The sequence below is a fragment of the Podarcis tiliguerta genome (genome assembly GCF_965153285.1).
Source record: "Podarcis tiliguerta genome assembly, chromosome: 7".
NCBI lineage: Eukaryota > Metazoa > Chordata > Lepidosauria > Squamata > Lacertidae > Podarcis > Podarcis tiliguerta.
Window position 1 is genome coordinate 42,456,091 of NC_139540.1, and position 288,358 is coordinate 42,744,448.

The following is a 288,358-nucleotide window of genomic DNA, read 5'->3' on the forward strand; positions in this document are numbered from 1 at the left end:
AATAAAATAATAATAATAATAATAATAATAATAATAATAATAATAATAATTATGCATAGGATTGAGCTGGAAGGTACTTTTTGCCCATTCTTCACCTCATCTGTCTGTCTCTCCAACACAAGCTTCCTCCACAGCTGAATGCACCTAATGAAATCAATCCAGCAGCTAGCTTGTGTACATATACGAATGTGAAACAACACAATCAATGACCTTTAATCTGTATGCTAGTACAGTATGTATTGTGCTTTGCTAACAAAAGGTAGGCATAGGCACACGGTAGAAGTGCCAGTAATCAGGAAGGAGAAAAAGATTGTAAGTAATCAAAGATGAAACGGCAAGGCCATGAACGGTGTAAACAGTACTTAGAGGGAATGAATGTTGCTGTCTTAAATTGGTATTTAAAATGTGTGCCTTGGAAGAAGATGAAACAACTTTTCTGTGGTTTTTCCTATATTAATATATGATAGAATTTTCTGTCAGCATTCTGCGGCAAAGAAGAAGCATCTGACACACAAAGTTGCCATTAAAATGGCATTAAGAATGCTTGCAGTGTGTGAGAGGGGAGGGGTGGATTTCAGGGAAACATCTGCAGTCATTAAATGGTGCATCATCCTTCACCCATATAAGACAATGAGCATTTAAAGTTCAGTATTTTAAAAAATTGTAATGCTGTCTTTACTTATTCAATAGACAACAAATGGAAAAGCCACTTTTTGGTCAAACTTTAAAAATCATCTGTGTGGCATGTCTTTTTTACGTATTATGTGAAGAGTCAGGGCTATGATATCTAATATACGAGTAGCAGTATTTCATGTGTGGCTTCTGGAACACATAGAGTTTGTTGCCATATGTTCCAGTTTTTAGAGCTGTTAACCATAGCATAATTCATAAGTTATCCTAATACTGTACAGCATAAGCAGTAAATTATTTGAATTAGTCACTGTACAATCCTACAGATGAATTCCAATGAGGACTTCACTGGAATGAATGTATGCTTCTAATATTGTGCTAAAGTTGCCACCTCTCAAATCATGCATTTTTTTAGGTCAACCCAGCTTATTATATTATTCCTAGACTATATTTCTAGGAAAGATCAACCCATCTCACTATAAAATAAAACTGCTGAAGTTTTCTGCCTTTTAAAACAATTTGAAGTTGATGTTTGTGGAAAACCCAGAAAATTCAGAAACAAAACAAAAAGTTGTTGGCATCTGTCGTTGTGGTTGCTCATTGCATGTGTTTGAAACAGTGTATGGTACTGCCAAGCTGTGTGCTCATGTGATGAAAATCCTGTTATAATGCATAAAAAGAAAAAGATTAAAAAGTGGGAATGCACTCTATTGCACAGGAAATTCTCAGCAGGCCTAATGCCTTAGCTTCATCCTAAATTTGAGGTAGAACATAAGATTAAAATAGTTTTAACTGCTCAGTGTCCTTCAGCTTGCTTGACAGGCAAAGTCAACTCAGATTCCCAAGCAGCCAAGCTCTGGGAAATTCTGGGCTCACTGTGCAATGTTTTAACAGCAGGAATCTCAATAAAATCAATATTAGCCATTTATCCGATCTCTAGAAAATCCTCTTAAAACATGCCCCATATTGTTTCACCCATCAGTTTTATACACAATTCTTCCATTTGCTTAATCGCCAAAGTCACTGGAGTGTCTCAAGCAGGTTTGTTTTCCATCAACCCAAACTTTTAATTTTCTTTCAAGACAATAACAATAATCATGTCATTGCCTTTGGACATGATGTCTAAAGCTGAGCCTGCTTTTAAAATTAATCTCATTATTCTATGTCAGAGCTCTACACTTTTTGTTATCAGTCACGGAAATAGCCTCCCATACAAAGCAAAATATTTTTATTTGTCGTTGGCTGTATTAGCTATAGTTAGCAATTGTGGTAATATATTAATGGTGATGCTTATGTTGTGCGAGATAAATAGTTGAGAGATTTGGATGATCTGAGCTTAAGCAAATGCTGTTTTGTACTCTCGCAAAGATCAAAAGTTACCTCATTGCTGTGGCCTGGGGGAAAAAAGAACCAGAGCCAGCAGTCAATGATGATACCTTGTGAAGTAAAATGAGGAGGCATAGCTCAGTGGCTATGCATGATATATTTAGTTGGTGGTAGCATCAGGGCAAGATGTTGGGGTAGAAATCCAGGGTGTCTCTCAGCAGAATGAGCACAAGGGCTCCTAAGCACATTAGGAACTGGATTATCCTATTCTGAAATAGATAAAGTAATGCAGATTACTTTCTAAAGAGTCCTCTCCCTGTAAGACCATCACTCACAGTTTAAAGCAGCGTCTCTCAACCTGGTGTCCATCAGAGGTTTTGGAATGCAACTCCTATTCACCATGCAAAATGCTTGAAGGACACCAAGCTGGGAAAGTCTGGTCTGAAATCACCTAATGGCATGACTTGGTTAATTTACCATGATATCAGCTACAAGACCTCAGGTGGCAGGGATGGAAAGGAGCTCCATCTTAGACCTTAGAGAGGCTTCCACGGCTAGACTAGATGGATCAAGGATCTGACTCCGTCTTCAACACCTTCATAGGTCTGAGAGGCTTCTGCTATGGCAAGCACAAGGGGCAGAAGGACTTGGTACCACAAGGAAGCAATGGATGCATGGGGACTGATACGTCCTCACTGTGCAAGTGCCTCTGATATCCATGGCCTGCAATGATAACAAGTTAGCCAGCAGGGGCAAACCTATACTATACCAACCTAGCAGGCCCCATCCCTCTGCTTCTGCCTTTGCAATGCCCACAAATAAGGTTCTGGGCCTGTCCACCATCCTAGCAGTGGCTGCCTCTTTCTTCCAAGGGCACCATCTCACTGACCCCACCACCGTGTGAAGCCAAAAATGGCCTCTTAGTTCAAATGGCTAGGCATGCTGCAACACACCCAATATAATGCCAAGAGTGGGTGAGGAGAGAATGGGATGCTATCAGCAGTTCCAGTTTATCTGAACTGCTGATAAGATGTCGTTTGAGTGATTTCTAGGCTACCCCAACTGAAAAGCCGCCCCATGAATGGGGCACAGGTGGACTCCTTTCTTTGCAATTTCACCACAATCATCCTGTTTCACACTACATTTGTTGTTGTTGTTGATTTGTCCCAGACCTCTAGTTTGGTAATCCAATGTCGAGTTAAAAGCAGAAGAATCGTGCGTATATACTTTTTTTGGAAAGTTTTATTTTCCTGTAAACTTTGCTATAAAGCGAGCATCTGTTACAATTACAAAATGAGGTTGTTCAAAGGAAGGAAGAAAAAACACACCATTGCTTTTAAATGCAAGCATTATGCCTTATATTTTCATTTATGAAACACATTGTCTCATAAAAATACTGTCAAAATGCAGGGACGGACAAGTCTAGCACTTGGGTTGCTTTCCCTAAAAAAAGCAAACAACAACAATCCTGGGCCTGGTAGGTTTAATATTTAGATGGAAGATGATTTCAGCGTTGTTGCGTGATTTCTTTGTGGTTCCAAACAAGCACATTTGAAACAAAAAACCCCTTCCTTTTACCTACAGCATGATGGATGTTTAGAGTTTTTATTACATGAGGCAGACTAATATTAGAATGGTTTGTTCTTAGTTTTTTATTGTTATCAGAACATTTTGTAGTAATATATTAATTATCTTGTACACTGCTCCAAACTCTTGTTTGGGAGGAAGGAAGGATAGTATAGAAACTGAAGGAATGAATGAATATTGGAGGTGAATTCTCATGGCCAGAATAACTTATTCTCTTGTAAACACTGGAACAATTCAAAAATGTCTGCAGTCAAGGATGACTGTTCGGTTCACTTCTCTACTGAGATTTTCACTGTCCTGAGGTCCATTATGGTAGAGAAATAGATGCATTATGGTTAGTATTGGCCTCAAAGCTGCCCAAAATAATACCTCTCTGGGGCTCTAATCCTAAATAAACAAAGTAGGAAATAAGTTCCATTGATCACAATGGGACCAATTTCCAAGTAAAACTGCATATTGGAAACAAACATTGCACAATCAGTAAACTTGATTTAAATTCCCAAAGAGCAAAAGCACCAGAATTTTAGCCATCTTCAGCTAAAAACTCACAACTAAAACTTCCTCTAGCTGTCTCCCGACCCTCTGGCAACCACAGAGCCGTTAGATCACATTCTTGTTCTTTAGCTGAGACCATGATCACCTGATAGCCATAGCAATAAGCCCTTTCATGCTCATAACCATACAATATGGACTGAGAAACTAAAGGCCTTTTAGGTCAAGATCAGCCCTTTGCCTGATCTGGAAAATAGGACAAAATCAGCACTATTTATTTTAAAAAATATACAGTGGTACTTCGGGTTACATACACTTCAGGTTATATACGCTTCAGGTTACAGACTCCGCTAACCCAGAAATAATACCTCAGGTTAAGAACTTTGCTTCAGGATGAGAACAGAAATCGTGCTCCGGCGGTGCGGCGGCAACAGGAAGCCCCATTAGCTAAAGTGGTGCTTCAGGTTAAGAAGTTTCAGGTTAAGAATGGACCTCCGGAACTAATTAAGTACTTAATCCGAGGTACCACTGTACAGCACTTGAATATATATATGGTTAACTTTTGTACATGGTTGTGGATTTTCTCATATATTCACAACCACGTACAAAAGTCAAAATACTAAAATAGATTAACACGAACTCAACTTCCTAAACATCTTGGGGGGCTTGTCTAAACAAGAATGTTTTAGTAGGCACCGAAAAGAACTCTGTGAAGGTGCTGCTTGAGCTCAATAGGCAGGGAGTTCCAAAGTGTGGGTGCTGCCACACAAAACACATATGGAATGGGTATTATGTGGCACCTATAGTAGCACCAAGGGTGACGCTGTGGGTAAAACCTCAGTGCCTAGGACGTGCCGATCGGAAGGTTGGCGGTTCGAATCCCCGCGGTGGGGTGAGCTCCCGTCTTTCAGTCCCAGCTCCTGCCCACCTAGCAGTTCGAAGGCACTCCTAAGTGCAAGTAGATAAATAGGTACCGCTTTATAGCGGGAAGGTAAACGGCGTTTCCGTGTGCTGTGATGATGCTGGCTCGCCAGAGCAGCTTCATCACGCTGGCCACGTGACCCGGAAGTGTCTTCGGACAGCGCTGCCCCCTGGCCTCTTAAGTGAGATGAGCGCACAACCCTAGAGTCGGACACAACTGGCCCGTACGGGCAGGGGTACCTTTACCTTTACCTTCTATAGTAGCACCAATTCTGCTGATAAAGGGAAGATTCTTCTTTTCGCTGACCAAAACAATGAAAGGTTCCAAGTCTCCAGAAATGAATTTCTTCACCTGAATTAAGCATGTGTATTATGCACCCCTTGCATTTTTATTTTTTGGGGGGGATGCATGCCATGTATTATAATCAGTGTTTGTGTGTTGTGCTTACAGAGTTCAAGACACCTCAAGTATTACGGCCATTGGTATATAAGGGATACCTATGGCCTTTTGGCAAAACATCAGCATCCTCAGTGGGGAGCAGTTATTAACTGCACTTTGCTTGGTTTTTTTAACCAAAATTTTGAGCATTGGTAGGTTGCTGTGGGTAGAGGCAATCTGTGGCAAATGCCACTGTCGTTCATCAGTCTAGTACCCTGTTCAATTATGTTGTTGTTGTTTTTAAAAACTCTTATACCAAACAAACTCTATAGTTCACATTCTCCTATCTAATGTATATAGGCACCAGAAAAGAAATTTTCAGTACCCCCTTCCAATTGTGAGTATCTCATAAATTGAAATAAAGGATGTCATAACACTATAGATAAGATTGCTTCCTGGAATCTGAACAAGATACATAGTCATTGTTTATCAAAGGCACTGGAATTCACAGACTTCTGTTTGTAGCTCTGGAGGATATGACTCCAAGCTTTTAAGCAAGTATGGCTTGTGGGCCTAAGGACAAGATTCTTGGATTCAAAGGTCAGGGTTCAGTTTTTAGAATTGCCCATATGAAGGCAGAATTGGTGACTAATTTTCCTACGCTACTAGGCAACTGTGGTTGGGTTTTTAAAAAAACTGCAGTAAAGTTCATTCTAGAAGTTCATCAAAAGTGGTATAGTGCATCTTGCCACAAAGCCAGCATTATTGGGTTATAGAGGAAAGCATAAAAGAATATTTTCAGGGCAAATCTTTATCAAAAACCATGCACATTACATTTGTCAAAATCATCACAGTGTGTGACCTTTTGGAACAGCTCATATTTTATTTTATTTTTTTATTTCTGCCAGATGTAGAGTCTTTTTAATGGAACACCAAGCAATGTTGAATATACTTTCGCATCTTAGAAAAAGACTATGTTCAAAGATAGCTAGACAATACACTTTCCAATACAAGATGAGAATTCCTCTCTGGATAGGTTGTCATTTTACTGGCTGAGTTGAATTTCACTATATGCTACCTTTACTTGTTTTTTCAATAAATAAAACCAAGGATTATGAGGAACGGTTAAAGGATCTGGGTATGTTTAGCCATCTATGATAGCCATCTTCAAATATCTCAAGGGCTGTCATATGGAAGATGGAGCAAGCTTGTTTTCTCCTGCTCCGGAGGGTAGGACTCGAACGAATGGATTCATGTTACAAGAAAGGAGATTCCAACTAAACACCGGGGGGGGGGGGGCTTTCTGAAAGTAAGAGCTGTTTGACAGTGGAATGGTCTCCCTCGGGAGGTTGTGGACTCTTCTTCCTTGGAGGTATTTAAGCAGAGGTTGGATGTCCATCTGTCATCGATGCTTTAGCTGAGATACCTGCATTGCAGGGAGTTGGAGTAGATGACTTTTGGGATCCCTTCCAACTCTGCAATTCTACACTATGGTTTAAGCCATCTGAGTGATTTGCTTATCCCCTTCTTGTTTTTGTGAGAACAATCCTATTCGTTTATTTCTGAATAATTCTACTCAAATCGTCAACTGAAGGCATTCAGAGCAGAGCGGGAGTGGGTCACTTAGTGAAGCACGTACTACAAGCATCATGGCAACAGGCTAATGCCACAAGCCAGATGCTTCTCTTAGTTACAAATGTATAGCTGAAAGCAGAATATGACCCTGCGTGTCAGCTGAAAGCTGCTGTGAAAGCATTTTTTTATTTCACACAGTTGCTATTCCTGTTAATAATTTGGTTACTCGTAGCAGTTGAAACTGCACCATGTAGACTGACAGCCAAAGCGAAGGTCTGGTCTTCTTCCAGGTATGCTATAAAGCCTATTTCATTTTCTGGCTTTTAATGATAGATTGGATCCAGGAATACGAGAGTCCAGGACTTGCTCTGTGAAAAATAACTGTGGTATAAATTATTTAATATCCAAATGGACTCCCTTATATTTTGTGCTTTACATTCTGAAAAATGCTTACAGATTTTAAAAATGAAGAACAGAACAGGCTTATTACAGAACTATTGACTGGTTTTCCTTGGAACGGGTAACAAACACTGTACCAGTTGTACAGCTTTCTATAATTGTTTTCAAATTATTGTTTCAAATTATTTAGAAACAATAAAAATATTGGTCAAAAAATATTCCTGATCCATATAAATATAATGCTTTTTTAAAACCACCACCCCCCCCGCAAAAATCCAAGTCAGAAGAGCATTGAAAATATTTTATTTTTTAACCACATTTCATGAAATTATTATGAAATGTGGAAAATTATTAACCACATTTCATAAAAACAGAAAATCTTAAAGCACTTTACCAAATATAAAAACATAAACATGTTGAAGCAGTTCAGGAGCCGAAAGTGTTTTTTTATTTGAAAATTGCTTTTTTTCAGTAGACTTCACCACATTTTGTTACAGGGAAAACACCAGAAAATATTTTGCTTTTGCAAATGTCAAGACCAAAAGAAATGTATCTGAAAATGTTAATTGTTTATCTTCGTGTCAGCAGTTTTTAATCATCTCATCTCGGCATCCAGAAAACAGTTTTCCTAGCTACCATTTCAAATGTCACTCTGCTATAACTGGTATGGGAGTATTTAGTGGTAAAGGGCACCACACAGGCCACTTTTCAAAGTGGAATGATCATTGCTCAACTGCATATGTTAATTCATGTAAATATATGCAAACATCAAATGTTTTCATTCTCTGCAGTTAAGGGTGTGGTAGGAATAAAATAATAAATATGGGCACTTGGCTGGAAACCCAGTCAGATCAATTTAAAACCAATGAGATGACATTCTGAATTTTACATAAATCACTACTAGTGCTGCCAGCGCATCTTAATTTTGGCCAACGCTTACCAGGGCTTTGTACTAAATCTTGCTTTTAGTGCCAGCAGGATGGGTAACCTTCCAGAAGGACTACATCTCCCGTTATCTCTGATCACGGGCCAAGCTAGCTGAAGCTGATGAGAGTTGGGAGTCCAACAACATCTGGAGAACCATGGGTAAGCCATCCTGCCATACAGAATGCTTTCCTCTAGACAACTTCTGAGTAAGCATGCATAGCCTTGTGCTGCATGCCTGTGACTCAAAACACCTATGAAGAAGTGTGGAATTTGATTTACAGAATGCAGTGGAGAATTGAGCTGTTGTGAAATAAGAGGCATCTGTTCTTTGGGACAGATAAACAGCTGTGTACATAAAGCATTAGCCAGTGTCATCTAACAGATAAACTGTTCGCCTTCAGCATTGGTCATATTCAAATCTAGCTCAGCCATAGGTTCTCCAGAATCTATGATATGTAAAGAAATTATGTTATTATCTCATTTAGTAGTCAGAACTGCTGAAAATCAGAACTTTGCTAGCCTCCCGCTATAACGCCACATCTAATTTCTGTTGATTATCATTACCCTTAGACCTTCCTATTTTATTAATGCCCCCTTATGATATTTAAGGGCCAGCTATAATCTGCTCACTTAAGCGTCAGATTTGGGGGCTAGCCAACTATCTAGCATGCAGTATTTGACTCAGGCTCCCCTAGGTGACCTTGGGCAAGATATTAGCTTTCAGATTTAGTTGTTTGCTGAATGGGACGTTGGCTTCCTGGACATATCAGGAGAGAGCTTCTGCTGTTGCATAGTTTGAGCTACTAAACGTATAGTAGCTTCAGGCTCCCTCGCTGACAGATGCTGGTGTTAGGAAGTTGGTGATCGGTATCTCTAAGTTAGTACCCCTATGGCTGTTTTTGGCTATTGGACCCTGGACGGTATGAATTTTTAGTGATCAGATTTATTAGCCTGCACTCTTCCTAGTTAAAATTAATGTACGGTGAAATTCACACCAGCACAAAAGGCAATTTCAGACACTTAATTAAGCCCTACTTAAGCCTTATTTAGATAACAGAGATGATGATACATTTCCTTTTGATCGACTCGCTTTTTCTAACATCTGAACTCAAGTGGTCTTCCTAAAAGGAAATGGTTACTCAAGGTGACTAAAGGCTTCACTAGCTGGGTCATGAGTCACACCCGGTCCAATCCATATCTAGAAGAAGAAGGCAATAAGGCTGTCCAAATCCCAGTCGATGATGATGCACGATCAAGGCATCAGCGAGTCTTTGAGATTTGGAGGGAATCCAAGGAGAGCTGCTTTCTGCAAGCAAAGAGGTTGGGTTTCCCCCCTCCCCCTTGCAGAAATGATTATTGACTTTACCTGTAGTGCTGAGCTTTTCTGGTCTCCCAAAACTAGCACTGCCAAGATACCCTTGGAACTTAAGTTTCATTAGAAAAAAAATTCCCTCAACCCATTTTTTTTCTCCCGACATCATTTCCATTTTCCTTTCTGAACTTTTGCACTAGCAAATTCTACAGTAAATATTATTAGTATTAACTTGGTGGTAGGGCACAAGCTTGCATGTAGAAACTCTCAGGTTCAAGATTACCTAAAAAAGGTTAACCTAACATCCACTTATTTGTTGGATGGTAGCAGGACAGTTTTTCCAACCCTTTCAGTCCAATTTTATTATATTTACTTTAATACATTACATTTATATATCACTTTTTCTTTCAGGGAGGTCAACGTGGTGTACATGGTTCTCCTCTCATTTTATCCTCACCCACAACCCTGTGAGATAGGCTAGGACGAGAGACATTGACTGGTTGAACGGAGATTCAAGCCCTGATCTCCCAGGTTCTAGATCAACAGTTAAGCCACACTAGTTTTCTTGTTTTAGGCATTGGCCATACAAATTATCAGAAAGTTCTCATAAATTTACATAACTGTGGGCTAATTAACCTGTGGTAGGTTTAATTAATTTTATACATAGCTTCCAATAAAAGAAAAGTATAAGCCATTTACAACCAAGGGGAAAAAGGCAATGATAAAATCACATAAAATGTATTTAAAATAGGTTTAACAGTACAGTATCACACCACTCGTGCAGCTCAAGTGCCTGTGAAAATATAAAAGCACTTTGGCCTGGCACCAAAAAGATGACAAAGTTGGCAGCAGGAGGGCCTTCCTGGGAGACTATTCCATAAATCTTACAATTACAGGGGGAATGCATCTTTTAAATACTTTAAACTATTTTTGAACTATTGAAACATGTTAACAATTTACAGCTCCATCCCATGTCATATAACCCATTGCGTTCAATGAGGCTTGTTGTTGTTTAGTCGTGTCCGACTCTTCGTGACCCCATGGACCAGAGCACGCCAGGCACTCCTGTCTTCCACTGCCTCCCGCAGTTTGGTCAAACTCATGCTGGTAGCTTTGAGAACACTGTCCAACCATCTCGTCCTCTGTCATCCCCTTATCCTAGTGCCCTCAATCTTTCCCAGCATCAGGGTCTTTTCCAGGGAGTCTTCTCTTCCCATGATGTGGCCAAAGTATTGAAGCCTCAGCTTCAGGATCTGTCCTTCCAGTGTGCACTCAGGACTGATTTCCTTAAGGTTTGATCTACTTGCAGTCCATGGAACTCTCAAGAGTCTCCCCCAGCACCATAATTCAAATGATAATTCAATGAGGCTTATTAGCAAGTAAATGAGAGTGTAGGATTGCAAGCTTAATGAACATTGCCCTGTGCAAGAAATTGGTTATATAGAAGCACCTTTCGGCAAATTAGGATGGTAAGTGGCCGTGATATCACAAAAGATCTGGGACAGTAACAACCCCTCATGGAGTGTAACTTCTTCAGCACTGAAGTCCACACGGGGATTTATTTATTCTTTAAAGTATTTATCACATTTGTATCCTGCCTTTCCTCCAAGGGGCTCAGGAAAGTGCATTTTGAGGTTGATTAGGTTGTGAGATAGCAAATTCATAGGGTTTTTGAGGCCCAGTTTAACATGTCTAACCATCTGTCCACTACTATACTACCTCAAGGGCCATAGATAAATGCCACATTTTAGTAAAAAACCCCAAAACTTTTATAGTTTTAATACAATACAATAAGTTAGCATTGTAGCCATCTACACAACTCATATTCAGAGTAAACTGTGGAGTGAATTATTATATTGATGCCTGGGTGTAGCAATATAATTTTTTAAATGTTGCAAAGTACCACCATGCTGGTTGTAGTTATATAATTTTAGACTCTGCTCTATCTTATACCACACTCTTGCTTCCCCACCTTTAGATGGTAATATCAGTCACTTCACTTTCTTCACAAGGTGGCAAGCGTTTTAGGGAGCCCCTGCTCATTCTGCAAACGAGGCTGGACACCTGCCCCCAAGTTCTGTCCTGCCATCACCAATGGCCATAGATTTGCTCTGGAGCAGTTCAGCTGCAAAGTAAATAAGATTGTGCAGCCAGCCCATTTCGGGTTTTTTCCCCCACAACCAAGAGGTAAGAGAGGCTTGCAATGTGTTCGATTATGAAGTCTTATATCTACATGATGGCGCTAATAATGGAGAAAAGGCTATCTGTTTTCCCTTATTACTTACTACAGTGTGTCATTGCAAAGCCAGCCCTGGCCTGAAAAGACCTGCACAGTCGTTTGCAGAGTTTCCAGATTCAATGTTTTTCAGCCCTCCGTGCAAGCACAATCCTAAGCAACCTGCTCGATTCTAAACAGCTATCCGGAGCCTAGTCGCTTCTAGGACACTGTCTGGGGGCCAGCGCTTGCAACCTCTCCTCTCCCCGCCCCGTTTCCCCCCCCCCTTTCTCTCCGGCAGGAGGCTTTGATGCATGGACACAAAGCAAGTTTGCTCAGTGACCTGTAGGGTGAGGGAAAAATCCTTGCCAGCTCTGCAAATGACCCAGCACTAATCCTCGAGGTTTCCTGTGCACTCAGCAACCTTCCTAATTTCCGTTATGCAGCCTGACATTTTTTGGGTACGCAGGCTGGAGCGCTAGCCAGCAGCAGCAGAAGCAGGCAAAGTTTTTATTTTAAAAAAGCAATTACATATACAGTATGTGCAATATTTAATTGCACATTTGGCGAGTAACGAAGCAGGTAGCAGAATCTCGAGGAGGGGCGCCCGCGGGTTGAAAAAAGGTCCGTCAACCCACGAAGCGCAGGGACCGAAAACTTCCTAATTGGCGCGCTGGTCCCATTCCAGGCTCCTGGGCGATGGCGGGAGAAGAGCAAAAACAAAAGGCGACACAGCCGCCTCCTCAGCTAAGCCGCTTTCCCCAGCAGGTGGCTTCGTCGCAAAACGCCTCCAGACAATGGGGGCAAGAGCAGCGTTCCCTGGCGTCGCCCGCCTTGGCTTGCCTCGGCTTTTTGTTTTGCACAGGCATTTCTCACGTTCGCCGGAGAGTCCTCTCACCCGGCTCATAATAAAAACGCGAGGCTTTCTCACGGTCGTGTCGGAACGTTACCTCGAGTCTCTCTCTCACTCTCGGTCTCCCTACCATCTCGCCTAAAATCCCCATTCTGTGTGTGTGCAGACCAGACACGCCCGGCCCGTGGTCCTGGCTGAGGGGTAAAGTGCCCACAACAAACCCTCGGCTTCCTCTGCGCACCTCTCTCTGGCTGAAGCAGCAGCAGCAGCTCAACCTTTCGCTCGGGGGTAGCTGTGGGCGGTTGCCTGGCCCGGGCAAAGGGCTGAGCTGAGCTGGAGCCGGTTGCTTCCCATTGGCCGTGCGGCCGGCAGGGAGAGCCGGGGAGGAGGGGGGAAGAAGAGGAGGAGGAGGAGGAGGAGGAGGTGAAGCTGCCAGCAGCAGCAGCAGCAGCAGCAGCAGCCAAGCGCAAGTGAAGGCATACACATACACACACACATACGCGAGCGCGCGCGCACACACACATACAGGCGCACACAGGAACGCCGCGCGAGCGAGGCAGAGGCTGCTGTGGTATTGTTATCCTCGTGTGTGCAAGCGGAGGGGGTTGTTGCTGCTGTTGCTGCTGCCGCCGCCGCCGCTACTGCCTGCTGGCCGGCGGGGAGACGAAGCGAGGCAAGAAAGTGAAGGAGGCGAAGGACTCGCGGCGAGCATGCAGCAGCGGCAGAGCCGGCGTCGGAGCGGCGCTGCCAGGGCGCACTTGGCGACGCGCTGAGGAGGAGGAGGGAGGGAGGCTGCCTCAAGCCGGCCGGCGAGAAGGACAAGCAGGCAGCCGCCGCCGCCGCAGGAGCGAAGAAGACGGGCTATGTGCCCGGGGAAAGCCCGCGGGAACCGCTAACACCGCCAGCCCCCCCCTCTCGGCAGCGCCCCTCACGAAGAGACTCCTTCGGCCGCTGCCTTTTGTGCGAGTCACCCATCGCCGACACCCCGGACGCGGCAGCCGGACCGGGAGCTCCGTCGCCCCATCCTCCCAGGCGAGCGCCGCGGATCCTCCGCCGCCCCCTGCCGCCCTTCCCGCCTTGGCCCGCGCCGCCGCCGGGCCCCCATCCGCGGACTTTTCGCCCCGCCGTGCACGCCTCCCCCCGCCACCGCTTCGCCTCCATGTGCCGGATAGCGGGAGCGCCGCCGCGGATCCTGCCGCCGCTGCTGTTGATGGTGCTGGCGGCCCTGCAGCAGGTAAAGAGCCGAGCGAGGGGAAGGAAGGAAGACAGACAGACAGAGGAGAGCCGCAGCAGCGGGGCTGGGGGCTCTTTGTTCCCGCCGAAGGGCGGTGGCGGGGCTGGCGAGAGGATGCCGCCGCCGGGGCCGCGGGCGAAGCAGCCCGGGCTCCCCGCGCTGCCCCGGAGGCTAAGCTGGGCCTGCTTGGAACAGGGTTGCGAAGCTGGGGCGGGGAGGGGGCTTGGGGGAAAGCGACCCCCTTGATCCCGGAAGGTGTTGGGGGACGAAGACGGGGTGTAGCGAAGGGGGACGGGAGAGGAGTTGCAGAGGGGAGGCTGGAGCTTCCTCGGGAACGCGAGTTAGGGACTCGTATTTCCCACGGCGGAAAGGAGCAGGTGCTCGCTTCGGCGTTAGTAAGAAGACTAATAGTGGAGAGATGCATCTGCCTGCGTAGGGAAGAAAGACCGGGGTGCAGAAGCGTTATGGCGGAAAGTTAGGACCCAGTGACCCCCCCCCCCAACCCCTTGATCTGATGGGTGGGGTCAAACAAAAGTCGGCCTGCGGGTCGAGAAGGATGAGACCGATGATTGTAAATAAAGGCACCGCGGGGCGTGCGGATGGGGAGTTGCAGTGGGGAGCGGGGATCCCTCCGACCTGGGGACGAGCAGAAGTGGGGCAGGGACTTGGCGCCATCTCTTCCTTGGGGAGGGAGCGTGGGAAAGGAGTGGATGCCACCCACCTCTTCCCTTGGGATGGGAGCAAGGGCTTCTTTGCTCCTTGCTGGCAAGGCGGAGATGCGCACGCTCCTTCTGGAAGAGCAGACTTCCCCGAGGATGGAAGTCACCCTGGATAAACAGAGTGGGGGCCGGTCTCTGTGTTGAGACACCTGCTTCGCAAATCGAAGGCTGGGGTGGGATTTATTTCCCATGGCAGGGGCCACCAGACCACCCTCTCTGCCTGTCGTCCTCTTCAACCCGCGCGCGCTCTTTCTACTTTGCCTTCCGGATGCCAGATTGCCAGCCCACTCGGGTCTCGCAGTTACACAACCACGAAGTGCAAACTCCATGGATCTCATTGAATTGATGAGTTACTTTTTTAAAAAAACCACGACACATCCCCTCTCCTTGTATGCAATCGGGAAGGTTAAAGGGAGCATATGTAACACAACACAGGGCCTGTTTGTGAATCGCGTGGGATTTTAATCTGTGTTTAGTAGTAATTGTGACCCCAGAATCAGGGCGCCGGTCGGCTATTTCGGATTAACCGGCACAGAGTCTTAAGGCAACGGTGTGCACTTCACTTTTGCCCCTGTTTAACGAATCCGGCGAGAGCTGCTACCTGAGCAGCCACCCTGGTCAGGGACCCCGGGGTTAGTGGAGCCAAGCGTGTCCGGAACACCGCCCTCCGTGGCCTCGGGTCCGGTACAGAGGAGCGTGCGGAGCCGCTGCCTCGCCCCTCTGCTCGGCTCCCTAATCCCTTCCCGGGAAGAATTTAATCAGCCTCCGCCTCCGCCCGGCAGCCTCGCTCGCCTCCTCCCCCGCTGGCGTCCTGCTGTGTTTTTTTTACCCCTGCTGCAACAGCTAACGGGAATTTCCATTGAGGCGAACTCTTTCTCCTTGCTTAATAAAGCTTTGCCACCTCCCTCGCCCAACAGGGGGCGCTGCGGGAAGGCCACGCGAAGGCAAGTGGGAGGCATGCCCATGCACCCCAATAGTTGAGACTGAGGTTCTGGCCAATACTTGTAGGGATTGAAAGAGCTGCCATCCTTGGAGATCTGTCCAAAGTTGACAGGGTCTGTGCCACTGTGATGCTTGCTGGCAAAGGGTGAGTCACCTTTCACCCAAGCCAGGAATTAATATTTCAGAGATCGGATTTGGTCCTTTGCTGAGTAAAGAGTGAGCTGACTTGGAAGGCTGTATGCTTTTATGAGGCGAGAGGTTTGCAAGCCTTGGCGAAGGCTTAAGACTGGTTTGTTTACACTTTTGCAAAGTAGGGATCTGCCTGCAGAGCATTGCTGGTGTTTCTGCATTTGGTGGACACTGGTCACCTGGAACGCATAGGATGGGTGTGGGGGTTAGGCTGTGTACCATTTTGTTGGGAGACAGATAGGAATCTGCCTTATAGTGTCCACACTGACTGGCAGCAGCTCTGCAGGGTTTCAGACAGGACCTTGCTAGCCCTACCTAAAGTTGCTGGGGATTGAACTTGAGAGTTTCTGCATGCAAATCAGATTCTCTACCAGCAAGCTGGATGTCTTGCCTGATAATTTGTGATTCTGCACCAGGAGTGGGCAGTAGTCCATTGATGCCGAAAGTGCTAAATTAGGGTGGGCCCAGGTCTCCAGAGTAAGGATTTGATTTGTCTGGGCAGGAATTGGTGGGTTAATTACTTGGATTTTCCTGGGGTGTTTTTGTGCATCTGAAGGTAGAAGAGCATTGCCATGGCTTGTTCAGTGAATATCGACTGTGTAAGGAATGTATCTGGGGTGTGGGACAGCTTGTATAGATAGATACCAGCATTAGGGCTGTCTCTCATGAAGCAGATACCACTTGACATATGCTGATGAAAATTCAATTAAGTGATTATCCTGCATTTTGGGGCTTATCCTGTTGGAATAGGGTGTGTGCTCTTTGCATGGCCACCGGACTCCCCTGGTTTTGCTGCAACAGACTAACATGGCTACGCCTCTGGAAATAGTTTGTGAAAGGTTCTCTGGAGTAATGGATGAACTGTATTTGATACTGTATTTGATGTGCATTTGAAATGGAACTGTGTAGGGTTGAGTGGGGTTTTTTTGGGGGGGGTGAGGGGTGTCCTGGGATTTTCCTAAAGTGAGTTCCAATAAGGCAGGGGACAGAGGATGGATGCTGGCACTTCGGTCAGCCAAACTCGTCTTCTTCCTAGTGCAAAGGGCAAGCAGGAGTAAATCTCCGGGACAGATGGTGCAGCTCATTGCCTCTTAATGGCATTTGTGGCTGGAGCATATCGTCGAGAACGGGCAAGGGACTCTGGGGAAAGGGGTATTTGTGTAGCGGGCTGTGTGAGTGGGCTGGCTTTCAGCAGTGGGTGATATCCGGTTTAAATCCTGCAGGGGTTGAGTGATCTGGGTACAGGGAGGCAGCTGCAGTAGCTGCAGCAGCAGTCACTGTCCATGGTGCAGAGCTCAGATTACTCTCTGGCTGTGAACTGAATCCCTGCTTCTGAAACGTAGTAAACACAGACTTGGCACATTGCAAAGCTCCTTTTCCTTGCCCTTTATTTCAAATTACTGCTCCCCCCCCCCCTTTCTTTCTCCTGTGCAGCCAATACTCTCTTTCTGTAGCTCTGATGGCTGCATCAGGCAGTTGAGGTGCTGAAACATTGATCCTAAACAGCTGGGGGGATTTTTCACTGGTTTAATAGGAGGTTAGTTTGCCCTGATGGGAAAGTGTCAATGTTGCACCTTCTGTGTCTTTCCTTCAAACTCTGCCTCCCTTTTGGGGAGGATTGTTTTAACTTTTTAGCTAGGTTTATTGTTTTCAAGGTCTGTTTATAGCCGGAGTCTGGGTTGCTTTTCTACAAATTTTTAAGTTGGAGTCCACTCCTTCTCCCCCCATGACACAATTTCTTTGTCAGGCTCATTCTCTCTTTTTAGGATGCCTCCAAATGTTTTTTTTATCTCCAGATGTTATTTGGTAAACTTTAAAACTTGAGTTCTCTGCTAAACTCTTATTTCACCGTGTAGTTTCCCCTCTATAAGTACTGTTTTTAAATTAAAGGGATCTATGAATTATGGACAGGAACTGTCTTTATTGCTTTTGTGTATCAGAGAGTTCCAGCGGCATGTCATGGTTGGAAAATCCAATTTCCTCCTTGTTTGGGTACACATTAAATCAGGTTAGGACTCTCTTTTTAACAGGGTGTAACAACACTGAAAGTTAGGTATGAAATCAGTTTTCTAAACCTGTGTCTGGAAAGTGGCCTTTGATTTTTAACTATTGCTTGGCTTTTTTTTTTGCTTTCTCTTGCAAGTCAGAAATTATTTAAAACTTTTACATTGCGTACATTGCCAGTGCAAGAGAATTTCAGTTATAAGAAATTAATGCTGCTTTAGGATCTATACCTTGGCTAGGTTTTATTTAAATTGTTTTACATTGCTTTCAGCCTTTGTCAGATATTTCCTTGAGGGTTTTTTTTATGAATTCATCACTCATCATTTGCACAGCAGAGCAAACAGCTTGTTCAGTATAGGCTCAGTCAATGTTTGGAATAATGCAGCATTTAGGAACATACTGGTAACTGATGATTAAACACTCACTTCATTGATGAGTTACTTTAGGTAAAATCTGTGGTTGTTACGAAAAGCTCGGCACTCTGAAGGAAAAGGGGAAAGTTTGAAAGGTGTGTGCGTGTGCGTGTGTGTGACACAAACGCATACTTTAACATCAGAAACCATAAGTGCTTCTGAATTGGGAAAAGAGGAAGTCTGTGTGGGAAAACTGGAGGCAAAACATCACAAAGGACTTCGAATGACCTCCAGAGGCAATAGTTCTTAGGAAAAGCTTCAGTTAAATTTTCAATCCTAATTATTAATTCTAGTTTCTTTCATTGTATGGTTTCTGAATATGGCTAAGATATCGGTCTGAATAGTTAATATGAGTATTGAAAATTGATTATGGGAAATGGATTTTAGTTGTGTTAAAACTGACTAGTAGCAAAGCAGATGCACATTCAGGTCCCAGTGATTGGCACCAAAACTTACGCGGTTCTCCTTTATTATTAATTAATTAATTAATTAATAATTATTATTAATTTATGAGTGCTACTACCATTTTTGTTGCCTTTACCCCAGTTTTTGAAGTTCTGTGCTGATTTGTTGTCTTTCCAGCTTCTTAAATAGGGCTATGGAGGTCTAGGGGCCAAACTGGACATTTATAAGAGACATGGAGAAGCACTCTGTAGCTGTTTCCTTTTAATGTAATATTAACATGGTGTGACATGGCATTATCATGTGGTGCATCTTCCTGTCTCTGCCAGCCAATGATGTGAAGCTAGGGTGGGCAGGTGCATGGTGCAATGGCATCCCATCCCATGTTTTTTGGGATACGGAACTACATAGGTAGGTTAGTCCTAATTAATAAGAATAAGTGGCAAAGCACTTCAGTAGGTTAATATAAAGAATCTTGAGTCTACTTATGATTCTTCTGCCTCTACAAATCATGTTTTCTCAGTGGAAACTGCTAGTCTATGAAGCTATATCCCAGATATCTGGAATTCCTTTTGAAATGTGGTTTTTTTATATTAAATTAGAATTTGTCAATATTTTAGCTTTCTTTCCCAGGGTTATGTTTCACATTTTTGCAAAACATTGCAGAAGTTTATTATGAGTAATTTTAATATCTGATTACTGGAAAATAATCAGTATTTTGAAATTCTAGTTTCTTTTGTATCAGTGACGTCATTCAAATCTGTGACAAACCCAAAAAGTACAATTTTTATTGATATTTCTTTTATTATTATAAATATTTCTAGACTGCTTAAACATTAAAAAAATCTCAAAGCGGTATACAAAATAATAAAAGGCATGCAATGCCACCAACCAGAATAAAACAGTATAAAATACAGTTCAAACTTCAAATAGCTTTTCTTCTATCGATGATCTCACCATCATTTTCTGGGGAAATACTGAACTGTTGTTTTGACAGATGGGTGGAAGAAGCCATTCTTTTTAAGGAAATGTTTTATATACATATTAACCTAGCAGATGCATTTCAAATATGTTTCTGAAACAAGACAGAAACTGACTTTGGGAGCAATACAATTATTTGACAAAATGCACATTGCATACCTGTTTTATCTGGTTTAAAGTCAAGATTATGTGCCTTTAAATGTTGAATACATTAACATTTTAGGAGACATTTTCATTATACTAAATATCAGCGTTTCAAATAAATCTTTAAGGCACATTTATAATAAGATATTTTCAATCTATTGACATTATTTGAAAAGTCTTCTCCCCATTCCATTTCACATTCTGATTCACTATCATGCAAGACTCAGTAATTCCTATTAAGTTTTAGGTGGCAGCAGAATGATAATTTGAACCACAGTGTTTGTTTTTCAGAATGTCTTGCTGAAGCATCAACTGGGAGGATTATTTATCTTGTTCTCCGATTTGTTTGGAAATATTTACCACACTTTTTAAAAAGAACTTCATCCTTGAAACAGTTTTTAGTTAAAACCAACCCTGGCTGAAAATAAAATAATAAAAAATAAAGTACAACTAAACAATAAAGCAGTATAAAAACTGTATAGAAGTAGAAGATAAAATATACAGATTTCCTTTTCTCTGCTAAGATGAACTTATTGCATCCTGTGAGCAAATACTTTTATCCAAGTTTGTATAAGCAGTTTTTCCCCTGTTGGTGCCTGCAGTTTTTATCTCCCTGTAGTGTACGAGTCAATATCTACTCAACTTTTTTCCCCAGCTGGTGAGTTGGAACCCATTATTGGGCATGTTCAGCTACCCTGTGAGTAGAATAGGAAACTCCCAGTAACGTCAGCAGAAGCCAAGTCTTGTGGAATAAGATGGCTAGAGAAAGAAGCTCAAACTCACCCAACAATCTAATAATAGAAAGGGTAAAAACATTCAGATTCTTTTTACTACAGACGCCAATTGTGTAGACTATAAAATTGAGAAAAGCTATTTTTATTAAGTGATGGTGACCACTCAGAGTGACTCACGCCTGGTTCTTTCCTTGACTTGTGCGTTCTCTCTCTCTCCAATTCCTTATTTAAGAAAGTGAATTGCTCATATCTATGCAGCATCTGCTTTTAAGTTCCTTAAAATTTAAAATAGATGAACATTTCTGAACTTCCCTTTTTTCCCTTTTTGATAATATAAAAGGGGTTATCTAAACAACCAGAAGTTTGGAGAAGGGTTGTAGCTCAGAGGTAGAACATCTTGAGTTTCATGCAGAAGATCCTTGGTTCAATCCCTAGTGTCTCTAGGTAGGGCTGTGAAAAACCCCTACCTCAAACCCTGGAGAGAGTCTCTCCACTGCCAGTCAATGTAACAGTACTGAGATAGGTAGACCAGTAGTCTGACTTGGTAAAAACCAGCTTCCTGTGTCTCCCAGAAGCCTTGTGACTCTTCAAAGACTTAACAACGCATTTCTAACCATGTATACTCAGAAGTAAATCCTATTAAAGTCAGCTGGGCTTAATCCCAGATACGTGGGGCTAGGATTGCAGACTAACGCTTATTTTTATTTTAAGATTTCAAGAACTAGTTCCCACTTTATCAGGTACACAGAACATTATCTCTTTGCCCGTATGGATATATCTATAATTTGGTCAGTAAATGCAAGAGGTACAGTATAACATTCCTATGCAAAGCTCAAATGGATGCAAGATCAGTACAATGGTTATGCTGCTTTAACAATGGTTGTGGGATAGAAATTCCTGGGGTTGTATTCAGCTAAGTTTTACTAAGAGCAGACCCACTGAAAATGTTGGACCTAAGTTAGTCATGTTCATTAATTTTAGTGGGCCTATGCTGACTAAAACTTAGAGAATAAATAAGAGAATCATAGAATTATAGAGTTGGAAGGGATCCCAAGGGCCATTATCCATAATTCTGTATACTTCTATCATATTTTACTCACCTTTTTTCATAAACTAAAAGTGCCCAAATGTTGTAACCCTTCCTTATAGGGGAGTTGCTACTGTCCCTTGATCATTTTGGCTGTGTTTTTCTACATCTTTTCTGCTCTACAATATTATTTTGAGGTGCGGTGAACAGAACTGTACACAATATTCCAAGTGTGGCTACACCACAGATTTGTATAATGGTGCTGTGATATCAGCAGTTTCCTAATGATCTATAACATGACTCCGCCTTTTTCACAACCTCTGCACAAAGAGTCATCATTTTCAGCAAGCTATCCACTATGGTCCCAAGCTCTCTTTCCTGGTCAGTTCATGCCCCATTAGTATATATTCAAAGTTATGATTTTTTTGGCTTTCACTTTACATGTACTTGCACTGAACAATTATTTGCCATTATAATGCCCATTCACTCAGTTTGGAGAGATTTGTCCTTTCTTCCTTTTTATTTGTAGTAACCATTCTCAGTGTTAGACAATGATTAATACAAATGGAAAGGAAGAAAGAATTTCCAGTGTGATATTTCATCACTGGCCAACAATGTCCTAACACACCTTGGAACCGTTTGGTTCCAAACTATTTATTTAGCACCTGCAGACATACTATCTGACCACACTTTAAGCTGTAGTAGGCAGTGTGGTGGAATGGCAGTGCTCACCTGACCTCTGGTTGGTCACATTACTACTGCTTACCAGGAGGTAGAGCGGGAGGGGCAGGGCATCAGTGAGGTCAGTGCTGTGCAAATGCACCAGTGGAGCCAGTCAGGTGCTCCTGTCAGTGCATTTGCACCTCGCAACTGCCTTGGGCCCTTTCCCTCTGTTTTCTGCAACAAGTAGCAGCACAACCAACCATGGACAGTTGAGTACCACCACCCCGTCATGCAATCTGCTACTGACTTTGATCTGCTTTGGAGACTCTTCTAATGTGTCTTCTCTCCCCACAGCTGGTATGGTGGGTGACCACAAGGAAACAAATCCTTCTCTGCGGTAGCCTGATGGCTATGGAATTCCCTTCCATTGGAACTGTATCAAATTTTTACATTGCAGAATTTTTGGAAGGCCCTGAAACTTGTCTTTTACATTTGGCCTTCTAGGCATGATGCTTATTAGCTGTGTGATGGTCTAGCGGAATTAGGGTTGGGTGTCATTTTGCTCTGTTGGGGGGGAAAAATGTGTAGTATTGAGTTGTGGTTCAAAATTTCAAAATTTTGTATTACTATTCTTTTCATAATTCCATTGCATTGAACTGAACTGAACTGGATTGTATTGTAAGCTACAGGGACATTTGCCCAGAAAAGCAGCCTAAAAATAATTTAGATTAATTAATTTAATTAAACAAGGGGCTAAACAATAAAGGTTTACTCCTGAGTCCTGTATTTGGCACATTGCCTATCCCCCCCCCCCCGCTTCAGTCATTCAGTGTTAATGATACCCTTACAAAATGTAATAGGAAACAAAAGGTTTTCTAGGCCTTTCAGGCTATAGTTAAAACAAAGAAAAGAAAAGAAAAGAAAAAAGTAGCTGAAAATGCTTTATGAAATTTTGGCCCATGTGAAATCTTGTTACTTTGCCTTAATGCATACCTAGAGATAAAGGGTTGTGGCTTAAGCTACAATACAACTTGCAATATCATTTATGTTTGAACCAAATTATTGCTGTACTGTCCCAGTGTGAAACACAGCTATATATCTTATGTTCTGCTAGGGAACAGAAACAGTAGTGAGTTAACTATGGTTTTTAAAATATCCTTTGGTTTTTTACTTTGTAAGTATTCTGTGAACTGAATTTTGTTTTTGTTTTTTAAATAGACTTGAAAAGTCTTCCCCATGAGGATACATTAACCTTTTCTGTGTAACCTTTCAGGAATATGTTTTGTCATTAGCATGTTTTTGTCCTTTCCCCCCTAAAACTTAAGATGAAGAAACTAGTTCTGTTTGGTAGCATACCAAGGTTTAAGCCTTGGAAATTACTACTTACGGATACAGTTAATTCCAGTGGGCTGTTATAACCATAACTCTTAAGCATGCACAACTGCCTTTGCAAACCTGGGCTCTGAAAGTGCTGTTGTCAAATGAAATAAACCAAAGAGTAGACATACCACTTCATCCTTGCAAAGCTGACCAATCAATTTAACTGTGTTTCTCTTCTGCCGTTGTAAAATCAGTTCATCTCTTTGTCTAAGGGATGTGTTTTGACAAACTTCACAGTTTAAAATTGGCTGCCCTACCCACAACACATTTGCGCTGATGGGCGCCTCCACTGACTTCCAAGAGCTTTGAAGCATTAAGGAACACAAGAGCTGCATTTAATTTAGTTAAGAGAACTCAATATTTAAAATTGCTGTAGTGTGCAAGGACTTCAAAACTGGGGTCAGAGTTTCAGTGCACACTAAGGAAATGCATCATACAGACCTGTGGCTCAACAGAGGTTAGTTTTCTTAATTTTAGGAGAGATGACAGTTCCCACACTTCCAATGGCATTTATTATTATAAAGGTTACTACTCGCAGTGTTGTTCAAGCTAGGCTATTTATATCACTAAAAAAACAACTTGAAGGGAAAATCACATAGGGAAATATGAGACAAGTAAAAGGTTTAATACAGAGAAAGGACCTCCCATCCTTTTATACAGTGTATGTAGGCAACCCAGAGGTGTGACAGTGGATGTGCTGGACCGTTACCTTCCTCAAGAATGGAGTAGATGAGAGCCAATGAACTGAAGCCCAATCGAGATAAGACTGAAGCACTGTTAGTGTGTGGTTCCTTAGACTGGATGGATGGGATACTGCCTGCTCTTGATGGGGTTACACTCCCTCTGAAGGAACGGATATGCAGCTTGGGGTTCCTCTGGGTCCATTCCTGTCACTTAAGCCTCGGGTGGCCTCAGTGGTGCCTTCTATCACCTTCAGCTGCTTGCCCAGCTGTCCCGCCTGCATGGACAGGGATAGCCTAACTTCAGCCATCTGTGCTCTGGTAACCTCTAGGTTAGATTACTGCAGCATGTTACATGTGGGTCTGCCTCTGAAGACGTTTCGGAAACTTCAGCTGGTGCAGAATTCATCAGCCAGGTCACTTGCCTGGGCAAGACTGTTTGAGCATATTGTGCCAATCCTGGGCCAACTCTAGATTCTGGGCCCAGTTCAGAGTACTGGTTTTGACCTAGAAAACCTGAAACAGCTCAGGACCGCAATACGTCAAGGACCGCCTTTCCCCAGATGAACTGACCCAAATCCTGCGATCATCACCTGAGGCCCATGCTTGTGTGTAGCTACATGAGAATGGGCCTTTTTTGTGATGGCTCCCAGTTTGTGAAATGCTCTCCCCAAGGAGGTTTGTCTGGCGTCTTCGTTATACATCTTTAGGTACCAGGCAATTAAACAAACTTCGGCTAATTAAACAAACTTACGGCCTTTTAAACTGGTGTGTGTGTTGTTTTTGTTTGTTGTTATGGTATGCATTTTCTCAAAATAAGTGAGGAGAAACACACATTTGCAGGTGGAAAGATAATCAGAAGGTCAACTAGAAACCTCCCCGACTTGTGAGTTTTCCATGTGTAGGATGATGTTGTGTTCTGTTCATAGCTGTCAATGTTTCCCTTATTCCGAATAGGATTCCTCGCAAGAAAAGGGAAAAGTTGACAGCTATGGTTCTATTCAATTTTGGTACTATTCAGAGTAAACCCATGTAAATTAATGGACATGGCTGATTTGGGTCCATTAACTTATTTGGGTCTACACTGTATAACTTTATTGGATACAACCCTTTGTGGCTCTAGGTCACATTTCCCTGTGCGCATTGTGAAATGTTACAGTCCTATTCACACTTTAAGGGTAGATGAGATATTTTCCCCCTCCTATCCCCATAGAGGTGTTCAGAAGAATGTGTGAGGCCTCAAAGATGGCAAGAGTTTGAGATGGAAAAATATCTGTTTCAGCTCACTTAAGTTTCTCCTTCCAATCCTACATTTTGTTTTCCACATTTATGCAGGCAGTAACTTGATTTAAAAAAAACACTTTAGCATAAATTTTTCTCCTAATAAAAACAATTTTGTATGCAGTTTTGATTAATACACACATTTTTGGAACACTGTTCCCTAATATTAGGCATTTTTGTATGTAATTTTCACTAACATATGTATGTCTTTTTAGGCACGTTTCCCCCGAAATATGCATTTTGGTACATGTTGTTTTGGGGAAAACTGCATCACAAAATCCAGACTACTGAATTTTGAAGGATAGCTGTGTTTTAATGCACATATTGGTGTGAGAAGTGTGAATTAAGTAGGGTTTGTTTTTTTGTTGAAATAAAAACAAAACCGAATTTCCATCCCTAGTAGGGTGTGAGCACATGCTGGCGCTGCCCCATTGATATAGGCCCTGCCTTTTCCTCTCCCAACCTTCGTACATTGAGCAGAAAGGACTGCAGAGAGATTTAAACTGTGATCAGTCAAATGTGGTTAGAATCCTCATTTCAGTCTTGAACACAATTCTGTGGAGAGGTTACAACCAAGTTCAGCAGATTGTGGTTAGAATCTCCCTTCAAACCTTCCTGCTCAAGGGTGTCCTGAGAAGTGGGGGCAGATCACCTTGCATGCACCTGTGCCTTAAGTTTAAGTTTCAATACTCCCTCTTTTTTCATCTCTGCTTAGTTGTTTGCTGATACATCATATAAAAACATGTGATTACAGATTGGCCAGTATGCTCTCCACATCAGGGCTGTTCAGTGAAAGCTAGTGAAACAGTGATTTAGGCTATTTAAGGTCTAGATCAGGGATTGTCAGCCTGGTCCCTACCGCCCACTAGTGGGTGTTTCAGGATTATGGGTGGGTGGTAGGGGGTTCTATGGCACAAGCTAAATCCTCCTTCCATCGAGCACTGGTGGGCGGTAAGGAAATTTTACCATCCAGAAAGATGCATTAGTGGGCGGTAGGTATAAAAAGGTTGACTACCTGTGGTCTGGATAGTATTTTTACACCAATATTACAAGTGATGGGGCATGGTAGTTGTAATGGGCTTTTAATGTAATACTGAGACTGTACAGTTCTGTTGAAAATTATACCTTCAAACATTTCCCCCTTATCTAGTTTTTTTGTTTTTGTTTTTTGCCGATGACCCTGAACATCCCTGGAAGATGTAATGATTTATGAGAAGAGATTAGCTGTACTTGCAGGAAAAAGACCTCCTGCTCATTTTATAGTCTCATACTCTGGAGAGACAAATGAAGCTTCTAATGTTGAACAGAAAGAGCAGAACTGGGAACAGTTTTGTTTATCTTCCAATCAGATTATGATCAGAAGGTTGAAGGTAGCAGTGTTGCAGATAATATATTGGGGAGAGGTACTATCTCCTTCCTCAATCCTGTTTTATGTTTTTCCCTCCTTCATTACCTTCTCCTGCAGTGTAGCTGTTACAGCTCTTCCACATCTTTTGTCCTAAATTGGGGTGGGGTGGATGCCACCTTGGTGTTATTACTTGTAAATACCTGATACCAAAGGAGTGAGTCTTTTTTTTGCATTTGGCCTTAAAGCTGGAAGGCTCATAGGGATCTAGTGATGTACTTGACTACCCCAGTCTATGTTCTCTGTTTCCCTTTGTCTCTTGCAGAAGACTACAAATGCAGCCACAAGACCTTTCTTTTCCCTATATGAATCTCTCTTTTAGACCAGAAGGTGAAGAGAATAATTAATGTTATTGTCTGCTTAATGATATTGTCTGTTTCACCTGTTCAGGAATGCTTGGACCTCTAAGGGTGCTGTTGCTTCGGCAATGAATCATTCCAGAATGAGAGCTTATATGGGAGTTGGAGGCTCCCTTTCCTGGTTCAACCAGGCCTTGATCTGGTTGGCTATACACATTCTTCTTTCCCTGAATAACCTCACATTAAGCTGGCTGGGTGCTTCACCCACAGCCCTGAAACTCCTACTGGGCTTGCCATTTGCTCTCCTAGGGAGATGACGGGGTCCAGGGCCACGAAGCTATGCAATTGGTGTATAGTTCTCTGATCTTGGAGTAGGGAAGATGGCTCATCAGGATTTCTGGTTGCTTGGAGATCTGCTAGGGGTGGGGTCCTTTTCCCCTTACTATTCTTCCTAGGAGACTGCAGATTTGAGGGCTGGGGAGGGCTAAGCCTTGCCATTTACCCAGTCAGGGAAATAATATAGCATTTAATTATTATTTTTCAGCATTTACATATTGCCCAATTAACCATGTTCTCTGAGTGGTCAACAAATTTAAAAGCTGTGAAATACAATTAGAAGCAAAATGAAAACCAATCTGTATCTATGCTCTCTGCCTTAGTGGTGTGGCTGCTTATGACTGTCACAATCAACCAGATGAGATACTAATTACAAGCGAACAATAATTATTTTTAAAAATTTAAAAATATTGTCACTTTAGATGCGATTATTTTCAGCCTAAGGAAGCTCGTCTATTGGGCCAAGCACTGACATATTTTGAAACAATCTGTTTTAGTGAGATAACACACTGTAATGTAGATAGAATAAGTATTTTAACTGAGGAATCAGTTATTTGCATCCAGCTGAGTGACCACTGAGATTTTTTCCTCATCTGGAATGTCGCTCTGCCCCCTGCCTAGTTGGATTGATCTACAGTGATGGGCTAGCAGTTTTCTAATATTTAAAAAGTAATTAGTAGACTGTTGGCACAAGGTTGATAAAAATGATGATTTAAAAAGTTCAGTTGTAAATCAATATTAAAGTTAGGTTTTCAACCTTGATACTAATCTAGCAGAGATTCAGAATACTGTATGTGTTTTGCTTTTCTCATTGTTTTGAGTGAAAGTTGAAATGTTTTTTAAGCCAAGCAAAATTGCATTTTAGTGACATGTGATATGTTTTGTCTAGCTGCAATTTAATTACCATCTACTTAAGAGTTTATTTCTGTTGATTTCAGTAAAAACCAATTGAGTGACATATTTCCTGCAGGTGGTTTGTAGGCCAGCTTGTTTCAGTTCTTTTCCCGTAATAGTATTTCACTGACTAAAAGACCTGCCTATCCTGTGCATTTGAGTAGTTACCTGCTTAAAGTTGCTTAAACTTTTCCAGAACTGATGCCTGCTTGAGCAATCCCAAATGTCCCAGGAACAGCAGATGATGGGCCGCTGCATCCAGCAGATCTCTCTCACCACAGTTCGAGAGGGAGGTCCACAGTGCAAGGTTTCCTAGTAAAACTATGGAAAGGTTAGCCATTGCGGGTTACTCTCCATATGTACTCAGAGCTCTGTGGAGGCATGGACATGGTGTGTCAAGACAGAGGGACCATGGATCTGCAGCAATCTAAGCCTACTCAATCCCTTGGCATACCTTCGGAGAGACCCCCGGATATATGCCGGTCATTAAGCTAGTATATTTAATTCTCTTACATTGCTGTCAATTTTTGATAGCAGTATTTTTGCTTCAATTACTTTTGTAAGAACAGAGACAATAGATATTAGCAGTATTTTCTGTGGCTCATAAAGGTGGCATTTAGGGTATTTTTCATGGTCTAGTACTTGTGCAGTAGCGCTGATGTTGCCCTTCCACTTTCAGCAGGGCTCTGTAGAGTGTATTCAGATCTGCATTTCAGAGGCTATTCACATCACATTTATGTGGGCCTCACTTTAAGCTATTTCATTAGTCCCGCCAATAGACAACAAAATGGGGTATTTTATTCTTTTCATGGACATTTCCATGACTATAGGAAATATAACATATGACCAACCAGGCCCGTTGAGCAGAATTATGATGGATTTTTGCCTAGGTCCTCATACCAGTGCTTCCCACTAGTGATATTAGAGAACTCTAGGCTCTGGTGAGGTGAGTTTTTGCTGCTTTTAAATCTCAGGCCCCTTTGCAAGTCACAGTTGCTGTGTACAGCCCATTTAAATTGCTTCACAGGGTTTATTACTGCTGAACTGTTGCTATGTCGTAGTTCATCACCCACATCCTGCAATTCATGCTTTTACAACTGTCCAAAAAGAATGATCCGCAAGCCTCTCTTTATAAACAAATGTTTCATCATAATATGACATCTGTTATGTGAGATGATTTAAAACAGCCTCTCTATAGCAAGTGTAAGGTGCGCAGTTGCCTTTATCTTCTTGCTGAGAGGAGGGCAAAGTTTGGTTTGATTTGCTTCTGCAGAAGGAAGAAAACAGAGATTTCACACCCAGCAGCAGCAGCTGAGCCAAATCTCTAGCAGAGGACTGGCGGGAAGAAGCACTCTTAGTTTGGCAATGGTCCATGGCTCAGTAATTGAAAAACAACACCTTACTCTTGTTTTTATAATTTTGCCAGGCATGTATAAACAGACTTTTTCAAAATGGTGGTCATATCTTAAAACTGCAGAATTCCCAAGAAAAGCTACTTTGATTCTTACAGATCTCTACAGACCTATCTTTACTACAAAGAACATTTTATGAATAGTTTTCCCAAGGGGGAAAGGGGAATTGTTTTTATGATTTCAACGTTCTTCATTCAGGGGAGAAGCCTGCACCCTAGACAGAAAGGAGTGGTGATCTTACACACTTCAGCTTCCTTTCTACAGTATTATGAAGATTACAATGTTTGGCTTTAAATAGTTTTGCTGTGTCATGAAATAAAAATGTAAAAGAGAAATGTATGGCTGTGATGCTTCATACACTTCAACTGAACTTGAAACGACCCAGATTGTGGTGTGATTTGAGATTCAGTTTTATTTAATTCCAAATGCAAAACACGAGAGGCTAAGGCATTGTCAAAGTTTGAATCTCTGATTCCTCTCATGTGTTTATGGCCACAAAATCTTTACAATAGACTTGCTTTTGGGAACAGAGTGCTGTCTTTTGTCTCTGGGAAAAATTGAGAGGTTGCAAATGAAAGCATAAAGAGGCCTCTTTATTCATGTCCCCAAGTCTTTGTTTCATTGGGCATTGTTTCAGTTTATAAGAGTTGTTTTAGCAGATATAGCGTGCTGGAAAGGCCGACTGATTCCCATGCACATCAGGCTTGTTAAAATCCTGTTATCTACTCAGCTGCCCACCCAGGATTTATTTGTTTCAAGGGTAGTTAGGATGTCTGTTTCCCCCCCTCTCCTTGTTAGTTACATTGAGTTTGCTTATTAAATTATGGAATCCGACAGCATCTTGGGCTAAAGAACCGCCTCCCGCTCTGATTTTCAGGGTTTATTACAGTTGTTGTTTAAAAGCAGTACTTAGCATTTTCCAGAATAATTCTCTTATAATTCAGAAATCATGTGCATTTTGTTTAGCACAGTCGTTTGTCTATAGGTGCCTAAGATAATTGCAGTCAAATTTTGTCTGCAGCTTAATGTTCACATGACACCAAAATACTTGGGAAGTGGAAGTCCTCTGGTTAAAAATGTTTATGGTAATGAAATGTACAATACCACCTAGTATAGTTTTTGACTCTGGTCACGTAGATCTTTTATTTGGCCTTCTTTCACTACAGAAGTGGGTTGTTAAATTGTACAGTGTTGTATGTTTTAATGAGGTAAGAGCAGGAGACAGCATGGTTATTAATGTCATACTTGGCATTTAGGTAGATCAGCTATATTAAAGAAAGCCTCCAATTGATGGTATTAGCTACAAACAGTGTAAATGGCTTACTAGTGATAGTTCAAAGGACTATTTAAATTTTAAATGTCTGTCTGTAGAAACCTGCTTAGATTGGAATTGTTTAAGTTGTGCTGTAAGATGACACAGGAGGTTTTTTTTTTAACTGTTTAACTTAGATTACTATTTACGCCCATTAATGAAAATGCTGCATGAAAACAATTTTTTAAATTAAGGGTTAACAGTTTCATAAAGACAACAAATCAGGCTTTCTTTGTGAACTGAGTAACTATTCTTCAGTAACTTTATAGCAAAGACGATTGTATTAAAAACATTTATTTGCAAATGTATATAGAGCTTTCATATGACTGCATTTATCCAATCAGACAAATTCAGAGTTGAGCAGAGCTTGAAATGTATTGACAGGTTTAGTGAACATGTTTTGAATTGGCCATTAAATCTCTTGAATGCCTCAGATTCATATCTGACAAACTTGATAATCAGTTTTCCATAACATTTATTTTTATTTGAAGAAATGAATTTGTTTTCCCTACAATTCTACTTCAGCCTGAATGGCTGTTTAAGCTGAAACATTCAGTTATATAAAGAATCAAGATTGTGTATTATTTAGATCTTACTAGACAAGTGGGATTTGTTCCTTGCATCCCAGTTATCAAAAAGATTAACCCTTTGCCCCCAGAATTCTAATTGCAGCCATTTAGAAACAAAGAGGTTGTTTGTACAAGATAGTAGCAAAATCGGGGTTTATGCCAAGTGCAATGCTTCTCAATTGAATGGGGTTGCGAGTATTACATAAATTTTGTCTTGCATTTCAGGCACCTATAAAGGCGACTTGTGAAGAAGGCACATTATGCAAGACTGGGTTTCCTGAAGACGTTTACAATGCAGTCATATCCAGGGGAGTTCATGAAGGACAGCCTCTTCTAAATGGTACGGTTGCATGTGACATTTAGCTTCTTATTTCTTGTGCATACATTAATTCTAAGGTATATTGTTTGGATTCCTTAAATAACACAAGAACCCTCTTTTACTTCAGTAATATAACAGATATATACTACCAGATGTAGTTTTGGGATTCAGTTGGATAGAAATGATTGACCAAAGGTTTGCCATTGAAATGCCTCTTCCAGAGTATTTTTCTACAGAACTCATTGTGAGATGGCTTCATTGTAATACTTTTCTGTTAGGCCTCTTGATAAGGTCATTCTCGATTTTGTAAATTATAACAAGGACCTTTCTTATCCTAAATAGGAACTGAAATTTTATTACAGAAAAAGATTGTCCCCAAACCAGTTCCCTCCCTGTACCAAAATTTGCTTGCTATGTGGCCGGGGTAGTGTTCATAGAAGGATAAAATAATATAATATCTAAGTTCTCATCTCCCCTCACCCACTTCTCTCATTCTGAGTGTTTTTTGTACATGTGAAAGCCTTTTACCAAGCTGTCATATGATTTGTGAAAGCAACCTACTTTTAAAAAAATCCCTCTATCCTTTCCCCCAAATGGCATAATAACCAGAATGAGAACAAAAAGATAGGCGGTTCCCATTTCTTCAGCCTTCAATGCCACAGAAGCTGGCAGAAATCTCAAGAAACACAAAAATATTAAAATTGTTTATTTCTGTTCTGTGTGAAACATATATTGTGTGAAATATATTGCTAATACTTTACAGCTAGACAGATTTTTCTATACAAAGAGAGAGGGAGAGAGAGAATTTTAATTGTCAGTAGAGGGCCTCAGAGTAAGAAAAATGTATTAATTTTGTTGTTTTATAAGCTGTGAATATCATAGAAATTACTTTGCAGCTAATTTAGAAATTATGGCGCTGATCAAGAGGATTAGTTTCAGTGAGTTTCAAATCTATCTTAAATAAAAACTAATTTGATTCTATCCATTGTTTCTTTCTTCTACAAATATTGCTGCATAGATCAAGCCATTAACATAAATGAAAAAGATTTTTTTAAAAAATGGAGCCACAAATCAAACTGATCCTTGAAACAAAAGCTTTCTTCTGTATTTAACGTATTCTATTCAACAGTGTCTGCTCATAATTATATTTTTACAGACCTTCCTAGTGCTTTCATAACAATAATTGAATCTCAAATGCAAAAGGAATTTATTGGTTTTAGATTATTAAATCCTGACTTTAATAAAGTACTTCCTTGATTCATTTAAAGCAAGGAAATAAATTCCATATATTTGGTTCACTAATTAGTAGGTTTCAAAAATGATAAGACAACTTGGAATATTCTTCAAAACTAGTTTCTTGATATTGGGAGTTGTGTTGAGGTTTCTATCTTTAACTATGAATTTCTAGAGTTCAATTTGGTAGTGCAATTAGCTGCAATTCACACCTATCATAATAGTCAAAACAGCCGTTTCTCCCCTGTTTTCATAAGAATGTTTCCTGATGATTTTGTTCACATTTATATATGAGTAAGTATAAAATAATCCTCCCTCTTAAGAAGACTTGCACATAATTTCCCCAGAAAAGTAATTAGTTCATAAAAAGTACCACACACTTCTGCTAGTAATTTGTTACCTAAAAGAAAAGAGCTGTCACTTTGGTAAAGTTTCTCTTTCAAGTCTTCTAGAGGTATTCCTACTTGCCCTGTGGAGAAAAATGTTTGTGAAGGATCTGAACAAAGGAACTGCAGATAAAGTGTGAAATCTTTGTTTCAAGAAGAACTTTGAGATTATTTACACTGATACCAAGGGAGTACAATCACAATATGTTTGTTAAATTCTTTCAATATATAACAACATTGTAAAGACAAATAATGAAATATCCCAATTTAAATAACAAAGAAGGGAGAACAATCACAATATGCTACTCATCTAATAGTTAATATTCTACTATTATACAGACATAAAGTTTAACATTAATCATTATATCTGCATACATAACCATGGTTGAGTAACTATTGGCCACAACCCAGAATATGAAGCCATAGTTTGAAGGGGCTGGCATACCATGATTTGTATAACCATGGCTAAGTGTACTGAGCAAACTTTGGTTAATTGAGATCCCTTGCCTCTCCGAAGTTCTCTGCAGGGTACTTTTCTACATCTTCTGCTGCAAGCTTCATTGGTGTCTTCTTATACACACCCATAGGGATAGTGTTTAGCTTAGCAACCAAAACCATGGTTTCACATAACACTAAACCATGATTTGCAAGATGAAGCCTCAGATTCACACCCTTCTCTCTTTCCTCCAGTGAAGCTATGAGGAGTTTGGAAGCTTTCATACCTGTTTTAGCATGTACAAATTGGATTAATCTTAACTATGATATGCAACAGCAGAAGTGACGGGGGGGGGTGTAAAAAAGCTATGAGGTAGAGAATGTTTTATATTTTTTCCTTCAGAGACAACACCTAACGCCCCTAACAAATCCAATGCCACAAGAGGCTGGTCTCTTCCAGAACTCTGATTGTGTGATGTCCATGTGACAAGCCCAGGTCATGAATTGTGTGGAATGCAGGGTGGTTGTTCTTGAGTTTTGTGGTACCAGCATCCAGAAAGAAGGCTGCTATAAATTTTTAGGTAGCAAGCAGTTAGCTATATGAGAATGTGGGGTATTGAAATTTAGCCATAAACCTCACCTTTCAACGAATCAAAGTTTGGCTCAGTCTCCTCCCGCCCCAAACACATAGACACCAAATACACATAACCTTCTGCATTATCAGATAACCCAACACAGGACTTTACAAACTAGTCACAATTTGCTATAAATCTGAAAAGTTTATTTTGCAGTGGAAACATTTGGCCTGAAAGTCAAGTGCCCTTTGAAATGGCCCTTGCTATGCTGCCCCCCCCCCCCCCCCCCGGTTAATGACCAGCAGTGGCAGCAACAAACTGTTGTGCTTTGGTGTTGTCAGAAATTCAAAGTATTCTTCTGACTCACTTGGTTTGAGAGATTAGACCACCCTGGGTTAGTGGATTACAGCGGTGCATCTTACTGTATTTTATCTAATTGGGTTATACTCAGAGTAGACACATTAAAGTCAGTTAAGTCTACCCTGAGTATATATCAACCACTAGACAACAGAATTCAGTTGCAATACACAGAAAGTGAATATTACAAGACAGTTTTTAATTTCTTTTTTATTTGAATCAGTGTGTATTAGTTTTAAAAAAACTTCCTGGGGCATCATGTTTGTTTGTTTTGTTCACTACAACTTCCTTAGTCAAATTATTTTAATGGTTAATTCTCTTGAAAGTACTGACATGCTTGAAAGCATATCATTTGCTGGTTTTACATAAATGTACAGGCCATCATTGGATGGCTTTGACTTAAAATTTAATTACGCTGTCATTTTGAAGTACTATTGTTGTCAAAAGCCCATTTTCTGGTTATTAAACTAGATGCATGTGACAATAGAAGTTAAGCATGCTTTGTGTTGTGCTCCCTTTTGAGGGTGAAAAGCTCTGTGGGCCAGATTCAGAACCCTGTATTTCCCTTGATATTGTTGGCGTATATCCAGATTTACACCAGCTCGAGATCTGAATTCTGCACTTTAATTGTTATGGATTTTCTGTGAGGGTTGAAGCTTTTTAAAGATTTTTTTTACTATACTGTCAGTTGCCTGAGGTATAGAGGTTTTATTATCCTCTTACCCAGCATTAAAATACAGCGACTGAGGCAAGAGACTCACAAAGTGACCAAACTTTTTTCATTTGTTTTCTGTTCTTTTTGTTGAATTTTAACACATTAGGGAAACACTAATTTGTTTCCCTTCAAAACAGAAAACTCTTAAGGTTATACTTGCACTGTGAAATGTTAGAGATCTGTGTCAGACACTGCTTTTGCATGTTTCCTCAATACGGCTGCAAACCTATAAGCACTTACCTGGTGGTAAGTCCCATAGAGCTCAGTGAGACTTCCTTTTGAGAAATTTATAGGGTTGCACGTTAATTCCGTTTACGGGTGCACAAATCCCAGTTCTCTGTTGCAGTGCAACCGTTACAGAAAATGCGCCCCAAAGAGATCTACCAGACAGCATCTCATGTAAGTGTTAGATAATTTGTTGAAAGAAAGCAGTTCTGTGGCAACTTTTACAGGAGGCCTAGATAGGCAGGGAGGAAAATAGACAGCAAGAATAGAATATAGGCAGACTCTTAGACAGAGCCAGAATACGGCTGTTGCTTTAGCAAAGATGTAGGCCAGACTGTTTTGCCAGGATGGGGGGAATCAATAGATTTCCTTGGTGGATGGGGTGTTGCTGGAAGATGAAACAATAATACAGCTGTTTCAAACATTACTGCAATTCTGAATGGCTTACGAGTAGGGGCAGAAAAACAGAAATCTGGTGACCTCTGTTTCCAACTCCCTTTCACCAAACACATAAGGATGACTATGCCTATTTCTCATATGTCAATCTTCCTGTTGTTGTTATTATTATTATTATTATTATTATTATTATTATTTGTATTGCCTATCAGGACATACTTTGCTTTACATAAAGCAAAAATAAGACAAGCCCCTCTCTCAGGCTTACAACTTCTTTTTCAACTTTGCTGCTAGTTAGAAAACACAAAATGGGCAATGGTTCTATAGTCGACTCACATCCTGATCCTAAAACATTTCTATAGAGTTGAAGTTGGGACTTACTTCTCAGTACACATACTTGGGCTTTCAGGCATTGTGCTTTTGACTTGGTAGCTTGTTCTCAGATATTTTACCTCAAAAAACAGCTTTTTTGTTGTTGTTTTTTGTTTAAAATGAATCTGTGAGTTTTAAGTCTGCATATCTATATTTGATTATATTTGATTACTGATAGTTTATGGTTTACATCTACTTACAATCTTCACATGACCTTCATAAGGTGCACTGGCTTATGTTTCATTTCTGGATTCATTTGCAAGGGCTGGTATAGCTATCCAAAATCCCTTACACTTTGGGACCAGTTCCTTGAAGGATTGCCTGTCTCCATGTGTGCCTGTCCTTACACTAAGATCCTCATTGAAGGCCTTTATCCACATTCCTTTCCCATCTGAGGTATGTACAGCAGGTGCCTGCCAGGGAAGCAGCCTTCTCGGTGGTGGTGCCCCAAAAGTAGGATGCTTTCTCTAGGGTGACTTGTTTGGTGCCTACTCCAGTGTCATTTTGGCGTCAGAAAAAGAACTTATTTTCTTAGAACCTTTAATTCAATTTATCTGTTTTGTCTACATGAGGTCTCTTGTTTTTATGCTGCTCCTTGTGATTTTATGGTTTCTAATAAATATTTCTATGTTTTTAATAGCATGTTTTAAATTAAAGATAATTTGTTTTCAGATTTTGTATGGGTATAAGTCCTTCAGAATTAAACAAAAAGTGTGTTGAATATAAGGTACATTGAAAATTACTACAGAAATATAGTGATCTTCCCTTTTGAGATAAAACTGAAATTTGCAAAGCAGTGAATAAAAGTTAAGGAGATGGATGTTAGAAAAACTCCTTTCTTGATAGTGAAGTGCTATCAAATGTTTTATCTTAGGTACTTCACTGGTGGGCTTTCTGGCATTCTAAGCATCTAACTGATCACTCTGTTTGGGAAAGGAATTTTACTCAACGTCCTATTGGTGGTCAGGAGTGGTTTTTTCCAGCTCTTATCACTTCCGCAGCATATGATCAGGCCTGGAAGTTTGTCTCATCAAAGTATAGCTTATGACAGCTTTCTTATTGCTGATAGCAAATGTGCTCAACAGGCACATATAACCTGTTGGATTCCCCCCCCCCCCCAACTCTTGTGGTATGCTAGGAATTAATGCAGTTTTATTGTTCTAAAAGTATCCCAAGATTGAATAAGTTTTCCATTTCAACACCACATTCTATACAGTTCAATGAAGAATTCCTGCGCAGAAATCTTGCATCAGTTCCAGTGGCTATATTGGGTAGTCTATATCGTAGATTCTGATATGCTTTTGTGCAGTCCTTTCGATTAATAAAATTATAACATCATGATACAACTGTGGCCCTGCAAATATTTGCCATGCATATTGCTTGGGTTACTGCAAATCGGTTATTGTAATGCTTTTTTAGCATACCAGAAAAGTTGCTATAGCATAAGATTCTACATAGTGTAAGTGGGTGTCCACTCAATTTAGCAGCACTTCACCTTTATCTCCACGCCTTTGGAGTCCTCTTCCCACCCCTAGATCTGTTCCAGAGGATTGAGGGACCTTCTAGAGCAGATTTTATGGGGACTGGAGAGGGAAGAAGAGAAAAATCCAGTTGTCCAAGTGAATTTGTGTTGCAAAAGCAGACAGACGTCATTGCTTTTTTGAGTTTCATTCAGATGAGTGAACAATGATTAATAATCACCTAACTGCTTTATATCAATATGAGTTGCTTACGAAGTTTTTAATTTAAAAACATTTCTAAAATGGAAAACAGTAGTGTTCTATGACATTCAGTATTAGAAACTCAGTTATATAAGGTAGGTGCCAAATGGCTCGTTAAACCATGTTATAGTTGCCAAAACGGGATGCCTAATTTCCATTTCGGGGCATAATCTCTTGTGAATAGTGGCTTTAAAAAATAAAATCTTTTATTTAAATATGCAGATTTTTCACGAATCACTGGCTTATTATAATCTTAGCAAAAATGTAGAAGAGCCAGAGTATGTGTTCACAAAATTTCTGTGTAAAACTGTTGGTTTTCACATTGTGTATATAATTATATGTTCAGTTCTATCATTTAGATTTACAATGGGATCTTTTGTTGACTTGTCATCCTTTAACATCAGAAGACAGAAATTATTAGAACTTCCTGTTGAATGGGTTGTTTTTTTTAAAAAAAGTGTCTTATAATACAGATTATAATACAAAAATAAAACCACATTCTAGCAGTAACTAAAAACATAACGAATCCATTAAATTAAATAATACTGTGTTAAAACATTGGATGTCATTCAGTTTGCGCTAATCGACTTGACTTCATTGTTCTGAACATAGCTCATCGTTGTGTATCACCAATATATGTGTTATTGTAAACCATCTTAATTCTTAAGCAAGGGTAGAATGCAACTAGGGATGATTAATGGATGGTTGGGTACAAATAAGGGGTATTCTCATGTTGATACAGACTGTAAGGAACCTTATCTTGCCCGGGAAGTTGTATTAAGATCTGTAGCAGCATGTAAGGGGATGGTGGAGGTTTGCCCATTTTTATGACTTTTTTTCGGCAGGATATATACATGGCTTTCCATATAAATCCATAATATCCTACCTAGGAGCTTCAGCTGAGCCAGCAGTTTGATAAAATAGAGCAGTCTTGGTAGAGTAGATGAGAAGCCTCTGTGGAGAGGAAAGCATGACTCCATGCAAGATGAGGGCCCTGCCAGATTAACAGCTACAGGGTGAAAGTGACCCGGGAGCTGAGCTTGTAAGACACTCATGTTGAGCGGGTGGCTGAAGAAATCCAGAGTGTGGATGGGCAGTGGAAGGGGCTGGGACTGTGAAGAGATGCAGTCAGTAGCTGAAGGCAAGGGGGAAGACAATGCCTTGGAGAAGGGTGAGCCGGCTGAAGCTGAGATGCTGCTTCTGATTGATTTCTTCAGTCACTGGGAGTCTGCTGTGGAAGAGGGGAGCGGTGCAGTAGGAAAGGCCTTGCGAAGGAGGTGGAAAGTGTGTTGGGAGAAGAGTGAGCAGGCTGAGGAGCTGCTTCTAATTTGTTTCTCTATCCCTTGGAAGAGTGCTGTGGAAGGAGGAGTGCAGGAGGAAAGAGCCTCAGAGGATGGAGATGAAGATCTGTTGTTTATAGAGCTCTTCACTCCGTGTGTGTGTGTGTGTGTGTGTGTGTGCATGAGCAAGAGGAATCAGTGCCTGTGGAGATGCCAGAAGAAGAGGAGCAGCAGAAGGAATTTGTGCACCTGAGTGTTCACCAGCGCCTGAGGAAATGGTGGCAGAGGAAAACCCAAAGGGAAAACTGAAGCTCTGTGTACATGCACCAGGAGGGCAGCCAGCATCTGCTGAGTTGAGTGAAATAAAACCCAGCAATGACCTTTCATGTCCCTATACTAGGTTTATCCCTTAAGCAGGCCCCAGCAGCCAGGGTCACTCAGAGTCCCATGAGTTTGGGGGGCAAGAGCACCTGGGAGGGTTACTTGTATTTGTTTGGGCCCATGAAATGTATTAGGAGTAAGCGTAGAGGGGGGAATCCTGGTCGTCTTTTTGGGTGAACTGGGCCAGCTGATTGTGGGAAAAGTGCTCCAATATAAAGACTTGTGGTCGGATTATGATCAGCATCTTGGGGCAGGAGATTAAGTGGACTGGCCCAAGGGTGGCAAGAGAAGGAAGGAAAGAGAGAGAGAGAGAGAAAGAAAGAAAGAAAGAAAGAAAGAAAGAGAGAAAGAAAGGTCTCCACTGTCCTTCACTCTGAGGAAACCGAACTCTTGAGTAAGCGCCTGGAACCCCTGAATTCTTGTACCACTCAGAGTTGGGTGGCATGCAACAATGCATTCCTTATCATGCTGCAAGTGAGAATTGACTTCTCTCCCATATGAAAAGCAATACCAGTTAATTTCTCTTTCGTTTTATGTTGTGTTGTGAACCACTACAGTATTCTGGTTTTCAGGTTCATTGTAGACCACCACATTTTCTTGATCTGTGTAATTCTCTTCTTGTAAGCCCCCACAATGGATACATAGACTGAAGAGAAAGGGGCAGGGGTCCACACATTATGGATACCCAGCAATTATTTTTAGGGACCTGTGAAGTATGGCATTTTTGCTCCCTGTTTCACATGCATTTTATATCTCCTGCCTCACATGATGGCTGTATAGAGGGGAAAGGATGGGCAAAGGTAGTACATTATTGGCAACTCTTCTCCTCCAGCTCCTGACATAGATTGGTCCCAATACAAGATAGAGCCTGGTACTATTTTGGAAGAGGCACTCTTCACAACTACATTGCTAGGAGCTTTTTTTTTTTTTTTTTTTTAAGGTTATTACACCTGTCATGAAATATAGAGGACACTTTCTCTGCTGTTGAGCAGAACTAAATGTATAATTGCCACTGGAATCTTGACCACAGTTGTAGAGTACTGGAAACAGACATTTTGTGAGGCAGAATGTAGGCATTTTATTAAATTAAAGCCTGAGCTTAGGCCAGCACGGTTTTTAATGATGCGCTCGATCTTTCACTGACTTTATATTAAAAAAACAACGCACTGGGGTTTGACTTAAGGGCAAAAGAAAGAAAAAAGTGTTGTGTTACTTTCTTGTTGAGTAAGCCAGAACTGCATATCATGCATGATCTGGCAAACAGTTCAGGGTTTAGTTGGACTAGATCAATAAATTCAGATCCCTTTGTTTAGTAAGATCGATGCGATGTAATGAAGTCTGTGCTCCAATTCCCTGCTAAGGATCACTGCAGGGGATAGGAAGGTGTCTGTTTCTGTGTTATAAAGTACAGCAAACATTATAGTGAATATTTTTTGTATTATATAAGGATTGGACTGCACTTTTATTTTTCTTCTCCAGTTTTAGAAATCCCCTTTAGAAATCCACTTGAAGTGCCCTAGGAAATGAACTTTCATTTTTATGACTTTTCTTTTGCAAGATACATACATGCCTTTCCATATAAGCCCATGAAATCCTACTTGCTTCAGACTTCTTGCCTTTGTTATGTTGACGGGGTATTATAAATCCTTTTTTGAAAAATCCATTTTGAAATTAAAATGCATACTTGAGGGAAGAACATTGACTTTTAATATAACCCCATATTCTAGGCATGTTTTTGATGTAAAGTTTGCAAGATGAGCTTCAGTAGCTGTTGCAATGCAATGGAGCCAATGCCTAATTTAAAAGTAAAGTATCATACTTTTCTGTGTATGAGCCTAGGGTTTTTTTACTTTAAAATACGGTTAAAAATCTGGGGGCGTCTTATACACGGATAGTGCATATGCCCATTTTCTAAATTTGGAGTCCCCAAAAGTAGGGGGCGTCTTATACATGGGGGCATCTTATACATGGAAAAATACAGTATTAATCTGGAGTTCAGCCCTAACTGTAGCATTGTTGAAACAAAATAAAAAAATTCCTTCCAGCAGCACCTTAGAGACCAACTAAGTTTGTTACTGGTGTGAGCTTTCGTGTGCATGCACACTTCTTCAGATAGCATTGTTAACGTTGTTTCTCCTATGACCTTATTTCAGGAACAGCAGTCATAATAAGCTGGTGGTTGTTACTTGAGGTGGCATGGTTAAGAGGCCTCCAGTGCAATGCCTAATTAACTTTTGGATCCATGTCTTGAGCAGATAGGTTAGGAGGCACTGGAGTCTCTCGCCCAGGGGAAGGTGACTGTGAGGGTCTCAACTCTGGCTATATGCACCTTGGTACCATGGCATCTGGCTCAGGGTGCTCCTGCCCTGGATTTAGGGGCACCTGGTTTTCAATCCCAGGCTCAGAATCAGTTACCCAGTTTGGCTCCTCAGCTGGTTATTCTACAGCCTCTGACTCCATGTCATGATTGCTGGTGGTTCTCAGGTCATGACAGGATCCTTCGTTCTTCTTTTTCAACTTGTTTTCTGACCTCTTTGTGTACTACATGTCCACCTGTTATCTGCGGGAGGGTTTTATGTCCCCATGGATATTTGGATCGAGAGAATCCAAGTGCATCACTTTCGTTTATTACAAAGGAAACTATGTTTTCCAAATCCCCTTAAAATGCAAAGAATGATTGTTCCTGGAGCTCAATGTCGGTGTAAAATTTATTATAGAAGACGCTGGAAGATACCTGAGAAGTATGTGGCAATAGGCTGGTTGGACTTAAAGAAAGGTTTTATGTGATAATTCAGTATGAAATTGCTTTGCTGCCTCTTAGTGAAAGGAGTGTTCATTTTATTGCCATATGAATATGCAACAGTGTTGAGATGGTCACCTAATATGCTAAGAAGATGTACTTCCCTCTGCTGTTACATTATAATAAATGCATATGTCACTGCTGTTTGACAGTTAATTAACACGTGGTATGAAATACAAGAAAGCCACATTTAATTTCAACTCTCCTTTTTTCTTACCTTGTGAATGTAATTGCAGTTATCGTCCAACACGCTGATATTCTGTAATCTATCCATACTAATTTGCATGACATAGAGGAAGAATAGTTCTGTTTGGCATAATGGTTTATGGTGTTTTAGGTCCACCTTGGGCTCTGTGTACCATACAGAGTGTGTCTTATCTCTCTGTGTTGTTATTGATAAGTCGAATCAAAAGCACCATCTAATTTCACATGCTTAACAAAAGTAATCAGGAAGGCTTTGTGAATAAGACATTTACTATTAAGGTTATATGTTTGTGTGATAGTGCAAGGAATATGAGAGTGATGACTGGAGTCACAATGCATTGAGGAAAATTAATTCATTTCTTTGCCTGTATGATCTAGAATCAGGAGTTTGGTTCTATTCAATATACAGGCTGACACCACACAGAATAGCACATGCTGGGTGGACATCATAAGAAACAGCACATGGAACCTTGTGATACTGTGCAAGGAAGCTGCTGTTGGGCAAAAGTGAGCAAAAATCCTGCTGAACTCATAAAATCCTTTTTGAGAAGTATCTCACTGGTTTGGGGAAAACCACTGCTAAATCAAAAACTGCACATTCTTCTGTGGGCCCTCTTACCACATGCAAGTTCCCTTTTTTAAAGTTTCTTCAGTAGCACATAATCATTTTCTGGCAATTTTCTGATGAGTCATTGCATTTCTGGCCTTTTAAACATAGAGTTGTTGTGACACTCTACAAATGCTTACCCAAAGTAAAAATAAATAAATAAATAAACAGTTTCATCCTAAAACATTTTCCCCATAAAATAAGTCATGTGTACTCTTTCTTGTTTTGATACGTGGCAATGTTTAACCTATGTTCACTTTCAGTTCCTCCCAAATTTTCAACTTAGTGAAATAATGTAATTTCCTGGGAATGGATGTGCAAAGGCACCATTCAAATGCTCGATAGAGGTGTTCCAATAGTTTCTTTCTACTGTTGGGTGAAGCATTTGGTTTGTTGTTATTTTAATTTGTCCTTGACTTGTAATAAACCTGTTGGCTATAAGCTTTCAGAGAGCCCATAGGCAGTTTCTGATCCCAAAGCCAAAGCTGACATCTGTGGCTAGAGGGGTCATCTCTCTGTACACTGTTGCTACTGCCAATAGTTTTAATTTCCTAAACTGGTTATTTAAATAATGTTTCGAGTGATGGAAACAAACATTAATTTAATGTGACATCTATTCATTTTCTCTCTCCTCTCTCCAACTTTTTTTTCTCATTGACAGTGTTCTGGCTTAAATATGCGACTTGAAAATTCAAAACTCTATACTTCTGGAATTAAAAAGGAGAAGAATAAACAGTTCCCTGACATTTATACTTAAAACTGTTTCTCATTTGAATTCAGTGCCTCTGTCTGCCTTTTGTCTTCGTGTTCTCATAAAATCAGCACAGCATTGTAAAGTTCTTGCAAACAACAAGGAAACAATTCTAAGTTCATGGTTTGGTGTTTCAAGTTTTAGTTTCTAACATTTATCATACTTTTTATTGATACCTCACTTTTCTATACAACTCAAGGCAGCTTACAATAAATCAAAGTCAGCACAGATAATGGTGATAAACTAGAAATGACAATGAAAGACATGGGCTATAAAAAAGACCAAGATTAGCCAAGAATTTCAAAGTATATCCAAAACATTTCAAAAGAAACCATAGTAAATGCCTGTGAAAACAGAATGTTTTACACCTGCCTCCTCAATGCTGTCATTCATCATTTCATGGCACTTCTGGGCAGCGGAGTTCCATAGTTGTGGGATCACAATGAAAAATATCCTGCACTGTGTCCTAGCAGATGTAATTAATAATTAAAAGTGGGGTGTTACCTGGAGCTGGAAAGGAAATGAGTTTTTTTCAGGTACATTGGACCAGACCATGTACAAAGTTCTAATGGTACTTGCTAGCATAGGTGATGATTTCCCTTTCAAGGCTGAATCCAAAGGTTTTCTTTTGCATAACGTCATTTATGCTCATTGAGAAAGCCAGTGAAAATAAGAATATTGGGCCAAAAGTCAGTTGAGTGCAAGATCCTGTTTTCGTAGCAACCAACCAGTTGCCTGTGGGAATCCTGAAAGCTGGACATGAGTGCAACAGCACTCTCCACTTTTCTGAGTCCTGGCAACTTGTACATATTTAGAGGCATGCTGCCTCCCTCACTGGAAGTAGAACATAGCTATTAGCCACTGGTGGCCTTAACTTCCATGATTTTATCTCATCTACATGAAGAGTGTCGTGAAATTCATTTGGTGGCCTTGGGGCAGTTGCTGTGTCTCTTCCTAATACACTTTACAGAAGGAATGCAAATGTGGCATATGCTGGGATTCCAGGGCAGGGATGTTATCCCTATCGCTGACTGTTCCATCAGAGGCTTGTTTATAGGTAAAGGTAAATAAGGTAAAGGACCTCTGGACGGTGAAGTCCAGTCAAAAGTGACTATGGGGTACAGTGCAGGCCAAGGGAGCCGGTGTTTATCCACAGACAGCTTTCTGGGTCATGTGGCCAACAGTGAATCTCCTCTCTGTGAATTCACTTAGATACAGGAAAACACTGTTACTTCTCTTTGCATTATTCAGAAAAGATCATTCATTTTTGTACAGGCAGCGATCATTTCACATGGGGGTTTCATTCCTGGCCATGCGTGTGTCGGCAGAACATGTATAAGTGCTCCCCGTTACACCCCCATTCTGCCTTCTTCTGGGTCCAAACGGACCCACGTGTTGGCCATTGCACATTAATTGGATGCACATAAAATGGTTGGCGCCTGTACTTCAGAAAATTTTTGTGTAAGCAGGTTATCTAGTTATGGGAAGGGATTTTCCAGAGGCTGCTTCTGATATGTTCTGCATAAATCCTTGAATTCCCTCTCTCACTGAACTGTATCCATACCATCTGAAAGAGGAATCCCACTGGCTTAGCCCTCACTGAGATGCATCTGTGTTGTACTACTTTAGACTCAGAGGCCAGAGGTCATAACTGGCAGCTGCTTAAGACCAAATTTGCTGAAGCTAAGAGAGGAGCAACGAGGGATGCTCTTCAGGTGTAATGTTCTGCATCTCCTCCATTAAAGGCTTTAGCTTTAAATATGTGTAAAATAAACCATATTTCTTAAAGACACTAGTCTCTGCTGTGCCTTGATTTTGGGTGAGCAGCTAAAACTCCCTGGAATTTTGCTACCGCTTGGCAGAGATTTGGGGTGGTGTAACACTATGTTGGTAAATTGCTATACAGTAAATTATTTTACTAAAGGTCCAAATAATTTGATGTTTCTTGCAAGTTGCAGCAAATGGTGGCGTGAATGAATAAGGTTGATCAGCTACATAATAATACAATCGATCAATATCCATTAGGTTATATTGCTTAGGTTTCATTAGGAGCACTATTTTGGTTTTAACTTCTTAGAATCCTAGACACTGCAGAAAATTGTAAGAGCTCATTACTGACTGGGCCCTGTAGTCTTTAGTCAGCACAAAAGTGAAAACTGAACTTGGAATTAATTCTACCATCCACACATCCATACTTAAAAATGCCTTGTATCACACACAAGACTGTATTCCTCTTTTGGAATTGGAATCAAAGTGCCATGTAAATACTTTTATATCATTTTCAAATAAGCCCATCTTTAAGGATATTTGCAAGAAGAACTGGAGCGCTGTTGACAGAGAGTTTTGTATCTTCTGGTTATCACTTCCAACCACTCTTACTTCCGTTTAGGCTGGAATGAGGCCCATTAAGTATGGAAATGTCAACTCATCTGCTAAAGCTGTCTAACTCCTTAGAACTCCTGAAAAAAAATACAGCATCACTAAAGCTGAGTTCACACATGCATGTTCGTCATTTGATCATTGTAATCTCTTGTTCTAGCGTGCCTGTGCAATGAAACATTTCAGGGAGAGATAATATAACTTAACATAGTTCACAGTGCTCTTCTCCGTTCTGGCAATTCATGTGATGAACTCCGAACCTTTCAATCAGTTTTTGAGTAATTGGATGATGAGACGTGATGTGCTGCAAATGCATCCTTAGGTTCATCTTTCTGCAATTCTCCCTCCCTCTAGCTTCATGTATAACGGATCATGTTTCTGGCCAGCTGCCAGCCCCAACCTCCCACTGAATTATGGTGGTGCCACTTACCCACCCCTGCTGATGTGTCATGGCCCACAAGTAGACACACAGTGGCCCACACAGCCAAGAGGGATTAGATTCTCTTGTGACAGCCATACTTCTAAGTAGTCAGAACAAAACAATGGAACAGGTAGGGGACCTCCAGAAGTAATTGGGTGGGCTGGGGAGGGAGGTAGAACGGCCTCACTTAATAGCACCTTAGGTTCGATGGGGAGGTCTCTAGAAGGTCTTAACAGGAAAAGAAGAACTTAGGATGAATAATTATTTGAATATTTATTTGAAGTTTTTCTAGTAAAGGTAAAGAACCCCTGGACGGTTAAGTCCAGTCAAAGGCGACTATGGGGTTGCGGCACTCATCTCGCTTTCAGGCGAGCCAGCGTTTGTCCACAGGCAGCTTTCAGGGTCATGTGGCCAGCTTGACTAAACCACTTCTGGCGCAACAGAAACGCCGGCTCCCTTTACCTTTACCTTTTCTAGTGATCATCCTGACAACTATCCTAGCTGACATATTAGTTATTCTTACTGATTAAAATTCGCCATGTGGTGTTCTTCAGACAAGTGGCAGTTTCTAATCAAGGTATAAAATGGTTCTGGTTTATTATGTTCCGAGGATGTGGTTGCAGAGTTGGGCAGAGAATAAGGAAAGCTGGAAAGTTACAGTGTCAGAATAGAGCAATTGCCTATGATAGACAGTGCAGGGATAAAATGCATATTGACCAAGCGTGTTTGCTAAATCTATTACTGAATGTCATACAAGATATCCCTGCAGCTGAAGTTACATAAGGGCACTGAACATTTACAGACTCATGTAGAACCTAAGATAAATGAACGTGAAAGAATAAATTATGATGAAATATTTTTAAAAAGGCATGCATTTTTAAACATCACAGCATAAGTAATAGTGAATGATTAACATACCCTTTGTCCCTTTCTCAGATTGAAACCTAGCTCCCTCCATCCTCAATGGTATTTATTTCAACATGTGAACTCAGCCCAGCATACTAACCATGATTTCTTTTCTGCCAACAAACCATAATGTGAAACTGGTTTGTTATTGGTTTGCAAAACATGGCATGTGTGGGTTTTTTGTTTTTACTATGATTTGCCATTGCATCCACACTCAACAGCTTTGCTTATCCATTGCTTGTTTGGCTGCCCCATCACAGATGCTCACCAAGCTATAAAGGCATGGGGCCTGAGATACTGAGAAACAAACCAAGCTTTGGAAAACAAACCATGGAGAAGTAACCCATAGTTTGTTAAACAAACCATAATTAAAACAAACCATAATGAAGCATTATGTGTTCACACAGCCATAGACTGGTTTAATAATAATCTGTGTGTGAAAAACTGGTTTTTGATCTCTTCTTTTTCCGTAGCAACTAATGATCTTTTATGGCTTCCATTGTGATGGGAAGGAAGGTTGGTTCTAACCTCTTCCTCAAATCCCAGAAAATAGTTTTATCCCCTTCCTCAGATGTCAGCATTGAACACAAATGTTGTCCTGGTTTTAGCAGACAGTTACTTAGTGTAACTACTGACAGCTGCACTCTGACAGTGGTATAGCTACTAACTGTTGATGTTCCTAGAACTATTAAATCCAACAGTGAGTAGAATATATTTTTCCAAATCTTTCAGCAGTTGAGAACACCATACGATTCAGCCATCTGTAACCATTTCCTACTCAATGAGCCTCATTACAAGAAACCAAAAGTTATAATTAAAAGCATAATATTCCCGTTTTGTATTCCATATGGCGAACTGCTGAGAAAAGGCTAGAAATAAAAGTTGAGTGATAGAGAACACTTCTAGTGCCATTAAATAATTCTCATTAGATATTAAGATGCACCAATTCGTTTAAAAACTAGAGGAGGGGGTGCTTTATTTATTTGTCATCTTTCCTCATCTGTTGCTGTTACCTGGATTTGATATTTGTTAAAAGACTAGAAAGTAAAATCTGACCTTAATTTAAATAATTCCCAGTTCTTGCCCATAAAAACTTGCTTATATATTTTGCTTCAGATTTGGTGTTGGAAAAGCCTATAAAAGTGAGAAACCAGGGCAGTTCCTGCAGCTCATAGACTTTCTGCTATACTAAATAAAAATATTGACAAAAGAATAAGATACTGCTGGCAATACGATGGTGGTGATAAAATGATAATTAAATATTTTAAGTTTTTAATTTTGTACTATTTCAGTTTTACTTTTATTTTGATGGTAAACCACTTTGGCAGGGCATTTTCACAGGAAGGCGACCCTAAATATTTTTAAATAAATTAGCTTGGCTGAAAATTAAAGAATCCATATAAGGCATTGTATAAAGCAGACATTGTTAGCAACTTTAATGTCTTACTGGATGAGGGTCAAGCAACTTTTCTGTAGCAAGGATGGATAATTGCTTAGAGTTTTTGATGAGTAAATTGTATATAAATTCTTCTAAATAAAAGCTACCTGTGGCCCTTCAGGTGTTCTTGTGAGTACAGCTCCCATTATAGTCAGAAGATACAAGTAGTTGTCCAGCAACATATGGCAAGCCAAGGGTTGGTCACTCCAGAGAGAGTGGTAGAGAGTTTTGCTATTGGATTCAGTAAAATGTGGAATGTAGTGTTAGGTGACTCTCCCCAGCCTAATTCACAATTGTGCAATTTCTGCAAATATCCAATGGTCATTTAAAAATCATCATTTTTAAGCGGAGCCTCATTCCCTTTCCAGTCTAAGATCCTATCATACTCCGGAGCACAAGAAAGCCTAGATGCCTCATACTCACAGCTCCCTCAGTGAGCCCCATCTGTGGGAACCACCATTACACTTTACTAAAAAAAAATTTTTGCCAGCAACTGTGGTACTGCAAATTCACGTTTTAAGATGCCAAAGCAACTGCAGTGCCATTGAGTGATGTTGTTGAAGTTTCTTTTCTGGGGTGAGGGGAGTTCTGTTTTCCTACACAAGTCTGTTCTAAGATTTCCCCCTAGATATCTGTTGAGTGTATTTGTGGATGTCTGTTTTTGTCATATCAACAGTAAGAACAACTGTGCCATGATTACAGATGGTGAAAAGGTTCAAATGGGATGCTATCTCCTTCATTTAACAATCAGAGTTCCTTTCAAGGTCCGTGGCTTAGGTTTTAGGTTTGCTTTTGTTGTCTCCTAAAGCTGTAATTGTCTAGTTGGTTAAATATTTGTGGGCATAACTTCAGAATATGCTTTCGGCATGTAACTCAAGGGGTTAGTCATTTTCTGAACAAGATTGCAGGGTTAACTAAGAAGTTGTATGTTGTTTATTCTCTTTCTCATTTTACTTTTTGGCATTTGTCGAGTCAGCCTTGTAGTTATCTTAGCCTGGAGTACACTGTTTTCTCATAATGTCAATAAAAGCCATACACCTAGATTTTTAAAAAAGCAGCTTTCAAGCAGATGGGTATTGCGATCAACCAGGATAGAGGAAGAGACACCTAGAAATATGTTTCAGGTCCTCAGTTTCATCTCCTCTAGCCTTGCTCAGAGGACAAGTAATTTTCTTGGGACTTCCCATGAGCTCTGTTGAAGCCTTATTTGATGACATTAGCTGATAATAGAACTGTCCTGTTTTGGGAGAGTAATGGTTTTTACTGAGGATGAGAAACACCTTTGTTTTTTGAACGGTGATAACTTGAATTTGTTCACTGCAACATGCTTCCCCTGTAGGAACTTAATTCTTTTATCCAAATCTGTTTAATATTTTTGTTTGATACACTTCCTTGTATACATTGCCTCCAACATCCATATCCAATATAGATACTGTTACCTTCTCACTTGCTACTTTCAGTTATGGCTAGGAATTCTGTATATAATAATACTGGATGATTATTATTATTTACCATAAATTATTATAGAACTTTTCCGTCATGCAATACAATAAAAAACTAAGTAATCTAAATAAAAAGAAAAAAGAAAAGAGTGAAGTAAATACAAAGCCGTCTCTCAAAGATAGATCTTAATCCTTGTTGCACGCAGGAGGGCATGTACCCTCCCAGCTCTCACCTGGGAGCTTCCCTTTCTTCTTCCAGCCTCCCACCCTAGCAGATGGGAGGACACCCAAAAAAGCAAGTCAAAAGAACAATAAAATGAAGCAGGAAAATAAAAGTAGTGGAAAAAAGAGGAAGAAATAAAAAGGGCTTCCGATTTTCCATCTCTCTCTCTCTCTCTCTCTCTCTGTGTGTGTGTGTGTGTGTGTATATATATATATATATATATATATATATAAACAAAACTGACAGATACATATATTATTCAAAGAATTCACTGCAGGATGATATCCAGGTGTTCCTCCTTATGTTAGGTGATATTTTCCCGGTCTTCAGACCCAGACATCTCAAATTCATTCATTTTCCCTCAGAACTATTATATGGTGTTTGGGCACGATTGAAGTTCCTCTGCTCTAGGTCACTTACCCAGCTCTGGGTCTCTCGAAATTTCTCAGTCTCCTGGCATGGAAAGCAGTTTTTTCAGAGCATCAGAGGTTAATCCTGGTTCTCTCTGTCTTCCAGGTAGAATGTGATAACCACGATTTATGGCTTGGCTATCATTAATCACCACATAATTATCTCTGTTGGTGGACTGTCAACAAAACACATCCAGTCTGCCATCTTCCTCTCCCAGAAACCCCCCTATTATTGTTTACAATGATAGAATCATTTTTACTACTACTACTACTACTACAACTACAACTACTAGTAATGTATACAAGTTTTCCTAAGTACTTGAAGTATTTATGTACAGTGCAGTACACTACAGTGTAAAACACTCCAGTTCAATATGCTTCCCTCATGCATAAAGGTGCCTTTTGTTAACAGCACCTCACTGGCCACAACATACCAGAAACTACTCTGACATAAAGAAGCCAGTTATGAAACATACTTGAAAATTTATGTAACACACTTGAACTTTCGTTCTGTTCTTCATTTATAAGACTGCTGGATAAATTTCCTCTATTTCCCTCACTTCCAGCCATTAGTAAGTAGGGATGGGTGAATATGTCAATTTTGGTTTCTCTCAGTTTTATCATTTCTCCAATCTCAACTTTGGTTCTCCACATTTCCACATCAGTTTGTGGTTTTTAGTGAAAGGCAGCTATTGAAATGAAGAATCTTGAACCAAGATGATGTTGTATCACATTTGTACTTACTTTTACAGTGGCAGCCTTGTTTCTGTTACAGCAAGCTCTGTCCTAAGGCTCAGTGGGGTCAGTGGAACTTTAAAGCACTTCACTTTACCTGATTTGTGCCCAAAATTACTGCATGAGCTTTCAGAGGAATATGTTATTTGGTTGCACTGACGCACAGCTTTTATTTTCGGTACTGTGTGTTTGGGGGAACAGGTCCAGTGTGGAGAGGGGTATTAATTTGTGAGACGTTACACTGAAATGATTACAAATAATATGTGTTTATTAAACCTGTTTGAGGAAGCATTAAGGCAAATCGGAGTCTTGCCAGTTTAGATTGCATTCATGAATGCACAAAATGTCAACCAGAAATCCTGGAGGGGAAACAGGGCAAGTGAATCTGCCTTATCCTAATGTATTGTCTGGCACAGATATGTCACTGAATTGTTGATAAAGAATGTTGCTGTGGATTGCCAGACCCAAGGCACGGTTGTGATTTGAGAACAGCAAGCAGCCCTTAGATGTAAAATGTTTAGAACAAACTTGATTTTGATAATCCCTTGTGTTTGGTGTGCTGTTGAGGTTGACTCTTATAATAGGCTCTGAATAGTCTGGCAGCAGCTGTTTGATTAAAAACTGAGTAGCAGCCTATCAAGATACCTTCGAACTGGCGCTGTCCCAAGTGTGCAGGATTGCATTTCATCTGTTTACTATCTTGACAGCTGGAGTTGTTTAGCTGGATACTCAATGGTTTGCCTTCCTCCCATGGCTAAAAATTCCACTCACTGATTACAATGAGAGGAAAAAGTTAATGAAGGCATATGCTAAAGAGATTTAAATTTACAGTGTGTTGGGCTGTTTCTTTGTTTGGAAGATATTTCATAATGCATTCTTCTGTTGTTGGGAAAGTGCCGCAAAGTTAGCCATATACTTTTATCATATACACCAGTTATTTTAGCCCCAACTGACTAGTTCTTATGTCTCCAGCTATAGCCTCTCATTGTCCTAAAAGGGAGGCATCACAGAGGGAGAATCACTGAGGTCAGCAAAGCAAGAATCCTGTCATTACTTTTTTTTTTGGAGGGGGGGGGAGAATTTTGGGGTTGATTGTGTGTGTGCTCTGGAGAAAATTATTCCTATTGTGAGCCAGCAGTCCCTTTAGGATAGAACTTTGGTCAATAGCTTTAGCAAAGATGCTTTGTTGGACAATTCATCTAATTGGTAGTCTTCACCTAATCCTACTCCTTGCTGCTCCAAAGCAGCTAATTATAATCCCATGAGATTGTTCTCACTTACTCTGTTTGAGGTGGGTGGGTGGGGTTTTCCCGTTATTTTCACTGTTTCTTAAAAAACTTTTCACCAGCTTACTTAGGTCTTACAGTTTTAGAAGAAATTTGCTTTCTGGTACACTGGAACCACTGCATTTACGAATCGCCGCTTACCTATAAGTCTTGGGGAGTGGCAGTTTGTAGGCAAGGCACGGCAGTAGTTTGCCCGTTGCCAGTTTACCCTACACAGCTGTTATGGGGATGCTCATGCTTCTACCCATGGCCATATGTTCAGCTGTGTGGTACCTGTTTCAAACAGGCCAATCTGCTTAGTACAGGGAGGTGTGGCTGTGATGGCAGACCTGGAGTCGGCAGTTCTCAACCAGGTCTGCCTAAAAGTTTTGAATCAAAGCCACACCTAGCCTCAACCTCTGATTGTCGCTGGATTCCATGCCTTCCTTTCCTGTTTCGGTTGGTCTGGCCTAAGGTGAGTGGGCCAGGGCCGGTTAGACCTTGCTATGGAATACTCTGCTGCCTTATTTGGGGCTAGAGAGGAATTTTTCGTACAGACAAATTGGCTGGTCTGTAGGTTTTCACCTAGGTTTTCATAGCAATTGCCACAACTTTGGGCAGATAAGTCATTGGGTTTGATCCTTAACTAACTAGGTACTTAAGTCAAATCAAAGCAATCTCATTAGTACTGCCATTTAGAAGAGTGCTATGCCCAATATCTAGTTTAATCCTATTGCAATCAATGGGCCAAATATAACAGAAATCCTAAAATGTGAGTTCAGATAGGTTGTGGGTTTTTGTGTTAGTTACAGGTATATGCAGGGAATAGTAATCTTCAGTCTCACCCACAGGTGCAGCCGTGGAAAGTTAAGCTTTCTTAGCCTTATCGCTCCCAGTGACTGCATGCATGCCTCCCATTCCCAGTCATCAGAAAATTTAGTGTGATAGTCTACACACTGCTGCTTGCACACTTCTTACAGGCATCTGATGTTCTTCTCGTAGATGCCCCCCATATGTTCCCTTACGCATGGTTCCATGGTTTCCAGAGATGGGCAGGATTATCCCAGGAACTCTGAGGATAAAAGGGCAGAGGTTTTGTTGCGCAGGTCACATGAAGCTTCTGCATTAGCCATTAGAATCTCAGCTGCAGCTTCTTACATAGTCAGGGCGGCCTACATCTGGGTGACTGAGGTTCCACCAGAGTTTGTCGATGTTAAGCAAGGAATAGCAAAGCTAGCCAAGGCCTCTGCCTATGTGTCTGATGCCTCATCAGATGCCTTGCAGTTTGCAGCAAGAGCCATAGCAGCAGACATGGCAGTGTGCAGGCAGCTCTGGCTTAAACAGTGGCAGGTGGGCACCAAAGCCAAGACCAGCCTGACCAGTGACCCCTTCAAGGGCCACATCTGAGTTGTACTGAAGAAAGGAAGGGTGTGTGTGTGTTTTACTAAGTTTCACCACAGCTGCATTGATTAACAGAGATATACTGCTTCCTCTTGTTTTAGGTCATACAAGTAAGTAAGAAGTCCTTCAAGTCTAGAGTTAAAAGAAAGATGCCTTGTCTTGAGAATGAGTCCCATTTGACAGATGTTTCCAAAATATTATTACAGGCAAGGAACACACTCTCAGGTTAACAAACCGTACAATTTTGTCCAAGTCCACTTGGAAATAAGCCCCATTAAAGCTGGTTGGGCCTACCTCCAGTTAGGAGTAGAATTGCTGTCTAGATAGATAAATAGATAATCAGATAACTGACAGAAGAAACTACTGCCAGACTTGTGCATGTATATGTGATATTTCACCTTTGTCCCCGTAGAACAGGGTAACTAATGTGTGGTCCATCAAACATTGTTGGACTTCAGTTCCCTTTATCCCTGACCATTGGCTATGCTGGTTGGGACTGATGGGATTTGAGAGTCCAGCAACATCCAGAAGGCCACAGGTCAGCCACCCTGTTGTAGAATGTAGACCTAGTCAGGATAATTTTTTACTTCAGTATTGCTGGTTAACGTACAACATTTTTGAACCAAAGATCATCAGTCAGCTGTTACTTGGCACAGTCATACGACCTACAAATCCCATGTTGCCCTTTCACTTCTGCTTCAGTTAGAGATGAAAAGCAAAACTCCACAAAGTAAAAATTGCATATTCCACCAAGTTCTGTAAGGAGGCTGATCAAGAGCACGTTTCTAGCCCGAAACTACTTGCTCTTTCTGCCCTGCATTTTGTTCTGAGAAGAAATCTGCTTAAATTCCTCCACTCTTTACCTCTTCTGAATAATTAGCATATCTTCTGTTCTAGAATGTGTTTTCTATAAATACCTGGCTCTTGCACCAAAATGCTAGCTTTAACTCCTGAAAATCAAGTTTAGCTGTCTCCTGAGACTGTTTGCAAACATGTGCACAAAGCATCTAAGAAATATGGCAGGAGTGTGAAACCTCAGATCTAGGGACAGGACATGGCCGTCCAGGTCATTCTGTCGAGCCTCTAGGCCAGGCTTCACCCCAGACCTACTTTCTGCCCTCGTTTGGTGGCTAAAATGTTTCCTTAAACTGCAGTACAGGGGTACCTCTAGTTGCGTTGCGCTCTTGTTACGGAGTTTCAGCTTACGAACACGGCAAACCCGGAAGTGTTTACTTCCAGGTTTGCCACACGCGCATGCACGGAAGTGATCTGTGCACTTCGTGCATGTGCCGAAGCGCTCGATCGCACCATGCACATGCGCGGAAGAGGCGCTCTAGCTGCTGGGTGCAAATGCCACCCCAAAACAGATTAAGTCTGCAACTAGAGGTACCACTGTAATGCTGTTTGCTTGGCTGGCTGGCTGGAGAGATGTATGTGTGTGGTTGGTGTAGAAACTTTGGATTTGCATGGCTGGACTGTAGTGTACTGTACAAAAGTAACAATCCCATCCACTGCTGTGTCCACTTTTCACCACTGGCACGCAGCCGCCAGATTGTTGTCCATGAGGGAATGTTACTACAATGTATTGTATATGGGACTGCCTTTGAAGATGGTTTGGAAACTTCAGCTGGTGCAGAATTCAGTGGTGCAGAATTCACTGCAGTAAGATAGTCTTGAGCACATAACATCAATCCTGGCCCGACTGACTCAGTTCAAAGTATGGTTTTGACCTATAAATCCTTATTTGGCTTAGGATCCCAATACCTCAAGGACCACTTCACCCCACAAGAACCATCCCAGACCCTGCAATTGTCGCTAGAGACCCTTCTCTGTGTGCCCCCTTCATGAGGGATAATGGAGGATTGCAACATGAGAATGGCCCTTTTCACAGTTCCTTCTCCAGGGAGGCTTGCCTGGCGCCAACTTTATCTAGTTTTAGGTGCCAGGCAAAAGCTTTTCCTTTTACCCGGGCTTTTAACCCTTAATTTGAAGAGTTTTGTGGCCTTTGTTGGTGGGACAGGATCTGCTAGATTTTTCTTTTCTTTTTATTGATTGTGTTTATTGTAATTGGTTTTTCTATTCTGTTTGTAAGTTACTTTGACTTACACTTTGAGTCATTTCTATGAGTAAAGCAGCTAATCAATCATAATCATAAAAATCTATAATCAAATTTATTACTGGTGGTTGTTTGTAATGACTAGTGGAAATTAATACTTCTGGATATACTCCCCAGTTCATTGCATTTCAGTATGTTCAGTTATTTAAAAGACTTCAGATTTTAAAAATCTGGGTCTAACACTGTGTAAACACTTTGAGGAAGAGAACTTATAAAAGGATCTTAAAGTCTTTTCTAGTTCAGCATGTTCAGTGGTTGGCAGTGAACAGCTTGTGTGCACATGACCACATTACTGTATTTTTAGAAGTGCTTGATAAATTAATACTATTCTATTTATATACATGATTTTATATTGCCTTCCCCAAAGCTGTGTTCAGATAAAACCACAAATAAACCAGCAATCCTGTGCACACTTGGGGAATCAGGGAACAGTATTAATGCACTCTGTGTCTACGTTGCATGTTCCTGACTGAAATTATGTTGGGTCCTATTTTCAGATCCACACAAAATGGTCTCTAGGGTGTGTTTTTTTAAAAAATTAATCTAGCAAGATGATCTGGGGATTGCTGTTTATTCCTCTTGCTTTCGTTAACCATTAGGACACTGTATGGAAAACAGGATGGCTGTGCTCCCCTGGTACATGTGGGAACCATTTTTTTTACTGGACCTGTCCCCTGGCAGGGACAGCACATTATGACATCCCAACCCTACCAGGAACATTTTCAGGCACGTACATTTTAAATGTGCACAACAGGCATCACACTTCATACCCACTCTGAAGAAACGGTAAAGGGGGCAGATTCTTTTTTTAAAAGTCAGACCACTTGTTCCTATTTGATGGGAGTATGGATTCTAGGGTTTACCATGTTCTGACCTGCTTGCTACTTTGGGAGCTGTGAATTGTGTGATTTTGCTTTGGAATGCAAGTCAGTATACAGTGAGGACATAAGATTATAAGAAAAGTCTGTTGGATCAGGCAGATCACCCATCTAGTTCAGCATCCTACCCTAACATTGGCCAACCAGCTGCCTGTGGGCAGCCCAGAAGTAAGACCTGAGCACAAGAGTATTCTCCCCTCCTTTGGTTTCCAGCAACTGGTGTTCAGAAGCATACTCCCTCCAAGCAAGCAAGCAAGCAAGCAAGCAAACAAACATAGAATTTCATTGAGACTCAAAACAAAAAAGCTCTGTTTAAACACACCCACCCATCAGTAATCCAGTATTATGATGATAAGTTGGAGTTCAGCCTACCATTTTGGCAAAAGTGTTTGTTATGTCAGTCGATATGAAGAGCCAATTGGGAAAATTCAAGTGATTGTTTTATGTTGCACTTTTGTTTTGCCCATGCCAAGTACTTCTGCAGTTGCAGAATAGATTTTTAAAATAAAAAACTGCTTACCCTCACACTCAAATTAGAAATATATTTTGAAAAAAAGTGTCAGAAAAACAAATACTGTATACCAAAATACTGAGTGGGTTTCATTTTATTATGGATTTATTTCAGCAAAAAATGTTTTTTTAAATAATAATAAAAAATAATCATTATAAGCTGTTTTAAATCTTCAGCCTGATACTGGTATTTAATACTGAACTTTTCATTTAAAGCATTGAACCAAGTTTTTACTAGGGTTGACATTTTTTCTTTTTCATATGGACGGTATCATTATATTAAATCCAAAAGCTCAGTAGTTAAAGCTTTTTCTAGGATGTGGATTGGAGAATTCTGCATCTGTTGGATTTCTGCATGCAATGCAGCTGTTGACACTTCCATTTAAAAAAATAATAGTGATCTTGTATTTACAGTCTAACATTACATGGACAGGTGATAGAACTGCATTATAATGCTTTTCGTTTCACAATTACATAGTCTCTGTGTGCTCTGCTTCTGAGTTGCCTTTCATCCTGCCCTTTGTCTCTTTTTGTATGGAAATGGATGCCTCATAAAGAATGCTATCAAATTCAGTAACTGGTAAAAGGATACCATTTCAAAGGTGGAGGGGGATTTGACACATTCCAAGGGACGAGTCACTGAGCCCTCCTGTTTCAACATGGCTGCTTTGCTGAAATATTAAAGCTGGTGGCATGCTGCTAAATCCCTTTGTACACTCCCTCTTAAGAATTCCACAATGTGGATAACCTCCAACCCTTTGACTATATGCAAAGTAGAAAGCTTGAATCAGAGCATTGTGCTGTAAAAAGTTAGGATGAAGAAGGACTAAAAGAACTCACCCTATTGGTTGTTTTAGACACTCAATATTCAAAGCATGTGGAAAAGAAAAGAACTCGTTATGACTCAGGTTCCATTAATTAGATGTAAATTAACATATTTAGTCTCTTAACACAAAAGAAGGTAACTGGAATTCGGCAAGCCCAGAGGACATGGAAATTCTAATTAGATGAGAACATAGCCAGGAACAGAACTGTAAGGCACTGGTGAACTTGAGCAATCATAAACAGTGTGTATTTGTTTGGAGTTTTAAGTATTGTACATAGCTTTTTTCTCTTGAGAAGGGGCAAGAGGGCAGGTCAGTATCCTCTGGGATAGCACCTCCCACCAGATTGGGAGGCACAACCATCTTGCTTCCTGGCTCCTCTGGGGAGGGGTCCAATTCTTTCCCAGACTTGTTCTGACAGCAGCCAAGTATCAGGAGTTTAGCAGTATTTTAAAATTAAGGAAGTTTTCTTCTGCCTTGTAACGTGAACGAAGAAAGACTTCTTTGACCTCCCTCCTCTCTCAAAATGCACATCCAAGCCAGATATGGGCCCCTCACAGCACTCTGGGGGGGGGGGGAATTATCAGGAGGGCCTGATTAATTTAATGGGTGTGAAGGAATGTCCTCTTCTGAGGAGCAGTGATGGCATTAGAGTCCCAGATGACCTCACAGTCCCAGGATGGCATTAGAGTTCACCCCACTTCCTCACTCTTCTCAAGAAAGGAAGGGGGAATTGAAGAGGGGAAGAGGAATTAGTTTAGCTCAAAACAGGGGACTTCCAGGCCAAAGTGGCTCCCCTAAGGAAACTTTCCTTCCTCCCCTATAAACGGGGATCAGGCAGAGCTTGTGTTGCTTGTTGGTTCTCCTTTGGGCAAATGTTTTCCTGAACTGTGGGTAATATCCGAGGTCAGTTTCAATTTTGTGGTTTTTAATAGCCTCTAAGAGTTCTGGAGAGAGTTGACCCTCTTGACTTTATCTTTCAGCTTCCTTTTTAACAGTTTCCTTATTTCTGAGAAGTTTCCTCTTTTGAAGTCAAATGTGACTCTGTTGGGCTTTCTTGGCAATTGTCTACTTACATGCGTGGTGTGTTGCCCTTTTCTTAGCTCAAATGAAAATTAGCCCATTGACAGGGAAGCTGCTGTTGTTGCTGCTGCTGCTGACATTTTATCTCCCTCTTCAGTCAGTAAAGGTCCCCAGAGCTCCTTACGGATCACTTCTTTAAACAGATGTTTCTTCCTTTTAGGCTTACAACGTAAAAAGACATGGCACAAAAGGAAAATGGAGTGGGGAGGAAGAAGAATTGAGCAAACTTAGGTGCAAGTTCATCATTTTAAATTAAGCTAATGGGTAGAAGAGCTGAAGGAGTGGAAACACCAAAATCATTTGGTCTGTCTGCCACACTGCTCAGCATGCCTTCTCTTCTTACTTCTTTCCTGCTTCTGAATGGGCATGCTTACAATTGAGGTGCTGGTTGCTAATTGTGACTGAATGACTGGTCAGATGGGGTAGACAGATTACATTAAAGCAGCTGCTGAGCATGATGTTTTATTGTACTTTAGTAGAAGCAGAGGCAGGGCTGCTTTAGACAAAAACATGCAGCATGCATGCAATAAATAGCCAACAGCTCCAAGCTCAGGCGTTGCTCACCACTTTGGCACCCTCTTGCCCTGAGTTCCTTCTTGAGGACAGTGGCTGCTTACTACTCTCTGCCCCAGCTCACTAGCCACCACTGAATCAGGGGCTGACTTTCCAGAAAGAGAAGAACATAATATTTAGAAAATGGGCCATTCATTTAATTCTGAACAACTTACCAGCCTTTATTCCAGTCAATGATCTGCTTAAGCAGATCTACTGCTGTAAAGCAGAAGAACCAGCAATCCTGCTGCTCAGGAAAGCCTGTTGATGCCAGAACAAGCAGTACTCAGGTCTTCAAGTGCCATACAGAAATATATATCTTGATTGCAATTCTTAATGAATAGTTTGAAAAACAAAGATTTACACAGATAGAGATGAGCTTTTCAGCTTGCTTGCACTTCACCTGGAGTCTTAATTTTGTTGTTGCTTTTACATGTTGATGCTATCAATTTTAAGTAGAGGCCAACACCATCGTTTAAATAATTGTTTAGCAACGCTGGGAAGCAGACGTCCGAAGAACAGCAAAAATGTATTTCAATATTATTTGATAATTTGGGTTTCTCAAATGACTGTGAAAGAAATGAGAAAATTTCTTTTCACATTCTTTCACATTTCCTCTGGCCCACCCACTCTGTTTTCCAATATTTTTCCAGACCGCTTTGTTGTTGTTACTAGCAACCTCAACTGCAGAGGAATAAGAGAGAGGGCATAGCTCATTGATAGAGCGGAAACTTTCCATGTGAAAGGGTCAAATTTCAGTCCATGGTGTCATCATTTAAAAGGATTGTGTAGCACAGGAATAGAGAAGCATGGCCCTTCAGAAGTCGCTGGACAACTGGGCAGCCTGGGTGGGACTGATGGGAGTTGTAGTCTAGCAACACCTGGAGGGCCACAGCTTCTTCATCCCTGAGGTAGGAGAGGATAGGAAGGATCTGTATCTGAGACCATGGAGAGCCGCTGCCAGTCAGCATAGAAAAATGGAATTGATGGACAAGTAATCTGACCTGGTATTAGGAAGCGTCCTGTGTTCCTCTGAAATATCATCTCCCAATCATGAAGTTAGAACCTGGCTAAGCCTCCTTAAGACAAACTTTTCATAGCTCTATCATTCAGGCCCGTATCACCTCAGGTGCGACCATTTTTGATTCCTGAAAGCAAAAGAGTGGAGAATTGAAAGAGAAGAACAATGGATTTTGTTTTATCTGCCAGTGCCAAACTTGCCCCCTTCTCTCCATGCATCCCCTTTCTACTCCAGATTCCATCAAAAAGAATTGGGAACCTTAAACCTTAAACCACCTCCTTAATTGAGGTTTGTATAATAGAATTCACACCTTAAAAGCTGCTCAGTGGCCTCAGTAGCACTGCTGAGTGCCACAAGGCTGATTGAAGCGGAGAGCTCCTTTTTGAATCAAACTGTTAGCTCTTCTCCTGCAGATACGCTTCAAAGGAAAATAGATGCTTTGCTGGCCAGTTGCAATGTATGACAGCATGCAAGGCGGCTAAGCAGAAGTTTACATGTAAAGACTGATAAAAAAAAGTAGAAGAATATTGTGAAGCCCTCATTTCAGCATACAAATACAGAACGGAGGGGGCATAATTTGCTTGAAGCGGTAACTTCTAGACAAATTTCATGTGCTGTTCAGGCCAAGGAGTGATTCAGGTCACATCAGTACTGTACATTTAAGGGGCATGGCTTCACCCAAAGAATCCTGGGAACTGTGGTTTGCTAAGAGTGGTAGGAATTGTAGTTCTGTGGGAGGTAAATTACAGTTAGCTGGGGTCATTGGGCCGGGGGGGGGGGGAGCTGTGTGCTGTAAATGTGGCTTAAATATATGGTGTAATACCCAAGATGATTCAATCCCTATTCAGGCATTAATCATGACAACTGAAAATGTGAGGGGGGTGAGTGGACACAAGCCATTTGGTCCATGGTCTCCAACCCCCTCACCATCCTAGTCACTATCCACAAGTTGGAGAGTGACTGAATCTGGGAGACTTCCTCAACTCATGCAAGGATCCCTATGAAACGAAGGTTCTAAAATGTCTGGAGATTCTTAACAAGTCTAGGAGGCTTCCCCACTGCAGACAGTCACCAGATATGGAGCTAGTGTTCTCGCGCCCACCCTCCCCATCCCGTATGGATACATGAATTAGGGCCAAAGTCTACAAGCCGTGACCTTGCTATTTCGTTTTCAATTAAGTATTTGAAAGCCCTTCAAAACTAGGCATCATTCTGACATTGTAATATTGACATTTCACACATGTACTTTATTTCACTGTTTCCCATGTGAAAATGAGAAGAAAGGCTAGAGGTGATCTTAAAAGGATGTGAGGGCTTATATGGGGAGCTGTTCCTTAAGGTATTCCTACAAAGGCCTATGAAGGACATCATTAGACCATTGGCCAGCACTGGTGCAACTGGCTGATAATTAATGTATGTGCTTCCATCTATCTCCCTGCCCTCATCAAGAGATAGCACAGGGTGCAGCAGGCTTTCAGAAGTTTCTGAACCATTTTCAACCATATTCTTATGTAGTCTTCATTGTGATAATTGGTCCTCCAGGTTACAAAAGTATGAATGACACTTACCAGAGTTCCATGTTTCAGGAAATGCAGCAGTCTGCAAATAAAATGGAGTTGACAGAAAGCATTATGGCAAACCTTCAAGAGGGAAAAAAGAGAGAGGATTTTCTAACAATTCTGCTTTCAAAATATATTTCTCAGTAGAAAAGGTATATGTGATCACTAAATTAAATACATTAAGATGTGATCGGTTTCCTGTAGCAGTTGTCAGCTTCATACTCTTCTACCAGTGTGCTTACAGACTTTATGCTAAGTAGGAATAGATATAAAGCTGCTCTAATCTTACCACTAGTTCACTCCTATTATCAGAGTGACAACTTTTGACTTTCATTTCAACTTATTTTCTTAGATTTGGGATAAATCTACCCCAGTTATGAGTAATCATTGGAGAAGATTAAAAACTCCCTAGCAGGATATGAGTAGTTGTTGAATGATTTGAGTCAATTTACTGTGATACGGTCTGGAATCCAAAGAGCCAGTTTAGGAATGTTCATTGATTATTTTTCCCTTTAGCAGCAGACTTTGATGCACATTTAACAGAAACCCCCTAAATGCCCTTAATAAGTTGGGATCTAATTTAACATTTTGAAAGTATTCATATTTTATATTTTAGTTTGCTCTCTGTTTACCAAGGCAGTGTTTGTGTGTGTGTGTGTGTGTGTGTGTGTGTGAGAGAGAGAGAGAGAGAGAGAGAGAGGAGAATAAGCTTCATAGAGTAGTCCCCTCAAAAAAGTAAATTACAGCTTTCAGACCCCTAATTTTTTCCACCCTACATCACTGACAGATGTTCCAGGACATATCACAAACTGCTTTAGAAGGCTCTTTCCGTTTCCAAAGTTGTTTACATTGTGGAAATGAGAGCTACTGTTTGAGAAGTACAGAACCAAGGCAATTCTTGGTGCAAATAACTAATTGTGCAAATGTTTTGATCCTGCCCATTTTAAAAACAAGCTGAGCTGGGATAGCTCAGTCAGTAGAGCATGAGACTCTTAATTTCATGGTTGTGGGTTCAAGTCCAATTTGGTGCCAAAGTTTCCTGTATTGCAGCGGGTTGGACTAGATGACCCTCGTGGTCCCTTCCAACTCTGGAGTTCTATGATTTTATAATGCATCCATCAGTGGCTAGGAAATAGTAGTTAGAGAAGCTTAGATTGCTGTAGGGAATATGAAAGCATTTTGAGTTTTTACTGTATTCTTCATAGAGACTAATGAAAATAAACAACTGTATTTGTGAAAATGGTTTATTTACAGAGCTGAAAATTGAGTTTATTGTGATGATTACACACTTCCAATATGCTTGGAAATAAAGAAGCTTACTAGAAAGAGATACATCTCATATTCTTTTGAATGCAAATGATAGTTTATTTTTAAAATCAGAATTAAAACTGTTTATTGTTTAAAACTTGAGAGATGAAACTGTTGCAATTTTGTGTGTTTGTGACCTGGACTATGCAGATTATTCAAGGGTGAAGACTCATATTTTGGGACAGTCACCTTCTGGCTCTTTCCCACTCTGTGGATTTATCATCTAGCTTGCATTCACTTTTTAGAACCACCTTCCTGGTTTTAGATTGTGCAATGCTAAAGCAAAGCAGCATATTCCTCTATATAAAATGTTTATGGTTAAACATTTTAGTAGGAATATATAGATGCACCAAAATGAGGGGGGGGGGGACACCTGACTTGACCTAGGGGTCTTAGTAGTCCATAAGCTTAACGTGAGTCGATATTGTGACTGCAGCAGCAGAAAACATACACAAAAAAAATTTGAATGGCTATCACATGGAAGATGGATCAAGCTTGTTTTCTGCTGCTCCAGAGGGTAGGGCCTGAATCAGTGGATTCAAATTACAAGAAAGCAGATTCTGACTAAATATTAGGAAGAACTTTCTGATTGTAAGTGCTGTTCGGCCATGGAATATACTACCTCAGAAGGTGTGGTGGATTCTCCTTTTTTGGAGGTTGCTAAGCAGAGGTTGTACGGTCATCTCTTAGGGATTCTTTAGCTGTGATTCCTACACTGCAGGGAGTTGGGCTAGAAGATGATCTTTGGGCTCCCTTCCAACACTACAATTCTGCGATTCTAAGGGAATAAAATTATCAAAACTTGCTTTCCTTTCTGTGCTAAGTTTACTCTTTCTCAAAAATAAAATGAATTCAAACATGGAAAAATGTAAACATCTAAAGCTGTAGAACAAAAAAGAGGAAAAACATGCATTTTCTTAGAGACATCAGAGTATCAGAGAGGTTAAAGAGATGCTGATTTTTCTACTGAGTGCTATATTTAGAAATCGCATGTGTGGAAGAAATGTTCTGCTTGCACGCCCAGAGAATGAAAATCAAGTCAACTCCTTGGGCAATTTTATCACAGGAAACTTGGTTGTTTTTGTTTTTTTTCAACAGCAACATTTTATTAAAATCTTTCATTTTGATAGAAATTCTATAGCTATGACTGTGGCTATATTTTGGAAATCTTCTCACTCGTGGGAACCTGTTAAATAGACTACAATACTTTCCTATTAAAAGACAGAATATAGTTTGAGGGGAATAAAAGGTAAGCATTTTTCATTCCAAATGAGGATTGAAAATAAACATTTAAAGGCTTGGTTAAATTGAGCCTAGAATTTCCTCTGGATAATTTCTATGAGTTTTATCCTGTGCTTCACAAGCAGAGTTCCATTCATACCACAGGACTTGCCCTTTCTCTCTTCTCCTTATGTGACCCCAAAATCTACTCAGAAGGGTGCATGTGGGGCTCAAGGGAAGAAGAGGGGGGAAGTTCCATCATGCAAGTAGATGTCTGGCGCTCAAGCCTAACAGCACTGTTGGGACGCAATGTGCTTATTAATTATGTTGATGTTTGTGCTTTGCTATGGATAGAAAACCTGCTAGAAGAAATCACTGATCAGTGTAATTGTTCTGTATTCATTTTAATACCTTATTGCCATTGTGTTTGTAGCTGCTCTGAAGAAATCACATTAAGCCGGAGCATCAAATGAGAAGCAAGCATGCTGCACTGATTTACTGTCACACTTTGTTTGGCGAATAAATGTGTCCTTTCTGATTCCATGCTTGGGGTGCAATGTGGACTTAGATGCAGCCCAGTCCTTTAATCTTAAATGTAGCGGGAATTTTTCATCCGTAACTTGCCTAATTAAATACTTTTATTTATAACTTGCTACCTAAGAAATTCAGAAAGTAGCTTCCAATCGCAACAAAATATTGTTATAACATATAAAATTCAAAGTCAGTGAAACAGCAGAAAACATAAATCAATAATGAATAAAATGTAGTTGTTTGCTAAAGGCCCAGACTAAAACAAAACAAAACCTGCCCCCTAAAGCTCAGCAGATTAGGTCCCACAGAAAGGCTGTTTTGCGCTAGATCACTACCACAGAAAAGGTCCTCACTCCAACTGCCTCCAAGTAACTTTTGAAGGCAGGGGGCAACCAGAGAAGGGTGTGCAGAGATTATTTTAACAAATCTGCAGTTCAAATGGAACCATCACCTGTCTTAGTGAGAAACCTTTGCGTGTCGAGGTCCCCAAGCCACCACCCAATAACTCACACATCAATTTTGGTTTGGGTTTTCGCCACGATTTTGGCCACAACTTTATTTAAATACATCCAAGTGAGTGGTTGCTTAGGCATTGGTTCCGACTATCTGTCCTTGCCCAGGGGACAGAACTGGACTTCCGGATTCCAGCAAAAGCCAGTGCGGGAAACAAATTTTGGGGAGAAAATGAAGCTGGGCCTCAGTCCCTCACTTCTCACCCTCATGCTCCTGGTGGCTTGCACGGCCCACGTCTGATGCCAGGGACAAGGACGAAAAGAACGACAAGCCCCTGGATTCTTTTAACGGAATTCCCTTTCCGCACCACCATTGGAGGGGTAGGCACTTACCCCTCCACCAACCAATTTGAACCAATGCCTAACCGCCAACCTTACAAGTTGTGACGATTTGCTACGCAGTAGGCAAAACCAGATGGCACCAGCCAAACAGCCAAATGGACAAATTCCTACCAGGCCCCTGCCTCAAAGCAGACGACCCCATTACAGGCATAGCAAGGTCAAGCAAACAACCCCACCCCCAATACAGGGAGGGTGGGCGGGTGATTTGGTGCAAGCAGCCAAGAGAACGCTCAAAGTTGGGCGACCAGTATTTAAAACCTCTGACCCCTCCTTCAAAATTGGCAACAAGCAGTTCTCCCCAGCAACCCGATTAACCAATACACTGCCTGGGTCCCTCCACAAATCCGCCCAGCAACAATGGGGTGGCTTGTATCCCCCACTGCAACACACGCTCTCTGCTAGGGAGAACATGTTTTATCAACAGTGCTTTGCTTCTGAAGGAAGAGATCTCTTTTGCTGTACGAGTAAGCATCCTGAAGCAAATGTGGCACCATGCAAAAGAAGAAGACCTCTTCCTCCTCCTCTCTTTTCTAACCACAGCGAACTGCAGAGCTTGATCATCTGTGCCAAAGCGAACAGAACAAGAATCGGATGAACTTTACAAACGAGTAGAGCAAGGACAGCTCTACTCTACAGCATTTCCTCAGTCTTGGGATAGGACAGATAGGACTGACTGTGGCCAGAGCAGAATTCTACTCCCCATGTACTAAGCAACCTCCCCTGTGGTTTGTACATCAGTCATGAATTCCCCAATACTGTGGTGAGGAGAGCTGTATGCCTTTTCTCAGTTGGTGCCTGAGCCTGTCATGACCCTTGGTTTTGTGTCTCCTCTTCCAGTATAAAATAACATATGAAAACAATATAACAAGTGAATTTCATTATTTTGTTAAGAATCTTCAGTAATGCTTCTTCATGTCCCAGAAACATCACATACACACAATATGGATAATACATGTCAGGTTCTTGCAAAAGCAATAAATTACTTCCCTGTTCCATTATAATATGATACACACCTTTGCTTGGCCTTTATTTTAAGAAGGTACAATAGGATTGGGCTGTGAGTATCGTATTGACTTGTTGTGTTCAACTATATAAACACTTCAGAAAAGTCTCCTCTTTCCCTGTAGTGCAGCTAATCATTATTTTTCTTTATATCTGCCACATATGTGTGTCTCAATCTGGACAATATTTGGAATGCTGTTGTTTTGTTTTCTTTAACAGAAACACAATGCCACAATTATCAGTTTGTGAACAAGGTCATTGCAATAGACAGCAACATTGACGTGTTCCCAGGGAATGTACTAACCGTGAATTTTTATCCACAGGGGAAAAAATGCAAAATGTTGGTTAAAGGCAGGGATTTCCTTAAAGTATGTAACAAAAAGTGATGGATTATACTGCAATGAACAAGAGCACTTACTTTACTCAGTGTAATAGAAGTCCTTAGATATACGTTTGCAAATATTTATTTTACTCACTACTTTTTGGAAGATTTGGCAAATTGGCTAACTGATTACCGCTGTTACAGAAAGCATGCAGAGTCTTGTAATCTAAATGTTAATTTGCTCATAGAGTTTCATTCTCTTCTGTGGAAAGAGAAAGAAAAGAGAAAATACTTTCCTGATTCCAGTTGTTATAATTATGCCATGTCTTGTTTTTGTTTTCCTTAAATTGTTTTGGTTTGGTTTAAGTGGAGCTTTGTAGGTGGCCGAATAAGAACTTCGAAATTAGGCATTCTGTATAGCTTTGCCACATGCAGAAGAGAACCTTACAAATAAATAAAATTGAGCAGTCTGATAAATACTATAAAATGATGACATTCTGTATTTCAAACTGTGAAAACAGAAATGATAAATATTTAGGTATCCCAAAGATCCCTCTTTTCTCACTAACCACAGTGAAATTAGATGTTGTTTTTTAAATCGAGTCTCTAGCATAGCTTGAGCAGCAGTGGAGTAATTCAACAAGCATTAGATGAATACTCACATTTTAATGGCATCTGAGTATAATCAGAGATAGAAGAATACATTTTAACTGCAACATTATTTAAATCACTGAACATGTGGGGGAAATTTAGGATACAGAGAATGCCAAGACAGCCAGAATGGCAATTGTATAATTAAAGGTGGCGTTTCCCTTTTGTTAACTATCTAAGGCTGGTTGTGAGTTTAATCAGATATTTCCTGGTGCATGGTTTGGCTACTACAAAGCACTTTGATGTCTTGGCAGTTCATGTCAGAGGATCTAATATCTGCAAATATTAACTCCGTGCATTTTTCAGTCACACGGAGCAGGCGTATTGGGCCAGCTCCAAATTCTGCTGCGAACATGTGGTGCTCACAATGTTTTGTGAATTGGGGTAACATCATGCATTATTTTTGAACCTTGATTTCCAGTGACTTGTGAGGGGACATGAACTCCAGCGGTGCCTGAGTTGCTAAAGATCCCTCCAGTCTGGTGTAATGAAAGAAAAGGCGATACAGTTAATCAAGCCCTTTTGTAGAGTTTTGCATCAGGCTCTGCTGAATTACTGTTTTGTTGCTTGGCCCTTAAGCACAGGTATTAATGCGAGGAAGGTCAGTAGAAAATTCCAGTCACAATCCCCATGCTAAAGTAGTGATAGTTGGCCTCTGTGATCCAAAATTTATTTTCACAATCTTACCTTAAGTTTGTTTACAGACATACTCCATTTTCAAATGATTTTGCTGTTTAATAATAATAAAAGAAGTGACTGAGTCAAGGTTCTCTGCATTTAGATGCTCATGTTAAGCCTCTCAGAAGCTATGAACGCCCAGGCAATTGAGTCAAATTGAATGCTGGTTTATTGCCTTAGTATTTCCTGGCAGTTAGAAGTATGCACAATAATTGTTTGTATAGCACTCCCCCTCACACAATCAAGTTAATACATTTGAAGGTACAATATACTCATTCACTGAGTAGATTGGCGAAGGAGTTACCCATTATGGAATGTAGCCTTAGCTCCGTAGTTCTAACTGCAGAAGCCATCCCACTCAGACTTCAAGCATAGTTGTTTAATTTTTTAAAAATTACTTTTATTTAAATTTTCCTGTGGTTTTAAAGAGGTAACAGTTTGCTGGCTTATGGTGAAAGCCTTCAAGGTTTCCTGAGGGGGTAGAAGTTGCAGTAAAACCAACCGTAAGTCTTTTATGGGCTTAAGCCCACTTTGTCGGATGCAAGGTGTAATTATGACCTTTCCCACGGAGTTGTCTTGGGTCTCTGAGCCACCTTTTATGTTTTCAAAAAAATAAGTTTCCTGTAAAAACCAACGATGATGTGTTGCTCTTACTTCAGTTTCTGCAAACACTTCTATAGCTATCAATGCAAATGTTCTTGGGAAATGTTTTTATATGGTTCCTCTTCTGATAATCTGCAAATGTGCCTGATTAATGCTGATGGCATTTCATTTTGTGTCATTTTATTTCTCTGTCTAAACATGTGTATGTGAAATCCAACTCTCCAAATAAGCCAGCTCTGTTCATAGATCCGTGCCTATTATGTTTTTCCAAGATGCGATGGTGCCATGAATCCTCTTCAGCTAACTTGTAAAATGAATGCTAAATTCTGCTTTAATCAGCTATTCATCTTAGCAGCATTTGTCACAGAACCATCCCCCTTCTCAACAAACTGAACATGAAAGAGAGTAGGCTGAAAGCCTTAGCAATTGCACTCGGCCCTTTCTTTCTTTTGTCACCAATACAGTAGATTCTGGTGTCTCCTAGACAACAGCATCTAAAAGGCTTTCTAATTTCAATCTCTCATGCCTTTTCCTTCAGATTGTTGATGTCTCCTTATACAGGCAACCAGTAATCAACATTTGTCCAGATTTTTTTTAAATTTAGGCGATTTATAGGGCTTTGCTGACTTTTTTTTCATCTATCTGGCTTGTATTCAAGGATGATACAAGAAAAAGAAGGTGTTTATTCATAGTATAGTTATTACCATCTCTTCTGCTTCTAGTCAGTTTTGTTTATAGTGCTGCTTATTGCTCCATTTCAAATTTTCCAGTGCATATTTTCTTGGAAAATATTGGATATTTGAATTTTATAAAAACAACAACTCTTAAACTGTTTTTAGTAGACGCATATTTCACTTTCAGAATCACACAGTCTTCTTTCAGTGCAATCCTGTGTATGTTGCCTTAGAAGTAAGCCCTACTGAGTTCAATGGGACTTACTCCAGAGTAAATCTCGATAGGATTGTGACTTTATATATCTAGATGGGCAGCTCCTCCCTTGGAGTGTACTCATCAGGAAATGAGCCCCATTAAACTCAAAGGGGTCTCAGAGGGACCTGCTTTTGAGTCAAGATGTATAAGATTGTGCTGTAAAAGTACTTTAAAACAGATAAGGCAACCTAACGAAATCTCTAATTGCTTTTTTGTTTTGTTTTTTTAGAAATGCAGTGTTTGTAATTTTGGGGGTGGGTTGTTAGCCACCTTGAGTTTTTAAAAGGGAGAGGAACTAAACATGAGAGGAATAAATGAAGAGATCTGTAGGGGTGGGAAGCAGAAAAGAATGGAAGGTTTGCAAATGGGATGTAGAGAGACTTCCAGTTGTGCAAGGAGAAGAGAGTGTCAAAGCTAATCAGAGAAAAAAGAGAAGTTTATGGAACTCTGCTGAGAAGAAAGGAGCTACACAGGGGGGGGGGAGGCATTTGAGAGATGGGGATGCAAGCCAGTGACAGGACAGAAAAACATTCTTTCTAAAGGCACATAGTATTAGATACGGAAATAAGGTATGCTGTGGATGGGAAGGGAAAGAGGCTTTATGGAGAGTGGTGTTCAACTTCAGGACACTTGTAAGTGGCAGAGACCGAGGAGAATGTGCATCATGGCAAGGGTGGACAGAAGGTAGATTGAGAGCTTCTGGTAGAACTTTTTTTTTTTGCTCCTAATTGTTGTGACGATTGTGGCAACAAAAACTGACCCCACACAAACCTCTATTTTGCACCTGACTCCCGTTGATGGATCTTACTGTTCAAGATCCTACTGTTGAAGTAAAAACTATGTTGGTTCTGCCATCTCAAAGTCTGCTCACCTTTGCTCTATGGAATACTGAGAAAACAAGGTTAGCAGATCATGAGTTATAAATAAACCATTAAGTTAAAACTATTTCAGTTCTTAAAAGTTATTCTGGCCCTCTGAGTAACTTGAGTCATACACGCCTGCAATGAAAGCAGATAAAAGTCCTTAAAGCACTTAGGATCTGTCAAATCTTCAAGGGTAAGGAATTCCATGATAGCAAGAGCAGTGCAAATGGATAAGAAAATGTTTCCTCATAAGATTGTGATAAGGAATGGGAAGAAGGGAGATCATCTTTCGCATACGTAGGAACCAAAACCTTGTAGGATTTGACCTAGTGGAATGTGCATTAAACTCAGTTGGACTCTTATGATTTATAAGTGCTCATGTGTGGCTAGGTGCTTGTAAATTTGATGCTAGATCTTTTAAGATTTTTGAGATATTTCCTCCATTCTATATTACTCAAAAAAATAAAAATATCCCCAACTGAAGAGGGGTCAAGTTACACTCTTTTAATTTAGAATAAATCCAAATATTTGTTGTTTGCTCTGCTAGACACTGCCTTAATGTTTGTCAGCTGTAGGTGAAGTTGATAGCATACTATTGTCCTCCTTTGCCTGTTTTTTCATTCTGTGTTGTGTTTTTTCCTGCCTTGCATATAATGTTTTAAAAAATGCACAAAACATTTTACACACTGGCTCATCCAAATGATTTGGTTGTGGTTGGAGGCAGCATACCTCTACATACTACTTGTTGGAAACTCTAGGTGCTCTTGTGTTCAAGTCTTGCTTGCAGGCTTCATGTAGGCCTCTGGCTGGCCACTGTGAGAACAGGATGCTGGCCCAAATGGGCCACAGGCCTGATCCAGCAAAGCGCTTCTTCTGCCCTTATGGAAATGTTGGTCTGGGGAAATAGTGGTCAAAATATACTGTGACTAACCTGCAAGTGGCTAATGTCAAAGCTGCTCTGTTTTGCAATTGTTGTTTTGACAATGAGGGAATAAGGGTGTGCTAATATAAACTTACATTGACATCTTAAGATCAGCTCACTTCCTCTGATGTATCCTTGGCATTGGGACATTGCAGGAACAAGAAATGCAGCAGATATAAAGTGTGGGAAAGAGCAGATGACCATAAAAGCAAATAAGTTGACGTCAATGCAGATAAAAACCCTCTCTAAATGTAATCAGCAGTACATTCCTACTTTCTTAAACACTGGAACTTCCCTTAACTATAAATATAACCATGGGGCGTGATTCTGACCAATCATATACAGTGGTACCTTGGTTTAAGAACAGCTTAGTTTATGAACAACTTGGATTAAGAACGCTGCAAACCCGGAAGTAGGTGTTTTGGTTTGTAAACTTTGCCTTGGAAGCAGAACATGTTCCGCTTCCTGTTGAGTGTGTTCCATTTGTAAATTGAGTCCTCCGCTGCTATGAGAAAGCACGCCTTGGTTTAAGAACAGACTTCCGGAACGGATTAAGTTCGTAAACCAAGGTACCACTGTATGGTCATCTTCTTGTTCTCGCTAGGGTGGCCAGACGTAATGAGAAAATGGGGTTCCTGTTCCTTTTAACAATTGCACAGATGAGGGAATTTTGGTAAATGCAGCTTGTTGTGCAGAGGTGAGAAAATCTGCATCTGCTAAAAGTCCTCCCAATACATACTTCTGAAAAGTTCAGAACCCTTCTTTCTTTACTTCTGACAACTTAGATTGTCACTTGCTTTCTTTCTTAGTTAAAAAAAGGAATAGTGGCGCTGCCATTTCTGCTACCCACCTTAGGTGAAAATGGTGTGCACTTGTGGGTCCCAACCACTAGCTGAATATCTGTGTCTTAGGAGTATTTTATTTTATTCATTAAATTTGTATACCGCCCTATATCTGAAGGCGGTTCACAGACAGTACAGGGCATCTCATTTGATAACTATGACTACCTGGCCCTGCCTGATATGATGTTCTCAGTTGCTTATTGGATATTATTCATTAAATTTTCTTTCTTGTGGGTCCTTTTGAATGGCACCTTCTGAAACTGATGATTGGAGCTTCTGGGGGATTGACCAAGAACAATGTATAGCTCAAGTAATAAGATTCCTTAAAAAAAAAAAAGTGCTTTTAGAAGAAATCCTGTTTCCCAGCAGGAAGATCCAGGGAACAAATGCATATTAAAATAGATACTGTGGACAATTTTAAGGGAGGCAGAACAAATACAACCAACTGATGTCGAAACATTCAGATAGAAGCAATATACTGAAATTCTGTGGTCAGCATTGCCAATGCCCCCAGTCTGAAAAATATGGTGTTTCACATGCACTAACAATGTGTTGCTGCATAGTGAAATATTACTCTGAAATCTGTTTACGCTCATTTAATGTAGCTGTGCCATGGTACTGATCATCACTATGTGAAAATGTCATTCTTCTTTCTTGAAGTATCAGGGCTCCTGCTGACTTTCAGTTTTGCATGTGGATGAAAGGAATGTGTGCCTTTGAAAAGCTTTTTTTATTAGAATGTGCTAATGAAGCTTTAGGGCTCTCAACACTGGATAAGATAATCCATCATATTTGTGGGTGTGAGCATGACCATGCATATCTCTGACTACTTTTTGCATTTTATAAGGGTTGACTTCATCCCTGCTCCCCCTTTTGTAAGGGCTCCTAAGGCTTCTGCCCGTTAGACTCTAGACAGCTAACAGCAACTATGGGAGTGATACTGATAACGGAAACTCTGGTAAATGACATTTCAGGAACCGTGTTGTGTGCTCAGACTTAATATGAGCAAGAGGATTTCTAAAAAGATGTTTAGGGGAGATATTTTTATGCCTTCTACAAATAGTTCCAGCACATAGTAGTTCCATCATATGCTTCCACCACACCAATACACTTGTACTAACCTCATTGATTTACATTGGTCCAGCAATACACATTTAAAGCTTGCCCAACATCTGCATGCTTATTTGAGAATCCCTGTGGCAGATAGATTCATCACAATATAGCAGCTCTATCCCAGGTGTAGGAGCTCTACATGAGCTGCTCTTCCCTTACCCCAGGATAAGGAAAATGGGTACCAGAATCCTGTGTGTGTGCTAGAATGCACATAGTGCTGTGGATCAAGAATTTGTCTCCTAAAGCATTTATTTCCTATAGCTACATCTATAAAAACCTGATGCAAATAAGTCTTTTAATAGATCCATTTTTTCCGCAGTCAAGAAGAGACTGAGGGGAAATAAAACAACACATATTTGGGTCAAGTAGTCTGATCTAGCAAACACATAGTTCTTGAGGTTTATAACTTTTTGACGGGTTCAGGAGAAAAGTTTGCTTTTAGTGTATTGCAGTCTGCTTCTATTGCATGTACTAACAGGCTACAGTTAGTTGATTCTGTTTAGAACAAGCATTTCCATCAGCCTTTGCATAATTTCACACTAATAATGTGGCTGCCCTACATTAGCTGTTCAATTGCACAATAAATCACTTGTTTCATGTGTGTCCTCTGTTTCTGGTGGCTTACCAAATGTGTTATGCATCAAGTCCCCGCAGTTATGAAGACCTTGAGACTATCATTAGTTTTCATTTTCCTTCGTTGACACAGACACAATTTAGTCTTCTTCACAGAGATGTTGTTGCATGAGTGTAATAGGCTTTAGCAGTTTATGACTTTTGATATACTGTTTCTGTTTGAGATTAAGGCAACATTTTCATTTTGAAAGCTTCGGTATTTTTCCTCCTTCCCTTTTAAATGAACACATTTATTAGACACCTTTTCAGCCTTCAAAGATAACAGTGATTTGTGTTTTGCCTCTTTATATGTGTTAATTTCATAAGAATAGTTGCAGTTATTTGTGAGACGCAGAGATGAAATAAACTCTCCAGGCAAGTACCGAAATGTTTGCCTTAGCATCATCATAATCACCATTGCTTACTTGTAGGCCACTTTTCCATGGTAAACCATGCTCAAAGCAGCTCACAGCATTAGAAAAATGTGCATAATAAAACATAACATTCAAGTATAAGGCACCAATTACAAGGCATAGCAAATCTCAATAGTCATACAGATGTTAATAGGCTAATCAAAATATCTTATCTTAATAAATATGCAATAAGATCAAACAATTAACTAATTCATAATAAGGCATATCCTACGAGAACACAATACAAATAGCAGGAAAAATAATGCATTATCTTAAAAACTAAATGTTTTCCCCAGCAACCGCTAAACTAAAGCCCACCCTGATGGCTTCTAGGCATCTTGAGCAGCCTTTATAGCTGGAGTCAGTCAGCTGCACTGTGATGTTTCACTTGGAGAATAACTGTGATTCAAACATGAATTGCATTTACAATAATAACTTGATAATAATGACAAAATCAGTCTTTAGTGTTGTTACTTTGGAATAGGTATTTAATGTAGTTCCACTTAAGGGCATTCCAATTTTAAAACATTACTCTTCGTCTTTTTCAAACTTACTTTGAAGTTGCCTTATAAATATTCAGGGTGTGTGTGTTCTTAAATCTAACATTGTTTCATATGGATAGGCTCAAATGCTGTTCCTTTGGAGGAATAAAATATGTGAATGCATAAAAAATCAGGTAGAAGTGAGGGAGTTTCCCAGTACTTCCCATTATATGTCTTAATATTGTATCTGTGGTAAATGAAAAATAAAACTGTTTGAATGGGGATACACGAAGTAGGCAATCCAAAATTCTCCTCTTCCAGTTTGTCTAGCTACTCCAAAGAGGAATACACCTAGAAATGTTACCGCCCTTAGCATCCCGAGATGAATGATTTGCTCTTAGTTAAAAGGCAAAAAGCAAGCATTAAACAGCTTGCTGCTCCAGATGTTTTCCTACCCTAGGTAGTTATCTGCCTCAGCTCGGCCCAGCAGCAGGTTGGATTGCTTTTGAGTCATTTGTATTTCCCACATTGTTTGCTGTTCCCAGTACTTTGCATTGTCACTGATAAATACATTTTGAGTATCCCCCCCCCCCGTATTAAATCAAGAAATCAGGTACTTTAAATAAAATATTTTTCTGTAATCTAGTGTAATGACTGTAATTGTCTATGCTAAGTAGTAAAAAAAAAAACCTTCTCTGGACACTAAGTGTCCCATTTTCATGAAATTGGGAAGTGGCAGAGACAGCAATAGCAAATATTAAACTCAATATACAACTACCGTTTACAGCTTTTATCAAAACACACAAACAGAATGCCTTGAATTTGTTGCAATACAGTATTATTGTTGCTATACCTTTTCAGAAATAGTGTGGAATATTTGCAACTTGTGCAAACAGCTGCTTCCAGGAGAGTTACTGTGCCTAATGTGTTTAATTTTTTAGAAGCCGCCCAGAGTGGCTGGGGCAACCCAGTCAGATGTAGAGCATATAACTAAAGTATTATTATTATTATTATTCACACTCCGCACTAAGTCAAACCTTGGCTCAGTGCAAACATGGGGTCTCCTGGAGAGGAGCTTACAGCCACCTTGGGCTTCCGCCAGTCATTCTAGCTGCTGTGCTGAACAAAGCCAAGACTTGACTTCACATGTTGTCCAAACTTCGGCTCGCTCTCCAGACTAGCCATGGAGCGGTTACCAAGGTATGCTTTTGGTCACCATTTGTGGCTAGTCTGCAGAGAGCGTAACCATGAGCCTGGGTTCAGATGATAAACCTTGCTGTATCTCTTCATGGTGCAGCAGAAGAGAACCAGAGAAGAGCAAAGCCACTGCGAGCTCTTCTCCAGAAGCTTGTACATTCACACTAAGCCAAATTTTGACTTAGAGCAGTAGTTCCCTATTGGTGAACCCAGGGGTTGCATGAAACCCATGCAGTGGGTCTGTGGCACCATTCACATAACAAAAACCACCATAGAAATATCAAATTATTCAGAACTAGGGGATCCATGGCTTGGCTTTTGAAAAACGGAGTGCGTAGGTAATTGGGAACCACTGGCTTAGACAGTTGTGCAAATGTTGGGGAGAGCTCCATTCCCTTTTCCAGCTACCTAAACAATAATGTTACATTGCTGGAGTAGACCGTATGGATTGTGTTTGCTCAAGAATGGAATAGCTGCTTCTGCCCTCAAGTGGGTGTCTTGTTAAATAGCTGTATGAGGCATGAATAATAATGGCCAAATAGAGTCATTGTGGAGGTTTATGAGAATTGCATCCTTGGGAGATGCAATAACCCCAGGGGCACCTAGTTGTTCCAGAAGTGCTCAGGGGTTTGGGGAGGGCTCTTGATGTTTTCTTCACTGGAGCAAGGCACAGTGCCCCCCTGTATATCAGCTGATGGGTAGCAGAAGCAAACCTTGCTCAAGGAGGGAGAAGTGGATTCCAGTCAATGTAAACTGCATTTCCCTCCCAGCACATCTCCCTGAAACAGCCCTGTTAGCCCATGGGCATAGCCAGAGGGGCAGAGGGCAGCTGCCTCCCCAAATCAATGAAATAAATAAAAACACTTAACTAACTGACATGGAGCAGTTTGCAAAGGGCTCAGTTTAGCTGCCAATGCCTGTTCCCTCTTGGGAGCACAGGTACGCAGCCAAAGCAGTCAGCCGCTCACAAGTACGAGGTGAGGGGAAGCGAAAACTTTAGTATTCTCCCTGACCTCCTCCCCCTTGCTTGGGGGAAAATTGGGATGCTTGCTTTGGCTGCACATGTTTCAGAGAGCAGTGGTGAGAAAGAGAGGTGGGGGAGAGAGTTTAGTGGTGCGAAGGGAGATCAACGTATTGGGGGTGTGCATGTGTGTGAGAGAGCTTGCTGCTGAGAACTCTTTTGCATACCCAAATGTGCGTAGTTTTGCTGGAATATGGAGTCCTGAAGTTGGGTCTTCTGAGCACTTTGCAGGAAGCAGCATGCTTCTTAAAGGAAGAGGGCCACCTGTCACATTTGGCCTATGAGGCAGATCCTCGTAAGGATCTGGCCAGTGGAGCAAAAAAGCTTCCCCACCCCTCTTGTAAAGTGCATGATGGTTGCATGTTCAAAAAAAAAAATTTCTACTTTCCTCGGAAAAGCAAATTCTTGTTAATGAAATGACTAAGTGTTGGCTTATCAAAACACCTATGCATATATATTAGACAGTCGAGTCACCGTGCTTTCTAAGGGAAAAAAAACATCCACTGTTGGCAAACCAACCATTTTATTTCCAATAGCCAGTCTTCAAACACAGCTAATTTTAGATCAGCTATGTACTTTAGATAAATTACGTTTTATTTCTGCTGCTGCCCTTTGCTTTTTCAGTCCCACACTCAGTTGATGCATATGCTTTTTTTCAGGCTGCAGCTTACTTGTATTTTCCATGTTGTCTTGTTTTGTTGCCCATATGGCATATGTTTATGACACCTGTGTGATGAATTGTTATATGCAGGTATTGCCTTGCACCACCGTAAGACATTTCCTGCTGGCTTTACGTGTGAATGTATGAATAATTAAATCCTCTTTCATTTAACGGAATATAAGTAGATATAAAATACTTAGCATTTGGGTGCTGATATTGGATGAAGGCTGTTATTGCATGTTGCATGTGGTGTTTCAATAAGTTCTTCACACAAGGTGTGAGTCTGGCTCATAAAGGTAAAGGTAACCCTGACTATTAGTTCCAGTCGTGACCGACTCTGGGGTTACAGCACTCATCTCGCTTTATTGGCCGAGGGAGCTGGCGTACATGTGGCCAGCATGACTAAGCCGCTTCTGGTGAACCAGAGCAGTGCACGGAAACGCTGTTTACCTTCCCGCCGGAGTGGTATCTATTTATCTACTTGCACTTTGACATGCTTTCGAACTGCTAGGTGGGCAGGAGCAGGGACCAAGCAACGGGAGTGCACCCCGTTGCGGGGATTCGAACCACCGACCTTCTGATCAGCAAGTCCTAGGCTCTGTGGTTTAACCCACAGCGCCACCCGCGTCCCTTAGTCTGGCTCATAGCAAGCATCAAAGCTGCATTAGAAAGCAGGAAGAATAGCCCCCCTCCCTCCTCAGCTTGCCCTCCTCCCCACAGAGTAGTATTCAACTAAGTTTTATTTAGACTAAACCAATTGAAATTTATGGACATAACTTGGTCATATTCATTATTTCAATAGGTCTGTACTAATAACATTGAGTTGAATAGCACACATTATATTTACATGTATGCAGGTTCATTCTACACCTTATGCTGCTGCATACTGGGATGGGAAGGGCTGAGATTGGTGTATTGCCAATGCCCTGAGCACTAGGAGGAGAGAGGAGAATCTAGCTATTTCAGTGGTACTAGTGGACCGCATGGTGGGCTGCACCACTCCCCTGAGCTCCTTCCAGTTGAGTCATTGCTATATATTGGGAGGCAGGGGTGCCAACTTGAATAAGATTTTCTTTGGGGGGGGGACCCAGGTAAGCCCCAGCCTGCATAATCAATCACAAGATGTGGTGCACACATACCATTTGAATGGTGATGCCCATCAACGTCATTGGGGTGGCTGAAGGGGTGAGGTTGTGTGGCTTCTTATAGCAGGTTTGCACCACACAACTTCGCCACCGCCTCGCCCCTCTTCCTCCCAGCATAGGAGCCAATTCCTGGGGGCCAAGGTCCCTTCGATCACCCCAATAAAGTTGATGGGCATTACCATCAATTAATATCCCATTAATGAGGTTAACAGTTACACATTGATCTTGCAAGGAAGCTAAGCAGATTTAAATGTCTCCATTGATAGATCTGACATTGTTCTTGGCTAGCCAGCTAAGTTAAAAATGAGGAAATGAAGGAAAAAGGAAAATAAAAAGCAGAAATAGCTTGGTAATATATCTCAAGTGATCCGTATGCATTTTCTTTGCCTTTAAATAGTTTGTGTTATTTTGAATTGTCCTCACACTGGCAAACCATTATTATCTTATTTATTTAGAGCATTTGTACCCAGCTCCTCAGCAAAAAAAGGCTCCCGTAGCAGCTTACATACAATCAATTAAAAAGAAGACAATCCAGACTTATAATCCAAAAAAACCCCACAATACCCAAGGGAAAAGACACTGGGAAGAAAAGGAATATTATGAGTGTAGCCTAATTTTCCAACTGTAAAATCAATGTTCATTTTCGTATATTCATTATCCACCAGGTGTGACTTTAAAAACTCAGAATCCAAATGCGGTATCTCTTTAAAAGAACGGAATAAAGTGAAACAGCATCTCATAAGTTTAAACATAGGCTTGGCTTTTAGTAAGTAGATTGGCATGGCTTGTATTCTAACTGCCATGCAGATGGTATCATCAATTTGCTGAAATGGTGGTGGAAGAGTTCAGTTGTTTTAGCTGCCAGTGCTGAATTTCAGGCTCTCAGCGGCTGATAGCAGGTTGTCATTTCATGCTTTGCAGTTTTGTTCTAAGCTGCAATTCTGTATATTGTTTCAGTGACTGAGTTTATTCTGTCTTCCAGAAAGTGTTCTGTATGCATATAAAATGCATCTTGTTAGAAATTGGACAACACTTCATGCATTGGATAAGAAAATTCTAACATGAATAATTTCAAAAGTTATAAGATATAATATGAAACTCCTTCCTGAGTCTAGTTTTCCCAGATGTTACATTTAGACTGCTGGATACAAGATGGTAATAATTGCTCCCAAAGAGAAAGGTTTATATCAGTAGGTACTGCAGTTAGATGTGCAAGGCAATTATTTCTTTTGTGTATACAAACTAAAGTCATCTAGGTTCGTAGAGCATGAGACTCTTAATCTCAAGGTTGCGAGTCCTAGCTCAGGTTGGGCAAACATTTCCTTCATTGCAGGGGTTTGGACCAGAAGACCCTCAAGGTCCCTTCCAACTCTACAATTCTATGCTGAATCACAACTCTCACCATCTCTGGCCATTGGCCATGCTTGCTAGGGTTGACAGAAGTCATACTTCAGCAACATCTGGAGAGCCAAAGGTTCCCAACTCCTACTGTAAACAATTATAGTTTGTAAATGTTTGCATGGTTCTGTTGCAGCAAAATGGTCAAGAGCCATGTTCTCAGTTTTGATATTACTTCTATTGAAGCGGCCAAGTGGAGTAGCAGTGATGCTCGTGCATAGCCGGCTGCAGACTCCGTGTGGCACAAACAGACCACCCATCAGCTATAGGGCGGGCTCAGTGGGAGGAGGCAAGCAGGAGGCCCTGAGGGAAAGGCGCGGAGGGCTTACATTTCTTCGATTGCCGCAGCCAACTGGAGCGGTGCCGCCGATCGTGCGGAGCCACCACCCGGACTCTGCACGGCACAAACGGACCACCTTCAGCCTCCCTCCCAGCTGCAGGGTGGGCTGAGTGGGAGGAGGCAAGCAGACTGTGGAGGCCCCGTGGCTTGCCCCTGCGAGGAGCTGCAACTGCCAGAGCATGTATGGCGGCAAGTACCGTATTTATTTATATCTTTAATTCCTATAAGACGACCCACATTTTTAAATTTAAAAAACTGGGGGGGGGGGAACCTCATCAATACGGTATATTGTTCTTCTTTAAATAATTGCATGCACATGGGAACCGTCTTCTTACTGGGAAGGCATTGCTCCTTATAATTATTAAAGGGAAAACAAGAAACATTGCTGCACACTATGCAGCAAAATTCAATAAACACTTAGTTTGGTCCAGAGGGTTTTTGTTAGGAGAATGATGTCCAAACTCTGTACTCAGTATGTTAGTGTGCTGAGAGGGTAACTGAGTTGGGGACAGTGAGGAAAAGAGCTGTGTATTGGATGAATTCACCACTGTGCTGCACAGAAAGCCAAGTGCTGCATTGTTCCCCCTTCTCTCTGACAGTATTAGAACTGTGATATTGTTAGCATCCGTCTGTCTCGAGAGACAGTGGAACACATCTTGCACAGGGAATAGGTTCTAAAGTCCGTGGGTAAGACATAGTTTGTGTATAGTCAAAATTACCTTAAATTGCCCATAATTTACACTCCCCTTCCGAATGACCTGTTGTCGGGGAGGGGACCTGGAGCTCCAAGGAGTCTTCTGGGTGCAAGAGGCAGCACCTGCTTTGGCCAGTGGAGGAGAGAGAAGGACTTTTTCTCTGTGTCCTCCAGCCAGCGGTGCCATGGTAAAAGCTGGTGATGGTGTGGAGGCCTCTTCCACATGTGAGCAACAATTGGTATCCAGGAGAGAATAAAAAACAAGGGAGGGGGAGGCAGAGAGAGATGAAGGTGAGCAGGTCCCAGTGAGGCAGAAGAAAAAGGCTGGAACAGATCCTTAAAATTGGCACACGGGATCCTAATAGAGGGAAGCAAGAACAAGGAAAACAAACATCCTTTGGGGAGCTTGAGGAGGAATTATTAACTGGGCTGAATTTAGGTTGCAAGAAGGATATGCCACTTCCCATCTTGCTGGGAGCTTACTGGTTTTGGAGAAGACTATTATAAGCTGTTTATCATAATGTAATGTCGGAAGCAAACGTGTTCCTGGTTCTTTCCATATCTCTAAAATAAGAGATTTTGCTGAGAAACATTATTTGACGTTGTAAGGTGTGAAGCATATGTCATGACTTGTGACTGAGGACATTTGGCAGTTAGTCGTTGTAAAGTTAACTCTGGGTTGTTTCTGAATGCATTAATGAAATCTATTTATGAGTCACATCATATTGGAGGCCCTCATTGTAGTGCATGTATTATATTCAGTGATCTCCAAATTCATGTAATTTGTTCTCTCTGCAATGGATTCCTCAAAGGTAATATTCTACTCTTGCCCTTAAGGCTTTTCTAAAAGTAGAATTTTCATTCTACTATAATCAATCAAGCCTCTTGCCATTTCCCCCCGTTATCTCAATCTAGCACAGGTTGAATATCAAGTGCAGTATTTTGTATTTTTCATTTAGCTAGGACTACTGGAAAGTCCTGGGCAAAAAACTTGCTTGATTTATCACAGGAAACAAATATACCTATATATCAAACTGTCTGCTCATTTCCTTTTTTCTCCTTCTTCAGTGCTATACTAAAATTTGATGGTTGAATTAAAGTGATTCAGTCAGGACTACAGAAGCCTGTTTCCTAAGTAGGGTGCTACCTGGAACACATTGCATAAATTTGCACAGCACTGTTTTGGCACTGTGTTTTAAAATATGTCTAAATTTGTGCTGACATTGTAACATGAGAGGCTCCTTAGCTGAATGCTATAACATTTGCATCTTTTTTCATTTATTTGTACTTCAACTCCAGACATCTTCCTTCCCTTTTGCATTATCATATGTATTTGTGCTGTGTAGCTTTTGTACTCATGTGTATTTCAACAAGAAGGTAGTTCTATCCAATACTTTGATTGGCAGAACATCTTTTTGTTTTAATTTAGGTTTTCCTCTTTTTATATTCTGACAAGACACCTAAAATATGTCTAGCAGAAATAGAACAAACTCAAAAGACCATGCTTCTAAACATTATTTTTCCAATGTAGATTCTTTCAGTCTTTCTTATGGAAATATAATCTCAACTGAAAAAGCTTGCTTCTTTCAAATTGAATGATGATGATTAGGATTCCTTGCTCACCCTATACCATAATGTCCTAGGACAGATTACAACAATATAAAAACACAATATTAAAATCAGTTGACATCATTTATATCAAAACAGTTGGATGATTCCTAAGAATAATAATTTCAGATATTCAAAGGAGGTGTGTCTTAAGCATATAATGAAAGCTATGCAATGATAGCGCCAGATCCACTTCTTGTGGAAAAGGAATTTCACAACTGTGTGGTTGCTGCAGAGAATGGCCTCTTCCAGGCTGCCAATCCCTAAATTTCTGAGTGGACATTAGTTTTGCCCCACGATAGAAAGAATGGTGGAAGTATTTCCATGAGTCCACAGAAGCTACACAGTACATGTTTACACTGAAGTAATTCCCACTGAGTTTAATGGGACGTTTCCAGGTAAGCATGTACTGTGCAGTCATACCTCATATTACGGACGCTTCAGGTTACGTGTTTTTGGGTTGCAGACCCCAGGAAACACGGAAGTACTGGAATTGGTTGCTTCCAGGTTTTGCTTCTCGCACATGTGCAGAAGCACCAAATCGCGCCAGCACCTGCACAGACATGGCACTTCAGGATGCGAACACTGCGGGTTGTGGACGTACCTCCGTCACGGATTACGTCCACAACCTGAGGTTCCACTGTATAGAATTTCAACCTTTGTTTTATCCCCCCCCCCCCCCAAACAACATGAATTAGACCTTTTCCGAGAGATGAAGGCGTACACCATCTCAGGGCCTGGTCCAGCTGGATTTTCTCTTGGCTACCACAGTTGTCTTCCAACAGCTGTCCTTAGGATCCTGATCACATTTATATGTTGATATTGCTTATTGCATGTGAGTGTGCGGACACACATCGTAAAGTAATTTGATATTTCCTGTAAGCTGTCTTGAAAGAACTTTTATCCAAAGGCAAGCTAAAAATAATTGAAATAAATCTGATTTTGGAATTGAGGAAAGATTAAAAAGCAATGTGTGATATGCCATTGCAGCAGGGATGGGGTGCGTAGGAGGGATCATCTGTTCAAAGAAGTAAACAGCAAACATTTCACCAGTTTTGTGCAAGCAAAATATTTCTTTCAGTTCGGGCCTGGTTTGAAGAGAAGGATTGACTGATATGTCAGAGAGATTGTTGTTTCTTTCAAAAGCATACTATCCTAATGTGACACGTACAAAGCTCTGTCAAGTTAACATTCAAAGGCCTCTAATTAAAGAGGGGGACGTTGTGTCTAGTTCAGGGTTATCAGAGTGTTCAGTGATTGTGCTGCGGGTAAATTGAAGGACTTCTCTGTTCACCTTGGTGCTACTCCCTCCCACTAGCTAGAAAATGTGACTTTTCTACCCAACATCAAGCAAGTTGAGTAGAATAGGCCAGTGGTGGTGAACCTATGGGACGCGTGCCAGAGAGGGCACTCAGGGACCTCTCTGTGGGCACACGCGCCATCGCCCCAGCAGGGCCGTACCTTCCATGCCGGGGCTGGGGGAAGAGGAGGGCTCACGCCGTCCAAAGCCTGCGGCACCAGGGCCTGGCAAACGAGCGAGGGGCTGAGCAGGCATTGGCTTTTGATGTGCCAGGGCCTCCCACCAGTCTGTTTTTCCTACTCAGGAGTAAGCTGCCTTGATTTCAGCAGGGCTTAACTCCCTGGTCAGTAAGCTTATAAAGATGGCAACCTAAGAAGGGGCTGCTGGGTTTACATGCTCGCTGAGCTTTCCCGCGGAAGCCAACAGAGAAATTCGTTCCATGGAGGCTGCGATCAAACGGATGCCAAAGAAACGGCATAATAATAATTTATACCCCGACCATCTGGCTGGGTTTACTTATTTATTTATTTATATCTATTTGTATGTGCACATGCAGACAATCTTTATTATCTCATATTAAAAATTGGGAGAGGGTGACTCTTAGTACAGCCCTCCAATGTACACTAGTGGCCAAAATTGTGGAACCTTCTGGAAAAAAATGAATTTCCAAGGTTTGATGGATCATAAAACCACTTTGTTTTGGAATAATACCAGTGCTTTTTTTCTGTGGGGACACAGGGGGACACATACCCCTAAACATTTTGTGAATTTAACGGGAGAAGAAATTCACTGTATTTATTTTCCCCAATTTGAACTGCATTTAGTTTTCCCAGGTGGTGATTTTCTTGAGTCAAAATGAGAGTACAGTGGTACCTCGGGTTAAGAACTTAATTCATTCTGGAGGTCTGTTCTTAACCTGAAACTGTTCTTAACCTGAAGCACCACTTTAGCTAATGGGGCTCCCGCTGCCAGAGCACAATTTCTGTTCTCATCCTGAAGCAAAGTACTTAACCTGAGGTGCTATTTTTGGGTTAGCGGAGTCTGTAACCTGAAGCGGATGTAACCTGAAGCGTATGTAACCTGAAGCGTATGTAACCTGAAGTGTATGTAACCTGAGGTACCACTGTATCCCTAAACATTTTTTTTAGAAGAAAAAGCAATGAGTTATACCATAAAATGATGTATCAATGGAAAGATAATTTAATGAAGAATGTAATGCAGTAACTTTTATGAAGGATTATTTATTACATCAGCAGTCATAAAGAAAATGTGAAACACACAAAAAATGAGATATACAGGTTAAATTGTCGTGTTTGCACTTTGCGATAAACAAGTGGGTTTTGGGTTGCAGTTTGGGCACCCGGACTCCAAAAGGTTCACCATCACTGGAACTGGCAATTGTAATCTCCCATTTATGTTTCTTACCCTGTCTTGTAGGAAGCATTGCATTTAGTATGTGCCTTCCATTTTTGTTTTCCTATTGGACTGAGGATCACCACTAGTAGGTATAATGCTTTTTTAAAAAAAAGTAAAGACAATGTTTATAGTTTAAGTTGATTGCTGCCAGTTTCTGAATGTGCAGAAGGGTTCACCAGAATAGTTGGTTTCATTGCGTGGACAGGCGGAGTCCCCAGATCCCGAGCGGTCCCCCCGTCATATGGAATAACGACTCAAGACAACGTGCTATGGGATTAAATTGGCCACAACTTTATTAAATTTCAAATGTGGGTAGACCTTGGCTCAGGCATTGGGCATTCTCCCTCCCCAGTCCCCAGCCGGGGACCTAGGGAGCTTCAGGGTTATCCAGTGGGGGGGGGGGATGGGCCAGCTCTGGAGAACATATGTTCAAGCAGAGATAGCCTCCCCCGTTACGCCGCCGCCGCAGGGTAGAGCAATGACGACCTTTCGGCGTACGGTCAAAGCCTCCCTTCAGAAACCCCTTTAATGGGGAACCCTGGTATCGCCGCCGCAAAGAGGAAGATGGACTAAAGGATTCCGCCCAAGGCCTGATACCGCCAAAGTTGTGAGTTGTGACGTTTTGCTACGGGAAAGGCGAAACCTGCCAATGCAGGGAAATTCCTTTCCGGCCCTTTAACAGCGACCTTATCGTAGCAGCGCCCGCATACCTGTGAAGAAAAGTTAACCTGCAAAACCTATGAAGAAAAGTTAACCTGCAAAGGAAGACATTAACTGAGGGTGGGTAGGGTGGGAGAAGCTCTGGAGCCAAGTGAGGATTCCCAGGTAAGATCCTCCCTCTATTGTGTGGGCAGGTAATCCCTCCCCCTACCTGGCCTGGTCTCCTTGGCAACGCTTCCCCCAGGTGGGATTGGACAACTGACTGAGGTAGGCGGGGACCTCCAGGTATCCCACCTGAGGGAAGGCAAAGCCAAGCCTATGCTGATGGGGCCGCTCCAGATCTAGGGCTGCGCGCATCCACGCAAAGGGCGCCCCCCGTTTTAAGGGGGGAGCGGTCATTAGTAATCTACAGTCTTTGTTTAGTGGAATAAGGCTTGCAGTCAAAATATTTTTGCAGAACAAATAATCAGAACAAATAATCTATGAAATTTATTCAAACAGCTGTAGAGAATAATATTTAAAAATTAGTGCAGTGACTATCTTTTTGCACACAAGTCCCCTGTTTATTATTATTATTTATGATCTGCAAATTGTGCATTCCAATGGCAATCTGTTATTTATTTTATTCTGTTGTCACAGGAATATTGCAAGTACAGTGGTACCTCCGGTTACGAACTTAATTCATTCCGGAGGTCCGTTCTTAAGCCGAAACTGTTCTTAACATGAGGTAGCACTTTTGCTAATGGTGCCCTGTGCTGCTGACGCGCGACTTCCGCTCGTATCCCAGGGCGAAGTTTGCAACCGGGAGCATCTACTTCTGGGTTAGTGGAGCTCATAACCCGAAGCGTTCGCAAGGAGGATAGTATGTAACATGAGGTTCCACTGTAGCTGTCACCAGTTCAAAATACTGCTAAAACTAGCTACAGACTCAAGAGCTGCATGCACTTGTTGTCCTTTTGCCCTTGTTTTCAAGTGCCAAATATTAACATATCCAAGCCTGAACTTTTGAAAGGGTTTCTCAGTGTGACGTCTGCTGCATTCACATGCATGAATTTACTAGACAATATTTGATTGCAAGGGCAGATATCTGAAAAATAATGAAAATTTCTTAAAGGTTGTCCAGATACGATGAGGCTGACACTTCAGCCACTTTTTATAATACAAGTCAATGAACTGATAAAATATTCCTCAGACTTTATTATTTTTTATTTATATCTCTTCTGGTATAGTGCTGTAAATATATCTATGCTATTCATGGTGTTCTCTCAGAACGCTCCAGTTGCCATAGTTTACCTATTCACGTATGAAATTAAAAGCCTTGCTAATAAAAATAGAATAAATTTTGTACATTTGATTTGACACGTGTTCTGCTTTATAGCTGTTGGATTTTTAATCTTCTTTCGGCTGAAAAGATTATCTGTAGGAGGGTATAGAACATGCCTAAACTGAGGTCTCTCTCTCTCTCTTTAATAAGATGTAGGGGAGCATGCAAAAATAGCTTTCTAACTGAGCCCATCCCCACTCTCTCCTGGCTGACTTGGATATGGGTGGTTATAAACGGAAGTAGATTGAGGCCAGTGCAAATTTCAGCTGTGCCCTTGGTGACATCAAAATTTGGCGCCTCTCATCTTCCAGTCTACATCATAGTTGTGGCACCCCCTGCAGTGCCCCCAGGGCTTTACATCCAGTTTCCTAAATCCACCTCTGGTGCTGGTTTATGGCTGAGACTGCAGAATTGACCCTGCGAAGGTGCCTTTTATCCCACTGGTGCCTTTGCACAGCTCAGTCAGTCTTGCCGTCACCAGTTTGATTCCCCAAGCAGCGTTCCTTACCCCATCCCACATCATTCATGAGGCTCTTCCAACCTCCATACCCAAAACAGGAAATGAGATGGTAAGGGCACAATGAACTGCACTTAAGGAGCTTGTGGATGTAACCTCAGAGCCTCAGTCTATTGAGAATCCTTGGAGAACAGGTGAGGTCTCTGCAGACTGGAGGTGTGCAAATGTTGTCCCTATCTTCAAAAGATGGGGGAGAAGACGCAGGCAACTACCAACTGATAAGCTTGGCATCAATACCAGGAAAGGTCCTAGCTAATTAAACAGTCGGTCTATGAGCACTTAGAAAAGGATTACTAATACCCAGTTTCTCAACAACAAGCCATGCCAGACTAATCTCCTTATTTGATTGATAGAGTTACAAGCTTGATGGATCAGGGGAATGCTGTGGACATAGTATATCCTGATTTCAGTAAGGCTTTTTACAAAGTGCTCCATTATATTCTTCTGGAGAAGCTGGTAAAATGTGGACAGGATGAGGTAACTGATAGGTGGTGAAAAATAGGGGTGGTTGGCTTTTGCTGCCGACCTCCCCAAGGGACTGAGTCTCCTAAGTCCATGATCAGTCAGAGATGAATTGATGGAGACAGGATGCAGTGAAAGCAAGGCAAATCTTTATTTTTCTGCTGCATCAGTGTTCCCTTCCCTCCTAGCAAGGAGGCAAGAGAAGAAACATCTCTTTTAAGGGTTTGCATGTTGGCGCAGAGAAGGACATCCCCTCTACAAACAGTAAGAAATTACATCACATGTAAGGTGGGGTTACTGTGGCTCAGGCAGGCCAAAGGTGTGATATTCCTGAGGATTTAGCAAGTTTACATAGTTCCAGACACAATTTACACAAAACATTAGCATTTGATAAGGCAATCAGGATGCCCATCAGACATCCCTCAATGCAGAGCATCTGGGCAAACAATGACAATTATTACAAAGGAGGCTCATAGATATAGGAGAGGAATCCCTTCAGGAACTTCCCCTGACTGCTGTCTGCCTACGTGTTCTCAGGCAAGGGGGATTAAGCAGACAGGAAATATTAAGAGTCTTTAGGAGAGCCAAGATGGCTTTTGGATCGCTATCCTATACTGTTTTAGACATGTGGTTTATATACTTATGTAAGTGTGTTTACCTTGTGAAATTATCAACATTTATTCTATATTTGAAACCTTAGAATTCCTATAACAGTGGTTCAGCTGACTAAACAACCAAAGAGTGCTCACTAACCGTTCCTTGTCATGGATGCGAGTGCTATTTTAGGCTGCATCAACAGAAGTATAGTGTCCTGGTCAAGTGAAGTAAAAGTACAATTACATTGCTATTACTATTATTATTATTCTCCTCATCTCCATATTTTGAGAGCTTGTGAAGATGATGGACTAGGTATATAGGCTAGGGTATGGTATATCTTAAGGAGGATTGTCTCCTCCCATCAAATCAGCTGAAGTGGTTCTCCTTTGGGTCCTTGCTATATCCAAAGCACAGTTTGTGAGAGCCTTTTAGGTCATAGTATTCCAACTGTGGAACTCTGTCCCAAAAAAAGCCATCTGGCACTCACTCTAATGATATTTTTTATTTGTCATTTGTTAAAGTTTTATTAATTCCAGAATCAATTTGTCAGTTTGTCTGGCTGATGTCCCTAATATTTGGAAGATGAAGGAGAAAACAAACTCCACATGTTCTGGCCTTAAACTTTTCTGTGGAACTTTTATTTTTGCTTCCTCTTCTATTCGGAATGTTCCAAACTTTTTAATTATAGATGTCAGACTTCTGACACTCTTAATTTTGTTATAGAATCCAGGCATTGCCTTCCATGACTGAAAGGCTCCTTTTGCCCACCAAAGACTTTGAATCCAGCAAAACTGGTGAAAGAGACAAGGCAATCCTTGCTGATTCGCACCCCCTTCTCCTCCTGCAACCCCTAGCACCACCTCTCACTTCTCCAGAGGGATCCCCGCCCAAGTCCCAGCACAGTGTAAGAGGTGGTGCTGGAGGCATCAGGTGCAGAGAGGAATTGGCAAAAAAAACCTCCACGTGCAAGATCATCCTCTAAGTGGTACTCTTAGTTTACTAAAATTCATAACTATGTGGCATTCATATTTAAAGCTTCTTTTATTGTCCAGAATCATATGTTTGGATACGTGTATTTGTTTGTATTGCTGCTTCTTTGTACTGAAATTGCATTTATTATTCCCCTCTTCTTTCAATTTCGCAAGCTTAGAAAAAGTTCCACATGAGTATATACAGACTTATACTTGCCATGTGTTTGTTAAATAATCTGAGCACAAGAGAGACTTGAATCTCTATACTTTGTCTGCATTAGAAAACAAAAGCAGTCATCTAAATACAAGCATTATTGTTTCCCCTAAGATGCTTGCTCCTTTCTGTTACATTTTTCCGCTAAAATGAAGACAAAAGAAATGTCAGTGCTCAGGAAGATTTTGTGTCAGTATGTGGTAGGGGCAAGAATTGAAAAGGATCAGTGAATCAGATGTAATTTGGGTTATGTTTGAGATACCAAATCTGTGTTTTGCTGACGGCCACTATTCCTTTTTCTCCTCCCCGAAAAGCTGCATAGGCATTTCTATCAAACAGAAAGAACTTTATCCCTGTTTTCTTTCCGGCATGCCTATGATGACTTTGTTCAATGAGCAAAGAGGATTATGGGAAGTGGAACTAGGTGGGTAGCTTGAGTAAAGATGTGTAAATGAATTTCATTGTGGATATGAGGACTGAACATTCTTCGGATAGTATTTTTCCCCCTTTCAGGTAGCTTTTTAAAATAGTCCATTTATCTTAATTAGCTCATGTGGGGAGGGAGACACATAGAATCTAAAATGTCATTTTAAAAAGTGGCAGCAAGTCATGGTATAACATCAAAATTCCACATTTCTTATCGTCACAAAAAGAAAAGAAATTCTTGAAAATGCACTTTTGAAAAATAAAACTACAGATTTTAACTTTTTCTCCCCTGTACAAATACCTAGATACTGCAGCTCAGGGATATCAAGCCTTTTTGGACTAACGGGCAGATTTTGAAACTTGCTTCCTTGGAGCAGGAGTGGCGTAACATATAATGGCTGCCGTGGGTAGTGGTATAACACAAAATGGTTGCCATGAGGAGCGTCGCATCACACAAAATTAGCGAGACAACCACCCACAAAAACTCTATGCTTATATGCCCTGCTAGTTCTAATTATCAAGATCTCTCTCCCTCTACCTCCCCCTCCCTCTCACACTGTTCCTGTCTAATAAAAACAGGTAGCATTCCTCAGTTACCAGCAAAATATAGAAAGTAACCACACCACTCTCATGTCATATAAATCACTTAGAAGGTACCTGCACATTTTGCCCCATAACGTTCTTTCTAGGATGGCTACAGACTTTACTTTTTGAAAAAAAAAGTCTCAAAGTCTGGGGCACCTGCCCAGGGCCACCCCTAGAATTCCTCACTGGCACCATGACATCCACAGGTGCTGAGTTATCAACCCCTGCCCTAGCTGATTGAAAGAGTGCATTTATTCCCATGTACTGATTTTATTTCAGTTTAAAAATAAACTTAACCTGTGTATTGCATTACAGTGTCAATCTTTAAACATTTGTTACAGTGCAATCTCTTTAGGAAAATGTCACAAAACTGTAGTAACATGATTTGTGAAATTGAGCTAACTTAGCATTGACATTTTGCCATAAGAAATTATGCCAAATTTGAAAAATTGGGGCAAAGGTTTCCCGAGCGTATCAAAATATGCAGTAATTCTAAACTAAATAGTAGTTCATGTCTTTCAACTTTTGATTTGCCCAATGGAGATTTTTTTATATATATAATCCCATCTACCGGGGGTGAAGAATTACTTAATCTGTATACTCAGAAAAATATTTATTTATTGGCTAAATTCTCAGAACCACATTTGAAATAGTTGCATCAAAGAATTATTAGTGCTAGGAGGCCAAAATAACCAGTGCATTAGTTGTTATATATACTCACATCCATACCATTCATTTCATAGAATCATAGAATTGTAAAGTTGGAATCTTTACTCAAAGGATCATCTGGTCCAACCCCCTTCAATGCAGGAAAAACACTTTAAACCATAGAGAATCCAATGAATATAATGCATTTTGATTTTTTAAAATGTCTTGCAATATTGCATTTTTATGGACATTTGCCATTTTGTACACAACTTTTTAGTTGGAAAATGGCATCACAGAATTTGGAGGAGTGCAAATTTCAAAAGCTACCTTTGTCTCAGTTTGCATATTGTTTTGCGAAGTGAATTAGACCAGTCCTTATAAAAATGCAATCTGAACCAAAATTGTCCTTCGTCCCTACTACCAAACTGCTTTACATTAAACATATAGTTTTATACTGTATCTGTTTGGTTGGTTGGTTGGTTCTTTGGTTGGTTGGTTTGAAAAAAAAAATCATAACTGGCAGGAGGACTAATCAGAAACATAGCACATGGGAAAAGGAAAACCTTTTGTTTTCACAGCCCCATCCTAGCTATAATTCTCCCTTCCCTGACATTCCTGTTTGGATGGGAGGGCAGCTGTAACTTGTGACAGTGACTGCTTTCCTTCTGTGTCAATTTGGGAGGGGGTGTCAATCTAGAAGAAAGGGTTAAAACTCTCTGATCTTGATATGCCCCTCCTCAGCTTCTGTTTATGGTTTAAAAAGAAGCACACAGTGTCAAACTCTCTTTTTAATATAATATTTGGTCCTTAAACACCTTCTTTTCCTTCTCCTGTTGCATCCAGACCATTGCCAAATCCTTCTGCTTCAACGTCTCTCATCTGCTGCCTGATCATCACCATGGAGTCATTGACTGCAGATCATTTCCCTTTATCATCTATTACTTCTTTGCAGTGTATTAGTTCAGAAATCTTACATTAAAATTTGTGTGTCTCCCTTCTATCTGGATCTCCACTGCTTATGGTATCACAGTACCACCAATATACATAGCTGCAACAATGCTTGAGCCACTGCTGTTACCGTAGTATCCTGCATTTGACAGCCTGGACAAATCTCCCCTGCAGTATAATCTCATTATAAAAGATTACCACCAAATCTTTGACATTTAGGATTGCACTAGCCTTGCTGTTTCCATGGTGAGAGATTTATTTAGGATAGCACTTTGCTGAATTATTCTCAGTCTTGTGTCCATCATGTTTCCAGTGTTCTCTACCTAATTTTATAGTCTGTAATAGATTTCAGTGACAATGGTACTTTGGTATTTTCAGTAGCACAAACCCATACATGTCTATCAGTAGATCACCTGGCAAACAGAACACCCTATTTGATGTTGCCCTAGTTTGTTGTTGACTGCAGTACAGAGAAACTCACATAAAGGTTTCCCCATCACCACCTTCCCCTTAAACAGAAGTCTTCCAAAATTAGACAAGTATTCTTGTTGTGCTATTGGGGTTGTTGGTCAAAGAAAAGAAATTGCTTGGCTTGTACAAAAAAAAGTAATATATGCACTTGAGATGCAGCGTGATTATTATTGCTGAACATACACTTTAATTGCCTGATAAATGAAGCTGGTTAATTGAAGATTATACTAGTAAGGTACATGAGATTAGAGACAAATTTTACAAGTGCTATGAATTATTCATATCATTAGATATGAGTGTAAATGGTTTAGTTCTCTGGTGTAATCTAAACGAGATTGCATGCTTAGTACTTTGGGTTTTGTATTGTACACCTCAGTACATACGGTTTCACAAGAGAACCCTGTATAACGCCATAAGACTTAGGAACGTAGTTACTTTGTGTTGTTGAATAAATTTGATTTTTTTTCACTGTTGGGTAACTTTGTGTCAGTGTCATTAGATAATTTGAACACATGCCCTTTGAGTTATAAGTGTGAGAGATCAGATGGGGCAGATCCAACCCACTAAGTTTTGTTTTTATATTGTATGACTCAAACAGCATGGACTGATTTCTGTTGAATATTTGCTGAGAAGCAATTAACACAGGCTTTTAGGTACATGCCATCTTCTATCTAAGCTGACAGCTACATTTAGTGATGCTCATAGTGAAACTTATTATGTTACTTATTATGTTTGAGCCAAATCCTTCCTCCAGGGAGTTCATTTGACGGACGCCGTTGCCTTAAAAGGTTCAATTCCTTCCTTGTATTTTGTAGGCTGATATAAGGCCTTCCTTTTGGGCGAGGCCTTTTTTCATTTAGTTGGGTACTAGTGACGTGGGTGGCACTGTGATTTAAACCACAGAGCCGAGGACTTGCCGATCAGAAGGTCATGGTTCGAATCCCGCGATGGGCTGAGCTCCCATTGCTTAGTCCCTGCTCCTGCCCACCTAGCAGTTCGAAAGCACGTCAAAGTGCAAGTAGATAAATAGGTACCGCTCCAGCGGGGACGTAAACGGTGTTTCCGTGCGCTGCTCTGGTTCGCCAGAAGCGGCTTAATCATGCTGGCCACATGACCCGGAAGCTGTACACCGGCTCCCTCAGCCAATAAAGCGAGATGAGCGCCGCAAGCCCAGAGTTGGTCACGACTGGACCGAATAGTCAGGGGTCCCTTTACCTTTACCTACCTTTGGGAGAGGCCTTTTTTCATTTAGTTGGGTACTAGTGATGCTGACTACTGTTGAGCCAAGGTAGAGTACAGAAAGATTTTGTGGAAAAGTTCCACCGGAATATAAAATTCTACCATTTAGATTTATGGGGATGGTGGGTTGACTTTGTGAACGGTTAACTTAAGGAAATTTGATTTTTAGAATTGTCTGTGGTGACTAGGATCATCCATTTGAGCTGAACAGAATACATCTGCTGTCACTCAGATGGGCTTCATTTGTACACCCAGCTCTTGATCCCCAACTGTGATCACACAAAAAAGGAAAGTTGGAGTGACCAGGGCAAGCGCAGAAGTAGAAAATACATACACACCCCAGAGAGATGGAATTAAGAAACGTAGACCTCTCCATTCCGATTTTCAAAAGAACTATCCTATTTTGTGGATGCTTATGCCTACATAATAGATGTTCCCCATTAAGTGAGCACACCTAGGCTGCAGTCCCAGGTATTCTCACTCTGTAAGTGCCATTGAACTTAAATATATTTCTGAGCATACGTGCAAGGCCAGTGAAAAATGAGGCCACTCTGACTTTCCTGCAATCCTCCCTGAAGCCTCTTAAGAAAAATTGCTGGCTTTTCATCTATCTTCTTTTAAAACATCATTATTCCACAATGAAAAGAATTCATTGTAGAAGTGAAACAGGGTCACCCAAAAATAATATGCTGATTTCATATTTGGGGGATTCCCTAGGTATGCAGAAGTATATCTACTTGTAAATTAAAAGGGGGGGGGGTGACTTTGTGAACTTCTGGAACCTATGGTATTTTGAGGACCCAAAGATGAGAAAATTCCTAGGGAACTTACTTATTGTCTGGAGAGGCAGCTTCAGAGTTCATAGTGAATGCTATTTTCTCCCAGGGAAGAAGTGAGAGTTCTCACATAAAACAATAGCTTGTGATGGGACATCAGTGTGCCCCATCCACAAACAAGAGTTGTCACTTTTTTCTTCTAACTCTGGTCTTATTTCATGTGAAAAAATAGGGTGGATGTTTTCTGGTTTTAGTTTAACACATTGTGAATGGCACTGCAACCCATTGTCTCCATTTTTTGGTTATAGGAGGGAATAGCCCTGACACTTAGCCCACTGTTATATTGGAGGTTAGAGTGAGGCTAAAGAAACAAAAAACAAAAAAACCCAGACATATTGTGTGAATTAGTAAATTTAGTCTGTGGCTGAAGACTATTGAGCTATGCAGGATAAAAGTATCACTTTAAATAGAAGTGGCTAACCTGCGAATCTTCAGGTGTTGGACATTGAGTCCCATCAGCCCTAGCCACCATAGACCATGTATGGCCAGCAATAATGAGAGATGTAGTTCAGCAGTAGATGGAGTGCCACAGGTTCTCCACCTTTGAGTTGGAAGGAAGGAAGGAGACCTTTCTGAGGCCCTGTCAGTGTATTGTATGCTACAGGTAAGGGTTCAGGTGAGGAGGATGTGCATTCTGAAGTTAAAAAGAAAAAGAAAACCTCTGTACCCCATGCTATACTTCCATCCCTCAACCCAGTAGTGCTCAGGTTTAGGGCAGGGTCTTTTATACTTGTACACTATAGCATAACGGGGGGGGGGGGTGTATCTAGTGCAATCCTTCAAACAGCACTGCATCATTTTATTACAGGTCCCCAATTAGAATGTTGTGATTCTGAATAATAAGATTTTTTATTTTTTGTTATTTTTCATTCTTTGCCATTCATCTTGGCTATTCCTATTACAGTGGTACCTCGGGTTACATATGCTTCAGGTTACAGACCGCTAACCCAGAAGTATTACCTCAGGTTAAGAACTTTGCTTCAGGATGAGAACAGAAATCGTGCAGTGGTGGCGCAGTGGCAGCAGGAGGCCCCATTAGCTAAAGTGGTGCTTCAGGTTAAGAACAGTTTCAGGTTAAGAACAGACCTCCAGAACGAATTAAGTTCTTAACCCGAGGTACCACTGTATTCTTAAATCATTGACTGCCTAATAGAGTTATGGCAGAGCCAAATTTCGCCTAAACCACAAGTTCAGGCTACAATTCTTTACAGCCCATGACATCCCTCCTCTTGGATTGCTTTACAGGGCTGTTGTAATTATTACTAATATAATGTACTGTAGATGAAACCCACTGAACGAATGCTATTATGGTGATTAATAAGTAATCATATCAAAGCTTGAGCTGCTGAATGAATCACAGTTCTTTGAGGTATTTTATTTAGAGAGGAGCCCTTGTCAGGGACGTTATGGCAAAGCATTTAAAAACAATGTTTAAAATAGTATCTTGAATCAGTTTGTAGCTGGTAATTTATTTGGGTACTGTATATAACAATCAGTAACATCACCTTGGTGATTTTTGTGCTTCAGTGATCGCAACACACCAAGTAAAGAAATATTTTGGAGGAATATATGCAAAACCATTTATTTTAAGATAGTTGCTATATGTTATAGTGCTGTGACTAACATGCACACCCCTTTCAATTTAGTTCAGGAAAACATCAGCATTAATAAAGTCTATTTCTACAGAGGAAAATGTTTCTTATCTGACCACTAATGCTAATTGAAAAATGATAATTATTCTTTCTTGCTGAATGCTGAAACATATTAAGGTTACTGATTTGAATCATATTTTCAAGGCATACAGGGAAGCAAAAACTGTCCACAACACAATATATAATTTAATTATAGCTAGTTATATATATCAGTATAATTTGTTAATGTGTACTCTTTGCAGAAGAGAATTATTCTGCCAGGGCACTGACAATTTTATACATTTTCAGCAAGGGACTGTCAAAAGAGAACCATTTTCATTGAATTTCATAGCATTCAGTTGCCTGAAGGAAGAATATCAATGAGGAAGGCTTCATTTTTTAGTTATTCAGCTATATTGATATATGGACTAAAAAAATAAAACAAAAAACCCAACCGCAAACCCATTTCTTAGAAGACCCCGTCTTGACATTAGAACCATCCAGTTAGAATATCCCCCTTCCTAAACACACAGCAAAATGATGGGCACTTGACAGTGAATTAGATTTCTCTTTGAGATGGATGTTTTTAAGGCCGTAAGCTCTGTAGTTGCCAATATTTTTTTCTGTACTTTTGCTTAAATTTGTTGTATGAGTTTTTCAGTGGTTGCTTACAAAGCCACTCATGTAATCTGCAGTATGTTTGTGGAGATGCCTGATGTTTTAGATAGATGTCCATCCTGAAGTTGTGTAGGAGTAAGCACTCACTCATTCTTGTTTGATTTCATTATTAGAGAGAATTGTTCAGCATTTATTCTGGCATCAGTATATCTAAAAGACACAACTTTCCAGCTTTGAATTGAAAGGGAATATGGGAATTGTTTTGCTGGGGCAAAACCAGTTTTTAAAAACCTGCTGCCCTTTCCTTTTTAAAAAAACAAAACGTTTTTTTATTAAAGATTTATTGGTTTTCAAAAGTATGTGCAATGTCTCTTTTTTCTAGCCCTTTCCATGCTTTGGAACAGAAAAGGAGGGAGGAAGCTGGAAATGTTGGGGTTGGGATTGGCAACTACAATTTGGGACTTTGCCAACAAAGTCCAACCAAAAGTTCTCATTAATTCAACAAGTCTTGCATTTGACACCTTTCTAGGAGATTGTGGCTCATAGATAATGCATTAATGGGAAATTGAAGTTCGTTTTTTAGTTCCTTTCTTACTCACTTATTTATGATGGTAAATTAACAGCGGGGTACTTGTTTTATAATACTAAAAGGTGGGAAGTTTTTATTTTGTCCTTGGTAACAGAATTTAAATGCGGGATAATGTTGGACAAATTGCAGCAAATAATCCAGGTTAAACTGGGATGTGTTTTTTTACACCACTTTTAAACTGGGATGTGTGTTTTTTACACCAGTTTGACCCTTGATATTGTGTTTTGTGTTTTTGCAGTGAGGTTTAGAAGCTGTGAAGAAAGCAGAAAAGTCAGTTTTGAAAGCAGTGCACCATCAGAGTTTAGAGTGAGTGAAGATGGCGTGGTTTATGCAGCTAGAAGCTTTCAGATTTCTCCAGGACTTACTGAATTCCTCTTATACGCTAATGACAAGGAAACCCAGGAAAAGTGGCAGGTGGCTGTGAAACTAGCTCTTGAGCCAGAGGATTCAGTGAAGGTAAGAAATTGGCTAATAAGTCTTTGAAGTTACATTGGTTTAAAATTTTATCCAAACATCTTAGGTTAATCGGTAACTAACAGAATTGTTAAGCTTAAAAAATAACATTCCTTAATCTACTTTTTTAACTGGGAAACTGTAGTCCGTTAAGAATGCTAAAGTTATTTACATTTGAGCTTTGTGGTTGAACAGGATTGTTTATATATTTATACCCAAATTTAAATTGGAAGAGACCATTCTTTTATTTTAAACCCCCTGAAAGCATTACAGTATTTATTCAAGCAGTTAAATAAACCCACAAAATAAACAATTCTCTACGCTGATCCATCAATCAAATTTATTACACTGGAACTACAGATTTACAGCAGAAGCAGGAAAGTGATTCTGGCAGGGAATGTTGGCTTTGCCTTGGCCCTCCGTAATCAAGTGGGGGGGGGGGGGGCGTGAATCATTCATTGTGGCTCCAGTGCCACTTGCCAGGAGAAGAGTCTCCCTCTTGTGGAAATTGTTCCAGGCTAAGCTGCGGGAAGACGTTGCTCAGCCTTGCTCCCTGTAGGAAACAAATATACTTTATGGTACTTACCCTATTCCTTTGAGCTGCTCCATCATCTTATAAAAGATATTTCGGACCTTGTATGTTGATAGATTGAGCCAAAATAACATTAACAGCCACAGGTGTAAGACTTAAAAAAGTGTACTCTTAAAAACAGATGGATTTAACCGATTCAAGGGAAACTGTAGCTCTCTGGAACAATCATGAAGTAGCTCATGATTTCACCCTTAAACAATCTGCAGACATCCTGAGCTTGGGCAAATGCTGGTATAGAAAACCTTAATGCTAGTAGCCCTCTTGCCAACAAGCTTCCTTCTACCAGTGCTGCACACTGCCTCCTCCCACTGGCATGAGCTTTTTTTCCAGTTATTGCAGGTTAGTCCTTGAATACTATCACCTGCACCATAGGGGCTTTTTCCACAGTTGCAAGACGTTCTATTTGCACTTGCATTGCTAATTGCAGGATGTTCATGACTCCTTGAGTTTTGGAGGCATCTATGAAACCTGCTAAGGGACGCAGATGGCGCTGTGGGTTAAACCACAGAGCCTAGGACTTGCCGATCAGAAGGTCGGCGGTTCAAATCCCCGTGACGGGGTGAGCTCCCGTTGCTCGGTCCCTGCTCCTTCCAACCTAGCAGTTCGAAAGCACGTCAAAGTGCTTCCAGCGGGAAGGTAAACAGCGTTTCCGTGCGCTGCTCTGGTTCGCCAGAAGCAGCTTAGTTGTGCTGGCCACATGACCTGGAAGCTGTACACCGGCTCCCTCGGCCAATAAAGTGAGATGAGCACCGCAACCCCAGAGTCGGTCTCGACTGGACCTAATGGTCAGGGGTCCCTTTACCTTTTTATGAAACCTGCTAACTTTGAAATATCTTTTGTATTCAAGTGCATGCCTCCCAAGCAGTAAACAAGGCATTATACCATAGCAGAAGGTATCCTTCTGAGCCCGCCAAGATCCTTCCTTCCTTCCTGGGACTGCACAGATCAGGGGTGTAGATACTGTTACCGTATTGACCACAATACATAGCTGGTGAAATGTGTTTTGTTTGGTGCGTCACCAGTTCTGCAGGCCTGCTCTAAGCCAGTTCTCTACATGCACCCTGCCACTGGAATTATTCCATTACCTAATTTACAGCCAGATCCTAAGCACTTTTTTCAGATGTAAGTCCCCACTGAGTTCAGTTGCCCTTGTTTCCCAATAAATGAGCTTAGTAGTGCAACTTTAGCCTTCTTAGCCAGCCCAATTAGGATGCTTTGTGTGGAAGAGTCAGGATTACTTATGCATTATAGTTTAAAACATCTGGCTTCCGTAACGTTAAAAATCCATTATTTCGTTCTTCAGCACAATTAACTGAGCGTACACAATATTGTTCCTAAAGGTTCAAAGTAGGACAATCTCCTTTGCTTTCTCCATATGCAGAAGTGAGTTAGCATGTTTGCATGCACACAGGCAACAAGAGCTAAAAGCCAGAACGCTTACAAATGCAGAGAATTGTTGACACCCTGCAGAGATTAATGCCCACTGTGCAAAGTGGGTCATCTACAGCATCCATCATGGCTGACATAGGTTTAAAATAATTACAACATTAATTCTATGGGATTTAATAGGGTCATAAATATTTGAGACATTCCTTACTACTATGTATTAAACTTCCCTTGGAACTCAAATTATATTTTAGCACACCCAGATCTAAATTTAATGTACAGTAGCACATTACCTGAACTGTAGCTCCAACTAATGAGAAATATCTAAAGGCATGCTATTAAATTCTGCACAGTATTAACTAGTCTCCAGCTGGACTATAAAGCGTATAAGGTAGTTTACACAGCACCAAGGTATAATAAATTGTTTAAAACTCCATCTTCTTTCTAGCAGCACCTTGCTAAAAAACAAAGAGGTTGATAGTATTTTACAGGGAAAGAAATGTATTGCATATAATTTTTATACTGTGTCATGCTTTGAATATTGTTAACAGTTTAGGGTTATGCACAACGTTTTTAACACGTTAAAAAAGCACACAATGAAAAATTAGCTAACCAATTCAGGTTCTAATTTCTGTTTGCTTTCATTATCTATCATGGAAAGGAGCAAAAGAAAATGGAAGACATTGTATTTCCAAGATACCAAAATAAGCACATTGGCCATCTGCGAAGACAGAAGAGAGACTGGGTCATCCCTCCAATCAACTTGCCAGAAAACTCCAGAGGGCCCTTTCCTCAGGAATTAGTTAGGGTAAGACTGAGAAGAGAGGAATGTCTGTGACAAATATATGGCAAATTCCACCGCAGAACAAATGAAACATGGTTGGCACTAAATCTCTTTTTTTTTTTTTACTTGTTTGCCAAGGTTTAGTTTGGAAGTTCTGTGTTTCCCCTGCAGTAGTTGGTGAGATTGAAAGCACATCATGTGGTTGCAATATGCTTTGATTAGCCTCTGGGAAATGCAAAATTAGTTACTTAAATCTGAAAGTAAGTGTGGAAGAAAATGATTTTTCACGTACGTGATTTTAAATGAGATTTTTTTTCCTACACGTTTTCTCATAACTGCAATATACAAATAAGGCTGTTAGGAATGAAGATTCTATTGTTTCACAGCAACACAGTGCATCCTGCTCTGAAATACCAGCGAAACTATGAGAAAAGGCATTTTCAGCTTCAAATGCAGAAAAAAAGTTTTTGTTCTCTGCCCCCCCCCCCCCCGCCCCGCCGCCAAAAAACAAACGTAATAGAACTGAAAACCCATTAATTTTTCACATTTTTTATGCTAGGGTTTGAAGCAAATTTCATAGACAGGGATAGGGATGGAGCTAAGTGGGTAAATAAAGTGCTTAATGTCTTCTGAACTTAAATCATAAGGAGAAACTTGAGGTTTGTGCGTACTGTTTGGTGCTGTGCATCGAAATGCTTTACTTTATGAGTTCAGAGTATCTCAGACAAATTAGCTAGTGGTGTGTAGCCAGACTCTGCCCTTCTATGGCAAAGGTCTCATACACACAGCTGTGGTGGGGGCGTGTTTTGAAAGTAATTATAACATTGTTGGCAAACCACCTGTCTGGTGTACTTACATGTCTGAGCACCACAGTAGTTATTAGGAGCAAAAATAAAAGCTGTGGTGCATGAGATAGTATTTACATGAGGAGAGACATTCTAATAGCACACACTGCAAGGGCTCGCTGTTCTTAGGAAATTACGAAGGCAGCCAGGAGAAAGATGAGGCTGGTCATTTAGGGAATATAATGACTAGGCAGCGAGAGGAGTCAGGAGGAGTTTCACCAGTTGATGGTTTTGGTAGGTTGCTGCACAGCTGACTGTTCCTCTATTGAAAAGTCTTGAAAACGTCAGATTCAGCTTAAGTTCCTCAACCTACTCAGAAAAGCCCTTGTGTGAATATAGACAAGGTAAACCAGCAGAGTTTGCCATCCTGGCAGTCATGGGTACCATGGTGCCTGTGAGGGTTTCTAGTGGGTGGATGTCCCACAGCCTTTGAGCTTTTTTCTTTTTAAGTAAGCCTCTAGACCTCCTAAAAAAGGAAGCCATGGGGCCAAATATTCAAATACCTTCTAAGCAATTTCTGTGAAATGAGAGTCGTATGGGTAGCTTGTATATTTTTCCTAATACAGTCAAACCTCGGTTTTCGAACTTTTTCCGGAACCTGAACGTCTGATGCGGCTTCTTCTTGAGGACAAGAAGCTATTGCAACTAATCGGAAGCTGCACTTCTGTTGTCGAACGTTTCAGAAGTTGAACGGTCTTCCAGAACGGATTACGTTCGAAAACTGAGGTTTGACTGTGCTGAGGAATGCTCCCTGCTCTTATTAGACAGCAACAGCATCAATGCGTGTCTGAGTAAGTCCATAATCAGGAGCTGACTTCCCATGGTAAGCATGAGGTTGTCAGGGGTGGTTGTCTCTAATTTTCTGTTGTGCCCCACTCCACATAGCAGCCATTTTACATTCTGTCACTCAGGCCCCATAGCAGCCACTTTGTGACAGGCACCACCAGCAATCTCTCAGAATTCAAAACATTGCCACAAGTCCAAAAGGTTGCTGACCCCTGATCTTAGCCCGTTCTGATGTTTGTTTTTATGCCAAATATAAAAAAGCTGTATCCTAAGATGACTGCAAAAGTCAATGGGAAATCTGCAAATTCAGTCACCCTACTATTATTACACGTTATGTCACAAATAGCATGCTACCATAAGGATACTCCAGACCAAATTCTGTGTTACTGAGTTGGTTGATCTATGGACACGGTTTCTTTCCAAGCCAAAGACTGGGATGATTGCTACTGATTTTCTACCTTAAATACTAGAGGTGTTCCAGCCACCTCTTCAGATGCAATGTTGATCAGAGAGGAACTCTTTACAGATATACCAAATGTGCCTGAGGCAACCCTTTGCTGAAACATGTGGCTGCTAAGGAAGTTGACTGTCCCGAGTAAACTCAAAGCAGTTTGGGGCTATTGATAAACCTGTGTTAGCTATTCTTGGGTGTCAGTTCCACCTTTTCCATTATGAAAATGCCAAAGTAAAGTTTACCAATGATAAGTTAACTAACTTGGGCTGCTTTTTGTTTTGCTTTTTGCAGTGAGCAAATAAACAAGATTAAAAATAACGAAAGAGTGGATTTGTTTTTGTATTTTTAGAGCTAGCACTTCTGATTACTTGTGTGTGTTAACAAAACCATCTTTTTCTTGCTACATAGATCAGATCTGATCGTGATAAAAGCCTTTCCTTGCGATACAGTGTTACTGGGCCAGGAGCAGACCAGCCTCCAACAGGCATCTTCATCATCAATCCAATCTCAGGTCAACTATCAGTGACAAAACCACTAGATCGGGAGCAAATAGCTTCTTTTCACGTAAGTTCTTAGCCAGAATTTTAAATCAAGGATCTTAACATCTGCTTTGACTTTGAATGGCACATATGTCATAGTGGGGAGATTTAAAGAATTGGTATTGGATCTGCATTTCTACACATTGTTCCTTTTCATATATATTAAGAGCATGCTGGTGACATAGTGGAGCATCTTCAATCTGATTTAATGTATCGGACAAAAGAAATAAGGCAAATTAGGAATGTAGCATTTTGTATTTTCCGCTTTTCACATTTGGTTACAAATAGGTTGGGGTGGAAGGGATGCGGGTGGCGCTGTGGGTTAAACCACAGAGCCTAGGACTTGCTGATCAGAAGATCGGCGGTTCGAATCCCCGTGACGGGGTGAGCTCCCGTTGCTCGGTCCCTGCTCCTGCCAACCTAGCAGTTTGAAAGCACGTCAAAGTGCAAGTAGATAAATAGGTACCGCTCTGGCAGGAAGGTAAACGGCGTTTCCATGCGCTGCTCTGGTTCACCAGAAGCGGCTAGGTCGTTCTGGTCACATGACCTGGAAGCTGTATGCCACCTCCCTTGGCCAATAAAGCGAGATGAGCGCCGCAACCCCAGAGTCGGTCACGACTAGACCTAATGGTCAGGGGTCCCTTTACCTTTAGGTTGGGGTGGGGGGAGGACCTTTGGAACCAAGGCCATCCTGACCTTCCCTCCCCCCACTGCCAGCAAAGATTTGCACCTGCAGACCTTTCTGCAGCTTCTCTAGGGGCCTGAATGTCATCTTGTTGGTAGGGCAGCCTAAGCATAAATTTAAGCCAGTAAGAATGACATTCCTTGCCATAAAGGAAACAGTAAGTTGGGTGGATAGAAAGATTTCTCAGCAAGATTATTAGAATACAAAATTCCATTTTCGACTAATGCTAAAAAAGAAAAGTCTTCTGAACAGAAGAGCCCTGCAGCATCAGATGAAAGATCTAACTAGTCTTGCTGCAAGCAGAGTATGAAGGCAACAGTTCCCTCCTGTTGTAACTCCTGGACAACTGATCTTCAGTGCTATGCTACCTGTGAACCTAGAGCTTCCATATAATCATGACTCGTAGCCATTGGTAGACTTGTACTCCATACAGTTGTCTAATCCCTTCTAAGCCAGTAGCCATCACCACACACGTAGCAATAAATTCCACAAATGAAAAACATGTATGAAGAAGTGCCTCCTTTTGTCTATCCTGAATCCCCTTCCAGTCAGTTTTGTTGAAGGACTTGAGCTCCTTCAGCTTTAGAAACCTCAACCATGTTCCCTCTTAATTACTTTTGTCTAAACTGAAAAGCAAAATAAGATAAATAATTATTAAATGGAACATTTGTTTACTTTGCATTAATGACTTGTTTATAGGGCCTCAGATCTTGGAGGGCTCAGGGATTTGGTAGTTTACCCCTATGCTACTTTTTCTTTTTAAAGTTTTATTTTTGAGGCTTGATGTATGTTTAAAATTTTGTATATTTTTATCACTGTAAGCCACTTACAGATGTAGATCGTGAAAAGCAGAATATGGTTTTTAAAAATAAATAAACAACACCAAAGTACAACAGATATAGGATTAAATGTAATATAAAGAAAGAAAACATGGAAACCTCCAGCATCATTCTGAACATTGTAAATCCACATGTGAGGGGTCAGCCATATCTTCTACAATGATCCACAAACCTGTTCCATCCTAACAGAAAACTGTTCTGTCTAAGATTGATTCTAATGGAGAAAAATTTGGACTGAGCAATCTTTAAAGCGACCCTAAATTCTCAGTAAATTAGATAATAAAAGATTTTCTGTAAACAAAGATGGCCTGGAAGTGGTGCCAAAGTGACTAAAAGAGAAAGGGTAACAAAAGAAGATGCTGAAATAAATCAAGTTAACTGAGTTCCATTTAAAATGTCCTGTCAGCAACACTAATTGCCATGCCTGATGACACGTTTTGCAAGTTTTATCAATTACTAATGACTTTTGCAGCTGAGGGCACATGCCGTGGATGTAAATGGAAACCAGGTGGAAAATCCCATTGACATCGTTATTAATGTCATTGATATGAATGACAATAGGCCTGAGTTCTTACACCAGGTTTGGAATGGTTCAGTACCTGAAGGATCAAAGCCAGGTAAATCACTGGAATTTTCTAAGCAATGTATTATGTATATAACTTCAAAATGTTAAAATATATTTTATCATCCCCCCCCAAAAAAAAATTATATAAGCTAATTACATTCAGTGGGGCGTGGCGGGAAAAAGATCAAGACATTATTAACGGGAAGGATTCTTTAAAATCCCTAATGGACAAACTGTGCTTGGATGGAAAGTGTTAAAGAACATCCAAAGGGAATGTGAATCACTGAGTATTTCTAAACATACAGGCAACCGCCGTTTCACACTTGTCCAATATGTGCACGACCATGCACAGGCAAATCGCCACAACCCAGAAGTGGCCAGAAAAGGGAACATAACAGGAAATTGGATTACGCACCTCTCCTGGTGTTTGCAGGAGTCAGGAGCATAACCCCTGCTCAAAACGGTCATTGCATGTATTTTAAAGCAGGGTAGAGAATTCCTGAATATTTGGAGGAAACTACAGTATCTGATAAAGAGTTTTAATATGAAGCTTGGGAGGAAGTTGCAAGGCTTTTTTAAAAGTGCCGTGCAGGTTTCAAGGTGTACCCAGGCTTCTGGGGAAACTGAAGACACATAATGGTTGATTCCCCAATCTCTGTAAACACAACAGCCGCCTTTGAACTCAGTTCTGCCTGCATTCTTAGGCTTCACACACAGGTTCCTTTTGTAGATGGAGAACAGGAATAAAGAGAAAGTAGGCGATCCATATGTAAACCAAGGAAAATATTAATTTTATGTGATGTGCTAGCTAAAAGAAAGTCAGTAAAAGCCAAATTGGGTTATTCTACCTAGCGGTTGGTGGGAAAGCAAACTACCATTATCAAGTGATATAAGAACTTCTTCCTGCAATTTTAAGATCTTCCTGGGAAATTCAGGGGGAAAGTGTATAAATTTTATTCAAATATACAATGTACACTAAAGGACAGGTTGCTTTTTGGTTTCTTAAAATGTATTGGATGAAAGAGTGATACTGAGTGATACTGATCCAAATATTTATGCTGGTCTTTATGGAGTCAGATAACCTTTATCTTTCAACTTTGTTGCTTGAGGTTTAGGAAGATTTTTGTACACAAGATCAGACTCTTAGAAGGCATGTTCACTTCCCAAACTGATCATCCTCAGTCTTGGAGCATGATCAGATTTGCTTTTGTGCATATAAGAAGAAGTTGCTCTCTGTCTTAATTTCCCATTGCATCCCATTGACATGGCCTTTCATGGTCTTGCAGAACAGAATGTACCACTATCACATGCCAACAATCATCACTGTTTTAAAAGTCAGCTTAATAAGGGGAAGTAAATGGTAACTAGAAATGCCCTTTCTTTGTTCAGGCTTGTATACTGAGCCGACAAGCGTTAACTTTCTGCAAAATCAACATTTATCCCACACTGGAAATTAAAAACACTAGTTTATGCACGATGCTATTCATTTGAGCTGAGTCAGGGAAATAGCTATTTAAATGTCCACATCTTCATTTAAAATTTTGGAGAACCTGACTGCTGGGAGATGATAATCCGCAACAAGTGAACTTGGTATTGAATAAGCACTTGTGATTCTGTCTCAGTTTGTCCTTTATTAATCATGAGCCTTGGGGGAAAGTGTGTGGTTAGGGTTAAGAGAAGAAATGTGAAATGTTTTGTCAGAGGAAGTAAATGTTTAGACCCAAGTTAGGAGCTTCTGGGTGACCATATGTAATCTGTTTATTTAACCTTGAAGATGATTTGTTCTTTCGTTAGGAACCTATGTAATGACGGTCACTGCTATTGATGCTGATGACCCAAATCAGTTGAATGGAATGCTGAGATACCGAATCTTGTCACAAGCACCAAGCACACCCTCCCCAAGCATGTTTACAATTAACAACGAAACCGGCGACATTATCACAGTTGCTGCTGGCCTTGACAGAGAGGTAAGATGGCTCTTGTATTACAAATGTTTAACCGTATTGCCTCATCATATATATGGCTACCAATATTATATGCCCATGTAGAAACTTAACGCGTGTGATTTTTGCAAAGTTATGATTAACGTCTAGCTTGCTGGAGTTAAGGCTACTGTGGTGCTCCACACATCCCCAGCATTGGGATTTCTGTCTTGAAAGCTCCTAGAGAAATGATGGAAGTGCTAATTTCTTCCCGCATTTTATTAGCCTCATTTCGGGTTATTAAATTGGAACACAGTTTATTATTACTAAATTTATTTAATTGGTTTGTTTGCTCACTTCTTAATTTTATTCATGAAAGAATATTATCCTGTACCAGAATTCTAACTTGATTTTAATACCTTGGCACAACATGGGGGTTAATATACCTCTGAAGGATCTTTCAGTTGTCAGCAATAAACATTTGACTTTGAAGCTAAACGCAAGAGTCTTTTGAAGTTGGTTTTATTCTTTGTAGGGAGGAGGTTGGTAATAATAGCATCATACATGTTGCTGCAATCCCTACATTTAAAGAAGTGTTCATTGCATTTATTTCTAAGCATCTGCAACTCTAAGATTTTGTTTGCTTGTGACCTGAAAAAGAAGTGCTGAAGAAACCATCAACCAAAACTCCCCCAGTGTAGCTAGTAAACAACATAATACAGGAGCAAAGATTGCATTATATACTACTAAGTTTTACTCAGAGTAGACCCAGTGAAATTAATAGGCCTATGTTCATCATGTTCATTCATTTCAGTGGGTCTACACTGGGTAGGACTAACCCTGGTTGCAACCATTTGAGGCTGTATTGTCAATCTCCTAGAGCAGGGATTTCCAAACAGTGATCTAAAAGTCCTCCATGAGCTTCATTTAGGTGATCCATGGCATGCCCTCGGTAAATACCCTTATTGATTTTTAATTTTATTTCTCTTGCTTACATTTTATTTCATTGTATTGCAATTTGCATTCTGTTGAATTTCAATGCAATAAAATAAAATATAAGAACTAAGAGAAGCAATGAAAATACAATTAAATATCATAGAGCATCTGGCTCAGCACATTACAGTTGCTGCAACAGGCAGAAAAATGGTTAAGTGCTCCACAAAACGCTCAGCAATTTTTAAGTGGTTCATTGGGGGGGGGTGGGAGTTTGGAAACCACTGATGTGCAACCGAGTTGAAGGATTGGTACAACTCACGTATCCCACGTAATAGCCAGGTTGAGTGCAAGGCCACCTGGTAAAGAAGCCTACAGAAGTTTTGCCTTCCCTTCAGTGTGTGGCTTAGTTCATTTTCATGCAGGTGAAGACAGTCCTGATGTCAACTGTGTTGAATTGATGAAACGTGTCTTGTATTTTCCTCCTTTAACAACAACAGTTTCCCTGGCAGGGGCAGAATCAAGGGTCAGTGCATTGGTGCATTGGCACCAAACAGGATCAGATGGTCCCACTTAACAGCTGTTAAGCAGAGGGATCAGAGTCTATGCAGTGCTAGCAGTCGCCTCTTCACAAGCGGTTTCCCTGTATGCAAAGGAAAGTACTAGCAAAGTACTAGCCTTGTGCTGGATCTAATCCACTCGCACATCAGCTAGTATACAGCTGATCCTGTACAGTGCTGCTTTGCAAGTGGCTTTCCAGGAAAGTCTCTTGCAAAGCAACAAGATGCAGGCTGTCAGGCAGAAAAGATAGTGCCTATTTTCTGGAAAAATGCTGCTCTTTCCCTGTGGTTTTCCCACCCTTCCTCTCCTTCCATCCTGATGCTACAGATTGTTCTGTGCTAATCCAGTGACTCACAGCAATCCATAGCTCTGGATTGGGGCCATCCAACTCGGTTCAGGATTTAGGTGTGGGCCGAATCCAGTGCACAACGTTCTGTGTGCTTGTGAAAAACATGCAAGCCAAACCTCTTTGAGCCACAGTCCAGCCTAGCTGCACCCATTTAGGTCAGCCAGAACTGAACGGCCTTGAAAGGCAAAACTACAGATATTTATCACTTTCTTTTTCTCGTTATGGTTTATTACTTTTTATAGCAGCTTCTAAAATTCTGTATACATTAAATCCTGTTCCGTTTTATTCTGTCTTTATTTTTGCTTGGAAGGTAAATGTGCTTTCAAGCATGCCTAAACAACGGACACTTCATAGAATAAGCAACCTAAGACTTGGAAGCAAAGGGAAATTTTGAAGTAACTTGGCAACCCTTGCTAATGCATGCCTCTCTTTAGGGCAGGGAAAAAGTTTGTTTTATTATCATGCTGAGAAATGAAAATATCAACTTCATTCTATCAAGACATAACATTTAAAGGGGTTTTGGTGCAGGGAGTAGAGAGAAAAATTCATTTTCAATGAAAGACATTTATTTTTTCTAAATACGTTCATTTTCACAAAAGTCTCTTTTGCTCCATCAGTAAAGCACTCAAGACAGTAACAGTTCAGAGTAATAACAAAATTCCTTTATCGTTTACCAGTTTTCTGCTTGGAAGATGAAGTGAACTCTGCAATAATATCACTCCACCAATCTGAAAAGCATTAAAATGCTGAATTCCAAATCAGAAATGGTGGGGGAAGTAATCTGTATTTACATTTAACAATATACAGTATCAGCAAAAACCAAATGAATTATCAGAGTCTCTCAAGGAAATACTATAAAAAATGATTTTTAAAAATATATTAAGAAACAAAAAGTATAATCCCTAAACAGAGAGACTTCTCGCTTCAAAGTTAGGGTGAGCCCCAGGCCCTGGCTTAATCCCAACAATAATGTAAGAATAAGCATTCTTAATACCAAAGGCTGTTTTCAACAAAACAAAAAACAATTGACGCTGGCGGTGCTGTCGAAGAAGAAGGACTATCTAGTTCCTAATGTTGAATGTTTGTGGAAATAATTTGGATTTGGGTTTCTCTTCCAGTAACTTGTTTCTGTTAGCCCTGCCTGTGCTGGTTTCCATAGTGATGCTGAGAAGTTGCCGCTACATTACCCTCAAGTTCCCCCACAACAAAGCCTTGGCAGTTTGAATCATTTGCCCAAGAATGTGCCCTCCCAGCCTCAGTACTCATGAACCTTTTTTTCTTTAAGTGCCCATCCTTGATTAGGTTTGAATTTGCTACACAGCATTTGTATTTTTTAAATGTTAATCCAGAATCAAAAACTTTGTGTTCCCAAACAGGGACAGGGTGGTGATTGCTTGCTAGTCAAGAAGACTGTGGTTTGTTGCAGTTATAAATCACCCAAAACAAAAATTCACGGAACTGAATGTGGTTAGATGCAATCCGTTGTTGGAAATCCAGCAACCCTCAGTTCAAGTGATGTTAACCAGAATGAGCAGCGTGATAAGCTCGTTGCATAGCAAAGCACAATTTATTGAACACCTGCTGTCCTCTCAGAGTGTTAGCTCTGTCTGTAACTCCTGGTGGTGTCATTTTGTGTTTTTTAGAAAGTACAACAGTATACATTAATAATTCAAGCTACAGACATGGAAGGAAATCCAACATATGGTCTTTCAAACACAGCAACTGCTGTCATCACGGTGACAGATGTCAATGACAATCCTCCAGAGTTCACTGCCATGATTGTAAGTCTGTGATAAAGGGGATGAAGTGTACGAATAGCCTTTACTTAAGAAAGATTCTTGCTGATTCAGCCAAATGGATTTAATATGTTTGTGACATTGGGTCGCCCAGTGGATTTCAGTGGTTTAACTAAGGCCATAGCTACTTCTTAGAGCATAGTAAATGCAGCTCAAAGCACAGCATTTAACTGTAAAGCAAAACCTCCCCCCACCTTCTCTCTCTCTCCCCCATCTCTATTTATATATGAGAATGATATGTTCACATTGCCACTTGATAGAAGCTGTCTGTCGGGTTGTTCCCCTGTACAGAAGGGCTGAACCCAATTACCCATACAAACCGAAAACCGTTCGAACCAGAGTGAATTAAGTTGGAAACTGGGGACCCTCAGTGTTGCTGAGTAGCAGCGATATGGAAAAGATTGCATGATGCCTCTGTGCCCAATGACATACATGTCATTCCGTGTGCCTTATGATTGCAGTTCTATGGTGAAGTCCCTGAAAACAGAGTGGATGTTACAGTAGCTAATCTAACGGTGACTGATAAGGATCAGCCACACACTCCTGCTTGGAATGCCATGTACCGAATGACTGGTGGCGATCCCACAGGCCGGTTTACTATCAACACTGATCCAAACAGCAATGATGGGTTGGTAACTGTTGTGAAGGTAAGTTATGCCATCGACCAAATTAAGCAGATGCAGATAAATGGCAGAGCGCTGAGTATTAAACAGCTCCGGCTGTTAAACCCAAAAGGCAGATTAGGAGTAGATATTAAAATATATGTATATCCTGCCTCTGGTGAGGGTGGCATTCATCTTCTGGAAGCTTCCCTAGGTATACGCATTGTGTCATTCTAGCTTATAATTTTTTTAAGAACCTAACTAGACTGTTCAAAGGAGCATGTTATCCATTTTTATTTGCAGGAGACCAAAACTTTTTAAGCTCCACCAGTCTCCACCCCCAGCTCAGGAAGTTTTGTTGATGGTGGATTTCATTACACAGCCTCAAAGGGCAGAAAGTAGATTAAATGATCTCATAGCAGACCTATATATCAGTTAGAGTAGTTTTTGAATTTTAAAAACTGCACTGTTGCTAAATGGAATGTTCAGGCTGAGTTAAATTCAACTTTAAAATGTATATACCCAAACCGTTTCCAATAGCATATATTACTATCTCCAAATGAATAAGGTATTTTAGTATTACCTCTTTCATTAAAGAAGTCTAACTGATATATCATGGACATATAGACCAAGCAACAGTAGGTTATGTGAGCCGCTCCTACTTTGCTCTTGCTGTGTTGTTACTGTTGTTGTTTAGTCGTTTAGTCATGTCCGACTCTTCATGATTCCATGGACCAGAGCACGCCAGGCACTCCTGTCCTCTCTTGCTGTGTACTATCAAGCAATTATTAAGTGGATTATAAAGTTTCACTTCTAAGAGGCTGATGTAATCAGGGCCTTGATTTTGAACAGAAGTATAGGATTGATGTGTTTCTGGCCCTTTGTAAACATTTATGATTCTATGACTCAGATATTGCACTTGCTTGAAGTTAATTGCATGCAAAGGTATGCTGCTTAAGATCAAACAACGTGTGTGCGTGCTTGTTTCAACCCAAGTCTGTCCCGATGAGAGTTAAAGAGCAAAATTGATGCTTTAGTGAGAGGAATGCACCACAGTCCTTCTCCCCAGGGTTTCTTTCTTTCTTTCTTTCTTTCTTTCTTTCTTTCTTTCTTTCTTTCTTTCTTTCTTTTTGGCCCTACTAGTGTTTCCTTCCACTAGCAGAGTGTGATTGAAGGGATGGAGTCTGGATGACAGAGATTGGAGAGGAAAACCAACAGCCCTCTCCACCCGAGAGCTGATTTTGCTCTTAAAATTAGACTCACCAATTTAACATGCCAGTCTACCACTATCATGTGTAGTTGGAACCTCTGAAGACCAATGGTTAAAAGGCTACAGCCCAGTATTTAAAGGCTACATTTGCATTTGTACATGCTCAGGTGCTAAAAAGCAGCAACTGCGTGTGTTTGTGTGTGTGTGTGCTGTTGTTGTTGCTGCTGCTGTTGATATCATCTACACATGTCTGTGTATGAAAGTGGGAACAGTCCTCTGACCTTCTGTATTTTCATACACCTAAATTATCATCTCAACATGGACTCTTATGGCTCATGCCAGCATTCAAGCATTGAAAATTACAAATAAGTAGGATATTATAGGCATCCTTATGATTTTCAATAGAATATACATTTTTGAACCATGAAAATTGAATGCATATTTTTTTTAGTGGAATGTGAATTATGCTCTAAGAGAGCCACAGCCATTGTTCCACATGTTTCTAGACTCTGTAGCTGCACATTTCCAAGGATACCAATTGTATCAGGTTCTGCCAATAAGAAGCACATGATGATGTGTTTTGTATGCGTGTGCAAATGATGTACTCGCAGTTCCAAACTAGAATGCTCTGAAATGGGAAACAGAACAGAGACACTGAAATCAAACCAAAGAGAAGCAAATTAAAGCCTCCAGAGTATAATCTGCTTGCAGCAGCTCAGTTTGTTTCAAATTAAATTCTTTATTTTAAAACTGTCAGAATAGAGGCAAAAAAAGGTAAAACTAGGTAAATAAATTAAATGTTGTGGAATCTCCCAAGAGAAGTGCTAAGCCCTTATTAGCTCTAATCCAGTTTAATGATTCCTGATGGAGATGTATTGTAGTAAGCAATCCTTTGCCAGTTTCCATGAAAAATTTCCATGCCTTGATTTCAGCAGCATAAGCTGTGTAGGGAGAAAATATATTCAGCCGTTCTTTAGCCCAAGGTGCCATAATGTAGTTATAATCTAAAAGAAACTTACAGGATTCTGAAGTAGTTAAGTTTGTTTTAGGAATATTTTAGGTTGCTTTTAAAGTTTCATTTTGCAAATCCCATTGTCTGAAAAAAGGCAAATATTAATGATAATTTGTTATACCCCTAGACATAGCAGAATATTTAATACCCAGGGTCCATCAAAATCAGTGCAGATCTAAGGGCAAGCATTCCCCCCCCCCAAGAAGTGCAGCCCTGAAGGAGGACACAACACAATGGAAGAGGCAATTTAATTTTCAGGAGCAAGTTTGAGACCAGTGCTCATGGCCCCTGTGTTTTCAGTTACAATTCCCTAAAGACAGAAATTACTTCAAGAAGCTGCAAGTCATATTTTCCTTGTAGGCCATAAATAAATGTTTTTACCCCCCAACATATGTCTGATAAACTGTCTGCTTAAAATGTTGAAAAATTCTGCAGCCCCATGACAAATGCAACCACTAACATAGTTCTCATTTTGCTTTTGCCAGCCTATTGATTTTGAGACCAATAGGATGTTTGTACTGACAGTAGCTGCAGAAAACCAAGTGCCTTTGGCAAAAGGAATTCAGCATCCTCCTCAATCAACGGCGACTGTATCCATTACAGTTATTGATGTGAATGAGAGCCCGATTTTTGTCCCAGTCACAAAGCTCGTGCGTCAGGAGGAAGGGCTACTTGCTGGCAAGGTCTTAACGTCCTTCACTGCTCAGGACCCTGATCGTTACATGCAGCAGACTACTCTAAGGTACAGTAGGGCCTGCAACGGCCTTATAGCTTTATAAATCTCTGTATGTGAGAACCTTATGCATCAAAATCTCTATGCCTTGTAGCACAGCCAGAACCAGGCAGTTAAAAGGCAATGCTTGCCCCATTGCATTTAGTCCAGCGTGCCCACCTGCACAAACCCTGGGTAGAATTGCAGAAAATGTGGGGGGGTTGGAAATAGCAAGGCTCGGTGCTTTTAGTACTCTGAAGTCTGTTCTCTCCACTGGCTCACTGTACGCCCCCCTGTGTCATCTTGGGCCTTGATAGCATAGCAAGCCTCAAAATGGATTAACTTTAAACAGGTTAGCAGTCATGCTAATTAGGCTGCCTTCTGCTTAAATACCTAACAGCCAGCTGAGTTGGAATTCTAGGACAGATACATGAATGTCCTCATTATCTCCAGCCATTTCCAACAGCTGCTTAGTCTGTGCAGCTGAACGCTTAGCATGCTTGATAAGAAATTCTGCAACAGGGTCGGAGGAAATGCTGCCTTCTGGTTTCCCTACCGGTGAAGTAGCCCTAGCATGACATGCCTGCTCTTTTGCAAGGCTTAGAGGGTAGACAACAGGGCCAGCATCTGCTCTGTTACCTTGTATATAGGTGTTGGGATTCTTGCACCTAATCGAACATACTGTAGCAGCCACACAGTGGTTTATCAGATCAGACTGATGTGAACCATGGGATGAGATTGGATGTATGTTTGCACATGTTCCCCTGAATAGGGGAAACTTGCATACCATTTGAGAAAGTTGCCATGATTACAAAGAAGCACATTAAGAGCTAGGTACTTCTCTTCCATTAGTCCATCTTTCTCTAATTTTGTTTGTTTGTCACCTTTCCCTCCTTCCATATTATAGTTTCACCTTTCCTTGCCAGGAACCTGCTTGAAGCATTAGCGCTGCTCGAAACATCACACTATCTTTCAGTTGGGTTCAGTCTAGGTTGAATGTGTTTTAGTGGAGCAGAAAGGTTATCTGTAAATGAGGGCTTTTAAAAACTTTGTGGATTGGAGTCCCACTAACCCTTAACCCAGTCCCAAGCAGCTGGTATTTATATCAAAATGCAGTGGGTTTGCATTTGCAAAACAACCAAATAATGTAGTTTAATAATTCATCAGAGATAGCCAGTGATGTAACATTTATGTAAAATAGTTATATAATGCTTTCAAGGCAAGTCTTTTAAATATTATACAGCATTCACCCAGTGTGTATACCTAAGAATGCAAAAAAAAAGTCAGACTCTTGGTCAACAGAATCTGTATAAATCCTTAACAACCATCTGGTCTTGAGACGAGCCCTTCTTTTCCCTTCTTCATTTTATAAAGCACATTGGAAATCAATGCGGTGTGTGTGTTTTTGTTAAATTTCTGCAGGTACTCAAAACTCTCAGATCCTGCTAATTGGCTAAAGATTGATTCCATTAACGGTCAGGTAACAACAATTGGTGTTCTGGACAGAGAGTCACCACACGTGAAAAACAACATGTATAATGCTACTTTCCTTGCCTCAGACAATGGTATGTACCTAATATCAAAGGTTTGTTTGCTTGTTCTTGTACCATTTTTTTCAGCAGAGGTATACGCACTAAAGTATAGCATCATAATAGAGTGTAGTACACAAAAGACTCTTTCTGTATAGGTGTTAAATAGATCAGTTGCAAACAACCTGCAGCCTTCTGGGCCTCCCTGTCCCCCTGCATATCCCTTGGCCACCTTCCTTACCCTCAACTGCAGATCCTCAGTGTGCAGAACTCCATAGACTAACATTTGCAACAGCCTCAGCTCTAAGTATGTTTCCAACTGAGGATGTTTCCAAGGCTCATCCTCCCTTGCACCTATGGTGCCTATCTCAGTTTGGAAAAGTGCATAAAGGTGAGAGAGGCAGCATAGGAACATGCTGGAGGACTTTTTAAGAGGGAGGGGGAAGGGAGAGGTAAAGGCTGTGTGTGTGTGTATGTAACAAGCCACACCTATAGCCAGTTCCATCAACACATCCCCCAACCACCTGTTGACCTCCACATATGGCCCTTGAGGGCAAAATGGTTGTCCACCTTTGTTGATACTTGCTCTTTATTTTGATTTGCCAGCAGCCACCTAAAGCCTCTTCTCCAATCATTCTCCCCACACTTTAGATGTCTCCTTACCTTCCCATGCTGCATAGGACCTCACAATTGCAACCTAATAGTGTGGCCCATCCAGCAGCAGTCTGAACTGCTTGCTTGCTACTTCCTGTTCATAGGCAGGTGTTACTTTTATTGTTTTTGCAGCACCAGCCAGCTGCTTTTTTTTCATTATCAGAGATACCAAACTTCCATTTTATTTTTGTGCTCACTTGCCTTTATTCTGAATTATCACACTTGTTTGCTCCCACTCTGGAAAAATTGTCGATGTTGGAAGCTTGATAGCTCAGTTAGCTAGAGCATGGTGCTGATAACACCAAGGTTGCAGGTTCAGTCCCTGTGTAGGGCAGCTGAATATTCCTACATTTCAGGGGGTTGGACTAGATGATCCTCAGGGTCACTTCCAACTCGACGATTCTGTGATTCCACAAAGTATTTTTTGCAGTGAGGTGAAAATCTTTTGCAAAGAGTTCCCATGCCCTTTCCTAGTTTCAACACAACCCTAATTTTGCAGCGCAAAGTAACGCTCTGCAACAAATCTATATAATTAATATTATCATGCGCACTCATAATCCATGTGTTTGTATATGTGCAATAAATAATGTAACCCCCTTTTTAATGTAACCCCTTTTTAGTAGAAAGCAGGCTAATGTTACTTTTCCTTGTTCTATAAGGAATCCCTCCAATGAGTGGGACTGGCACACTTCAAATCTATCTCCTCGACATCAATGATAATGCTCCCCGAGTGGATCCTCAAGAAGCCACAACTTGTCAAACACTGCAACCCAATGCAACAAACATCACAGCCATAGACGATGACATTGATCCAAATGCCGGGCCCTTTGCCTTTGAACTGCCACATCATCCTTCCAGTGTTAGGAATAACTGGACCATTATTCGTATTAGTGGTAATGTGCATTGGTTTTTTGATAAATGAATATTTGCATCTTTTGGGGGTTATGTTCAGTAGCTAGTTCCCCATCTGCTTGGGCACGTGACCTGGTAACCCAGTGTAATTTAATTGAAGCGAAAAGGGTGGTGTAAGCCAAACTCTCTTTTAAAGGTTTGTTTTCCTTCTACCTGGCTTAGGCTGGCTTAGCCAGCAGTAGCCCAGATTGTGAGCAGAGTTTGGAACTGGTGTTCATTATGCCGGCTTAACACTGGTTCCCCATACTTAGGATTGCTCCCTAATTCTGTTTGTGGCATCAGAGAGTTAGAATCCACATACTCTGGTTTTCTTACATGACTATAACTTAGTGGAAAACTGAGGGCCGCTACCTATGTTTAGGTAGAAGTGCACTTGAAAATAACTTCAGATGCAGTTCTGAAAGAGGTCCTAGAACAGACAGTTCTCCAGCCATTTCATGTCCACATAAAGCATTATTTACATAGCTTGTTTTCTTGTTCAGGTGACCGAGCCCAACTGGCTTTGAGGATCAAGTACCTTGAGGCTGGCATCTATGATGTTCCAATAATAATAACAGATTCTGGGAATCCTCCCAAATCCAGCACGTCTATTTTGAAGGTGAAAGTTTGCCAATGTGATTTAAATGGAGACTGCACTGATGCCGACAGGATTGTAGGTGCAGGGCTGGGCACAGGGGCCATCATTGCAATTCTCCTCTGCATCATCATACTACTCGGTAAGTCTTGGGGCCATGTGACCAGTGATATGTAGTGCCTCGTAAAGTAAGATGCAAAGACACATGTTTCAACTGATAGGGTCTTTCCAAAGGATAGGCTATAGATTTGTGTGTCTGCAGGTGGTCTACTAATGGTCTGTCAAAAACTATTATTATTATTTATTAAATTTCTATAGGACGGGTCACAGGGCGGTTCACAATATAAAAACACAAAAATTCACACCGTGATAACAAATGAAAACAATTACCCGCCCCCCCCCCCCCCCCAGTTTAAAAGGCCATGGACTATTTAATTAGCCAAATGCCTGGGAGCCTAAAGATATGTAACGAAGGCGCCAAGCAAGCCTCCCTGAGGAGAACATTCCACAAACGGGGAGCTGCAGAATATGCCTGTTTTCATGTTGCCATCCTCCAGACTTTTCATGGAGGAGGCACACAAAGAAAGGCCTCAGATTATAATCACAAAGCCTGGTTTGGTTCTTGTGGGAAAAGGCAATCCACAGTATACTGTGATCACCACTGACATGTTGAAGCTAGTAACCCCTTAATGGAATATTTTGTTTTCCATGAGTGGCAGGCCATCACATGGGTTATCTAGTTTGCTTCGTTTCTACACTCATTGTAGCTTCTGAACTGCTTTCATCACAACTATAAGGTGATTTCTTTGCATTTGGAAATGGTGAGCAGTTGATCATTCCATGGCAGAGTTTCAGTTCATGGCCTCTTTTTGAAAGTTATCTTCACAAGGGATCAGATTCAGAATTAACTGGAGCCTATATAGCTACCATGGTGATAGTGTTAGTACATCTCTCTGTACATATGTATCTTTACTTCAAAGACCAGAAGGACTGTGTATCGTAGATAGTAGTGTTTAGCTTTGGCTGGACACAATAAACCCTGTGCTGCTTTGATGTGGGTGGGAGAGAAGTTGGTCCCTTAACCAGAGACTCTGGAAGAAGCTATTCTGCTGGGAGTAGGAAATCTCTGAAGACTTCGCTGGGGCTCCTCATACTCCACTGATACATCACACTAGTTGAGTGTCGTGAACTATCAACTGACTTTCACAAGTCACCAACATACAGTATATGTCAGATTTGCATTTGACCATTTAGACTTTACAAAGACATGTGCATCCAGTAGTTTTCTTCTCCTTACCCTGCTTGAGATCTTTAAAATGCAAATCAGCCATTAGTATTGAATGTACTAATTTCATGCATCTTCTAAAACACATTGAGAACCTTTGGCTCTCCAGATGTTACTGTACTCCACCACCCATCAGCCTCATGGCCAGTGATCAGGGATGAATGAAGTTGTGAAGGACCACAGGGTCCCCATGTGTTTTTAAAACAGTAGTAATCTGAAAACGAGCTAATATCTTCTGCTTTTGCTCTTCTCCACCTCCTATAGTTCTGGTTCTGCTGTTTGTTGTTTGGATGAAACGTCGTGATAAGGAACGTCAGGCCAAACAGCTGCTCATTGACCCTGAAGATGATGTAAGAGACAATATCCTGAAGTATGATGAAGAAGGTGGTGGAGAAGAAGACCAGGTGAGAAATGGGCTCATAGTTACTAATAGCACAATGAGAAAACAGCTGGAAACTGGGATGGGTTGGGGGATATAGAAAGTCTATGAAATAATACAGAAAAGTGTTTGTGCGCATATACTGAGACCAGCAACAAGATTTGTTCTGGACCCAAATATTGACATTTCTTCCCAATACTTTCCCACTATCCAAAACCGGGGCTCTCAATTTATTTCAGATTCATTCCAGATGCAAGACAGAACATCACATTTTACACATTTCTATGTGTTTGGAAGTAGCAACCCAGAGCATCAAAAGAGGCTAATTCTTTCCTTTGTAAGGAGAAGGCAGGGTTATTGATTGCTTCCATGAGCTTTCCTCAACTTCCATTTGATCCTTCTGGAGGCAGACATAATCATTAAATAACAATTAAAGTTGGCTGCAGAACACTTGGGAGTACTAAATGGGGATAATAAGCTCACTTCACCTCCTATCCTTCACTAGCATAATCACAGGCAAAGGTGCTTGTTTTCAGAGATGGTACAGAGCCATGAAAACCACATGGGAAGATGGTCACTAGGAGAAACGATGCTTTTTGCCTTTAAATTGAGGCTTCTACCAGCACTTAGTATAATGTGTGTGTTGAATGACGAATCTGAAAATGAGTCATAGCAGTGGGAGGAAGCCAGCTTTTCCTTATCTCATTCTCTTCCACTGAGCATCTCTAGCAAATAATGATACATCTGTAGCAAATAATAGAGACCAAAGGACTTATAAACTCATGGTGTTTGGTCCATGATCCCATCAATGTTATAGGTCAGGTTCTGGGTTGAAAAGTGTTCAGTTTTGCTTTATACTAGGCTAAGTGCAGCAGCCTTAGATAATGGAATAGTTCACTTCGGAGTGAAGAACATAGCATTGAAATCTATATCCTATCAGAGACCATTGGATGCTTCAATATCTACGGATCATATTTGCCCTTAAGATTAAATCTGAATAGTTCTTCTGGAGAAGTATTAGTGTAAAATATAAAAGGGGGAAAACTTAATGGAGCTTGTGCAGTAACATAAAAACAGAGACGAAGAATGAGTATTTTAATTACTGAAAGCTGTTCATTAAGGTTCACGCTTCAGTTCTCAAAACATTTAGACCACAACAGATATTTTTTAGGGTAAAATAATTGGCTATACGCAGTTTTAGAAATGTGATTTCTTTTTGTTTTCTGAGCATTGCAACAAAATCCTTAAGAGTAAAAAAAATTCTGTGTGGAATGTATAACAGTATACTAAACAGAAATATTTTTAATTATCTTTGTTTAACTTTTCACTATGTGACCCTGTACCTATAAGTAGATGAATTTTAATAATTTTATCAGTATGAATTTCAGCTGGTGCATCTCCCCAAAAGTGTCAGGCCTGACAAGAAGCTTTGCTAAAGACACTACATATTACAGCATTAAAAAACACCACACGCAAACATTCACTCTATATGTGGTGCAGTGGTTACTTTCAGGAAGTGCCAGTAGTCTAGAAAGAAAGTTTCATCCACCAAAGGCATGGGTAGGCAAACTAAGGCCCGGGGGCCAGATCCAGCCCAATCACCTTCTAAATCCAGCCCTCAGATGGTCCGGGAATCAGTGTGTTTTTACATGAGTAGAATGGGTGCTTTTATTTAAAATGCATCTCTGGGCTATTTGTGGGGCATAGGAATTCATTCTTTTTCTCTTTTCCCCCCAAAATATAGTCTGCCACCCCCAAGGTCTGAGGGACAGTGCTGACCCCTGGTCTATGCCATCTGCCTTGGCAAGAAGCATAGTGCTGAAAGATATCTGATCTGCCAGGGTTTTCACACAAAAGGCCCACAGAGGCCATTGTGGATGACGCAGGCTTCCCTCTTGGAGAAAAGGCCTTGATGCTGCTGGGAAGCCAGGGTCAATACATGGAAGGCCACAGAGCGTCAGTCATGTTACCAGCCTTGGGCAGAGAGAGAGAGACTGACCATTTGGCTTTTGAGTTATCAAAAGGACCAGCAAGGCACCTAAAAGCTAAAGGGAAGAGAATTCAGGCAGTACAAAAACAGCACAGATCAAAATTCAAGACATGGGATGACTTGGGACCCTTCCCTTCATTTTCTGCTAGGGAGAAAGTATCATTCTCTACAATTGTTCTCAGCTTCTAAGAGCTCTGGCCCAGGCCCTGCATGCCACCTCCGTGGTTTATATTGGGGCACAAAACATTATTGGCATCCTTCTTCACATTGTGCAAGCAGGGCTCTCCATGCACAGGTTGTCACCTTATTTAGAGAGGCAAAAGAGTGTCTGCAACTGTGCTCACTTGTCAGAAGCATTAAGCAGTTTTTCACAGGGACAGCTGATCTCAGGGTAATCAGAGTTAGCACTGCAGGAACCACCTCCATTCAATACATTCTGCAAAGTACACCTAGATGGATTCATTATTTTGAGCCACTGAGTATGTATCCTATCTTCTTGAGAGCCACATGAGAGTCTTTCAGGCATAATCCCTTGGAGTTCCAACACAACCTTAGGAGTCCCAATACTCCCTTCCTTTCTGTGGCTCTAAAACAGGCATAGGCAAACTCCGGCCCTCCAAGTGTTTGGGACTACAGTTCACATCATCCCTGCCCACTGGTCCTGTTAGCTAGGGATGATGGGAGTTGTAGTCCCAAACATCTGGAGGGCTGGAGTTTGCCCATGCCTGCTCGACACTGACACTGTTTACACCAGAGGTATGTAACCTGGTGCCCTCCATCATTCTGAACTGCCATCATTACTAACCATTGGCCATGCTTGGCTAAGGCTGATGGGAGTTGTAGTTCATAACATCTGGAGGGCATCAGGTTGCCTATCCCAGGTTTAGGCCATTATGAAAGCTGGTCACTCAGAATGACGCCCTTCTTGGAAAATCAGCTTACCACAGTTTCACTTCAAAAGGACCTCAACCTCTTCCAGAGCTTTCACCAAAATGTTTTCACCTGCTACGTTTATAACTCCGGTTACTTTTATCACAACAAGCAAGAAATAGTATATATTAATTAAACTAGGAGAAGAGATTTGACTTCAACAACCATTTGTAAATTCTTAGTTAATACATTGCAGAACGTTTCTCATCCTATTTACTCTGCACTGTCTCATTTGACACAGCGATCCTTCCTGGGATATGGGGCAGCCTGCTATGCAAAACAAAGCACAAGAGTCATAATGTTTTACCAAGATCTACCTTATGCCTGGGGCTTGGGGGTTGTGCCTTTTCTCCTCTGAGAACTGAGAAGGATGTGTGAGAAGGATGTGGCAGATGTTAAATACCTTATTTGCTTGTTTGGATCCACTGGTGGTGAAAAAGATAAACAGGATGAGGATGTAGATTTATATGTCTGGTTTTACCTATTCCTTACCCTGTGCTGACACATACTGAAGGTAAAATAATGAAATCTAGAACATCTCCTAAATGCAGTCCCAGATATTTAATAATCCCTGCAGAGGACCTAGCATTTCCAGAACCCATCTATTTTTAAAATGGTGGCTGAATATTAGATGGGCACTTTCGCCTGAAGATTATTTGTGGTCGCACAGGATGTCATCCAGTTTGGTGTTGATGAAAAGCTATCCTGACAGTTCCTCTCCATCTTACATCTAAAAGGTAGTCTACACAAACAGCAGATGACATGGTAATTCATGGACTTTATGACCTTGCATTGCATGTGATATATCACATGGCTGAATGCTTTCCCAATTTTTTTTTTAAAACCCACAAACTTTTGGTTGGATTACAATTCGCATCATACCTAACCATTACCAGTGTTGGTTGGAGCTGATGGAACATGTCGTGCAAAAGCATCTACAGGACTTTGCCATTCTCCAAATGTGTTATCCAGAACTGCACAGTTCTGTCCTTGTTTGTGTTGCAGAATGAATATGTCTAGCATTTTATTTGTGTTACAGAGGAGTCAATATTGGCAACTTTCTGCATATATTAAATAGGTATTTTACTAGGCAAATTGTTTAGTCACAGATGAATGCTACTTCTGAATCTGTTTCGCAGTAGAAAATGGATGAGGTGTAGCACAAAGCAGCCAACTGGAATGACATTGTAAATGGAGACAGGGACACTATGGAGGCAATAAGCATTCTGTTTTACTCTAAATGGATGTGTGTGAGAGATGAAGATAAATTCAAGATACATTCTGAATTGGTTTTTTAATTCTCAATATATGCATTCATTTGTAGGAATGGAATTTCCCTTGCTAAATTCTCAAAACATTGTGATTGCCTATTACTTTCACAGGACTATGACTTAAGTCAGCTCCAGCAACCAGACACTATAGAACCAGATGCCATCAAACCTGTCGGAATAAGACGACTTGATGAAAGACCTATCCATGCAGAACCTCAGTATCCAGTCAGATCAGCAGCTCCTCATCCTGGGGACATTGGAGACTTCATTAACGAGGTAAAATAAGGAGAGGAGGAGAAACAAAGATTCATTTTAGCACCTATTAGACACCATCTGTGCAGACAATTAATAATAGCTTTTACATTTGAAGAATTATTTTTTTTAAAAAAAGTTGCTTATACAATGAAAATTATCTGGTTTGGTAGACATAAATATGGTTCTTTTTAAGCACATGGAAATTTAATTAAATCATTCAAACTGAAAAAGGGAAATGCATCAATTAACTTTTGTGTGCTGATATTAATTACATTCATAATATGTTATCAGTCTTAACCACAATATATCCAAGAGGGATTATTCACTGGGTTCCACATAATAAATAGACTAGCAAAGTGATAGCTTAGCCTACATTCATGTATTAATTCCAATTCATAACACACGAAGTTCATTTTTATTTTCCTCACACATCACCCTTTGAATTCCAAAAACAGGAAATTCAGTACTTCTACAAAGACCAAAAGTTCCATCAAATAAGATTAATGTGAGGATAGCAAAATTAATGTTACATAAATGCTTCAAACACTTGCCTTGCTGTGGAGCTTTAAGTGCCTTTGTGCATTAATACATAGCCAGGATATATCTCTATTCAGGCAATGCTGTGTAGGATTACCAGTGTTTCTTGTGCTTTTTATGTTACTTTTGCCATTGACCAAATTTTATGGTGTGTGTAAATGCCTACTTGAATGCGATTTGAGGAACTAGGCTTTGATCTGTTCTTTGTGCATAGTGCTTTGGAAACTATAATAATATTGAACAGAAGAAGTAATCTGAATATAAATTAAAACATAAAAATGTTGGGTGGTCATAGACATTGCCCTGCATTTCTGTTATTGAATACATGAATAAGCAACATAACATTGAATAAGAACTTTAATGCAAATGAAAGCAAATACTGTAGGAAAGCAACATAAATATGAAGAAGTTTTAAGTATAAGATCACAGTTAGGTAGTCTTGTGTTGGTTTTCTGTCACTTATTCTTGAAAACTGGGCTACAAAAGTAGCCCATTGCCAAGGTGTGCCTTTGATTAAACAAAATGACTGGGTGATTAGGCAATATGATGCTGCTGTTACCAGAATTTAGTTCCCATCAGCTGTGTGCATATGGCTACACCCCTGACCTCCATGGTGCCAATCAAGTACTTCAGCAAACTTGCTCTGCCAATTAGAAGACCTCGGCACCTGCCAGGATTTCCTGGGTCCAACTCAAGCACACTTGGTTACTCCTGTTCACCCAGGCTTCAGCTCATGACAGAATGGAGATAAACCTTTCTGGTGATGGGAAATCTCATCACTGAAGTGCTACTGACATGACCATGGTGCTGGGCTTTCCTGGCCATGTCACAGAGGAGTTTTTTGTGTGTGACAGGCTAAAATGCGACTGAATCTCCTGTCTCTGGTAGGGATGCAATGTGATCCTTGATACTGGTTCCAATAGCGATTCAACACAGTACCCAAGCCAGTACCTTAACTTTTTGAAAATAACATTGCTTACATCTTTAATGACATTTCAAATCAGGCTGAAAACTCATTGAGCCACTTCACCCCCTGGAGTTACTGGTCTTTGTCATTAATGTTAGTTGGATTTATACATAAAATGCTTTTTGTTTGAGGAGAGCCCTTCCCAGAAGTGTAAATCACACTGACTTTGAAGATGCACTGGTGATAAATGGGTTGTGGTGGTGATGAAGATAAAATGAATCTTATAGGGGTGCTGCCTGGGGCAGGGACAGGCTTGGGGTGGGATTTTCCCCCACCCCCAGCCCACCAAATAGATCACTTAGTTCTAGAATGGGACAAATTTCAGGGCACTGCGTTTATGATTCCCCACAACTCAACACATCCCCCAAAAAATCCAATTCACATTGTTCAAGGCATAGCTTGTAGGGTGTGCTAATGATTCTGCACACACTGCGTAACCCCCACACACACTTTGTCCAGAAAAAAAATAAGCAGTTTGCATTATTAATTCAGTCCCCAGTACAAACAAGGTGATAGAAAAATTAACTGATCATTTTATAATAAATAATAAAATGTTATTATAAAAGTAGATGCATCAAGTTCACCTTTTAACGTTCACAAAATACAAGTCATGCCCAATTTTTGGTTACATTAATAAATACCATAAACTTTCATTAAGATGTAAACAGTGACTATGCTTTCTGTGTGTGTTTGGCTAAGTCACAGGGAGCAAAAAAATGTGTGAGAGGAGGGTCAACAACAAAACAATGAATGTTAATGGTGGTTAATGGCTAACATAATCACCTCAACAGTGAATCAGTGAGACAGAAGGTAAAGTGAATACACATTTCAGCAGCACTTAGTTAGCAGACATGGGATGCGGGTGGCGCTGTGGGTAAAACCTCAGCACCTAGGACTTGCCGATTGCATGGTCGGACGGTTCGAATCCCCGTGGCAGGGTGCGCTCCTGCCGTTCGGTCCCAGCGCCTGCCAACCTAGCAGTTCGAAAGCACCCCGGGTGCAAGTAGATAAATAGGGACCGCTTACCAGCGGGAAGGTAAACGGCGTTTCCGTGTGCTGCGCTGGCTCGCCAGATGCAGCTTGTCACATTGGCCACATGACCCGGAAGTGTCTGCAGACAGCGCTGGCTCCCGGCCTCTAGAGTGAGATGAGCGCACAACCCTAGAGTCTGTCAAGACTGGCCCGTACGGGCAGGGGTACCTTTACCTTTTTAAGATCAAATGCTGAGGAAGAGGGATGCTGGCTAAATCATATTGGAACAAATGTGTCATATTAAAAAACCATGATGTTAGGGAAGGTCACTGCAAGCAAGTCTACAAAGAGAGCAGGCAAACAGACTGGGCATTTCCTCACAGATATAAAATTAAACTACAGAGAACCAGGTGCACTGCATACAGGTGCTTTAAGAGCAAAGAGCTGGATGTGATTCAAGAGAGTTTAGCTAGATTTTGGGATTTTAGATGCATGTTCTCTACCTCCCAGACTGCAAATGGGAAATCCAATCACCCTACCTGTATATTTTTGACAGTATAAAATGGAACTTCGTGTCACTCATAGCAACTGAAGTAGACAGCTCAAATTATTCAATTGTTCTTCATTTCCAAATTATATTCTGCATTTAGGTATGAAATGTAAAGCCTTTAGGCTGTATATTGAAGATTGTTCTGGTTACAACAAAGTAAAAAACCTATTTCTCAGATGGTTATTTGCCAATTTTTTTACTTTATGGATCAGATTTTATGAAAAATTAAGCTGTCCTTTTTCAGTGCTCCAGTGTTAAATCTAGGTACCAATTTATACTGTTTAGAATATGAAATGCTTGTTTTGCTGTAAATGCAAATTTGAGGCAACTTCAGCAGAGTCTCTGTAAAACTGCCTTTCAGAGGCCTCTTCTCCACCAGACAGTTTGCACATTAAGTGCAGCCTCTGGAACATTGAATTTTTCATTGCAGTTTTATCCTATAAACTCTATAGCACCAGCAGTTTTATATCATCATCTGCTAGCGGTAGATGCTGAACTAAGAGAATCTAACTCCCAGCTTGAAAGGACTTAAGAAGATTGCTCTGTCCGTTGTTGATGTAGATGGCTGACACACAACAGTGCTCTTGCTACCTTAGAAAAGATACATTTGCCTGCTGAAGCCTTAAACGCCCATCCTAGAGCCAGGTAAACTGGCTTTACTGGTAGTGATGGCAGCAGGACTGAAATGAGACCTTGCACTCCAGGCCAGCACAGCGGTGCTTATTCACCAGGTTGCTATCATGCAGTCTTCCCCAACCTGATGCCCTTTGATGTGATTTAAATTACAAGTTCTACAGACCCCAGAATGATGTAGTTTGCAGCTGATGGGAACTGTAGTAAAAACGTTCTGTAAGTCACGAGGTTGGAGGCTGCTATAATGCTTTTCAGAATTCTTAGCAGTTTGCAATTGTGATTGGCTTTCAAAAACAAATGTGCCAGAGAGGTTGGCCTCTCTGTTTGCTTTTGGAGCTTTAGCCAGATGACCTTGTCCACTTCTCAGTTTGTGCATTACAAACCTGAGTTCTCCCTTGTTTGACATTGCTTCAGTTTATATGGGGGGTGGGAATCAGGATCAATAGATCAAAAAAAAAATGCATATAATTGCACTGTGTTAAACAGCATAAACTAATGAATTAGATCCAGATGTTTCGAGTTGATATCATCCATATGGCATTATACAAATGTAGGGCTATTTATTTGCCAGCACCTTTCATCTAGACTCACAGAAAGTGAGTCTAATCCTATCTGTGCAGATAGAGATGGTCTTCTGTGTCTACTGCATTTTCTTCACATAAATGCCAATGATTACAGGAGCTGGGGGAGGGGGTGGGAGGCAAATAACAGAGGCTCTTTCCAACACTTCAATCAGTGCTAGGACTGCTGCTGACCCAGCCTGCTTCCCCCTGAGCTCATCTTCTCACATCTGCTGCTGGTGCTGAACCCACACAATAGCACCAGCCTGTCAATTTTTTGCTCCTGTGCATGTCTTTGGATGCAGCATTTGATCAGGTTCATTTGAATCCCTGGGCGTGCCGGTTACGACTGTTTGACAGTTTCATTTAATAGGTGACCATGGGAGCTTCGCACGCTGAGTTTGCAATATTTGATAGGTTTTGCTTGATCTCTAGATCCAGGCTGCTTGAATTAGCATAATTTGAGAGCTGCCGGGATTTGTGCTTGTGTTACTGATGTTGGCTGGCATATCTGTGGCTGTGTTTACATGATCAAAAGCAAAGGGTTTCACATTACCTGGTGACACTTCCAGCTGTTCACAAACTTGTTAATACCTGCAGTTGCTTCCCTCCCCCCTTCCTCCTCTTCTTCGTAATACAATTTTTATTGAATTTCCCCATTCTTAACAAATTGACTTCAAATTAAATAGTTACATTGTTTCGTGGATTGACTTCCCACCCACACCGCCAGCGTTTTTGTTCAAACCATTTTCTGCAGCATTATATATCAAGCTCTTATCTGTTACAGAAATCCCTCTAACACGATTCTTCTGCTGCTCCTATTTCGAATCCTGCCCGCAATTTCATTTGACCGTAGTGATTTTTCAGATAGTCCAAAAAAGGCCTCCATTCTCCTCTTCTTCATCAAGGGGGGGAGGGGGCAGTCACGTTCAGGGAAATGGCATTTTCCCTGGTGGTCCCCTTTCCCTTCAAATGTAAGTGTAGAAATGACCTAGGGGTGCTATCTCCACTTCATTATTTCCCCTCCTTTCTATCTTTCATTACAGGGACTTAAAGCAGCAGACAATGACCCTACAGCCCCTCCTTACGACTCCCTTCTAGTCTTTGACTACGAGGGCAGTGGCTCCACAGCTGGGTCACTGAGCTCCCTCAACTCTTCGAGTAGTGGTGGTGAGCAAGACTATGACTACCTAAACGATTGGGGCCCACGTTTCAAGAAACTTGCCGATATGTACGGAGGAGGCGATGACTGAACCCGACGAGCGGAGGAGGCGATGGCTGGATGTTGCGTTTGGACAAGTACAAACCTTTCCACTGGTATTCCCAACAAGCGTACAGAAGCTAGGCTTTAACTTTGTAGTCTACTAGCACAAGTGCTTGCTGAAGGCTTTGGCATAGGCTGCAAACCTATTTGGGCTCACTGGGAATATCAGTCATCCAATGCTGTTTGGAAAAAAAAAAGGAAAACAAACAATTGAGCTCAGTTACACTTGAATTTTACAGTACAGAAGCACTGGGATTTTATGTGCCTTTTTGTACCTTTTTCAGATTGGAATTAGTTTTATGTTTAAGGCTTTAAATGGTACTGATTTATGAAAAGATGAGACAAACCACATTGGGGTGGGGAGAAAGTTCAATCACCAATATGCTTCAACATGCTTTTGTTACATTGCATTGCTTTTATTAAAATAAGGAAATTGGAAAAAGAAAAAAAAAACCTCATGGGGAAATTTTGTTATTTGGGGGAGGGGGGAGAAGGCCATGAAAATGAAAAAAAAAAAAAATGTACAATACTTCTAGTTTTAGATGATAGGGTTTTTCACTAAAATTCTAAAACTTATGCAGCTGGTTGCAAATAAAGGGAGTTTTCATATCACCAGTTTGTAGCAGAACTGATTTTCTTTTCTTATGATAGAATGTTAGACACATTTTGGTCTTAATCCATATACACATTTTTTTAAGCATTTTACAATACTTTTTTTCCCACTTCACTGTAAAAAAATGGTATGTGTACATAATGTTTTATTGGCATAGTCTATGGAGAAGTGCGGAGACTTCCGAACATGTGTATGTATTATTTGGACTATGGATTCAGGTTTTTGCATGTTTATATCTTTCGTTATGGATAAAGTATTTACAAACAGGTTGCAAACAAGTGACATTGATTCAATTGTTGAGCTGTAGTTAGAGTACTCAAGGTTTGGGTTTTTTTAATTATTTTGTTTTCGTTTTTATTTGTTTGGGGAGGGAGAAAAGTTCTTAGCACAAATGTTTTACATAATTTGTACCAAAAACAAGCAAACAAAATGAAGACAGAGAGATAAAACTCAAGGGATAGCCTGATACTGATGGCTCAAGCAATTACACAGTATGTTAAAAAGAGCTTTTAAACCAGAGAGACGTCTGACAACAGCTTTGCCTCTGTATTATGTACCAGAATATAAATGATACACCCCTGACCCCAATGTTCTGAATAAAATGCTAATTTTGGATCTTGTGACTGGATTGAACTTCTTTCCACTTGAAGAGCATGAATTGGAATTTTTTAAAAAATCAGGAAATGCTAACAGAAAAGCCTTAACATTTCATTCAGAAGGCTAACAAAAATATTTTAATACTTCCTTGTCTTTTGATCCAGCAAATCCCCTTGTTGAAGTGAGGACACCAATCAATAGACAGAGGGGTCACATCATGACAAGGTCTTCCCCTTATTTACTAAAGTGAAGGGAGCATTTCTGCACAGAAACTTTTGCAAGCACCAAGATGTCTCCATCATTGCATTGAGTAGGGAACCATGCATCTCTGAGCAGATGAGGTACTGAGCTATGGTTACAGTGATGTGAAGAGTAGGCCACATCTCTTACATAAGCCCCATTGGAATGAATGTGAATTGTATTATAAAAACACAGGTGCATGGTATCGTGGGAGCTAAAACTTGGGTGTAAAGCCTGTTTAGAGACCTCCAAATGGAGGATTCCATGAAAGTGGGAAACTGAAAATTTTGGCAGGCCTCCTTGAATTAGCACAGAATTCTGACATATTGTTGGTGAATTCAACAGATACAATATGATAATGGAATGACTTTGGGAAGTGGGAATTAGTGTGCCAATCAGTAGGTCTATGTCGGAGGGTAGTGGGGGTGGTGAAGGATCCAGCTTGTAGACAGATCCTGAATGTTGCCACCCTGCCATTCAGTTGGTGTCACCATGACATCATGTAACTTAAAAGGAAAGAATCAAGGTTGATCTCCCCATTGTTTCTTTTCCTCCTTTGTTGTCATGACATGGTGGGAAGCTCCCCCTTTTCTTTTGCAGCTTGCCTGAGTGCCAGTTCAACCAACCCATGTCTGCAAAGGCCCAGTTGGGCCTTGCATTCAGCATTGAATTGAAATTCATCACCCAATGCAAACCCAAGTGGGAACTCAGGGGTAAAGCGGATCCAAGCAGAGCCTGCATTGGGCCCCATATTAGAAAATGCTGAATGGTACCCAATGGGGAGCACATTCTAATGGAGGGGTTGGCAAGGTTTACCTCCATGGGCCGGATTGCGCGTGAGCACGCACACCTGTGATTTCCATCGTCTGCGCAGACGCGATTTCCGGCGCCGCAGAAGCGAGTCCCCATGCCGGGTTGTGCCAGTTTAGCGCAGTGTGCGAGGACTCGCCGAGCGGGCAGCTCGTGGGCCGGTTAAACAACCCCCATGGGCTGCTTGTGTCCCATGGGCCTTAGGTTGCCTACCCCTGTTCTAATGCTCCTGGTCATTCTTTTGCAGCTGCAGCTATACGTGTCTCATAACTGACTTCAGATGTGGGGAAGATGGGCATGGCTGGAGGGGGGGGGACAACCCTGTGGGTCCAATTAAAGCCCCTGGCAGAACTAATTTGGCTTCACGCTGGACATTCCCATTCCTGGTCTAAGTTACAGATTTGGGAAAGGTTTATGACTCCATTTTAATTTGCTATTATTGGAGGCTCATTTTCTCTTCCAATCTTGTCAGTTATATTACTAGAAATAGTGGATTTAATTGGACTTAATTTCTCTAGTTTCCCTTCAGTTCAGAATTACAGGAGAAAATGTGGTTTTAAAATAGAATTCTTTATTAACCTATTTGTATCCCAGCCCTATAAATGGATCATTGGGGTCTTCCTCAGTTGTATTGCATTAATGACAATTACTCACAAGGCCTACATAGCTGCGGGGCAGCAGAGCTTCCATTTGTGTATATGCGCCTACATGTGTGGGTGTCCGTGTGCATGTGATAGATATTTAATTTCTAGTAGGTCTGAATGCCTCTAATCTTTTTTTAAAAAATGTTTATTTTGAAGTAAGCTGCGCTGAGTTCTGAATGAATTATTCCAAGTATGCTGAATATTGCAGTCAGACGTTGAGGAAAGTATTCTTGGTTTGATGAAAAAGGCTAATCATATATAAGTGAAGTATGAAGTGGGGTGGTGGAGGCAGAGTTTAAAGCAAGAGATTGAAAATAGAATTGCACATGGGCAAGAGAGGAGAGCCATGATAGTAGAAGGAATTGGCTTTAATAAATGCAAATTATACAGGGAGATGATAGATCGCTTCGTAAATTGTGCAAGTGTGTGGTGTGTTTGCAAATTTATGCAGAAATGTGTTCTGCAGTAATGGTTCCTTTTATTGCTGCTTTTTCTAAATAGCAACAAAATGGGATTCTCACCCAAAAACAGTATCTGCATTGGGTGGGAAAGAAAACATGCGCACAGAAAAATACTTTACCATCCATTAAATACCTTGTAAATGGAATAGAATTGATTCCAAGGATGTGTGTAATCACATTATGATTTCCTAATTTTTATGAATGTACAGGTGGAGAGTGAACATTATCCATGACTACTCATTGGATTAGAAAATATGGACAGGATAGACAGCAGATTTAGCAGGTGTTAATGTGCTAGAGAAATTGGTGGTAAATAAGCCAGCAGGTGGTTCACCTGGAATGAAAAAAATGCTCTGAAACGGTTATAGAGTTAGGTGTTAGTTCCTGCACCTTATTCTAAAATTTGCCACCTCATTAAATTAATGTTGTCAACACCAGAAGATTGGGTAGGAGATCAATCAAGGAAGGACCTTAAGGAGTCTCAGAGCATTCAACTTATTTAATAATAAGTTGCAACATAGCCCTGATTCATGCATATCTGCATATCACTTGATTTCTTTAAATCTGAATTCTGTGCATTCGGCGATGTGAGATGATGTGGAAGCTCAGTGGTGAACTGTCTGTGATGACCCTTACACAAACTACAGATGATCTTAACAGTTACCAAGTTATTAACGTGTGTGTGCTCTTTCAGAATTAACTAAAAGTTATGCAGATAGTAGATGCTTCATGTTAAATAAAGTGGATTCGGTGAAGTCTACCAAAACATTGCTACTGTGGACGCTTTTATTTGTTTCACTGAGACTTGAGGAAGATTTGTTAAAACATGTGAGGGTTATCCAGTAACAGTGTTTGGTGAGGCACCAACATTTGTCTCCTAATGTTTTGTTTGTTTGGCGGGCAGTGGGGGGGAATCCAGGAAACAAATGTTTTAGTTTTTATCTTCCAGGAACCAATGCATTGATTTGTTTCTGTTTTCCCTATAACATGGGGAGGAATTGGGCTGTCAGTTTTCCTGAATCTGTGAGAGGTACTTCATAGGCATAGAGGGTATTTTACAGGAGACTTGACCATCCTGTTTTTGGACTGAGCCATGCAGGGAAAGATGAAGGGCTGAACCACTCCTACCCACTTCCACAGTATTATCTTACCACCTGCCTCAAAACAGACGACATACACAGTCACTGCAAAGGAGTGTGCCAAATGAGCATTGTGAATGGTGGCTGCTGGGAAGCAAATCTAGATCTGCCACATCTCTGCTAATAGGGGCTTAGCTCTGAAGCTAACTGCCTTTTGCAAAGAGAAGTATTAAAATGTTCCATCTTGAGCTGCTCTGTATGTGCGCACACAGCTGCATGCACACATGCTCCGTTCCTTTGTCTTTCCTTATCTTCAGTCTGCTTTATAAAAGGTTTATAGTCTCCTTTAAATTTTTAAATGGAAATATGTTTAATTTAAAGTTGAGATTGCATCAGTTTGGGAGAAGGACAAGCTGCTCTAATTGTGAACGAAAGCACTTTAGACAGCTGCTTCAGGTTATTATTTTCATGTTTCGGTTCCACTGCTGCAGTGTTGCGTTTTGATTAAAGACATCTGAAATCCAGCCTACTCTTGCGCAGGAGGCTTCTCTGTTTATAACCAAAGATCCAAAAGGCTTCTCCTTTGTAAAAAGGGAAAAGCACCAAAGAACGCCACGTCGTCTAAGAAATGTGTTGCTGGTTTTCTTTATTGGTTGTCAAACCTGTCAGGTGAGAAGAGTAACAGATGAACAAGCAAACAATACATCCAAAAGAGTGCTTCCAATCCCACCGTCTCAGTTGCATGCTTTCGCACTAAACTGGAAACGTGGAAAATGAGGCAAAGCACGAATCTTGACAAATTGGGTAGCCTTTTCTCCAGATTGGAAAAATTACTCCTGCTATGTAGGCTGGATGGCAAGTGGAATTAGCCAATCAGTAAAGCATGAAAGAGGATAGGACTGCATGTCCTAACTACATGTGATGAAAAATATGCAGCTGCCAATCATGGCCATGGCTTTCATTTATTTAATAGCAAGTGGCAGTGGGGGACCCTAATTTTTACCAGGACCACATAATGCAAAGTGGGAGCTTTTTTCTTCCTGCACCAGCCATGATCTCAAGGAAAATCCCCTTCTCCCACATGGTGATTAGTGATGGGGAAAGTGATCCCATTAGGAGTGGACCCCCCACTTGCTAACACTAATTGCTGTGGGAATTTCTGCAATAATCAGAGATGGGGAGAGTTAAACCTTACCTCATTGCATATTGCAGATCTGATAAACATGGAGAGGGGAAACTGGCTGTTAAGTAAGCAAAAACCCTGATTCTGACAGTGGCACGTTTAGAATTGAATGTTGTTCAGTGTTTAGTGACTACACAAATGCATTATAAAAAGCATTCGAAGTTCTGTATCACTTTGGGATACAGACTCCTCTCACTTCCTGAGAGACATTCAAAGTATTTATACTGCACCAAAGTAGCCATCAAATAAAAGGTACAATTTGTGTGTGGTGTCCTGTAACTCTTCTCAAATCTAAGTGATCTCACTGAATAATATAAATCCATATCTGTGACACAATGTGTTGTTGTATAAATGTTTATTATCTGAAGCAATGACTTGGTCACTTTTATTGCACCAAGTACCCTGGTTTGACAAAAGCAGGAAGCAATCCAGCCAGATGGGTATAAATAAATTTGATGATGATGATGATGGCAAGACAGACCAACCATCCTCTAGGCCAGTGCTGCCCCACGAGAGTGGCAGTGACCTAAAAAGAATTCCTTACTGGTCCTAGTAACTGTCACTCACTTTTATAGCTACAGGTGCTGGGACCTTTTTCCATGGTAAGCATGTACACCACTGAGCTATGGGTCATCCTATAATACTTCTTCATAGGTCACAATAGTTAGATTATGTCTGAAACCTCTAATTTGTGGTTCTCCTTTTATCAATGATCTGGCCCAAAGTTAGAGGCAGTGTTGCATTGCACTGGATGGTGGCAACACAATCCTGGAACCAGATAGGCAGATGGCCATTGCACAGCCCACTGTTTCCATAGTTTCAGCTATTACAGGCTTGTTAGTAGGGTGAGGGTGAAAGTTTATTAGTCCCCCTCCCCATTTGTTTTGGCATTTTTATCATGGCTTCTTACTGCTGTTTGGATTTATTCACCAGAAGATTCTACATTGCTAACTCTTCACATGGAATGAAAGACAGCTTGCTATCTAGATTTAACAGGCTTCAATAAAATAATGTTAACAGATAACAGTAAGTGTTGCATGCTCAGTAGATTTAAGAGATGCCAATAGGGCTAAGCAATGATAGTAGTCCTTGGTGTATAGAGAAAACCTTGTGGAGAATGAAGCAAGCCAAATCCCTGGGATAGCTCAGTTGGTAGAGCATGAGACTCTTAATCTCAGGATCATGGGTTTGATCCCTATGTTGAGCAAAAATACTCCTGCATTGCAGGGGGTTGGACTAGAAGACCCTTGTGGTCCCTTCCAATTCTACAAAATTCATCCACCTGACAAATTTAGCAAACAGCACCCCCATTGCCTTTCTATCCACCCATCATCTCTCTGCCTATCTCACCTGATGGCTTTGAACAAGGCCTCTCTTCGTAGTCCTTGAAAGACTTCTTTGTCAATGAAAGTAGCTATAGCTTAATAAGCAAAGAGTGCTTCGGTCAGGTGGATTTCATTTTTGATCCTTTCGCTTTTTGTGAAGGTCTCGGTTCAGCAAGGACTCTAATGCATCTGTCAAATTCCCACCAAAAGAAATGTCTTTCGTTCCTCAAGTTGATGAATTGAGGCTCGAATCTAGAGTTGTTCTTTGATCTGCTGAAGATGGTGAATAGATTCACATGACAATTACTGCCAGAATTAATCTTATGGTCTCTCAAAAGCTGCTAGCCCGATTATTCCTTTTCCCTGCTATATTCAGGTCCCTCTTCAGTTCTCCAAACTCTGTATGTGCTGATTTCCACCACCATTTATTTACATATTATGTCACAGAGGACATTTATGGATGCTGTTGGGAAGAGCATTAACTAAAGCCATCATTTTTTACCCACTTGCCAGAGCCTAAGGAAGATGACCATGCACTCTTCCCAAGCAGTTCTAATGGTCCCTCCAGCAGCATAATATAGAGAAAGAGAGTACCTGTTTAGAAAGTAGTATATCTGCTGTGCACAAAATCACATATATCCCTGGGAAAGGTGGCATTCATATTTGCCCGTACCTATTATGTATTTATTCCAAATACTCTTCATACTGATCAGAATCAAGAACTGCATCCTCAAATCTTCATGATCGTCTATCTTCTCTTGTCAGAAGTTGCTTCTTCAAAAATATTTCACCATAGCTAATGAGTTATCTTCCCCCTAACTTGGAAGGAGACCTGATTTCATTCACACCTACCTTCTTACAAAGTAAGAACCTTCCACATAATGTGTTCCACCTGAACTCACCCAGCAGGCCTGTTCAAGCAGGAACACTTATTTGCAGGAACAAGGAAACCTGTGTGGTGTCCAGAAAGGAGGAAGTGGCTGCCAAAAAACTTGTCAGTCATACACCTCGGGAAGCTTTGAGAAATCAGCATAGAAGAAAGCATAGAACAGGCTTCTCGTACAGCATCCCAACTGCCAGCCTTGTGGTTGAGAAGGATGAATTCTCCCTACAGGTGGTGATAGAAGGTGCACTTGATTGAACATGCCCAATGGTTCTCCTTCCTGGGTTGTGTTTCTGCCTCTCTATTTGTTCCACAGAGAAGATTCACCCCCTACTGTCTAGTTTGGGGGCACTTCCCAACAGAAAAGAGTACCAGTATTAAACTTGATTTCAGTCACAGACCAGCATAAGATAAAACATGGGTAAACTGAACACATAAGACTTAAAACAGGTAAGGGATAAAAACTAGTAATTAAAAGGTGATTATATCATACATTAAAAAGATAGAAACAAGGACAAATGGTTAAAAGCGACTATAAGGGAGGGAGTGTGAAGCAGCACAGGACTTGCATTTTGGGCCTAGTTTGTGGCGAAAACCACCCTTCAACAAATATCCATCATGGCAGCACAAAATCTAGCAACTGCGTATGTAACATCTAGGTTTTCATTTTGAAGTAGCAGGGAAGTATAAAGCTGTTCTGTGCGACCTGGGAATTTTTGTAGTATAGGCAAGATGAACCTAGCTTGTATATCTGTATAGTATTGGCAGTGAAAAAGACAAGTTCTGTTGTTTCCAGTTGCCCAGAGCCACAGGGGCATTTCCTCTCCTCATACGGTGTTTTCCTGCAGTGGCCTTCCTGGATAGATGAAGGGAGGGCATGGCAGCGGGCCAGAGTGAAAGCCCTTCGCTGTTTTGGATTTTCAGGGTTGGTTATATACAGTGGCGCTGTGGTTTAAACCACTGTGCCGCTTGGACTTGCCAATAGGAAGGTTGGCAGTCCGAGGCCCCATGACTGGGTGAGCTCCCATTGTTTGGTCCCAGCTCCTGGCAACCTAGCAGTTTGAAAGCACACAGTGCAAGTAGATAAATAGGTTCCTCTCTGGCGGGAAGGTAAACGGCGTTTCCATGTGCTGCTCTGGTTTCGCCAGAAGCAGCTTAGTCATGCTGGCCACATGACCCAGAAAAACTGTCTGCAGAAGCGGACAAACGCTGGCTCTCTCGGCCTGTAAAGCGAGATGAGCGCCGCAATCCCAGAGTCGTTCGTGACTGGACTTAACTGTCAGGAGTCCCTTTACCTTTACCACCTTTACGCAGGGGTACGAATACCCCTAAACATTTTGTGAATCTATGTTTGGCCTCATTGAGGGGCAGTATTTCAATATGAGCAGGAAAATGAGAGTACCCCTAAACATTATTTTTTAAAGAAAAAAAGCACTGGTTATATATGGCATCTGGGAGGTAAGAGGTCTTCTCATTTCACTGATAAAAAATTTCAGGGACCTGCCTAGATCTGTTTGGCATTTGGTATCAGTCCACATGCTGTTTGATGGGTTTTTTTGGCTTATTCATACCCCATGTTGAGTAGGATCTGTGGAGTGAAGTCTAGAGTTGTTACGTTTATCACTGCACATTTCCATGTCATTTGGAAACCACCCTTAATAGCGAAAGTAATAATAATTTATTATTTCTACCCCGCCCATCTGGCTTTCCCCATCCAACCTCTGCTTAAAAACTACCATGGAAGAAGAGCCCACAACCTCCCAAGGGAAACCTAAAGGTGCAAGGCCACACATGAGGAAGGAGAGTAGGAAGTCAGTGGGACGTGCCCAACAACCAGATTGGGGGGGGGGGCATTTCCAGACTGGGAATGTGGTCCTCAGTTTGAAAATGGATACCTACCTCTATCCTAGAGGTTCACATATAAACAGGAAGAAGTTGCTGTCAGGCTGGTCATTAGCTTGTATGTATATAAATACCTTGGTCATGTCTCTTATGCAAGTGTCAATGCTCCAGAGTCCTGACCTTTATATCTCTCTTCCTAGCCTCTTCAAGCTTGCTATTTGCCTTAGAATCATGGAAATGTAGAGTTGGAAGGGACCCCAAGGGTCATCAAGTCCAACCCCCTTGCAATGCAGGGATAGCAGCTAAAGCATCCATAACAGGTGGCCATCCAACCTCTGCTTAAAATCTACCAAGGAAGAAGAGCCCACAACCTCCCAAGAGAGCCCCTTTCACTGTCGAACAGCCCTTACTGTCATAAAGTTCTTCCTGATGTTTAATCAAAATCTCCTTTCTTTTTGACTTGACTCCATTGGTTTGAGTCCTACCCTCCAGTTCATGTCCTTTCAGTATTTGAAGATGGCTATCATATCTCCTCTCAGTCTCCTCTTCTCCAGGTTAAACATAGCCAACTCCCTCAACTGTTTCTCATAAGACTTGGTCTCCAGACCCTTGATCATCTTGGTCGCCCTCCTCTGCACATGTTCCAGCTTGTCAATATCCTTCTTAAATTATGGTGCCCAGAACTGGGAACAGTGGTCTAGGTGTGGTCTGACCAAGGCAGAATGGAGTGATACTATTACTTCCCTTGATCTGGACACTATACTTCATTTGATGCAACTTAGAATAGCATTAGCTTTTTTTGCTGCTGCATCACACTATTGACTCATGTTAAGCTTGTGATCCACTAAGACCCCTAGATCCTTTTCACATGTACTACTAGTAAGCCAGGTGTTCCCCATCTTATATTTATACAGCTGGTTCTTCCTGTCTAAATGCAGAAACTTACTTTAAATCCTGGTCCCTGCTTGTTTGGTCTGACTTCTCCCACTTATGATTCTATCCAAACTTTCTTTCCTCTGATCCAGCTATATTTCAATTATGTTGTCAAAATATGGTGTTGTTGGGGTGTGTGTGAGAGAGAGAGAGAGAAAGAGAGAGACAGAGAGCATTTTAAGTTATGGAAAATTCAGATAAATTAATCTTTACATTTGAAAAAAAAAACATCTTTCTCTTTCTCTTTAAATATATTCTTTCCCATATTGTGCCTTTTTATGTTGCTCTTATCTTTTCTCACCAAGCCTGGCTATATTTTTGTTTTCTCTTCTTGCTGTATGTTTATGAAGATTTGCTTTATAGGGCTCGGATCTTGGAGCAGCCTTTTATAAACATAAAAGAAGTGTCACTGTTTTAATACAACTGATTTATAGGCTTTACTCTTTCAGATGTAACATTATTTCAAGTTTCAATTAAACGCTCACCCTCCCATTACACTGGCACTTGCTCACTGGGATTTTTTTTTAATTACTTCACATTTGATTTCTTCCTATCTAATATTCTTGCCAAGAGTGTATTTTTGTGAAATTATGCTATAATAAACTCATGTTTGTATAATTTAGTAAGATTGAATGAAACTACGTTCAAGTTACTAAACAATAGTATTCCACCCATGAATGTGAAGCCTCTCTCTCTCTCTCTCTCTCTCTCTCTCTCTCTGTGTGTGTGTGTGTGTGTGTGTGTAGGGAAGGAAGAATCCTAGGAATATGATTAATGAATGGTTGAATTTTGAAAATTATTCTTGGAGGCCTGCCTGCACCCAAAGATAAAAATTCCTTAATGCGCCATGTGTGTCTATAGATAGAGAAATCTATAGGACTCTCTTTCTTCAGTATGCTATCTTTGAGAAGTTAGATTATTATATTACATTTGCTATCTTCAGTACTGCAGGGTGAGCTTCTAAAAAAGTCCAGCTGCCTCCCTGCTCTATAAATCAAAAGTAATGGTGAGATAACAACAGCAAAAATACATTCTGGTTGAAGAACATTAATTATTTGGGATGGAGCAGGGCAGGGCAAAGGACTGCAAGAGAAACAAATTGTAGGCTGGTTAGGTAAAGAGAATTGCATTAGAATAGAAGAGCACAGAGAGCAACTATCTTCTCTTCTGCAACTCTCATTCATTTCAGCAAGGCTGGCTCATGAGAACATCCCAGTGGATTTGGTCCAGAATCACTAAAATGTTGCATTTTCATGAAGTACAGATTTCTTGTAAAGAAGAATATTGAGGTGCAATCATTGGTCCACAAGTGTATGGAAGTGTTTGGAAAAGGAATTTCACACGGCACCTTATATAATTAGCAGCAGGAAGCACATTTCTAACAAGGAACTTGCTTGGAAAAGTTTGGATAAGTGAATTTCTGCTGAAGAGCTAGCAGTGAGCTTGTTTTTTGGATGCCCACCAGAAAAAAAGACTTTATATCCACAAGTATTTTATCCAGGAAAATGATATTCTTAGGATATAGTTATTGATAATTTTGTTGGTTTTACTAATATTGCAAGTTTAGTATTAAGTCTTTATTCCTCCCTTTTGTAATGTGAGATTCTTGCCAGTCTGTAGAAGACCTGGAATGATCTGCTGCCTTTGTAATGTTGGGAGCTAGTATGGTGTAGTTTGTTAGGGTGTTGTATTAAGGATGGAGAGCCCCAAATGCAACACCCAAACCCACAAAGACCCCCAGGTGACTTCAGCTTAACCTTTCTCAGGTTGTTGTGAGAATAAGATGGGAAGACCACATATTCTGCCAGCCTTGAGGTCCTTGGAGGCATCAGGTGCTCTCCTGCTAAATACCCATTTGGCAAGGAGACAGCTTGAACACAAGTTGTGGGAGACTGGGTATGAATCTGACCAAACACAAGAGCTCACCATCAGGCCTAATGTGCAGGGAAGAAAGCAAAGCGACACTTCTTTATCAACCATGTGTCTGCACAGTTCCATCTAGGCCAGGGGTAGTCAGCCTTTTTATACCTACCACCCACTAATGCATCTTTCTTGATGGTAACATTTCCTTACTGCCCACCAGTGCTCAATGGAAGGAGGATTCAGCTTGTGCCATAAAACCCCCTACCACCCACCTAGAATCCTGAAACGCCCACTAGTTGGTGGTAGGGACCAGGTTGACTACCCCTGATCTAGGCAATCTTCTTTGAGTGGTTCAGAATCTTGCCCCACAAAATAGTGAAACTGAGCACTCAGAAACTAGCTATAGCATTTTTACGAAGCACTTGCAGCTACTGCAGTTGAGATACCACTGGTTTTGCAGTTCTGCACCGTCTACCTAGTCCTGTTATGTTGAATTCCAGTTGTTGAGAGATGAGATGAAAATGTAGACAATGTGCATGAGGTGTGGCCTATCACTTGTTTGTTTGATCCCTATTCACAGAGCAACAAAGGCTAAGCTTGTATGTTGGGAACAGCTGCTCCACCTCCGCAAGGTCTCCTACTTTGCATGAAAGGTGATCATTAGATCAAGCAATGTATCATAAACGGCTACTTCAATACCAGCAACACAAACAATGGATTTCATCCTGTATTTAACAAAGGACTCTGCAGCAGAAGTTTTTCCCCCCTGCCATAATCTTAAAGCTATTTGCAGGGTGTTAATGATCCTGAAAAATAGGATAGTTATGTTATATACTGACATTACTGCCTGGAAACACATTGGATGTGTATCCCTCTCCAAGGAACTCCCATTAGTGTAGATTTAGAAGTTGCATACTAATTCCTAACTACTTCGTTTTTAAGCTGATAATTATCTGAAGAACTGTATGAAGGGAGCGTTGCTTCCATTTAGTAACACAATTTGCCAAAATATATGCACATGACAGCAACAGTATGTAATGGACAATTTTGGAAGCAGATGGTTTGGAACCAGAAGATTCAGTATTGTCTCTTTATGAAGGAGCTGGGCCTGAGGCCCTTGGCGAAACAAGATTGTTAATGTCATCCTGTTCCCTGGTGGTCAACATTTTGCATCAATATGATACATAATTCAACACAATTGATGGCTGCTCTACTAATTGGAGCCTGATATATTATTGACACTAAATTGCCTCTCCCTTCTGGAAGGGATAGTCCCTTTAGGGCCAGATTTGTGCTTAATGATGGGGCACCTCGCACTGTAAGAGAATTTGCACTGAACCTTGACTCTGTTGTTCCTGCAGTGGAGATAAATGCACAGTACTATAGCGACCCGATCAGGGAAAGCTCTCACTGAAATTGCCATTGACAAAGTCTCTATTTTCTTTTCTTTATTACAGTTTGTGGCAAGACGTAGAGTGCTTTTCCATTACGGTCTTTTGCATGCACAGTACCAGATGGACTGAAAGTATTATTGACTGGCCTTTTTCTAACTGTAGTAAGAAAATTAGGCTGTCAGGGTTTTTTGTATTTTCCATTTCTGATAAATGGCTCCTACCCTGCTGCATGTGTGCTGCATATGTCTATGTGTGTGCTTGTGTGTAGACACACAGATGCCCACATAAATAGTCCCGACTCGGGCAGAAAAAGAAGTGCACCGTTTGGATTGTAATGGCTTCCGAGGAACAGGATTTGATGTGAATTCTACTGTAATATCACCTGTAAGATTTAAATACCTGTGCAAATGAGGCATGAGCCAATTCAGCATGTCCAATATGCATATTCATAATTTGAAAGCAGCATCGCTCCCTACTCTGAGGCTGCCAGAGAGACCTTGCTTCTTGGAAAGAGGATGCACATCATTTCTTCATGCCAAGGACTTGTACCTCAGCCAGCCACTCTAAGCTCTCGGTTTATAGACGAGACATGACCGAGGCAAACTTCAGAGGCAAACCCAGCAATCCGACTCCTAGCTGTTGGGCTGTGTGACTCTTGGCTCTAGGCTTATAAGAGAGCCTTCAGAGACAATGAGAAGTTTGGCTGCTAGAAGTGAGCAGCAGCCAAGGGGCAAGAGGAAGGAGGTGCAACACAGGCAGTGCTGATGACAATGAACGGCGATCAGTTTCCAGCATTGGCTGATAATATCAACAACCCATGCTCCTGCAAGATGCTGCTCTTGGATATTTACAGCCAGCAACATGCTTACAGAGTGCTGCTGCCTGCACTGCCTCTGCCTCCGCTGTCAGTAAGGTCACCATCCAGTCACTGCATGGTGATGGTAGACATTGACTACCCTCTGGCTCTCTAGTCTAGGTAAGGAGCATTGTGTATGAGAGGCAAGTCAGGTCCCCCTATGGCAGAGAAAATACAAACTCAGCTGTGAGATTGGCTTGGGGTTTGTTTGTTTGTTTGATTAAATTTGTATACAGCCCTTCATCCATAGATCTCAGGGCAGTCCACAGCATGAAAATACAAGATTAAAAACACAAAAGACATAATAAAAACAAGAACAAGAACCAAACCAAACCGAACAACAATTCCCCCTTCTCTCCAGAGGTTTTTCGTGCCTTTGAATAGTTGGAGCAAACCTGGGTTTGAAATAAAAGTACTGAAATTCTGTGATTTGGGTTTGGCAGCTGTGCATCTAAGATTTGCTCTGGTCTTTTAAAATACAGTGGTACCTTGGGTTACAGGAGCTTCAGGTTGCAGACTCCGCTAACCCAGAAATAGTACCTCAGGTTAAGAACTTTGCTTCAGGATGAGAACAGAAATCGGGCAGCAGCGGGAGGCCCCATTAGCTAAAGTGGTACCTCAGGTTAAGAACGGACCTCCGTAATGAATTAAGTTCTTAACCCAACGTACCACTGTAATGTAACAAACCCCAAACCCTCAGGAAAAGAAGATCTAAATGTAACACAGCTCAACACACGGTGGGACTAATTCTCACAGAAGGCAGTAATGACCACCAACTTAGATGGCTTGAAAAGACGATCAGACAAATTCTTGGAGGATAAGGCTATTGAAGGCCCATGAGGGCTATGCTTTGTCTCCACAGTAGGAGACAACAATGTTTCTGAATAGCAGTTGCTGGAAAACCCAGGAGAGCAGAGGGCTCTTATGCTCAGTTTCTTTTTGCAGGTTTCTCGCAAGCATCTGGTTGACCATTGTGAAGCATAGGACGTTGGACCAGATGGGTCATTGGCTTGAGCCAGCAGACTCTTCTTGTGCCCTTATGTCTGAAAGAGCGCTCGTAACTTTGGGGGGAAATAATCCCCTATTCTGCTCTGGGTACTCGAAGCCACACTGCATCCAAGATACGCACTCCCGTTCCAACTTAGCTACTTCAGCTTTTCTTTGGCACAGCTATCTCCTCTTCCCAGATGGAAGCTCATTAATCTTCAGGTACTTTCCACATTTCCTGACTTTCTCGTTCTTTTCCCCTTTCTTTCGGGTTTATAAAATTATGCATGGCATCTCTTTCCGCATTCTATCATTCTCTGATGAATTTCCCTAACTCTCCTTTTTTTTCACTGCTCTGAAAGAGAGAGAGGGCGGGGAAGTGTGCTGAGACTTCAAAGCATGTCAAAAGACCAGGGCAGAGAAAGATGCCCCTCCTGCCTTCACACACCCCTGTGCAATCTGCAGCATGTTTTTATTTAGAGTACCATAATGAAAGCATCCGTGTTATTGGGGTGGGGTGGGCATTAATAATTGATAAGCCCATCTCTTGCCCCTCTGCTTTCCTTCTCCTATTTATGAGAGTGAGGGAGGAATACAGGCCGTCCAATATTGCAGGCACTACATCAGCCGTATGCTAAATTCAATAGAGCAGAGGAGTCCTCTTCTTTCTTGCAGCCTAATCAGATAATTAGAGGTTTTGTCACAGTCTTCTGCCGCCTGGTACAAAGTTATCCTGGCTGATGATGTGACACTTTATCTCTGGCAAATTTAGCAGGACGACTGTTTGCATGTTGGAAGTTTACTTTAATTGGGTATCTTGAGGTTTACAAAGGGGAAAGTAATATTCTCTGCGCACCAGTGAGAGCCTATGTGTATTCGCCACCCCCAATATTTTAAGCAAAGGCTAATTTCCTAGGTTCCCCTCCTCCCTCGCTCTCTTTCTCGGTTTTCCCCAGTGATGGTGGCCTGCCAGAAGCAATACAAATTGACTCCATATTTAGAAATGAAACAATTTCTGCAGCCTGTGTATTATGCAAAAGCGTCATCCGTCCAAGTGCTTTTTTCGTGCAAACTGGAGGATAAGGAAGCAAATTGTGTTTTGAAAGAACATCATGAATTGTATTGGGATGGAAACAGTTTCCTTGCCCTTTCTGTTAACCTTTATGATAGCAAATAGGTCATTTGACATGCCATTCACAGTAAACAGTGGGAGTTGAAGGGGGGAGGATAGCCAGAGAGTAATTTACAGGCTATATATATGTATTATATATATAATGTCCTTCATACAAAGCATCCCAAACCAGCTTACAGCAGAAATCAATCACCATAAACTAAAGGGATAAGAAGGTCACCCAAAATAGGTGGGTAATATGAACAATGGGGGAATTCTAATGCTATCTGTCTCAAATTTTATTTAGTTTGGGACCCATCTGAAAGACTTGCTGGTATCAGGTCATGTTTAACAGTTGCCCCCCAAAGGCTAACACTACAGCTGATTAAGAAAGAAGCATGGATACAACTTCTCAATCTGTTCAACCAACACAATTACAGTGGTACCTTGGGTTAAGAACTTAATTCGTTCTGGAGGTCCGTTCTTAACCTGAAACTGTTCTTAACCTGAGGTACCACTTTAGCTAATGGGGCCCCCTGCTGCCGCCGCACGATTTCTGTTCTCATCCTGAAGCAAAGTTCTTAACTTGAGGTACTATTTCTGGGTTAGCGGAGTCTGTAACCTGAAGCATCTGTAACCTGAAGTGTCTGTAACCCGAGGTACCACTGTACTCTATTTTACTTCCTTGCTACAACTTCTTATGGAAATAAATCAAGGGTTTGCCGGTTGGTGGGATGAGGACCTTTTGGGGGATGGGAATGGTTCACATTGGCAGGGGTTCATTTTATTAATTTTCCATACCTAGAGCTTTTCTCTTTAGGCTTTAGGAAACCAGGCTACAGTATTTCTCTGCTTCTTTTCATGTTTCTCTTCTGACATGCTTTCCCTTACGAGTAAACACTAAGCCTCCCACACTGGAAAAACACTTCACTAATCTGGTATTGGGGTCAGAAATGCACCAGTCATGCCACTGTTTTTAAAATAGGCACTCAATGTAGTTGACTATGAATTCAATTTAATGTAAAAAAAAAAAGTGGATTGCTGTTTACAGTACAGGAATACAAATATATCAGGGAGGTAGCTGAGATCTATAATGAGTCCAGTGCTGATTTTTACGTGGGGTTTTATAGGCTAATGATATATATCTATTTTCCCCCTGTATAAAAATGTCCTGGAGCTATGAACAAAAAATCAATACTGAAGGGTTAATACCTCCTTAGCTTAACTGCTGCATGAGCATAAGGCAGTTTTCTTGTTAAATGTGAGCTTTCCCATGTTTGGGGATAATTTAGACATCTAATGCCTTGAACGTGCCAAGTTTCATGTTCTTCTATTTATTTCTATTAGGGTCAAATAGATACCTATAGCAACATTGTGCAATTTAATCTCGCTGCTTTGCTGTAGAAAAATATATCATATATTTACTTGTTAACCCATGTAAACATTTACATAAACATATGTATGATTTCAGGGCAGTGCTTTCCTCATAAGAAAGAAAGAAATTGGATCCTGGTCTAGCTGCATTGTAATGTGGACATTGTTATAGCGATACTTCCAATTTTACCTGCGCTGATAACCATGTGATTAAAAACTGTTTTTTCTTGTCTGGTTGACTGTTCTTCACTCCTCACACCTAGCTAAATTACATGAATTATCGCCATCACAAGAATTCAGCCTGACTGACAATGAACTTTGGTTTCATAATAATAATAATAATAATAAATTTTATTTATACCCCGCCCTCCCCAGCCAAGCCGGGCTCAGGGCGGCTAACAACAATAAAAACAATCCGACATTCTAAAAACTTTTCACCATAAAATCAATCAGAAACAAATTGATGGCAACCAGCAAGCAGGACCCTGTGCAGATTGCCAGAGGAGGGGGTCAGGCTGCGCCCTGACCAAAGGCCTGGTGGAACAGCTCTGTCTTACAGGCCCTGCGGAAAGATGTCAAGTCCCGCAGGGCCCTAGTCTCTTGTGACAGAGCGTTCCACCAGATTGGTGCCACAGCCGAGAAAGCTCTGGCTCTAGTTGAGGCCAGCCTTACCTCTCTGAGGCCTGGGACCTTCAGGATGTTTTTATTTGCAGACCGTAGGTTTCTCTGTGGGGCATACCAGGAGAGGCGGTCCCGCAGGTACGAGGGTCCTAGGCCGTGTAGGGCTTTAAAGGTTAAAACCAGCACCTTAAACCTGATCCTGTACTCCACTGGGAGCCAGTGCAGCTGATATAGTACTGGATGAATGTGATCTCGCAGTGACGACCCCATAAGGAGTCTCGCTGCGGCATTCTGCACCCGTTGGAGTTTCTGGGTCAGTCTCAAGGGCAGCCCCACGTAGAGCAAGTTACAATAATCCAGTCTGGAGGTGACCGTCGCGTGGATCACAGTGGCTAGGTCAGGGCGAGAGAGATAAGGAGCCAACTGCTTAGCTTGGCGGAGATGAAAAAAAGCCGCCTTTGTTATAGCTGTAATCTGCGCCTCCATAGAGAGGGAGGTATCGAAGATTACACCCAAACTCTTAACGGACGATGCTGGCACTAGTTGCACCCCCGCAAGAGATGGGAGTTGCCCCCTCAATCCCATATCGCCCCGTCCCAGCCAGAGGACCTCTGTCTTCGAAGGATTTAACTTCAACCGGCTCCCACGAAACCATCCAGCCACAGCTTCCAGGCATCTGGTCAGTGTGTCTGGGGCCGAGTCAGGATGGCCATCCATCAACAGATAGAGTTGGGTGTCATCAGCATACTGATGGCAGCCCAGCCCAAAACTCCGGAAAAGCTGGGCGAGGGGGCGCATAAAGATGTTAAAAAGCATCGGAGAGAGAATCGCACCCTGAGGCACTCCACACACCAGGGAGTGGCGCGATGACAATTCCCCCCCAAGCGCCACCCTCTGTCCCCGACCAGAGAGAAACGAGCGCAGCCATTGAAGGACTGTGCCCTGGATCCCCACGTCGGCAAGGCGGTGGTCCAGGAGTTTGTGATCGACCATGTCGAAGGCTGCTGACAGGTCTAGAAGAATCAGCAGCCCCGACCCGCCTCGATCCAGCTGCCTGCGGAGATCATCTGTTAGGGCGACCAGAGCCGTCTCGGTCCCATGACCAGCGCGGAAGCCGGACTGGAATGGATCGAGAGCCGATGTCTCATCCAGAAACCTACCAAGCTGTTCAGCAACTGCTCTCTCAATCACCTTACCCAGGAATGGAAGATTCGAAACCGGGCGGTAATTGGATAGATCTAAAGGATCTAATGATGTTTTCTTTAAGAGCGGGCGCACCACTGCCTCCTTCAGTTCCCCTGGGAATGTCCCGGTGCCAAGGGACAAATTGATGATATCACCCAGGGGGGCCCGCACCTCGTCTGGACACGCTCTAATCAGCCAAGACGGGCACGGGTCAAGAGGACAGGTGGTGGGCTTTCCAGCTCGGAGGAGTCTGTCCACATCGGCTGGGGATATCTGGTCAAAGTGGTCCAATACTGGACCCGAGGACAGTCGAGGGGCCTCCAGTTCCCTTATTGTGTCCAAATTGGCAGGGAGGTCATGGCGGAGCAACAGGACCTTCTCCGCAAAAAAGCTCGCAAATGCCTCACAGCTGTGTGTCGAATTGTTATTTAAATTTGGCTGTCCTTCAAGGGACGTTAAGGACCTAATTATACTAAATAATTGCGCCGGGCGAGAGCTAGCGGATGCAATGGAGGCCGAGAAGTAGGACTTCTTAGCGGCCTTCACTGCCATCTCATAGGTTTTCATAAAAACCCTATAAGATGTTCTTGAGGCTCCGTCACGGGCACCCCGCCATACTCGCTCTAGCCGTCTGAGGTCCCGCTTCATTTTCCGAAGCTCCTCGGTAAACCAGGGAGCCCGGTTTCTGCGGGGTCGCAGAGGGCGCTTAGGTGCGATCTCATCGATGGCTGCTAGGAGCTGGGTATTCCAGCCCTCAACAAGCTCAGTCAATGAGTCGCCAGGGGGAGCAAGGTCCCGCAAGGCCTGACGGAATCTATCAGGGTCCATCAGCCTCTGCGGGCGAGCCCAAATCGGCTCGCCACCTAAGCAGGGTGGGGGTGGAACGTCAATCCTGGCTTTCAGAGCGCAGTGATCAGACCATGGCACCTTCATTGAGGGAAACATGATCACATCTATACCAACACCAAAGATCAAATCCAGCGTGTGGCCTGCTTGATGTGTGGGGCCCGAAACAAACTGGGAGAGCCCTAGTGTCGCCATGGAAGACACCAGGTCCAGAGCCTGTGAGGAGGGAGCGGCATCAGCATGGATGTTGAAGTCCCCCAATACCAATAGGTTAGGGAACTCCAAGGCCCAGCCAGCCACAGCCTCCAGCAGGCCTGACAGGGTGGCTGCTGGTGCGCTAGGTGGCCGGTACACCAGCCAGACAGCCAAGCTCACCTCGGAGCCCCACACTAGGCCAACACATTCAATGCCAGGGATCGATGGCGATGGTAGAGCCCTGAAAGAACAATCTTCCCGGATTAATAGTGCCACCCCTCCCCCCCGGCCCACAGTCCGCGACTGGTGGAGGACGGAGAAACCTGGGGGCGCCATCTCTCGTAGGGTAACAGTATCCCCTTCGCGCACCCAGGTCTCCGTCACACAAGCCAGGTCGACCCCCTGCGAGATAAAGAAATCTCGCAGGGTGGCGGTTTTGTTGCCTATAGACCTGGCATTGCACAACACCAGTGACGGAGGTGAGTTATCCTTGCTCACCCTACCCTCGTTCCTCGGGATGGGGCGCAGATTGGAAGGGGTACGAGCATATCCATATCTCGATCCCCTTCGCCTATAACATCTGCCCCCACCGCCATACCTCCCTCGCCCCACCACGGTAGCAATCCCAAGCCTCATACCAACCTCCATTTACAAGTAGAAAGCAAGCAAAAAACAAAAGCAAAAAACAAAACAAAACAAAACAAAACAAAGCAAAACAAAACAAAACAACAAAACAACAAAACAACAAAACAATTGTACCAAACAACACCAGTCCCCACCCCACTCAATAACCAACCCCAAACCAAAATAAAACGGAACAAAATAAACATACATCAATAAAAACCACCGTACATGGTGGAACAACAAAGTAAAAAGTAAAAACCCCTTTAAAATACTTTAAAATAAATAAAAACATTTTTAACATTTGCTGCAGCAGCACCAGTGTCTTTAGAACTGTAGCGGAGGGGAGTCTGGGCCCCGCCCCCTGGGCCAGATGGAATCAGCCTGAGGGGGGAGCGGCCTTCCCAACTCACAGTGCAGCAGCAGCAGCAATGTCCCTGTGCCTCCTGAGGCCTCTTAAGCTCTGGCGATGGTGAGTCGGTCTGGGCCCCGCCCCCTGGGCCAGATGGAATCAGCCTGAGGGGGGAGCGGCCTTCCCAACTCACAGTGCAGCAGCAGCAGCAATGTCCCTGTGCCTCCTGAGGCCTCTTAAGCTCTGGCGATGGTGAGTCGGTCTGGGCCCCGCCCCCTGGGCCAGATGGAATCAGCCTGAGGGACTACCAAAGTGGCATGTTGTGGTATCCATACACACACTTTGCTGTCATCATGGATCAGTTAGTAGAGCAGGAGACTTTTAATCTCAGGGTTGTGGGTTCAAGCTCCACGCTGGGCAAAAGATTCCTGCATTGCAGGGGGTTGGACTAGTTGAACTACTTGACTACTGTGGTTCCTTCCAACTCTACAATTCTATGTTTCTATGATCTTGCCAAAAGGGCCACACTTCTCTATGGGAGTTTAAATAGTTGCCAAGCTTTCAATTACATTTTCCAAGTGGGGATATGTTTGGCATGGGCTTTGTATAACGTAAGTGAAATACCACAGTGAAATCTCTCTCTCTCTCTCTCTCTCTCTCTCTCTCTCTGTGTGTGTGTGTGTGTCTGTACACACACAGCCTCCAACACATCATGCTTCCAGATTATTCAGCAAAAACTGTGGAACTGAATGTCAGAAATGTCAGACATCTGAAAATTTGGCCACATACAAAATTAAGTTGCAACAGTGGATTCCTGTCACCAGTAACTATTCCCTGTCACCTCGCATTCTTGATCCCCAATTTACTTCTGTCCTAGAGGCATTTTTCTTCTTAGTTCACACAATTCTCCCCAGTGAAATCCACATGGCATCTACACATTTTCAACAGCATCTTTAATAACATTTAACATGCTCATTAAGCATCTCCCTTCTGTTACATAGGACATTCCACTGGACATCTCAACTATAGATGATAACGTGTATATAGAAATGGCTCAAGACATTTTGCTTCTAGGGACAGAGCATCAATTGGTCTTCCCCATCTACCTTCGTCAAAGTACATAGTACCATAGGCCAGCCAGGTGATTTTGGTACATGAGGCAGAAAATCTCAGAAGCACTTCTCCACACTCTGTGACAGTAAAAATATAATAACAATAAATTAAATAACCAATACATTGCTGCCATTTCATGACATCCAAAATTAGCTGCCTGAGGTCACCTCCTCATTCTGCCTAATGTTAGAGCAGGCCCTGCCTGAGCACCAATGTATGTATCACTAAGCACACAGAGCTGCTGGCTGTTGTCCCCATAGGTGGCATTCAGCATTTACGCAGAGTAGCCCTATTGAAATGAATGGATTTACTCAGTGTAAAACTGAATTGAAAATACCATCCTTTTATTTATTAGATTTGTGTCTTGCTATTCCTTCAGAAACAGCAGAGTTGCTCTGTACAGCTCAGAAAAGTTCGGCAAGTGTGGCTTCTATCAGTGTTGAAAACAGAACACCTTTTCAAACCAGGTACTAGCAATTTACATTTAATATATGTATACATGCAATAAGATCTAAGCAAAGCCATGTATGGCCTGAAAGAATAGCACTCCTTAGATTTTAAATATTGATAAAGCAAACTTAATAGGCAGAATCAGGATAAACAGTGCTGAATAAAATATCTGCAAAATTGCTTTTAATCTTTTAAGTCTGCTACTGACAAACTTAAATGATGTAGAACTACTAGGGGAAACATGGTTGGCAGTTCATTCAAGGCTTTTTCTTAGATTGTGCCACTCTTTCTTTTAGCACTCAAGTTCTTATACTGGGCTGAGAAGTATGTCACTAAGCAGAACATAATCATCGCCTGAATTGCCGGGCACCATTCAGACTACAAACAATTCTGGGGCAAAAAAGAGAGAGAAAAGACAAACTTGTTTCACAGAATAAATTAAATTTCCCAGCTAATAATGGGAATACAGTAATAACTTTGTGAAAGCTAAGGAACATTTTGAATACTTGGCAGAACAGATTAGAATGTTCCCCAAAGGACCTACTTTTTCAGGGGGGAGAGAATCATTCGTACCTTTAAGGGTAGTCGAGCTTCTAATCTCAGCCTTTAATATTGCTGTGCTACTTTTATCTGCTGGTAGCTAATGAAAGGATGCCGAGTGCCTCCATCTAATTCAAGTGCTGCACAGCGTCACTTCAAGGCCTTCTGAAATGAGCACACCTATTCTTATTTGGAAGACTATAATATAGTAGATACAAAAGATCGAGATTTAGCCAGATAGCCACTTGGCCCTGGTGACCTGAGAGGCACTGCAGGTTGGTTCCAGTCAAATGATCTGGACTCCAAACTCCTATCAGCCCCAGACAGCATGAGCACGATCAGGGGTGATGGCATTTATAATCCAAAACCTTTTGAGTGTGTCAGTTGGGATACGACCGTCCTAGAGGAGACCCTGGGGCTGTTTTTATCCTGATAGTAAAAAAAAAAATGGGGGTGAAGTTTTTGTAAAACAAACCTCATTTGTGTCACTGCCTATATTTCCCCCTATCATATGACAATATCAGGGCTGTCCCAATACATTTTGCTCTCTGAGGCAAAGCAGCAAATGGCAACCCACCTGCCTCCAAGTCAAGGTTCCCATTGTACCAAAGGCCTGCCAAGCAATTGTGGCCCTTGAGGCAGAAAATCTCACAAGAGCCTTGCCTCTTCCCTGGCAGTAAAAGTACCAACAATAAAAATATTAAGTAACTATCCATTTGCCGCCTTTCAATGGCATCTAAACTCTTTAGGTGATAACTTCACTCTGCCTAATGGTAGGGCCGGCCTCAGATTATACTTTAACGAGTTCTACCCTCTCTTAACAACTGGCTCTGGTCCTTACAGGAATCACTTAATAAGACACTCTGGCTGGGGTTGTTACTAGGATTGCATCTGCTCAGCAAGGCTGTTGGTCTTTGTGTTCATTTTGCCTTGTCTCTGACCAATTTGGCTGCCTCAGTGGCATCAGGTTCCTGAGCATTATTCTGTCTGCTGCCGACTACCTATTGGAGCTGGAAAGAAAACAGGCCATTGCTAATGGAACAAAACCTTCCTTCTTCCTGCCTGAGAGCCCACCAAACTTTCCAGACACTGGCCTCTAACTTTACCTCCATGTAGTCACTTATGGTGTGAGATGGCTCAGCCAAGGCAAAGGCAATGTGCTTCGGGGGTCTTGGAATAGGAAGAATCTTCCTTCATTTCAAGGTAAATGGGATATTCAATGAGTGTTTGAGCCCACAGTATGTAGCCCATATTTGTCCCATTGTGAGCCAATAGAGAGCATCTGCACTTTGATCAGGCTTGTTGGTGAGTCAGCCTTATGTTGACTAAACCCAATGAAGGAAAACATTGTAAGCCATGACCGCAGAGAAAATGCTGGCTAGGGGAATGCTGAATGAAATGTATTGAAAGGGCTTCATTGTGAAAAGGTGCAGGGTTTTGTTCAGCTGGCTACAATTCCTGGCTAATTAATGTGATGTGCCATTCCTGGCTGTTAGTCCTCTTAGTCCTTAGCTGGAGTTTTGTTAAGAGCAGATGTGATGATGGTCCTGCTGCAGAAGCTTCAGGGAGCCCACTTCCAGTCACACAACAAAAGAACAGTCATTGAAAAAGGTCAGGTTGCATTCTTTTATTATGCTGTAGTAGAAGACCTTCCATTCTGTTGAATTGGAGGTCTTTCATACTAAGGGTCTGAATATGTGCTGTCTTCTCATTTCAACTTGTCTTGCCACATGGCTATCTACTGTGGTTAGGTTTGGTTCTGAGAATACTTAGACTGTTAAGACAGAGAACTTCTCCATCTTTCACTGCACACCGCAGAATGGTCTAAAAACCTGTAACTGTCTCTTTAAAAGGCATATATATATATATATATATATATATATATATATATATATATACACACACACACACAATGAAGAAGCTGGGTCTATAGAATTTTCCTTGTATTGGCATCACTGATAAGAAATCAGCACTTACCACAAAAATGGAGTAAACCATGAATAGCAGAACATTTCACTATTAAAGCTTCCAAGCAGAGTCATTCCAAATACTAGCATTAAACAAATTAAGGCTGATTAAAAACCACAGTGAAACATTGTTAGGGCACTGCCTCCAAAAGGAACCCTGCTAGTTTAAATCACTACTTTAAATGATCTCCATGTGGCTTTCAATACAATTTTATTTGACCTTTAAAGAACACCAACAGGGCACCTGATTGTGGCAGGTCACCTGTGTGAGCTGGCAATAGTGGAAATTCTGTTTGTCTTGTTGCTTCGCTCCGCACCCCTCTCAAAGCCTTGTGATATTTTCTGCATTTTGAGCTTGGGCCTTTCTTTGTTTTTCTCTGTGACTTTGGCAGTTGATTAACCCATGATGTGCAGCTTGAACCTTCAATTAACGGTACATATATAGAGAGAGGTGTGGGTGTGGGTGTGTATACAATAGGGAAACTCAAAATGGAAGCCGCGTAGCACATTTGGCTTCCAAAAATCGTTTGAAAACCAAAGCAGTTACTTCTGGGTTTTCGGCATTCAAAAGCCGAAACGTTCGACTTCTGAGACATTCTATGTCTCACAACACTGTCTTTTCTTGCTCTGCCAGGTTTGAACAGCATAAATCCACTCACAGTTTTATTCTGGGCTTAATCCAGCCACTATTAAGGTGTGTTGATTTCAGTGGGAGAGTGATGTGATTAACTATCTACCTGGAAGCAATGGGAATCAAATATACTTGACTTTATCATGATGATGTCCTGTATTATTACTTTTTGCGCCTCTCCTGGCCAAGAAATAGTCCCATGATTTTAGGATATTTTCAGCCAGCTTGTGAATCTCATGGAGATGGAATTTCTCCATCCTCCAGCAAAGCCAGTAATGCTTCTCTAAAAATGAAATGCACTATGAACCACTGAGTGAATAACATAAGTTATACAACATGTCCACTAGGTACAGGTTTTCATCTGCAGCAGTGCAACTTATGTACAATCTGTGTTTATTATAAGCACATGCAACTAGCTAAATTAGTAATGGCCATCTGGCTCATGATACATTCTCCAGCTAGTCCTTCAGCATAAACAAGCATTGAGCCATCATTCTGGAATTCGATGGGTATGTGTTGAATCCAACTTAGTCACACTTTGGATCAGGTTACCAGTTGATTAGGCAGAAATAATATTTTTTGTACAGCTGCATAAAACTCACTGATGTCACTGAATGACCAGCACTGTTAATAATTGCATACCTTTTGATCACCTTTAATGTTCACATATACATCTACACACACACACACACACACACACACAAACAAACTGTAGAAGGAGAAATGAGTGGGTGTTTTTTCCCTACTTGGATTTTTCTGCATGCAGGAAAAGAAATAATGCAAGATGTAATAAGATTGCTTTTGTTTTAGAAGAAAATGGGGGGGGGAGAGATTCATCCACCCCACTCCCTTCCTGATTAACATATACATCAAGTATTGATGGAATTTCTTTTTTCCCTTAATAAAACCTCTGTAGAAAAGTAAACCCCTCTCCGCACATATACACTTTCTTCTTTCCCAGCATCCACCATTGGCATGAAATACTCATCTTAAAAGTATTACTTCTTAGAGTTAAAACTCTTATCAATCAGCTTGAAGCTGTGAGCCTGACATACATGGTCTGTGGGAAAGGTTTCAGTTGATTTCATTATAGCTGATTTTGTGAAATCCCTGTGGCATTGACATGGTTCTATAAACACCAGCTCATTTCCCAGTAAACTGACACAGAGAGCAGCCAGGAAATGCCTGATTCAGTCCCACATTTGCAAACATGAAGCAAGATGGGAGAAGGGGCTCTGGCATTCTTGCACCTCATTGCCTCTGTCTTCTGTAGACTTTCTCGGCAGTACTTCTAAAGCTTGGAGTTTCCAGTGAATCATAGGCAATCTGTGCTTAGTGAGGCCTTTGAGAAGCCTTTTAGAGACTATACCATTTACAAAGACAGTATTAGACTGTGGTTTATTAATGGAGCTGAAGTGAAATGCAAGCTGTAGTGTTTGAAGGAGTCCCCGTTTGCAGAAAACAAGTAGCAAGTGGAAGGTGAAGGAGAAATATTGACAAATATAAACAGGGAGCTAAACAGTCTTGTAGATTAGAAGTCGCAGGGTGACATCTCTGAAGCAGCTTGAGAATGGCATCTGCTAATGGCCAAGATACATGTGAGAGCAAATAAGCACATCACTTGCTGATGCATCTGCTTCTAAAAAATAGTTAATAAAAGGTGTGTGCATATGCACACACACACACAATTCATTGGGACCACAGTACACAGTACCCTTTCATCTCTTACCTGGTCTTGATGAAAATCCTCCATCCTCAGCTGCTGTTAGCTCAGGTAATTGTCTCAGCAGCTGCTTGGCATTTGGAAGCACTGATTCAAACAGGCAGGTGTTCATGTCTCTTTGACCTGATGCCCTCCAAATGTTTTGGACTACAACTCCCACCAGCACTAAGCAGCCTGGCTATGCTGGCTGGGACTGACGGGAGTTGTAGCTGAGAACATCAGGCTGGCAAAAGCTGGTGTAGTGAAGGGCTCATGTTTGAATGTGTCCTATGTCAAATTCTCCCTCCACAAGGAAGCCTTATATGTCAGTGAGAAAGCAAAATTGGAGGGTTGCCATATGTCCTCTTTTTCCGGGGCACATCCTCTTTTTCATGGGTAGAGTCGTCATAGCAATCCATAGTTAAGTCAACAAATATGTCCTCTTTTTAGCTCTTCAAAATACGGCAACCCCAATTTTTAGCTCTCAGAATATGGCAACCCCAATTTAAGCAAGCAAGGTGAGATCACTCACATATGCAGAGGCATGAGATATTTTCAGGAAGATCGTAACTTCTAAGGGCCAGAACATGATTGAATGCCTCCTTAGAAACTGTGTTTACATTTGGAGTCACTCTGCTCTTTCTTTGGCACATCAGGATGGCTTCACAGATAAATTGTTGACATGGCAGAATGACCACAAAGCAGTGGCATTGTGTGGATTGCCAGTGCCCAGGGCCTTATGGAGAGAGGGAAATGGATGCAGTACGCATGTACATTCAATTGCCCAATGGCATCTTCAACACCTAGGAGATTGCAGCCACAGAGATAACAAGAAAAGAGTTGTTCTGTTGTCTAGAGAAGTCACTTCCTGCTTCACATGGAGAAGCCATTTTCAATGGAGCTCAGCAACCGAAGCACATAGCTGTATTGAAGCAACACTAGCTGTTGAAATTTTGTGTCCCTAACAATTTTGGGCCCGGGACAACTGTCCCTGTGTCCTCCCATGCAATGCAACTGTCACAAAGTAAGTCTGTCACATGGTGAAAGTGTGGTTTGAATGCACACTCATGTAGAACAGCTGTGATAGACCACACCAGTTCAAATCCTCACTTCCAGTGGTTTAAGTCTTGTATGGTAAATATGCCAGCTCACACAACACAGAGATATGAATCCAAGCATCCTCACATCTATTGCTGTGAGCCTGAGTGACTAGAGAAGTGTACCTTTGGTACAAAGTGGCCTTACCTTTCCATAAACTCACACACACCTCAGAAGACCTGCTGATCATCATTATTTCAGTCTTGTCTTGATTCAGTTTGAATTGTTTCAGTCATCAATTTGTCTCAGTAGTTAAATGCCATGTTGAAAGCTGGCAACTAGTGCTATTCCAAGGCTGGAATATCAAACAGCTTGATAATGGGGAAGAAGCTGCATAAGGGTCTCAGACTGACTGTCCCTTGGCTACGGAATGATGGACTACAGCTCTGAAATTTCAGATACATCCGCTCTTCAAGAATGCTAAAATCTCCCAAGAGGAGTTATGGGCCACTGTCATTTGTGATGGAGCATGACAACCTCAGATGGCCAAACAATTGCAGTAAACATAAATAATGGGATAAGAAACTGTCAGACAAGCTAGCATTGATGGACAGGGATCCCTGATGCTTGTAAAGATACTTGCTATAGCTGAATTGGCCACAGATCACAGAAAGCTATAATTCAAAGGCTAAATATAGACCTCGGTACACAGAAAAAGTAGAGCTTTCCATCTCTGGTACTGCTATCCATATAGAGCTGGGTCTGCCTCCTTAACCAGGTATCTGTGCACACAGGGAAAAAATGCTGAAACTGACTAACATGTGGGCAGGCACATAAGCAAAAATTCATTATTGATTTGGTTTTCTACCCTGCAATTTCCAGTGAATGGGCATCATTCTTTGGATCTACCTGCCATCTTTGAGGATGGGAAGGGATTCCCCCCCCCCCAAGGATCTCAAGGTGGGATACATGATTCCCTCCCCTCCACTGCCACACTTTATCCTTTCAAAATACCCTATGGAGTAGATTAGACTGAGAGATTGTAACTAGGCCAATGTCCTCCAGTCAATGTGACGACTGATCAGGGATTTGAACCTGGGTCTTTCTAGTCTTAGTCCTCAACTCTAGCCGCTGTATCTCATTGGCTCTCAATTGTCCAGTCACTCTGGCTCCATTACTTTTCTTAAGTCTAACATAGTTCAGTGCTCTCTGTATTGTGTAATATGGTCACTGCTGCCCTTGCAACATGGAGCGGTCTGAGAAGTTTATTCCTTGTTCTTCGGCAAGTTAAAGCACAAGCTCTTTGCAGGACAGATACAGTAGTATGTCTTGCCAGTTATTATGTGTCATGGTTTCTTAGCCAGTTGCTGACAGTCAAAATGTGAATGGGCATGAAGGGAAGATGATAATTTATTTTGAAGCAAAGAAAAATGTTTTGAATACAGGGTAGCACTCATGAAAGGCCATCACTTCTTACCAACATAATTTAAATATGAAAGGGTGCCAGTCATGTCATACAGCTGATCAGTCTTGCTCATATTTCTATACTGCAGTACACACGCATTTGGGAGCGCTTTCTGAGATACTCTTTCGTTCTAGATAGCTATTTAATTCCAGTGAGATAAATTTAAAAACATGGAGTAATATCCAACTAAGTCATACTCAAAGGCACATTGAAAAAAAGGAGCTGAGGTTAGTCACCACACATCCCCCACATCCTAGCTTTTAATTTCAGAGGAACATTTGGAAATTCCAAATCTCCTCCCCATTCTTAGGGCAAAAATCTGAATAGGTTATTGTACTTCAAACTGTGTCTGAGTGAATGAGAAAAATCCCTGATGAACTTTGATGCAGTTGAAGTGTGTCCCTGAAACAACCAACAAATGGCTGTTCAAAACTTGTATGCACAGTCCAGAGGAAGTTAAGTACACTTAGATCCTACTGAATTCAAGGGGGCTTAAATTTGTCATAACTAAATTAACCCCTAGAGTTCAACAGGCCAAGTACAACTAGATTATCTCCTTTCTTTGTGTGCGGTGGGGGGTGGGGTTAGTGTACATATAAAATGTTGGATGTATTTCAGAAACAGACCAAAGAGCCACAGAGTTGGTCATTTTTGAGACCCTGAAAATGCAGCAACCTTACCATGTAAGCATGAGTGGTGAAAGTATCAAATAGCAAATTGCCATTGATGGCTCAGAATAATAGAGCACAGGATCAGTGCGCTGTTCAGCTATCTGAAAGCAAAAGTCTTGGCCTTGTCGTAGCATTTATTTCCCATTAATGCCCCAGGCTCTCTAGAGATTCTCTTACTAGCAGGAGACCACCTTCTTGTGAGACACTTCTATTCTATTCACAATTATCTCTTAATTACTTCTGTCCTTTCCAGAGTGGCAACACCTTGAAGAATTTTCGTTATAGCATGTCATTATCGACTTTGCACCTCCTTCAACTTCCACTGACAGGCTGACATTTAGTGTTAAACCACAGAGACCTGAATAATCATAATATCTTTCACACACACACACACACACACACACACCATTTACAACACCACAACAGCAAATTCAGGATTAACATGGACTTTTGTGATTGGCTGGTTTTTGCATAGAGTAAATTACTAATTCCTTGGGCATCATTTAAGCAGCTCGCTGGCAAAATAAAAATCCCTGGACTTGGAGAAAAAGAGTAGATTTAGGATTTTCCCACATGCTGTGATCTCAACCATGTTAGAAAGGAAGTAGTTTAGCTTGCAGTTGCTAAAAAATCTCCACTGTGTGATATTCAGCAGGGTTTGCAAAGCGATGGGCTAAAACAGTGAAACCACAAGATCTGCAAACACACATATCTTAATTTGTTGGTTGTTCACTTCCATGCTGATCATTTAGATATTAACGCCTGTTAGGTAAGTAATGCAAAACATAAGCAATTAACTACCTTCTCTTGTGCTCTCCTATTTCAAAACAGTACACACATCTTCCCATATTTTAAGCCCTTAGCTCATGGGTTTTTGTGAAGGGTAGAATAGCTGGATCCATAAACATTGTTCATAACATTCTTTATCACAGTATGTGGCACCTTAAAGACCAGTACTCAGAACACACCCATTGAAATCAATGGATTTTAGTTGTTCATGTTTACTGTTTCTAATGGCTCTGCTGTGAGTATGAAGTAGACACAACCCTAATGTTTGGAATGTTTAGTCTATTTAAGGTGTGTCACAAGATACTTTAGGTGTAGGTGCTCAAGCAGCAAGATTTTCTCAGCATCTTCATAGTGTTGTCTTCATCAAAATGGCATCCTGTACACACCCACACTTAATCCAAATGTATCATAGAGGAATTGTAGAATTTTAGAGTTGGGAGGGACCCTGAGGATCATCTAGTTCAGCCCCCTGGAATGCAGGAATATGCAACTGTCCCATATGGGGATTGAACCTACAATATTGGTATTATCAGCACCATGCTTTAACCAACTGAACTGTACGGGTATCATTTCTATAGGGCTTTCACCTTATGGGATTTTCCATGGAAGTGGCAAATACAGATTAAATGGGGAAATAATATGGGGCAGCTTTTTGACGGAGACAGTGATATGTGGATGCACGAGCACTACCAAGCTCATAGTACACTGCCATGGGAAAATGCCCTTTCTTTTGGTTTTTTGCTGCTGCAGACTAACTTGGCCTCCCCTCTGGAAATGTATCATTACTGTATTATGCCTAGACAAATTAGGAAGGAAACAGGAAATCATTATACACTGAGAATACACAATGTTACCCAAGACGTAGTTCTTGATGAACCAAGTTCCTGAAACCAGAGTGCAATATACTTCTGGTCCATTCCTAGGACTCTTCTGAAGTGATGCCAAAATGTTGATGCTATCCTGAATTGCTTATTTCACGAGACGCACAGCTTTAAGTGAAACCATAGGCCAGTGATGGGGAACCTGTGGGCTTCAAGATTTTGTTACACCCCACCTCCCACCATCCCTGACCATTGACCATTTGGGTAGGACAGTTGGGAGTTGGAATACAACAACCTCTGGAGGATTAGAGTTTTCCCATCCTTGCTGTAGAGCATAGTTTAACTTTTATCACTTCAAATGCTTTCTCCCTTGACAAATATTTTAACAATTTGTTTTACCAAGATTTCTATGGGCAGATAAACTTGCTTCACATCATCGGATGTTGTTCTAAGGTTTCCATTGTGAACGATGTGGGAACAACAGGCCAAAATGCACACTCCCTGGCCGTAAAAATTACAGGTCTATAAATTGAGTTTTCTTCACAGCTAGATGTTGGCAAAGCTGACAATGAAAAAGTGATTTTGTTTTTCATCAAGCGGCTGGATGAAAAGAAGCTCAAGGTAATACAAAGGTCACTGATAATTGCCCCCCTATAGATGGTGATAGACATTTCGACTGAATATGGGAACACTACAAGCAACTTTCTTTCAAAAAGCCCCATCACTTTCTTTGTAGTTAAAGCTGCTTCCACATTAAATAGAAATTGCATTGAAATTGTTAGAAAAACATGAAACATTGATAGGTAGGTGAATATTGAATCCTTGAGCAGTAAATGGTATTCATGATTAACCCAAGTCCATTGCTTTCAGTAGGTCTACTCTGTGCAGAACCTGTTAAGTATAATAGATTTAATTGGCACAGAAATGGAAAGTGTATGTGTATTAATGAAGTTATAAAATGAAAAATGGCTAAATGTATATTGCTGAAGGCTTAATATAGGGATTTCCCCTAGGGCTATATTAAAGCCAAGGAGAGCACTCTGAGCTCTTGCTGATAATTAACTGATTGTTGTTCTCTGGTAGTAAACATGCGAGTGTTGTAAGCTTAGATCATGTGATGAAGGTATTGGGTTGTAAATCCCCATTTTTAAGGGAGTTACCTTTGTGTCTTTTGTCTTATGGCTCTGTGAAGTAAGGACATGTAAAAGACCCTCTCTGAGAGAGAGAAAAAACAGCTCCAGACTAAAATGGATGCTGTGGGAAGAGACAGACCTTCTGCTTCTAGGTCTGTTGGAATTATTTCATACTTTGTAAGATGCTGAGCCTGTGCTGCACAGCAGAAGACATTGTGTGGATGCTTTGGATGTATCATTTTCTGTATTCTGTTCTGTTATGAAGAAAGTTCTGCAAGTAAAAGTTTGAATAATATATTTGAGCCTGAACAATGATTTCTTCCAAAAAGGAGTCAGTTCTTATGCTTCCAATATTAATATCTGCAACAGGACTGACTTGCATTAAAGCTAACGTTCTGCTTACAGCTTGGAGTGCATGATTTTTCTGAATGCATGTGTGAATTTTGCATTCAGAACCTCATGCTGAGAGTTGGGGGGGGGGTTTGAACTGAAAGGATGAGTGAAGCCTGGGCTGCTAAATGTCACTCTACCTAGTCACACCTGCCAGCCAGACCTGGCTGTACCTTCCCTTTCTTAGGAAAACTGTGGCTCAGATGCTTTCTGAATAGCTAGGAAATACTTGGACACTCCTGAAAGGGAACATGCTTTTCTCTCACCCTCCACACCTCACATGGTGATGATGTAACCTAGATCTTTGAAAAGAAACAAAAAAGAGAAGCTACAGCTTTGGCTATGTTCTACCTCTGTTGTCAGAGGCAGTAGGCTGGGAATTTCAAATGGAGTTGAACGTTGTTGCACTCGAGTTCTGCTTATGAGCTTCCTATAGGCATCTCAAAAAGGATAGTGGATTAAATAGGCCTTTGGCCTGTTTTGCTAACCTCCAGGTACGCCTCTGCATATAAATATCTGATTTGTTCTGCTGCCATTCCTAAAGACAGCATATATTGTCCAGGGCCACCAACAGCTCGTATTCATTATTAATAGTAGTTCTGAACTGCTTTTCCCAGTAGCATGTCAGGCTAGGAAAGTATTGTCTGGAAAGCATAGCATCAGAGTTTATTATTTAAATCGCCAAGCGAAAACCTTGATTGAAACCATTGATTTTAATGAAACATTTTATTAGCGCTCTCTCTCTCTCTTAAAGGAAAAGCACATTGTAATAAATTGTACTGAAACAAGTTGGTTTAGCTCTAGATACAATGTCTTCTGTCTGCAGTTGTGGGAAATGAGTCACACCTAAGAACCAGTGACTCTCCAAGCACACCCAATTTGCATCAAAAGAAGCCAGTTCCGCGGGGAACACATGAGCACGCCAACTTGTCTGCATAGTAAGACATATATCCCATCAGCAAAGTGTACTGATGGCTGCTTAGGAGAAACTGACTCTTTTGCTAGGTCGGGGTTATTCTCTGCTTGATTCCAGTGGGACACTGGCTTGTACAAATATCTCCCTCATCTTGACCTGTTCCTATCCCCACCAGGCGTCCACTCTGCAGCCAATCTGGTGCCCTCCAGCTATTTTGGATTACAACTCCCAGCAGCTCCTAATGGCACCAGGATGGCTGCTGTACTAAATGCTATTCTAGACAACCCCTAAGTCCTCAGTGGGAGCTGTAGCAGGGCAGAGACATCTGGAATCTCTGCTCCACTAATGGACAATGGGCAGTTTGAAGGTTCTAACCTCCTAGATTTGGTATAGCTTTTTTTGCAGTCAGTGAGGTACTCTCTTCGCTCTCTGTCTTTGTCTCTCTTCATCCACTGAAGCTGGATATTTCCCAATTGTGACAACCCAGCCTTCAGTTACTTTCTCTGTTTGAGTTTCCTGCTGCTTTTATTGCTTTTATTGCTCTGGCTTTTACTGCTGCGAATTTTATTGCTGTTTTCCTCGATGGTGATTTGGATTGCTTTCAAGTTTGCCGTTTTAGGTGCGTAAAATGTAAGCCGCCTTGGACAATTAATAGGAAAGATGGATAAAAATGTATTAAAAGAAGAAATAAACAAGAAACTTACTGGTTTATATATAAATATTGAGCCCATTAATCTATCTATAGAAAATGAAAATAAACATTACTTTTAAAAACAGACACTTAACAATTTAGGAAATGAACATAAAAGGTGTCTAATGAATTGTAAGAATAAATTCACTAAATGACATTTAAAACACTGGTTTGCCTTAAACAATATGCTTTTTAAAAATTAAACAAATAGTTTATATTTAGAGGAGCATATCCAAGCAATCACAATATGGGAGAAAGGAGTGTGAAACTGACAGTGGTAGGAGTAGTAACTATTCATTTAGCACTTGGCATCTTCAAGGAGCTGTTCAAACATTAATTCATCCTGACAACACCTTGACAGGGCTGATGAAGATATTAATCCAAATGTGCAGAAGGCTAAAGTCACCAAACAGATTTAAAAGATGGGGTGGGGGATGCACACAGGAGGAAATTCTTAGTGTAGCACCTCATGTTTCTTGTAGCAGTTATAGTTAGTAGTACATGATGGATAATAAGATTGCCGTGACCAAATACCACTGTATGAGAGCCACATTTATTTATTCATTCATCTGAGAAACATATACTCATATTTCTGTGCATGTGTACACTCAAGAAAGCTTAGAACACGAATCTACAATCTTTTGTTCCCTGGGAGGGCGTCCCAGATCTCTACTTCAGCAGGCAGAGAGGGAGATTCGCTGGTGGAGGAAGTCCACATCATCCTTTCAGCTGTGGAAACCTCTATGGTGGTCTCTCCAGAGATGTGTTCCAGGGATGTGTCCGGAGTAGATCAAGGGGCAGGTCCAGGGCAGATGGAGACTGTAGTGGAGAGATTGTGGAGAAGACGTTGGTGGTCAATGTGGCTTTTATACTAATATATATGTATATTGGAAAGTTTGTCTGTTTGCCCTCTGTGCCTTTGGACACCTCCTAAGATCATCACTAAATCTGATGTGAAGGGTCATGAGATAAAGAAGCTGCATAAACCTTAGTTTTTCAAAATAAGAAAAATCTTGCCTTAAAGCCCAAAGTGAGGATGCTTGCTGAAATTCTGGTGGAAGATAATAAGAGGAATAAGAATACAAATAAATAAAATAAAATAAAATAAAATAAAATAAATAAATACTTACTTACTTACTTACTTACTTACTTACTTATTTGTACCTTGCCTATCTGGCTAGGTTTCCCCAGCCACTCTGGGCAGCTCTCAATAGAATATTAAAAACATGATATGACATCCAACATTAAAAACTTCCCTAAACTGCCTTCAGATATCTTCTGAAAGTCAGATAGTTGTTTATTTCCTTGACATCTGGTGGGAGGGCGTTCCACAGGGAAGATGCCATTACCGAGAAGGCCCGCTGCCTGGTTCCCTGTAACCTCACTTCCCGCTGTGAGGGAACCGCCAGAAGGCCCTCGGCGCTGGACCTCAGTGTCTGGGCTGAACGATGGCAGTGGAGACGCTCAATGAAACACTCAATGCCAAATGTCCAGCTGAAGCCAGTCGGGTCTTTGCAACACAGGGGACAACTAATGGTGTTCCTCTGGATGATCTCAGGGAGCAAGTAGGGATATAATGTAAGTTTGTTTGTTTTATTACATTTATAGGCTGCCTTTCTCTTGCCATGGAACCCAAGGTGGTATATGTCCACTTTCCAGATGGTCATCCATCCAGGCACTGACCAGACCCAGGCCTGCTTCACTTCAGCAAGGATGTGACCTCATGTGTCCTCAGACCTTGGGTATTAATTTTTGTATAAACCACTGTTTCCAAAGCAATAGCTTATTTTTTTATTGCTGTCATGCAATTTTAAAATAGCAATAATAAAAATAACTAAGTCACAATATTGGAGTTGCCATTGTAAAACAAAGAAACAAAGTAATTTCTCTAAAAACAGTAAACAAAGCCTTCTCTCTGCCAGCAGGAACAGGAACTGACATATTTGGAGTCAGTTAAGGGGCAATGTAATAATGCTGTGTCCCAATCGAACATGAGGCACTTATAGGGGCCAAAATCATAAGAAGGAAGCTTTAAATTAATGGGGTAGTTGTGGGGGACCTATGCTGAATGGAACTTTCTTCCAAATAAATATTATTGTAGGAATTTTTGCTATGGAGATAGGCACTGCTGAATAATAGCGTATTATATTATGTGATGTGTACAACCATCATGTTGATTCCACTTATTTATTAATTAAACAAAATTAAGAAAGAGGAGCAATGCCTCAACAGCACTAATATTGATACAGGGGTGAACCCTAAAGACATTATTTGCTTTGTTACTTAAGTGATTCTGCAATTTATCTTGGAAACATTTATAGGGTAAGTCTAGTTTATACCATTACTTTTGCAAAATACAATTCCTTCTATCAGAAAACAACCAGAGCTGTAGAAAAACACACATCAAGGTAACTGCTACAAGGACAAATCACTAAAGTCTAGAGGAGAAAGAAGTGTTTTGAATTTGCCATTGTCATTGCCTGCCACACAATGGCTTTTGTGTGGAGATAACGTGCACAGAGAAGTATTGTGTACAGGGAAAGGATGGGGGGGGGGGACGATGACGACTGTTTCATGGCCATTCAAACTATGTCCAGACTTTCTTGTCCTCTGAGCTAGATATTAAAATGTTCATTTCAACCTAGGCGTAAGATGTGTATATCTTTAAACATGATGTGTTTACCAGCAAGTATCCTTCAGAAAGGCTGCATTCATGTTTTGCCTCAATTTCCTTATACCTTGCATGCATACTTTGGGAGGAAGAGTGGCATAGAAATTTAACAACCAAATAAATAAATACTACCAGGGCCATAGGCCAGTGGTAGAGCAGTTAAACCTATGTCACTTCACACTATGGACGTGTATTGTTGTATGTGATCCTCATTATAGGAATTCCCTGCACATAGAAAACTAATAGATCCGGGGAAAGGCAAAGTTCCTTATCCTTGAAAGCTTTTTTTTAATGGAGGCAATATTTCTGCGTTGTAGCATTACTGATAGGGGTTTACTACTTCAGTGAAAACTGGTCCCCAATCTGCATAGTCTATTAAGAATGCCAACTTCCTATGCCTTTCTGGAGCTAGGGGCATAGAGATTACAGTTCACAGGCAAAGCTTTTCCCATTATGAAGAGAGAAGGTGTTACCCGTTGATATGCACATGCCAATAAATAATTGGGCCATCTTGGAGCCTTTTGGGGAAATGGGTTGTCTAACTGTGCAAAGCTTTGTTAACAATGGAAGCCATGGTATATGAAGACAGACCATCAGTCTACCTAGCTTAGTATTGTACTGATGGGCAGTGGCTCTCCAGGACTTCAGACAGGGTTCTCGACCTGGAGATGCCAAGGATTGAACCTGGAACCTTCTGAACACAAACCAGATGTTCTCCCACTGAGCTACAGCTGAGGTTCAGTACCGCTACCTTGGATTGTTCTCGAATCCTCAGGCTTTCCCTATAACTTTGTCCCTGCAGTGGCATAGCGTGGGGGGTGCAGGGGGGGCCAGCCGCACCGGGCGCAACATCTGGGGGGGGGCGCTCGCACTCGCAGCTCTCTGCCCCTACTAAAATCCACGGGTTAGGGGGCGCAAATTACTTGCCTTGCCCCGGGTGCTGACAACCCACGCTACGCCACTGTGTCCCTGTGTTGCCTTCTGCAAATCTCACCCAGCATTCTGCCACAAACCAGTCCTTCTGCTGGGTGTTTGTGCCATACCTATGAAGCACCTTTGATAATCCGTCCCATGGCGATCAAAAGTTCCACATCCCTTGAAGTGAGGAGACCACATGCACTCTTTGCCTTTGCAGGGGAAAGCAACAATTCCCTGCTTTTCTGATGAACACATTAATTTGGTGCATTCTTCCCTCTCCCGATATGAGTAAATTATGGTAATCCTGATCCCCTACACAGTGTGTGCTCAGCTTTGCTTTTTGTTTTTTTAAAAAATGCCTTTTGCATAAATGTGTATTAAATTATTTAATTCAACGCCTTCAGTAGTTCTCCATGTGTTTGCCTTATATTTCAACCACTTCGGGAGATGCAGTGCACTTGTGTGCTAATAAAATCATCAACTTACTGGCTTCGGTCAGTTGTAGTCTGTTTCCTTTTCTGCTTAGCCTAACCCAACACAGCCACCTTGTATTAGATGTGGAGGCTGCTATGAGCTGCAAACAATTGAATGGCCTTCATGTGTGGGGAAAGCAAGACGTTGTACAGTATGCTAGCCAAGCTGTCTTACCATTGCATGTTCAGTGTGAAGGGCCTGTACAGAGGTGCACAACGAGGGCTCCTCCACCCCAAGGGGAAATTGGCCCTATGGCATATGCATGCAAATGCACTGCTGCCGAAAGTTTAACTCAGAAAGCCCTTTTCAGACCTTTGGTGTAAGTGTCTGTCAGGATTGCTTATTTATATGATGGTCAGAACTGCAGACTCTCTTCTGCCCAAGGGCGATATTTCTCCAATGAAAATAGGTAAAGGTACCCCTGACTATTAGGTCCAGTCGCGGATGACTCTGGGGTTGCACACTCATCTCACTCTCTAGGCAGAGGGAGCCGGCGTTTGTCCGCAGACAGCTTCCGGGTCATGTGGCCAGCATGACTAAGCCACTTCTATTCAGGGTCGGATTTAGGTTTGATGAGGCCCTAAGCTACTGAAGGTAATGGGGCCCTTTATATGTCCAACTGTCCTTTGTCAACAACAGATTGTCCCTGTTTTTTGAATATATGCTATATGATAATTTATGGACCTAATAGGTATCTAAAGCCATTTGCTTTAGATACCTAAAGCACAATATGTATTTTATCAAAGTAATTGTTGAACTGAAATACAGTTAAGAAGAAGTATATTAATAGTGAAATACAATTAAGAAGAAGTATATGGGGGCAAGAGAGTGGGGCCCTAAGCTATAGCTTGTTTAGCTTATACGTAAATCTGGCACTGGTCCTATTCCATTATAATAATAATAATAATGATAATAATTTTATTTATACCCTGCCCTTCTGATTGAGTTGCCCCAGCCACTTTGGGTGACTACCAATATACATAAAAACATAATAAAAAAAATGTTTAAAAAACCTTCCCTATACAGGGCTGCCTTCAGATGTCTTCAAAAGGTTGTACAGTTATTTATTTCCTTGGCTCACGGTGTGTGTGTGTGTGTGTGTGTGTGTGTGTGTGTGTGTGTGTGTTATAACTCCATACCCTAAAACATTTCTCTGATGAAAATAGGGATGTCTTAAGGAGAAGTGGGCATTCCAGGATCAGATCAGAAACCGGGATGCCTTCTGTAATCCAGGACTGTCCCTGGAAAATAGGGACACATGGAGGGTCTGCAAGGGGCCTAATCCCTTATGGAAAACTGTTTGGGTGCTGCATGCTAGTGATGGGCAGGACCAGTGCAATGGATGTGACTTTTACCTTTGCCACATTCCAGCTGTGCAAACAATTAAGGGTCTCTAAACGCGGGTGGCGCTGTGGGTAAAACCTCAGTGCCTAGGACTTGCCGATCGCATGGTCGGCGGTTCGAATCCCCGCGGCGGGGTGAGCTCCCGTCTTTCGGTCCCAGCTCCTGCCCACCTAGCAGTTCGAAAGCACCCCTAAGTGCAAGTAGATAAATAGGGACCGCTTTATAGCGCGAAGGTAAACGGCGTTTCTGTGTGCTGCACTGGTGCTGGCTGGCCAGAGCAGCTTCGTCACGCTGGCCACGTGACCCGGAAGTGTCTCCGGACAGCACTGGGCCCCGGCCTCTTAAGTGAGATGGGCGCACAACCCTAGAGTTGGACACGACTGGCCCGTACGGGCAGGGGTACCTTTAAACACAAAGTATCTCTCCATTTTCTATCCAGGCAAGCAAGAAGCAGATGACACAACGCAGCCTGGCAAAAACCCTCAAAGGGGTCATGGAACAGGAACAGTGATGGGCACAGTCTGGTGATGGACAGTGGCCTGGAGAAAGACCTGGAGGGCCAGGAAGAGAATCTTGGAGGGCCACATTCAGCCCAGACCTGAAGTTCTCAGCCCTGCTTTATCCCACCCTTCAAATAAAAAGCCATGCTGAAGACAGGCCAGACCACTGGAATTCCAGTCCGTACACCTACATACATTTATCGATCACAGAAGTAATGTCTGAAAATATCTCTGTCCCGTGAAGGAGTGTGTTGTTTTCTAGGTGACACTGCATATCTTTCCAAACTTAGAAGGTTTACAGCATACTACGAAGTGCTAGTATAACCAGATGTCAAGGCATTTCAAGGAAGTAAAAGAAAAGAAACAGCTTGGCATAATACTTTCCACATTCTGTTCAAACAAAGTCTCTTTTGACTGTAACCTGCTCTGCTGATCACACCTTCAGAATTTTTTTGTGCAAGGAGTGGAAAGGTTTTATAATGTTAAAGCTGATTCCTTGCAGCAAGCTTAGGATTATGAATTTACGATATATTTCATCACCTTTCATTATGCATTTCAGGGGAAAAGTGGAAATGAAGTGTCACTTTCTCTCCATTCCCCCCCCCCCTTTTAAAAGCATTAACCAACAGGATGTTTGAAAGATGCAAACTGTCAGAAAAGACTTTTTTATTGTAAAAGGAGCTAGACAATGAGAGATTTCAAACCGCCTTTAAGCATCTTTGCCAGCACAATTTACCAGCATGAAAAGAAAGCAACTCAGTTGCAGTCTGTAATCTCCAAAATGGTTTGCATATCTCCCCTGCTTTGTCATTTGAGCATGCTGCAAAATCTGGCATGTGACGTTAGATCTCAAATTCAGATTTAATAAAGAAGAAAAAGGTTTCCGAAGTGCAAATGAGGATTGCTGAGAATTTAATAATCGGAGTCCAATTAATTCTGTTAAATTAGAAACAGGCTGGAGTTCTTATCAAACTGGGCCACTCAAGCTACTTGCAGAGTTGAGAAATATGCTGTGAATCTGAAGATAAACAACACAGATGGGACCTGGAGCAATGTGATTGTATCTTGGTTTCTTCATCAAAATGACTGCAGAGGATCTACTTCCTGTTGGAGCTACTTGGTGTCCTCTCCAGAACAGCCATCAACAGTTAGCACATCAGCACACTTTTAATGCTAGGCAACTGTTGAAGCAAAACCAATCAGTCAGAGATCGGAATTTCTTCTAGGAATCTAAAGCTTTTTCAGGCATAATGTTATCATCACATATATATCTCAGATCCTGAGGACTGCAGATTTGCTTTTCTTTTTAAATAATAGCCAAAACAGATTCTTTGCCATCACACATGAATAAGAGCTGCCTAAATAGCTCACTAATAGGGATGTGGGTGGGGCTGTGATCTAAACCACAGAGCCTAGGACTTGCCAACCGGAAGGTCAGCGGTTCGAATCCCCGTGACAGGGTGAGCTCTCATTGCTCGGTCCCTGCTCCTGCCAACCTAGCAGTTCGAAAGCACGTCAAAGTGCAAGTAGATAAATAGGTACCGCTCCGGTGGGAATGTAAACAGCGTTTCCATGCACTACTCTGGTTTCGCCAGAAGTGGCTTAGTCATGCTGGTCACATGACCCAGAAAAACTGTCTGCGGACAAATGTCGGCTCCCTCGGCCAGTAAAGCGGATGAGTGCTGCAACCCGAGTTGTTTGCAACTGGACTTAACTGTCAGGGGTCCTTTACCTTTTTAAAAATAGCTCACTAAATTATAGCATAAGATATGCTTGCAGAAGTACTATTGAAGGTGTTTTAGTGTCATGGTTTCCTATTCATGTATCACTGTATAGCATGTATGACTTCAACTTGTCTGAGGTTATTCAGAAGACCGACGACAAAGCCAGGAATAGAAGATGAATCCTAGTTCCAACCCCAGTGTTGTCATCTATCTTGTTAGGTCAAAGCACATGGCACAAATATCGGCTTGTAAATATTGGCTGGCAAATAGATGCTCTCTGCCAATATGTAGTTACTATTATTATTTTCATGCAATCTAATCTTCTATCTTTCCCTAGCTTTATGTGGCTGAAATATTTGTGTTTTCCATTATGACCTTAGCTTGACTAGGCTTTTAAAGTAAAGTGGGTTCTGCACAGACTAAGAAAGGGTTTCAAGAATGCAAAAACAGAGTGCAAAGCATGAAAAGTGAATCATACAAGATTTATATATGTGCATAAAATGTAGCTGGGGCTGCTGTAGTTAATGGTGATGACTATAATGCATTATATTATTGGTCAGAGTTTAATTGCTCCTGCGTTCTTTCAGCTATAGTCCCCCTTGATGTTCAGCCTCACCTTTTCTTACTCTTCACAATGGAAAGCATAATACTGGTAGTCAACAAAAGAGGTTTAAAGACTGTCTCAAGGCAAATTTTTTAAAATGTAGTATAAACGCCAGCAATTGGGAAACACTTGCCTGCGAGCACTCCAAGTGGAGAACAGACTTTACCAAAGGTGTCATGGGCTTTGAAGACACTCAAACTCAGGACGCAAGGGAGAAACGTGCTAAGAGGAAGGCACACTTGGCAAATCCGCGTGATCAACTCTCGCCCGGAAACCAATATCCCCACTGTGAAAGGATGTGTGGATTCAGAATTGGCCCCCACAGTCACTTATGGACTCATTGTTAAAACCGTGTTTATGGATGACAATCTTACTCGGCTACAAGTGATCGCCAAAGAAGACTCTTCACCTCTGACAGCTGATGCCTCCTACTGAATGTTTTTTATTCATGCAATCCTAGATTCCGACAGCTCTAGATAGATCCCTTCATAGATGAGATCCTTCCAGTTAACTGATCTTGTGCACGTGCTCTCTATCTTGTTGGAAACCCAACCCCCCCCCACACATGTGATGATAACTGATGAACACATAGGATGCCGTCAAGGCTGAGATGCCAGTAATCTTGTTTTAAAAATTTCATCTCTTTGTAACTTGTGACTTCTTCTCTTCAAAGCAATCCAGACCACAGATGGATGATACTGGCAGAATGTAACCAATTGCACTGAAAGAAAAAAATGCACACACACCAGCCAGAATTCAAGTTATTTATAATAAATTACAACAACAGAGACCAGTCATAAATACTTCTTTATGTTTTGCTAAAGTCAAAGAAAGATCTTGACATAATCTTGAACACCAAAAGATAATAATGCGCCCAACATAATAGAATCTATCACCGTAAGGAAGTCTCTTCTATTCTCTTATCAGTTAGCCAGAGAATTTGTTTGCAAGAGAAGTTTTGGAAAGAATGTGGGAGCCAATGCTTTGGTCCTCAGGAGCAGCTAATGTGATGTCTTCTAGATATTGTTGGAAAACAGCTTCTATCATCTCTGACCATTGGCCATGCTGGCTGGGGCTGATGGGACTCAGAGGCCAACAGCAATTGGAACACACCAAACTGGCTTTCTGTGCCTGAACACCAGACTGATTTATATCCTGCTTTATAATCCAATCAGTTTTCATGGCAGCCTACAAAATGTTAATATGCAAGCATATATATTTAAAGAAAATTCAATGTAAAACAATGAAAACAACCATCAAGCAATAAAAATAACAGCTAAAATTCCCTGGACTGTTTATATCACATTGTCTTGCAAGCATATCTATTATATAGTAGCAGCACAATGCTAGGCCTGTTCACTTGGAACAAAATCCCACTATTTTCAACAGGGCTTGCTCCCAGATTAGTGTGTCTAGGATTGCAGCCTAAGGATTGTAATTGCTATTTTTAGTGAACATGCTGTATTGTTAAGAGTGCTTTTTGTTTGTGCTTTTAAACTTTATTTAAAAAATAATAATCAATGAAAAAGTGTTGTGGGGAGATAGGAGCCACACTGAGTTCCCACATGCCCCCCTGCCCTGCTTCTGGCGGTTTAAGAGTAAGAACTTAAGAATAGCTTAGCTGGATCCAGCCACTACCCCTTCTCGTCTGGGATCCTGTTTTCGCAGTGGGGGAATCAGATGCCAGTGGGAAGCCTTCAAGTGCAAAATGAGCAGTGGCCACCCACATTTTTAATATGTTTCTTTTAAATGAGTCAGCTGCCCTAGAGGGCCACAACAGTTTGAGAAATTATTCTCACCTTGGAATGGTTGTGTGTGGCTGGAATCCAGCAGAAAAGAAGGGGGAGAAAAACCCAGGGCACTATCTTAAAACTGTTTACATTTATATATTTTTTTAAAAAATTCCCCGGTTCTTTTTGATGCATTTACTTTGAGAGTTTTGGGCTTGGTGGGCTTCCCTGAGACTTTCTGCACGGAATATTACATCAAACATGCCTGCACAGCAGTGATCTCCCAGCACTGTCTGATATTCCCTCTGTGCAGAAGGCAGGGAGAGATTTCATTTCATGCATCATTCATAAAGCCACTGCTGGTACAGTATTCCACAAGTTGCTACATCTCTCCCTCCAACCGGCTTCCTCTTATTCCTCCAGCAAAGGCTTCAAACAGAAAAAAAGACATCTCTACTCTCCAGTCTCTTTGGAAATTGGCCACAGGTGCTGCACCATGTCGATAGCACCCTTTGTCTTTTTAAATATATAATTTAAGCTAAATGGGGGGCCTAAATCAATTGCTTGGGATTTTAACTCAAGCGCCTCGCGTTTTGCATGATTTCCAAAGAGCTGCAGTCATAGAGGCGTTGCCAGAACTTCTAACACAAAGCAAAGGACAAAAATAAAAATGTGTTTGTGTCTGGGTAGCAGTTCTAACATGAAATGGAAGGTACTTTTAGGTAGCATGAGAAGTAATTCGCTGAGCTAGGAACACATAAGGCTCTATTATACCAAATCTGGTTGTTGGTCCATCTAGTTCAGTATTGTCTACACTGACCAGAAGGGGCTCTCCAGAATTTCACATGGGACTTTCCCATCCTTAACTAGAGATGCCAGAGATCAAACCTGGGACTGTCTATATTCAGAACAGATGCTCTACCACTGAGCTTATAGCCATTTTACTGTGGGTGGAGCCTTTTGGAGTCATTGGGATGAAAAAACGACCACCCGTGATACAGTTCACACTCGCCACTGGCCTAGAGGTGATCAGTTTTGACTTGCCCAAAGCAGGCCTTTGGTGCAAAGCGTGTTCTCCAATAAATGAGAGCACGTGTTGCGGTGTGGGCCACCGGGCCAGGCCTCTTGTTGCCAGGCTGGTTAATAGTTATTGCCTGGCATTTGTGATTGGATAACCGGGTTGCTGGGGCAAATTATATGTTGCAAATTGGGTGGGTGGGACCATAGTCTTTAAATATTGGTGCACTCTGGTTTCTCTTTCTCTTTGCAGAGTGCATCGGATCACCCGCCCACCCGCCCTCTTTTCCGGTTGACCTTGCTTTGCCTGTCATGGGGGTCGTCTGCCTTGGCGCAGGGGCCTAGTAGGAATTTTGCCATTTGGTGATTGGCTGTGCCATTTGGTTTTTGCCTACTACTCTGCAGTTCGTCACAACTTGTAAGGTTGCGGTTAGGCATTGGTTATAATATGCTGGTGGTGGAGGGGTCTGAACAGGCGGTGCCTGCCCCTCCTACTGCGCTGAAGGGAATTCTGTTAAAGGAATCCTGGGGCTTGCCATGATTTCGTCCAATCCCTGTCATGGGACCAGGGCCGCCCAATCCCTGTCATGGGAATCCTTGTCATAGGACCGGGCAATCCTTGTCATAGGAAGGCAAGCTTTCGGGGAGCTGCTGGGGAGAGCGGCGTGGGTCCGACGCTTAGCTCAGGTGACCCCCCAGTTTGACTTTCTCTTCTACTGGCTACCGATCGGACATCGGGGTGCCAGTTCTGTCCCAGGCGGGGGGACAGATAGTCATAACCAATGTCTAAACAACCACTCACTGATTTTGTATTTTAATAAAGTTGTGGCCAAAATAGTGCCCAAAAATCAAAACTAAATTACGTGTTATGTGTGAAGTTATTTGAGGGGTGGCCTGGGGACCTACACGCGCAACATCACTCTAGTATTCAGAGGCATATTGTTTAAGCAGTGGTGGTAGAACATGACTATTGTGGATCTGATTTGCTTGCTTGGTTCTCCTTGTAATTGCAGAGTGGCAGGAGCTAAGAGCAGTTCCAGCATGACTCCACCCAGTCATCCTACTGAGACTCCTTGACCTGGCCTAGTTATAAATGATTCCCGCGTCTTTTCCTGAGAAAAGTTTAGGCTTTGTCTATGGTCACATCTACACCATACACCCAAAACATCCTTATACCACTTTAACAGTCATGAATAGTCCTGGGGACTGTGGTTTGATGGGAATGGTAGGTCTGTGATGTCAGCGCCCTTGACCACCTACAGTTCCCAAGATTCTTTGGGGGAAGCCATGATGGTTAAATGGGATGAAAGTGCTTTAGATGTATGGTGTGGGCTGCTTGTGCCCCTTGTTTGTTTGTTTGTTTGTTTGTTTGTTTGCTCTCTCTCCCTCCTCCCAACTTGCAGAGGGAAAAGCTCAGTTTCCCTTTCTGTACCATCTTGGACCATTGATTCCTGGAGCTTCCTGGCACTTGGTGCTGCAGGTACTCAAGTTTGGCTCTGCTTTGGCTGCCTCCAGCCATTGTGTTGGCACAGAGCAGCAAACAGGTGCTGTAATTAAACCCGGTATACTGTGCAAGTAAGCAGAAGGAATTTTCTTGATGTTGTGCCAAGTATTTACTCCCCTTTCCAGCTACAAGTAAATTTAGTAGGGTCTGACCCTCCCAAAATGTCCTTTTAGTCCTAGCTCCATCTGCTACTATTATCTAAAAGGTAATTTATTCTGGTAATAGAGTGTTAAATTATCCATCTGTCCAGTGATCAAGATGTTGTACGTCATCTAGATTTTCAGCTCGGATCAGTTTCATTAAGATGTTGAGCTGTTTCTTATTTTCACCACCTGAGGATGCATCTTTGCTAGTACTAGGGGTTTCCGTTTTTGGCATAGTTTTGCTCCATGGGACATCACGGGTTGTCCAGCAGCAAACTGCAGCCCACAAGAATATATATATTCAGCTCCAAGACTGCAATCCTACAGCACTTGTCTGTAAGTAAGCCCCACTGAATTAAATGGAACCTCCTTCTGAGTAAAGATGTATAGGATTACACAGAAAACAGCAAGGGGACAGAGGATGACAACATGTTTTTAATTGTTTGTTTATGGAGTTTAAATTACAGGTTTTTTTACTCATGTGGCAATATTCAAGATGGTTTATAATATTCAGAAGCAATGAACATAAATGCTGATATACTTTAAAAAATAATAATGTTATAATAAGACACAAGAGAGCAAAAATCGCACACCCCTTTAAAAAAAAGCAAGCCATAATAAGACTGAGGAAAATAAGAAAACAAGGAGGGAAGCCTAAGCAAACAAACAAGTTTTCACTTGAGGACATATAAATATGGGGAAGGGAAGAGTTGAATCTCATGGGGTAGGGAGCTCCACAATGTCAAAGCTGCTAGTCAAAACTCATTCCCTTGTTGCCATCACATTTCCCTTGGCCTGTGAAGAGAGCTCTTGGCACAGAGAAGAGCCCGGAGGCCCAGTGTCAGCACCCAGAATGGTTGTACAAATGGCAGAGCCAAATCCCAAAAATCCCACTGGGACTGATGCTGGTCTCCTACATTCATTTACTTCATTAAAAACAACAACAAGCTTTTAAAGGGCACTGTGGTGAGAGACATAGCTGACATGACAGGGGGTCCAGAGGCATTCTGGGAAAATAAAGGTGGTGGTGGTGACAGCTTTACCTGGCGCTTCTCGGTGGTGGGCTGAGTGTTGTGGCCTGACATGGTAAGCTGATGGAGGAGATTGGAGAAGGTGGTGGGCAGGCAACAGTGCTGGGGACAGGTGACGCTCAGCCTGGTGCTGAGAAAAGGAGGGCTAGGAGAAGCAGCAGCAGCAGCTGTGACCATCTTCATTTCATGGAGCTGGAGGGAGGAGGGAAAGCTGGGAGGGCATTTTATTGAGGGCCTCCTCAGTCCTTCTGCCAGCCTTGAGGCCCTGTTCATCTGACTTCAGGGTTGAGGCAGGATCATATAGAGCAAGACAGTCAAGGTATCCAGGTCCTGAATGGTTAAGGCTGGGACAGGAGTGGCATGGTATGGCATCTCAATTTGGTGCCAGTCAGCAACCAACAGCATTCTGATCCAACTTAACACGTTCACATACTCTTCAAGGGCAAGGTATACAGAGTGTGTTACAATAGTCTGTCCTTGATGTCACTAAAGCATCTGAAACCTTAGTTCTTAGGCCTGCTCTGCACAGGACTGGGAGGAGCTGGAGTACAAGCTGTAGCTTGGCAACAGCCTGCCTGGCTTCAACCTGAGTTATCCAGGAGCCTCTCTAGTCACCTAGTGATCTTGATTTCCCAATCAAAATACCCAACGAAAGTACTTGATTTTTTAAAGAGAAGTGACACCCTATCCAAAACAGGCCGAATTCCTATGGACTCTAAGGCATTCTGAGGAAGGGAACATCAAGCTGAACTTACGCTCTCTCATAACACTAGAACTCAGGGATGTAGGTGGTGCTGTGGTCTAAACCACTGAGCCTCTTGGGCTTGCCGATCAGAAGGTCGGCAGTTCAAATCCCCACAACGGAGTGAGCTCCCATTGCTCTGTCCCAGCTCCTGCCAACTTAGCAGTTCAAAAGCATGACAGTGCAAGTAGATAAATAGGGACCACTGTGGTGGGAAGGTAAACAGTGTTTCCATGTGCTCTGGTTTCGATCACGGTGTTCTGTTGCGCCAGAAGCGGTTTCGTCATGCTGGCCACATGACCAGGAAATCTGTCTGTGGACAAATGCCGGCTCCCTCGGCCTGAAAGTGAGATGAGCATGCACCCCATAGTCTCCTTTGACTGGACTTAACTGTCCTTTACCTTTACCTGTTTTTAGAACTCGGGAATATAAGATGAAGGTGAACATTAGAAGATTGGAACAGACCAAAGAATACATAGCATATAGATAAACGATGGATTTCACTCTCACAGGAAGTAGCGATGGCCACCAATTTGATGGCTTTGGAAGAGGATTATAGAAATTCATGGAGGATAAGGCTATCAGTTGCTACTAGCCACTAGGTCTATGTTTCATCTGGCATCCCTCTCAACACCAGCTGCTGAAATCCGCAGGAAGGTTGCACTCACGTCTTGCTTTGAGGCTTCCCTTAAGCATCCAGTTGGCCACTGTGAGAACAGGGTGCTGGACCTGCAAATTGTCAAAAGGTGGCTCTTTATCATGGCTTCAGCTTTAGATTCCCACCATTTTCATGTGGTCCTCCTTATGTGCCTTTAACAGCAGCTTGCTCTGCAGACAGGAATCGGAAATAATGTCCCATATTGTCAAAAGCATTGCCTTCTGATTTCTGCAGACTATTCTGCATTCAAAAGGAGAAACAGGCCTGGCTGACATTTTCTGGTGAAAAATTAGCTAGGGACCAGCTCAGTTCACTTAGTGCCTTTTTTAAAACAGAAAGCATTATGCAACATGCAGCTCCCACAGTCAGGGAGACTGTGGAGCAAGATTCTGTTTTCAGCCAATCCACTGAGGACTAGCAATGTTTCTGATTCATTGCATGTTTGTATCTCAGTTCTCATTGGGCACTGTGAGGGAGGCAGATGACAGTGGCTGATGGATGTCTGGTCAACATGAGTGGCAGCTACTTTTCAGGCTTGCTAGAAACTACTAAGCGCAAACCACGATGGTTGCCTCCAGCTAATACATTTCTGTGATGGAAAAAGTGAATCCTGAACGATCTGGTTCAGGCTCTGATTCCTGACCTGTCCAGGGTAATTTTAAGACATGAAGGTTAAACTGCTTTTTGCTTGCAATGGCCCATAATGCTAATTCAAAGCATACGGTGCTTTGAATTACGCAGAACGTACATTCAGTTAAAAACTTCTCTTTTCCTGTTCTATTAATAACATGCATGACACTAAAATGGAAATAAATGGTTTAAAGCTGCATTACTATACACCCCTAGCTATACTGAGGTGTACTTTTGGGCAGAGATGTTTAAGATTGCACTACACACCAGCTAGGTGAACATACAAAACTTGCTTCCTAGTTTCCAGAATTGCATTTGATTCGTCAGCTGTTGCTAGCAGGGATAAAGTTTTAAGGGGATGGGTTCCATGCAATAGTCTTACCACATCCCTGCTTGTTTTTTATTGTTAAATAACTCTTTGAGATGAGAAGAAACAATGATCCCTTTAAATAGTTTCACATATTCAGGTAATTATTAGACAGGTTCACAAATGGTCATTTCCCCCCTTCACAGGATTCCATATATGTCATTGACTTAGGGTTCCTCCACAGTTCCACTTGTCCTATTTCCCCCCTTCCCCTTGCCCCACTCCTTTCCCAGGGAAAACCCACTCTTTAGTGCTAAAATGGAGCAAATGTCAATTTGGAGAAAACTCAAATTGCTGTTTGCTCAAATTGAGTGCTAAAGAGCGGTTCTCCCTTGAGGAAAAGCAGAGAAATAAGAGGAAGTGTGGACAAGTCCTTAATTTATGAAGACATTCTGATTAGGATTTGGAGGGTAACAAAGGCTAACATGTGGGTCTCTATTGTTGATAGCGCCTCCTTTGGGAAATTTACTATTTGGGTCTAGAACAGGCATTTTACCATAGATGGATATAAGCAACTTTCAGCACTGTCTGAGATTTTATAAATAGAATTAAAAAACACAATGACCCAATATTGCTTGTTTTCTGCTACAGGCTTTGAAATGAAGCTTTGCTTTGAATGAGTGCTTTGATAAGCAGGAAAACATACAGAAGGTCAAAATCAAAGGAAAAACTAGATTGGGTGGAGGTTATCATTGGAGGCAGAATACAGATAGTAATGGTGCAATCCTAAGCAGGTGTACTCTGTAGGGATCAGGGAGAAATCTGAGGAAGGGAGTTACATTTAAATGAAGAAATACTTAATTTGCACTTCTCAAACTGTCCATCACAGTTCTCTGGATTTTGGGTTGTAGTTCTCCATTGAAACCATGTGTAAAAACTGCATACATGAGGGGAAAGTGTACATACAAATGAAAAGAACATTTTTAAAGAAGCATTATATTAGGGGGGGGGGTTGCTTTCAAAATGTATATGTTACTAAAACTGCATCCATTCATTAGCAGACATTTGCCCTAATATGCTGATGAATTTTGATGAGGATATAGTGAGGGAGAGACATCAGAAATTACTGCAGATCTGGAAAACTGAATTTGAGCTTGGAAAAATGAGGAGTTTCAGGGGAACCAAAATTAACAGATTAATCCATTAAATCCATTTGTATGCTGAAGTAAGTCCCACTGAGTTTAATGAGGCTTACTCACAAGAAAATATGCATAGGACTGCAGCCCAGATTCCCACCTAAACTCATTAAAATGCCATATTTGGGGGGGAAATAAACCTTTCCTGGGAGACTGAAAAAGGAGCAGACCGTAAGAGGGTGAATGGAAAAGGAGTGGCATGATGGAAAGAAACGTAACCTGGGGTGTGAGAAACATTATTGTCACAAGGCCTGCCTTTTCCTTCTGCAGATTCAGTCCAGTTTAGTTTGGATATTATTAGTAGTAGCAGCAGCAGCTATGTTCTGCTAGCTAAGCAATCCTTTAGCAGATTGCTAATTAATAGAACAGAATGAATCAGCTGATGGGAGCAAATTTATTTAATCAGACAATTTATATACTGCTTCATCACAATTGTCTGCGAGTTTGATACTCAACAATAAACATAAAATTGGAAATGACTTGAAAAGCCCACGGGGACAAAGAGGTCTTCAGTAGGCGGCGGAAGTTTAGCAGGGAGGGAGGCTGTCTAATCTCTACTGAAAGAGAGTTCCATAAAATGGAGCTCACAATATTGAACATGGCATGGCTCCTTGTGGAGATGATCTGTACATCCGAGCCAGGGGGCCTCACTAACAGTGACTCTGTGAAAAAACTCAGTGATCAAGTAGAGATATATGGAATCAGGTGATTCTTAAGGTATTCTGGACCCAAGCTTTTAAGGGCTTTGTAAATTTGTACAACTATCTTGACTCCAACCTGTCTGCATATGGGCAGCAAATGGTTAGGAGATGGAGATCTCTCTCTTGTTGGATAAAATATTCAACAGGTATTTGAAGAGTGTTTGTATATATTGGTTTGTCTCCACACTAGTGGCTGTGTAGAGGAGGGTGTGTGACTTAGCCACTTCTACCACTGCTGTATCCCCTGATGTATATCTGCTCGATGTTCTCCACACATGAGAAGGAATCTCGGTTGGCCAAAGTCCCTCCTCACATGCAGAATCTCTTCACAAGCATACATAGAGAATACTTTCTTTCTTTTTCCCCAATGGAATTTAAAATGGATTTTCAAGAAAAACACAGTTTTGCCCTTCCCCAGAACAGAAGACCAGTTTACCAGATTTTGCCACAAGCTTATTTGCAAGTTCAGTAGATGCCAGTCATCCAGATGTTCACTTGAAAAGGGTACCATATTTCAACAAAATCATCTGCATCATTTGCACAGTTCAAAGCATGCACTCTTTGTTTTTGGTAGGTTTTTAAGATAAGGCCCTTGCCCTTACGTCCTGTCACCATCATGTGATATGTATGTGTTCAATCCTTTTCAATTTTGTACCTACCAGGACATAAAGTGATAAGTTCCTTATATTGCAGATTGAGCTGATCTTCTTTAAATATTGTTGTTAAATCCAGAATTGGAATACACTGTACATACTCTTTCCCAAAATGACTGCACAAGTTAACATGACTACCACATGTGGAATGTTGCACCAACTGTCTTGCATCCACTCTAGCACCTTGGTGAGGATGTTTTGTCTATAAGCAGCTATATCTTAAAGGTGTTAAATGCCTTCTATAAATTAACTTCAAAGAATTTTCTCTTAGATTACACTGACCTTAAATGGTATCCCCCCACCCCATATATTGTTCCAATCAGACTTGCCAATTTCAGTGTTTAAGTCTGTTTCCCATAATTGTTTGACTGATGAGCATTGCCCAATAAACAACTCATTGTGTATTTTGTAAAGGAGAAGTCTTTCTGGTGAACATCAAGTTGATTTTCCTTGGGGAAGTATTTGGGTGATGGGCTGAGTTAACCTACACGGCCCCAGGGAGCCCCTCCACACATTCATTCAATGGGGTTGCATGTACCACTGCCCCACAGAGTCAGAGAGCTATGAGTTGGTTGAAGAATGGAAACTGCTTGTAGGTATATGTCTTTTCTCTCAGGATCTGATGTGGAATAATAGTTCTGCGGCTTGAATATGTGTGTTTCTGCTTCCTTGCTTTCCTGATATATTTGTAAATGATGTAAATATACAAAACTGTAATGCACGTCTAGTGCTCTGCCATTCAGAAGAAATTGAACCCAAGCAGTGTTGTGCCAGGACTTCTCATCATTCAGAGATGAGCACATTTTATACAGGGATATCTCTGCATATGGTGCTTTACTGAACGACATAAAGATACTGAAACATTCCCTTTCCCATCCAAGTAACTTAAAATTCTACATTTCAGCAGACTAGCTGGCACCTGCAAACTTCCCTGGGTAATGTTTATTTGGGCAGGAAATGCATTTCATAAAAAAGAGAAATCAGTAAGTGTGGCATTACATCCAAAATAGGTTCCAGCAGTCTTCCTATTCTTCCAGCTTGCATTCTGTAGCTTCAGCCCCGTTCTAAAGCTAAACACTGAATATAATCCAAGCATGTTTTTCTTTCTCTTAATTATAACCAATGTTCCTGGCTTCCAGCCATCCATATTATGGTTGCTCTTTCTATGAGAATATGACATGAAATTAAAGTCTTCTTAAAAAGCAATTCTTGCTGTTTTGGTTACTACTCTGTATTGCCCTTCAAAACATGAACTAAAAATAACAACAATTCTCTGACCATTTTCTTCCTGCCTCCCTTTTCTTTTATGACTTGGCTTCATGTAAACTCACTTTTTGTGACTATGATGTTCTTACTATAATAATGAATGATCGACTTGTTAAACACTGCAGCACACAAGCTCATTATGTTGGTTATCCAAAGAAGTTTGAACTGGGCCATTTTACTGTGATCTTCTAATAAAAGGAGGTTTAGGAGGGAGTTAAGCTGATTGTGCAGTCACGAAGAAAATATTAAAAAGTTGAGTCAAGGGAAGGCTGGTGATTCTTTGCATTGGTTAACAGAATGCATGGCTAAGCTTTCCCCTGTAGGTCGCTGACTGAAATCCACCAGAGTAAGCGCTTAACAAAAAAAATGATAGCAATTTTAATTATGGCATAAAGGAAGGATAGGTTCATTCATAGGGCATAATATAACCAATAGTACCCTTTGAATATATGTACCTAAAGGGACCCAAGAGCTTTTCTTTTCTTTTCTTTTTACTGACCAAACAACCAACATTAGAATACATTTTTTTTTTTTTTACTGTTTTGGTATCTTGTCTCAGCAGAGTACCTGTTTAGATCCCCCCCCCCCTCTTATTTGTCTCTTGTTGGTTATTTAATTAAGCATTCCCATATCACCATGCCCTTTTTTATAGTACATATCCTGCTTTTTTAATGAATTGCACACTTTCTCAAACCACCACAGTTCATTACAACATAATGTATGTCTTCATTTTAGAACACCACAACACCATGCAGATTCAGACAAGAGGTGTAGGGGGTTTTCTGTTTATGATACACTTTATAATGTTACCCCAACACTCTCCAACAAGGGATGCCAGCACCATCATTGAAGATCCAAACATGGAGTTCTTTGGAGTCATCTCACCATTTGAACCAAACAGGGATAGAAAAGTGCAAAGGCTTATGAAGGTTTAATAAGTGACAGCTATAACAGAAATAACAGAAATTAGAATAAGAAATGACACACAGAGCCATAAAGGATGCTCAATTTATTTAACCAATTACTTTATTTGATTGTGCTGACATTTATATATATTTATGGTTTAGAGTTATTTTATTATCATCTGCCTTCTGTTTATCTGCTAGAAAGGTGGGATATAAGTATTTTAAATGAACAAATAAATAAAACAAACATTTCATCACTCCTATGAAGAGACTGGGAAGTATTCTGCATGGTTCCTAGGCAATTGGTCTACCCAACAGAATGGAAAGGATCCTGGATATTCCAAACCAAATTTGATTCTTTCCTTTCAACATCCCTGGTGCATTATGGGAACTTTACATGTAATGCCAATTAGCTCCAAATCATTGTCAATATTCGGTTCACTGCATTAATTATCTGTCTAAAGAGCAACAAGGCAACCCCATTCCAGAATTTCTGAAATGAAAACAGTGAGCTAGGTTTCCTTTAAAAAAGAGGGCTTTTGTTTGTTTCCAGATGGAAAAGCAGCACAACAGTAGTCAAGTATTTTACAAGCCCTGAATAGAGCACCTTCACAATTCCTAAGGCTGCATAATTAAGCATATTCTCAAAGCACTTCCTTGGTTGCCTTCAAATGTTTGTAGACTCTTAATAAGACAGTCAAAATGGAAATTAACTCTTTTAAGACATATAAGCAGCTAATGTGAAGGTTTCTGTGGGATGAAATTTTAGCAGGATACAAATGCATTTGCATTTTGCTCATTTGGAAAGAAGGACTGAATAAACACCAGCCTTTATTTAAATGGACGGTGTGCATAGTAGAGTATGCTCTGGTAATTACGTCTGCAGTGCAGAGAAAAGTGATAGAAAAGAAACAATAAAATTGGTGCTTTAGTTTATCCACAGTGGTAAATAGCATATCACTCAATTCCCTACTTGTATCTCAAAGAGGCCTTTGCTGAAGGCTGCTACTTATATAAAGTGAGCCTTAGAGTCACCTGGGGATATTGCCTTGCTTCACTAGGTCTAGCTAAGCAAGTGGAGAAGCCAGCTTTATGAGGCAAAGATATCGGTCCTGTGTTGCCATGTAACACATGAACAGACCTCTGCACAAACTCAGCATGGTTCAGTAGCAGTTATTCCTGGCTTTATTTTGGACCACGGTGGCCATAGCTGAATTCACTAGGTGTTCCCCCCCCCCCTCAGTGGTTAGTAGTCATAATGACTATAACTGGATTGAGAGGAAAATGCCAATGAATCACTTTTAATGGAAAGTAACGGCCTCGGTCCAGTATATCTGAAGGAGCGTCTCCACCCCCATCGTTCTACCCAGACACTGAGGTCCAGCACCGAGGGCCTTCTGGCAGTTCCCTCACTGCGAGAAGCCAAGTTACAGGGAACCAGGCAGAGGGCCTTCTCGGTAGTGGTGCCCTCCCTGTGGAATGCCCTCCCACCAGATGTCAAAGAGAACAACTACCAGACTTTTAGAAGACATCTGAAGGCAGCCCTGTTTAGGGAAGCTTTTAGTGTTTGATGTATTGCAGTACCCCAGATGGGTGGGGTATAAATAATAAATTATTGCTATTGTTATTATTATAGAGGAGGTCTCCTGCTTTCATGCACTAGTTGTGGGCCTCTCAGAAGCATCTGGTTGGGCCCATGGGAAATAAGACACTGAACTTGATGGATCTTTGGTCTGGTCCTTCTTATCATAATCCTTGATTTTGAGAGAAATGTCTGGAGAGTTTGGCAATTGCAGTAGGAAGAAGGTTCTTCAGAAGCCCATGTGTCTAGAAACTCCTCACACAAACGCTTGGGTACTAGATGAAGTTCTCTTGGGCAAGTTATGTACATTTGCCACCCAAGTTAAAAATGGCTGTCCTTCCATACTGAGATGTATTCATTTTGTTTCACTGCGATTAAAATAAATTAACTGAAGGAAGTTCATAGAGGGGAAATTTCCCATGCCCCTCTTCACACCGTCACTTGCCTCTCCCCACAAAAGCCTCTCAGGGGGATCGGAAAGCCCTTCTGAACAATGTAGGTTGAGGTCTCAGAGACTTCTGGAAGAGAGAGGGGTTTAGTTGGCTATTAGTCTTCATTATCCAAATTTGAAAAACCAGTGCAATCTAGTGTGGTTTATACAATGGCTTGGATCCAAAGATTAGTTAAAATAAGGCCTTAATATGTGATATTTCCTGTTGTGCCTCCAACCACATAGAGAGGCTGTTCAGGGAGAGAGGCGTAGGTGGCTGCAGGGGGGTGAGAAAAATATTGTTCCTATTAACTATCTTAGGATCTAAACCATTGTTCTGATCTTGTAAACCACACTAGATAGCATTAGTTCTTCAGGTTTGGATATCAAGGATTGATATCCAAATATTGATATTGAATAAAAAGGACACCAACAATACTCCAGGAAAGTATACATAGATGTATACAGTATACATACCATGTATACAGAGGCACTTGTTACAGAAGACATAGAAATGGTTGTTCGTGTTCAAAAAAGAAAAAAGGAAGAGATGAATTGGCAGAGCTCAGTGAGGGTATTTACACATTCCCTGTTGCTTCAAAACTGAGTTATAAGATGCCTATTGCAAAATTCAAGCTACCATTTTTGTTTTCTCTAAACACCACAGGCTACAACTGTTTAAATAGAAGTGGAACGAAGCATCTGGAAGAGTCTAATTTTGATTTTATTTTTCTCTGCTATAAAATGGCCGAATGAACTTTCTGAAATATAAAACAGGACACATAAAAATGACTAGTGTGATGAGACCTTGTATGCCAAGCTGCATCTCTGAGCAAATTGTTATGGCTGGATTTAAAACAGAAATGCTGATGGGAATGGAATCTTAATTACACTGTTGCAACTGAGGATGCATTACCAGCTACTAACAATTACCCTACAGTGAAGAAAACATATCATCTAGTTTGAGCTTTAAAAAGACTACTGCCTTTAATATTTCTTATTTGCATGAATAACAAAATATTTATCCTAGCATAACCTGTGGATAACCTTTCTTGCCAGAATAAGGTATGGAACTTTATTTTACTTTATTCAGATTGCCCCCACTCATTGGAAGGGAAAGTGAAAAAAGACTGTATACAGATGGCTATTTCTGAGAAGCAGTGGGGAATGAGTTCTCCCTATTTTGTTATCGATCTATCATGCTTCTAGCATCAACAATGTATAAATGTAATAGGAGAGGATGGGAAATCTGTGCTAGAGAAAAGGAAGTCTATTTTCTCAGCTTCCCAGTTGCTTCTGCTGCTGCTTCATGATCCAAATGAGCCAAGGCGTTGGTGAGATTGCACATCACATGTGATGGCATCTGAAATATTCCCTCCTAAAGGAAAACTTGTTCACTCTTTCTATCTCTCTCCCTTTTTTAAAAAAAATGGTTCATATGTTTTTTTTTATAGTTCTATCATTTCATATCTTTCAGATTTCCTTAAAAAACAACACCAAATGAACCATCCCACCACTTCACAAAAAGCTCCAAGACTGTTTTGGAGAGGTGGGGTGAGATATTTGTCATTAGCTCTGCCCAGTAGGGAGGCACCTGTGATACACACTCCAAAATGTATAAACGTAGATTGGCACAATGCTGACCATGCTTCACAGGAACTTTTTTTTTTGCCTGTGCAACCCACCTTTTTTGTAGTTTGCAATCTGTGATGAACTTCATAAAAACCATGTGCTTGTCTCCTCCTGCTTCCCGCTTCTCCAGGTCCTGGGAGACCAGGAGGCAGGGCAGCTTGTCTCAGCAGGAGGGAATGACCACCCTTTCCTCTTTAAGAGCCTGACTCACCTCTTCCTCTTGGCCTCCCCCATCCCCCTCTCCTGTTGCAGCTTCTAGCTCTGATTCTGGACTGCTCTCTGCCACACACTCCCCACGCTCACTAAACCCTGTTGCCTCTTTAGCTCCCAGTCTGCTCCCTTTTCTCCCTATGGTCACTCATCATCATCCCACAACCAATCCCTGGGCTCGGAACCCTCTTCCCTTGAGGGTTCTCCAGCTGGTTCCTCCCACCATTTCTATGTGTCCAACTAGTCCATTATACCCTTTCTATGGCAGTGAAAATATGGGGGGAAATCTGACTCCTAAATGTAAAAACAGCTGCTTTTTCTGGATGGTTGGGAAATACATATTTTGACATTGTTCCTCACCACTCTGCTGTGAATTTCCTTCCTCCACTTAATATAAAACCAAGGATGTGGATTTTCCTCTGACCAACACGGGAGAGGAAAGCGCCATCCACAGACCATTTGTGATCCGGGGGCAGTATGATGCTGCTCATGTCATCATTCACTTTCCTTCCATGATAAGGCCCCATTTATTTCCCCTCAGTTTTTGACATGAAGTGCTGCACAATCCTGGATTCTGGAAGGAAAATTTTTCCTCTCTCATTTCTTTTTACTTGAAACACTAGAGCAGAAAGCGTTTCTGTGTTTCAATCTCTGGGATGTCACGATGGCTGCTCCATCCCTCCTCTCTGCCTTTGGAGTGTGATTGGGGCCTTTGGGCTCCTATCTTCAACTGGGATAAATTTAATGTATCCTAATAATAATAATAATAATAATAATAATAATAATAATAATAATAATTTATTATTTGTACCCCACCCATCTGGCTGGGTTTCCCGAGCCATTCTGGGCGGCTTCCAACAAAGATGAAAAATACACTAAAATGTCACATATTAAAAACTTCCCTGAACAGGGACTGCTCAGAAAGGCATGAGAGCCTGGGCAGACACCATATCCATATTCACTCTTGAAATCTAGATTACTGCAATGCACTCTGTGCAGGGCTTCCCTTGAGGCTGACCCAGAAGTTGCAGCTCCTGTGGAACAAGGTGATCCAGCTGCTCACCAGGACAGAAAATCACCATGATGATGCGCTGCTGTTGAAAAACATGCACTGGCTGCTAGTTAGCTTCCAGGCTACATTCAAGGTGCTGGTACTGGTGTATAAAGCCCTACATAGCCTGGGACAAGATACACGAAAGATCAAGCATCTCATCCCTTATACACCCAACCAATCACTGTGCTTTGTAGGAGAGGGCATCCTGCAGATTCCATTTTATCAGGAGGTCTGCCATGCACAGTGTGGGGACTGTGGAAGCACCTGCTCTCTGGAATTCCCTCACATTGCATACCAGACAGTTTCTATTGTCATTTTGGTACCTGTTGAAGACTTTGCTCTTTCAGCAAACCTTCTAAGTGGATTTTTTTTAAAAAAATCCTAGTTACTATCTCGGTGGGATTTGAAATTTTACATATATATGCAATTGTTTTAGATGTGTTCATTGTGTTGTGAAATTGCTTTGAGACGCCTTGTAGGAAGTGATTCATAGATGAAGCAATAACAACAATAGCAATGACTTGAGTGTCAAATTAAATCCCTTTCAGCACATTCTACTCGGAAGCAAGTCTCATTGAATTCAATGGTGCTGGCATCGTCTGGTGGTGTGTCATTGGCTCAGTAAGTTGCATGCATCTTGCAGGAATACATTGACCATGTTGTTATCTCTGCAGATGGCCTACTTCGCTGGGTTGTTCTGAGATTAAAGACAATAACCACCGTCCGACTGGAGAGAAAAAAAACCTTCTTTCAGTGTGGAAGGTAGTATTTATTGTGGGTGACTATTCCAAGGTGGGATGCAGTGTTTGTGGGGGGAGGTTCAGCACTGGGAAGTGTGTGTGTGGTTGTGTGCGGGGTGCATGCATGGTTGTGTAGTGTGACGTCTACCATAAGAGTTGAGAAACAAGTTTCCGTATTTGTTCATGGGCCCCCAAAAGTTGACAAGCCCTCATCTAACCACTCCACTCCATTGCGATACTTCATAACTAAAGGAATAGGGATAGCACAAATAATCCACTATCTGGCTACCTCTGTGTTCCTGGCAAAAATTTAGCTTCACTTTTGTGTTCAGTCAGACACAACACAGTTTTGCCAAAACTTTCCATAGACTTTAATGGGGCAGGAAAACTTTACCACCTTTTGAACCACTGATCACCAAACTAATGAAATTGTGTGTTCTGCAACAAAGTCTGAATAAAATACATGACAGGTTCTCGCCAAAATTGGAATGAAATATATGGAATTTCTTCCCAAAAACTGAAAAAAGGGACAAGGAGTCATTTTTCATCCCTTTTTTTGCTGCATCTGTGGCAAATTTCAATTAATCTATTTGAAATTCGGAGCATTTGTAAAACTCATCAGGTAGATCATGTGTGCCAAGTTTTAAATTATTTGTGGCAAAGGCACTATTCTTATAAGGTACTAAATTTTGAGGTTTAAAATGATAGAACCTTGTTTTTGCTACTTCCCTTCACTATATATAATAACCAGTGTTAGCTGCTATTAGAAATGCCAGGAACATGTTTCTATCTTTATCTACATGAGGCAAATTGCTGCAGGTAAGAGGATATGGTGACTTTTGTGTGAGTAACATTTCACTCATTTAGATACAGAGAAATGCTGTGAAGAAGAGGGAAATCGCAGGGTTAGGGTTTTGTTTTTTTGTTTTTAAAGGTAATTCTAATATCTTTGAACTGAGAACAGTGGGAACACAGTTCAATTACTACATTAGATTACGATTTCAGAGAGGGGTTAAAACAGAATGTAATGACTCCTTAGGTGAGAGATTTGGAGCAATTAGAGGTCTGGAGATGTATTGTTATGTAACTAAAAATATAATTGCTTTATAAAGCCTGTGCTGCCAAGTCCTTCCTTTTGCTGTGTTGGAAGCCATTTTTCAAATTCTTATTACTCCTCTATGTGGCTTTAATTGACTGAGGTTTTAAACCTCCGTTCTCTAGTGAGTATTGATGAGGCTTTTAGTTCTGAATTTCAGGAGACTTTAAATATAAGCAAAGAAATGTGGATCTGAAAGACTCCGTGCCTGAGGAACAGTCAACCCAGGGCTCTCCAGGTGTTATTGGACTACAACTCCCATCATCCGCAGTCAGGCCTATGTCCATGGGGTGATGGGAGTTGTAGTCCAGCAACATCAGGATGGAGGTTACAATGTTTGGCTAATCCTGATGCTGCGGCACTCAAAAACATGGAAATTCATCACCCACTTTAGCCAAAGTCTGAGTCTTGAAGTCTTGAGTCAGCAAGCCACTTTTGAAGTTGAGCATCCTCCCACATTTCCACCACCTAAGAGAGGACCACACTGTCAGCTTTGAATGTGTTGATCAGCTGTTGGATAGAGTCTGCTGCCTGATTCCTCTGCATTGTTCCCTTGCATTGTTCTTGTGCTCCTGGGTGCAATGTCTCCCTCCTCCTACTCTTCACTCCCAAGGGGGAGCAGCTGTTACTAGGGTTTTCACATCAGAGACCAAGTCTGGGCAACTTTTTATTTAAAAAACAAGGGGGGTGGAATTAAGGATCCAACTAATTTGCTGAGTCACTGCTGTTTGTTAAAAGTGTGCATGTGACTGTCTGAAAGCACAGCACTCAGATGGTCAGGATTCTGGGTTTGAGACAGTTAAACTGGAAAGAAGATTGATGAGGATAATAAATCCAGCATAAGGTAGTTCCTGACAAAAGATGAAGCAATCATGTTTAATGGAGCTCTGCAAGCTATAACAGGACAGAGATTGCAATGACTAACACTTCAAGGCACCAAAGCCTTCTTATGCTAAGCTGTCTCTGGCTCTGAGTCCATCGGTGCTCCTCCAATGGGTTATGATTTAGTTAGAGCACACTATAAACAAACAAAAAATACACCCCTTTCCCCACAATTGGATTATGGAAGCAGAGCACACATCAGTTGATGCCTCCACTGTGAGCAGACTTGCTCTAACAAGGGTGACAAGGGGTTTAGTGTCAAATCCTGATTTTCCAATTTTCTGTGACCAGCGGCAGGCTGAAAATGATGCTTTGCCTCATTGTTAGCGGTAACCTTAAGCCTCTCTGTCCTTGAATGAATGCAAAAATGCTGACCGTTAGAGGGCAGCACAGTAACACTTTGCTTTCTGTTTTGGTTTTTTACTCAGCCTTGTCATTGGTTCAGCTTGTTTCCCCCATCCCTATAGGAAAGAATTCTTGCATTTAGAAGTGGTTCCTCCATGTAGCTAAAGGGGAGAACATAAAACAAAGCACTGACAGCAAGCAATAGGAAGATGAAGATGAATTTATATGTATTCCCCAAATTCCCTGGCTTTCTCAGCACCTGCTCATCGAATCATTGTTCTCTATCAATCTGTTTGGGCAGTACCTTTGGCACTCCAGAATTTAGGGGGTTTAAATAAACAGAAAAATCGTGATGCTTATGTTCTCAAGTGCAACCATAATGTGAGATTCCAAACCACAGGCAGGAAGTGAAGTGTTGTAGGAGCGACAAGTTTAAACACAGAAAGAGAAGGAAGAATGTGTTATAATAGCTAATTGCCTTGCTTCTTTGCCTTAATTATCTGGCATCAAGCACCACAGCTCTGAAGGCATCAGTGGCAGGATCCTGGTAAATGAAGAGATTAAGCAAAATAAAAGGAAAGGTATTGCTCAAATTGCATGTTGTTGTTGTTGTTTAGTCGTTTAGTCATGTCCGACTCTTCGTGATCCCATGGACCAGAGAACGCCAGGCACCTCTGTCCTCCACTGCCTCCCGCAGCTTGGTCAAACTCATGCTGGTAACCTCGAAAACACTATCCAACCATCTTGTCCTCTGTCGCCCCCTTCTCCTTGTGCCCTCCATCTTTCCCAACATCAGGGTCTTCTCCAGGGAGTCTTCTCTTCTCATGAGGTGGCCAAAGTACTGGAGCCTCAGCTTCACGATCTGTCCTGCCAGTGAGCACTCAGGGCTGATTTCCTTCAGAATGGAGAGGTTTGGCTTCCATCTCTCTCTCTCTCTCTCTCTCTCTCTCTCTCTCTCTCTCTCTCACTCACACACACACACACACACACACACACCATTCAAAAACTTCCCTATACAGGGCTGCCTTCAGATGTATTCAAAAGGTTGTATAGTTACTTCTTTCTTTGTCTTGGGGGGTCACGAAACTCCATACCTTCCAACATTTTTCTGGTGAAAATAGGAACTTCCTAAGGGAAAGCACGGCATTCTGGGATCAAATTAGCAACTGAGATGGCTTCTGTAAATCTGGGACTGTCCCTGGAAAATAGGGACATTTTGAGAGTCTGGCACTGGTGCAGGGAATGGAAGCAGCAAAGCCTTAGGTTTACATTGAGAGCCAGACAGCTTCCAAGTGACTTTACTGCACTAGAGATGAGCAATCTGTGGCCCTGGAGATGTTGTTGGACTCCAACTTCAGCCCGAGCCAGCATGGTCAATGTTCAGGGATGATGGAAGCTGTAGTCCAGCAACACCTGGAGGCCCAAAGGTTCTCCATCCCTGCAATATAGCTAGAACTTGTCTTGTGGCCCTTCAGATATTGTTGGACTAAAACTCCCATCAGACCAAGCCAGCATAGCTAATAGTCTGGGATGATGGGAATTGAAATTGGGGGGGCTATAGGCTAGCTAATCTGAGACCTTCGTGTATAGGGCAGTACAGAAATTAAAATAAAATAAAACAAAACAAAAAGGTTGATATGAGAAGGCTGCACTCTGGATCTTGCATTCTTGAGAGCATGTTGCTTGTGACAACACACATGTCAGGGACTGCACATTAGGAAGCTGACTTAATGGGTATTTCCCCAATAAAGATGTTAAAATCTATTTACCTGTCTTCGTTGGTCCGGGGTGCAGGTCAGTAAATATATAGGTGCTGAATTTGCTTGTACTAGGAGAATCACAGACCCTCCAAGTCTCTATTTTCACTGGAGAAATGTTGGAGGGTATGGGAGGGAAGCAGGCAGAGGGCCTTCTCGGTAGTGGCACCCATCCTGTGGAATGCCCTCCCATCAGATGTCAAGGAAATGAGCAACTATATAACATTTAGAAGACATCTGAGGGCAACCCTTTTAATGTGTAATGCTTTATTATGTTTTTATATATGTTGGAAGCAGCCCAGAGTGGCTGGGGCAACCCAGTCAGATGAGTGGGGTATAAATAGTAAAATGAGGAGGAGAAGGAGGAGGAGGAGGAGGAGGAGGAGGAGGAGGAAGAGGAGAGAGAATAGGATGTCCCTATTTCCATCGGAGAAATGTTGGAGGGTATGGAATCATGATTGCGAGAAATTACTGGTATATGGAATGAAAAAGCATGGGGGGGGGGGGAGGGAGAGACAGAGAGAGACCAAGCCCAAAGATCCTAATGTGACTTCAGGACTCTTATTCCACAGACCAGTGGGCTGGAAATGGGGGTAGTAACAAGGAGGTGATCATCTCACTTGCTAAGCCCTGACAGCTCCTGTCTGCACCCAGCATGCAGATTCTGAGCATTATCTTCTCAACACCCCCCTCCCTCTGTAACCTGCACCATACCGTGAAGCATTCACGGTAATTGCTGGAAACTGTAGAATAGCTCAGCAGCATTGGGGTGTGGGGAAGCCATCCAAGCTGATGCTTCTGAGAGCACGATAAAAAAACAAGGAGCAGGCTCATATAAGGAAGAGCCAGGAACCTCTTTCACAAGCCATTAGCATGACCCATGGTTCCCGACTTCCTGTTTCCAACAGGTAAGAAGCTCTTTCTTCACAACAGCAAAAAGGGGGAGACATTTGAGCAGGTGCCTAAGGCCTCCACTGCACGTGTAGGGAAAGAGACGGGTCGGAGAGTATATTCTCATACTTGCACTGGAGCAGTTGATTGAAAGCTTGTATCATTGAATTAACTTCCAGGCCAAGCAGGCAAGCCGGTAGTCAAGGCCAGGGCTTTCCTTCTTGCGTACTCATTTTGACATCCTTTACCCATTCTCTCAAACACTACCAGCTATCATTGAACTCTGCTGCAGGGTCCTTGGCAAAACAGTGGAAAACAAAAGGCAAACATAAATAAAAAGTGGCATGATATGCCTTTCTGCCCAGTCGGATCAGCACACAGCCTTTGACTGCAATGTTATTTAAAACAGCTTCACGAGACTTCCGGAGGCGGCGCGACCGGTAATGGCTGCCTTCTCCGAGTAAGGAGAAGGGAGCTCCGCTGTAAACGGGTCGTCCGCTACGGCGAAGCGGAGACCCATTCAGGAAAACCACAGGTGGCAGAAGCCTGTGGTCTCGGGACCCGGCGGGCGCCAGAAGCAGCCCCCAAAACGTTGAAGGGACCCCGTAAGGGGCTCCGGATCGCGGAGGGGGTAGCGGCGCTGTGGGTCGTTGCGCAAACAGCGAAGTGAAGCCGCGTTGCTGTTGCCGGTCAGCGCTGTCCTTTCTTCCTGCAACTTTTCTGAATTTTGGAAACTACAACCCGTGAGTAAATTTGGACATTGAAAACTTTCTGAAACTTTTGTCAACTTTCTGAAACTTTTTGAGAACTTTCTGAAACTTTTAAAACTTTTTTAAAAAAGTTGAAATTTGGCTGAAAACGGAGTGAGGATAAGCAGGAAGCCCATCTCCCGCTATACTGAACTTTAAGCAAAGAGCAGGAGGAGTGGAGACAAAAAGTTATGCGTTAACTAAATGCTGGCACCCTGTTAAAGCAGTTTTCTGAGTGAAAGACTTTGAGCTATTGACTTTTGCTGGTCATATTGGGAGTGCATTGATACTCTTCTTCTGTGGAACCAGTGGATTACAAAATAAATAAGAATCTCTGGTGCTGGAGCTGCCTGGAAGAGCACCAGTTTGCAACTTTGGATACATTGAATTCAGGTTTTGAAACATTCTGAGTTGGAACTGGATACTTTGAAACTGTTGCAGTCAAGGCACTGTAAGAAACACTGTTTTGCTTTAAGTTTTACTCTGCTAAAAATAATACATTGTGGAGGCGATGGACATGGATTTAAATTTACAAGTTTAACTTGGATTTGATCTTTTCCCTGAAGACGTACTAAGCTCCCTCTAGAGGATTTTGGATTTACAGCAGTGACTTTGTCCTACTTTCCCTTCCCCGGCCTCTGTTTGACTATTGTATCTGGGACTCTGCTTTCTCATGGGAACAACTTGGATTGACCTTGGATTACAGATAACTTTGGAATGAGTGGCGCAAGGAGAAGAGGAAGGACTAAACAAACAACTCTAACTTTATCTGCAGCCTCACAGCGTAGATCTTCTGTGCCGGCCTTGCCTTCCACTTTGCCTCCAGACATAGAGGCGGCCTCCCTAATACAGGCAGGGGAGGGAGAGACAGAGGAGCTGCACCTGGGAGATATGGCTTCAGGGACAAGTAGCTCTGTCTTGGAGAAAATTTTGGAGAAACTGGAGGCTCTGGACAAGAAGGCTGATTTGCATACAGCTAAAATTGAACAGAACACAGAAAGCTTGAATAAGCTGACTGGACAAGTTGCACGGAATGCCCAGTCTATTGGAGAATTAAAGGAGGCTGTAGGTGAAAATCGTAAACTGGCTGAAGATACTAGTCAAAGACTGGAAGAACTTGAGAAAGAAGTAAGACCACTCAGCAAACAAGTTGGAGAACATCAGATTTACTTTTCGATGACAGAACTGCGAAACAGGGAGACCAACTTGAGGATACGGTCAATACCAGAGGTGGAAGAAGATAATTTTATTGAATTTCTAACTAAGGAATTTGCCAAGTTTTGGAAGTTAGAGGAAAAAGACTTCAAAATCGTATCTGCTTTCAGGCTTGGCAGAGTCAGAAGGACAGAGAAGCCCAGAGATTGTTTGATAACACTGAGATCAAAGGAGGAAAGGGACAAGATTTTGGGCCTGCACTACGAAAAGTCACTAGACATTTTGGGCAAGAGAATTGAAATCTACAAGGACATTCCTAAGCAGTTGCTGGACCTTAGATCTAACTACACGGAATTGGCAAGACTGTTGAGAAGCAACGCAATTATCTTCAGGTGGGAGTTTCCACAAGGATTATCCTTTACCTACAGAGGGAGAAAGATCAAAATCAAAACAGTGGAAGATAGAGACAAGTTTTTGGGAGCACACGGAGAAGACCTCCACAAAGGACTTGGATTGCCAGCGCCAGAACTTCCAGGGGAGCCCGCCCCCTCGGATCCTCAAGGACCGGAGAACAAGGTACCACCCCAGAAAGAATAACCAGACCTATCCAGGATGTCTCTGCAGCTTTTGAGCTGGAACATAAATGGCTGTAACAGTCCCGAAAAAAGGTCTAAAATTTTTCATATTTTAAAAAAGGAACAATTGGACATTATATGCTTACAAGAAACACATGTGATTAGGCTCCATAGAAAGGTGTTAATAAATAAAAGGCTTGGTCAAGAATTTATATCATCGGATACAGTTAAAAAGAGAGGTGTGGTGATCTATGCAAAAGAGAGCCTTTCACCAAAATTTCTCTTTAAAGATGAAAGTGGAAGAATCCTCGCAATAGAAGTACAGTATCAAGGAGAAAAAATTTTGATATTAGGAATTTATGCTCCAAATGAAGGAAAATCGGATTTTTATAAGAAGTTGCACGAGACCATGCTGGATTATCTGGATTACAACAACGTCATCATGATGGGGGACATGAACGGGGTAGTATCAACAAATATGGATAAGTCACAGAACCAGAACATTACTAAAGAGGGAAGACTACCTAAGACCTTTTTTGAAATGACTGACAATATGGACTGGGTTGACATCTGGAGAGTTAGAAACCCCTTGGGAAGAGAAGGAACATTCTTTTCTGAAGCTCAACTGACTTGGACACGAATCGACCAAATATGGATAACTAGAAGTCTGGCACCTAAGGTGAGGAAGGTGAAAATCTGCCCTAAAACATGCTCCGACCATAACGCCTTGAGAATGGATATGACATTGATCCCAACCGGCTCCTTTAGATGGAAGATGAATGATGGCCTGTTTAGAGACCAAAGAATTGTAAAGAAGGCCCAAAAAACTTTAAAGGACTATTTTGAGATTAATTTGAACACTACGGTGGAAAAAAGAACTATCTGGGATGCAAGTAAAGCTGTGATGAGAGGGTTCTTGATTCAACAGAATTCTTTAAAGAAAAGACTGCAAAATGAAAAGAAAGATAAAATTCTGGAAAGTATCAAAGAGTTGGAGAAGAAGTTAAGATCTAACCCGAAGTCCCAACCGATTCTGAGAGAAATTAAACTTTATCAGGCACAATATTCCAAACTGATAAATCAGGAAATAGAATGGAAGATTAAAACAATGAAACAAAAAACTTTTGAATCGGCAAATAAATGTGGGAAACTGCTAGCTTGGCAGCTGAAAAGGAGACAAAGATTAAATACAGTAACAAACTTAGAGGTTGAAGGAAGGAACATTCAGAACCCGGGAGAGATTAGAAAGTGCTTCCAGAGGTATTTTAAAAAGCTATACACTCAAGGGCCACAAGATGAAATAGAGATTACACAATTTTTGGAGAGAAATGGATTAGCAAAGCTGTCAGAAGAAAATAGAACAATTTTGAATGGCAAAATAACACGACAAGAGATTGAACAGGCCATCCAGAGTCTGAAACAGGGCAAATCACCAGGGCCAGATGGACTGACCTCTAACTACTATAAGACATTGAAGGATTATTTGATACAACCTTTGTTGGAGGTCAGTAATGAAATAATGGAGGGGAAGAAGGCGCCTGAATCGTGGAAAGAAGCATTTATCACATTGATTCCAAAGTCAGAAACTGAAAAGACACAACTCAAGAACTACCGTCCCATCTCCCTTTTAAATGTGGATTACAAAATATTTGCAGATGTTTTGGCACGAAGATTTAAGAAAGTTTTAAGTGAGATAATCCATAAAGACCAGGCAGGCTTTCTCCCGGGCAGACATATGTTTACTAACACAAGGAACATCATAGACATATTGGAACTTTTACAAACAAACATAAACACTAAAGCAGTTTTAATTTTTATAGACGCGGAGAAAGCCTTCGACAACATATCTTGGAAATTTATGAAGGGGAATTTAAAAGAAATGGGAGTGGGACGGGGGTTTGAGAACGGGATTGAGGCAATATATTCAGAACAAAAGGCTAAACTGATAGTTAACAATGTGGTTACAGAAGAGTTTAAAATTGAAAAAGGTACACGACAAGGCTGCCCGATTTCCCCATTACTGTTTATTTCGGTTCTGGAAGTGCTCCTGAATATGATTAGGGGGGACAGGTTGGTGGAAGGGATTCAGGTCGGAGCGAAACAATATAAACTTAAAGCTTTTGCAGATGACCTAGTTCTGACATTACAGGAGCCGGAGTCTAGTTTGAAAAGAGTACTACAACTGATTCAAAACTTTGGTCGAGTGGCAGGATTTAAGTTAAACAAGCAAAAAACTAAAGTTTTGGGGAAAAACTTGACAGATACTGAGTTGGAACAGCTTCAGAAAGAGACAGAATTAAATGTGGTTAAAAAAGTTAAATACCTAGGGGTAAACATAACAGCAAAAAATCTGAGTTTATTTAAAGATAATTATGAAAAATGTTGGTCAGAGATTAAGAGAGACTTGGATAGTTGGTCAAGACTAAAACTTTCTTTGTTGGGCCGAATAGCTGCCATCAAGATGAATGTATTGCCAAAAATGTTATTTTTGTTTCAGACACTGCAGATTGTAGACAAGACAGAGTGCTTCCGGAAGTGGCAGAAAGATATTTCTAAATTTGTCTGGCAGGGCAAAAAGCCCAGAATCAAATTTAAAATATTAACAGATGCGAAAGAAAGAGGGGGCTTTGCCCTGCCAGATTTAAAGTTGTATTATGAAGCTGCAGCTTTCTGCTGGTTAAAAGATTGGTTACTTCTTGAAGATACGGATGTCTTGGATTTGGAAGGTTTTAATAACGCGTTTGGATGGCATGCATATTTATGGTATGATAAAGCTAAGATAAATAAGGCCTTCAAGAACCATATTGTCAGAAAATCAGTTTTTAATGTCTGGACAAAATATAAAGACTTACTGGAGAATAAAACTCCGAGGTGGCTGTCACCCCTGGAGGCTAAGGCTCGGAAAAGAGCCAATATGGAGGCCAACTGGCCAAAATATTGGGAGATAATAGAAAAGGATGGTGACAACTGGAAATTGCAGAGTTTAGAAAAGATGAGAGACAAAGTGCGAGACTGGTTACAATATGCTCAGATTAAAGAAGTGTTTAAAAATGACAAAAAGCTAGGATTCCAAGTGGAAAAGTCAAAGTTAGAAACTGAACTGTTAGAACCTAAGACTAAGGTACTTTCAAGAATGTATAACTTGCTGCTGAAATGGAACACACATGACGAAATGGTAAAATCAACAATGATAAAATGGGCGCAGGACATTGGGTATAATATTATGTTTGAAGATTGGGAAAGGTTGTGGACCTCTGGGCTGAACTTCACTGCATGTAATGCGTTGAAGGAAAATGTGATGAAAATGATGTATAGATGGTACATGACCCCTGTTAAACTGGCTAAAATATACCATTCGTCTGATAGCAAATGTTGGAAATGTAAGGAAAATGAAGGAACATTTTTTCACCTCTGGTGGACCTGCCCTAGAGTGAAGGCCTTTTGGGAGAAGATATATAATGAATTAAAAAAGGTGTTTAAATACACCTTTACTAAGAAACCAGAGGCCTTTCTCCTGGGTATTGTAGGCCAGAGTGTGTTAAAAAAGGACAGAACATTCTTTATGTACGCAACAACAGCAGCAAGAATATTAATTGCCAAGAATTGGAAAACTCAGGAGCTACCCACTGTGGAAGAATGGCAGATGCAACTGATGGACTATATGCAATTAGCCGAGATGACCGGCAGAATTCGAGACCAGGGAGAAGAAAGGATGGAAGAAGACTGGAGGGAATTTAAGATTTATTTACAAAAATATTGTAATTTGGCTGAGTGTTGAATTGGATGCCAGTGCAGATAATTGTCTACCATTAAATTAGATTTAAGGCTGAATTATATGTCAAACCAAATTAAGATTATTAATTAAGATGAGTTAAATGATAATTTGTTTGAAATAAATTTAATAATGATGTAAGTGTATGCGGGAGGTGTGGGGGAGTCCCATGTAATAATTGAGAGATGTTAAATGGACAATGATAAGTTGTGCTTATCTAATATATGCTTTATTTGAAAACTTCAATAAATATATATTAAAAAAAAAAAATAAAACAGCTTCACATTGGATCTCGCATAGATTCGATTTATACTTCCATGCTGGAGCATGTGATGAGCACAAATGATTCACACTTCCAATTAAATGGACTTGGAAGCCCAAGTTCACCAGCCAATGTTTATGAAAATGCATCATAAGGGCAGTCTTTTCCCCAACCAGTTGCCTTCCAGACTCCCATCATCCCCAGCCGGCACGCGGAGTTGTGGTCCAAAATGTCTAGAAGGCAACAGGTTAAGGAAGGCTGAGTTAGGGGAAAGTGTGCTTACCAATGAATATGTTAAAACAACGTACAAGAATGCATCACATCAGGGGAAATTGCTTGCAAAAATGTATGCCTTAGTAATTTCTCCTAATAAACACATTATATATGCAGTTTATCATACTAAAATGCTGCTGAATTTTCATGAGGACTTAAAAAAAAAAAACCTCCTCAAAAAACTGATGCAGAAGTATAAAGAATGAAATTTAAGTCTGGAACCAAAATTGACAGATGTTTTGGCCCACAACCCCCATCATCCCTGGCTTCCTCTAGTTCAAATACAATGTCCTGGCCTCACAGTGGTTTACAACAATTTAAAATTACAGTGAAGTTTAAAGGGAAACAAACAGGCTTACACACATGTTTACTCAACTGAAAAGTAAGGTACCGTATGTTAGCATACACAAATAACACGCAATGGCTTCCAGAGAAAATGAAGAGCAAAATGGTTTTTTTAAGTTAATGCTTGAGATAAAACAATAGGCAGCCAGTTCATTGCTTATTTCTTTACTGGAGATTTATGGCAAGTTGGAAAGGCTTGGATCTAAGCACATGAACAGCTGTGGGGAAGTTTTGACCCTCCCAATGTTGCTGAACTACAATTCCCATCAGCCCCAGCCAACATTGCCAATGGCCAGGGATGGTGGGAGCTGTAGTTCAGTAACATCTGACCAAAGGTTCCTCACAGCTGCACTAGAAGATCCCTAATCCCGAAGGATCCCTCATTCTAAACCAAAACCTGTGTAATCATTCAAATTACATTAAGCAAGTGCACATGAGGGAGGGCCATGTGTACACTGGTTGAAGATCCACTATGGAGCTTATGAATATACAACTGTATATGTATTGGGTCCTCTCTCTGTAGTTGCGGACTGCGCTTTTCTGATTCCACACAGAAACCTCTGCACATACACATATATTGCATACACAGGCATTTCAATGGAAGATGGATATGTTGGGGGCATGGCCAACTGCAATGATCCTTCTCCCTTCCCATGTGCTCTCTATCATTTGAAGTTTTCAATAAGGTAAAATGTCACTTCTAAATCTCAAAACATGGAGGAATGCAAGGATGCATTGTATGAAAGAATGCATTCCTTCAATTACATTGGGTTGAAGCCGGCTAGGACTTTATATAATTTTGCAATCCCCTTCCCCTGCCCCCAAAGAAAACAGCAAATTTGGAGCATCTTAATTTAAACATTCATATTAATCCATCCATTCAAACCAGTTCATCCCAGAAAACATTTTTAATAAGTTGCACCAAATGAAATGTTTCATTTCCAAGGCAAATACATACTTCAGAAGAGCTTTGTGGAGCCCTGGAGATAAAAGGTGCTTTTTTTTGGCAGTGATAATTTGGCAACATGCAGAGAGAGAAAGAAAGGGAGAGAGAAGCTTGTTTCAGAAGGAAAGGACTATCTACATATTTTCCATGATATAAAAGGATCAGATTTTAACAGAGCATCATGAGAGCTCTTTCCTCCTCTCCATCCCACTGCAATGTGCCAGATCCACTCCTGGTGTATTTCTGTGTGCATCTGATCTGATGTGTTTGAAGAACCTTGAAGATAGGCCAGGGTGTTAAGTCTTAGTTCAATTTTTATTACAGCTCATATAATGCTTGATTCAGTAGTGACTGTAGAAATTTTTATACCTGAGCCCAAAGTCAAAATTACACCTTCCTGCTCTGGGTTAAACTGATTTCTTCAGCAAACAATGACAGAGATGAAGATTAGAGAGAAGAAAATAGCAAGCCTGCTACCCAGACGTTGCCTGGAGGGACTGTTTCATGTAGTTTCATAATAAGCTTGGCTTCTGTCTAGGGGTGTCAGAAGGCATCTGTGACAGATAGACCTTGGGTCAGCCTCCTGGTGATCCAGAAACCAATCAGGGCTGGGTGGAGTGTCATCTAATCAGGAGAGAGTAGGGAATTAAAAGTTAGAACCTGACAGTTAAAACTGTCAGATAGGGCTTGTGTGAGAACTCTGATAGGGCTTGTCTGTCAGTGAGTTAGGGCTTGAAAAGTGCTTAGATAGGGATACGTTTAGAGCCTGGCTATGGCTGACTCAGGGGTTAGCTAGGCAGGGCAACCCAGATTGTTTCCTTAACGGGAGAGGGTAACTCTCAGAAGAGGCTGGGAGTGGGGTTTTTTTTGTAATGTAAGATCAATATCCATTCTATTTCGTCTGTTTAGGTAAAGGTAAAGGGACCCCTGACAGTTAAGTCCAGTCGCAAACGACTCTGGGGTTGTGGTGCTCCTCTCGCTTTACAGGCCAAGGGAGCCGGCGTACAGCTTCCGGGTTATGTGGCCAGCATAAGCCGCTTCTGGCGAACCAGAGCAGCGCACAGAAACACCGTTTATCTTCCCGCCAGAATGGTACTTATTAATCTACTTGCACTTTTTGGCGTGCTTTTGAACTGCTAGGTTGGCAGGAGCTGGGAACTGAGCAACAAGGGCTCACCCCATCAAGGGGATTCGAACCACCAACCTTTCGACTGGCAAGCCCAAGTCTCAGTGGTTTAGACCACAGTGCCACCTGTGTCCTATTTAGAGGCAAGGTTAAAGTGTGACTTTTAAGAAAGTTATTAAATATTTCTGTGTTTGTTTGAAAGAGTGCTGTGCCTTTCCAAACTACTTAGCTAAACCATTAGGCCAAATGTCAAAGTTGATTGTTATATGTATTATTCTTATTGCTGCTGAAAAATGCATCAAATCGATCCAAGTTGGAGATTGACACAGCTGACAAGTGCTGGGGTTTTGCTTATGCAGAATTCCCCCAAGTGACCTGGGCCAAATCTCTTCACATTGCATGGACATCTGGCCTAGGCTAGCCCATTACTAACACTAAGCCATAAGGTGTTAGTACTCTGGAAAAGCTGTGTGTGGCTAAGTCTGCAGTGTTGGGGATTCTGAAAAGTGGGCAGAGGTCAAAATGGCTTCAAAGAGCAAGGAAGGGGAATTACAACAAGAGAATGGGGAAGATGGGTGGGGGAGAACCATGCTTATTTTTAAACCAGCGTTTTATACAGCGGTACCATCATGACAGAAGTACAGAACCAAGGCAATTCTGGGAGCTCTTCTTGTAGATGTCCTCTTTTCTTTATTATTGGGAAGGCTTCTGTCTGTGGGTCAAGCCACACACCGTACTGAATATGTTTTTCTTAAATTAATTGCAGCCACAGTGCACTCTGGGTGGTGTTGGGATGATAGCATCTGAGTCGGGGAGAGGAGACTTCTCCCTTTCTTTCCCAGTTGTGGCTTCCACCAAAAATTGCCCCACCTAGCCGGTGCAGCTATGCATCACAACTGGAAGCAAATGAAACTTTTTTTATTGAGCTTTGTAGCCACAGGAGGGGAGTTGATATTCAGAGGGGGTGTTTTTTTGGGGGGTGGAGGAATAAGGGGAACACAGCTGTGAAGAGAAAAAATAAACCTTCTCCCATGCAACTGTGATTCTGATCATAACTGCTCCTTCAATGGCCATCATTAATTTGAGATAACAAGAGATGTTGATGAGACACAAGAAGCTGCTATCTAATGAATTGGACCATTGCTCCTACTAACTCAGTAATATCTAAACTGACTGGCAGTGGGTTTCCTGGATTTCAGACAGGGGTCCCTTCCAGCCCTACATAGAGGGGCCAGGGATTGAACCAGGGACCTTCAAGATCCAAAACAGATGGCTGCAGATGAGCTATGCATTAGGTAGTTTGCCCCTAAAATGGCCAGTGTCAGGCCCTGGAACTATGTTACTGTTATGAGTTTGGATGGGGGTATTAAGATGTATGCCAGGCCCTTTTAATCACGGGATCCAGCAGGTGTTAAAATCTAATAAAGTCTTCTAATTCCTGGAACAGCCAGGCCAGCTTCCTGGTGGGGTGTTAGGAGAACAATGGAAGGGGCTCTGTGTGAGATGGCAAATGGGTGGGAGCCCCTCCCTCAACTCAGGGTAGTGAGAAAGACAAAACCAGAATGTAGAGTTAAAAGTTGCAGTGATGTGGGACAGAGCAGCAGTCTGGGTGAAGACAGAGAGACAGAACCATGTTTGACGTCTGTTTGAATCCAAGGCTGTGACTACAGGAGAAACAAGACCCTCATGAACCCCTCCACTGTACGCTCAGGTTGTATACATGTGTAAATAAACCATATATCATAAAGACACCACAGACTCTGTGGTTCCTCATTCCAAGGAAACCGAACCCTGGAATTTCACAGGGCTCAGAGATTGGGGTTGCAGGCAGCATTACTTTTCTGCATATTTCTTCATTTGATCCTCACCACGCAGAAAAGTCAAATTAATAGAGCTAACAGGGTGAAGTGGAAAAAAGGGACATTCAGGGATCCTTGTTCCAATTCATTGCACATTTATTTTAAGAAATCACTAGCTCTGTACCTGTGCGCCCACATACCAGTATAAATTCAAAAGTGTGCCAAAAAGGAACAGAACTTTGAGATGGGGTTGTGATGTAGCCAGATTTAGCTTCTGCTGAAATAAATTAGCAGATGAAATTAACAAGATTTCTAGGTGAATGTCATGTGGATGTGGTGAGGTTGGGTAGGGAAAGGAAAGGAATACCGTAATTCATTTAAAAAGTGGGGTTAATGGGGAAAGGGCCCTGATACTAACTAAAGAGGCGTGAGATAATGGGCAAAAAGAAAGATGAGTTGAGATTTCTGATCACAACCATCACCCAAAAGCTCTACCTCTCAATTGAATCCTCATAATGCAGTGCTGGCTTGGCCCTTATACCACCACCAGAAGGGTGGCCTTGTGTCCCACTTTACAGAGTCTTTGCAGACTTACTTCAGAAGAGCTGTCAGAGGACAGTCCATTGTCCTTTATTTGAAGGGCTGTCAAGTCCAAGTCCGGTTTCTAAGAAAAGGGGGCCTTGAAACTGCACATCAAGATTTCGCATCTGGACAGCAATGCATTTCTATTTAAATAATAGCAATTATTTCCAATTTTTCATCTATTCCAATTCTATGCAGATCTGGGTCCTCTTTTGCCTTCTTTTTTGGCAATGCATGGATGAATCTTCAAAAGCTGAAGCAGAAGAATGTACCACCATTATGTCCATCTGAGAAGAAGCTCCCTCTGGTGCTTTGAGAAATTAATACATTCCTGTTCTGCATAAGTGGAGCTCAATTCCTAGGAAGCATTTCTACCTTAATTTTACATATAGACTCATTCATTTCAGAGGTGCACTAAAACTTCCAATTTGGATTATGGTTGATGCAAAGATTTCCTAATTGCTACCCATAATACACTTCCAACTCCAGAGAAGCTAATTTTCTTACTCTTCTCAAAGCATTTTGTTAGGTGCTATTATATTGATGCCATGTAGATTTAAGCAAGAAAATGCACTTTGTTGACACATAAAAGATGCTGTTGAAAGAAACCCATGAGAGGTGAGCACTTCTTGATTAGACTTCCAAGTGTTGCTAAATTAAGAGGAATCTATAATGGGGTTTATAAAACGCACAATATAATGCCGCTCTCTTTCTCTGTGACAGTTTTGCATGCTGTTTTAGAAATATCTCTCGTTTTAACAGTGTTTGAGCTTTCCCACCTCTTTGTGGGTTAAGGCGGGGAATGGAGATTTGCAGTACCAAAAGTGGTTGGTGTGCTTAATGCAGGGGTGCAGACCCATGGGAACGGTCTACTGTGGGCTGCAGCCAGTGGTGGGTGGAGCTAGAACTGACAGAAGGTGGAGCCAAAGGGGCTACAACTTTCTGCGGAAGAGCTATAGCTCAGTAGAGCATCTGCTTTCCATGCAAAAGTCCCCAGCTTGAATCCCCAGCATCACCAGGGAGGGCTGGGAGAGTACCATCTCTGGAACCCTGGGGATCCACTGCTAACAAACATTACTGAGCTAGATGTACCAATGGTCCAAACTGGTATAAGGCAGCTTGCTATTTCCCCATCCTTTCTCCTTCTGTTGTGCACACACATAGAATCATAAAATCATAGAGTTGGAATAGACCACAAGGGCCATCGAGTCCAACCCCCTGCCAAGCAGGAAACACCATCAGAGCACTCCTGACATATGGTTGTCAAGCCTCTGCTTAAAGACTTCCAAAGAAGGAGACTCCACCACACTCCTTGGCGGCAAATTCCACTGTTGAACAGCTCTTACTGTCAGGAAGTTCTTCCTAATGTTTAGGTGGAAGCGGAAGAGGAAGCAATTTCCAGAAGGGCAATTTTTGGACCACAGGTCCCACCATCTCAGGTTTAATGGGCAACTCTTTTGGGATACAGGCATCACCAGTGGAGCTTGGGCTGTAGAATTAGTGAAACTGGACCAATGAGAAACTATGAATTGGCCTTGAATCGATTGAAACAAGAGCCAGACCTGGGAGCCCAGAGTATGAATCCCTGCATGGTTATGAAGCTCATTGAGTGACCTTGGGCCAGTCACTGACTCTCAGCCCTACCAACCTCATAGGGTCATTGTGGGATTAAATAAAGAGGGGGGAAATCATGCATGCCACCTTGACTGATCTCCTTGGAGGATAAGTTGATAAATGAAATAATTATAATGCAACTCAATTTTGCAGAAAAACTCTTGCATCTTCTCTTCATTGAGGTTTGTTACATATCTTTCAGGCATGTGTTCTAAATCCAAGTCAAAATATTCCTGCTGTTAGCAGTTCAGCCTGAATGGGTCTCTGCTGCATGTACTGTCTTCCTTGTCCTGTTTTGAACTCATGAGGAAATGGAAGTAGCCATGCAACGTAATGAACTGTATCTGGAGAAAGCTACACGCCTACAGTGACAGATTGTTTCAGCTCTGCTTTTAGCTGTCACTGTGTCTCTTATTCAAATGAAATGCACAGAGAGTTGCTTGGCGCTGTGTATCAGGGAACAATCCTTTAAGGAGAGGCTTCTACTCCTCTTGCGTTTCTCAACAGTGAATTATGTCTTCGGCAGAAGCCACAAACTGCTTTAAAATGCAATCTTTGAGGACATGGCAATGGTGATGGTGAGACTGTGTTACTTTTATAGCTCGTTTTCCATTTTGTCAACCAAAGGCTTTATCTCCCCATGAACTTCATTAGTCTGAGTTAATGCTGGCCACTAGTAAGCTAAAAGGACATGACAGGAGAGACCAAGGAGAACTGGAAGCAACCAGCCTGAGTGTTTTTGGATTAAACACACAGTCATCAAATATCTGTTCAACCATTATTTACTTTCCCTATGCCTAGGTGGAGGTGCAGGGGTGTGTGTGTGTGTGTGTGTGTGTGTGTGTGTACCAACACAAAAGCACAGGCCTTTTATGTCAATACCATTAAGTTCATAAAAATGTTTGGGAAGTACATTTCACAATATGTTTTGCTAGGACTAATAGCATGCATGTAGCTGAAGCTGTGTTGCATCTAATCCCATCTCACACTCTTCCTCATATTCCTATACAAGCCTCCATCACCTGCATCCAGGTGGCCTGGTGGTTAGAGTGTCAAACTAGGATCTGGGAGACATGGGTTCAAGCTTCATTCATTTCGTAGTAGATTTGCCCTTGAGATCAATAGTCCCCATACAATACAGTGGTACCTTGGTAATCCGTTCCTGTAGTCTGTTCGACTCCTGAAATTGTTTAAAAACTAAGGCGCAACTTCCAATTGACTGCAGGAGCTTCCTGCACTCGAATGCTGCATCGGATGTTCGGCTTCCAAAAAACATTCGCAAACCGGAACACTTACTTCCTGGTTTGCAGTATTTGGGAGTTGATTTGTTTGACAACTAAGCCATTTGGGAACCAAGGTACCACTGTACACTAAGAACATGTCACTGGCCTCATTTGCTCACCGTCATCCTTAGTTACCATAGAGTCTTACTTTTTTCTTTCAGCTCCTCATCTGTGAGCAGCTGCTGTACAACCCCACTGGTTAATATTCTCATCGCCTTCCAACTCCAGGAAAGTGATTGTCTACAGTGGGGAGACTTTTCTATTCACAGGCACTCCCTGTGCGTTTTAGAATCCATATTCAGAGTTCTGAAATATGGGGAGCCTCTCCAGGTACAAAAGTCTCTCTGCTGCAGATAGTCACCTCCCTGGAGCTGGAAGGCAATGAGAAAAACATTAGCATTAGATTAGTACCAATCTTTTCTGATTTCAGTTTTTCCAAAGGAAGATTAATTTCAAGGGAAAAGAGAGACACAGAGAAACCTTTAAGGCACAATTCTGCCGAACTTAAGCACTTTTTTGTGCCTAGCCCAATAGGGAACTTAAGCATGTATTTTACATCTCTCTTATGGAAACCAATGGCCCTTGAAAGTGCTTAACTTTAAATCATACCCCAAGATTTTCTCCATCTCTTTTCCCCTCTTGGCCAGTGCAGCTGAATTCCGAATGACTAGCAAAGCTGTGTTGTGTCCTGTGCACCCATTTAAACTGAAAAGCGCACAAGGTTGGCTGGGCCGTTTCAAAGTCTCCAAAGCTTTAGCTGTAATCCTCTTAAAATATTATGCCCTGTGACTTTGCATACCATGTTGTCAGCGGCACAAAAGGTCTCTTTCATTTTATTTACAATTCTACACATGGCTGGCCCATTGTGCTTCTGAGTTTAACCCTTATTTTCATTGTACTACAGAGCTTTCTGATGCAGAAATGAAAATATCTCCTCAAAACACACACACACACGCACACACACACACACACACGTGTACAACATTGCTTATTTATTGGGCAATGCTATTTTTAAAAAACAACACCACACACCTGCCTTCTTACATTATTTTCATAGTGTAAGGTAAATATCCTACCACTGTTACTGTGAAGATTTCTGCATGAATCTTTCATGCAAATTAAGTCAACAAATGCTTTCTTCCCAAGATATTTCCATTTACCAAGGCATTTGAAGCAATCTTTATTCCCTGAAATATGTGTGCATCTCTAAATTATGAAACAGTTGGCTTGTTAATACTGCATTTGTGGAGGTTATTCCAGTTACGGCTAACTTATGCCTCAGATGTATTTTTTTAAATGGTCATTTATTTATTTTGAATTATTTAAATGTATGTAAATTTAATATTGACAGTTGACTAGCATTGACCAGTATGCAATCCAGTTGACTAAAATGGTCTGTTTGGGGGAAAGGGAAAAATCTGGCCTCCAAAACTAGCTTGTGTATGATTTTTGGGGGTGGGGGAAGAATAGTGTTTCAGAGAGAAAGGCTGCAATTTACCTTAGGTAAATCCAGTGCTGTAACTAACAGCAACTTCCTGTTATTTCCTTTTCTTTTCTAGAGGAGGGGAGCAATGCAGTATAGCCAAAAAGGAAGAGCAAGGTATGTCCTGCTACCCTTTAAGGACACAACAACATTAATTCTGCCAGCTAAATGAAACACAATTATTCTTTGATATTTGCACAATTCTTAGTTTTGCGACTGAGTTCGCATCATACATCAGGGGAAATTGCTTGCGTATACCGTATATTGCTTATATCACGAGAAATTTGCATGCAAATGCAGGTGAATTTGCATGAGGGTTTAAAAAAAACATACAAATTGCTGAAGAAATTTAGGATTGGAAAAATGAAAAAATGAGAGAAACCAAAATTGGCAGGTTCATCTATTTCTCCTGGTGGCAAGACAACCTTTTGCTTCCCTTAGGAAAATAGTTGTGGAATCAGCTAGCAGTCACTTTCATTCTTTCCCCCATGTTTAGTCAAGTAACCTTGTTCATTTAAAACTACACAAAATATCTGAATCTGGCCACTTCCTGAGACAGCTTGATGAACTATTTCTCTGACCCAGTATAGCAGTTCCTGGGTTCATTATTTGGTTTTCTTTTACTGAAATGGGAAAAGGGAGATGCATTTGAAAGCAGGGAAGGCAGCTGAGGAGGTAATTGTAAAGCCCTGAAAACGATAAGGAAGCTTGGGAGCAGATGGAAGAACCTGAGCTACATTTTAATTTATTATTTCAAATTGGCCAGATTGCAGTTTATAGAGTCTCCTCTCAATAACTGGCCATCAAACTGTTAGGTAGCAACGTCCTGAAGTTGTATAGCACAGTTTGGGAATGATGGATAATCTGCTCTGTAAATTAAACGTCACCCTACGTTTAGTACTTGATAGCATGAAGTATGACTTCAGGGAACTGAGGAGAGAACTGGGGGAGCTGTAGATGTTCTGGCAATTTTCTCTGCAATTCTGCTCATACTGCTGATTACTGACATGACAGAAAACTGTTGCTTGGAGAGACAGAGGTTCCACATATTGCTTTGGTTAATGAAGGGTGAATCTTCTATAACGCAGAGCATTATTATTATTTATTTATACTGTTTTATTTTGTATTCTCAGGGAGAGTCCTCTAAAATAGCTACTTCCTTACAGGATTGCTGCAGCTATCACGTGATAGCCTAAATGATTTTTTTTTAAAAATCATCTATTCATTGATTTCAGCATTTTCATCCACCCTTTTCCACTCCAGTGGAGCATTACAAATGAAGGCTTGTGTCCAGCTAACTCCTACTCAGAGTAGACCCACTAAAATTAATGGAACTATGTCACTCAAGTCCATTGAATACAATCCTAAGGCTGCAATCCTAACTCCACCTACCTGGGCGGATGCCCTGTTGAATTTGGTGAGACGTACATACATTGTTATGATTGCCCCATAATATACCAGAGAGAGAGAAATCAAAATACCATACTGAAAGCTTGACGAAACAAAAAGTCTTAAATCCTGGCAGAGATCATAAAAAGAGGTGAGCTAAATCTCTTGGTGCACATCCTTGGCACTGCCACACAAAATTCCTGGTCCTTCATTCTCATCAGCTGTGACTCAGATACTGATGGGACAGACAGAGGAGCCTTTCCCTCTGAGCACAGCAGATGGACAGGCTAAATGGAAAGAGATGAGCATTAAGCATCATGGTCCCAAATGGTTTAGCCTTTAAAGGTAAGGACTGCTTGTAATTGTGTCTGCAAAGGAACTAGTAGACCAAGGGTTACCAACCTTTGGGGGGCAGTGGGCACATTTGCAAACTGGCGAAACTGTTGTGGGCACACACACCCCAAACACATATCATGACCAATTATACTGTCTACAACAGAATGGTTTTTTCAAGCCTAATTTTGGCTAAACAGATGGAGGTGCAGAGGACCATGTGAGTACCAGAAAAAGCATCAATGAGTCCATATGTCCCTGCAGATGCCACACTGGTGACTCTTGCAACAAATAGTGAAGTTGCTATAATGCAGAAATAATATGCTGTTAAATGTCCGCACACTGCATTCTGAACCAGTTGAAATTTCCAGATGTTCTTTGAAGGGAGACCCACATAAGGTGCATCACAGTCACTTAGTCTTGATGCAGTCAAGGCATATTTCCAGCAATCAGCAATAGCCTTGGATTGGATTATATTTCATCCATGATGTTCTAGATGGCATGGAAGAGCTGTTCCAGTTTTTCCTGAACATATCTAGCAACAAGTGGTAATGCAACCCATTGTCATCCCTGTATATGCAGGAGTAGTGGACATATTTGGTCTGCATTGATGACACAACACCCAGCCATGGTTGCACATCCTGGATTGGATATAATAGCCAACCAGAGCTTGGTGAACATCATATTGTTTTTTGACCACTGGCCCTTCTGTGTGGACCTCCGTGTTCCCACTGTCCTACATCTGAAGTAATATCTAATAAGATCCTGAAGTTGAAATGACATTGAGATGGGTAATGGAATTACAGACTGTGAAAATGCATTAATAATACTACTAATAATAATACTTTTTAGAAATGGAAATAATTACCTGCAAATAGGAAAGTAATAATCCTCCTCTTTTGGAACAATAACTGACCAATTAAAGTCAACCCATTGATCTCATGGCTACAGCATGTGAACCACGTAACTAATTAGCTAACTTAAAATAAAGGTGAATGAATGAAGTGACAGTAATTAATTAAAGGGACAGTAATACTGAAATCCTCAATCCTTGTTTTTTTTAAGCATTGAAATTTGCACCCCACCCATCAATCCAGTTACAAATTATGAAATCCAGTTATGAAGGTGACTAAGTTTTGCCCGCACACTTTGTACAGGACAGGCTGTCACTGCAAGTGCTTTTCAAGATGAAAAACGGCCACAAATCTGATCTGAAAAAAAGGGACAACAACATGGTAGACACTGGGATGCAACAGTTGGTCAATGATGTTATCTGGACTCTCTGTAAACAATGAGTTAACAAAGGATGTTAATTCTAGACTAAATTGCTAATATGGAAACAACAATAGTGAAACAGTAATAGTGACGATTGTTCAGTTTTCTGTTTGGCACATAGCTGAAGAAGAAAGATATAAAGTCATGACAAAAAAAAGTCATGTAACACCAGGATAAAGGAGTGCAAAAAGAATATTGCAGGGCAGGGGAAGTTTTCTCTGCTTTAATCTCACTGCTGTCCATGACTATCACTATCACTTGGTCATTAATTCTCTCTACCACCTGTAATTTTTTTTGAAAGGAATTATTCCAAGCAGATGAGTGTGTAACTTGCCTCTGTGACATGTCAAGACATTTTGCTGCAGGAGCAGAACACAAATGCTCCTCTCCCCAGGCTCAGGCCAACACTTTTAACAGGCTTGCTGCACCACCCAGTGCATCCATTTCTTGCTTCCATCCATCCTCTGTTTTCATGCTGGCACCTGAGATGTCATAAATGACAACGTCTGTGCTTTGAAGACTTGGGAACAACAGTGAGAAAAAAGCAGCTGGAAGAATAAAATACAGGAAGCTTATAGGCTGGCATCTAGTCTACAGTCTGAAGTCCTATTGGAGCCCCCATGTGACTGGAATGGCATCACTGGAATACTGTTGGCTCTGCCCTCTCTTTTGTGCTCCAAGGCCCACTCAGCCATACATTAGACTGGCTGCACTTATAGAGGCTCCCCATGTTATTTAGAATACTGTACAAGATCCCTGCTGCTGCTGATCCTTCAATGGTTAAGGAGTGACAGGGCTGGACACATTTATGATGGATGGGAAAGGCCCTATTCTAACCACATTAGGGGATGGGATGACTATCCAACTGGACAGGAGGCTTCTACATCTGTGAGCCTGATAGCCACAGGTTTGCAAATGGAAAGTCTTTTTATTATTATTAATGCTTTAAACTATTTAGGAAGATTTGATTGCTTAGCGATTTATATAAACAAATAAGCTTTTTTTGCAACAAAAAAGTGACTAAATGTAGGAAGAAGCAGCATGGGAACATTGACAATAAACAAATAAATAAAATCCATAAATTATGGAGAACTATCGCCTGGTAAGTGTGACTAAGGGATAATTAAGAGAAATGGTTATTGTATTGATGGGTACAAGCACTGAAGAGAGCTACACTGGAGGGAGGAGGGAAAGACTGTCAAAGAATTTACCAAAGTAGGAAGACAGAGTTTCATCAGCAAAGCAAGGAGTGAGCTCTTCTCCGTTAGCACACATGAAAGGAAAACTCTAAAGGGAAACTATTATCTGTAAACTATCACTTGCTAGATAGCCAGAGGATGTTAGAGAAGAAGAAAAAAAGCATACGCAATACCTAGATCAAATATTTTAAGGAGCTTTTTATATTTTTGCTGAGCAGCAAGCACACAGCAGTGCTAACCTCCAATTATCAAAGATATTCCTAACCCAAGCAAAGTTTTAATGATGCAACTCCCCCCTCCCTCCATGCACAGACACAGATGAACTAGTCTCAACTTTCTCTGTTATCAAGAGAAATGAACTGCCAGAGAAACCACGTTATTATTCTTTTTCCATAGGGGAGACACAACTTCAGCTTGACATGTGCTGCAAAGGATCAAGCTATGTTTACTGAGTCCCACAAAGGACCAGGTATCTAAAGAAGGAGAGGACGGTTGTTCATCACACTCATCCCTATTACTGCAAGACCAGGATTGTTGCTGTTGTTACTTTCCAAGTTGATATACACATGCCATGGGCTGTGCCTGCCTTAAAATCTGTCCAATTCTACTGAAGCTTACTGTGAGCATAAACTTTCTGAAGAATCCACTGCTCATGGGGAAAGGGCAGCAGTTCAATGGCAGAGCATCTGTTTTGCAAACAAAAAGTCTCTGGTTCGGTCCACAACACCTCCAGGTAGGGCTGGGAGAAACACCAGTTTGGAACCCTGCCAGTCTGTGTAGACATTACTGACCTAGATGGACTGATGGTCACACTCTGTATAAGTAGGCAGCTTCCAAGTGGCTGCTAGGCATGGAAAGCATCCGTTGGCTGGTGTAGATGGTGTGATTTGCTCAGGAATGGGGACCCTATGGCTCTCCAGATATTGTTGGGCCACAATCACCATCATCCCTGATCATTGGCTGTGCTGGTTGGGCTGATGGAAGTTGGGTTCCAACAAAATCTGGGGCACTGCAGGTCTACCCATCCCTGACTTAGGCTGTGTGTTCAACTAATCCTCCCTGTAGCTTTGACATCGCAGGAAGAATAAGAAACCAAAGGCTGAAAACTACAGAAAATGAGATTTAGATTAAGCATTTTCAGTTTGAATTATATGGGGAAGGAATCCAGGGATATTGTAGAAATTCTTGACTTCATGGATTTCAAGATTAGAATGCTCACCTTGGGGTGAACCAGAAGGCATGATTTAGATAAAGGATGAGGAACACATGGCCCTCCATATGCTGTTGGACTCCAACTTCCATCAGCTGCAACTGGTATTAAATCAATGGCTCATCCGCCTGCTGTCTCCTGATTGGCCCACCGGGATGGTGAGGGCAGATTCTGCTGCTTCTTTCTTCTCAACAGTCTTGAGGGCTGTTCAAGTGGTGATTTGGAAGAAGTGTCAGACACTGTGGATGTTACCTTTACTCTCTTCAACTTGGGTAGGTGCCTGTTCTGTATACACCCACATTACAGTTCTGTTCATCTCAGCATTGTAGAACATTCAACCACCATTGAGCAGCTTTGCAATGATGGCATGAGTAGGACTTCAAGCTGGCAAAACCAAGACTTTGCTCTGCAGAAACCCAACTCTGCACTGCATGTATTCAACACACATTTTCTACCTGCCCATTTGCCCTTCAAGGTGGCACAGCATATGACAAGGAGGTGACCATTTTCTCCCATTGTTCTTACACTTTGGAATGCCCTTACCTCTGCTGTATGGAAAGTATCGTCTATCAGTGGCTTCAGACATCTTGTGAAGACACATCTTTTGATCCAGGCTTCCTGACCCATGAGTTTGGACTCTTACTTTTGAATTCCCCCTTTAAAGCTCTTTATATAATGTTGTTGTTACAATGCCATTCTATTGTTTTAATATTATTTTTGTACACATCTTAATTTTTTTAAAAATATATTAAGCCATTTAGAAATGTTTTTAAATAAATAAGTAAATAAAAGAAGAACCAGAAAGAGAAATGTAAGCTATACCAAATGCAATTTCTATACTTGAATCATGTCTATGGGTTGTATCTAAATTTTACTTAGAGTAGACCCCTGAAATGAATAAACCTAACTTAGTCACATTTATTAACTTCCTCTAAGTAGGACTAACATTGAACACCACCCCATGTGTTTTCACTGTTGTGCTTTTGTGATAGGATCAACAGACCTCATTTATCTGGGATCAAATTGAACTAAGTCCAGAGAAGGAGAAAGTCTAATTCAGAAAATTTGGAAGGACTCCTTTTCCTCTCTATCTGTACATTAATATACACCATGGGATGTGCCTAATTAAAACAATGATTATCAGCCTATTAATCTGGATTTGTGACTGTTTCCCTGCCCCATTGTTTTCATTCCCTTAATGTAACCCCTTGCATCAGCATCTTGGCTAGGGTTATAGTTTTGCATTTTGTTTTGTAGGCACTTATTAATGTGGGTGACACATTGTAGACTTCTGCATTTATCATGGAAAGGTGATAATAAGTTGTAGTGAAAATGAAGAGCAAACTGATGTGATGGGTATCATGCAAATTAAAAGCAAAGTCCCGAGGGAAGTAGAGAGAACAACAAAGACTAGCAGAAAGCAAGAGCTGGCTGAGGAAGTAATATGAAACCAATATAGAGAAAATAATCTAAGCCAGCTTTATATAAGTACCATTGAAAGATGGGTTGAATGATAGCTCTTTTCAGCGTGGAGAAAGAAAGAATCCAGAAATGCATGCAGGGACAATTATCTTTGCCTAAGCAGTGACATTTGGACAATTTTCATATCTTGAAAGTTGTTTATGCATTGATTTATAGTGTTGCATTGTGCAGAGTGGCATAACTACTCTGGTAGATTACAATGAAAGCTGCATTTTACCAGAGGTGAGCTGAAAGTTATTTGCTGAACCTTTTCCACACGAAATAAGGGAAACAGGGGAGGGGTGAAAAGTTTCATGATATTGAACCTTTTTGAACCAACCACAGCCAGGGCCAAGATGCTGTGTGGTATCATAAGGCCTTCAAAGTGGGTGCATGACAAGGAGCAATGCTCGCTTGGGCCTCCCTCCCACATGTTGTGATAGGGAAATTAATTTGCATGGTAGAGAAAAGTATCTACCATCAGCAGGAAGCTCAGCTACCAGCACTAGAAAGCTCAACCCTGTTAGAGTAGTCTCCTAGGTAAGTGTGTATAGGATTGCAGCCCCAATCATGAGAAAGATTGTACATAGTGGGACTTTAGAGTCAGCATGTCACGACTCCACATTCGTTGTGGGCAGATCCACACCATACTTTTGAAGTACATCCAATCTATGTTTAAAGGTCATAATTATGGGAACTGTACTTCCCCCTCCCCTCACAGAGCTCCAGTTCCCATTACCCTTAACAAACAACAGCTCTCAAGATTCTTTGGGGAAGTCACGTGCTTTAAATGCACATGATTTTTAAGCTGTGTGCTGAAACAGTGCAGGGAATATAACACAGAATCAAATATGGAACTGTAATTCTGCTCCTAGTGACATGAGGAGTACTGCATCTTGCATCCCCCATCCCACCCGTCAGAAAACATTGCCAGAAATAAGCTTGGAAATTGCTGAGAGAAGTCAAAGAAGATTTGTCTGAGAGTAGGACACCTACCTATCTCCCGCCTGCTATTACGGAAGCTGCCATTCCAATGAGAAAGTGACTCTTTGCCTGTTAGCCTGAGAATGTAGCTCCTTGTCATGTTAGACAATGTGGAGCCCTCGTCAGAGTTCAGCTGCACAACCGGGATCAGTGCCCCAAGGACTCGGTACAGAGACACGTAGATTTCTAGGAGTGACAAGCCTTTGCTAACAAGCCTCTGGACACTTGAGATGTTTGGTCATCAGCCTTCTATGCTAGCACTGAATACTGAAACAAAAGCTCCCAGGAACCTCTGAAGACTTAAATGGAACAAGTGAGAGCCATGTTTAGACACTAGAATGTTGTGGAGTTTCTGCTGCATTTCAAGTTTTAATGTTGGCTTTTCATTTTATTGTATTTATCAGGCATTGTATTCCACCTGGGGTCTCATAGGATGAAGGATGGGTAGAAATAAAACTTTAAAGATGCATAAGTAAATAAGTAGAACATCTCAGGTGAAACAACTGACCTACTCAATCACCTGGTATGTATCACAAAACCAGGAATCATGCTTAGTTTTCTTGCAGTGTGCAAGAGAAGCAGTGAAAGGACTACTTAGCACAATCATTAACTATGGTTTACCATGATGTGTGAACTGGGTCAATGTATGCATGCAAAGACATAGTCAGGATCATCACGAGACGTCGATGAACTGCAGTGTTCTCAAATCTGCATCAAGAACCTAGTTGGAAGCCAGCATACAAGTCATTCTTTCTAAAAAGCACATGGTGGAGGTGGAGGTGGGGAGGCTTTGGAAACAGATAAAATTTTGCACTTTGCTCATCAGGTTTTAGTCATATTTGTGTAGATTTATAGGAACTAAAACACCTTGGAAACAGAACCAATCAAAATTAAGCACTTTTAAAAGCCCACTGATTTCAGAGAGAGAGGTTTAAGACTTTGGATTGTGCCCTTATCTGTGCTGGTCAATTACATGTAGTTTCTGCTACTGTGCTGAATATGACTGTACATTTCCATTTTCCCAAAGAATGTATCTGGTATGTGTGCGGTTTGGATTGCCTTCTTTACAAACAGGAACATTTTGTAAAAGAATGCATCCTTGAATTTCCTGCCTTTTGGCAGTGAAGAGGTTACCACAATTGAGGCAGTGATTAAATTGATGAGCAACTCATAGCATAGAATTATTCAACAGATACCAGAAATACCAGGTTGTTTGCATCACAAATATCTTACCTTAAGGGCAGAAGATATGTTTTAACTAGATTGTCAACAGGGGAGAGTGTGACTGTATATTAACATGTGAATCATTTTAATACAGCTGTGCTACCATAAAATGCAAATGAAAGCGAAAGGTTACAGCTTGCAAAATTAATAGTAAAAATATGTTTTGTGGAAGAATACATATTGTGCTCAGATCTCAACTGAATGTTTTCTTTTACATAGGGCTGGATGCATTTTCTGTGTTTACCCCAATTTCAAAGCATCTCAGCATATTTCTTACAAATGTTACTTTCCATTTCCTCAGGTGAGCAGCTCTGAAAAAGAAATTCTGCAACTTTGCAGAATACTTGAGTTTGGACTCTACCGGATGGGGGCGGGATGGGGTGGTATGCCAAGGGCACCTATTGGTAAGTGCCTGTGAAGTCAACAACTACTCCCAATGCTTGGAAAAGTACCAAGAAATAAAATGCAGCACAGAAGTACAAAGGAATAAATGTGTATGAGCCATTTTAAAAGAATAGGCACTTGTGGCATGAAAGTCCACAAGTCTGAGAGGCTTTCTGGTCTGTCATATAAATTTGTGATTTACATCATAGTTGGGATTGCTCTTTGAATTCTATATATTTCATCTGGGTGTGCCTTTAACAATCCACTTTTTTAATACTAGCGCTTTATTATAAAATTGTCTTCCCAAGAAATTTCCCGTATAGGTTTTGACCCAGCTGAACTGTGTTTAGCTTTCACAACAGAACTTCACTGTGCATCCTTAGACCCTTTTTGAGCCTGTTTTGCCTCTGGGTGTCAGCAATAAAATTCATTTACTCACATTTTATGGTGTAAAACAGAAAACAAAACCAATACCTTTCTACAGAATCATGACAATTTTTGAAAAAGTAGGGTCACCTCCTGTGGGTGCTGGTGGGAAACATGCAATTGCTTATTTGCATTTAAGTCACACTGCTTTAAAATTTCACACTGACTGGGGCTGTAAGCTTGTTTTTAAAGCCAACCTGTAGGCAAGCCCAACACATAGCCATAAATCATTCTGAACTCTATTTTGTTCTTCTCAGTGAAGCTCTTTCTATAAGTGGAGCAGCAGAAGGAACCCAACCGAGCACATGCTGTGCATGCAAAACATCCCACATCAACCCCAAGCATATCCAGGTAGAGATGGGCTGGGAAAGCCTCTTATCAAAAACCCTGAACAGCTGCTACCAGGTCATGACTATATTTGGAATATATTTTATGAATGTATTGCCTGTCTTTTCTGTATTACGGTAAATGTAAGCAGACCACAACGTTAGGTAGACCAGTGTCCTGACTGTGGCTTGAATTCAATTGAGAATTTGTCTAATCCTCTTTTGAGGTTGGTGGCCTTTAAATCACCTGGGCTTAGTCCCTTTGCCCCAAGTCAGTTTAAGTGGTAGTTGCAGAAACAGTGGTGGAAATTTGAAAGGCAAATGAAGAGGCTCAAGATCCCAGGAAAGCAATTAACTCTCTGTTGTTGTTACTCACTTTAATCAATGGTCTCAGCCTCACCACCAGTGACCCACTGCTCACACACTCCTTGCCAAGGGTCTTCTCCATATGCAAAATAATACCCATACTACTTGGATGAAGCTAGAGGGGCCACTGACCACCTACCGCACCTCTGGACTCTCCTTCCAGCCAGGTTTCTGTTACTTCATTGTAATAAGCACCATACTTCATTTTAATATATGCCTGATAGCTCGGCCCAACTCACTCAGTCACAGGAGTTTCTGGTTTCCTCACCCCTAGAAAACTTAGTTGGACTGGATCATGTTTGCATTCATGCTTTTATTTATTTCCATTACAGTATTTACAATATTTATATATCACCCTATATTATCAAATGGGGGAGGGGTTATATTAAAAGAACAATAAATTAAAATAATAAACACAGCAATACACAGTAGAAAACTAGGTCAGATATCACTCAACAAATGCTTGGCTTAATGAATTACATCTTCAACAGATGGCAAAATATAACTAAGGGTTGTGTTTGTTGTTCTTCAATGGACTTTGGCATTCATGCTTTTTTTAGGAAGCAGTCTCAGCACTACTGAAAATGATCCAGTGATCATCTCTGGCCCTTGATTATTCTGTCTGTTCACTATAAGCTCTCAAGATTTAGCTGCTTATAAGTGGAATCTAAACAAGCACAAGGGCATTTAGCAAATTGTTATGTACTGAGTTGAATAGGATCCAAACTGCAGCAGTCTGATTGGTCCTAGAACAATAGGATCCAAATCGCAGCAGTCTGATTGGTCCTAGAACAATAGGATTCAGAATGCATCAGTCTGATTGGTCCTAGAACAATGCAGCAGTCTGATTGGTTGGCAGGAACCACCCAATCATGCTCCAGATATAAGTGAATCCACAACCTGATTGGCTTACAGTAGAATTCCAGAATTAGCCAATCATGTGCAGCCCATTGTGTAAATAATGTATATAAAGCAGATACTTTGAGGGGACTTTCATTCATTCCTCCTCACCACTATGAGCTGAATAAAGAGCATGAAATCACTTTGCGACTCTGAGTATATTTCACAAATAGAATATCAAGCTTCTATTGTGTTCTGTGACTTTAATTTGATTGAGAAATCTTAAGAAGACAAGATGATTATCATGCCTTGTGGACTATTCCTTATCATTGCGAACAATAAAAATACTTTTTATTATTATTTTGAAACAAGAAGGGGTTGTGCATACTAAATTCTACTAATAGTTAAAGTATTCTAAATGCCCCCAATATTCTCTCTCTCTCTCTCTCTCTCTCTCTCTCTCTGTATGTGTATGTGTATGTATATGTGTGTACAGGAGCATTTGCATCTGTTTGTAGGTTCTCATTTTTGCATTTCAACCTGTATGCTTTATTAAAGGGTGCTAACATGTCAGTAGCTTAAGTTACTTAGCAAAAGGGAAAAAGGAAATCCCAGAGTCACGTTTTCCTAGACCCAAATTCCCAGCTGTCCTCTTTTCTGACAGAAAGTCTTAGGGCACAGAGTGCAAATGACTCGGTAAGCGTTTTTTAGGGTAAATGTGAAAACTCTCCCAGACTGCTAAGGGGAAATTTCTCAGGAATATTTCACAGTGTCAATCTCTACATATATCAGGCCGAGCCCAGCGACAACAAAAATGACACAGCTGCTCTATTACTTCTCTTTTTGTGGACAGAACACTGACAGTATTTCTTCTGGTGACAGCATTTATTCCTGATGGCAAAGCAATCATCACCTTGTAGTCTATTGATCTATCTATAGCACAATTGTAAGGCCATCACCAGCTGTGATGTGCTAAGGGGTTTCTATCCCATAGCCTCGAAAAGGACTTAACGTTTCTCTTTTGTACTCACATATTTTTCTGTATTCCCCATTTTTGCTGCTTTCTTTCATAGTCTATACATTGTTTAGAGTAAAGGAAGAAGGTTATCCTGTTGCCAACTGATAATCTAAATTTACAGGCCAGTTCTATGTGTGTTTTTAGCCCATTTGGTTGAATATGGCATATTTCCATGGAAGTATGCACAGAAAGAAAAGACTGTTAATGGCTACTAACTAGAATGGCTATGCTTTTTCTACCTCTAAAGTCAGGCAAGGACTGTATGCTTCTGTATACCAGTTGCTACGAGTCCTCAGTGGAGAGAGCGTTCTTGCACCCAGGGCTTCCTATAGGTATCTGGTTGGCCACGGTGTCTTTAGCCTGATACAGCAGAGCTCTTCTTATGCTCTCAGGTTTGCTCTTTTAAACACATTAAAAATTGTGTATTAGGAGTTCACAATGAAATGCTGAATAATTTTTATAGAGCTTTTCTTTGTTTAAAACAAAACAAAACACAAATTGCTGCAGAAATGTAGAGTTAAATTTAAGATCAGAAAAAAGAGAAATTGAGAGGAAACTGAAATTGACAGATTATTTGTCCATCCGCTGCTGTTGCCTGCATGTTTTTGTTTTGTGCTAATTTTCTTTAAAAAACACACACTTGGATATAGTTCAGAATTTAGCCATGCCTAACAGATGCTTCAGATACCACATTTTAAAGTATACACTTGGGCTCTACATAGAGGGCTGCCTGCCAACCAGCACTGCGACCTCAGTCCAGGCTTCTGTGCTGACCTTGGGACCTCTCACCAGTGATCTGTTCCCAGGTCAATTCAGATGGTGTGCTAGAGCTTAAGTAGGGTTTTAAAAACTTCAATGAAACATCCAATTTGGGGCAGGGGGTGGGAGACAGGGAGATGCTGTGTCTCCTTCCCAGCTCTCCTGACCAGGAGCAAGAGGGCTTTATCCTATGCTGTGCTGCTACTTTGTGAGGCCTTTCAAGGAGCAGCAATATGCACCCCACAGGGTCAAAATCTTTGCTTAGTGAAATATGTGTGATGCTGTTTCAGGGGTCTGGGAATTGGGCACGAAGAAGGAGAAGAAGGAAAGTCTGGGCAGGAATGCCTGTACCCCCCATCCAAAGCATCTACCCCGCCCCCTTCTTTTGGGAAGAAGCAGCTTCTTGGGTAGGTTCCTCCTACTCATTTTTCATAGTTTCTTCTTCTCCTCCCTTGTACCCTGCCACTCCTTCCTGCCTGACAGCCAGGGCTGTCTTACCCATAGGTGCTAGGGATGTGGGGCACCCAGGCGCTGGGCTCTCAGGGGCCCCAGACCAAGAGTCTGGGGCCCGAGAGTTGAGTCCGGGGAAGACCCCTCCCGTTGGTCGCAGTGCCGCAGGAGCTCTTCTGCTGTGGGCGGTTCTGCACCGTGAGTTCAGGGGCTACCGAGCCAGCGAGATGCTGAGGCGGCTGGCTGGCTCCACCCTCCCACGCACCTGGGACTGGGCAACCTGGGTGGGGGTCTTTGCACCCCGGCGCCGCATATGCTTAAGACAGCCTTGCTGACACCACATCCCCTGACAGGCCCAGATCACTCTGACCCAGTCAATCCAATTCAATCCAATTTGAGCTATGCCTAGAATCCCACTCACCTACCTAATCAACCCAATTTGTTTAATTTCTCAGCTAAAGTATGCATCTAATTTCTCAGCCCTAGTATGCATCTAAAACCATTCATGTTTACATCTAAGAACTTAATATGTATATGCAACAGCTACATATTTTCATCTGCATATATCATTGGAATATAGCAGGGAGCTATATCCACCATGTTTCCAAAGATGTGTACACATACCTGCATCTGCTGCCACTTAACAGCAGCAGATAGCTTATAGCACCCATTGGCACAAATTGCTCATCAGCACTAAGCTGTCCCACTCCACTGATTTCCATGGGACTTAGGGCTGCTTCAGAGATGCATGAAGAAAACAGAGATGCACACCTGAAACAGAGCATCTGGCCAACTGAAACTTAAATGTACATATCTTATTTGGCAATGCATGTACACATTTTTTCCTAAAATACACACATTTGTCTCCCTTACACATCATACCTTGGAGTGCGTACAGAATGAAATGTAATTGATCTAGAGCAAGTTAGTTGCAGTGACTTCCAGCTGAAACCAATGGAACCTAAGTTATTCACCGTGCCTAATATTTCACATTGATTTCAATGGGTCTCTAGTGCAACCGAGTTGCACAATCCTAACCCTGTCTACTCATCCCTGTTGAATTCAATGGGGCTCACTTGCAGGTTGGTGGGGTTTGGGGTACATATTTCCATAAAGACACACACACCTGAATTGAGGTCCAATGGAGGACGGGTTTAGTTAACAAGCTTTTCGGGTTGTTGTTTTTTATAAGGAGATAATGAGAAAGAAGAAAATATTTTCTGATTTGGCAACTTGGTGCCTCTGAGACTATAAAAGGACATGGGTTCATTACCGATTCAGAAGAAAGAGACTGCCTGCTGGAAGCACCTGTGCCAATTTCAGGAGTAACAGGATTTTATTAAATGTTTCCCCTGCAAATGTTAACCAGGCCTGACCCTTTTTAGCTTGAGATCTGAGAAGATCTCGGCCTGAAGTATAATGGCTGCAGGCTATAGCATGAAGGCTGTATTCCCAAGCGATGTGGCTTGTCTGTGATAGTTGCTTTTTACTGCTCTTCACAGGTTGATGATTCTTCCAAAATATAGCCAGCCATTTGTATTGGGCATGTATTTTTATTTTACAGCTGGGCCAATTACTGCAATGTTTGTTCGACTTCCTAAAGCAATATGTTTGGCCACACTCCCACACACCTGTCAACCAGCATTCGGTGCACTTTCAAGAAATGGGGATTAAATGATATTTGTAGAAAATGAGGCTCATTCTTTTATTTGCAAGTATTCTCAGAGGCTTGCTTTTTGAATTTGCATCATGCACTGGAATTTGTGCTCCGAGTTCTTTCACATATACTTTCAGTTGGGGAAGGAGCACAGCATTACTATGATATGAATGCCATAAACTAAGAAGCACGGTTTGAACATTAAAATATTCATGATGAACCCACAGGATAAAGTTTTTTTCTTGGGGGGGGGGGGAGAAACCCAGGTGTTAAAAAGATTTAAAAAGTGAATAGCCAAAGAGAAATAAAACTAATAGCATATATTCAGGAAGCATCAAAGTAGTGAAGAGCTGGTTCTCATGAATTTTGCCATACAGTAAAAGAAAGGAATGGTGTATTGCAGGGAAGTGTATCAATTTTGTAACCTCAGAGGTTCATCTCTTGGGTTCTTGCTGAATATAGGAATATATTTTTTAAAAAATGATGCTTAAATGTGTTCTCCATCCTGTGGCTTCAGGTGATGCAGAATGAATTTAGACTGTTCACCTAGGTAAGCATCAATTATCTGGTACGACTTGGGCTGCATTCGCATGGCAGTTTATTTTATTTTCCTGATGTTTCCCCAGCTGTTAATTTGTGCATTAACAAATGCATTAACTGCATTTGAGCTTTTACGTGCTGTAAAAGCAACATCCAGAAAAATAGCCGACTGTAGCACAACTTTGGCACGCATTTTCATGTTATATGTTTCAAGAAAAAAATCCATTTGCAAATGACACAGAAATGAGTGCTAAGCTTGTGCTATATATTCTGCTATATTTCTGGAAGTGGTTTTACATTGTGTGAAATCTCAAATGTAATGCAGAAATTAGCAGTTAGGGAAACCAAAGGAAAACAGAATAAACTGTTGTGTGCATGCAGGCTTGATGTCTTAACCACACTACAGTGGTACTTCGAGTTACAAATGCCTCAGGTTTCAAATGCTTCAGGTTACAAACTCCGCTAACGTGGATAAGTTCCCTCGAGTTGAGAATGTTGCCCCAGGATGAGAACAGAAATCATGTGCCAGCGGTGCAGCGGCATCAAGAGGCCCCATTAGCGAAAGCACACCCCTCTTATTAATAACAGTTTCAGGTTAAGAATAGACCTCTGGAAAGAATTAAGTTTGTAACTAGAGGTACCACTGTATATCCCTTACAAGCTTTGAAACCTGTGGTTTGCTGAGTTGCATATCTTGTGGTTCTTAAACAGAGTTCTGCATTGTTTCATAGCAACCTTGAACGACTCTCTTATGCCTTTACATATGAGCTTTGTTTTCTGGCTGGATAAGCTTCTTCACAAGTTTTGAAGGCCCTGGCAGATACAGTGGTGCCCCACAAGACGAATGCCTCGCAAGACGGAAAACCCGCTAGACGAAAGGGTTTTCCGTTTTGGAGGTGCTTCGCAAAACAAATTTGCTATGGGCTTGCTTCGCAAGACGAAAATGTCTTGCGATTCCTGGGGGGGGGGTTTCACTCCTCACCCCCTTTTTCTAAGGCACTAAGCTGCTAATAGCCTTTTAGCAGCTAATCCGCTAATCCCTTAAACCTTTAATAGCCGCTAATAGCCACTAAACCGCTAATCCGCTAATCCGCTAGCTTCACAAGACGAAAAAACCGCTAGACGAAGAGACTCACGGAACGGATTCTTTTTGTCTTGCGAGGCACCACTGTAAATAGATACAATTTCTATTTCCAAAATTAATTCTACTTCTCATGAGAAAGGTGATGGATAATGATGAATAGTCAAGGGAGCTGTGCTGTCTTAGAATGGACTGCCTTGTGGTAGTGAAGCCTCTCGTAACTTCTATTGGCTCAATGCTATAGTGGTCTTGCACTAGCATGGCCCTCTCGATGGCTGCACCAATAGAACAGAATGTGTCACATGACACTCCCTAACCCCTCTAGAAGCTTCTGTGCTGGGATTGCTTGCCAATCTGATCAAACAGATGGTCTTTGCCTTCAGCTGCATATGACACACGCAGGTGTTGAGGAAATGCTAAAGCAACGTATGTACAATGCAGCATTTCTGAATTGTTTGGCCTTCAGTGTGCCAAATGTTTCCTGAGCTGTGAAACACGGAAGCAGCTGTTGACAGGAGAAAAGCTGGGAAAAGGAACTCTGCTTTTATGTTGAGAAAGGCTATTTTAGACGGCATTCTGAGGAGACTGCAACCCTGACATGTTGAATGTAAATTATAGGAATATTTTTTTATAGTTTGTGCCTGTGTATGAGAAGAACAGCATAAGGTCCAATTAATGGCTCAGTAATTACTGCACTTAAGTAATTACTTCTGTAACAACGGGTGCTATTTTTGGATCCTGCCTCCCTGCATCAGGCTTTGTGCAGGGAAAGAACATAATTATTTGTAAGCAGGCTGACAAGGGAAACACATTCTGTATGGAAAACTCTGACACTTGTCCAGGTTCTCCAAGGCAATTCTTTTCTTACACAGCAGCCTGCCTTGAAAGGTCATTTTTGAATGAACACACACACGCATGCAATAGCCCCTTATCCAGTCTGAGGGGTATATTTTTTGAACTTAAAAACGCAGGCATGTGCTTGTAGTCAGCCTGGCACTCCTACTATGACTCACAAAATGAGGAAAGAAAGTGGGAATCACCATTAGTGCATTAAATTTGTGCAGATTTCTGTAGAGGATTAAAGGAAAAGGAAAACAGAAATGTTTAAACATGGCACATAATCCTAAATAGGTACCGTTGCCATTAAGACAGGGCTCCGTCTCTGAGCAGGGTGAAGAGGTTTGGAGGCAATGCTGCTTTGACAGCTCCAGAGTCAAAATCCTCATCTCTCTGACACTTATCACATGCATAATAGCAATATCTTTCTCAGCAGGCAGTCAGATTCGGTGGTTGCAATCAAGCTGTCGGTGGCTAGACAGCTAATGAAACTATGTGCCGGTGTTATTGAGGAGAAAAAACAGTATTTACTTACTGTGATAGCTGTGCTGCAGTAAATATATTGAAATAGAAATTATAGTGTTAAATGACCAATTAAAAGGCAAGTGTTTCCATATCGGGAAAGGTGACTGTATTCTAGGTAATCCCTAATGAGCCTGTGCAATCATATTAAGCTTATTAAACATTGTAGCCAAAGGCAGCGTATTTACTAAGGGGGCGTTCATATCTCCTGGAGAAATTTTTTGAAGAGGCTATCATCTTTTAATTGAGAAGTAAATACTGAAAGATCCGCCTATTGAAAGCATTCTGTTGTTAGCCTGAATAATGGCAGCCGTATATCCTAATCTGTTCTCAAAGTGCTAGTTCTCATGAGCCATCAATGCACAAGAAGGTGGGATTTGTACCTCAAGGTCAGCAGAAGTACACAATGTCATGAAGAAAGATACCCAAAAGGGAACCCCCCCCCCATATCCATTCCAATGAGGACTGAGCACTGGGCATGGAATGTGGTTGTGGAGAAAGGGAAAAACCAAAGGAAGGGGAAATGGAGGGTGGGATTCACCCAACGAGCTCCATCAGTGGAAACCCTGTGCAGGGACCTCTGTTTGTGTACTGGGCTTTACCCTCTCTCCTCCCTCTGCACATCTCCTGAAAAACTGGGTCTGGAGGAGTTGGGAGAACCCTCAGAGCAGCACCCAGGAAGAGGAAAGGGAGAATCATTCTGTAGGGACAAGTCAAAAAGATACTCATCTCACTGGTGGAGGAAGAGGTGTGTGGGGAGAGCGCATTGCCTCCGGCAGCACGATCCCAGTGGGCTGCTATCAAAGCTGTCCCCCCACTGGGCACCATGGTCCCTACGGGACCACACCATGCCCCCGGGATGTGTGCCAGCCTCACCCCCACCTGTTCTCCACCCCCCCCCCCCCCCGGTGCCGGAGCATGAAGCTCCGCCACTGACTCATCTTTGAACAATGTTGAATTCTACCTGCAATGTCTGGAATCTGAAAGAGACGCAGCTCACACTTCCACACTCTGTTGCAGGTACCACTGGCAGTGCTCATCATTGTCAGAGCTTGGAAAGTTCATTTTAAAAGGAACTAGTTCTGTTTCCAAGTACACCATGTCCTAGAACTAGCTCCAGTTCCCATCTGTCCCTTTTCAAAATAAACTAGTTTGGCTTGCATTCAGTTCACAATTCAATTAAAGTTCATCCAACTGGTCCTCAGCAAAAAAATAAAAATTTTAAAATCAGCATTCAGAATGTTGCCAAAAGCTGTGCTGAAATATAAAATATACTCAAGAAGTCTTAGATACTTTTGAACTAATTCAGTGAACTCCCTTAAACCAAACTAGTTCATTCCAAGCACTGGTGGTTTCATTGAAAAGGAGGAGGAGGCATAGTTAGGAAGATGAAAATGTGGAAGGTTCTGTTCCTAAAGATTTAGAAATGTTTATTCTCCAGCAGCTACTGTAGTCGACAGGCTACAGGACTAGATACATCAGGGATTCCAGGGCAGTCTTGGAGAACTGCTTGACTTTCACCTTCAGTTCCCTATTTGTAAAAATGGCAGTAATAGTGACCTTCTGCACCAGGTTGCAAACTTGTATGTAATAATATAAGAAGGGTCCAAGTGGATAATGTTTCTCATATATCACAATGGTTTTTTCCTGCTTCTGACTAAATGATTTGGGAATGTGGCAGAGACAGCAAGCATTACACAGAAACAAAAGGTATGAAAGGTGTTGTGTTCAAAAATGTTTTAATGTATGATAAATTGCAGTTCAGCCTACCCCACCCCAAGCTACCAAAGTAATATTGTTGTGGCACTCGGCCAAAGCAATTTAAGCTCAGCAAGCATGAAGTGGCATTATGAGCAAGGCGTGCAGTTCATGCCTGAACTGTGTGAGAATGCTTTCAAGCATAGGATGAGACATAACTTACTTGCTTCTGAATCTGTAATGTACCCTTGGAAATAGAAGAAATGGTTGCTTACTAGACCAAGATAGAACTCGTGGTGAAAGAAACCTTGTTAACCTATTCTTCATTAGGGACATGTCTGCACAACAAATTTAAACCTGTTTCACTGCTATAGCTTCTTCAATGAAAATTGTAAATTCCCCGTCTGTGATTAGGGTAAAGCTCTAACACTCAAATGAAGCTAAATTTCCCAGGGTTCCTGAGAACCAGCTTTAACCCAGCCTTACAATTACAGTGGTACCTCGGGTTACATACGTTTCAGGTTACATACACTTCAGGTTACAGCCTCCTCTAACCCAGAAATATTACTTCAGGTTAAGAACTTTGCTTCAGGATGAGAACAGAAATTGTGCAGTGGCGGCACGGTGGCAGCAGGAGGCCCCATTAGCTAAAGTGGTGCTTAAGAACGGATCTCCGGAATGAATTAAGTACTTAACCCGAGGTACCACTGTATCTAAATTGCAGCAGATGCTTAAAAGGACCATGGGTGCAAACGCCAGTGTGTCAGGTATTGCTCATGACTAGCAATCTAAATCAAGAAAAGAGGATACCTTTTCCCCATATGGGCGTCCCATTCACTGAAATTTGTGCATCAAGAACTTCAGGTTCCTGTCCAGATCCCTTGCTGCAACCAAGGGCAAGGCCTTTTCTGCCATGCCATGTGGCCTTTGGAATAATATTCCTACTAAGGGAAGGTAGGCACCATCTGCGGCATCATTTTGACATCTTTTAAAGGGAAGGCTCATTTGTTCACCCAAGCGTTTGCCAATTTTTAATACCAGGCTTTTTACTGAACCTTTCTGTATTGATTTGTTTTCTGCCAGTATTGTAATTTTGGATTTTAATGTATTGAAATTCTGGATTTTAATGTGTTGTGTTGATATCTCTTGTACACTGCTCTGAGGGTTTTGTGTGTTTTTTTATAATAAAGGACAATATGTAATTTTAAAATTAATTAATTAAGCAGGAGTACAAAGTACACAATACATATATATTGCAAGTTGTCTTTCCAGCAATGTTTGAGAGGGCGAAAATGGCTTCATCTGCTTTTTTTAGATAGTAAGTACTTTATATTCCTGAAAGCGTAGTTAGGAAGTGGTTTAAAATTAGGAACTGGCAGGAAGCTTGCAAAGATCGTTAAGCAAAGGCAAAATAACTATAATACTGCAAGCCATTCCACAGCCCCGTAAGTACAATCTGATAGCCTTTTATAGCCATGTAATCATTTGGATTCTTCTGTCCATATGCCTGCAAACACCTCCGCAGAATTTAACTTCCTATACATTGCATGAATGCCTGGTGCATCATTGTATAATGGATGCTTAGCATAGCCGTAAGGCATCATACAATTGTAGAGTTGGGAGGGAACCTGGGGGCCATCTAGTCCAACCCCCTGCAACGCTGAAATCACAGCTCAAGCATCTATGACAGATGGTCATTCAACCACTGCTTAAAAGACCTCCATTGAAGGAGAGTCCACAACCTCCTAAGCAAGTAAACCTTTTGGACTACAAAGCCAAGTAGAACTGGGACATGTAGGTGCATGTAGTCAGGTTTTTAAAATACAAAAACTAAATTTGTCACCCTGGAACAGATAGCATTCAGCACGTGCCCCAATGGCACTTTCCTCTTGTACAGAACTGGTTTCATGGGAAATATACTTGAGAAAGCAAGTTGTCTGTATTTGTCATAGGAGCAGTCCATAATCATTTTTAGATGTTCCACTTAGACAGAAGGAACATGGATGGAGGGGACATCACAGGAGAAGGCTCTGCCCTCATGCTGCAGGTACCTGTATCAATGTCTAAAGTAAGCCAACATTCATTTCAGATGAAATATATATAAAAAATTGTCCAGTAGCACCTTAGAGACCAACTAAGTTTGTTCTTGGTATGAGCTTTCGTGTGCAATTTTTTAATTTTTTATACATATTTCTACTGCATCAGACCAACACGGCTACCTACCTGAATCTAGATTCATTTCAGATGAATGAACATGAAATGAACACAGGTAGGTTGAGGCAGAGCCTTCCCCTTTAATGTCCTTCCTATGTGCATTGGTTCTACATGGTACTTAGATACCACAGTTGGAACTCTTCAGGTTATATTTTCCACCTATAACTGGATTTCTGTAAAACATGTGTGTGTGTGCGTGCATGCAAGATATTGAAGGCTCTCCCATTTGGTATGATGTTCAAAGTGCTTCTCATCATGTCCTGCTTGTATTCTAACCATAGACACCTGGTTGGTTGTTGGGGAGAAAGGATGCTGCATTAGACAGGCAGTTGGTGTCATTCACTGTCCTTATGAAAATGCTGAACATCCCGATAACACAAGTGGTAGGTTTAATTGCCATGACTTGTTGCACAGTTAAGATTCCAAAGACGTTAACTTTGTAAATTCCCAAAGTAGACATTTAGTTACAAGAGAGCATGTTTTCTTTTCTTTACAGATTATTGATTGTAACTCTTTTATCCATACAGTTAGTAGACTTTCTAAAGATAAAAGAATTATTCTGGCCAACCTCCTCACCTAGTATTGACAACCGTGTTAGGTTATCCGATACTGATGGAATAAAATGGAGAAAATGCACTTTAACTGCTTTTGGTCACAACCTCTTGTAATGCTTCTTTTGTAATAGATTTCCATTGCATTAACATTATTAATACCAAGCGCTAACACTTTAAACAAATGACATTTTTTATATATGCTTGCTTATAATATAATGGCACAAATGATCATTCCTGATTTGTCACAGAACCCACTGGCAGAAAAATATGGTAAATCAGGACAGATGCACAATGATGTTGACTACGATACAGGGAAATTTTCTTGTGATAGGCACATTTGAAGGGTGCTTCCACATCAAGTGGCTTGTGGGTGAATAATGCTCCAAATCTAATAATTCATTGGAGAGCTTACCTAGCAGTCTGGTAGATTGAGCATAAGGAACTGAGTCGTATCATTCCTACCAGTGAAGTTCAATAAAACTTACTCTGTGAAAAGTGCATTTGAGATGGCAACCTAATGGTATCCTCTCGAAAGTGGAAAGAACTTCCACTCATAGAACAAGCTTCACCTTGCAGCCCCTGGTGTAACTAGAAAAGGAGGCCTGGAGCGCTGTCTTTGGCCCCTGGAGCTGAGATCCCCCACCCCTAGTTTAGGCCTCAACCCTCTGATCTAATCCAACATAGCTCTTCTTATGTTCTGTGTCAAGTATGAATTGACTTGGCCAATTATGGTTACTAGGAGCCTGGTCTTCCACCTTTGCCTGATAGCAGAGAGGTGTCTTCTGCTCGCTGAAGGTTCTAGCTGTACCTCCAGCTCTGCCCCTCAAAGACTATATTTCCCTCCCCACAAAGGTGCACCTGGCTTCTGTCTTATGCCAAAGACACAGCTCTTTACCATGGCTTTTGTCACCTGAGAAATAAGACCCATCCTATTCTTTTGATTATATTTTTAAACTGATCTTAATGTTATATTTTTATATTGCTTTATCCTACCCTGTGTGAAGGGTAGGAAGGAAATTCAATAACAACTTCCTGTATAGCATGGGTAAATTTTAGTCTTTCTCTTCAACTATATGTGTAGGACCAATGGTGCAAATGTCCTGGAAAGCCTGTAAACACCACCCAGTAGTGGTGATAATTCCAGCACTAATTGGTGCGACCTGTAAAATGAGATCATATAAGTTTATCATTTTGCTTTGAAGCCTTAGTTTTGGTTCAGTTAGTTGGGAGACATCAGGCTTCTCACAAGGGCTGCCTATCAGCTACTCCCTTATCTGAGAGATGGATGGAGGTGGGCAATGGGCCTTCAAGCCAAGGGTGGTTAATTGGGCTATTGTTGCCAGTTTACTTAGCTTGATTTTTGAGTGTTATTTTATAACTGACACTTAACATATTAGCTTCTTGCAGACAGTCATGGTGAACACTTGTTGTTTTGGTGTTCACCCCAGTCTGTAAAGACAACATGGTCTCTGGCATTGCATTGTAAGTTTTCACCTCTTCACAATAAAACACCAGAATTGATCACTTCAATGTTTTTGACCTCCATCTGTGGAACCCTTGCTTCAAATCAATCACACAGGCCCTCTTTTGGGCCTGTGGATCAGGACACTATCTTGGACAAAACTCTGGTTTCTGACCTTCTCCACCTTGACTACTGCAACTGGAGAGTTGCATCTTCCTCCTCCTCCTCCTCTTCTTGCCTGGCCTGTTACCAAAACATCACTATACACTTTCCCAAAAATATGTTCGTAAATAATACTAGAATACTACAGAGAAATAATTAGAACAAAAGCACTGGCAGCAAAGTTTAGGGCCCAGTGAATTGCTGTTTAAAAAATAAATGATAGAACAAAGCAGCATAATTTGCTGCCTCATCTGTTAGTCCAAATCCACTAATATAAATGAGATAAAGATAAACCTGATCTTAATGAGCTTTCTTTAAAATGGGTGATTGGGAGTATATGAAGTATAAAACACTTCAGCAGCATTACTCAGACCTTGAAAATACAAATTATTATTTGGGCACTGTATAACACAGATACCAGGTTGCCTGAAACAATCTATACACTATTTTAATTGAAAACCACCAGATAGGAGGGATGTTCCCCCAGAGAATGAATTTTGTATTAAATTGAAAAACAAAAACATTTGGAACCTGTGGGCACATTTGCAAACCAGAGGCTCTGTCATGGGCATCGCATGTATACTCTATACTCAAGCACACACGGCAACCGATTATATTGGTTGCAACAAACTGCTTATTTCAACCCTAATTCAGCAAGAGGAGGATACCTATGGGCATGATGGAAGGCCTCTGTAGGCAAATTAGTGACCCCTGATCTAGCTATTATTGTCACCTCTGACTCTGCAAACTAACCAACACATAATCCATCTTAGATAATAATAACATCAATTCCTTAGTTACTGAAAACACAAAGGGAGTGTCCCAGCCCAGACGTTGCTTTGGGCGATTTGGTGCATGTGTCATCCTAAGAATAATTCTAGAGGAGGCTAATGAACTAGTTCAATCTACTCTGCATATTGAATCCTATCTTTGGGAGAGTTTCCCAGTTCACCTTTTATGGCTGACTGGGTGGGGCTTACCTGAAGTTGAGCATTAGCTGACGTGAGGAAATGCATCTTTCTTTTCCTACACTGGCAGCTTTCCAACACATTGTTCTTCACTCCCTCTGTAATATGGGGTGTCAACCACTGTATCACAGCAGTCATGAGAGAAGCTAGTGAGTTGGAAAGAAATTATACAACTCATGGCAAAATGGGTCACAGTTAACAAAGATCCATTCAGGAAAGTCTCTTAAAATTTCAGTCATTTCAGAAAGAAACCAGCTAAGCATTACAGTGTTGTTGTAAGTCTAGAATTAGGGTACAGTTCTTAAAAATCATGAGGAATCTAAAATTAAATTACCTAGAGCATAGCATAGAAAGATTCAGTGGCATAGAATAGTAGAGATATCCTAGCAGGCTTCAGTGAAATGCAACCCAACTCATTTTGCTACTCCGACAAGACAGAAAAGAAGGATACATTTCTTATATTATACTAGATATGATGTCAAATAGAAATTGGCTTACCATCCAAAGCTCACCCATTGTTTAATGCAGAATTATTATTTTATCAGCAGCATAAAAAGAGCCAGGGGAACAATAGATCACTTGAATCTGAAGTAGAAACTGACTGAATATATCCTGCCAAAACGACACTCTTCTTCATTTGCTTAATGATGCTGGAAAGCTGTGCGTGATTCAGGAAAGACAAAAGGCACTATTTTTAGCTGTCTCCTAACTTAGTTTCCCCAAACTCTGCCTTTGGAACCTTCCTAGGGCAGAAAATAGTCTTGATTCAGTCCAACACAAAACTCTCAATGCTAATTGTAATGCATTCATAAAAAAGAATGATGCATTCATAAAAAGATTTAACTAGATTTCAGTTGTCCTTAAACTGGAACAGCAAAACCAAATAGTTTTCTTGGACTCCTTCAGATATCCAAACATCAGCAAACATGCACACTAAAAATATAGATGGGGTCATAAAAAACCCGGAAGGAAACCAATCGATTTGGAGTGTGCATAGTGTCTAAATAAAAAATAATAACAACATGCACCCTTCAACTTTCTAAAACAAATGATATAGCTATAAGCACTAAAAACCACTTTGATGCATCACTAGAATGAACAAGCATAACATATTTTGTATGTAATGAACACCAATGGTGTTTGGCCATCAGTTGGTCGTCTTCAGTGGTCTAATATCACATTCCAATCTCACAGACGCACCCAGTTCCAGGTGAATCCAACGAGGATAGCAGACACAGCTTGATTCATTTTCTAAATGCAAGCAAGGGCAAGCATAAAAGCTGAAGCAGGACACCAATAGCACACAGATACTTCTCCACAACAGTTAGGCATTTAGAACCCCCTGGCAGCTTCCCCCAAGTTAGTGCCCTCCAGCTGTTGTTGACTACAACTCCCATCATCCTTGACTATACTGACCGGGGGTGATGGGAAACATCATGCGGACACCAGGCTGGGGAAAGCTGACCAATGGCCACCGTAAAAAATATTGAAGATATACTTGTTATTATACAGCACCAATGTTACAATCTGGGTGGATCATGTCCAACATACCACCTCCTCCTACAGTGAAACAAAGAAAGCATCAACAATTATACAGGTGGCCCATCCCATACTTTCCTGTGATGGTAGGACACACCTACCTGAAAAGCAGAGGTGTGGATAAAGCTTTCTCCCTTTTTACATATATTTTAGGTACAACTTTACAGATATTACAAGGCCTGGTGCCCTGGTTGCATAATCTTTAGGCACCAGGCAAAAGCATTCCTTTCCTCCCAGACCTTTAGTTAATAAAACAATCTATGGCCTTTTAAATTGGGGGGGTATTGTTTTGGTTTGTTACTATGTTTTGCATTTTTGTGTTTTCATATTGTAAACTGCTTTGTGATCCTTGGAGGAAGGGGGATATATAAAATGAATAAATAATAAAGCGCCAGAACTACCTATAGAGGTGTATGGACAAATGGGAACCAGAAGTATACATGAGACATCAACAGAAGTCTAGCATTATTATTATTATTATTATTATTATTATTATTATTATTAATAATAATAATAATTTATTGAATTTATATACCGCCCTATACCCAGAGGTCTCAGGGCAGTTCACAGAATAAAATCAAGATATAAAACCACAAAATACCTAATAAAAATAAAAACAGCAACCCAATACCCCCCCCCAAAAACAACACATTTTTAAAAAGCATAGGATATAAATTGGATTAACCAAAGGCATAGTTAAAAAGGAACATATAATGAAGGTGCCATGTGAACTTCCCTGGGGAGAGCATTCTACAGACAAGGAGCCACTGCAGAGAAGGTCCGTTCTTGTGTTGCCACCCTCCAAACCTCTCAAGGAGAGGGCACACAGAAGATGATCTCAGGGACTGGTGAGGTTTATATGGAAGTAGGCGGTCCTTGAGGTATTGCAGTCTTGAGCCATTTAAGGCTTTATAGGTCAAAACTAGCACTTTGAATTGGGCCTGGAAACTAATTGGTCACCAGTGCAGCTGGACCAGGATCGGTGTAATATGCTCAAACCGTCTAGTTCTGGTGAGAAACCTGGCTGCTGAAATTTTCACCAGCTGAAGTTTCTGAACCATCTCAGAAGCAACCCTACATATAATAGTTGAGTGGGGTGCTCTGGTGGTGAGGCCCATAAGAATAGACAGACCATTAAGCTTGTGGAGGGTGGGGGCTTCTTACTTGGAACTTGTGTTTCAATTTATTTATTTTTAAATTAAAATTTGTCTATAAAATTAAGAAGTGCCTCTATTATTGTTAATTGCTTGGAGTGACCTCATAGGAAACAATTCATAATAATGATGATGATGATAACATGTGGCTGTTCTGCCATTCATTTCTGACAAGCAAAGAACATTCACTTCCATCAAAGGGTAAAAATAAAATAGCTTGCTGTGCAAAGCATTCACTCCTTAGTAATTCATTTTTTCCACAGCCATTAAAATCCATCCTTTTAAAAATGAGTACAATATCCTGTGGTTTGACTGTTGCTGTCTGTGTCACTGGCCAACAAACCTGAGCCAGGATCTTACCCTGTGAGGAAGCGATTAGGGGCCTATGAAAGTAGCACACCAAATGCTAAATCCTAAGGAACATCTGTGAATATTGTAAATTGAGTGGAAGATTTGCCTTGACAGGTTGTGCTGGTGAACAATTGGGAACCCTGGGATGTATTTGCACAGTCCGGAGCAGGCTTATGAAAACACAGGTTTGGCAGTGTGCAGGCAGCAGTGTCAAATGATTTTGAAATGCTTGAAAGCACCAGGTAAGTAACCTCTTCAGAACTGGCAGGCATCGACGGATCATTAATTATTTTTATTATTTTCCTTTTCCACATTCAGCGCAAAACCCTGTACCCCAGAGAGCGATCAGGTGCAATGGGCTGGATAACTTGCGACTGGCAATCTGAGCAACAGGAACAAAACAAAAACCAAAAGCAGGGGGGAGGCGTTCACTCGATTTCTGACTGGCACTACCATCATCTCAAATTCCATACTGATAAAAAGGATTTAGTCAAGCTGCCTGGCAGTTTCCTAAGTGTGGCTTTTACAAGCTAGTACAAAAGCGCCAATTCATTTTGTTTGGCATATGCTCCAGATTCAACAATAAACTCTAATGAATGTAATTCTTTAATAATGCTGTCCACAGGAACTAAGCTTTCGTACGGTTATGAGGAGGTGTAGGCTTATTGTGCTGTATTTTAATGACTGCTGTGAAATTTTGACCACACTTTTGAGTCATACTGGAGTGGGAGAGAGTGCTAATTAACTTATTACTGTGGAAAACATCTATTTAAAGAATGGCAACTGTCCAGGTAGGCACAAAAAGGGGCGGGGGTAATAAAAAAGAAACTGAGTTTTAGTGCACTGTCCAGATCTGTGACTTCACAATGTACGGGTTGCATCAAACTAAGCTTTACTCAGTGTAGACCCAGTAAAATGAATGGATCTAAATTAGTCATGTTCATTAATTTTGGTGGGTCTGCTCTGAGCATGACTAACATTGGACACAAATTTATGTTTGCAAACTGAAAAGGTCTCTCTCTCTCTCTTCATTCTTTCCTTTCTTTTATTTAAAGAAGTCTTTTCATTCTTATCTGAGGAAGATACTGCTAGTGTAGTGTGTGTTGAGATTACATGGAAATTATTAATGTCAGAGGACAACTGAACAAGTATGCATAGGGCATGAAACAGTCAGCTTACCTCCTCCCACCCTCTGCACCTATCAATGGCCAAGCCATAAGAACCTAAGGAGAGCCTGCTAGGTCATGCCATGTCCAGATATTGAACTGATGACCCCTACTTCTCTTGTTTCACTTCCTATCTAACAGCCCTCCCATTCGCTGACTCCTCAGACTTAGTGGATCAGTTCCAGCCTCTTCCTGATCTGACGTACTCCCTCTATTTGTGTCGTTTTGTGCTTCCTGCGAGCTTTGGCTGTGTTCTAGCCTGCTCTCAGCTACTGCCTTATCAGACAGTCTGTAAAGGTCAGGAAGAGCTGAAGTCTGCAGTTACCTGCTCTCTCCTGCTTGACTAACATCTAAGCTTCTCTGTTCCTGGCTGCTTTCTGCAGTTGGCTGCAAACCTTTGCTTGGAGCTGGCTCATTCCTGGCATGCCAGTAGCCCACCTAGCCCAGCATCTTGTTCTCACAGTGGCCAGCCAGATGCCCATGAGAAGCCACCAAGCAGGGCCTGAGTTCAATGGAGTTTTCCAAACAATGTTTACAAAAATGCTTGTATTAGGGGAGAGTGCATGAAAATAAATAAATAAATAAATAAATAAATAATAAATAAATATCAACATAACATACAAAAATGTATATTAGGTGAGTTTGCTTGCAAAAATGTGAACATAACGCTATATACAACCATGTTTATTAGACGAAAATTAGGCTGAAACACGTGGCGAATTTTCATGTGTATTTTTTTTTATTGCAAATTGCTGCAGGAATGTGGAGAACTGAATGTAAGACTGGAAAAATGAGAAACTGGGAGAACTGAAATTGACAGATCCATCTATCCTTACCTCTGACAAAAAGTTCCCATTACAGATGTGGCTCTTTCACATAGCTGTCAACGTTTCAATTTTTAAAGGGAATTTCCTTTATTCCGAATAGGATTCATCGCAAGAAAAGGGAAAAGTTGGCAGCTATGCTCTTTCAGGCCTTGCTTGGCACCTGGTGGTTTGTTCTCCCTGCCTGACCAGCGCAGGACAGCTTGCCTTCATCAAGGCAAATGGTCTTAATATCGTCTGAAATATAAGATTGCAGCAAGTGGTATCAACATTCCCATTGGGTTTGCATTTATGCAAGAAGAACAAGAGGAGCTTTGAAAATGTTTTCAGAATTTGAGAACAAGAGGCTTTTGTAATTATGTCTAAATATTAAATCAATATACCTTTAATCTTCCAAGTAGCAGTTTGCATGTCATTCTCCTAAGCCTCAGAAATGTGTTCTAGGGAAAATGTCAATATTATAATCTGGCTCAGTATATGCTCTGTGCAACATTATGTTTGTCAATATGGCAGTTTCTGGCAAGGCACATGTGGATTGCCATGTGGACTTTTTAAAGGGTTTAGTAGTGGAAAGATCATTGAAGGCGCTCCAGAGCTGTGTTTACTGCAGAATAGTGCTTACTGCCATTTGCAAAATAATAATAATAAATAAATATATCTGATGACTTGTACAAAATAATGTATAGCTTTCTTGCAAGAAAATTTAGTATGAGAGACAACTGTTGTCCGTGAATGAAATGGCTAGTGGTGTCATAGGATAATATGGTCATGTATGTGTCGCATTACAATACTATTGTAATTTCCTCATTTAGACCAAACAGGATGTGGAAATTCAGAAATGGTACCTAGAGCTTGATTCAGCAGTAACTGGGTGAAGCAAGCAGAGGGAAAGAGGACAAGATTTATGTGTGTTTTGTGGTGTCTTTGATGCTGAATACTGCTGGTTACTGAGATGGGATCACTAATAGCATCCTCTCTCCTTCCTTACCAAGGGAAGATCTTAATGTATTCCCCTCATAGGCAAAGTGCCTTTCTTACCTACAAAAACACACAGCTACTTTTTATTTATTTATTTATTTAAAAAAGAAACACCCATAAGTCACTTTTCAGCTCTGATCCTGCTTCTTCATTCATACAGAACCTATAATCAATAATGTATTCCTTGAATAATTCAAGGTAAATGGTAATGATGGTTTTTTCCCCCTTCATTCTCCCGCCATTAAAAAAAATCCATATTAGTTTCATCAACTGGCAATCACTGATGTACTTTACTTACTGGAGGATTGATTTGATTCTGACAGGCTCTTAATATCTCTAAATCACATAAATAAATGCTATGCATATTCAGTGGCACGTTGCATCTATAGGAACTAATCTCACTTTAATGGAATGTATATTTTTAAGAGCCTGCAGGATGTTAGGTAAAAGCTTTCGTTTACGGAAAGACATTCCTTTGCCGTTTAATGTTTGTATATTGTTCTGTCCCGTTCTCTATCTGTCTGTCTGTACATGGCCCTGTTAAGTGACCAGTTTCCTGAGAGGGTCCCTCTGAGTAGTGAGCAAGTGGTAATGAGCAGGCACTTCAGTCTGTATCCTTTAAAGCAAGAACACAATGGCGTTCATTTCCTTTGCTCAGAACTGGCAGCCTTGCAGATGTCCATCATCCCTACCACTTTGCCATAATGGCTATGGCTGATGGGAGCTATAGTCAAAAACTCTGGAGGATACCAGATTGGGAAATGTTTGCCTGAGCTGGTAACTTGGAAGAAAAAAAAAGCCAATGCAATTCTGGGCTGCATCAATAGGAGTATAGCATCTAGATCAAGGGAAGTTATAGTGCCACTGTATTCTGCTCTGGTCAGACCTCACCTGGAGTACTGTGTCCAGTTCTGGGCACCACAGTTCAAGAAGGACACTGACAAACTAGAACGTGTACAGAGGAGGGCAACCAAAATGGTCAAAGGCCTGGAAACAATGCCTTATGAGGATCGGCTAAGGGAGCTGGGCATGTTTAGCCTGGAGAAGAGGAGGTTAAGGGGTGATATGATAGCCATGTTCAAATATATAAAAGGATGTCACATAGAGGAGGGAGAAAGGTTGTTTTCTGCTGCTCCAGAGAAGCGGACACGGAGCAATGGATACAAACTACAAGAAAGAAGATTCCACCTAAACATTAGGAAGAACTTCCTGACAGTAAGAGCTGTTCGACAGTGGAATTTGCTGCCAAGGAGTGTGGTGGAGTCTCCTTCTTTGGAGGTCTTTAAGCAGAGGCTTGACAACCATATGTCAGGAGTGCTCTGATGGTGTTTCCTGCTTGGCAGGGGGTTGGACTCGATGACCCTTGTGGTCTCTTCCAACTCTATGATTCTATGATTCTATGATTCTATGATTCTAAGACTAGTGGCATTCTGCAGGGGGATTTGGCAATCAAGGCTCTGTTTGCTGAGACATAGTGCGGGGAGTCTTCTCCAGTCTGAGGCCCACAAGCTCTTGTGAGCAGCATTTTAGGGATTGCATGTCATGGACAATGTGTCAAGAGTCCAAAGTGAGTGTTGCCAGAGGCAAAACGGGAGAGCAAAAGGAAACGATGAGCATCCTGGTGCCTTTATCATTTCAGATCTTAGGATGCTGAAGAAAAATACCTAGACTCTTATTCTCAGGGCCAAATTATTACGCATGCCAAATGTGAAATGGGCCCTTTTGACTTTTTCATTCACCTTAATGCCTCTGCTTTCTCGTTACTGTTGATGTGTAAGCGTGTGGTGTTTTTATTCCACTCCTCCTAAATATTTCAGTCGATAAGCTAGAATTGCGTTCCAAAGGTTCAGTTTGGACACATGACTAGTGGCTTCAACAGTGTTTGAAGCAGCAAAGAACGTTGTAGTCAGGTCACATAGACATGCCCTTCTTCATTTCTAGATGGTGCTAAATATATGAAGTTTACTCCTGGTTTGTGTTTTGCATGTCAGTGTCAAACTGACATAACAGTTGGAACTGCTGGTTCCAATTATGAGTCAGTAATAAATTGCTGAGTAATGTAAATGGAGGTTTAGGTACAGTTGCATTCATCATGTGTCTGTGCATCCTGAATTCCAATGGGCTTTAAACAGAAGGCACCTTTTCAAGAATTAAGATTGAAAACCACTTGAAAGTGGGCAAATAACCCACTTCTTTATCATGCTGATTGGCACTAATCATCATAATTTCATCTGTTTAAGCCACTTAAACTGGGATACTAGTACTTAAATCAGGTTAGGCCCCTTGAAGGTATATTGTGTGAAGCTGAAATCAGCTTTGGCTTAAATCAGTCTGTAATGGAAATGTGCAGCTTATACTGGCTAACACATACATTTGGTTTTGCTATCTTCTTCCATCCTACACCATTCACAAGTGATATTATGGCTATGAAGAATATTAAATGCTGTGTCTGTTTTCTATCTGTGAAAATGCATTTGCATCTTCTAGTTTGGTCAAAGGTGGGTTGCCAGCTCTTGTCCTGTCTGGACTTCAAACGGGACACCTTTCTCCCCATATTCGAGCTTGGGTGACCCAAAATGGTGGTTGTGTTGCGCTTGGTGCCGCTGATGAGGAGCCTGGCCCGGTGCAAGTGACAATAGAGAGAAGGGGGAAGGAGCAACTTCCTTTTCCTCTCTCCTCCCTCCTTCCTTCCCTCTTGCTGGTGCTCTTCCTCAGCCACCACCCACCAGTCTAGCATGGTTTAGGTCTGCCACCGCTTGGCCCCCTCTGCCACACAACCTGACCTCTTCTCCTCCTATGCACCAGCATGGAGAAGAGGCTGGAGCTGCGGCTCAAGTCATCCATGGGAGCCTACCATCAACCCCTGGTGTCTACCTGTCTACATGTGTCAAGGGAAAGAGCAGGCCAGGTTAGTGAGGGAGACAGGAGGCCGAGTGCAGGGAACCCCCCCTCCACCAAGGTGAGGAGGATTTGGTGTGATGAGAGACTGTGTGTGCCCCTGCAATCCCCACACCAACCTGTCCTTTACTTTGCCTGATCTGTCCCAAAATATGGTCCTGAGCAAAGCTGAAGCACAATGTGGCATGGAAGAATCAACTGCTCTTATGATTCTGAAGAACCTCACAGGCTGCATACACACTATACTTTTAAAGCATATTTGAAGCACATTCTTTCCCTCAAATATTTTTGGGCACTGTAGTTTACACCTCACAGAGTTACTAACTACAGTGCCCAGAATTCTTTGAGGCAAAGAATGTGCTTCAAATGTGCTTTAAAGGGATACTGTGTGCACAGCCTTAATGTTTAGAAAGTGCTTTTTTCCACCATTCAAAGAATGCAGGGACATAACCATCATGATATGCCCAATGTCACTGGACTGCAACTTCCATAATCCCCAATCATTAGCCATGTTGACTGGGGCAAATGGTAGCTGTGGTCTAACAATATCTGTGCTTACATTGGTTATCCTTGACATATAAGGCCTGAGTTGCATTGTGTTCATACACCAGCAAGGTATTACACCAGCCAGGTGCTTTGTCAGTGCTGAAAGAACTGTTTTGCCTCAGAGAAAGAGGCCAGGGAAATGACTGGGCAGCAGCAATGTTAGAGTAGCTCGCTTGCTTTCCCTTGCTCCACTCAAGAGGTACAGCAACAAGTGAGGGAAAGCAACAGTGGCAAGGAGGTAGTTAAGCCTTTTACAATGGCTGAAGTCATCTTGCCCAACTTTGAAGTCAACACAATGCATAACAACCTATGATGGGGGGGGGATGTGGGCGGGGTTGAGACTGATGAGCGTCCAGCTAGTTGCAATGTGTTGCTGGTATTCTATGAGGGTTGGTGACTCTAGAAACAAGGGGCAAGTTGATAGGGTTTATAATGCAGCAGTGACTGTTAAAGATACAGGAAAGATCCTTTGCCTGTGGCCACATTACACTTCATGATAGGCAGACCTGGGCTAATATGGTTCTTTGAGGAGTGCACTGACTGATTTTCTTTTCTATGGAACAGCACCTACACATAGTTATTCCCTCCCCTCTCCACTCAATTCTAGCAAAGAAAGTGGGAAAATAAGAATAAGTCAGTGCCTTCAATTTACATCAATGCCATTAAGCTGCTGCGTCTTCAAGAACATAATGATTTTTAAAAACCTGTTTAACATTCAGTGAGTGCTTGTAACGAATTGTTGCATGGATTTAGCAATTTGCTTTGTACTCTGATGGTGCAGATCATGAATTCCAGCAATCCTGCTGGGGAAAATTGTCCTGAAGTGGGTAAGGAGTGTACTTTAGGCCTCAAGGTTTAAGCAATCTCCCAGTAGGGCAGCCTACACAAGCCTGCTTGGGGCGGGGGGTTGGACCCTTTTTCTAGACAACAACACATCAAGATTCATGTGGAGTTTGAGACCTTGGTAGGGTCTGAAGTGATGAACAAACCATCACTTACAAAGCACCTCTTGTGGATATACTACATAAAAATACCAGTGCTTACATCAATCATGTGCACTAGGACAATGGGTGACCTTTATTCAATTAAAAAAAACACACATGGAAGCTTCAAAAACAGCCATTAAATTTCACAGCAGCCCTATTTATCGTACATCTTTCGCATTCATCGTCTGTTTGATGTAAACTACTTGAAAGTGCCAACATTTGCCAATCATCCTCAACGGGGGGAAATGTCATGACTGAATGAATGATAGGTGCTTTTCCCCCTCACAATTCTGGCAACAGCATTACCCTTTCTTTTCCATCCAGTTTTGAAAGGAGAGCAGCAGGTGAGAAACAAGGTTGACAAATCTTGGGATGAAAACTAACAATTTGGGGTTGTTGTTGTTTAAAGATTTTCCAAGTATAGTTGTTGATGGTGATTGTCTGCCATACATTTAATGCCACTTTGTAGTATCTACAATCACACTGGCTTGTTTTGTGCTCACGGTCAAGTGCACAGTTCTCATACTAACTGCTGATATGCTGAAGTCACTACAAATATTGCAGAAGCCACATGCTGGCTTCCCTCAAGCAACTCAGGGAAGATCAAGGTCTGGGAGTGAGTACATGTGCCCATCTAGAAGGACAAAGTCCCCCACGCCTGTCATTGGACTCACTTTGTACCTAGGTTGCAAACTCCTGACTGCTGAATTAAATGCCAGGAAACAAATAGCCACTAGTGCAACCTTCAAGTTCTGCCAGCTGCTGTCCTCTAGAAGTTTTGGACTACAACTCCCATCAGCCCCAGACAGCATGGCCAATAGTCAGAGATAGTTGGAGTTGTAATCCAATGTCATCTGGGTTAGAGAAGGTTGCATTAGACCAGGCTTCCTCAAACTCAGCCCTCCAGATGTTTTTGGCCTACAACTCCCATGATCCCTAGGTAGCAGGACCAGTGGTCAGGGATGATGGGAATTGTAGTCTCAAAATATCTGGAGGGCCGAGATTGAGGAAACCTGCATTAGACCATCTGAGCTCAAAGCACATATGGAACTTGAAGCTGAGTGAACATTCAGGGTGTAGGACCTCACTAAGCCCTGACTCATTGGAACTGCAGGGCAGAAAAAGAACAACCAAAGGGCAGAACACACATTATGTGGTAAAATCTAACTCAAAATGCTTTTCTCGCAGTCTTGCACTGCAGTCTGAATGGCCATGGGGCTCATTGCTTCATATCACCTAGCCTTTCTTTGCTGGATGACTTCCCCTGGCTTGACTAGGGATTTGTAGGAGTGGAAAGGTCTGTTAATTTTGTTTCTTTCAGTTTCCCATTTTTACAGTCTTAAATTCAGTTCTTCACATTTATTCAGGAATTTGCCTTTTTTTAAAGACCTCATGAAAATTCATCCACCTTATAGTGCAAATCTATCCTGATATATTTGCATGCATGTTTGACTGATGTACATATTTTTCCAAGCAATTTCACCAAATCTGAGGCATTTTATATCTTCTTTTCACTAATATATTCATTTTAATGCATACTTTTTCTGACAAAATGCATTTTTGTAAACATGCATGCATTAGGGGAAATTGACACTAAAATGCTGATACTTTTCCAGGAGATTTTTGTGTGTGACAAATAATCCTCTTAAACTGCTGTGGAAATGTGGGAAATGGAACTTAAGACTGGAAACATGAGGAAAATGAGAAACATTCATTGCTAGGCCCTATATAGCTGGAACTGGATCTGGCTGCTATTCTCAGAGGACCAATTTTAACTCATTTAATTATTTCTGCGTGTGTTTGAAGGTGCACTGAGGGCAGAAGAAAAGCAAGTAAACCCTAAGCAGTGGCTACTGAAATGTCACAGCAAAAACCTGGTACCTAAGCCTAGGTACACCATATGTACGCTAGGATATGTTCTGAGTGCACACTTGTCTATTTTGCAACGTGCTTAGAAAGCTTTCAGCTTTCCACTCAAATGCATAAGGTTTATGCTTGTCATACTTGTTCAGGTACTTAGGAGCTTGATGCACAGAAGTAACTTTCTCATAGGAAATTGTTGGATGTGAAGTTTCCAGAATGGATAGCCACCCCTTAGAGCTTGTCACATATTTCCTTCTTTAATTTGATACATTAATTGGCTTCGTATGTTTAATAACTTTGTGAAGTGTGTGGGGGCCTCTACTGGCCAACTGCAAATGTTGCAATAGTGCTTTTGAAAAACCCTCAGACACATGCCCAACCCAATTGTTCAGGGTGATTAAAATAAAAAGAGATTGCAAAGAAATAGAAAAGGACCTCTCAATGGCTACTAACCATGAGGACAACGTTCTACCACCACTGCTGGAGGCAGTAAGACTCTGAATACTAGTTGCTGGGAATCACAATTGAGGAGAATGCACCCAGGACTGGCTTGCTGACGTTTCCATATGCATCAGAATGGTCTGTGTGAGAACAGGATGCTGGACTATGTGGGCCTTGGCCTGATCCCAAAGGGCTCTTCTTACATTTTTATGACTTGGTTTCTGCCTGGTTTTTCGCCTCTTTCTCTTAACAACAAACTTTCTTGCACATGCTACACTCCTTGGAATTATTATATCCTGCGTATTTATAAAACTGTCATCTTGACTCACAGGCAGTCATCTGAAATCCCAGCTGTGTTACTCAGGAAGGCAGAAGCCGAAACATTTAATGGAACGATTTTAGATGTATCTATGTTTTGTCATTCACTTCCTCCCCTCTCATACATGATAATGGTGACATTTTCTTTTGAGACCAATCTATTCATCTGAGGCCAATTCTCCGACTTCCATTCAGGCTTGAGGCCTCCTCGCAAATATACATTTGGAGGCAGGTTCATTTATTATATATTTCAGCCTAGAAGTTCCTGTTTGCCCACTGCTTCCATTGATGATGGAAAGTTTAATTTTTTATGTTAAAAAGTTTATGCCACAGAGAGATATGAATAAAGGGCGGGGGGGGGGGGGGAATGCAAGTTTTTGACATTTCCCATATCTGCAGTTGATTTAAAGAGCCGTTCACAAACCTGCTAATTGTGTGAATCTAGTTTGGCCCTTGGTGTTTAGTGCATTCCACTGTGCAGGCAAGAGGGCTTACAAACTCAGCCTAGATGGGATAAGACTGCAGGCACTATAATTCTGGAAAAGCAGAGTTAGTCTGTCTTCTGTGGAGTGTTTCCTTTGTTGGCCTCCTAAATAGGAGCCTCTAGTGCAGTTTACCATTTCTTAACAGACATTTCCCTCAAGAAACCCTAGCCCTTTACCTTTTTTAAAAAAAAATATTAGTGGCGAGCTTTCCAGATCCCAAATATGAAAAGTCTTATTCCATCCTTTTCTTCAGTTTTTCTGTGGCTAACTCCGGTGTGGTGAACCTCAGGTCCAGGGGCCAAATGTAGACTTCCAGGTCTTTCTATTCAAACCTCAGGACTCTGCCTTGCCCTGGGGCCACACCACTTACTGCTCCTGCTCTGCCCCCTCTGTTGATTTTATCTCTTGGGAATATATCATTGAATGGTGACAACAGTGCATGCTTGCCTGGCTAGACAATGGAGAGTGGTGTGTGTCTGGCTGAACCATTTTTGCCACACCCACCACTGGAATATGGTCCCTAGAGGCATGTGGCATTTGAGTTAAAAAAGGTCCCCCACCTTTGAGCTAAATGAGCAATGAGGAAGGCATGGGCCTCTGTGATAGAGCTGCTTGTAGTATTCCTGGGGCACCACAAAAGCTGCTCACATTGTATTTATGTATTTTCTTGCATTTGCATCTCACCATTTCTCATCAGGGAACACCAGGCAGCATACATGTAGCTCCCAACTGGTCACCAGACCCAGACCTGCTTAGATGCAGCAAAGTGGTTGTCTAATAGACCTTCAGCCTACACCAGGCTTCCTCAACCTCGGCCCTCCAGATGTTTTGAGACTACAATTCCCATCATCCCTGACCACTGGTCCTGCTAGCTAGGGATCATGGGAGTTGTAGGCCAAAAACATCTGGAGGGCCGAGGTTGAGGAAGCCTGGCCTACACCCTGGGCCAACTGCCTCTACGGCAAGGTTTCCCAAACTTGGATCTCCAGGTTTTTTTGGACTACAGCTCCTATCATACCTAGCTAGCAGGACCTGTGTTCAGGGATGATGGGAACTTTAGTTCAAAAACAGGTGTAGATCCAAGTTTGGTATTGCAGTTACTAGTACAGTGGTGGAGGCAGGAAGCAAGACCCTCCACTCGTTGTCAATGCCCTGAGAAAGAGAAATGGGAACTCCAAACAGTTTCGCAAAATGCCACACTGTGTGCGAATGTGCTGAGAGGTGGGTTGGGGTTGTTAATAGGAAGCGTACTCCTGGGAGCAAGTCTGTGGCATATCTAGATCAATGGTCAAATGCTGGCAAGCTGTTCACCTAGCCCATTTCCACTTAAATCGGTAAATCACAGCAACTCCCCTTGGTCCTGATTACATCCTTTATAGAAATCGCTTTCTCGGCTGGAGTGGGGCTGTTATGAAAGCTTTTGTTCTTCCTTTGGCAAGGGAATGGCCTTGCCGGCACCTGAAAAGAAGTGTCTTCCTCTCCCCACCCTCCATGCATTTTTCACAAAGCAAGGTACTTGAAGGCCTAGATACATGTGAATTGTGTGGCTGCAGGTGCTGATGATGTGGAATCCAATAAAGTGTGAATGAGGATAAAGAAGTGTCTGGAGAGAATGGCACAGCTGTGTCTCCTCGTTGCTTCTTTTGTTAGAGTTAATGCCAGGCTTCCTGTTGGGAAGTGCCGAGTGCTGCCCAAGCTCACCTCATGCCTCATTTCCCTCTCTTGCAGGGAACAATCCGCTTTCAGGTGTTAGTGCTCAAGGTAAGCAAAGGCAGGCTGGGAAGCATCATTGTGCTTTCCCAGGATGCTTGCTCCACTCTTTCGTTTCCCTTAAGCTATAGATGAAAACAGCATGCCGCACAATTTCTCAAAATGCAGCTCAGTCGTGGAAATAGCTATGATCTAAACATGGGTGGCGCTTTGGGTTAAACCACAGAGCCTAGGACTTGCCGATCAGAAGGTTGGCGGTTTGAATCCCCACAACGGGGTGAGCTCCCGTTGCTCGGTCCCAACTCCAGCCCACCTAGCAGTTCGAAAGCGTGTCAGAGTTCGCCAGAAGCGGCTTAGTCATGCTGGCCACATGACCCGGAAGCTGTAGGCCAGCTCCCTTGGCCAGTAAAGCGAGATGAGCGCCGCAACCCCAGAGTCCGCCACAACTGGACCTAATGGTCATGGGTCCCTTTACCTTAAACTTTGTCTATACAAATGCTCCTCGTGCTAATAATATTCACAGGCTGGTGGGGACCATACTTTTCTAAATAGTTTGGAAGTTACTTGGTTTTGTTTTGCCTTGCTTAACTGATGACACACAGTGTGTCTTTGACTATCAACGTTGGTAGTTCTGTTGTGGTTTCTGCTTGACTTAATAGAGAGTGCTGAGTGGCTAATTTTATTGGGACCACAGTGCAAAGTTAACCTTTCCTTTCTCAGCTGTAGTTTTAATTGAAATTGCTTCTGCATGCTATAATTAGTAACTGGGAGACTCCCATCCCAGATGCCCCAGTGCAACCACTTCTTTTCTGGAAAACACACCTCTCAGTGGTGCTAGCTCCCAAGACACAGCTGCAGGTCCTATATAAGGCTCAGTCTGAGGGAAATTGCTGCTGAAGCAACAGTTGAATATTCATGGATTGTGCGTGGAGCTGTCCATGGTTGCCGTGCAGTCAGCACTTGCATCAGACTACCAGGTTTCTAAAGCTTATGGTGAACATCCACAGATACAAATAGTCTTCTACTGCAGAAGTTTGTTTCCCACAAGGCATAAGGTGTTAAGAGCAGCCTCAAGGAGCTAGCTACTGTGCTTGTCCCTGAAGAAGACCCATTGTGAGTTTACATTACCCTAATCTGTATCACATGAAGAGGCTGAGTAGTGAAGGTGGTCTTATTAACAAAAGCTCCCCAGATTGTAATTGTGACATTCTAAAAGTGTGGGGGGGGGGGGTTGGCATCTGTATTTTTAATTAGGGCTGTGAACTGCCCTGAGACCTCCGGGTATAGGGTGGTATATAAATTCATTAAATAATAAATAAATAAAAGTCTTGGATAAAACAGACTTTAAAAAAAGAAGTCAAATTTAAATGAATGAATAATTTCAGAAATTGGACAGCTAATGGGCTTCAAATTGGATTTTGGAAGATAGCTAGGCCCAAATGTCTGTTCTTTGGGCAAAATCACTTTTTTCAGCTCCAGTTTCCCATCTGTAAAATAGGAATGATGATCACTTGCCACAAATGACTATTGCAGATTAAAATACTCTTGCAGCTACTCATCAAGTCTCTGTAAAGCAGGGTTTGTCAGTGTTGTGTCCTCCAGATGCTGTTAGGATTCCAGATCCCATCACCTCCAGCCAACATGGACAATGGTCAGGTTAGATAGGAGCTGTAGTCCAATAACACCTTTTTAGCAATCTCTGGTACAAAGAATCACTGATTATCAGTTAGTTAGCTGTGTTATCACTTAATAATATAACATAGAAACCCCAAAACTGGATGCAAAATGTTGCTTAAATGAAGCATTGCTTTTTCATGTTTTCATAAACAGTGTTACAAACACTTAATTTTGGAAAATATTTATTTTCTGTAAAAGGCACTGGTTTCTTCTACCACTCCTTGTGTTCCCTTGTTGTATATTATATCATTTGCTCAAGTTTAATGTGGCTGCTCCCTTCCCCATAATTCTTCTCTGATGTACATGGCTTTTAATAGTGGAGCTTTTGGGGAAACACATTGGTGATAATGAACTCCTAAAGTAAAGCAGGTAAACACAAGGCATTCTCAATACATTACAGAAAGCACCAGCTTGTTCTACATTCATCCCATCAGTACCATTGATTACTTCAACTCCATTCTCTCTGCAACTGTTTATGTTGAAGCAAGCAGGAATGTCTACTCAAATCTTCAGGTATTTTCTCTGTGGTTGCAGAAACTTGTTCCTGGAGCGGATATGTTTTGCTTACATGTGAAGCACACATTTGTGGAGTTGGGATGTAATCCTATGCTTCTTGCCTATCTTTCCAACATTTTCCCCAAACCGTAATCCATCCACGCACAAAGCACATGGTTAGGCTGCTCAGCAGCAGCAGTCACTGCAATTTCTGGGAAATCTCCACTGGGTGGCAGAAGTGGGTTTTCAGCCAGGGCAGTTCTGTTGCTGCTTCATTTGGCAGAAGTCATAAAGGTGCCTGTTAATTGCTGTTTAGGAATCAAATGCTGGGTGCAATGTCAGAGCAAGGATTCATCTTTTCTAGTCCCAGAGTCCAGGAATAGTGAATCCAAGATAGTGCTTCCTGTAAAAAAAAGGTACAATGCTTTGTCTTGGCAACATTGCTTTATATGCACACACATTCCAGTTGCTGGTTGCCAAAAGCTATTGCCAGAAGTTATGCTTTGGGGGCATTGATGCCAATATGGCAAAGAGATTATGAGGAAATTCTGCTTTCCCCTTTCCTTTAGCACTTTAGTGGGAAAAGCAGTATCTGGACTACCTTTTGGCTCAGGAATCGACAGAGTCGTTATAGCCAGTACTTCATCCACAAGGCAGCCTTGTTGAGATGCCATTCATGTTTGATCCAGCAACATTAAGCCAAAGATTGCCTCACATCCCTCATATACCCAACCAATCACTGCACACTGAAGGAAAGGGCCTCTGATGTTTAACCTAACCCAAAAGGGTGTGGATGATTCACAAGAGATACTGCTCTAACAATACAGCCACCTGTGTGTCCAGTTATTTCCAGAGTTTTGCATGAGTGTTCAGGAAGGTGTTTTTGAAAGCAGCACTCTGCATCTTCCTTCTTACCAGCTACAGATGGGGCCAGGTGAGAGTGGAGAAACTCCTAAGAAGGGCTGCAGCAGAAGGCAGCCCAGGAATGTAGTTCCACTGACCCATGTCATTGCCCCAGAAGGATTGTGGTGATCATACTTATTTTACTGTGTGTGACTGCATTTCTATAAAGGTGGTTACATACACACTGCCGAAAAAGAGGAAACACATTGCCAATAAGGAAGGCAGAGATTTGTATGTGCTAATGTATATGTGTCTATGCATATAAACATACATTATGATCATTTAAATAAAATTACATCATATCATAGGAAGACAGAGACCAGGTGATCTGATTCTATGCACACTCTGCTGTCCAGGCGCTAACATGGAGGCTTCCACTCTCACTACTTACAGTGTGGTATTGTCAAACTGGACTTACACTTGACAGTTCTTTAGGTAATGAAAAGGCTGGTTCTCTGTTAGCACGACACATGCCCACTCTAATATCTGCTATTGGTTCTAGGCCTAGAGGGATACATGGGAAGGAGGGATACATGCAATACTGGCAGCTGCAAAACAGCAGCATGGGGGGAAGATGTGAGGGAGAAACCAAAAAGTGTTACCCCCATAGTGAATAATCTCCATCTTGACCATCCCATGTTGAATTATTAACTATGTGAGTTTCTGCCATCACTTTATGCTTCCGTTTCACAAGTGTTGATGGAATTGTAGAGTGACATGGACAGAGATGGGATAATAAACTGTCTTTCCTTGCTTGTTCATCTTTGCACTATGTGATTTATACATCACAGATGAGGGAATAATGCACTGACATTTAGCTAATGCACACCCTGCTTGCAAAAGTATAGACTCGGTGTATTCCAATGTGTAAATTAAGCTTTTTAGAACACTGTTAAATTGGGTGTCAAAATGCATTATTTAAAAATAAGTGCTGCTGCATTATTTAAGAATAATTTCTACATTGTTTTAAACAAAGCTGCCTTTAATCATTTAGAGCAAACCTGTCCAGCTTTTTCATTGCTCTCTCTCCCCGCCCCCCTCCCGGCAATGTTACCCACTTTCTTCTAGAATGCCATCTCATGCTAGAGCTTTGATCACATTCTCTCTTTAATCAACCATATTAGTCTGTGTGCCTATTAACTGCTGGAATGCGCTAGAATGCATAGCTAATAGCTAATGTAACAACTAATATAATTCCTAATCATGCTCATATTTCATTTTACTGACATTATGAGATGCTAACTTACAGGCACCCGATGCCAGTTTTTAAAGGCTTTGTGACCAGTCATTCCAGGGCAGTGGGGATCTGATAATCAGAAATGTTCCTGTTGGATCAGACTGTTGGATCACCCTGTGGAATGCCCTCCCATCAGATGTCAAAGGGATAAACAACCACCTAAATAAAAGACATCTGAAGGCAGCCCTGTTTAGGGAAGTTTTTAATGACTGATGCTTTAATGTATTTTTAATCTCTGTTGGAAGCTGCCCAGACCAGAGTGGCTGGCGAAACCCAGTCAGATGGGCGGGGCACAAATAATAAATTATTGTTATTATGAAGGTCCATCCAGCTCTCCACAGTGGCCAAGGGCAGCCAAAGTTCACAGGCAGGGCATGGAGGCAATAGCTTTAGTGTGTTTAGTTCTTGGGAAAGTTTCCCAATTGCACTGCTTGGAAACAGTGGTCTGATAGGAAATTGGGAACTCCAGGAGCTCATCATGACAGCTCCCATAGCTACACTCGTAGGAAAGTCCACAAACGCAAGCGGCTCTGTTGATCCATTATTTTAGACACACACACACCAAAGAGCAGCAGCACACTGCATAATTCCCAATTTATTAGCATCAGCATGTCGGCAACCCTGCCTGCAGTTTCTTGAAGCTAAGCTCCATTGAACTCAATGCTGTTTCCTTTTGACTTTCTTTGGAAAACACATTGACCTTTAATAAAAGATCTTCATCTAGCTGAAATGCAATCTTTACCTTTTAATGCAAACCACCTTGCAGTGACGAGCTGCCATTTAAGTTGCTAGTATGCAGAAGGAATCCCATCAAAGGAAGGAACATGCTCCGACTTCCTCTCTGCTAATCTGTCAGAAACAAAGTTGAAAATCTCATACTCACCTCATTCCTTTGCCATAACAAGTGCATGCCAGAGCACCAGGATCTTGCCATGGAATCATGTGTCTTCATTAGACATGACCCTATCAGAGGAAGGAACCCTTTGGATTCAAATCATGATTGCCCCCATGGTCTTCTATAGTTCAATCCGTCTTAGTGGGGCATATCAAACTCTCTCTGTCACTTCCTGCAAACTTGAAATGGCAGCATTATAATGCAGCAGTAATGGGATTACCATTTCTTTAATAATTAGGGTTTCTATTTAAAATGCCAAACAGAATAAAAGGCAACGCCTCTGCCATCATGCAGAATTTATCACCTAAATGTGCATTACTCACATTATTTACCATTCCCCAAAGGATAAACTGTGTTGAGTAAGCTAATTCATATGAGCAGGATTAGTATATCCCAGGAGAAGTCATGCCGCATTATGACTGATCTCTTAATTTATAGATATATATGTATAGAAAGAAAATGCAGTTGCTGTAGTACCAAGGTAGTGTATGAACTGCATTTTCTCTCATTTCATTTCTAGGATAGAATCCACCAGGGAGAATTTCTAATCTCAAGGCTTTACTGAAAAGTAAGAGCAGCAGCATAAACCATGTTACAGAACGGAAGGGAAGCCACTGGAGCTGGCATGCGGAGCTATATTCTCAAATGCCTGAATGAGTAAATTACAAGTTAATCTATGTGCAAAGGAGCTTCAGCGATTTCTGCCTGTCTCCTGGGGTTTTGTTTCTCGCTGGGAACTAAGTTGCTTACTATTTGGTTTTCCTTGGGAGCTAAGCAATCATTTTGATTTCTATTGTTCTAGGTTTTTTATTGGCAGGTGTGGTGCCTTCTGTATTTGAAATCTTAGGGTGGGGGGGATGAGAACTGGTGTTTAAACACTAGGTGGATTGGATGATTTTGTTTTGTTTTGTTTCAAGTCATTATATAAGCATACAGTAAACACACCCACCCACCCACACCTCCCCACTCCACTTATTTGCTCCTCTTTCCAGAGGTATTTATAGGTTATAGAATGGAATGAGTTAAAGCCATTAGGATATTCATAATACTGGTTGGCATACTAAATTAGATTCACCCTAAAATTCTTTTCTCATGTCTTAAATGCAGTTATCAAACACATAAGCTAGCAGTGGTTGTGAGATCTCCATTCAATGGCCACAACTGATTGAATTCTTGTTGATAGGAATTATGTTCCAAACCAAAACTAAGAGTTGCTGTAAATTCCTGCCAATAGTAATTTCATTTTCAAGATGCAGACCTAAGCCCACTACAGATATGCAGTGTGGCCAATGCACCAATTGAAGGAATGGAGGTAATAGAGGTGCCAGATAAAAGATGTTCAGGTTCAGGATAAAGTAGGCAAAAGTCAGAATCAGTGAAATTAGTTCATATTTTGTACACACCATTTTTGGATTTCACCTCTTAGATTCACCTCTCGTATTTTCTCTATATAGACCAATCCTGATTCAAAATACGTCACTTTGGTTTCTACCTTTTACAAAACACAAGTCTATGTGTTTTGATGTAGATATGGAATGGAATGTGGGCATTCTACCTACATCCTATTTCCAGATACAACGTCAGCCATTTAAATACACTGATCTGAGGCAGATCTTTTGAGGAATAGATAGTATTTTAATTTAAATTACCAAATGTTGGGGAGATTGAAAATCAGCCTTCCTTCACAGAGTTAGTGCAGTGTAACATAGGAGTAGTTTAACTTCGGGCAAGAGAACTTACAAAGTTCAGTTTGGCTGTGATTTGACTTTGGGCCAAGCACAGTTAAGACCATCCTCATAGGCTTATTGGGAGGATAAAAGGAAGTGTCACATATACACTACCCTAAACCAACTGGACAAAATGTAGGATACACGTTTGAATATTAATGCAAGTAACCTTAACTAAAGGTTGCTAAACTAAGTTGCAAATAAACTACAGTGTGAATGATTGCAGTTCCATGATTGGCTTAAATTTGTGTTGGGTGGTAGACATCTTGTTCTGAGGAATGAACCTATACCAGGCATAGGCAAACTCGGCCCTCCAGATGTTTTGGGACTACAACTCCCATCATCCCTAGATAACAGGACCAGCTGTCAGGGATGATGGGAGTTGTAGTCCCAAAACATCTGGAGGGCCGAGTTTGCCTATGCCTGACCTATACAGAATTCTGTAGCCTTATTCAGCTTTCCTCACATGTCAGGCAAATGTGTGAGGGAAGATGGGAAGTTGCACTTACTAGAACCACCCCAATGTCATATCCACCAAGTTGTTTCTCCCCCTGATTATCAGGGCTGGTATGCTCAGCAGGGCCTCTCTCACTCATGAAGGGAACTTCTGAATAAAGATAACTTTTCATCTTAATTTATTATTCATAATAAATTCTTCTGAACACATGCATTTCTAAATTTTCTTGTCGAATGAACACCTTCATTTTTTATTTTGTGTTTCATCTATGTATCTAGATTTTTAATGCTTGATAAATAGTTTGATATTTTAAAATATTCTATAAGTCACTTTGAAATTTTTTTGGGAGAAAACAATGAAATGATATTATTTCTTTATTATGATTATGATTAGTCACCTGCACATTGCTGGATGATGTGACACTTCTTTTTTTGTCTACATGAGAGGATTCTGAAACCACAAAAGTGTATAAATAAATATCCTAATATTAGACAGACTTCAACAGTATTAATTGCAGTAATTAATTTGAAGAGTTGTCTAATTGCGTTTCCTTAACTACCTGATGGTGTCTGCATATATTGAAACCTGCAAGAGAAAACAGAATGGAAAATGCTAATAATCCTTGAAAAATTGCTTTTGGGAAACTCCTGCAGTTAAACTGAAAGGCCAAAAGTGGAAGCGAATAGGAAAGTGTAAAGTTTCAATAGAATATGGGTGGCATTCTTTTAAAATGGGACTGTCCCGCGTTCTGTATCACCTTTGCCAAGAAGACATTTGTGGTTTCCTCCATTCATCGTTTAAATCTGAATAGAATTACTTCCACTCTAGGATGCTGGGCATTTTATTTTATATTTCCTGTGGGAACAACACCATGTGTTAAACATGGAAATAATCCCAATCATTTGGTTTCTCCCTGCTGATACATGCCTGAGATCTTGTTTATCTGCTTTCAAGGCTTCATGTAAGAATTGGGTCATTGCACAAACACATGCTGAGAATACAGTCTGACTACAATGAGGAATGAGAAACAGAACGTTCAACCTGGCTGGTCGATATGTGCTGCAGCTGTTTGTTTGGTTGTTTTTTTAACTTACTGTCTCGTTTTGGACATCAGCTACTTTTAGTGGGAAGCTGGCACTGGGATCCCTAGGACCACTTAGAGGACTGCATGACTTTAACTGTTCTTTAATCTTTTTTAAATGAAGGACAGTGATATTTTTGTGTTACAACTCTTTCTGTCTGAAATATACTCAGAGTCAAGAGTGGATTTCATGGTCTTTATTCAGCTCATAGAGGTGAGGAGGAATGGATGTTTCCCCAAAGTATCTGCATTATATACATTATTTACACAATGGGCTGCACATGATTGGCTAATTCTGGAATTGTCCTGTAGGCCAATCAGGTTGTGGATTCACTTCCACCTGGAGCTGGATTGGGTGGCTCCTGCAGACCAATCATACTGCTGCATTGTTCTAGGACTAATCAGACTGCTGCATTTTGGATCCTATTGTTCTAGGACCAATCAGACTGCTGCATTTTGGATTCTATTCAACTCAGTACATAACACTCTCCCTGTGTGTGTGGCAGAGAGAGGGAGAGAGCATGCATATTGAACAATTGATCCACAAGCAAGGTACATTAATACTATAATATCAGCCATTCCAAAGCATTTGATGCAAAATTCTATTTAATTTTTAGCATTGGGGGGTAGGGACACCCAAGTGTCCAAACCATTTTGCAGTGCTCTGCTCAACTTTGGTAAGCTTTGATTTTCACCATAAATGATGCTGTTTTGAGGATACCCATTTTCATGAAAAGTCCATTTTTATGCCCGTTTGCAGTCATTGCTCCCCCAATCTGGTTGCTGCTTCAGGGGGGAAAAAAAAGAGAAAAACATATCCATTGCCTAGAGAACTAATCTGATGCTCCTGCCTCACCATGTTACACTGGCAGCTCCCTTGCTAAATCGTTCTGCACAGCAAGACTTCTGCACCGATACAAGTCTAGTTGTATATAGCTTCTTGTTCCTATTAGGGGAAGAATGGGAACACACATCTGATTCTGTATCCACATCTACACCCACATCCTGTCATAACTAATGTACAGGGTGGCTGGATCGGGATGAAATAGTGAAGGCAAAGGGTATATGTTCGCTCTTTCCTCTCACACCTGCCATTTGTATATATTTTTTCACCTTTTCACAAAGGGTGTGAAAGTCCAGTGGTAGGGAGAGGACGTTGTGTAGGGGCTGTAACTCAGTAGTAGAGGGTGATGGCCTGGGAATCGGATTCAGAGACTGAACCTGAGGAATCCCAGCCTGCACAGGAGTCCCCGCCTCCAGGGCCAGCTGAGCCGGGGCAGGGGCTTGAACCTGAAGGGCCCTCACTTGTGCCAGGAGCAGACACCAGCTGAATCTGCTCTGGCTCCGGAGGTGATCAAGGACCCATTGCCTGCAGGTGCTCCAATCTCAGCCCCATCAGAGGAAGGTCAGGTTGCCTCTGGGTCCAGTAACCCTCCAGCCTCTCCTGAGCTGCAGAGGCTCAGGGCAGAGAGGTGGAGGGAATTTGCAGACAGAATATTCAATTTGGAATACAGAGAAGGAAGGTCTGGGGAGGTCGGAGAAATAAGTTAATGTAAAGAATACAAGGAGACAAAAATTGTTTTTAATATGTTTATTTTCTTTGTTGTATTTTGCTGTTTTGTGTTTGTGTGTTGTAGTATCATTTTTCTGTTTTGTTGTTGTTGTGAGGTTGTTTGTTTATTGTTGTTTTATGGTCTTTTTGTAAAACTTAATAAAATATTATTAAAAAAAAGAGAGAGAGAGAGAGGTGGAGGGAATTAAGTTCTCGCAGGAGGAGTGCTCGCCTCCAGGCCAGGAGAGGCGAGTCACCTATGGACTGGGACCACCCTATGCCTCGGGGCAGATAAAAGCCAGCCAGCCCAGTCCCAGGTTGCGCGAGCAACATTGCTGGTAGTCTATTCCTGCCTGCACCCTGTCCTGCTCTTCTGCCAGAGTTCCTGACCACACCTGACTCCCTGCCTTGGACCCTGCTTCAGCCTTGACAGACAGCCTCCATACCACACCCTTGACCTCAGACTGGACTTGGACCACTCCGCACGGTAACCCCCCAGGACCAGCACAAAGAGCTTCTGCTTTGCATGCTGAAGGTCCTAGGTTCAATCCCAATCATTTTCACGTTGGGCTGGGAGAGACTCCCTACATGAAATTCTGGAGGGTCACTGCCACCCTGCCACTCAGTGGAGACAATACTAAGACAGATGGGCCAATGGTCTGTATAAGGTGGCTTCCAATGTCCTTATGACATATCACAGGGCTAAAGATATTAATAAAAAAACCACCCACAAAATGCATACATTTTGCCTAAGCACTACTTAGCCCTGTTCCATACTAATGTAGCAATGGGGATGAACCTTGGTCATATGGCACCCTGCGTGAGGCCAAAATTTGATGCCCCTCCCTTACGCCACCTTTCTAAAGCTGGATAAGTGAGGTGGGGGCTTTGGGAATGAGGTACAAGAGCTGTGGCAGGGTTCTAGACCCCCCCCCTCCTTCACAAACCTGGGCAAGTGCCAAGAGTGCCAAGTTGAATAAAACATTGTGGGGGCCCAGAAAAGCCCAGCCCCACATGATGCAGTCCACACACACAATTTGAATGAGAATACCCATCAACTTTGTGGGGGCCCAGTCCCCTCAAATATTTTATTGTGGGGGCCAAAACCTCCATGGCCCCTAGAAGTTGGTTCCTATGGCAAGTTCCTTCGGTAAGTCTAGCAAGGGAGTCTTCAATGCACAGATTCTCTTGCTGGCTCAGAAATCCCATGCATGGTTCAGTTGCCAATGTGTACCTAGATTCACATCTGGATGATGAAACCCTTCCTTGCTTTCAATACTGTGTGAATAAGAAGTTGCTTTTCTATCATCCTTGCAATGTGGATGTGACTACACACCTACTTTCCTCACCTCAGGCTATTACACATGCACAAGAATTTTTTGTTGCCTGTGGCTCCCTCTGTTTTGTGTCATGAATGTATTTGTACTACACCTAGACTTAAACTCTTAAATCAAACAATCATTCCCTCTCACCAGAGTGCCCTAGAAACTATAGTTCTCTGGGACTGGAGGCTAGGGATCTCGAATGGGGATGTCAGCAGGCATCCTTGCCAAGCTAAAATTGTCAGGATTCTGTGGGTGAACCCATGGCTGTTGATGTGTAGCAGGTGTTAGTAAAGCTAAACTGTAGCAATGCTTCCTGTCTTTTGTGTCTTTACATCCTTCATTACCTTTTCCCGGTGTAATCATTTGGAACACCTTTGTACTAAGACCAGGAACTTCTCTATTCCTGTTGCATAAAATTTGAATAGTGCATTGACTGTGTGTGCATGTTTACAGCAAGTAGAACAACGTGGTGAACGGAATGACTGCAGGGAAGTGTTTATTAAGGCATGACCAGACTATTGAATAAAGTCTACAAAACATTCTCGGCAGAATGAAAACCGATAGTAAGGAATCGAAAGTCTGTAGGGAGCACATCAAAGCACTGAGGGGGTGGGGAACCACTGCTGTTTAAAGCACAAGAACTGCATTGGCAGAATGACTATTGTCTGAATGAGAACAGTGTCACATTTTCATTGCTGTTGGATTCCTCTCTCTCCCCCCCCCCATCCTAACAGTATAACATAATTACCGTATTTTTCTGTGTATAACATGCCCCTGTGTATAAGACACCCCCTGTTTTGGGGGACTCCACATTAAGAAAATGGGGGGAGATTGCCCAGAAAAGTACGGTATCTAGCTGTTCTTTTATGTGTTTCATATGACAGAATGAGAAAGGATTTTTTTTTTCTCTGTTCCCTAAAAGCATTGCATTTTTGGTAGTTGAGAAGAAAGGACGGTTAAAGATGATTTAAGACAAACTAGCTCAAGGAGTAAAGATGGGTGCATAATTATTTACATTTGATAAGCACTATTAATGCTTATCTTCTATCAGATGTATGAATTTGAATGGTCCATTTGCTTTCCTTGGCATTCTATGGCATGTATATACAGGGCCTGCCCAAGACATTTGTCTACCTGAGGTAGAACAGGAAATGCCTCTCTCCCCTTCAAGGTAAGATACATGCATCCTGTCCCTGTCAAGTTATTTTGTCAGCTAAATAGCACCACTCATCTCCCCATCCCTATCAGTAAAAATACAATAATAATACATTAGAAAACTAGCCATGATATGATGCCCTGAGATGGCTACCTCATTCTGCCTAACGGTGGGGCTGGGGCTATAAGACATTGTTCTACATTTCTATTAGAGTTAGCATGAACAACACGATGATGCCGATCGTCTCTCCTATCAAATCTCATCAGAGAAGCTAGTTTTCTCCCCACTTCTTGAAACCATTGGATCCAGAGCACTTTATTGAAACCTAGGAGAGAAGAAATGTATTCTAAGATCTTGGGCAAGAAATGAATGAGAAATGAAATGAATTTCACATGGATCGGCCCCTTTCTCTTCCTAAAGGCTTGTCACAATAGATAAGGCCAAGCAGCTCGATGCTGCATTAGTTCATGTATGCTTCTGAGTACCAAAGCTAATAACTGAATCACAATTTTACTCCGGGACACTGAGGCTGCTGTCTGCTGTCCTGCTTTGATCTCTTCTTTATAGCAGATGGCAAAATATAATAGCCCTTTCAAAATGAGGGGAGAGAAGGTAAGGGTCCACTTTTACAATATCTAAATTGCCCTACAAGCCTTTGGAAGTGAAGAGATTGTTCCCACCTGCAAATAATTTTGCTGCTCTGGTGTGGGAAAGACTATTATATCCAACGAGTTGATGACTATATCTTGATCTTCTTTCTCTGACTCAATCAATTCAGGCTTTTGAAGGGCCCTTGGGGACTTAGTGGATTGTCTGATGAAGATGTCGACCCAAAGCTGTGAAAAAGGCAAATTCCATGCTAAGGCCATTAAGGAAGGGGTCGGAAATAAAATTGTCCATATCATAATGCGTTTAGACAAATCTATAGCGTGACTGCACTTGGAATGCTGTTTACCTCCAGAAAGATACAGTGGTACCTTGGGTTACAGATGCTTCAGGTTACAGACTCCGCTAACCCAGAAATAGTACCTCGGGTTAAGAACTTTACCTCAGGATGAGAACAGAAATTGTGTGGTGGCAGCGGGAGGCCCCATTAGCTAAAGTGGTACCTCAGGTTAAGAACAGTTTCAGGTTAAAAGTGGACCTCCAGAATGAATTAAGTTCTTAACCTGAGGTACCACTGTATTGGAAAAGGTTCAGAAAAGGGCAACCAGAATGACCAGGGAGATGAAAGGTTACAATATTTGGGGTTTTCTAGTTTAAAGAAAAGATAAAAAGAGACATGATGGATGGCATGGAAAAGTAGATAGAGTTTTTTTTTAATCCTTTTCTCATCATACTAGAACTCTGGGACATTTGGTGAAGCCGAACATTGGAAGATGCAGGTCAGACAAAAGCAAGAACTTATTCACACAGCATGTAGTTAAACTATGGAATCCACTCCCACAAGAAATGGTGGGGACTACCAACTTGGATAGCATTAAAAGAGGATTAGACACATTTGTAGAGGATAAGGCTATCAATGGCTACTAGCCACAGTGGATATATTCTCTCTCCACTGTAAGAGACAGTATGCCTTTGAATACCAGTTGTTGGGAATTGCAGTTGGGAAGAGTGCTGTCATGAGAGCTAGTGTGGTGTAGTGGTTAAGAGCGGTAGACTCGTAATCTGGTGCACCGGGTTCGCATCTCCGCATGCAGCTGCTGGGTCACCTTGGGCTAGTCACACTTCTTTGAAGTCTCTCAGCCCCATTCATAGAGTGTTAAAGCAGGATATCAAATCCAAACTATTCTTCTTCTTCTTCATGCTCAGCTCCTGCTTGCAGACTTCCCTTGGGCATCTGTTTGGCCACCATGGGGGTAAATTGCTGGACTAGATGGACCTTTGGCCTGATCCAGCAGGATCTTCTTATGGCCTTACAACCCATGGCAGCTGTTCAAATCAAGCTGACTACAGAGATAACCATACTAGCTTTGATGCCTAGTCCTAGTCATGAGTCTAACACTATTATGTTACACCTCATCTCTATGAGGGTATAGAATGCTCAGGGTGCATTTTTAGAGACACCAAGTTTATTCACTCCCACAACCACCTAAAAAGAATGGAATTGAATCAGATCCGTGTTACTCGTATTGCAGGTAAATTATGGAATAGTTCTCCTTTTTCCTTTAAACTCTCTACTTGTGGTTCATGTTACTTAGCATTGAGGACAGCAGCAGTGATTTCAGATTACGGAGTATTTTACTGTCCAATATTACGGTTGAACAAGCAGCAAAAAAGGAAAAAAGGAAAAGAAAATGTGTATGAAACATTCTCGCCTTGAACTAAACTCACCGACAGATAGCTACAATGAAAATCACTATCTATGCAGACCAAGATAAAATTACTTTACAAAGTATCCCCATTTCCTACTGGTTGTGATGATTGAGTAATCAAAGGAAGGCCAAGCTGTAATCTTATCACCTCAGTTTACTTTTTATTTAATATAAACTTTCCCACAAGTAAGCACTGACACGATCATAATCTTTGCATCATAGAGTGTGGATGAAAGTAAAAATTACTTTCTGTTTGTTATCAGATTGCACAAGTCAACAAAAATGTGCCCTGAACGCTTTTTGATTGCTCCTCAAAAGGTTGGAACTTAGCTTAGGCCTGACAGAAATTAACCACAGAAGGGAATAAAACAGTAAAATGAGATCTATTAAAGCAAAATCACCTGCCATTACATTTTAATCAAATAATTCCACCACCACCCCAAAGTATGAAACAAAATCAAAGTCAGTGTCGGCTCAAAGCTTTGGAGGGCCTTTGTGCAGCACTAGGGGCTGTTTCAGTGGGGCCTTTGCTGTGGTGTGAACCCTTGGCAGATGCCTGACTGTGCCAACCCATGCCAGACCTAACTGAAGTACAGTAATAAGCTTGATTGAAACTGGAGTGCTACATTAGTTTCTATGATTTGAAAATTGAAAGAGTCCAATGGAGCACGAGAAATATAAGGGGCTTGTCTCACAGCTCCTGCTTAAACTTCTCTTTTAGGCCAAATGTGAAAGCTTGAAATGAATGAGTACCATCTAGAATGTAAAACCCTGCTAAGGATCTTAATAGCATTCCTTTTGCCCATGGAGTACTACTAGCCATGATGACTATATACTGCCTGCAGTATTAGAGGCAGTGTGCCTCTGAATAACAGTTGCCACTGATCACAAGCGGAGCTTCTCAAAAGTATCTGACTGACTAATACGGTGGACTAGATAGTGCAGGGTTCAGCTTTTGTCCTTCTGTTTCTGGAGACTTTCTTGCTATCACCCATGGGAAGAGAAAGGAGGAGGGTTGAGTTACAGTTCTGGTAGGATTAGCCATGGTGGGAATAACCAGCCTTGTAGTGATGTTTTGTGCAAGTACCCTAAAACAAATCTTGATTTACAAAACACACTATGACGAATGTTAATTAACTTCATGTTTAGGTGAAATACAGTACATTGAATTTTGACCAAAAGAAAGCAGCAATGGACTATGTGAACATATATGTTCATTCAGAAATAAAATCCGGACAAATCTTTAGCAGCACAACCAGAACTTGTATTGCGCCCAAATATTATGTTAAAAATTTTATGATGCCCCATATCATTGATGAAGTTGTTCTTCAAATCTGACCATAAATCTCAAAATATGACTTTGATAGTTGGATGAAAGGCACATTTTTCCCCAGTAGATACAACTTACATGTACGCTGAACTTAAATGGTATGTAAACCATCACAAACCATAAATCAAGTTAAATGAATGGAAAAGGAGCTACTGTAACTCATGCACACAAAGAAATGCATACATAGATTGCCTCCCTCCATTGAAATGAATGGAAAGAGTTCTGTCTCAATGAGGAAAATCTATAGTGTATGAGGGCTCTTGTGTCAATCAGCAAATATTTGATCACTGCATGTGCATACAAAATGCTTTGCACCTGAAAGAAAACTATATGAGACTTGAGCAACTGCTACAGTTTTCATGTAGATATATCTTTTAGAATCACTGCACACTTGCATGGACAGAGAACCTCCTGCCAGAACTGTGATTCAATCAACAAAAAGGACTATAGAATTCCTGCCTTTTTCATTCTTCCTCCTTGAAGATAGTGTGATAGCATTTATGACAACTGCACAATCTTCAGATAATGTTAGTGGTACATTTTGTTTAACTGACAATGAGCTAGAGTGGCCTGAACTTTAAATCAAGCATGCCTTGGTAGAGTGGAACATTATGCGCTGCTCAGGATGGCCTGAGGCTTGCAAGATCAATTCAGCACTGCTGAGCCGTGTCAGCAATGGCTGCTTTAAGATGCAGACAGGAGCTCTGCTTGCTAACTTGAGGAAGTTTAACTGTTTTGATAAGGTTAAGGGGAGAGCATTCAACCAAAAATAGGGAACAAAACAAATGCAGCTTAAAAGCTTGATTGTACGTTCTAGACTATTCCTTACCACTAAACAACATAAGAAGCACAAAATGATCTCTTCCCAAAGGTTATTATTTCTATTGAAAGAGGAAAGCTTGGTTAATATAGTATGTTTGGGGTGGCTTATCCCATGGGCCTCATTCAGCACCAATCCAGTGCTCCTGCTTGTATGTTTGCACCACATGGACCTCCCTGCTGCCTCATTCCTCCCCTTATCCTCAATAAACCAGTTTCAACCCCACTTTAACAGGATTTTGAGAACAAGCAGAATAGCTTAGACTTCAGCATCAGCTCGTTGTTAATTAAATCACACTGGAATATAAAGATACCTTGTGGAAATTGCTTCAGCTCAAAAGATAGGGAAGAAAGTACTTCACATTAAAAAAAACAACACCATTATGAATCAAGAGGGTCATTTAACATTCTTTTTCCTAGTTAGCAAAATTACTGACATGAGATGGTGTGGTTATGGCTAACTAGACTCACATAGTCCTAGCCTGCAAATTGCCAAACATAAGATCCAGTTCTCCTGGTCTCCATCTTTACTTCAGCAGGTCAGACAGGGGATGGCGCAGCAACTCCTCTGGCCTCTTCTGCCTGCTTAGGGGGATGCATGTCCTCTTTCAACCCCTTTCCCTTCCATGCTAAACCAGATTTAACCAGCAGCAGCCCATTTCTCACTTAAGTAGTCTCTAGACAAGTAAACATCCTCCTTTACTTGTGAAACCAGAACTTCATTGGCACTCCTTCCTTTGACAATGTTTAGGGCAGGGAAGGTGACATTGTAACCAGCCATGAAAGAGGGATTCACTGGGTTGTCAAGGCTGATGTAATACCCAGGAAGAGAAAAAAGGAAACAAAACATTTTTCTTTCCTTGTTTCTTTCCTTCCTTCTTGCCCTCTCCCCACTCTCTCTCTTTCTTTCTTTGGCTTGCCTTAAGGGAATGGATCTCTCCAGTGTAATAATTTCCTTCTTCTTAAATCTGCTGGAGGAAACTGTCTCTTTTGAATCTCATCATAGCCTCTGGAAAACAAGATGAGCTTCTAGAAACAGGTGCTTAGCTAATCTCACTGACATCTCATGTCACTGTTTGGAACAAGGCTCCATCACGTTGAGAAGCTGTATATACATCAGTGTTACTTTCACCACTGCACTGTGGGAAAGTGTGGCAGAAGTGCCACATCTCATTTGTAGGGTGCTCTTCCAGGCAGCTGTCAAGTTACGAGATGGGACAGGATGGCATGACCCCGTCTGCTCCTGTTCTTCAACTAGCTCTATAGTATTTCCTTCTGAGGCAGTGAATCTTCACATACCACATCTTTCTGCTATGCTAAAAAGCCCCTCTCCCAGACTGAATCCTGGCTTTGTTCACTTACTTAGAACTGACTTTGTTGTTTTCATCTATGGTTTGTTTCTTAATAATGATTAACAATTCAGCACACTGTTAATTAAAATAATAACATTTTCCCCCTTCCAAGCCATGTGCTTTTTGGCAGCGTATTAAAATTCCAGCTGCTGGGCTCTTTGGAGAAACTAGCAACCATGACTACTATAGCGTAGCTCAGAAATCATGAGGCAAAATAATGGAATGGAACTGTGAAGTACTAAGCTTAAACTCTCCACAGTCCTGTGGTTTTGGCAGCCTACCACATTTCAGGAACATTTATATTAAAGAATGACTATAATGACATAAAGCTTTGGGATCTAAAAGGAAAAAACAAAAGAGCACAACTTTATTTACAGGAGGGGAAGCCAACAAAATCTCCCAGCTACTCCCATAGTTCTCCCAAGCAGATCCTTCTTTATCTTCTGATTCTTATTTTTTCTGGACTCATAAATTTGCAAATAATATATAGCATATGGAGAGCTATAATTCTGTCCCCTGCTATTTTTCACCTTTCTTTCAGTTGCCATAATTTTCTTTGACTAATAGAGCAGGGCAGTGATTTATACAGTGTAAGTCATGAATATACGCTGCTGTCAGCACGTTGGTATGTCTGCTGGAGAATGAAGGCAGGGTTCTCCCTGCTTTCAAAAGGGGAGGAAAGTTTGTCAGTTTTAAACAAGTGAATACACATGCCTGAGTGCATGCACACATACAATGGGCAATGCTGCTGAAACAGAGACTCTGTCTCAAGAGGAGGAGTATATTGCACAGGCCACAAATAATATTGGCTTGTTGTATGCAAAATTATGTCCAAGCTAAGGTAATCTTCAATAACTTCCAGGTGGTTAGTCTAGGTGAAGGCCGGCTTTGCTTTCAAACAGACTTTCCTTTTCTTCTTTTCTCCTTTCAAAAGGACCCTTTCTCTGTTAAAAATACTGAAGGGATAAGATGGATAGTAGTCCATGTTGATCCATGAACATCAAATTAAATGTGGCAATCAAAGAATTGGCCCTTGTGTTTCTTTATATTAAATAGCAGTTGTAATGGACCCTGATCCATACTAGGACCCAGGTGGTGGTCACAATTTACCCCTGCATATGTCTTGATCGGAATTGGTGGTGGTGGGTTTTGTGTGTGTGTGTGTGTGTGTGTGTGTGTGTGCATGCGTGCTGTTTGCACCAGGAGCTACCATAGCTACCATAGATACCAATGGATACTTTCCTTCCTGGACAAATGACTCCCCACAAAGAATTTTGGGAACTGTAGTTTTTAAGGGTACTGGGGATTAAATCTCTCTGTAAGGGATAAACTACCATTTCCAGGATACTCAGGGAGAAGTCGTGTGCTTTAAATGTATGGTTTGCTTACATCACAGCATCCATGACCTGCATGGCATCTTCTAATTCAGATGCTGAGGAGAAATAGAGCTGAATGTCATCAGCATACTAATGGCACTCCCCCCCCCCCAACTACTAATGATCTCTCCCAGCAGCTTTACACATATTAAATAGCATTACATATTAAATAGCATTGCAGATTGGGTAGGGCCCTAAGGCAGCACATAGCATAACTGCCAGGGGACCAACAAGCACTCTCACAATGCTGCTCTCCAAACTCCATCCTGGAGATAGGAATAGACCCACCAAAACACAGCACCAAAAATTCCAAGTCCCTGGAGCCAGTCCAGGAAGATACCATGGTCAATGGTATCAAATCCTGGAGACAGAGAAAAAAGCAGAAGCGAGGTCACACTCCCCCTCTCCTGCTCTCTGAAATGGCCATCCATCAGGGCAACCAAGGGCAACTCAATTTCATGTTATTGTTAGTCCTATCTATACCTATAATATTTAAAATGTTACAGACTACTTTAAAAGTGGGCTCTAAATTTATCAAAGTACATGCTATGTATGCCTACTCATATGTATCTCCCACTGAGGTAACTCTCAGCCAGGTAAGAGTGTATAGGACTGCATCCTAAATAAAGAAATGCTTTCTTTTGAAAACCAGTTTTTAAAAATGATATTAAAGGTAAAGGTAAAGGGACCCCTGACCATTAGGTCCAGTCGTGACCGACCGTGGGGTTGCGGCGCTCATCTCGCTTTATTGGCCAAGGGAGCTGGCGTACAGCTTCCAGGTCACGTGGCCAGCATGACTAAACCGCTTCTGGCAAACCAGAGCAGCGCACGGAAACAGCATTTACCTTCCCACCAGAGCGGTACCTATTTATCTACTTGCACTTTGACGTGCTTTCGAACTGCTAGGTTGGCAGGTGCAGGGACCGAGCAACGGGAGCTCACCCCGTCGCAGGGATTCGAACCACCGACCTTATGATTGGCAAGTCCTAGGCTCTGTGGTTTAACCCACAGCGCCACCCATTTATTTTAAAAAGGACCCTTTTTTAATGTAGCAAACCCCAAGGATATCATCTGTGCATCGGTGAGTTCTGCTGGATAAGTAGAAGGTTTCAAATGCTCTGTTTGGCTGGAATGGCCCTGTGTTGGCACAGATACAGACTTGTTAAAAGGCTGTTTAGAATGCACTCCTTAAGTGCAGAGGAAAGAGTTCGCGTCTAATAAACAATAATGGATACAGTCCCTCTTCTGGTTTTCTTTGTCTAAACTTCCAGTGTTTTCAAAGTCAAACAGCAAACATCTGAGTATTAATTTCTAATATCAGGGTTTTAAGGCAAAGAAACTGTGGAGTGTTCACTCATTGTAGCTAATAGTAAAGTTGTAACACATTGGCAAGCAACAATAATATCCTTTAGGGATAAGTCCTGGAGCTTCTCCTCTCAAGGGTTTATATTGTGATTTATGGAACTGTCAAGCGAATGAACAGTGAAGCAGAGCTAGGGAATATTTCCCTTGTAAAACCAAATTCTTGACTTCCAGCTGTGCTTCTGACAGGGAGAAGTCGAGTAAACTTAGTCTAAATAGGTAATAGAATACAAACCTTCTTTGTAGCCTTTGGAGTCCTTTAGTGTGTTGCTTTTGGCTCTCAAGGTAGAACTGACAACACATGTCAAGCTTCCATCAATTGTTCAGATCAGTTCATTCTGCAGGAGGAAGCCGTGCTTTGCTTTGGTTGGAGAAGATACCATTCCCCCACCACCACACAGAAATTGGATTATGTTTGTTGATGTGTGAGGAGCTAGTTCTGCTGGTGGCAGCTGCAGGGCTGCAGCTTGCTGCTGTCTTGGTGTTTGGCAAAGGGTTGCAGATGGTGAATTAGCTATAGCTGGGGAAAGGCACTCTGCACCATTGATCAAATCATAAATAAGCAATTGTTTACTACAGATAGACCTGGTGTTGTACCCCTTTTCAATATGTAATCCATAATTGCATGGGGTCAGGAACATCAGGCTCATGGGCTGTGAATATGGCCTGGCAGATGTCAATCTAGTCCCTGTGACTCTCCCCAAGAAATGACCCCAGGCCACACTCCTCACCTGAGGTTGCACCCCTTACCAGATCTCCTCCTCAAATGCTTTTGCCTGGCTGCAAAATGTCCTTAAACTGTGATAATGTCTTCTGCTTGCCTAGATGGAGAATGGAGGAGTGTGTGTGTGTTTATGTGCAGAAATTGCTCTCTTTTGCATGGCTGGAATGTGCCAGGGTAAGTGCCATATCCATTGATCCACTCACTTGTGCTTCTAGCATTGCCTGCCACTGGTATGCAACCACTAGAAAGTCTCCTTTGAAAGAATGCAGCCTGCAAGCTGAAAAAGATTCCCCAGTCCTGATCTAGAACCAAAGTAGGTTGTGGTTTTCAAGCAAGGTAACCTTGAGACTGTATCAGCTCAGTTACTGACACCAATGCAGTAGTCAAGACTCATCAAACAACACATTCTTTTTTAAAGCCAGGCTGGACTTAGTAGTGGAAGAGGTCATAAATAACACAAGGGCCTGTCGCCTGCTCCCACCAGGAGCTTCTGGGGAAAAACAAGCCCAGCAACCCATTGCCACCTCCTGTTCTACCATTTAACTCAAGTAAAAGACTACTATTTCTTCTCTAATTGTTAGAAACAAGCAGTTGCTATAGTATTTATTTAAAAATGAAATCCAGCAGCTAAACTCTTGGCATATAGATACAGTATAAACGAGAAGCCAAATGTTTGGATTCAGAAAGGCCAGACATTCAGCATGCCCAATGTCCTGCCTCTGTGTAGCAAATTCCCAGTGATGTATTTGCAAAGGCTGTCAACTCCTTTTCGCACAGAAGTCACAGTGACGTGACTGGAACTACGCCGGGGCCATCGGCAAGTTATGAAATCACACACATGCTGGCAGTCCTCGCCTTGTGTGCATAATTCCCCAGCTTTATTTATGGGCCAGAATACAAAAGGTGCATTATGCATGACAGCAGCACCTGTTCTGATTTTACAAGGTGCAGCTAAGGCAACTCTTGTCTGTAAATGTGACACTTCTTCTGAAATAACCACAATGAAGATCAAACGTATCAGGTATTCCAGGGCACTGTAATAGCACCCGGCAGTTTCCAGTGCCCAAAATACCCAAATGAAGTATGTAGTGTAAGCAATGTAACATAATATGCCTTCCTTTCAGAAGGAGGCAATTCTCCACGTTCATAATCATTTACTAGTGGTGCCTGGAGAAGGCAGAGGAGAATTTCTATGTTTGATTAAAGATATACAAACCCCACCCTGTTTCCTTGAAATACTATTTTTTTCGTATATTCAAGGCAGGTGTGGCCTGCTTTTTTCACATAAGTCCATGATTGGATAGCATTTCTTCACTCTCATGCCTTTCCTAGGGGGAAAATCTTCTTACTGTCTGGTTGACATCCACTCTGTTGATCAGGCACTGAAGCCTTGACATTTTGATTCCTTCCCTTCCATGCTTCCCATATTGCAGTCTGTTGCCAAAACTTCCCCTTAAGTTTGCAGCCCCTAACCTGTGGAATTCCCCCTCAGAAGTGCATATTACAACTTTATTGTATAGCTATTATTGTATGCTGAAAACACTTCGCCCTGGCCTTTGACACTGAGCTGATAGACAGACAGAGCCCACCCTATTCTACTGACTTTTTAGTATTTTATTTTTATATTGTTGTAACTCCCCCACCCCCAACCCCGGGACCTTAGGATGAAGAGTAGGTGAAAGAAATGAATCCTGTACTAAACAGTAAAAATATGGAGTTGTATCCAACTAAGTTTTGCTCACGAAGCCATGCCCAGTAATTTCAATAGATGTACTATGAGTAGCACTAATATTAGCTGCCACCCATGTTCTTTCCCATCTACTATTTGGGCAAAAACTCTGTTTTGTGCTTTCTGATATCCTCCACCTTGTTTACTGTAACTGAAGAAAGTCCTGCATCACCTACGTTTAAAATGTTCAAACTATTCCGTCTCAAAACTGGGTGAATTCTCAACACTGAAGCTCAAGTTTTGCTATAACATTATATCTTCATGGGTCTTAGACATGGGCTTATAGCACTTACAATAACTTATATTATAAGTTATTATAATTATTATTATTACTATACGAGTCAGCGTATAGAGGGGAGGTCCAAAAAATATCTACATGGTGCCTAGGGAACAACTTGCACCTTAATATCAGCAAGACAAAGGAGATGGTGTTGGACTTTTGGAGGAAGAGAGGGGAACTAGCCCTGCTGTACATCAGGGAGGGCTGTGTGGAGAGAGTCTCTTCCTTTAAATTACTAGGAGTTTATCTCAGTGAAGACCTTACTTGGAAAATAAATACAACCCAGGTGGTTAAGAAAGCCCAACAGAGACTCCATCTCCTCAGAGTCTTGCGGAAGAACAATGTCAATCAACATCTGATGATCTCCTTCTACCGGTCAACAGTAGAAAGTGTCCTTTCATATTGCATCATGGTGTGGTATGCTGGTTTAACATCATCTGATAGGAAGTGCCTACAGAGGGTGGTGAATACAGCACAAGATATTAAGGGCTGTCCCGTGAATCCACTGGATGAAATAGCAGAAGAACGTTGCCTCAGGAGAGTGAGGAAAATTCTCAGGGATGATTCACACCCTGCCCGGCACTTTCATGATCTGCTGCCCTCAGGCAGAAGATATAGAAGCATGATTAGTTGCACCAACAGGGTAAAGAACAGCTTCTATCCATGGACTGTTAGGCTGCTGAATGAAAAGATAACAGGGTAACTGACTTTCGGGTTTGGTGGGTGTGCATCAGTAAACGAGGGGAATTAAGACTAAGAGAGCTGAGTGGGGTGTGCTCGTGTAATCTCACTGTATACAAGTTGTACAAGTGACAATAAAGTATTTCAGTTTCAATCATAACTACCCCTTCAAATGAGCAATGAATCATAAAGTAGTCTAACAGAATCCTGATTGATTCCAAACATTAAAGTGCTAACAATTTTATAAATGTTCATTATTACTTTCTTCTTTTCCAATAGAGGTTATTGAAATTGGAAAGAAAATATACAAAGGTTAATGTCAAATATCTTTTTATAAAAGATAAAATAAACTAATCTAAATAAAAGTGCAAACCAAAGAAGGGAGGAAAGGGGGGAAGGGAGGGGGGAAAGAGTTAAAATATAGAACTTCCAGTTCCTCATCTGTCAGCTATATATAGAAAATTATTCAAAACATCCACTGCAAGATAATACCCAACAATTCCACTTTCTATAAACCAATATTTTCTTCATTCCTCAAACCCAGATGTCATGAGTTCATTTTCTTTTCACACAAGAAGTCTTTAAGGGGTTTCCAATCTTTAGTAAATATTGACAATGATTTTTCTCTGATCAAACACGTCAACTTTATTACTTTCCTCACACACTTTTGACAAAATGCTTCCATCCTAATGTGCCCTCTATATAAAAATTGCCATCTAGGTTTTGGGATGCTTTCGAAAACAACAGCAGCAGCAAGAACACCTTTTAGTTCTGTAGAATGAGTTCTCATCCTTCTTCTGCAAAAGGGTATTTACATCAAAGAGCGGTGGAATCAAAATTCCATTCTTAGCAGCTCTTTACCTTTAGTAAAATGACTACCATCCCAGTGGGTAATATTAGAAACAGGGCATTATCTGTATGTAGGATGTTTCAACAACACAATCATTATTTTCAGCTCTTGTGGAGAACCATCAATATTGACAAGGATGAGAATAACTTCAGAAATTAACCTGCATGAAGAAATCTTTAAACATTGTAAAAAAACAACAACAACAAAACAAACAAACTTAAAAATCCAAAACAACATAATGGAATGAATTTGCCCAGTGTGATCCACTTCTACATAATCACTGTCAGTTGCTAAGAAATACAGGATAATTACAGTTGTTTATATATCAAATCTCAAGCATTTATCTGATTATTTTTCCTGCAATACTTCCTTGTCAATATTTTGGTTTTATTCATATTTCATACCTTGACAAAGAAGCTCTAACACAATTAGATTTATTTCTCTTCGTAAAATAATTACTGAAGCAGTGAGAAGATTGCCTTCTTTTTTATTTGTTCCATAACAGTAGACACATCCATTAAATTAGCAACAACAACAGTTTAACTATTACAGTTTCCTTGGGAAATAGCTTTGCAAATTCATTATATAGTTCATTTCCTGAGCACGGAATATGTGCATGTGGGACAGAGAACAGAAGTGGATTTGCTGATACCATGTGAGAGATCCACACATACCCTTTGTCACGCTCCCCTCTGATGATTCCAGTGTAACAGAGTCTGTTTTAGTGATACACCTGGAAGCAACTGTTTCCTCCTTGTCAATCTGAATGTAGTAGTGAGACAGATCTTAGTCAATATAGTGCAAAGGAACCGTCTTCCCCTAGCCCTGGTGCTCTGCAACCTTCCCAGCTGTGAGCACTTTCTGGGGGGGGGGGGGGATACTATACGTAAGTTGCCCCATGACATTTTCCCAGAGCTTTATTTAAAGCGCTGGAAGGCAAAGAGTCTGGTTATCAAGCATTGCGATTGGTGTGGCTGCAGATTTTGTTTTTAAGGGAAGTTCTCCTTTTTACCTTTAAAAAATGTGAGCAGTCAAGAGAGCAGCTTTGTAGAATGATATAACACTGGTCCTGAAAGAGCTACATTGGCTCCCAGTACATTTCGGAGCACAATTCAAAGTGTTGGTGCTGACCTTTAAAGCCCTAAATGGCCTCGGTCCAGTATACCAGAAGGAGCGTCTCCACCCCACTGTTCCGCCTGGACACTAAGGTCCAGCACCCAGGGCTTCTGGTGGTTGCCTCATTGCGAGAAATGAGGTTACAGGCAACCAGGCAGAGGGCCTTCTCGGTAGTGGCGCCCGCTCTGTGGAACACCCTCCCATTAGATGTCAAGGAAATAAACAACTAACTGACTTTTAGAAGACGTCTGAAAGCAGTCCTGTTTCGGGAAGTTTTTTGTGTTTGATCTTTTACTGTGTTTTTAATGTTCTGTTGGGAGTCACCCAGAGTGGCTGAGTATAAATAATAAATTGTTATTGTTATTATTGATATTTCATCGAAACCATTCCTGGAAAAATGGTAAGCACAACAAAACCCCTCCATTCCACCTATCAACATTTTCCCATCAACATTTTCCTTCCCTTTTCATTATTTTCCAATGCTATTCCCCCCCCCTCCCCATAAATTGATGGAGAATTGTTGTAGAATTGTTGTTTGACACCTCACTACCTATGACCTTCTCTCTTCTATGACAACCCTTGCTGAAAATTTCCCAAAACATGACCTTTGGGATCAGGATCAATTATGCAAAGTGCACACATCTGCATAATTTACTTTTGGTGCTGAACCTGGATTTTTTATTGTAAGATTGTGGGGCTTTCTGCACAACCTGAGTGAATGGTGCATGAGATTACACCAAGCCTAATGAGGCTTGAAAAGATAAACATTGTCATCAGCCACTTGTGGTACAACTTTACTTAGTGCTGCTGTAAAGACCCAGTGTTGAGCATCTGCAAATCTGTGGTTAAAAAAAAAAAAGGCAAGAACATTTGTATCATTCTATAGAAACCAGTGGCTAACAGCTGCACATGTTGTCTCCAGTGTTGTAAACCTGTCATCAGGGCTGTATTGTTTACATATGGCTACAAGGCTTTGTAGCTTAGACTCCTTAAGCTGTTCAGCAGCAGCAAATGCTTACATGACAGCTGTGTCAATTGGAAGCAGGCACACTGGGCTTATTTGCTTCCACTGAAGCTTCAATAACTGTTCCCTCCCTCTCCTCCCTCCTCCTCCCCACCCCCCTGCCAGAAAGCCACAAATCTGAGTCTTTCATTTTTATTTTTAATAAGTGTGCCGTTAATAATAGAATGACCGCAGTGCAGATGCTGGAAAGGAAATAGCTGGGATTTCCACTAACAAGACTCATAATTCTAGAAGAAATAATGGATTTCAACAGCATTAGGTGGAGCTAGGGAAGCTGCAGTTATAATTCATGACACAGCGTCCTCCAGGAGGAAATCAAAATCTGAGCGACATGCAAAAAGGTGCTAATTTTCTACATCAGTGAAATTCATCACGTTCTTAGTGATTAATATGAAAAGCGGTTTGGTTGTTCAATCAGACAGGGCTTTGTTTTGCCTCCACCAGCCTTTGAAAGACCATTGATTCAAATATTATTGCAACGCCTGTATTTTCAGAGTGCTGCTAAAATTGCAAATCAATTCCCTCTGAATTGCAATTGGACGTTATTAAATGGGGTAGGTTTTTGTTTTGTTTTGTTTTTTTGTTCCACCAGACCTCTATTTATTAAGGTAAAGAGTTACAAATATTCTTCAGGTATACACTTGGCTGTGATATTTCTCAAAGAACCTAGCCTTATTTCTCTTTTTGTTTCTTTTAATACCACTACCTGGATAGTTATCATTTGATGCTAACTCCAGTACTTCAAGCTGTCTCACCTGATATCAGAAAAATTGCTGCCATTTATTTTATTAAAATTTATATTATTAAAATTATTTTAAATTACGTAAGGACAAACAGTAAAAAGAGTAACAATGAATTTATTTAGAGCATTTGTTCAGCCAAATAAAGACTCCCATAGTAGCTTACATACCAAGGCCAATCAAGCCAAGACAGTTTCTAGACCCATAGGAGGTGCCTGAGGGAAACACTGTTGAAATGAGACCTGCCTCCCCTCTCCACCACTGAGGGAGTCTGGTGGAATGGCTGTCCCCAAATGACAGTTGAGGAGGGTTTATGGAGCTGACCTGTCACAGCGGAGCCATTGGAGCGAGCTCTGCTTCTCAGGTCTCCCACTGCTGGAATGGTTGTTCCATTGGCAGTGAAGCATTGTTGCAGAAGCGACTGTAACATTGTTGTGCAATACATGGTGAAATCTGCTGTGAAATGAACTGCTGCTTGTGCAACTGTTGCAGCGGATTACTATGTTGTGCAACAGTATGTCTCACCCATCCGCTAGCACAAGAGCTGGGCAGGGAATGCCGGATCCAACCCTAACAAATTTATTGCCTGACCAGGCAGCGACAGCCCCAACCCCCAGGGATCATAAGAAAGGAACAAAGATTCTGACAACGTGTTATGGAATTAGGCCATAACTTCATTAAACTTCCGAAGGTAGGAAGACCTTGGCTTAGGCCTTGGGCGTGTACCACTCCCAGCCACCAGCTGGAGGAACTGGGGAACATCAGGGTAAATGGGATATGGGGGTGCACTGCGAGACATAAGTGTACGCAGGCAGCCTAGCCCATATCCCCGAAAGCAGGGTAGTTCACTGACAGCCTTTCAGTGTATGGCCAGTGACACCCATTATATAACCCCTTTTGAGAGGGGACCATGGAATTGATGCCGCGGGGGGGGGGTGAGTCACCACTTCATGCCCCTCCCCCATTATAGGGAAGAAAAGACTACAGTAGTACCTCTGGTTACATACGCTTCAGGCTACATACGCTTCAGGTTACAGACTCTGCTAACGCAGAAATAGTACCTCTGGTTAAGAACTTTTCTTCAGGATGAGAACAGAAATTGTGCACCGGCGGCACGGCAGCAGGAGGAGGCCCCATTAGCTAAAGTGGTGCTTCAGGTTAAGAACAGTTTCAGGTTAAGAATGGACCTCTGGAACGAATTAAGTACTTAACCTGAGGTACCACTGTAAAGGATTCCACCCAAGGCCATAAACCACCAAAGTTGTGGCAAATTGCTACAGGGAAGACAAAACCTGCCAATGCAAGTTTTGGTCCTTCAACAGCAATCAGTCAAAGACCGTAGCAGGAAGAAAAAGTTAACCTACAAACAGGAAAACATTAAACTAAGGGAGGGGAGGGTGGGTGAATCTCCTGAGCCGATTTCCTGGCTACTGTTGGCTCCATCCCCTATATATATATGGGACTGGCCCCACCTGCAGCAATGAAACTTGACTACAGAGGCTGGGTGTGAACCTCCAGATAATAACACTGAGAGGCAGGCTAACCCTTGTTTGCCATTAGGTTCCCTGGGAACTGTAGCACCGTGTGTGATCCTGCAAAGGGCACTCACAATGTAAAGTGTGAGTGCTCATTATGGCATACAAATTTGTGGACTCTGGTCCAGAAGAGCTTGGGCCATAATAAATGTATTAAGTCTTTACGGTGTCACATTAATCTTTGCGCTGATTGTCACTTTTCATTGTTTTTGTTGCAATGGACTAACACAGCTGGCCTTCTAAGAAAACTGTGTAAGAAAATAATTCTTGCAGATGCCAAATACACCAGCCCTGCAATCCAAAATGAAATAATCCAAATCGTGGCTAAAACAGTTGTAGGAATTATTATGAAGCAGATTAATTGAAAGTATTTGTGTTGAATTGTTGACTTGTGAGGCTAGGGGCAAACAAGACATTGAAAATGTAGCAATTTCTCTCAGATATCTTGTAAGCATGAAGCTGGCAGAAAGATATCTTGCTGTTTTAGGGCTTCGTTCACAAAGTGTTCGAAGTATAACATCCGGAATTTTGTCAAGTCTGACTAGCTTACAGTTAAATTTTGACAAACTAATTGCTCAATCATATGATGGAGCATCTGTCATGAAAGGCACATCTGGTGGTGTTCGAGCTTTGATCTCAAAATAACTTGACTGAAACATTTTGTTTCTTTATTGCTTTAATCACCAACTCCATTTGGTAAAAGTACATGCAATTGAGGCAATACCTGAGATGAAGGAATATTTTGACTAATGTTAACAGCTGAAAGTATTTTATTAAGAAGGGGTGTGTTGCTCAGATTTATAAAGGCAGTTCTTTAAAACACCTCCTAGCTCAATTACAGACTTGGATTGCACTTGGATTCAGTTATGGTTATACATTTAGATAAAAAATTCATTCTGCCGACACTCAAATTAATCTGTGCATCTTCATCTTGTGACAAATTTTGTCATTTAAAAACTGAAGGTATTTGATCACTCAATGAGATCAGTAGATCTCCACCCACCTTCTTACTGAAATTATGCTAAAAGTACTGGAGTACCTTAAAGCTGTAACATTTCTGTTCCACCAAAGAATCTGGATTTTGAGGCAGCTTTGAAACTTATTTACTGTGTCGGGAGGCAATTACAAGGAATGTGAAATAATAATGTTTCCAACAACACTTTTGAAGCAGCCAAGAATGTATGTGAATCTGTTGACCATGGAACAGCATCAAAACATCTCTGTAAATTCCTGCAGAAGTTTTCTGTATTGTTGGTGGTGGTGGAGTTAATTCTGAAGGAAGGAGTGAAGATGAACTGGAGTTCAGAAGGCTGTATGACAGCATTATTGACCATTGCACAAATGAATAGGAAAACTGACTCAAGATGAGACAATATTCTTATAGTAGCAACTTTCAAGCATTTGTTCAAGCATGGGAATGAGGAGAATGCACTATGTGAAACATTGAAACACAACATACACAACTGTAAAAAAGCTAGAAAACTGAAAATTGGAACTTGAGTTGGAGAAACCCCTTATTAAAGAGTATCATTGGTGCCATTCCTCAAAGAGAGATGGGGGAATGTGACTCTGGTAATCCTTATGGATACTACCAGCATCTTTCAGTACCATCAGTCATGATAGTCTTCTGAAGAAGCTGTCCAGGTTGGGAGTGGGTGGCACTGCCCTCCAAGACGGCTGGTG

The 288,358-nt window shown here is 41.4% G+C and overlaps 1 protein-coding gene and 2 long non-coding RNA genes across 6 annotated transcripts; 2 read left to right on the forward strand and 1 right to left on the reverse strand.

Annotated features, from left to right (window-relative positions):
• Window positions 1–13,011: 13,011 nt before the first annotated feature.
• Window positions 13,012–133,934, forward strand: CDH2 (cadherin 2). Of its 4 annotated transcripts, none has more exons than XM_083451607.1 (16): window positions 13,012–13,850; window positions 31,862–31,976; window positions 100,658–100,875; window positions 103,512–103,658; window positions 106,128–106,283; window positions 108,255–108,399; window positions 110,142–110,314; window positions 113,756–113,893; window positions 114,370–114,555; window positions 117,218–117,474; window positions 118,867–119,009; window positions 120,287–120,520; window positions 121,022–121,255; window positions 122,663–122,802; window positions 127,080–127,244; window positions 132,489–133,934. In XM_083451607.1, the coding sequence occupies exons 1-16, from the start codon at window positions 13,776–13,778 to the stop codon at window positions 132,693–132,695; spliced, it is 2,733 nt and encodes a 910-aa protein (XP_083307733.1). In that variant the 5' UTR covers window positions 13,012–13,775; the 3' UTR covers window positions 132,696–133,934. The 4 variants fall into 4 exon arrangements, 3 of the variants coding, with proteins under 3 accessions (XP_083307733.1, XP_083307734.1, XP_083307735.1); XR_014514058.1 differs by having other exon boundaries at window positions 13,029–13,850; window positions 127,080–129,589; window positions 129,943–133,934; XM_083451608.1 differs by lacking the exon at window positions 13,012–13,850 and adding an exon at window positions 14,974–15,656.
• Window positions 72,943–77,492, reverse strand: LOC310682670. The gene is made up of 2 exons (XR_014514091.1): window positions 74,723–77,492; window positions 72,943–74,448 (listed from the first exon to the last, which is right to left on the reverse strand). It is a non-coding gene; the product is annotated as an uncharacterized lncRNA (long non-coding RNA).
• Window positions 133,935–158,189: 24,255 nt separating the features above from the next.
• On the forward strand, window positions 158,190–175,016 carry LOC310682666. Its single transcript, XR_014514087.1, has 3 exons — window positions 158,190–158,435; window positions 170,647–170,780; window positions 174,885–175,016. It is a non-coding gene; the product is annotated as an uncharacterized lncRNA (long non-coding RNA).
• The last annotated feature ends 113,342 nt before the right edge of the window (window positions 175,017–288,358 follow it).

Excerpts from the sequence above, each read along its gene's own strand:
- CDH2 (XM_083451607.1), top strand. The coding sequence starts at position 13,776 with ATGTGCCGGATAGCGGGAGCGCCGCCGCGGATCCTGCCGCCGCTGCTG. Across the intron at positions 13,851-31,861 it reads TGCTGGCGGCCCTGCAGCAG|GCACCTATAAAGGCGACTTG; the intron begins GTAAAGAGCCGA and ends CTTGCATTTCAG. Across the intron at positions 121,256-122,662 it reads CTGCATCATCATACTACTCG|TTCTGGTTCTGCTGTTTGTT; the intron begins GTAAGTCTTGGG and ends CACCTCCTATAG.